Here is a 267969-nt window from a genome sequence, read left to right on the forward strand (position 1 = left end):
TATCCAAAAAGTACAATTGCCTGTAGGACATGAAACTCATGTGATTATACTGCTTTTTTGAAGGGGAATTCAGCACTAACTCGCCTTATGAGAAACATGCTCTGCTTTGGAGAAAGGACCACTCTTCTACTCTACTGTGTTTCCGATAGATATTTGCATAGTGTATGGCAATGGGATCCCAATAGTGACTTTCCGTATCAGAAAAGAAAAGTTGCTAATAGGACAAAAAACTGTATGTGACTCAACTCTATTTATTAAGGGGAATTCAGGACTAGCTCGCCTTACAGGAAATTCACTCTGCTTTTGAGAATGGAGCATGTTTCTACCCTGCTGTGTTTCCTATAGAGCCAGAACAGTGTTCTTGCTCAGAACAAAACAACGGTGCTTTCTACACACACGGTTCATATCTAGTTCAACTCTGCTTAGGAAACTGACAAGAACAGTAGCTTCTCTTTGGTCCAATACAATGCACTTGCTGGGAACAGACGCGAGTGCTATTTGCACTATGTATGGCATTGGCAGTGTAATAGTGACTTTCCTTACAAGAAAAGAACTGTTGCTCATAAGAAAGAAACTGCATGTGATTCATCTTCATTTATGAAGGTCATTTTGACACTATCTTGTCTTACAAGAAACACACTTTGTTTTTGAGAAAGGAGTACTCTTGTACTCCACTGTGTTTCCTATACAGCCAGAACAGTGAGCTTGCTCAGAACAAAAGAACTGTGCTTCCAACACACACAAGCCATACCTAGGCGAACCCTGCTTAGGAAAATGACAAGAACAGTAGCTTCTCTTCCATCCAATACACTGGAATTACAGGGAGCAGACTCGAGTGCTGTGTGCACAGTGTATGGCATTGGGAGCCCAATAGTAACTTTCCTTACCAGAAAAGAACTTTTGTGCATAGGACAAAAAGCTGCATGTGTCACTTCTCCATTTATGAAGGGGAATTAAACACTTGCTTGCCTTACAAGAAACACATTCTGCTTTTCAGAAAGGAGCACTCTTCTACTCTACTTTGTCCTATACAGCCAGAACTGTCAGCTTACTCAGAATTTAAAGAACTGTGCTTCCTACACAAATGGGCCATATCTAGAACAACCTAGCTTAGGAAACTGACAAAAACAGTAGCTTCTCTTGCATCCAATACACTGCACTTGCTGGGAACAGACACGAGTGCTATTTGCACTGTGTGTATGGCAATGGAAACACAATAGTGTCTTTTGTTACCCGAAAAGTACAGTTACCTGTACGACATGAGATAGCTTGTGATTGTAATGCTTTTATGAAGGGGAATTCAACACTAGCTCACCTAATGAGAAACATACTCTGCTTTAGAGAAAAGAGCACTCTTCTACTCAACTGTGTTTCCTACAGATATTTGCACAGTGTATGGCAATGGGATCGCAATAGTAACTTTCCTTACCAGAAAAGAACTGTTGCTCATAGGACAAGAAAGTGCACGTGATTCTACTCCATTTATTAAGGGGAATTCAGCACTAGCTCGCCTTACAGGAAACACACTCTCCATTTGAGAATGGAACAAGCTTCTAACCTACTGTGTTTCCTATTGAGCCATAACAGTGAGCTTGCTCAGAACAAAAGAACTGTGCTTCCTACACACAAGAGCCATACCTAGGTCACCACTGCTTAGGAAATTGACAAGAACAGCAGCTTCTCTTCTGTCCAATAAACTGCAATTCCTGGGAACAGACGCGAGTGCTATTTGCACTGTGTATGGCAGGGGGAGCGCAATTGTAATTTCGTTACCAGAAAAGAACTGTTGCTCATAGGACATGAAACTGCAAGTTACTCATCTCCATTTATGAAGAAATATTAAACTCTTCCTTGCCTTGAAAGCAATGCATTCTGCTTTTCAGAAAGGAGCACTCCTCTACTCTCCTGTGTGTCCTATACAGCCAGAACAGTCAACTTGCTCCAAACAAAAGAACTGTGCTTCCTACACTCACGGGCCATATCTTGTTTCACTCTGCTTAGGAAAATAACAAGATGAGTAGTTTCTCTTCAGTCCAATACACTGTACTTGCTGGGAACAGACGAGAGTATTATTTGCACTGTGTATTACAATGGGAGCACAATAGTGACTTTCATTACCAGTAAAGAACTCTTGCTCATAGGAACAGAAACTGAATGTGATTTAACTCCATTTATGAAGGGGAGTTCAAAACTAGCTTGCCTTAGAAGAAACACACTCTGTTTTTGAGAAAGGAGCAATCTTCTACTGTACTGTGTTTATTATAGAGCCAGAACAGTAAGCTTGCTCAGAACAAATCAACTGTTCTACCTACATACATCGGTCATATCTAGTTCAACTCTGCTCAGGAAACTGACAGATCAATGGCGACTTTTCCGTCCAATACGCAGCACTAGCTGGGAACAGACGTGAGAGCTATTTTCATTGTGTATGGCAATGGGAGCACAATAGTGACATTCATAATCAGAAAAGAACTGTTGTTCATAAGACCAGAAATTTCATGTGATTCAACTCCATTCATGAAGGGGAAATAAACACTAGCTTGCCTTACAGGAAACACACCCTGCTTTTGAAAAAGGAGCACTCTTCTACTCTACTGTGTTTCCTATAGATATTTCCACAGTGTATGGCAATGGAAGCAAAACAGTGATTTTCCTTACCTGAAAACTGCCGTTGCCCATAGGACTAGAAACTGTGTGATTCAACTCCATTTATGAAGTGGAATTCAGCACTAGCTTGCCTTATGACAAACACACTCTGCTTTTGATTAAGGAGCACTCCTCTATTCTACTGTGTATCCTATAGATATTTGCAGAGTGTATGGCAAGTGGAGTGCAATATTAACTTTCCTTACCAGAAAAGAACTGTTGCTCATAGGACAAGACACTTAAGGTGATTCAAATCCATTTATGAAGGGAAATTCAAAAATAGCTCGCCTTAAGAAAAACACACTCTGCTTTTGAGAAAGGAGCACCCTTCTACACTACAGTGCTTCTTACAGAGCCAGAAGAATGAGCTCGCTCAGAACAAAAGAACTGTGATTCCTACACACATGGGCCCTATCTAGTTCAACTCTGCATAGGAAACTGACAAAAAACAGTAGATTCTCTCCGTCAAATACACTGCACTTGCTGGGAATAGAAGTGAGTGCTATGTGCACTGTGTATGGCAACGGAAGCTCAATGGTGACCTTCCTTACCAGGAAAGAACTGTTGCTCGTAGGACAAGAAAGTGCATGTGATTCAACTCCCTTTATGAAGGGGAATTCACCACTAGCTTTGTCAGGAGCCAAGTAGCCTAACTGATTCTCATGGGAAAAAGCTGTGTACCTAACCTTCCGTTAACAGTTGCAATAGCAAACATTTTTCAACAAGACCACAGTATGTACCTTTTGATCAACTCCCTGAAACATAATGGTTTGCTGTATGGTCCATTGATCAGGCCCTGGAACAAAGAGACCTTTTCCTGAACCCTACCTTACCCTAACTTCCTCCTAGTAACTTTCCATACCCCTATCTACTTCTCCTAGCCCCTAGCATATATAAGCCTGACTCCCCTTGCAATAAACGAGACCTTGACGTGACTCAGACTGACTTTGTCTTCTTTTATGTGCCTGGTCTCCTTTCTCTCTCGCCCCCATTGATCTTTCAGGAGGTGCCTCCTCGGGTCTCATCAAATAACCTGGCCCACGGGACCTCCCCTTGCAATAAACGAGACCTTGACGTGACTCAGACTGACTTTGTCTTCTTTTATGCGCCTGGTCTCCTTTCTCTCTCGCCCCCATTGATCTTTCAGGAGGTGCCTCCTCGGGTCTCATCAAATAACCTGGCCCACGGGACCTCCCCTTGCAATAAACGAGACCTTGACGTGACTCAGACTGACTTTGTCTTCTTTTATGCGCCTGGTCTCCTTTCTCTCTCGCCCCCATTGATCTTTCAGGAGGTGCCTCCTCGGGTCTCATCAAATAACCTGGCCCACGGGACGGGGGTCAAGTGGCGCTCGAACGTGGGGCTCAAGGCACGGTGACCTGCCGGACGACGGACAGCAGAAGGGGCCCCGGAGAGGATCAGGGTAGAGAAGCCCGGACCGCATCACTCGTGCAACGTGGGAGAGTCTTGAGGTAAGTTTGTCGTCCCATCGATTATGGGCAAAAATTTATCTAAAGAGGCTATTTTTCTAAAGGAGATGAGAGGAAATCTTAGGGAGAGAGGAATAAGAGTTAAAAAAAGGATTTAATAAAATTCTTCCAATATGTGGAGGAGAAATGTGCCTTGTTAGTGATTAATGGACCAGGAATTCACCCTCTGACTTGGAACAAGGTTGGAAAAGATATTAACAAATTAATCAGAGATGGGAAAATGTCCCGATGCCTTTTTTAGTTTTTATGGTGTGATTAGAGATGTTCTAAAGAAAACAGAGGGAGATGGGCATGTTTCACATTTACTAGCCTTGCAGAGGATTTTCTCTCAAACTCCCCCTGCCTGACACCCAAGGGTCCAGAGGTTTATTGACATCTACCGGTAAGAGCGCTCTCTGTCTTGTCTGTGTCTCTCTGTCTTGTTACTTTTGTTTTGTGCTTTGCAGGCTTGATTTGTACTTTGCAGGCTCACTGGGACAGACGTGTCCGGACAGTGATCCTGGCGGCGAAGGGAGACGTCCCAGAGCCCTAAGGCCACCTCAGAGGTGACCATTTGGTTTAGGAGCATCTTTGGGTATCTTCCCCCACGGTGGGAGGAAGTGCCACTTTGTATTTTGTCCTGGAAAATTGTCAGAGCCATTTTGTGGGGTTTTTTTTGTATGTTTTGTTGTGATTATTGTGATGTGATTGAGCCTGGAGGGTTACTCCCCCCCCCACCCAGAGCACATCAGGCTGTCATTGTTCTTGGAGCTTTGTTGGTTGTTTTGTTGAGGCAAAGTTTTTTCGTGTGCCCTTGGTCTTGTGTGTAATGTATTAACTGTTCTCATTGTTGACTTGACTGTGACGGACGCTATGGGACAGTTCCCTTCTTCTTCACTAGACCTTTGCCTAGCCCACTGGAAGGATGTGTGAGGCACAATAGAGGGAACTGGGTCCCCCACCCCCACTCCCCAATTGAACTGAGATAAACAGGTAGCTCCTGCCAGGTGGGGCTTGCATATTGCAAGAGGGACTTGCTGGCTGTGAATGAGGCCATCATCTCAGTGCTGATGTTCCGGTTCTTGGATTGTCTGTGTAAATGTTATTTGTTTCTGTAGGAAAGAGAGGCATAAAAAAGGCCACCTCAATCCCTCCCTAGCTCTCTTGCTATCAGGACTGCAGCCAGCTGGCTGCTCTCACGAGGGTGGGGGTGCGTGCTCTCCGTACAGGTGGGCAAAGACAGGAGCTCTGGACAGGGCAATGGGGACTGCCTGCAATTGACAAAAACTGTGTGAACACTGAACAGAAAATCTGACTTTAGTCAGAGGAGTTAACAAAAACTTTTTTTCAGGCCAAGGACACGCTCTATGCCCACTGCTCCCCCTCCCTTCCTTTACTGTGATAACTTTAAGGTCTCTTCTGCAGGCCAGCAGCTTCTCTTGTTAACCCTTCTATAACAAAAACTTTTTTTCAGGAACACTGGCAGCCAAGGACACGCTCTATGCCCACTGCTCCCCCTCCCTTCCTTTACTGTGATAACTTTAAGGTCTCTTCTGCTGGCCAGCAGCTTCTCTTGTTAACCCTTCTATGTCCTGGTATTGCCTAAAAACAAATGTTAAATTACCAGTTCAAGATACTTGGAAAATTATGCTTTTGTTTCCACAGGAAAAATAAAAATTTACATGGGTTTTGGTCATTTGAGTTCAATGGGTTACAAATACTTGCCATCATTTAAGAGAATTGGTTTCAAATTATTGTTGGTTAAGATAAAAAATGTTTTAATAAAAAGGCTTAAATAATGATTTAAAAGAAAAATGACTTGAGATATATAAAAAAAATGAAACGTTTCAGATTTCTTTGTCTTGCTATTCTGCTGTTACATTGAGACTCCAAAGGGTCATAGTTGTAAAAATGTCTGTCTACTCTACAGTTATGAATGAAAAATGTGGCCACATGTATGTTTGGTTTTGAATGTCTGAGTTTGCATGTCCTTTATGTTAAGGAATGCAAGTTAATACTAATCATCTGGCTATTCAGATACTAGTTTAAAGCATAAACTGTTCTATTTTAATTAAAAAAACTGAGAGGTATATTTAACTAATATATCTATAAGAAAACAAATTGACCTGGTTATTGTTACCAAACTTAGAGATATTTTCAAGATTGGGCTTAGATTTGTTTGGCTCAGATACATTTAACAGATAATGGTCCTCAAACCTGTCAAAGATCTGATGAATATGGCATTTACATTATTTGATAAAAAGCTTACTATAGCAAACAGACTCCAAGCTCCCCAGCTCCTAGCAGTGACTCCCAAGGAATGGCCAATTCCCCTACGCTATGGCAAAAGTATGTAGCTCAGTCTATAGATTTAATGAGGGTCCAGTACCCCGAAGTTTATATTATACATTATATGGATGATTTGTTAATAGCAGGGGAATCTGAAGAAAAAACACAAAATGTAGCTCAAAAGATAATTACCACACTTCAGGAATGAGGATTTCATATAGCTCCAGAGAAGATACAAACCCAATACCCCTTCCTGTTTTTAGGGATCGAGTTACACCCAGACCTCCTCTATACACAAAAAATCCAGATTAGAAAAGATACACTTCGTTGTCTCAATGATTTTCAAAAGCTTTTAGGGGATATCAATTGGCTTCGACCCGATTTAAAAATAACCAAGGGAGAAGTACGCTCCCTTGAGGCTATCCTCAAAGAAGATTCCAACCCTCAATCCCCTAGATACCTTACGGTGGAGGCAGAGAGGGTATTACAAAAGGTTGAAATGGCCATCACTCAGCAACACACGGGATATTTTGACCTGACCCTCCCACTGTTTTTGATCATTTTTTCTACAGATTTTGCCCCTACAGGCCTGTTCTGGCAAGAGCCCGTACCATTACTGTGGGTACATCTTCCTGTTACTAAAAAAAAAATCCTTCCCACCTACCCTTCCCTGGTTTGCCAAGCAATAATGTTAGGAATAAAAGCCTCCACTCGATACTTTGGGCATGACCCTGATATTATTGTTATGCCATATGATAAAGAGCAACTTGAATGGTTATGTACCCGTAGGCCTGACTGGGCCATCCTTGTCTGCACCTATGAAGGAAAACTTGACACACAGATGCCCAATAACAAACTCCTACAATTCTTCTCCCTCACTTCCTTTGTTTTTCTTAAAAATACCCGAATGGAGCCCATCCCGGACTCCCCTGTGCTTTTCATAGAATGGTAAAGCTGCTTATGTCCTCAATGGCCAAAAGAACGTTATGACAACTCCTTTCAAGTCAGCTCAGCTGGTGGAGCTATATGCTGCCCTTGCTGTCTTTAAAGATTTTGAAGATTGCTCCTTTAATTTGTATTCAGACAGTAGATATGTGGTAGGGGCTTTACAGGCTTTGGAAATGGTCCCAATAATCCAATCCATTACTCCCACCCTCCAAATGTTTTCTGAATTACAAAAAATTAATCCGACAGAGGTCGCTACCCTTTTATGTTGGCCATATTCGTGCCCACACAGGCCTACCTGGACCCCTAGCTCAGGGAAATGACCTTGCCGATTCTGCTACACGTTCTATCTTGGTTTCTCACTTGGAACATGATCAGGTAGCAGCCACTCGTGAGGCACACCGTCTTCATCACCTCAATGCTCAAACTCTGAGACTAAGGTTCTCAATGACTAGAGAACAAGCTAGAGAAATTGTAAAAAGCTGTAAAAATTGCCTGATGCTCTTACCCGAACCTCATTATGGAGTAAACCCCAGAGGACTTATACCTGGACAAATATGGCAGATGGATGTCACCCATGTTCCTTCTATTGGCAAATTAAAGTTTATACATGCTACTGTAGATACCTTCAGTGGATTTATTTGTGCCTCCGCTCATAGTGGAGAAGCCACCAAAGATGTTATCAATCATATGTTACATGTCTTTACAGTGCTGGGTCTACCAAAATGTATAAAAACTGATAATGGTCCAGGATATACTAGTAGCAAATTTAGACAATTTTGTTTACAATTAGGAATTAAACACATCACTGGAATATCCTATAACCCTCAAGGCCAGGGTATCATGGAGAGAGCTCACCAAACTTTAAAAAATACTCTTAATAAACTCAGCTCACAAGAGACACTATTTCCCCTTAAGGGAAACCACAAAGCTTTGCTTTCTCATGCCCTATTTGTATTAAATTTTCTGACATTGGATGTTTTTGGAAAATCTGCAGCTGAGCGACACTGGCATCCAGAAACCAAACAAGGATATGCACAGGCCCTTTGGAAGGATCCAATAACTGGAAAATGGGGTGGTCCTGATCCAGTCATAATCGGGGGAAAGGGGTCTGCATGTATTTATGACTCCAAGGAAAATGGGGCTCATTGGCTACCAGAAAGACTGATTGACATAGATTGTCTCCCTAGACTAAGGAAAAAATAACTGTTATGTCCAGGACACAACCCTGAGACAGAAATTCTCTCTTTTTCTTTCAGAAATGCCTCCGACTTGGAAAATAAAGGGAGCCATGGACATCTCAATGGCAGGACCTGTTCGTCGCTGGCCTCGAAAAATCAACCCCTGTTTCATCATTTGCTTACTACTCTTCCCCCTTCCCCTCTCCTGCATCTCCAAGGAAAGCCCCCATACTATTAAAAAACTTACCTGGCGAATTTTCACAGTAACGGGGGAGGAGGTCTGGAGGGTTACTGCAAACCATGCTCCCTATTCCTGGTGGCCGTCACTCACTCCTGACTTCTGTCAGCTGGCTGCAGGATTGGATTCTTGGGATATACCTACTATTGGCCAACACCAGTTAAATGGTACAGGAGGTCAAACGATTCCAAACTGCCATCAATTTCCTCGCAGTCCTAAAACCACTTGGACAAGCCCTTGTGGGACATTCCATGATAATGACCCTGCCGTGATGACTGCCCCAGGCTGTGTTAGTCCTACAGCTCGTTGTAGGTTAGCACAATCTGACTTTTATGTCTGCCCTAAGGATGGCAGAAGCCGAGCTATGGCTGCCAGATGTGGGGGATTTGAGACCTTCTTTTGTGCTCGATGGGGTTGTGAAACTACAGGGGCAGCTTACTGGGAACCAACTTCATCTTGGGACCTTATTTCAGTTACAAGGGGATACAGTAAACCTAGCACGAATAGACATTTTTGCTTTAGCTCCTATACTGGGACAGCCCATAATCCCGGGCTATCATTACCTTTAAACATAACCTTCACCCCTCAGGGTAGGGCGAATCGAGAATGGCCCTCAGGAAAAACATGGGGACTCCGCTGGTATCTTGATAGCACAGATAAAGGAGTCATTTTCAAGATCTTGCTAACAATAGAAAACCTGTACCCAAAGTCAGTAGGACCCAATGTAGTTCTCTCTGACCAAAAAGTTCCCTCCAATCATGAAAAGGTGCCATCACCTCCTCCCCCCTCACCTGATCCTCGTCCATTTCCCTACCATACAAACACTGTGAGTACAGACTCCAGTAACGGAACTCTCCTTACTCCTTTTGGAAGAACAGGAGATAGATTGTTTAATTTGGTCAAGGGAGCTTATCTGGCCCTAAATGCCACAAATCCAAACCAAACCTTGGGTTGCTGGCTCTGCCTTACCTCCAGTCCCCCTTATTATGAAGGAATCGCCTTTCAGTCTACTGCCAATAACCTCACTTCCCCGAGCAATAGGTGTCAGACTAAGCCACATAAGCTAACACTCCCTGAAGTCTCCGGACAAGGTTCTTGTTTGGGCAAGATTCCATCGACCCATAGTCACCTCTGTAAACAAACTCTGACACCCTATAAAGGGAGCTATTATCTCGAAGCACCCAACAGGTCCTACTGGTCCTGTAACACAGGACTGACCCCTTGCATATATCTGCTCAGATATTTGATGATTCCCATGAATTTTGTGTGATGGTCCAGTTATGGCCTCGTGTCACTTATCATCAAGAAAGCTCAGTGATGAAATTCTTTGAACAGAGAGGCAGATACACTCGAGAACCTGTGTCTATGACTATTGCCCTATTGTTAGGTATTGGGGGCATCACTGCAAAAATTGGTGCAGGAACTACTGCCCTCGTGCAGAGAAACCACTTTATGCAGTTACAAATGGCTATGACTACTGACCTAGAGGCCATAGAAAGATCCATTTCTGCTCTGGAGAAATCTTTAACCTCACTCTCTGAGGTTGTGTTACAAAACAAAAGAGGTCTGGATTTACCATTTTTAAAGGATGGGGGATTATGTGCAGCCTTGAAGGAAGAATGCTGCTTTTATGCCGATAACACTGGGGTAGTTAGAGAATCAATGGATTGGCTAAAGGGGTGCCCTTGGTTTTCTACTCTGATTCCCACCCTCTTAGCCCCCTTGATCATTTTCCTTCTCCTCCTCTCCTTTGGTCCTTGGGCTTTTCAATGACTAACACAATTCATCAAAAATCAGATCGATTCGGCCCTATCAAAAACTGTTTCAGTACACTACCATCAGATAGAAACTCATGAGGAAACTATCGGAACAGGTGAAAGGCTCAGGTTCAGTGGCCTACGAACCTAAAAAACCCCTACAACTAAAAGTTAGAGGGTACTCAATGACGGGAATAGTATGGGGCCTGTGCTGGGAGCACAACGTACAGAGGTCGCCAGAGACCGGCTCAACATGGCACGTTGCCAGCCACAGGATGCACTCCATATAGCCTAAGACAGGGGACCTCTCGATTTATGACCAAAGCCTGCTTTGGCCATTTTATAGAAAGAAGGGGGAGTTGTCAGGAGCCAAGTAGCCAAACTGATTCTCATGGGAAAAAGCTGTGTACCTAACCTTCCGTTAACAGTTGCAATAGCAAACATTTTTCAACAAGACCACAGTATGTACCTTTTGATCAACTCCCTGAAACATAATGGTTTGCTGTATGGCCCGTTGATCAGGCCCTGGAACAAAGAGACCTTTTCCTGAACCTCCTAGTAACTTTCCATACCCCTATCTACTCCTAGCCCCTAGCATATATAAGCCTGACTCCCCTTGCAATAAATGAGACCTTGACGTGACTCAGACTGACTTTGTCTTCTTTTATGTGCCTGGTCTCCTTTCTCTCTCGCCCCCATTGATCTTTCAGGAGGTGCCTCCTCAGGTCTCATCAAATATCCTGGCCCGCGGGATGGGTCATAGCTTGCCTTATGAAAAACACACTGTGCTTTTGAGAAAGGAACACACTTCCTCTCTACTGTGTTTCCTATAGAGCCAGAACAGTGAGCTTGCTCATAACAAAAGATCTGTGCTTCCTACACACACGGGCCCTATCTAGTTCAATTCTGCTTGGGAAACTGACAAAGAGTAGCTTCTCTTACATCCAATACACTGTACTTGCAGGGAAGATACGCAAGTGCTTTTTGCACTGTGTATGGCAATGGGAGTGTAATGGTGACTTTCCTTACCAGAAAAGAACTGTTGCTCATAGGACAAGAAACTGCATGTGATTCAACTCCGTTTATGAAGAAGAATTCTGCACTAGCTCGCCTAATGAGAAACACACTCTACTTCGGACAAAGGAGCACTCTTCCTCTCTACTGTGTTTCCTGTTTCCTATACGGTCAGAACAGTGAACTTTCTCAGAAAAAAAAACTGTATTTCCTACACACACGGACTCTATCTAGTTCAACTCTGCATAGGAAACTGACAAAAACAGAGGCTTCTCGCCGTCCAGTACACTGCACTTGCTGGGAACAGAAGTGAGTGCTATTAGCACTTTGTATGGAAATGGGAGCACAATGGTGACTTTCCTAACCTGAAAAGATCTGTTGCTCATAGGAAAAGAAAGTGCATGTGATTCAATTCTGTTTATGAAGGGGAATTCAGCACTAGCTCACATTAGAAGAAACACACTCTGCTTTTGAGAAAGTAGCACTCTTCCTCTCTGTGACGTTTCCTATAAAGCCAGAAGAGTGAGCTTACACAGAACAAAAGAACTCTGCTTCCTACACACATGGGCCCTATCTCTTCAACTCTGCTTAGGAAACTGACAAGAAGAGTAGCTTCTCTTCCAACCAATACACTGCACTTGCAGGGAACAGTCGCGAGTGCTATTTGCACTGTGTATGGCAATGGGAACACACTACTGACTCTCCTTACCAGAAAACGACTCTTGCTCGTAGGACCAGAAAATGCACGTGATTCACAGTGTTGAATCACATGCATGAAGGGGAAACCAACACTAGCTCGCCTTACAAGAAACACACTCTTCTTTTGACAAAGGAGCACTTTCCTCTCTACTGTATTTCCTGTAGAGAAAGAACAGTGAACTTGTTCAGTACAAAAGAACTGTGCTTCCCACACACAGGGGCCATATATAGTTCAACTCTGCTTAGGAAACTGACAAGAACAGTAGCTTCTCTTCTGTCCAATTCACTTCACTTGCTGGGAACAGACGCAAGTGCTATTTGCACTGTGTATGGAAATTGGAGTGCAATGTTGATTTTCCTAACCTGAAAAGAACTGTTGCTCATAGGATAAGAAACAGCATGTGATTCACCTCCCTTTATGAGGTGAATTCAGCACTAACTTGCCTTAGGAGAAACACACTCTGCTTTTGAGAAATGAGCACTCTTCCTCTCTACTGTGTTTCTTATAGAGCAGAACAGTGAGCTTGCTCAGAGCAAAAGAACTGTGCTTCCTACACACATGGGCCATATCTAGTTCAACTCTGCTTAGGAAACTGACAAGAACAGTAGCTTCTCTTCCATCCAATACACTGTATTTGCAGGGAAGATACGCTAGTGATTTTTGCACTGTGTATGGCAATGGGAGCGCAATGGTGACTTCCTTACCAGAAAAGAATAGTTGCTCATAGGACAAGAAACTGCATGTGATTCAACTCCGTTTATGAAGAGGAAATCCGCACTAGCTCACCTTACGAGAAACACACTATACTTCTGACAAAGGAGCACTCTTTCTCTCTACTGTGTTTCCTATAGGGCCAGAACAGTGAGCATTCTCAGAAAAAAAAAGAACTCTGCTTCCTACACACATGGGCCCTATCTAGTTCAACTCTGCTTAAGAAACTGACAAAAACAGTAGCTTCTCTCTGTCTGATACACTGCACTTGCTTGGAACAGAAGTGTTCCACTATTAGCACTTTGTATGGAAATGGGAGCGCAATGGTGACTTTCCTAACCTGAAAAGGTCTGTTGCTCGTAGGACAAGAAAGTGCATGTGATTCAATACCGTTTATGAAGGGGAATTCAGCACTAGCTTGCCTTAGAAGAAACACACTCTGCTTTTGAAAAAGGAGCACTTTCCTCTCTACTGTGTTTCCTATAGAGCCAGAACAGTGAGCTTATTCAGAACAAAAGAACTGTGCTTCCTACACACACGGGCCTTATCTAATTCAACTCTGCTTAGGTAACTGACAAAAACAGTAGCTTCACTTCCATCCAACACACTGCACTTGATGAGAACAGATGCGTGGGATATTTGCATTCTCTATCTCAATTAGAGCCCAATAGTGACTTTCCTTACCACAAAAGAACTGTTAGTTGTAGGACAAGAGATAGTATGGGATTCAACTCCAATTATGAAGGGGAAATTAACACTGAGTTGTCTGACAAGAAACACTCACTGCTTTTGAGAAACCTGCCCTCGTCTACTCTACTCTGCTTCCTATAGAGACAGAAGAGTGAGCTTGCTGAGAACATAGAACTGTGCTTCCTACACTCAAGGGCCATATCAAGTTCACCTCTGCTAACAAACTGAGAAGAACCATAACTTCTCTTACATGCAATGCACTGTACTTGTTAGGATCAGACGCCAGTGCTATTTGCACTCTGTATCTCAATGGAAGCCCATTAGTTACTTTTCCTTCCCGAAAAAGAACTGTTGCTTGTAGGACAATAGACAGCATGTGATTCAACTCCATTTATGAAGGGGAATTCAACACTAGCTTGCCTTACGAGAAACACACTCTGCTTTTGAGAAAGGAGCATTCTTCCTCTCTACTGTGTTTACTGTAGAGGTAGAAAAGTGAGATTGCTTAGAACAAAAGAATTGTGCTTCCTACACACATGGACCCTATCTAGTTCAACTCTGCTTAGGAAACTGACAAGAACAGTAGCTTCTCTTCCGTCCAATACAGTGCACTTGCTGGGAACAGTCGCAAGTGCTATTTGCACTGTGTCTCTCAATGGGAACCCAATAGTGACTTTCCTCACCCAAGAAGAACTGGTAGTTGTAGGACAAGAGATATTATGAGTTTCAACGCTGATTATGAAGGGGAAACTAACACTAAATTACCTGACAAGAAACACTCACTGCTTATGAGAAAGCTGCACTCTTCTACTCTACTGTGCTTCCTATGTAGTCAGAAGAGTGAGCTTGCTGATAACATAGAACTGTGCTTCCTACCCACAAGGGCCATATCAAGTTCAACTATGCTTAGGAAACTGACAGGAACAGTATCTTCTCTTCTGTCCAATACAGTGCACTTGCTGGGAACAGACGCGAGTGCTATATGGACTGTGCATGGCAATGGGAGCTCAATAGTTACTTTCCTTATCAGAAAAGAACTGTTGCTCGTCGGACAAGAAACTGCATGTGATTCAACTCTGTTTATGAAGGGAAATTCAGCACTAGCTCGCCTTATGAGAAACACACTCTGCTTTTGAGAAAGGAGCACTCTTGTACTCTACTGTGTTTCCTATAGAGACAGAACAGTGAGCTTGCTCAGAACAAAAGAACTATGCTTCCTACACACACGGGCCATATCTAGTTCAACTCTGCTTAGAAAACTGACAAGAACAGTAGCTTCTCTTCTGTCCAATACAGTGCACTTGCTGGGAACAGATGTGAGTGCTATTTGCACTGTGTAACTCAATGTAAGCCAATAGTGACTTTCCTTATCCGAAAAGAACTGTTAGTTGTAGGACAAGAGATAGTATGGGATTCAACTCCGATTATTAAGGGGAAATTAACCCTGAGTTGCCTTACAAGAAACACTCACTGCTTTTAAGAAAGGAGCACTCTTTTTCTCTACTGTGCTTCTTGTAGAGCCAGAAGAATGAGCTTGCTGAGAACATAGAACTGTGCTTCCTACACACAAGGGCCATATCAAATTCACCTCTGCTTAGGAAACAGAGAAGAATTGTAGCTTTTCTTACATCCAATGCACTGTACTTGTTAGGATGCGACGCCAGTGCTATTTGCACTGTGTATCTCAATGGGAGCCAAATAGTGACATTTCCTTACCCAAGAAGAACTGTTGCTCGTTTGACAAGAGACAGCATGGGATTCAACTCAGGTTATAAAGGTTAAATTAACAGTGAGTTGCCTTATGAGAAACACACTCCTCTTTTGAGAAAGGAGTACTCTTCTACTCTACTGTGTTTCCTTTACAGCCAGAACAGTGAGCTTGCTCTGAAAAAAAGAACTGTCCTTCCTACACACATGGGCCATATCTAGTTCAACTCTTCTAAGGAAACTGAGGGGAACCATAGTTTCTCTTACATCAAATGCACTGTACCTGCTGGAAACATATGTGGGTGCTATTTGCACTGTGTATCTCAATTGGAACCCAAGTGACTTTCCTTACCTGAATAGAACTTTTGCTATTAGGACAAGAAATAACATGGAATTCAACTCTGTTTATGAAGGGGAAATTAACAGTGAATTGCCTTACAGGAATCTCACTCTGCTTTTGAGAAAGGACCACTCTTCTACTCTACTGTTTTTCTTCTAGAGCCAGAACAATGACCTCCCTCAGAAAAATGAACTTTGCTTCCCACACACACGGGCCATATCTACTTCAACTCTGCTTAGGAAACTGACAAGAAAAGTAGCACTTTTCCGTCCAATACACTGCACTTGCTGGGAACAGATGCAAGTGCTATTTGCACTGTGTATGGCAATGGGAGCGCAATAGTGACTTTCCATACCAGAATAGAACTGTTGTTCATAGGTCAAGAAACTGCATGTGATTCAACTCCATTAATGAAGGGGAAATCAACACTAGCTTGCCTTATAAGAAACACACTCTGCTTTTGAGAAAGGAGCACTCTTCTACTCTACTGTGATTCTTATAGAGCCAGAACAGTGATCTTGTTCAGAACAAAAGAACTGAGCTTCCTACACACATAGGCCATATCTATTTCAACTCTGCTTAAGACACTGACAAGAACAGTAGCTTCTCTTGCGTCCAATACACTGCACTTGCTGGGAACAGACGCGAGTGCTATTTGCACTGTGTATGGCCATTTGAGCACAATAGTGACTCTCCTTACCTGAAAAGAATTGTTGCTCGTAGGACAAGAGACAGTATGGAATCTACTCCGTTTATGCAGGGGAAGTTAACACTGAGTTGCCTTATAAGAAACACACTCTGCTTTTAAGAAAGGAGCACTCTTCTACTCTACTGTGTTTCCTATAGAGCCAGAACAGTGAGCTTGCTCAGAACAAAAGAACTGTGCTTCCTTCACACACGGGCCATATCTAATTCAACTCTGCTCCTGAAATTGAGAAGAACCGTAGCTTCTTTTACATCCAATCCACTGTACTTTCTGGGAACAGACACGGGTGCTATTTGCACTGTGTATGTCAATGGGAGGCCAATAGTGACTTTCCTTACCCATAAATATCAGTTGCTCCTAGGACAAGAGACAGCAAGAGATTCACCTCCTTTTATGATAGAGAAATTAACACTGAGTTACCTTCAAGAAACATACTCTTCTTTTGAGAAAGGAGCACTCTTCTACTATATACTGTGTTTCCAATAGAGCCAGATCAGTGAGCTGGCTCAGAACAAAAGAACTGTGTTTCCTACATACAGGTGTCATATATAGTTCAACTCTGCTTAGAAATGTGATATGAACAGAAGCTTCTCTTACATCCAATGCACTGTACCTGCTGGAAAGAAACATGAGTGGTTTTACCTCTGTGTATGTCCCTGTGAGCCCAACAGTTACTTTGCTTAGTAGAAAGTAACTGTAGTTTGTAGGACATGAGACAGTATCTTCTTCAACTCGGTTTACGAAGGGAAATTCAAAACCGAGTTCCCCTAAAAGAAAAAATAGTCTCTTTTTAAGAAGAAGCTCTCTTTTCTTTAGTGTGTTTTTGCTACTGCCAGAGCAGTGGGCTTGCTCTGAACAAAAGAACTGTACTTATAAGACACAGGCGATATCTCTTTAAACAGTGCTTGGAAAATAGATCAGGACTGTAGCTTCTCTTACATCCTATGCTCTGTGCTTGCTGTGAACAGCCGTGAGTGGTATTTCCACTGTGTATGTCAATGGGGGTACAACAGTGACTTTGCTTACCTGAAAAGAACTGCTGTTCCTATGACAAGAGCCAGCATGTGGTTAACCTCAGTTTATGAAGGGGAATTCAACACCGAGTTCCCTTACAAGAAACACATTTGGTTTTGAAAAAGACGCATGATTCTCTTTACTGTTTTTCAAATGCAGCCAGGACAGTGAGTTTGCTCAGAACAAAAAAACTATGCTTCTGAGAGACAGGTAATATCTCTTTCAACTCTGCTTTTGAAATTTATATGAACAGTACCTTCTCTTACATCCAAAGCACTGTAATTTCCTGGAACAGACATGAGTGGTATTTCCACTGTGTATGTCAATGGGAGCCCAAGAGTGACTTTGCTTACCAGAAAAGAACTATTGTTTGTAGGACAAGACACAGAATGAGGTTAAACTCCATTTATGAAAGGGAATTCAACACTGAGTTCCCTTACAAGAAATACATGGGAAAAACCCATATCTGGAGTTTGTATATTTTATGCAGATGCAAACAAACAAGGAAAGGCAGGTTACAAATCAGGAAATTTAAGTAAAGTGGTTCAAAGTCCTTATAATTCCATTCAAAAATCAAAATTGATTTTTCAGAACTTCTCAACATAGTCACTGACTCTCAGTATGCTGAAAGAGTGGTATTACATATTGAGACTGCAGAATTTATCCCTGATGTGTCAGAATTAACTTCACTATTTATTCAGTTACAAGATACAATCAGGAAAAGGAGTCATCCTTCATATATAACTCACATCCGATCCTATACTGCTCTGCCAGGCCCTCTAGCACAAGGTAATGATGAGATTGATAAATTATTGATAGGAAATGTGCTGGAGGCCTCAGAATTTCATAAAAAACATGTCAATAGTAAAGATTAAACAAAGGATTTCTCCATAACCTGGCAACAAGCCAAGAAAATGTCCTACTTGTTCCTTTTACAATCAGATGCCATTACCAGCAGGATGTAACCCAAAGGGTACACAGCGGAATGAAATCTGGCAGATGGATGTGTTTCACTTTGCAGAATTTGGAAAATTGAAATATGTACACCATACCATTGATACTTATTCAGGATTTCAATGGGCAACTGCTTTGAGTTCTGAAAAAGCTGATTCTGTAATCACTCATTTGCTAGAAGTTATGGCCATCATGGGTATACCTGCACAAATTAAAACTGACAATGCTCCAGCCTATGTCTCTGTTAAAATGAAACAGTTTTTTGCTTATTACAATATAGAGCATATTACAGGCATACCACATAATTTTACAGGTCAAGCAGTTATAGAAAGATCAAACAGAACTCTAAAGGATATGCTAAATAAACAGAAAGGGGTAACAAAAACCCCCAGAAATAGACTGCATAATGCTCTATTAACTTTGAATGCTCTCAATGCCAATGAGAAAGGAACAACAGCTGCAGAGAGACATTGGATAATAGAAAAAACTACAGAATTAAATCAGCCTATATACTTTAAGGATGTAATGACCTCAGAATGTGTTATGTTGGGGACGAGGTTTTGCTTTTGTTTTTACAGGAGAAGATAAGTTGTGGATACCATCAAAATTGATAAAGGTTCGATTTGAACAAGAGAGACCTCTTAATTAGAGGAGATGATAGTTCATCAACCAGCATGACCATCCAATTTAAACTAACTTATACCAGTAACACATGCCTATTCATTAAATCAGATAATAACTTGCTGAAAGGGAACCTCCCCAAAATTAGTCTTGGAGAAAGTTTTTTGTTTTTGTCTTTTAGGAGAATGAAGGCTAAGGAATCTGAAGAACACTAGACAAATGAGACAACTGAAGAAAAAGGACAAATCATCTGTCCCAAGAAAAAGAGTAAAATGGCCTATTGGTATATCATCTATAAAATTTCATAAGTCTTCCTAAATGTTTGTTTCTGCTCTTCTCTAAAGAAATTTAACACTATTGGTCTTCTTGTAGTCCCAGTTCAATTAAAATTTAAAGCTGACTTTGGAGTTGGAAAATGGCTCTCTCCTTCTTTAAACTCAAGCATGTTGTTAAAAGGAAAATGCAAACTCCCTGTATCATGCCAGAAGAAAGAGCCATCTTCTGACATGGGACAGGAGAAAAACCACATTAATTAAGGGAATATTCTATTACTACTAATCTCAATTTTTTGATTCTACTATGATTCTTTAAACTTTTCTTAAAGTATGAATTTTATATCAAAATTTACAAGATTTATATATATAATATATATACATTTTATACTTTGTTAAGATATTAATGTACTAACTAATTCTAGAAAAAGGCTTGAATAAGATGCCTATACATGTCTTTGTGCTCAAGTCTCCTATCAGTTTTCTGCAGGAAATCACAGCCAGGCCTAACATCAACTGAAGTCTCCAGAAAGAAGAAGGGACTCCATAACAACAACAATTCCACGTGGACAATAATAATACGACTAAGCTGACAAACATCATTTGCAGATCAGCTACGGACTACAAAGTGCTTAGAGCAATTCTGAGAGGGCTAGCTGAGATGATCTAGTTTCAAAGACTACTTGAATAAGGACTGAGATAAACCCCAAACTTTGGCATTATACACAGAATGGACAAGAAAAGATATTGCTACCTTTCCTAGAATTTGAAAATCAACCCAGAATTTTTCTTTTCAGAATAAAGATACCTTCACCCATATCCAGCAAGAAGCAATTTTAAGAATATGATGCCCACATTACCAAAGAGGTGGTGTGGGGTGGGTGGGTTTTTTTTTTTGGTCTTTTAATGGGTTTTGGGTCTGAGATAATTTTCATTGTTTAGGAGGGTTGTTAAAAGTTATTGTTAAGGGTTAGGAAAAGGGCTAAACAAAGGAGATTAGATTTAAGGTTCTTGTTTAAAAAAATACAATTACTAGTTTTAAATACTTTACATTGGATTGGATTTTTATATTGTATCCAAATTATATATATTAAAATTGATATTGTTAGAAAATGCCATACATATATTTCTAATATTATTCAAGATATTGTACTTATACCATTCATTTAACAATGTAATGCAATTTGCTGATCCTTGAAGGTTATTATTACCAACTATTAGGATATAAAGAAATGAAAGTTAGTAGTTAGACATTACAATAGAACTTGTAGTCATATTAGGTATGTTTTCAAGATTGAGCAGATATATTTTAGATAGACAGGTCATCTTTAAACCCTTCAGAGATCTACAGAATATGGCATTTAAAATGTTTTAATAACTTAGAAAATTTCCTTTTTTGTTATGACTATGAGACATGTTGGCTCCTGGCAGTATCAATCTACTTCAGAGAAAATATGCGCATTGAAGAAACTGCATATGGAGTTAACTTTCATTGTGGTAAAAGTTAGCCTCTGAACAATAAAGTATCCTCGAATCGACTGCTGACAAACAGCACAGATAGTACATGAAACAAAGGACTACCGATTCTTGCCAAAACAAGTGTGGTTGTGGCTTTAACAAAAGGCATGTTCTGAGGCCAGGACAATATGGCACAATTCCTAAAGTGGCCTTTGCAATCCGGAAAAGGTACAGTGCCCTTTTCTTCAAAGGCAGCTGAACAGGCAGTGGGCCGATGGCTTCTGATGTGCAGTGGAACAGCAGCTGAAACAGTTATTCTTGAAGAGTAACTAAGCTCACACCTCTCAATAGTAGACTGGCATTTAATAGAGGGATGTGGAGAACAGGATGCTGAAATGAAGCCACACACACACACAGCCAAGAAGAATGGACAGCTGAATTCAAAAAACATCAACAATTTCCAGAATTTAAAATCCTGAATCATGACATGACACTAGTGGAATTCAGGTGTTTGTGGTACATGGACTGCTCTCACCAAATGTGAGGTTAAACTGTTAACCTTGTGTACATCCTACTTCACAAATGAGTCTGCAGTCCCAATCCATTTAGGGCTCTATTGAGTTCTGAAAAACATCGCTCAAGGGAGATGGGGTCAGGTGCAGCGAGGAGAAGGTCATCCATGTAATGAAAGATATACATCTGGGGCCAATTAAGTCTGACAGGGTCCACAGCCTAACCTACGAATTTCTGGCAGAGAGTAGGGCTGTTGGCCATGCCCTGGGGTAATACCTTCCATTGGTAGCGAAGAATGGGTCCCTGAAAATTGGGATGGGGAAGATTGAATGCAAAATAGGCTCTGTCCTCGGGGTACAAAGGAATAGTAAAGAAACAATCTTTAAGGTCAATGGCCATCTTGTAAAATTTAGCAGAAATGGCCATAGGCGAAGGCAATCCAAGCTGAAGTGCCCCCATAGGCCTCATTACCTTATTTACTGCCCTTAAGTCTTGAAGGAGCCTCCATTTTCCTGATTTCTTTTTTATGACAAATATAGGTGAATTCCAAGGGAAGTTGGAGGGCTCAATGTGGCCAGCCATAAGCTGCTCCTGTACAAGCATAGTGGCGGCCTGTAGCTTTTCTTGAGTAAGAGGCCACTAATCTACCCAGACAGGGGTCTGGGTCATCCAGGTAATTTTGTCTGCATGGGGTACAGGAAGGTCAGTGGCCACTACTAAAAACCCAAATATCCCAGCCCATGTCTATCCTCCTTGGGAACGGGCTGAATTGGTTGGGCTCTCCCCTGAGCTGCCTTGCCCAAGCCTGAGGCAGGGATATAATTCATCCGTAGCATTTGTTTTGTGACCGTAGAGTTTGGGCTATATAAAATTACTTGCATTTGTGAAAGTATGTCCCTTCCCCAAAGATTAACCGGCAGGCCCGGAACCACAAAAGGAGTGACAGTCCCCTGGTTTCCTTCCTCGTCCTTCCAGGAAAGTGTCCTTGAACTAATTAAAGGATTATTAGACTGACCGATTCTTTTTAAATTGGTGAGGGATGGAACCAGTGGCCAAGAGGATGGCCAGTGAGACTGGGACATGACTGTGGTATCTGCCCCCATATCCAAGATACCCTGGAACTTCTTTCCCTCTATAGCAAGGGTAAGAGTAGGGCGATCCTGAGTAACAGGCTAGACTCAATAGGCATCCGAGGAGCCCAATCCAGCTGACCCTGAGGGGTGTTTGTAATTGAGGGATTATCACAGACAGACAAGGGTAGAGGAATGAGCTGTGCCAGGCACATACCTTGAGGAATCGTGACCATGCTGTTTATAGCGGTGGCCAGAATCTTAATTTCACCCATGAAATCACTATCTATTATGCCAGGGTAGACCTGGACACCTCGGAGGGCTGCAGAAGCACAGCCAAGGACAAGCACGCAAACATCAGAAGATAAGGGTCCTGTAACCCCTGTAGGGATGACCTGAGCTCCTTCAAGGGAGTTTAATACTGTTTTGGCGGCGGCACACAAGTCCAATTCAGCACTGCCTGGAGTTGCTCTTCGGAGGGAGGAGAAGGGAACTGGGGCAGGAGAATTTGTCAAGGCTGGGGAGGTAGGGGGTGAGCGAACCTCAAGGCCCCAGGGTGCACTCGTGGAGGCATTGGGGCCAGGGGCTGGCCCCTTTGGAAGTTTCCCACCACCCTTGGAGGAAGGGGCTGACTGAGATAATTGGTTTTTGACCTGCATTCTGTAGACCAGTGACAGTTCTTGTTGCAGCTTGGTCAGAGAGTGGAAGGCAGGGGCCTCATAGGGGCAGCCTCCTGGGCCGGCTGGGCTAAGGGTGCGAGGCTGTTACCTTTCTGGGGGCATTCCCTAGCGAAATGTTTGGGGTTTTTTTGCAGAAATAACAGGTGCAGGCTACAGGCTGTTGTGAAGCCCTCAGGGTGGCACTGATTGCTAATCCCATGGCATGTGCAGCGCCAACACCCGAACACAGTCTGACATATTCAGACAGGTCTGCTCTGTTTTTATGAGAGTGGAGGACTTCCTGGCAGGCAGGGTTTGCATTTTCAAAGGCCAAGTGTTTAACAAAGGTACTTTTGTTTTTGCCCAGCCAAAACAGTCTCTCAGCTGCATCATTTAAGCAAGAGACAAAATCACTTAAAGGCTCATCAGGGCCCTGACGAATCTTTGCCAATGAGGTGGTAGCTGAACCCTTTTGGAGCAGGTGTTTCCAGGCCTGGACCCCAGCATTTTGAATCTGGGCCAGTAGGTCAGGAGGGAATTTTGCCTGTGCTGCATTTGTATCATAGGGGGAGTTGCTGAGGAGTTTCTTTAGCGTCCATGTTTTTGAGGACGGCTGTTCAATAATTTTTTTTGAGCAACTTCTTGACAATTTTCTGTAAATTCTGTTTTCCAGAGGACAAAGTCACCCCCAGAAAGAGCCGCACAGGCAAGAAAATACCAGTCATTAGGGGTCAACCAATGTTCGCTCTGGTTTTCCACCAAGGCTAATGTAAAAGGACCATACTGAGCACAGGCGGATTTCAGCTTTTCAATAAGGCAGAAATTTAATTTGTGATAAGTCTGTCCTGGTGGGGGGTCCTCTGATGACGGCTCCTCCTCCTCCCCCTCCTTATTTGGTCTTCCAAACCCTCTGAGGGGCCGCTCTGGGCAGCTGCCTCAGATGAGTTCCCAGAGGTCTGGCTCTGGGTAACAGGAAATGCCAGGGCAGGCTGAGGCTTAATTTTTGATTTAATAGATTTTTGAGATGGTTTTGCGAGCCAGGAGCCACCATTTCAAGGCCAAGATCTTTAAGTTCTTTGTCAAGAGTTTTCAATTCCCTTAAAAGCTCAATGTGTTCCCTGTGAGCCTGGAGGGCCCGTCGCAGTAAGCCAAGATGTGGGACAGGGGGAGCCAACTCATCAAAAATGGGCCTGCAAAAGTGAGACGATGGAGAAACATAGGGAGGGGGCATTATGGAAGGGGGAACCGCTGGAGATTTTTGAAGAGGTATAAAAGGGCCCAAGGACTCCTGTTTTAAGGGGAGATTTTTGCAGGGGGGCCAGTCTGGATTGTGGTAACAGGCTGCCCCTTTCTCTAGGGAAGCCTCCTGGTGGGGTCTAGAGGGGAGTTAGAGGTAAAATTATTAACAGAGGGATAAAGATGGGCAGGGGTGGACTCCTGAGGATTCTTAGGTTTAAAAGTCGTGAGCATCCCTCTTCCATAGAGCGTAGGTCGTGATCCGAGGGACAGACCGAAGGCAGACGAGAAAGCACTCAGGCGTCTTAGGGCAGGTAGAAAGGGAGCAGAAGGCTTCTTTTAAGATGTTTTCTCCTATATTAATAACCTCTTGTATGTCAGGGGAATGTTTATAGACCCTAAGAATGTCATTAATAAGCTTCCAGTAAGAAAATGTGGTGATGGGAACCTTCTCTAGTCCAAAAGTCCTGTAGCAATCATCTAAATAGTCCCTGAGGCGTGCCCATCTTTTTTCATCTATGGTTCCTCCTTGGGGGAACCAAGGACATGTGTTCATAATATAATCAAAAAAGACTTCAAGATCTTTTTTCTTTACCCTAGTTCCTCGTGTCTTGAGGGCCTCTTTTAGGCCAGAAAGGAATAAATCTTGTGACAAAGTTGCCTGTCCCATGGCTCGTCACTTTCTTACCTGCATCACCTCCGCTCTCCTCCGGGATTGCGTCCTGAAACGGGCAATTTCAGGGGGATCCAACAACTTCACCAAGGCCTTGGTCTTTCCTCCAGGAGATGACATTCCGAATCCTCAAGAGGAGGTTTCATCCACGTTGGGCTCCAGTTGCCCTGGCCAGCAGGGCTTCAACGGGAACTCAACCACCCTAAGGATGGAATGATAGAGACAGGAGACACAACGAAAATACACCGACAAGATTCTGATCAAGGTGCAACTTTATTTTTCTCCAGGAGGGTTTACATAGTTCCTGCAGGGTGAGGGGAGCAAGAAGCTGTTATCTGCATAGGGTGGGGCAAGCTAACAGGATGTTTGTGTAGGATGTTTATGTAGGATGTTGACAGGGTGAAAAGGTCAAGGGCTCTGACTCAATGTCCTTTTGCTAGGCAACCTGACCATAATATGATCTAGTTCCCTGTCTTATCGGGGGATCTGTATTTTTCCACTAACTAGAGATTTTGTCCTTGTCCTTGACAAGAACAGTGTCTTTTTCTCTTATATCCAAATACAATCTACTTGCTGGGAACAGACACTAGTTGTATTTCTTAAAGAAACACAATTTGTTTTTGAGATAGAAGCACTCTTCTCTTTACTGTATTAGCAAAGCTACCTGAACAGTGAGCTTGCTCAGAACATACGTAAGTCGCAAAACAGACATGTATCTCTTTCAACTCAGCTCAGGAACTTGATAAGAACAGTGGCTTTTCTCTTATATCCAAATACAATCTACTTGCTGGGAACAGACACTAGTTGTATTTCTACTGTGTATGTTTATGGGAATGCAACACTGACTTTTCTGACACCCTTGCAAGGACTGTTGTTTCTAGATGCATTTATGAAAGGGAATTCAACAGGGAGTTCCTTTACAAGAAACACACTTTGTTTTCAGAAAGAAGCAAATTACTCTATTAGTCATGAGACCTGAACATTTTGCTGACTCAGTAAAAAAGAACTGTGCTTCCTAGAAACATGGGCAATATCTCCTTTAACTCTGCTCAGGACCATGATTAGAACAGTGGCTTCTCTTACATCCAAGACATTGTGTTTCCTGGTAACAGACACGAGTTGTATTTCTACTTTGTATATGAATGGAAGTACAACAGTGACTTTGCTTACCTGAGAAGAACTGTTGTTTCTAGGACAAGAGGCAACATGTGGTTATACTGAGTTTATGATAGGGAATGCAACACTGAGTTTTTTGCTTCCAAGAAACACACTTAATTTTCAAGAAAGAAGCAGTCTTCTCTTTACTATATTAGCAATGAGATTTGAACAGTGAGCTTGCTCAAAAGAATAGGAATGTGCTTCCTAGAAATACAGGACCTATCTCTTTCAATTCTGCTCAGGACCTTAATAATAACAGTGGTTTCTCTAACATCCAATGTACTGTACTTGCTGGGAACATATGCAAGTTGTATTTCAACTGTGTATATAAAGGGGAGTGCAAGAGTGACTTTGAAAAATTGCTCTTTCTAGTGCAAGAGTTAAAATAGTCAAACTATGTTTAAATACAGGCACCCACAAAGTGTATACCTGAGGAGTTAAAGCAGTCTGTGAATGTGAGAGAGATAAGGGGTAGTAGTGACATTTGGCTTGGAGCAATTAACAAGAGGTAAGGTGAGAGAATCTAATAGGACAATAGTTGAAGCCACAATGGTGGGTGAGCATTTGAGCCTCAGGAGACACATAACCAGCATTCTCCAAAATGGTCACCCTAAGCATCATTCAATAGCTGATATGTGGTAGTTAGGGTCTGAAACAAGAGATTGTGTGAGAAGAGGTAAAATCAAGAAAGGGATGACATTAAAAATGTAAGAGCCTTTGAGGAGCTTGGACCACTCCTTCTCTATCTATTCCTAGGGACTGAGAGAGTGGAATGTGTGCCCTCTATATTTTGAGCATATCTGGTTGGCAGATTTGATAGATGATAAAGCTTCCCAATGACTCCCATTTTCCAGTTGGAGTGTCATGGGTTGTGGGAGCCCGTTCTCAGGTTCCTCGTGGCTTTACCCAGCAGGTCCGCATAGAGGATGATTAGACCACGGGCCTAAGTGCAGGTGTCTGGGATGGTCTGCACTTGGCTGTGCTGGGGGAGTAGGTCTTTTGCTCCACCCCTTGGCATCTCTATAAAAACCCTGGGGCAGAGACAGTCAGGGCCCGTTGGAATAGGTTCCAGGCCCTCTCGAGGCTATCCTTTATTTTCTGTTTATCTCCGCAAGATTCTCCGCAATAAATCCTTCTATCTAATATTTCCTGCTGCTCGCACTCAAGAAAACTCTGGGGAACTGTGGGGGTGGTTGGGTAAACGCCCCACAATGGGTCCTTAATCAGAATGGAAAAAATTCCTTATTCTTCATAATAGGCAGAGTGTTTTTCTGCATATGCATTATGTTTCCAGCAGTCTCCAGACCCTACCACATGAGTAGTCTGGTTGAACTGCTGGGCATATGTCTCCTGAACCTTAAATCTCCAAATGTAGAGTTTGATAGCAATATGAGTGTGTGGGAAGAAGTATAAGGAGAAGAGGTAGGGCATGACCTGATATGGTGGGGTATGAGCCTTGAGAGGTTGGTGAGGTCTCATTTTTCTGAGATCAGAGGTAGGCTGGTGGTCTGTATATGGTTTTTGGGGTTGTCTCTTTGCTAATTGACAAGCACGGGTTAGAACTATCAATTCAGAATGCTGATTTGTGGTATGGGCTGGAAGAGCTTGTGTTTTGACAACTATGGTATCTGAGATGATAACATATCCTACTCCACATACTCCTTCATATAGGAATGCACTGCCATCTGTATACCATGTATAAGTGGCCTGAGGTAATGCTCCTTCATGCATATGTATTGGATAGAGTAGTAACTTTCCTAGGGTCTCAATGCATGAGTGTGATGGGGAGTATTCCAGAACTGGTTGGGAGAGAAGATTTGAGATGTTAAGAGGTGGACATGGCTGAAAAGTCAGTGTTGTGTTCTCTACCAATGCCACCTGAAGGGAGAGAACTTGAGAGGGAGGTAATGTTTGAAGGGCCTTATATGTTAAAAGGTATGACAGATGGTGAGGAGAAAAGACAGTGACCCAAAGGTTAACTTTATAAGGAGGTGCTTTCTATCTAGGGTCTCAGAATCCAGGTTGGTACATTGTGAGAGGGCCTTTGTAAAGTGCTTGAGGAATTCAGATGGGTTTTCAGTTTTTCCCTGGATGACCTCTTGGGCATTTTCATAATTTTTGCCTTAAGGGCAGCCCTGTGGAGACCAGCTAGAAGACAAGTTACAAATCTATTCCTATCTAGGATATCTCCTGGATTATTGTAATCCCATCCAGGCTCCTGATCTGGGACTGCCCTAGCCCCCACTGGGTAGGTGTTATCTGTTTGATGGAGTTCATCTGCATGGACCTTAGCCTGATCCCAGATTCGCCTATGTTCTTCTGGGAGGAGATTGTTGGTAAGGATCATCTAGATATCATGAAAGGTCATAGGATTGGGTGTAGGGGAAATGGGCTGGCTAAAGAAACCCATCCTGACCATGGAGCCCAGAACTAGGGAAAGATGGCTCAGATCAGGGCAGAAAGAAACACAGTTTGGCTCAGTCAGATCAGAGCCATCTCTGCCCCTGGCCAACTGACTTGTTAAACTAACCAATCACAGAGCAGGATAGTAGAATCCTGGGCCTGGGTTGACTCCACCCCCTAGACTTCCTGTGAAAACTGCCCTGCCTAGTCAGTTAAAAAGGAAGGCTGTTCTCTCCACCCTGGTAGAGGCAGCTACTCTCCTGGACTCCTCCTTCCCAAATAAACCTCTTCCTCAAAAGAGTTTTTTGGGTGTGAAGATCTTCATTCACTGGCATGGAGAAGATCCTTGCTGAGATGTCCCCCAGTGGACAAAACGAGAGAGAGACAGAGAGAGAGAGACAGAGAGAGAGAGAGACAGACAGAGAGAGAGAGAGAGAGAGAGAGAGAGAGAGAGAGAGAGAGAGAGAGAGAGAGAGAATACCAGAGAAGCAGAGCTCTGTTAGGAAGTCCCCTTAAGTGGGGCCTGAGCAAAGCTCAGCTGTAGAGGCTCTCCAGGAGAGGAGCAGGATTGCTATATGCTGCAGGGAGACCATCCCCCATCACACCTTGACTTTCCCGAAGAGTCAAGATACCCTTCCCTGCTGAAGCAGTTCCAGGCTTGACCCTCCTGAGAAGTCAGAAAAATCGCCCTCCAGGGCTCAACAGTCTCCTTGCAGTTTCAGCCATCACAGCTGTGCTACGCAGCTCCAGGTGTCCGGAACACTTTCAGGGCAGAGCTGTTGTTCTGAGCAGCTCGAGGTGTCACCCTCCAGGGCTGAACTGTCTCCTTGCAGTTTCAGCCATCAATTTACTAACATTTTGCTGCCAAAACCTGGGACACCAAACCCAGAGTTTTCATTTGACCCTGGAATCCTGGCTTTGCACTGCCAAGGGATTACTGCTTGTAAGTGTATATATTCCGGGACTCCCAGGGTATGCGAGGATGAAGAAGATTTGGAAGAACAAATGGCTGGACTAAGAGCTCCTTGTACTGTGATTCTATTTCCCCAAAATAGTCCTTGCCATTCGTAGTTCTCTCTCCTGAGCCCCTGGGATGTGTAATATTAAGGCTGGTCTCTCTAATATTGTACAAGAGTTGCTATTGTGTGTTTGATGTCTAAATGACATTGTCTATAAGTTTATATTGTGTGTGGTGTATAGGGGGTACTGAAAAGAATGTATATTCTTTTGTGTTTGAGTTAAATATTCTATAGATGTCTATTAGGTCCATTTGAGTCATGTGTTACCTCATTTCTCTGTTAAGTTTCTGTCTGGCAGAGCTGTCCAGTGGTTAAAGTGGGGTGTTGAATTCTCCCACTAATAGTGTTTGGGGTTTGATGTGTGATTTGAGCTTCAGTAATGTTTCTTTTACAAATGCAGGTGCCCTTGTATTTGGGGCATAACTGTTCAGAATTGAGACTTCCTCTTGATGGATTTTTTCCTGCGATGAATATGAAATGCCCTTCTTCATCTCTTTTGACTGATTTTAGTTTGAAGTCTATTTTGTTAGATATTAGGATAGCTACATCAGCTTGTTTCTTAGGTCAATTTGATTGGAAAGTTTTTTTTCCCAACCCTTTATTCTGAGGTAATGTCTGTCTTTGAGATTAGTGTTTCTTGTATGCAGAAGATGGATGGATCCTGTTTTCTTATCCATTCTGTTAGCCTATGTCCTTTTATAGGTGAATTTAGTCCATTGATATTAAGGAATATTAATGACCAATGTTTGTTAATTCTTATTATTTTTTGATGGTAGTGTTGTGTGTTTCCCTTCTTTGGGATTTGTTATGTGAGGTTATCTGTTGCCTGTGTTTTGATGGTTACAGGTAGCTTCCTTGGGTTGGAGTTTTCCTTCTAGTAATTTCTGTAGGGCTGGATTTGTGGATATGTAATGTTTAAATCTGGTTTTGTCATAAAATATCTTGCTTTCTCCATCCACACCTTTGCCGTGGTTTCTTGGTATCTACAGAACATCTGCCCAGTACCTCCTGGCTTTCAGAGTTTCCATTGAGAAGTTGGGTGTAATTCTGATAGGTCTGCCTTTATGTGTTCCTTGACCTTTTTCCTTTGCTGCTCTTAATATTCTCTCTTTATTCTGTATGTTTAGTGTTTTGACTATTATGTGACAAGAGGACTTTTTTGTGGTACAGTCTTTTTGGTGTTCTGTACACTTCTTGTACCTTCATAGGCATGTCTTTCTTTAGGTTGGGATAGTTTCCTTCTATAATTTTGTTGAATATATTTTTTGTGCCTTTAAGGTGGAATTCTTCTCCTTCTATCCCTATTATTCTTAGTTTTGGTCTTTTTATGGTGTCCCAGATTTCCTGTTTTGTGTTAAAAATTTGCTGGATTTAACATTTTCTTTGACCAATTAATCTATTTCCTTTATCATATCCTAAATGCCTGAGATTCTCTCTTCCATTTCTTATATTCTATTGGTTATGCTTGTCTCTGTAGTTTCTGTTCATTTACTCAGTTGGTGTTTTCTTTATTGCTTCTATTTCAATTTTAAGGTCTTAAACTGTTTCCTTCACCTGTTTATTTTTTTTTTCCGGTTTCTTGACTTTAAGAGATTTCTTGATTTCCTCCATTTTTTTTGGTCTGTTCTTTCATTTCTTTAAGTGAATTTTTTTATTTCTTCTTTTAGGTCCTCTATCATCTTCATAAAGTTGTTTTTAAGGTCATTTTCTTCTGCTTTGGATGTTCGGGTCTTTGTTATTTAATGTGTTCTTACAATGCCGTCTACCTATTTCTTTCTTTAATCTGAACAGGTGGGGCTGCAGGTCACTCTTCTTCCAATTGGTCCAGGTGAGACCTCTGGCTCCTGTAGTTGTTCTTTCCAATCGGTCCGGGGCAGGGGCAGGGGTTGGGGGGGGACTCAGTGGTCACTGTTCCCAATCGGTGCAGGGTGATCATATGGCTCCGGTGGTTGCTTTGTGAGGAGCAGGGGAAGAAGCTGCTGCCCAGTCTCTGGGGATTCACTGGCTGCGGGGAGGAGCATAGGATGTGCCCCCAGAGCCTAGAGGCTAGAGAACTGGGCTGACCAGTCCAGAGAGGGGCATTACCTGTTCTCAACTGATACAGGGTAGGTGTATGGTTCAGATGGTCACTGGTGCCAGGGGATGGTTGGCTTGGAGGAGTGGGGGAAGAACTGCTGTCCGGTTCCTGGGGCTTCAATGGCTGGGGGGAGGGGCACAAAATGTGCCCCCGGGGCCTAGGGGCTAGAGAACTGGGCTGTTCAGTCTAGAGATGGGGCCTTACCTGTTCCCAATCAGTGCAGGGTGGGCATATGAAAATGTCTTTAGAAGTGGGGGGAAGCCTATGATAAAATTCTCCATTTTTATATGCTTAAAATTTCCAATTATAAAGATAAAAAGAAGAGTGACTATGTACTTATATCGATACACATAAATATCACAGCATGACACTTAAATGTTGCTTTAATAAAGTGACAAAATTACAAATAAAATAAATACCATAAGGATTTGAATATTTTGTCTTGACAGTAATAGTTTGTGCCAAACTCAAAATCTAAATCCCATAATGCTAACTAATCCATCTATTTAAGAAAATACTCAATTTGGAAACTGATCTCTTGGCTCCTATTATTTGAGCTGACAACTCCTAATAACCTCAGAAGTATAATGCCCTCTTTTCAATTGTTCAGTTCAAACCCACTGCCAGAAGGGTTTTCTTCACTTATTTCATTATGTTAAACTAAGATTGCAAATGACTTCAGACAGACTTTTATCAACCTCACAGGAAGTCAGTGAAAAGGTTATACAAGCCATTCGATGATAAAAGAGACATAAACAGATGTCTTCAAGGTCTCAGTCCACCATCTGCTCTGCTTCATCAATTAATGCTATGCATTAAAAAGCAGCCAAGACATGAAAAAAACATGCCAGGTCTTTACTATCTGCAGCAATGTTAAATTTGTTTATAAACCTAGATATCATGACTCACACCTGTAACCTCAATATGAAGGGGACTTAAGAAGGTGAATTGCAATAGGTTTCAGGCATCCAGGGCTACACAGTTCCAAGATAGCATCAGTTACAGTAAGACCAATTGAAAACATGTCCCTCCCCTTTAAAAAAAAGCCATCATAAATGCACATATCATGCCTCATATACTGGAGTAAAGCACAAGACATGCACATGCGGAGCTATCCTACAGATCACATGGCTAGGGAAGGCCCACCAGGTCTTACCTACCCTTCCAGCTTCTTTTACAAAATGGAAAGTTGAGTTTTTTGCTTTCTTCAGGTAATCTTAGAAAAAAAGAGCAGACACACTTCATTTTTTTTCCCATTCTTACTGATTCAGAGGTCTGTAAGCACATGGCTTTAGCTTTGCTGAAGGTTTCATGTTAATGATTTTTTTTTTTTTTTTGGTTTTTCGAGACAGGGTTTCTCTGTGTAGTTTTGGTGCCTGTCCTGGATCTCGATCTGTAAACCAGGCTGGCCTCGAACTCAGAAAGATCCACCTGGCTCTGTCTCCCAAGTACTGGGACTAAAGGCGTGTACCACCACTACCCGGCTCATGTCAATGATTTTAAAAATTAATGGACAAAGACAAAATTGTGAAATTGGTTGATTTTAACTATATATTTAATTCCCTAACCTTCTGCATAGATTAAAATCATAAAAACCTCAGAAAAAGACAATATTCAAATACAGTAGTTAACATTAATGGACCTAGCTGGAAGGACCACAGCTTCATCCTCTTTCCTCTTCTTCCTAAGGTCTCTCTCTCTCTCTCACACACACACACACAAAGCTTTTCTGAGGACTCACACACATATCTTAGGCCGACCTGTAGCTGCCTATGTACCTGAGAACTGAGAATAGCTTTGAATTTGTGATCCTTTTGCAGGCACCTTTAATTTTTAATAACATGTATTTCCTTTTCAAATGAAACACTTAAATGTCATTACTTTTATTTCTATGAGAATTTCTTAAAATTTGTAAATGAGAATTTCTTACAGGGTTTATTAGCATAGTAACCAGTTAATAAATCTCCTTCATTTAACATTTATTCACCAAAGCAACTCCACAAGTCATATTAAAATCTGCACTCAATTTATTCAAAGTATTTTTTTATTAAAAATATAACTTATACTGATCTCTCTATGAACTACTGATGTTAATGCAATAGAGGTTGTAATCACATGTTACAGAAACAGTATGCACAATCAGTCTCATCTAATTAAAACTACAGGATTTTATTAGACAAAATAATTGTTTATTTCCTACAAGGCATTAATGCATCAATGATCACTGTCATTTAATAAAGCAGAAACAATAATAAATACAGATTTAAAACACAAAAACAGCTATTGGGCCTTGATGATGGAAAAAAGAAAGAAAACAAAATATAAAACCTGAAAAGTCATACTTAGGGATACTAACTTTTCCTTAGGTGTTTTGTTGTTGTTGTTGAATAGAATAGAAATGGCATTATAGAACTATTATGATAGTCTAAGATGTCAAATGTGCCCATATTTATTTAGGTAAATTAATTACTCCTCCTACCAAAAGGAATGTGTTCCTGAGATGCCCGAGGTCCACATTAGCTCTCATCAGAATTCAGGAGTTTTCAAATAACTGCCTCAAGTCATAAAGACCTAAGTAATCCTAAGGATCTCCTAGTCTGAGCTTTACCCATATGCAACTCCTGACACCTTGGTTACATGTGACTGGGATGGGAATGGTACATCAAGTCCAAGCAGAAAACAACTGGTAGACATAATAATGTGTATCTTCCATGGCAGATCAGCACAACAGCATAAAGGGTCCACCACTGAGTAAGTCCACTGATGACTTTTCTCCACAAGTGGTCTGAATATCACCCTTTGATACTATGAAATCTAGCTGTCAGGAAGGTAGATTCCAAGTAAGTTTGAAATTGATTTTTGTACGTCTAGCAACCAAAGTGTGTGGTGTCTTTAGCAACAGGGTCTATCTAGTAACAGTAGGCAACCAAGAAGAATGAAATACCTTATGTTGTATTGTGGGGCCTTACTGACTAGTCAATAACATGTATGGAGATATCCCATACCTGGCATTCACTGGATCTTTAAATACTAAAGCACCACTGTGCATGTGGGGCAGGGTTTAAACCTCATGTAACTAGATGATTCTTATCAACACCTGGCACTTAACAGAACTTTAAATTAAATACTAAAGCATCTCTATGCAAGTGGAGCAAGGTTAAAGCTCTTGTAACCAGACATATGATTCTGATCAGAAGCTGTAACCACAACACACTTTTTGCATGTTTTAAGATTACATTCTTCACTGAGTCCTTACAAGTTATAAAAATAGTATTTTAATATAAAAAATGTCAAAAAGAAATATTGCATACAATAAGGTTAAAAAAAATCACTCTATCAGTCAGTTTTCCACAACTGAAAAAAATCACCTAAGATGGCCAACCTAAAAGGAGAAAAGTTTTATTTTGGTTTGGGAGATTTTCAGTCCATGATCTGTTGGTCTGTTGTTTTGGGCCTATTATGGTAAGTAGAACAAAGATATACTTCAAATGTATATCAGGAAACAGAAGACAGGAGTTCCAATATCCTCCAAATGGTCTAACAATCTCCTAAAACTTCCCCAAAGCACCACAGACTAGAGAGCAAACGTTTAATACATGGACCTTCCAGGGCCACTCTAGACTAATCAACTTCAAAACCAAGGGCTTAGCTAGATGTGGTGACTCATATCTATAATCCCAACAATGGTGAGGCTAAGGCAAGAGGATCATTGTAAATCTGGAGCCAAGTCAGGCTACATAATGAGTTCTAGCAGCCTGAGCTTCAGAGCAAGAACCTGTTTCAAAAACAAAAACAAATCTTACGAACCAAAGGCTTCTTTTTTTCTCCTAAAGATTTATTATTTATTGAATGTGTATGAGTCTGAGTGAGCACATGTCATGTGTGTGTAGGTGCCTTTGTAGGCCAGAAGACAATACTGAATCCCTGGAGCTGGATTTACAGTTGTGAGCCACTCTGTATGGGTATTGGGAACTAAACTCTGGTTTAAACTACAGGTAGCAAGGTCACCAGGTTATTAATAATATCCACTCCCAGCCTTCTGGGTGGGAAAACAGGTATACACATCCCTTCCATTGAAGAGATAAGCCTGAATGTTTAACATTCCTAGTTTCTCCAGTGTTTATCTGTGAACACTCATGCCCCCTACAGCCATCCTCCTGACCACATGGCTGCCTGGCTAGGAGCTCATTGTCACTCAACATCATCGGACTTCAAGAGAATCTCAAACTGTGCATTGCTATCCTAGGAAAAGATCAAGTTCAAAGTACATTTCTATGGGATGCTTGTCACCTTCTGGCTGCTGTAAGCCAAAAATTCATCAGCCACAGGTCATCTCTATTTTTAGGGCTTCAAAAATAAGTCCTCAATGATAACTTATGGAAAACTGGATTTTTGTAATACATTTGAACACAAAGTACATTAAAAGACATATCTTTTAAAATAATTCTGTGTATATTTGGCCATGACCAAAAACAAAACCTGAAACAGAGTTTGAAAAATAAATGTCACACTATTTAAAAAAGACAACACAGTGCATACAATTTTGGAATATCTTTATTAAATTAAACTAATCAGAATTTCTGCCTCATTTTTCAATACCAAACTTTATATCCATATCAAACAAGACTTGAATGTAAGAGATGAGACAGTCTTCCCAATCAGTTCTAATGAAGTCAATCTTTATCATGCTTCTTTCAAGGGCCTATCAGAGATGGGCCCAGAAGATCTATCTAACCACAGGAGATTGCTATCAAGAAATGAAGGACTGCCTCCTGCAGAAACCAGCCTGTGCTGCCTATCATGACAGCAACACACTAGTAACTTCCTCCCAAGGCTAGTTTCCAGTCTCTCAGACAACTGTCTTGATGTTTGTTTTTTTGACTTGAGGTTTAGATAAAGCAATTGTAAAAACTTACAAGGCAGGATTCTGAGTTCTTTCATCAATGTTCTAAAAATACATCCAGATATTAAGAAGGAAAAATATTGTATTAATAGAATATTTTTGGCTATTCATAGGAAAAAAGCTGCCCTCTTATTCTGGAGCTGAATGAAGCCTGATTCCTATATTTAGCACACAATGACTGCAATGCTCCTTTTATGTTTCCTTATTAATATTCTAAGTGGAGTACAATACTTCTAAAATGACATTTTTTATATTGAGTATGCCTTTGAATTTAGGTGTGTTCTTGTCTTTGCTAAAGACTAAAAATGGGCTATATTTTTGGCAAAACGTATTAATAAAAGGCTCTAGGAAGTGGGAGACCAGCAATATGACTGAAATCTATGTTCTTTAACAAAAAACAAAAAACCTCTGCCCTGAGTTTACATGTGAAAATGGAAGAATATCAACACCTCATAAATATGTCTGAATTAAGAACATTATGAAAACATAGGAATATTTCTTTTTATAAACACAGGCAATATTAATTCCTAAATAAAATAGTAACAATGGTACGTGATTGAAAGGCACAGTTGTTATATATTCTTCCTGGGAAGTTTGTGACTTCCATCCTTAGCTTCGAGTACAGGTGAACATGAATCTTAAGTGGAAAGATGTCACATCCAGCACTATAGCAGCATCACAGCTCATTAACATAATAAAGCAGAAAATGGTCAAGGAAACAAACATTATACAACAAAGTGCACTGGAGACAAAACTAAGTAAGGCAGGATGAATAAGGTTCACAATATTGGGGAAGAGGGGAATTGGGAAGCCTAGTTACCATTTCCTATTACCCCCAAATCCAAACAACCACACAAGCCACCTTTTATGACTAAACAGAATTAAAAAATGAGCTGTCAGGTGGCCTCACTGATTCCTCTATTATGAATAGCTGCTGGTCTTGTAATTTCATTCATCCTCAAAACCTCTTCATAGAGCAAATAGGTCTGCAGACTTCTGGGAAGTGGCAACTGATGGATGAAACTGTCAGAACGAAGGTGTTCTGCTTTTAGACAGGCCCGAATTTCCAAACGACAGAGATGGGTCAGGCATGGAATACAGGCTGGAGAAACAAAGGAACAAAATTTTAACTGACAGTGGACTGAACAAAAGAATAAGGACCTGAGTTTGAACTTCAGAAACCATGTAAAAGCCAGAGATTGTAGGGGATGCGGGGTGGGTAGTGGGGAGGAGGGTAATCACTGGGGAGAAATCCTGTACCAAAAGAATAAAGCAGAGAGTAACAGGCTAACATACTTTTCTGGTCTTCACGTATGCACACAATCATGAATTCAAATACACACATACTAGCAACACACTAAGGTAAGCAACCAACCCATCTCTGTATAATAAAAGAGAAATAGTATGTTGCTTAGTCATTGTTTTCAAAGGTCAGGATGATCACATGAAACTTTCACTTAACCTTACCTGGTTGTTCTCCCTTTAATTGGTCATACACTCCGCATCTAGATCCATAAAAGATAAATGTTTAAATTATAAGGATCTGATGATACAAGCTAGCAATTAAGAAACTTCACAACAGAAATTGCTACTTCCCTTAGTCTGTTTCATTGCAATGGGTCTTGGAACCTAACACATTAAGTGAATGGATGTGCAGCCTCTTTGCATCTGTGACATAAAATGAAATTTCAAGGGCTGAGAAGAAGGCTCAGAGGTTAAGAGTGCTAGGACTCTTCCAAAGGACCCAGGTTCAATTCTTTCAGCACCAACACTGTGGCTTACAACTATTTCTAACTCCAGTTTCAGAAGTTCTAAAACCCTCTTCTGGATTCCATGGGCACCAGGCATGCATGTGGTGTACATACACACATGCATGAAAAACATCCACACATAACAAATACTTTTTAAGAATTAAATTTCAAAATTGGCACAGAAAGAGAACATTCATTGAATATACTCTATGCCACATACCCATGTATTGCACAAATATTCTAGTTTTACATTATTTACTCCAGGCTAAACATGCGTATACAAATACAATATCTATCATCTATCCATCTATCCATCTATCCATCTATCTATCCATCTATCTATCTATCTATCTATCTATCTATCTATCTATCTATCTATCTATCTATTTATCTATCTATGCTTCCTAAGCACATGTTTTACCACTGATCTGCCCCAGCTATCTATCTATCTATCTATCTATCTATCTATCTATCTATCTATCTATCTATCTATCTATGCTTCCTAAGCACATGTTTTACCACTGATCTGCCCCAGCCCCTGCTATAAATTACCATGATCACACTGTGAACCTCAAGTTTGCGTTTGTGTTAACTAAATAAAATCAACCTTGGGTCAGAAGGCAGAGACAGCAAGTAGTTGACAGAAAGTAGTCATACAGAGTCAGAAGAAGATCAGAAACAGGATAGAGAGGCACAGGAAGGAGGATGGATGGGGACTTTGAGTGTGGTGGTTCTTTTTGGAGCAACAGAAAAGATGCTCTTTCTGAGATGATGGTGAAGAGAGAAGGTCAGCTAGTTGGTCCTCAACCTCTCTGAACTAGCAAGTTTTCAACCCAGTCTCTGAATCTCGAGTCTTTATTGGTAAATAGAAACTTAGTTAAAAACTACATTTGGGGAATGGAGATGGCTCAGAGATTAAGAGCACTGACTGCTCTTCCAGAAATCCTGAGTTCAATTCCCAGCAACCACATGGTGGTTCACAACCATCAATAATGAGAACTGGTGCCCTCTTCTGGCATGTAGGCATATATGCATGCAGAACACTGTATACATAATAAATAAATCTTACGGGGAAAAAAAAAACTATTTGGTGGCAGTGGCAGATTCACTGGAACATAGCTGTCTGTGAAGTGTGGCCAGTAACTGCTGCAGTTCCTGACTGAAACAGCAGTAGATTCAGGTATAACCTCTGTGCCAGTGGAAAAACAACATTCTGGCACTCCAACATGTGGCACCAAAACATGAAAGGAGAGTTCACATCAGTTGGCTGCTGCCACTCACAGGGACTCCAGAAAGCAGGTTTACACTTGGAAATCACAGGAGGTGCTTGAGCCTGCCGCCAAATTGAGAAGTCAGCAAATTTGGTGAGACACCTGGGAAGTCCTTAAGGAGAGAGTTGGGTAATATTAAAAAGAAGAATCGTTCCCACAATAAGAATGGGAAATATCACAATGCAGAGTGCTAGGACCCTGTATAGTACTATTATGGATGGCTTGAAAATGAAAACAGTAAATGAGGGGATAAAAGACTTAGCTGAGATTGACATAATACCAATTATAATTATCAGTCTGGTAATTCATATTTCATCCTTAATAGCCACAGTGGCTTCTTCTGCCAAATATAAAAAGAGGTCTGATAATTGTGTCAAATATGATGATACGAGTTGTAGGAAGACTTGTTAATAAAAATAAGAAAAATTTGACCAATAAGATACAAGCCTTAGAAAGATCTACTAATGAAAATAAGAAAAATATTCAGACACAGAGGAATTTAGACAAGAACCTACCACGCCACCACATGATGAAATTGAAGAGGGGTGGCCCAAGATTATTAGAAAAACCACCTTAGTTTATCCAGTTACTATACAACAACCAGGAGACGACAGACACCCTGAGGTTATCAGGAAGTTAAATGGAATCCTATAGGCATATATTTGAGGAGATTTAAAGAAGCAGTAGTTTCATATGGTATGTATTTACCCTATGTGAAGCAGATGTTAAATTCATGGGCAAATCACAACAGAATTATCCCACAAGACTTGAAAGACTTCATCAGCAATATCGGAAGCTGGTCCTCACTTACAATGGAGAACATGGTAGAAAGAGGAAGCTAGGGCCACAAAACAAAGAAATAGGGCTAGAGCAATTGATATTTTCCAAGACCATTTCTAGATGAAGGTCAATATGCTGAATTGCAAAGACAGTTTCAATTTAATAATCACGCCTTGACTTTATGTCATTTAGCAACTTTGAATGCTTGGGACAAGTTGAAGAATCGGGAAAGAGTTATGAGTCATTTATTAAAATTATACAAGGTCCAAAAGAAGCCTTCACTGATTTTTTACAAAGATTGACATCATCTGTAAATAGAATAGTATCAGATCCAGAAGTCAGATGGATATTAATTGAATCTTTGGCTTTTGAAAATACTAATTCAGAATGTAAAAGGGTGATTAGGCCTTTAAAAGTAAGATCAGGACCAATAGATGAATGATTTAGAAAGATGGCTGATATTGGATCTCACTCTTATGATGCTGCTTAGATAGAAGTAATTTCTAAAAATTTTAAGAAAAATCAAAATATCAGATGTTTTAATTGTGGTAAACAAGGTCATTTGAAAAGGGATTGTAGGCTAGGTGTTCCTAAAAACAAAGCTTTTTATAGAGATAATCCAAACAGAAGGCCCTAGAAAGTCTAGAATATGCAGAAGGTGTAGCAAAGGCTGACATTACACTAATGAATACACATCAACAAGGGACAGGCAAGGTAACCCTACACTCTAGGGAAATGCCTGAGGGGGGCCCTCTGGCAGGCCCCAATATCAAATTTGGTTCAATAATTCCCTGTCAACATTGGAAAAACTTATTCACAACGCAATTAAAAGACTTAATATCTGTTGTTAAAAATCATACTGCTCTGGATGTGATTAAGGACATAATAACTTCATTAGATAAAGCAAAAATTTCAGGAGACACCAGAAAACAAGTATTTTGCCAAACTGCTATAGTCAGACCAAAGCTAAAAATACACATAAATGGTATCAAAATTGAGGGTTTGGTAGACACAGAGACAGATATAACAATACTTGTAAAAAAAAAAAAAAAAAACCTTCGCATTCAAATTGTCCACCTCGGGAGGTAAATACTCAGCTTTTAGGGATTGGAACTTTGTCTCGGGTAAAACAAAGTGTAAGATGCCTCAAGTGCATAGGGCCAGAAAGGCAGAGAGGAAAGTTAAAGCCATATGTGGCTAACATAGCAATGAATTTATGGAAGCATGATTTTTTATAGCAACAGAAAACACAGATTAACATTCCTCCAATCTCAGAAACAAACCATAAAATAAAGAATACTTCTGAGAAAAATTCCTGTATTATCAAGAACAGTCACAGACTGTTCACATTGTACATAAGCAGGGCAACACAGCTACTGGTCTTTCAAAGGTACCAACACCCCTGCCTTTAAAAATGGTTAACTAACAAAAATGTGGGGGGGGGGGGACAATGGCTGTTGACATCAGAAAAATTACATGCACTAGAACAGCTGATACAGGAGCAGTTAAATGCTAAACATACTGAAAAATTTACCAGTCCTTGGAATTCTTCTATATATGTTATTAAAAAGAAATCTGGAAAATGGAGAATGGTAACAGATCCGAAAGTTATAAATAAGGTGATTCAGCCAATGGGATTACAGCCTGGAATTTCCTTGCCTTTTTATTACCCAAAGGATGGTATATTATAGCGACTGGTTTACTATACCTTTACAAGAACAGGATAGAGAAAAATTTGCGTTCACAGTGCCTACTTACAATAATTCTGAGCTTGTTAAAGGCTACCAATGGAAAATTCTTCCTCAAGGAATGTAAAAAGGACCCACTTTGTGTCACTATATTGCACAACAACTATTAGAAATAATTCATAAAGCTTCTCAATTTGTAATTCACCATTATATGGATGATATCTTACTGGCTGATTCAGATGCAGATACCTTAGGAAAAAAATGTTTGCTGAAGTAGAGAGAATTTTACCTTGTTGGGGATTACAAATTGCTCCTGAAAAAATACCAAGGGGAAATTCTATTAATTATTTAGGATATAAGATAGGTTTACAGAAAAATTCAACCACAGAAAATTGATCAGAAGAGATCACTTACAAACTCTCAATGATTTTAAAAAATTGCTGGGAGATATTAACCGGCTATGGCCCACAATTTGATTAACTACTCAAGAGCGAAGTAATTTGTTTCAAGTCTTACAATGCAATAAGGACTTAAATAGTCCAAGAAAATTATCAGCTAAGGCTGAGAATTGGCTTTGGTAGAAAAGAAATTACAGGATACAAATGTGGATCACTTGGACCCAGAGCTAGATTTTATCCTAGTCATGCTACTTTCCACTCATTCTCCCACAGGAATTCTTATGTAGTGAGAAGATATCTTAGAATGGATATTTTTACCACACAAACAAGAGTAAAAAATTAAAGACCTATGGAAAAAAGGTTTCTGAATTGATTCTGAAAGGAAAATTAAGACTTTGTCAATTAGCAGGAATAGGCCAGGTAGAAATTGTGGTAGCTTTTGCTAATGTTGATAATTGCCTCATTACGGGCAGAAAATGAACATTGGCAAAGAGCTTGAAGTAATTTTTTTTTGAGAGATTAGAAACAAATATCCCTAAAGCAATAGACTTCAGTTTATAAAAAGAACTAATTGGATTCTCCCTCATATAGTAAACAGAACACCAATTTTTGGAGCCCCTACACTCTATACTGAAGCAAATCCATCAGGAAAGGCAGGTTATAAGTCAGGAAAAATAAGTAAACTGGCTCAAACCTTTATGATTCAGTTCAAAAATCAGAATTATATGCTATTGTCATTAGATTTTCCAGAACCTCTTAATATCTTAGAGTCCTACATCTTGCAGGCAACAGAGAGTTGACTGAGACACTGGGTCATATCCTGAGCAGAAGAAATCTCAAAGACTTCCCCCACAGTGACACACTTCCTTCAAAAAGGTCATACCTGTCAGGAGCCAAGTAGCCTAACTGATTCTCATGGGAAAAAGCTGTGTATTTAACCTTCCGTTAACAGTTTCAATAGCAACCATTTTTCAATAAGACCACAGTATGTACCTTTTGATCAACTCCTTGAAACATAATGGTTTGCTGTATGGTCCGTTGATCAGGCCCTGGAACAAAGAGACCTTTTCCTGAACCCTACCTTACCCTAACTTCCTCCTAGTAACTTTCCATACCCCTATCTACTTCTCCTAGCCCCTAGCATATATAGGCCTGATTCCCCTTGCAATAAACAAGACCTTGACGTGACTCAGACTGACTTTGTCTTCCTTTATGCGCCTGGTCTCCTTTCTCTCTGGCCCCATTGATCTTTCAGGAGGTGCCTCCTCGGGTCTCGTCAAATAACCTGGCCCACGGGACGGGGCAAGTGGCGCCCGAACGTGGGGCTCGAGGCACGGTGACCTGCCGGACGGCGGACAACAGAAGGGGCCCCGGAGAGGATCAGGGTAGAAACGCCCGGACCGTATCACTCGTGCAACGCGGGAGAGTCTTGAGGTAAGTGTGTCATCCCATCGATCATGGGCAAAAATTTATGGAGAGGCTATTTTTCTAAAGGAAATGAAAGGAAATCTTAGGGAGAGAGGAATAAGAGTTAAAAAAAAGGATTTAATAAAATTCTTCCAATATGTGGAGGAGAAATGCCACTGGTTAGTGATTAATGGACCAGGAATTCACCCTCTGACTTGGAACAAGGTTGGAAAAGATATTAACAAATTAATCAGAGCTGTGTCTCTCTGTCTTGTTACTTTTGTTTTGTACTTTGCAGGCTTGATTTGTACTTTGCAGGCTCACTGGGACAGACATGTCCGGACAGTGAACCTGGCGGCGAAGGGAGACGTCCCAGAGCCCTAAGGCCACCTCAAAGGTGACCATTTGGTTTAGGAGCATCTTTGGGTATCTTCCCCCATGGTGGGAGGAAGTGCCACTTTGTGTTTTGTCCCGGGAAATTGTCAGAGCCATTTTGTGGGGTTTTTTTGTATGTTTTGTTGTGATCATTGTTACTTTACTCTCTCCTTCTCTTCCAAGAAAAAAAGGTGCATGTCTGACTGACAGGGATGTGAAAGCCCCTGATGTCTGTTTGATTAAGGACAGAGATCCTCAACTCTGGATTGTTTTTGATGTGATTGAGCCTGGAGGGTTACCCCCCCCCCCCCCCCAGAGCACATCAGGCTGTCATTGTTCTTGGAGCTTTGTTGGTTGTTTTGTTGGGGCAAAATTTTTTCATGTGCCCCTGGTCTTGTGTGTAATGTATTAACTGTTCTCACTGTTGACTTGACTGTGACGGACGCTATGGGACAGTTCCCTTCTTCTTCACTAGACCTTTGCCTAGCCCACTGGAAGGATGTGTGAGGCACAATAGAGGGAACTGGGTCCCCCACCCCCACTCCCCAATTGAACTGAGATAAACAGGTAGCTCCTGCCAGGTGAGGCTTGCATACTGCAAGAGGGGCTTGCTAGCTGTGAATGAGGCCATCATCTCAGTGCTGATGTTCCGGTTCTTGGATTGTCTGTGTAAATGTTATTTGTTTCTGTCTACTAACCTCCCTTATTTTCCTAAAGGAAGAGGAGGAAAGAGAGGCATAACAAAGGCCACCTCCATCCCTCCCTAGCTCTCTTGCTATCAGGACTGCAGCCAGCTGGCTGCTCTCACGAGGGTGGGGGTGCGTGCTCTCCGTACAGGTGGGCAAAGACAGGAGCTCTGGACAGGGCAATGGGGACTGCCTGCAATTGACAAAAACTGTGTGAACACTGAACAGAAAATCTGACTTTAGTCAGAGGAGTTAACAAAAACTTTTTTTCAGGCCAAGGACACGCTCTATGCCCACTGCTCCCCCTCCCTTCCTTTACTGTGATAACCTTAAGGTCTCTTCTGCTGGCCAGCAGCTTCTCTATTTAACCCTTCTCTGTCCTGATATTGCTTAAAAAGAAATGTTAAATTACCAGTTCAAGATACTGGGAAAATTATGCTTTTGTTTCCACAGGAAAAATAAAAATTTACATGGGTTTTGGTCATTTGAGTTCAATGGGTTACAAATACTTGCCATCATTTAAGAGAATTGGTTTCAAATTATTGTTGGTTAAGAAAAAAAATGTTTTAAAAAATATGTAAAATGCAAGTTATTAAAATACCTAAAAGCAAGGTATACAGGTCTGAGGATAAAAAGGCTTAAATAATGATTTAAAAAAAAATGACTTGAGATATATAAAAAAATGAAACATGTTTCAGATTTGTCTTGCTATTCTGCTGTTACATTGAGACTCCAAAGGGTCATAGTTGTAAAAATGTCTGTCTACTCTACAGGTATGAATGAAAAATGTGGCCACATGTATGTTTGGTTTTGAATGTCTGAGTTTGCATGTCCTTTATGTTAAGGAATGCAAGTTAATACTAGTCATCTGTCTATTCAGATACTAGTTTAAAGCATAAACTGTTCTATTTTAATAAAAAAAACTGAGAGGTATATTTAACTAATATATCTATAAGAAAACAAATTGGCCTGGTTATTGTTACCAAACTTAGAGATATTTTCAAGATTGGGCCTAGATTTGTTTGGCTCAGATACATTTAATAGATAATGGTCCTCAAACCTGTCAAAGATCTGATGAATATGGCATTTACATTATTTGATAAAAAGCTTACTATAGCAAACAGAGACTCCAAGCTCCCCAGCTCCTAGCAATGACTCCCAAGGAATGGCCAATTCCCCTATGCTATGTCAAAAGTATGTAGCTCAGTCTATAGATCCAATGAGGGTCCAGTACCCCGAAGTTTATATTATACATTATATGGATGATTTGTTATTAGCAGGGGAATCTAAAGAAAAAACACAAAATATAGCTCAAAAGATAATTACCACACTTCAGGACCGAGGATTTCATATAGCTCCAATACCCCTTCCTGTTTTTAGGGTTCAAGTTACACCCAGACCTCCTCTATACACAAAAAATCCAGATTAGAAGAGATACACTTCGTTGTCTCAATGATTTTCAAAAGCTTTTAGGGGATATCAATTGGCTTCGACCCGATTTAAAAATAACCAAGGGAGAAGTACGCCCCCTTGAGGATATCCTCAAAGGAGATTCTGACCCTCAATCTCCTAGATACCTTATGGTGGAGGCAGAGAGGGTATTACAAAAGGTTGAAATGGCCATCACTCAGCAACACACGGGATATTTTGACCCGACCCTCCCATTGTATTTAATCATTTTTTCTACAGATTTTGCCCCTACAGGCCTGCTCTGGCAAGAGCCCGTACCTTTACTGTGGGTACATCTTCCTGTTACTAAAAGAAAAATCCTTCCCACCTACCCTTCCCTGGTTTGCCAAGCGATAATATTAGGAATAAAAGCCTCCACTCGATACTTTGGGCATGACCCTGATATTATTGTTATGCCATATGATAAAGAGCAACTTGAATGGTTATGCACCTGACTGGGCCATCCTTGTCTGCACCTATGAAGGAAAACTTGACACACAGATGCCCAGTAACAAGCTCCTACAATTCTTCTCCCTCACTTCCTTTGTTTTTCTTAAAAATACCCGAATGGAGCCCATCCCGGACTCCCCTGTGCTTTTCATAGATGGGTCAAGTAATGGTAAAGCTGCTTATGTCCTCAATGGCCAAAAGAACGTTATGACAACTCCTTTCAAGTCAGCTCAGCTGGTGGAGCTATATGCTGCCCTTGCTGTCTTTAAAGATTTTGAAGATTGCTCCTTTAATTTGTATTCAGACAGTAGATATGTGGTAGGGGCTTTACAGGCTTTGGAAATGGTCCCAATAATCCAATCCATTACTCCCACCCTCCAAATGTTTTCTGAATTACAAAAAATTAATCCGACAGAGGTCGCTACCCTTTTATGTTGGCCATATTCGTGCCCACACAGGCCTACCTGGACCCCTAGCTCAGGGAAATGACCTTGCCGATTCTGCTACACGTTCTATCTTGGTTTCTCACTTGGAACATGATCAGGTAGCAGCCACTCGTGAGGCACACCGTCTTCATCACCTCAATGCTCAAACTCTGAGACTAAGGTTCTCAATGACTAGAGAACAAGCTAGAGAAATTGTAAAAAGCTGTAAAAATTGCCTGATGCTCTTACCCGAACCTCATTATGGAGTAAACCCCAGAGGACTTATACCTGGACAAATATGGCAGATGGATGTCACCCATGTTCCTTCTATTGGCAAATTAAAGTTTATACATGCTACTGTAGATACCTTCAGTGGATTTATTTGTGCCTCCGCTCATAGTGGAGAAGCCACCAAAGATGTTATCAATCATATGTTACATGTCTTTACAGTGCTGGGTCTACCAAAATGTATAAAAACTGATAATGGTCCAGGATATACTAGTAGCAAATTTAGACAATTTTGTTTACAATTAGGAATTAAACACATCACTGGAATATCCTATAACCCTCAAGGCCAGGGTATCATGGAGAGAGCTCACCAAACTTTAAAAAATACTCTTAATAAACTCAGCTCACAAGAGACACTATTTCCCCTTAAGGGAAACCACAAAGCTTTGCTTTCTCATGCCCTATTTGTATTAAATTTTCTGACATTGGATGTTTTTGGAAAATCTGCAGCTGAGCGACACTGGCATCCAGAAACCAAACAAGGATATGCACAGGCCTTTGGAAGGATCCAATAACTGGAAAATGGGGTGGTCCTGATCCAGTCATAATCGGGGGAAAGGGGTCTGCATGTATTTATGACTCCAAGGAAAATGGGGCTCATTGGCTACCAGAAAGACTGATTGACATAGATTGTCTCCCTAGACTAAGGAAAAAATAACTGTTATGTCCAGGACACAACCCTGAGACAAAAATTCTCTCTTTTTCTTTCAGAAATGCCTCCGACTTGGAAAACAAAGGGAGCCATGGACATCTCAATGGCAGGACCTGTTCGTCGCTGGCCTCGAAAAATCAACCCCTGTATCATCATTTGCTTACTACTCTTCCCCCTTCCCCTCTCCTGCATCTCCAAGGAAAGCCCCCATACTATTAAAAAACTTACCTGGCGAATTTTCACAGTAACGGGGGAGGAGGTCTGGAGCGTTACTGCAAACCATGCTCCCTATTCCTGGTGGCCGTCACTCACTCCTGACTTCTGTCAGCTGGCTGCAGGATTGGATTCTTGGGATATACCTACTATTGGCCAACACCAGTTAAATGGTACAGGAGGTCAAACGATTCCAAACTGCCATCAATTTCCTCGCAGTCCTAAAACCACTTGGACAAGCCCTTGTGGGACATTCCATAATAATGACCCTGCCATGATGACTGCCCCAGGCTGTGTTAGTCCTACAGCTCGTTGTAGGTTAGCACAATCTGACTTTTATGTCTGCCCTAAGGATGGCAGAAGCCGAGCTATGGCTGCCAGATGTGGGGGATTTGAGACCTTCTTTTGTGCTCGATGGGGTTGTGAAACTACAGGGGCAGCTTACTGGGAACCAACTTCATCTTGGGACCTTATTTCAGTTACAAGGGGATACAGTAAACCTAGCACGAATAGACATTTTTGCTTTAGCTCCTATACTGGGAAAGCCCATAATCCCGGGCTATCATTACCTTTAAACATAACCTTCACCCCTCAGGGTAGGGCGAATCGAGAATGGCCCTTAGGAAAACCATGGGGATTCCTCTGGTATCTTGATGGCACAGATAAAGGAGTCATTTTCAAGATCTTGCTAACAATAGAAAACCTGTACCCAAAGCCAGTAGGACCCAATGTAGTTCTCTCTGACCAAAAAGTTCCCTCCAATCATGAAAAGGTGCCATCACCTCCTCCCCCCTCACCTGATCCTCGTCCATTTCCCTACCATACAAACACTGTGAGTACAGACTCCAGTAACGGAACTCTCCTTACTCCTTTTGGAAGAACAGGAGATAGATTGTTTAATTTGGTCAAGGGAGCTTATCTGGCCCTAAATGCCACAAATCCAAACCAAACCTTGGGTTGCTGGCTCTGCCTTACCTCCAGTCCCCCTTATTATGAAGGAATCGCCTTTCAGTCTGCTGCGAATAACCTCACTTCCCCCGAGCAATAGGTGTCAGACTAAGCCACATAAACTAACACTCCCTGAAGTCTCCGGACAAGGTTCTTGTTTGGACAAGATTCCATCGACCCATAGTCACCTCTGTAAACAAACTCTGACACCTTATAAAGGGAGCTATTATCTTGAAGCACCCAACGGGTCCTACTGGGCCTGTAACACAGGATTGACCCCTTGCATATATCTGCTCAGATATTTGATGATTCCCATGAATTTTGTGTGATGGTCCAGTTATGGCCTCGTGTCACTTATCATCATGAAAGCTCAGTGATGGAATTCTTTGAGCAGAGAGGCAGATACACTCGAGAACCTGTGTCTATGACTATTGCCCTATTGTTAGGTATTGGGGGCATCGCTGCAGGAATTGGTACAGGAACTACTGCCCTCGTGCAGAACAACCACCTTATGCAGTTACAAATGGCTATGACTACTGACCTAGAGGCCATAGAAAGATCCATTTCTGCTCTGGAAAAATCTTTAACCTCGATCTCTGAGGTTGTGTTACAAAACAGAAGAGGTCTGGATTTACTATTTTTGTTTTTTTTTTTTTTTTTGGTTTTCCGAGACAGGGTTTCTCTGTGTAGCTTTGCGCCTTTCCTGGGACTCACTTGGTAGTCCAGGCTGGCCTCGAACTCACAGAGATCCGCCTGGCTCTGCCTCCCGAGTGCTGGGATTAAAGGCGTGCGCCACCACTGCCCGGCTTGGATTTACTATTTTTAAAGGAGGGGGGATTATGTGCAGCCTTGAAGGAAGAATGCTGCTTTTATGCCGATCACATTGGGGTAGTCAGAGAATCAATGGATAAACTAAGAGAAAGATTGGCACAAAGAAAACATGATTTTGAAAATCAAAACAATTGGTTTGGGGGTTGGCTAAAGGGGTCCCCTTGGCTTTCTACTCTGATTCCCACCCTCTTGGCCCCCTTGATCATTTTCCTTCTCCTCCTCACCTTTGGTCCTTGGGCTTTTCAACAACTAACACAATTCATCAAAAATCAGATCGATTCGGCCCTATCAAAAACTGTTTCAGTATACTACCATCAGATAGAAACTCGAGAGGAAACTATCGAAACAGGTGAAAGGCTCAGGTTCAGTGGCCTACGAACCTAAAAAACCCCTACAACTAAAAGCTAGAGGGTACTCAATGACGGGAATAGTATGGGGCCTGTGCTGGGAGCACAACGTACAGAGGTTGCCAGAGACCGGCTCAACATGGCACATTGCCAGTCACAGGATGCACTCCATATAGCCTAAGACAGGGGCCCTCTCGATTTATGACCAAAGCCTGCTTTGGCCATTTTATAGAAAGAAGGGGGAATTGTCAGGAGCCAAGTAGCCTAACTGATTCTCATGGGAAAAAGCTGTGTACCTAACCTTCCGTTAACAGTTTCAATAGCAACCATTTTTCAATAAGACCACAGTATGTACCTTTTGATCAACTCCTTGAAACATAATGGTTTGCTGTATGGTCCGTTGATCAGGCCCTGGAACAAAGAGACCTTTTCCTGAACCCTACCTTACCCTAACTTCCTCCTAGTAACTTTCCATACCCCTATCTACTTCTCCTAGCCCCTGGCATATATAAGCCTGATTCCCCTTGCAATAAATGAGACCTTGACGTGACTCAGACTGACTTTGTCTTCCTTTATGCGCCTGGTCTCCTTTCTCTCTCGCCCCCATTGATCTTTCAGGAGGTGCCTCCTCGGGTCTCATCAAATAACCTGGCCCGCGGGACACATACCCACTCCAATAAAACCACACTTCCTAATAGTGCCATTCCCTATGAGATTATGGGGGCCACACTTGGTACAATCTACCACACTTGGCAACAAGTCAAGGAAAGTATGTGTACATTTGTACCCTTTCCTCAAAGTTAGGGTTGGGCCAGAGTTTTGTTTTTGTCTTTCCAGAATAAAAAGCATCCAACTAAGAAATCTGGAGACCATTAGACAAAGGAGATATCTAAAGAAGAAAGATGCATCATCAAGAAAAAATATCCCAAGAGGAAGAGTAAATTGGCCTAATGGTATAGACCACCTCTAACAGGGTAGAATTTCATAAATCTTCTCAAATGTTTGTTTTTGCTCTCTACAAACATAAAAGGCAATGGTCTTTTCACGACCCCAATTCAATTAAAAATCAAAGCTGACTTTGCAGCTGGAGCATGGCTCTCTCCATGCTCCATGCGTGTTAAAAAGGAAAATCGAAAATCTCTCATGTATGGGACAGAAGAATAACAAAATTAAGGAATATTTGCACTGATCTCATAATCGTTTTGTTTTATTTCAACTCTTTAAAACTTTCCCTAAAGTTTTAAATATAAATATTAGAGATAAATATAATCTCAAAATCTATAAGATTATTATGTACATATATATAAACTTTCTGTTGGGATATTAGTAGTCATACAGATTACTAATTAATTCTAGAAATAAGCTTCATCTAGCTTCTTGTACATATCTTGGGGTTTGAGTCTGAAGCAAGGAATTTGTATACCCTGTTTGTATACCCTGGATGCACTTAACAGATTGTAGTTCTCTAAATTTTTGGAGATCTACTATATATAGCATTTAAAATGTTTTAAGTTTTCTGCAGTGAACTGTGAAAATTCCTTATAGGAACCTTTGTGGTCTCCAAGAAGATGATGAGGTACTATAACAAAAAATCTACATGGACTGTGGCAATGCCATTAAGCTGACAAACACCACCCAAAGATCGGTTTCAGACTACAAACTGTTCAGGACAATTTCAAAGCAGCGAGTTAAGATGGTCTAGCCTCACAGACTACTCTAGTCAGGACTTCAGTTAAACCCTGCACTTTCTCATCACACAAAGGCTGGACAACAAATGATACAGCTAGCTCTCCCAGGACTTGACCATTATCCCAATTTTCTCAGGGCCATGTAAAGATGCTATCACCTCCAGATAGTAGGAAGTAATTTGAAGAACATGACAGCCACATTCCCAAGAGGTGGGGTGGATGGTTTTTGGACATTTGGTGGGCTATGGATGTTTGTCATCATTTAGGGAGATTGAGCTGTTATTGGTCATAGTTAGGGAGGAAAGCAAACAAAGGTTAAATTAAGGGATTTCTTTTTCTTTCTACTATCATTCTTTATCTTTTATCTAATGTTGAAAGATGGAGGGTGGGGGATAAAAAATGGGATATAAGAATGCTAGAATAAAAGGGTAGAGTATTAAATCTACTTTTAAACTAAAAACCAACTACTAGTCTCAAATATTTTACATTGGTATGGATTTTTGTACAATGATACAAATTTAAGGTTAGTTTTGTTTTAACATACTGTATATGTTTCTACTCTTGTTTAAGATATTGTGCCTATACAAATCATTTTAAAATATAATGTAAATTTCTAGTCCATAAAAGCTACTATTACAAACTGTTTAGTATAATTAAGGAATGCAGGTTAGTAGTCACCTATAACAACCAAATTCATAGTCGTGTTAGGAATGTTGTCAAGGTAGTGTATATACATACAGTTGTGGAAATTATGGTGGAAATATACAAAATACATGTGACTTCATGGTACCATTAGAATTGGCATCCGTAAGTATAATGTAACATCTGGATAAGAATCATAAGGATTTTAAATTAAAGTTTAAAAGCTTTTGCTCATCTAAAAATATTTATCAATTTGCATATAAAAATGATTGATAACATTGGGGCTAAATTCACTAGCTACCTAACACTGCTGAAAAATTTAATGAAAATGAAATACCTAAAGTCAATAACTGACTGGTGTTAATTATCTCGTTAATATATTTTGTATTCAAAAATAACTGCAGGGAATAAATTCAAACAAAATATGTTATCTCAAATACATGATTTTATTTTCCATATTTGTTTATGTGTAACTTTTCTACTTAGACAGTATGTTTTATATAATGCATACATTACATAACTGAATAACATGTGATATTAGATAAATAAATAAAGTGTATATATGTGTGTGAGTGTGTGCATGTGGAAGTTATCTGTATATTTTATATAATGTATACATTACATAACTGAATAACATGTAATATTAGGTAAGTAAATAAAAGTGTAGCATGAATCTTAGAGGGTCTTATTAATAAAAACAAACCTGAGGCCAGTTATTGGGGTGAATGCTGGAAGATCAGAGAAGCAGAACAAGCCACAGCTTCCTCACCTCGACAATTCCTCATCTGATCCTGTTTCCTCAGATTGGAAGCTTCTGTGTCCTCATCCCAATGGCTCTCAGCTGAACTGCTGCTCGAAAGTCTGAAGCTTAAACAGCTAAAAAGCTTCTAGTTTCTGGTCCTTACACCTTATATATCTTTCTGCTTTCTGCCTCACTCCCTGGGATTAAAGGCTCACTTTCTGGGATTAAAGGCGTGAGTCACCATGCATGGCTGTTTCCAATGTGGCCTTGAACTCACAGCATCCAGAGGGATTTCTGCCTCTGGAATGCTAGGACTAAAGGCGTGCCTATCCTCTATATTTAATATTGTGGCTGTCCTGTTCTCTGACCCCAGATAAGTTTATTAGCGTGCACAATATTTTGGGGAACACAATACCACCACATATATGTGTATGTGTGTGCGCAAGCACGTGTGTGTAGAAGTAGATAGTTTGAATGTAACTGTCTCCATAAGCTCATAGGGAGTGACACTATTAGGTTTAGCCTTGTTAAAGTAGGTGTGGCCTTAATGGAAGAAGTGTGTCACCGTGGGGTAGGCTTTGAGGTCTCTTATGCTCATCAAGCTTAATTCAGTTCACTTCCTGTTGCTTGTGGATCAAGATGTAGGACTCTTAGCTCCTCCAACACCATGTCTGCCTACATGCCACCATGTGCTGCCATGATAATAATGGACTAAACCTCTGAACTGTAAGCCAGTCCAATGAAATGTTCTCCTTTACAAGAGTTGCTGTAGTTATGGTGTCTCATCACACCAATAGCTATGTTGCTACAATGTGGTGTCAGGTAGGCAAGTCATTTTGGACTCTCCTAACAAATGCACACTAGTCCAATTTATTTTAAATACAAGTGGTTGAGCTTTCACATACAAATGTTCATAAGCATGATAAGATATGCTGTGAGTATAATATGATAAGACTGTTGACCTTTCAAGAAACTTTAAAGCAGTCAATGAAATTGCCTGCTTCCTGACAGTCACAATATGAGGTGTTATGCTTTCCAATACTCTCTCCACCATGAAGACTGAAACCTCTGGAATTGTGAGCCAAAATAAAAAATTCCCAGCTTTAAGTTGTTACCTCAGATATTTTGGTCACACATACAGAAAGGTAACTAACATAGGCAGGAAAACAAATTTTGAAGAATGATTGGTATGATAGTAGCAATGAGTGAAATAAATGGAGGTGTCATCCAGTAGTAATGTGAGAAGCCACTATTGATTGTGTGACATTTTTGATCCTATCTGGAATCGTAAAACCTCACCTCTCTACAATACACCAAAAGGCTTTTAATAAGGTTCAAGGTAGAAAATATCAATACAATATTTTGTAACTTTCAAAATACCACAAAGATCTTAGGCACCAGTGAGTCAAGAGACCTCAAATGTCTTGACTGCACACCCAATCAGTGTTTGGTCCAGCCATGCTGGGATTCATGCCTGGCACATGGTTGTTTGCTCCCCCTCACTCAACAGCCTGGGAAACCCACAGCTTAAGCTGCAGCTGGCTGTGTTCTTGACATAGCTCTTGCTCTTCCACCAGCTGTTCCTGTCAGTTCCCATGCTCTTCTTCCCTCTCTCCCCATCCTAGTGTGCTAGGGCTTTGCTGTACCTTCTCTTCTCTGTCCCCCAAAAAGTCTCCTTCCAAGTCCTCCACTTGTTGTTCATTTGGGCCTTCTTTTGATCTTGGGCAGATCTAGTGGGTTTTTTTTTTCAGTTTCCCTCCACAGCTCCTTCTCCTCTGGACTCTGGTGCATGAGGCACTGCTGCTTTGAGCCCTGCACTATGGCTGACAATGCCCAGCTGTCCATCATGGCTAGGCTCTCCTATAATGCTTTATACTCCAAACTCTTATTTTAGAGTTTTTAAGTTGGTTGTCTAACACGGTTTCCCAGAAAACACTTCTGTTCGTCTTTCTGTTAAAAAGTCTTATCTATTTCATTTGTATAGATGAAAACATGTGTGGCCACACTATGTTTTTTTAACTGGTCTTGGATGCCTGGGTTTCCACATTCTATATGTCTTGGTAATAGCTCAGCTGTTATTACAACTAGTTGTATGGGCTCTGATGTGATGACACAGAAAAGTTTTTTTTTATGCTGTTCTACCTTAATATAAAGAAAAATTGCCAAGAAATTTGGTATGGTTTAAAATCTGTAAGGCTTGTGACTCCAGATGAAACTGTTCTGGAGAACAACAGGTGGTCTTTTACTACCCTAATTAAGTACAGCCAGCCACGGGGGCAGGTGCCATTTTGGCTAAGGTCAGAGAAAGAGGTCATATGACTTCACCACCATCTCTAGTGAGGATGACCACATGGTCTGCTATTACTTTACAACATGTGGGCAGGTGCCATTCTGGCTAAGAAAGAGGGAGGTCAGATGACTTCACACCATCTTTAATAAGGGTGACCACATGGAGATGGGTCCAACTAAGGAGACATTAGGTCTCCAAGTTATTTTTGGATTAGGATAGATTTCTGTAGGATAATTCCTGTCCTGTCCTAAACACAAGATTTATAAAAGATAGGATTTAAAACAATGCTGGTTTACTGAGGTATTAAGCTGCACCTTCATGCATTCATGTACAGGGATATAACTTGCTGGCAGCCAGATTTTGTAACCTAAGAGTAAACCCCTCAATATTGATTTTAAAAATACTAAATTGTCTGCAAAATTATACCCTGATCCTCAAATGCTTCAGGGATCTGAGAAATGGCATTTTAATAAAAAGTTTCTCATAGACACATGCCAGCTCCTAGCTGTATCCTGTTCCTCCTCCAAGGAACATGGAAGAATGTCCACATAGAAGCTTGCCTTAAATGTGGCAAGGCAGCCACACAGCAAAAAAATGCTTTGCACTTTAAACCAGTGCCAAGACTCTGCCCAGACTGGAAAACAGGACACTGTGGGATGGATAGTCTCACACTGCCAAGTCAAGGTAGGTCATTCTCTCCAAATTCCTACCCCACAGGAAAGACTGTCAGATCTTCTGGGCCTGGCAGCTGAAGACAGGTGCTTCTTCTGGGAGTCCTGTCCCTCAAAAACCACAGAGAAACCTGCGACTGCCTAGGTAACTGAAAGCTATCTCACTTCTGCTTATTTATCCTTCTCAGATCTGATGGCATTTAATAACTAAGGTGCTAATAGATTTGCCAGTATACCAGCTCTCCCCCAATCCCAAGGCTACAACCAGCTGGGTAGCTCATTAGTTCATTAGTTAAGTTTCCTGTTAAAAGTTCAGACAGGGCTGCCTCATTCACATATTTCATGGTACAGGATAAACCAGTTTCAGATGTAACTTCAGAGGTTCAGAGTTTTAGCACTGATAAATGCAGTTTTGATAAACTGATAGAGCACTGACTACAGTTTTCAGGAGTCATTAAATTTCTGTGGATTCTACTGATCCCAGCTTTTAGAGACAGGTTAGCATTAAGGAGGGTATGGAAGCCTCCCTCCTCCTCCTTCACTCACTCAGCCACTTCCAGTCAGTAAATTTAAATAGATTTAAAGGTGTTTCATTGGGCAGAATCCAGGCCCTAAAAAAATATTCATACCTTTTAACCCAAGGCTATAGCCTTTTGCTATGACACCAAGACATAAATCTGTTCCAAATGTTTTACAGACATCTGCAGGTTCCTGCACAAGTCCACCCCTCCTGCCAGACTCATGCCAAAGCTAACCTGCACTGGGTCCTCCAGATACACTAGCCCCTGCACCAACTGAGGACACCAACAAGGTGAGTACTGACAGGTTGATTTCACCTACATGCCCATTCATGAAAAGACTCTGTTATCTCTTAACTCTTATTGACACCTTTACAGGATGGATTCACTCCTAACCTCCAGGGAAACAGTAGATGTGATGGCTCTGGTACTCCTGGAACACATCATCCTTGATTTAGAGTGCTATTTCCCCAAGCTCCTGGGACATCAATGCTGGTGCCAGCCCTCCAGACTCAAAGGCGTATCTGCTCTTATGTCTGACTCACTCATCCTTGCCTTTTCTGTACAACCAGGGCACATCTCCATTTCATTCTTTCTGGCAGCTACATCACTTTTCCCATGGCTAGCCACATTCATAGGACTAGTGTTAATTATTTTTTCTCCTAGCAATCTGCCTTTTCTGCCTCCTCAAGAAACAGGTTCCTAAAGTCTCCAGAATGGCAGCTAACTGAATGCTTGACACTCACACCTCCTGCTGAGCATGACCCCACCAACTCCCGACTTCTCCCTTCCCACTTGGTCCCTTGCCAGCAGGAAGCAGCCAGATTTGAACCTGCATCCATATATACCCAAAAAGGTTGGAATGCTGGGGCTATCTGCTGGAGCAGCTCCAATCCCTAGAGGGTATTTAAGGTCCAGCCCAAGACTTCCCCTCATGGTTTCCCCTCATAGTTTCTTCTCTCTCCTGGGAACACCCAGGAATGCACTGCTCAGATTAAACTTGGGCTTACTAATTCGGCCTGATCTGACTTATAGCCGGTGTTACTACTAGGGCATTTAAAATTTTCAATTAGTCATTAGTGCTCTTCTACACAGCTTTGCTTCTACATTAATGTACATACAAAACATACAATATTTAACTTTCAGGGGGCAAATTTAAATTTGCTTAATAAGATTACCTCCAAGAGAATCAAGATTTTCAGCAAATGATATAATTCCACTCTTTTAAAGGCTGAATACAACGTCACTGTGTATATGTACCACATTTTCTTGTATCCAGTCCTTTATTGTTGAACATAAGGGTTGTTTCTATAACCTCATTATTGTGACTGGTGCTGCAACTAATGTACAAGTATCTCTGTGGTAAGATAACTTGAAGCCCTTCAGGTCATACAAACAGCATATTTGGGACATGTAGTGAATATAGTTCCAGTTTTCTGAGGACCCTCCATAATGATTCACACATTGGCTAGAACAATTTACATTCCCATCAGCAGTATTTTGCCCACATTTCCCATCATTTGTTATTTGTTCTCTTAATGACTGTCATTCTAACAGGTGCGATGGGTTCTCAAAGCAGTTTTAATTCACACTTCTCCAAAGGCTAGAGAGGATAAACATTTTCCCATGTTTATTGGCCATTTGTACTTCAACCTTTGTGAACTGTTTTTTGGCCCATTTACTAACTGGGTTAATCTCTTGATTATTTTTTATTGTTGGTTTTATTGGGGAGGTTCATTTTAGTATACTCTAGAAATAATCCTGCAACGGATGTAGAGAGATCGGAGATTTCTCTACCATTCTGAAGGCTACCTCTTTACTCCATTAACATTTCCTTTGTACAAGCATTTAATTTCATGACGGTGATTTGTGAATTATTAGCATTATTTCCTGATAAACTGGAGTGCTATCCACAAAGTCCCTGCCTCCTGTCTGCATCGTGAAGTATTTCCCCTACTTTTTCTTCTAACGGTTTCACAGTTTCAGGTTTTCCAATCAGGTCTTTGGCCTATTTAGAACTGATTTTTTTTTGTACAGGGTAAGAAATAGGGGTCTCAATTCATTCTGCTACAGCTGGATACCTAATTTCACCAGCCCCATTTGTTGAAAGGCTGTCTTTTCTCCAATATGTTTTTAGCATCTTTGTCAAAGAACAAGATGGTTATAGCTGTGTGGGTTTATATCTAGTTGGCTCTAATCTGTTCCTGGGGTAGTTTGAATAAGAATGGCCTCCATAGGCTCATATATTTGAATGCTTAGTCATCAGGGAGTGGCACTATGTGAAGGATTAGGATTGCTTTGTTTTGGGCCCACTGCACCCTATACAGGAGGGAATTTACCCACTGTGAGATGATGTTTGAAAGATCTCCCCCAATACTTCCCCAGCTCAAAGACCAGCAGAATGGCAAAATTCTTTAACCATTCCTTTCTCAAGTCACTACAGTCACCACCACCCACCCACCCATGCCCCAGTCCTCCATAAAATCTATTCATTGGACTATCTAAGAGACCCAGCTGACCTTCGGGGTCTACCACCAGTTTCCCCTTATTTAGCCTGGTGATACTGTCTGGGACAAGCAGGTAGCCAAGGGAGCACTGAAACCAACTTGGAAAGGACCTACATAGTGATTCTCTCCACTCCACACATCCAGGTAAAGAAAGTGGAAGCCACAGCTACCACCACCAAATGGATTGTCTCCTGGACTATGGATCCACTAAAATTAAGGCTTCATTGGGGCCCTGATCCCTTCCTTTCATGCTCCTTTACTTCCTCCTAAGTCTTGTGTTTTTCCCTACAAGTATGATTGCAGGATCACAGTCTAACCCCCACCACCCTCAGGCCTGAATCTGGGAACTGAGAAAGACAGATACAGGGGAGGTGACTTAGTGTTCTGTTGCTGTGAAGAGACACCATGACCACAGCAATTCTCATAAAACAAAGCATTTAATTGGAGCTTGCCTATAGTTTCAGAGTCCATTATCATCATGGCAGGGAGCATGGTGACATGCAGACAGACATGGTGGTGGAGAGTAGCTGAAAGTTCTGATCCACAGAGTACATCCTGATCCACAGGTAGTAGGCAGAGAGAGACACTAGGCCTGACTTGGGCTTCTGAAAAAACCCCAAAGCCCAGCCCCAGTGAAACACTTCCTCCAACAAAGCCACACCCAATCCAATAAGGCCACATTTCCTAACCCCTGCCAAGTAGCACCACTTCCTCATGACCAAGCATTCAAATCTATGAGCCTATGGGGGCCATTCTTATTCAAACTACCACAGGAGATGATAGCTAATGTGGCTATAAACCAGCAACGCATATTCTATCTTGACCTTTGCTCACTGATATCCACTTGTCATCTTGGCTAAGATGAACAAAACAAATGTCAGTTCATGCTGGCTATGAAGGGGCCCCAAAATAGCTTGACCACACAGCAGCCATGACAGGCTTAGGGGCCTAGACATAGCTTCTGAGACTGGCTTACTGGCAGGCAACACCCAGATCCAGGAAAAGCCTTACGCTGATACCACCCAGGGATCCACCCACGGATGAGGAAGTACCTAGCATTCCAACCATTAGATAAGGTGGCCACAGATGTTCTTGAGACTAGCACACACCTATTTCCCCTTCCTACGAAGATACCCTAGATAATTATCAGCCAATCAGGGCCCTGAACCCTGGAAATTCCCTCAACCCAACCTCTGCTATGATAAAAATCCCACCCTGCCTGGGCTCAGGGCTCTCTGCTCTCACCACAGCGTCAGACAGACAGAGGGACCGAGCCGCGGAGCTTGAAATAAAGACTCTTTGCTTTTACATATGGGATTCGATCTCTGTAGTGGTCTTTTGAGGGGGTCTCCACAATTTGGGCATAACATTTGGGGGCTCATCCCAGATCCCCCAAGCCCACCACTGCCCCATAGAGCCTCCTGAAGAGCCAGCAGGTACGTGTGTCTGTGTCTGTACTTACTCTTGTGTTTTCTGTATTCGTGTGTTTACTTGTATTTGCTTTTGTTTGGATATCCTTTTGTAAGTAAGCCAAGACTTGTAAGTGCCTACTATCGGTACCACAAGCCGGGGAACTGACGTCCCCTTTAGTTGCAATTTGAATTTGATTTAGAAGCTGGCAGCAGCATCTCAGTTCTATTTGTGTTGTTTGTAGTCCTGTGTCCTGTATGTACTTGTGTGCTGTAATTCTGTTTGTTCTCTTTATGACTTATGACCTGACTTATGAGACTGACATAATGGGACAGACTAAGAGTACTCCTACTCCTCTAACTTTGAATCTGGACCACTTTCAGGACTTTAGAAATAGGGCAAAGAGAGAAGGACTGGAAACTATTAAAAAGGGTAAACTGGTCAGTTTACCAACATTTGGAACTGGGTGGCTAATAGAGAGAACCTTTGACTCATACATCACTTCTAGGACAAAAAACTGGAATTTTGGCAAACCTGGACACCCGGACCAGATTCCTTACATAGTCACTTGGGAGGACCTGGTAGCATACTCTCCCCCTTGGTTAAAACCCTTTGTCTCCACAGGATCAATGAACAAGACCATCCTCGCCTTACAGGAAGACAAAGAGCGAGAGGACCCTAAACCCTCTGCCCCTGTGTTGCAAGGGGGTACAGAGGAGGAACTCCGTTTTACACCTCCCCCTTACCGGCTGCCTCCCCCAACCGATCGGGTGGCCAGGGGAGCCCAGGGGGATGCAGGAAATTTGGAAAGCCCACCTTTCACCAGGGGGCGAGCCCAACAAGAATGGCTCCCAGCAGTTGACTCTGTCACTCTCCCTCTGAGAGCAGTCGGCCCATTGGACAATGAGGGCAAGGAATGGATGCAGTATTGGCCTTTCACCATGACTGATCTTTATAATTAAAAAAACCAAAACCCCAATTTCTCAGATAATCCGAGGGCCCTTATTAACCTCTTAGATTCAGTTATATTTACCCACCATTCTACGTGGGAAGACTGCCAGCAGCTTTTGCAGATTCTGTTTACCACAAAAGAAAAAGAGAGAATTCTGATAGAAGCCCGAAAATTGGTTCCGGGACCTGATGGAAACCTGACTGTTAACCCTGCCTTAATAGACCAAGGCTTCCCTCTGACACATCCTAATTGGAATTTCAACTTGGCAGAAGGTAGGCTCTGAGTCTACCACCAGGTTCTAATGGGGGGTCTCTGTGCGGCTGCGCATTGGCCCACCAATTTGGCCAAAATCATTAGTATACAACAGGAAAAGAAAGTCTCCATCGGCCTTCTTAGAATGGATTATGGAGGCCTTTAGGACATACTCTCCTATGGATCCTGAGGCCCAGGAGAATAGATCGGCAGTTGTCATGGCCTTTGTTAATCAGGTCGCGCCTGACATTAGACACAAGTTACAAAAGACAGATGAGCTTGCAGAAAAGAGCATCCAGGAGCTGCTAGCTATAGCTCAGAAAGTGTATAACAACTGAGAAACCCTGGAAGAAAAACAGATGAGGGTTATGGCAGCAGAGAATGCAGAACAGACTCAAAATATGGCAAGAATCCTCCTAGCAGCTACTGCAGGAGATCCAGATGAGAAGGAACGCCAACTGAGACACCTAGCCAGAGGCCAAGGTAAGGACCGCCCCCCTCAAGGGAGTTCCCGAGGCTGAGGAAAAACCAATGTGCTTACTGCAAGGAAACAGGACACTGGGCTAAAGAATGCCCTAAAAACCCCGGCACAAGGATTATGACCCAGGGTGAGATTCCCACTGTGTGTTGGTTGCAGAATCAGGCGATTTCAGTCACTAGGGGAGACAGGGTTTGGACCCCTCCCTGAGCCCGGTAACACTCAGAGTGGAGGGTAAACTTACTGATTTTGTAGTAGATACTGGAGCTCAACATTCAGTCTTAATCAAATCCTAAGGAAACCTTTCTCAGAAAAAGTCTTGGGTGCAGGGGGCCACAGGTATGAGCCAATATTTATGGACTACCTGAAGAACAGTGGATCTTGGAACGGACCGGGTATCCCACTCATTCCTGGTCATATCTAACTGCCCCTATCCCTTATTAGGAAGAGACTTACTAAAGTTGGGGCTCAGATCACTTTCAATAACAATAGAGTCTCAATTACAAACCAGGAGGGACAGCCAATCCAAATCCTTACCCTCCAGCTTGAGGATGAATATAGATTACACCAGGAGCTGCCACCTGCCCCTCAGGACATGACCACATGGCTAGCCCAGTATCCAGAGGCATTCACAGAGACTGGGGGAATGGGCTTGGCAAAACATCGAGCTTAAGCCTGATGCCACCTCCCACCCAAGTGCAGCAATACCCCATGTCCTGGGAGGCAAAGAAGGGAATCAACCCTCACATCAGGCGCCTCATGGAACTGGGAATTCTAATCCCTTGACGTTCAGCCTGGAATACTCCCCTGCTCCCCGATAAAAAGCCAAACTCAAATGATTATCAGCCCGTGCAGGATCTTAGGGAGGTCAATCGCAGGGTTACAGATGTACACCCCACTGTACTGAATCCACACACCCTTTTGAGCTCACTTTCTCCCACGCAGGCCTGGTATACAGTACTGGACCTTAAAGATGCTTTCTTCAGCCTGCCCTTAGCCCCAAAGAGCCAGCCCTTGTTTGCCTTTGAATGGCACAACTGACTTGGACTAGGCTGCTCCAAGGGTTCAAAAACTCCCCAATCATCTTTGACAAGGTCCTACATGAGGACCTCGGGGAATACTGGAGGGGACATCTGCAGGTCACTCGGCTGCAATATGTGGATTATCTCCTGATAGCAGCTGACACTGAAGAAGACTGTAAGGTAAGCACTGGTGATTTGTTACTACCTTGGGAAGCCTCAGGTATTGGGCATCAGCTAAAAAGGCCCAGATCTGCCAAGCTAAAGTGACATAAATCTGGGCTGTCCTCAAAGGGGGTCAGTATTGGCTCTCAGAAGCCCACAAAGAGACTGTGCTCAAAATACCTGCCCCCACTTCCAGGAAGGAGGTTAGAGAATTCCTCGGGTCAGCCGGCTTCTGCCGCCTATGGATCCCCAGTTTTGCTGAACTGGCTAAACCACTGTATTAGGCAACAAAAGAAAGCGACCCTTTCAGTGGACTGAGGCTGAGGACAAGGCGTTCAATAAGATAGAAAAGGCCTTCCTCTTGGCACCTGCCCTGGGATTGCAAGATATCACCAAACCCTTTCATCTCTATGTAGATGAAAGAAAAGGCATAGCTTAAATGGGTCCTGACTCAAACTCTAAGATCTTGGAATAGGCTGGTGGCCTATCTCTTAGAGAGACTCCGGTGGCAGAAGAGTGGCCCCCATGCCTAATGACCATTGTAGTCACTGTCGTGTTGGTCAAAGATGCCGACAAGTTAACTTTCGGCCAAGAGCTCCTTATCACCACCCCTCACACCATTGAGGGAGTACTCAAACAACTGTCTGACCGATGGCTGAGCAATGCTCCAGTGGCTTACTACCAAAGCCTCCTCCTCAATCCCCCTTGCATCTGGTTTCTTCCAAGTGCAGCCTTAAATCCCACATCCCTGCTCCCCGACCAGAACTGGGCACCCCACTACATGACTGTGAAGGAATCCTGAGCCAGGTACATGGACTGAGAAAAGACCTATGAGACCAGCCTTTGCCAGATGCTGACCTCACATGGTATACGGATGGGAACAACTTTATACGAGATGGCAAAAGGTACGCAGGGGTGACTGTAGTGTCAGAAAAGGACACTGTTTGGGCAATGGCCCTCCCATCTAGGGCTTCCACCCAGAGAGCTGAGCTGATAGCCTTGATTAAGGTGCTGGAGATGGCAAAGGGAAAGAGGCTAAATGTGTACACAGACAGCTGCTGTGCCTTTGCCATGGCCCATGTTCATGGAGCCATCTACCAAGAACATGGGCTCCTTACCACTAAGACTATCAAAAACAAACAGGAGATTTTAGACTTGCTGGCAGCCTTGTGGATGCTAGCCATATTGGCCATTATCCATTGTCCCGAGCATCAAAAAACTGATACACCAATGGCTAGAGGGAACCAGAGGGCAGATCGGGCAGCAAAGAAAGCTGCAAAACAATGGATATCCTGGCCCTGACGCTACCAGACCCAGGACCACCAGACCTCCCTGAGAATCCAACCTATACCCCTGCTGACCTGTGCATGATTCAGTGCTTACCAAGGGCACGCCAGCCCCAAGGGCCAGTAAGCTGGTGGATGACTGGCAATGCTTACATGCCTGAGAAGCTGGCTGAAGCCCTCCTTCATCACATTCACCGTTCTACCCACCTCGGCACCCGGAAAACAGATGATCTGATAAGGCAGTCCCATTTAAAAATCTTTGACCTTCAACACAAGATCAAGCAAACAGCTGAGAAATGCCTGGCCTGCCAACTCACTAATGCAGACAACCAACCCCAAAATCCTGGAACCAGACTTAGAGAAACCAAACCCAGTTCCCACTGGGAGATAGACTTCACTGAGGTAAAACCTGGCAAATATGGTTACAAGTATCTTTTAGTATTTACAGATTCATTTTCTACGTGGGTGGAGGCCTTCCCTATGAAGCATGAGACTGCTCAGACGGTCTCCAAAAAGCTACTTGAGGACATCATTCCGAGGTATGGTATCCCTACCCTCTTGAGTTCAGACAATGGACCAGAGTTCATCTCTCAGGTAACAGAGCTCCTGGTAAGGGCATTGGTGGCGAATTGGAAATTACATTGTGCTTATAGGCCCCAAAGTTCTGGTCAGGTCGAGTGCATGAATAGGACCCTAAAAGAAACCCTTACCAAATTAACCATGAAAACTGGTGGCAACTGGGTGGCTCTCCTCCCCTTTGCCCTCTATAGAGTTCATAACTCACCTTATACCTAGGGGCTAACTCCCTTTGAAATCATGTTTGGGAGGCTCCCTCCTATTTTGCCTAACTTAAAATCTGAGCTTGTTGCTGAGTTTGGTGATATTAACCTGGCTGCTTCCCTCAAGGCTGTGGCTCTTGTGCATAAGGACATATGGTCTCACCTGAGGGCCATTTATGAGACAGCTCTGCCACCTGTGCCACCTAAGTTTCAGCCTGGAGACTGGGTCTACGTGAAGAGACATTGAAGGGAGACCTTCAAGCCGTGCTGGAAGGAGCCATACATTGTGATTCTGACAACTCCAACAGCCTTAAAGGTGGAAGGCATCACCACCTGGATTCATCACACCCCCGCCCAGATGGCAGATCCAGAGATAGAGAACCCTACAGAATTGCCACAAGAAAAAGACTCCTCAGGCTGGAAGACTGAGCATCAAGATAACCCACTCAAGCTCAAACTTCGGTGTCAACCTCCATCATGAAGATCCTGTTTCTGCTGGCACTGCTTATTCTTTGCTACCCCACGTTTCATGCTAATCCACATCAACCTGCAAGTCTCACCTGGACTGTCACTGACACATCCTCCAGAGAAATCCTCAAACAAGAATCAGCTAGAGCTCCACCTGGGACCTGGTTCCCACCTCTAGAATTCGAGGTACAGGATTTATTTCTGTTCAACCGAGATCGGCGCCAGCTGAGAAAAAAAAAGTTTTTATGTCTGCCCGGGACACAAGATGGAAAAGTTCTTGCATCAGCAGTGTTGGGGAGCTGAATCTTACTTCTGTGCCTCTTGGAAATGTGTGAGTACTGGACCTATCTGGTGGACACCACTGGTAAGAGACGATTTGAGAGATGGAGGCAGCGGGCCACAGAGGCAGGCAGGCAAGTGGAGGTGGCAGGCGGCGGGTGAGATACAGTTGTAATAAAGACCAGAAACTGAGCTATTACCCACTGGAAGAGTTAGTGAAAACAAGCTCTTAATCAAGAGCTTGGAACAGGGACGCCTTTAATCCCAGCACCTGCGGAAGGAGCCATCTCCATGGGATGGAACCAGAATGGATCTGAACACTCTGTCTGAGGCCAACCCAGGGCCCAGCTGCTGATCCCGTGAAACCCAACAACTTGGAGGTGCTGGTGAGACTACCCTGCTCAGCTGAAATCCATCTGGGAGAGGATTCAAAATCCTAAAGTTTGAAGTCTGAGGAAACAAGATCAGCTGAGGAGTTGACAAATGGGCAAAACATGACGTGAGAATACAAAAGAAGGCACTGCCCAGCCACCGAACCAGATCACCAGAATCGTAAGTATACACTTCACCGACTGAGAACAGGTAAGCTCCCATCCCCAGACCATCAGATCAGGTCTCTAATCCCTAGGCCCTATCCATCGGAGTCCCAGCGACCAGACAGCTACCTTTCCCTGCTCCCCCACCAAAAAACAAACAAACAGAAAACAAACAACAAATAAAAAAAAACTAACCCCTACGAACCTAACAACCACTGAAACCATAAGCATACCCAACACCAACTGGGAACAACTGCTCCCAGAGACAGAACCCACAAACACTGATTTGACTAAGCTGCTCCCGAAGAAACAGAGCCCAACAGCAACAATTTAACCAAGAACTCCTAGTGAACCAAGACTAACAATTAGAACAAGAGAGGCACCTTCAGACACAGACACAGCCTGCACCGAGCAGAGGAAGACGCCAGTGCAAAAATACAGGCAACAACATAAAGACTTATATGACAACATCAGAACCTAGTGATTCTACACCTGCAAGACCTGAACATACCAAGGCAGAAGAAGCAGAAGAAATCAATCCTAAAAATGACTTTAAGATGATGATAGAGGCCCTTAAAGAGGAAATGAAAATCTCCATTAAAGAGGAAATAAAAAATTCCCTTAAAGAGGAAATGAAAAACTCCCTTAAAGAGGAAATAAAAAAGTCCCTTAAAGAGGAAATAAAAAAGTCCCTTAAAGAGGAAATAAAAATCTCCATTAAAAAGGAAATAAAAAATTCCCTTAAAGAAATGGAAGAAAAAACAAACAAAAAATTGGAAGAAATCAAAGAAAGCCAAGAAAAAGTAATTAAACAGATGAAAGAAACATTCCAAAATCTGAAAAATGAAATTGAGACAATAAAGAAAACACAAGCTGAGGGAATGCTGGAAATAGAAATCCTGACTAAACAAACAGGAACTACAGAAATAAGCATAACCAACCGAATACAAGAGATGGAACAGAGAATCTCTGACACTGAAGACACAATAGAGAAAATAGATTCGTCAGTCAAAGAAAACACTAAAGACAAAAAAGTCGTAACACAAAACATCCAAGAAATTTGGGACACCATGAAAAGACCAAACCTAAGAATAATAGGTTTGAAGAAAGAGAAGAATACCAACTCAAGGCACAGAAAATATATTTAACAAAATCACAGAAGAAAACTTTCCTAACCTAAAGAAAGAAATACCTATGAAGATACAAGAAGCTTACAGAACACCAAATAGGCTGGATCCAAAAAAAAAAGTACCCTCGCCACATAATAATCAAAACACTAAACATACAGAACAAAGAAAAAATATTAAGAGCCACAAAGAAAAAAGACCAAGTAACATATAAAGGCAAACTCATCAGAATAACACCAGACTTCTCAATAGAGACTATGAAAGCTAGAAGGTCCTGGACAAATGTTATGTCAACCCAGCAAAACTCTCAATCACCATAGACGAAGTAAACAAAATATTCCATGATAAAACCAGATTTAATCAATACCTGTCCACAAACCCAGCCCTACAGAAAGCACTAGAAGGAAAAATCCAATCCAAAGAAGCTAAACACACCCATGAATACGCAGGCAATAGATAATCCCACACCAACAAACACCAAAGAAGGACAACACAACACGACCACAAAAAATAACAGGAATTAACAATCACTGGTTATTAATATCCATCAATATCAATTGTCTCAACTCACCTATAAAAAGACACAGACTAAAAGAATGGATAAGAAAACAGGATTCATCCTTCTGTTGCATACAAGAAACACACCTTAACTTCAAAGACAGACACTACCTCAGAGTAAAGAGCTGGGAAAAGGCTTTCCAAGCAAATGGACCTAAGAAGCAAGCTGGTGTAGCTAATAAAATAGACTTCAAACTAAAATCAATCGAAAGAGATCAGGATGGACTTTACATATTTATCACAGAAAAATCCACCAAGATGAAGTCTCGATTCTGAACATTTATGCCCCAAATACAAAGGCACCCGCATTCATAAAAAAAACATTACCAAAGCTTAAAACGCACATCGAACCCCACACATTAGTAGTGGGAGATTTCAACACACCACTCTCACCAAAAGACAGATCTACCAGACTGAAACTTAACAAAGAAATAAAGGACCTAACAGATGTTATGACTCAAATGGACTTAATAGATATCTACAGAACATTCCATCCTAACACATAAGAATATACCTTCTTCTCAGCACCCCATGGAACCTTCTCAAAAATCAACCACATGCTTGGTCACAAAACAAATCTCAACAGATACAAAAACATTGGAATAACCTCCTGTATCTTATCAGACCACCATGCCTTAAAGTTAGACTTCAACAACAACAAAAATTATAGAAAGCCTACAATCTCATGGAAGCTGAATAATGCCCACCTGAAATCAATGGGTCAAGGAAGAAATAAGAAAGAAACTATACACTTCCTATAATTCAATGAAAATGAAAGTATAACATACCTAAACTTATGGGACACTATGAAAGCAGTGCTAAGAGGAAAATTCATGGCTCTAAATGCACACATAAAGATGGAGAAATCTCATACCAATGAATTAACAGCATAACTGAAAGCTCTAGAACAAAAAGAAACAAACTCACCCAGGAGAAACAGATGCCAGGAAATAATCAAATTGAGGGCTGAAATCAACGAAATAGAAACAAACAGAACAACACAAAAAAATCAATGAAACAAAGAGTTGGTTCTTTGAAAAAAATCAACAAGATAGACAAAACCCTAGTCAAATTAACCAAAAGGCAAAGAGAGAGCACCCAAATTAACAAAATCAGAAATGAAAAGGGAGACGTAACAACAGACAATGAGGAAATCCAGAGAATCATCAGGTCATACTTCAAAAACCTGTACTCCACAAAAAATGGAAAATCTGGAAGAAATGGAAAATTTTCTGGATACCACATACCAAAATTAAATCAAGACCAGATAAACAATTTAAATAGATCAATAACCCCTAAAGAAATAGAAACAGTCATCAAAAGTCTCCCAACCAAAAAAACCCCAGGACCAGATGGTTTCAGTGCAGAATTCTACCAGACTTTCAAAGAAGAACTAATACCAATACTCTTCAAATTGTTCCACACAATAGAAACAGAAGGAACACTACCAAACACTTTTTATGAGGCTACAATTACCCTGATACCCAATCCACACAAAGATGCAACAAAGAAAGAGAATGACAGACCAATCTCCCTCATGAACATTGATGTAAAAATACTCAACAAAATATTGGCAAATGGAATCCAAGAATACATCAAAAAAGTATCCATCACGACCTAGTAAGTTTTATCCCAGGGATGCAAGGATGGTTCAACATATGAAAATCTGTCAATGTAATACACTATATAAACAAACTGAAAGAAAAAAACCCACATGATCATCTCATTAGATGCTGAGAAAGCCTTTGACAAAATCCAACACCCTTTCATGATAAAGATCTTAGAGAGATCAGGAATACAAGGAACATTCCTAAACATAATAAAGGCAATTTACAGCAAGCCAACAGCCAACATCAAAGTAAATGGAGAGAAACTCAAAGCAATACCACTAAAATCAGGAACAAGACAAGGCTGTCCACTCTCCCCATATTTATCCAATATAGTACGTGAAGTTCTAGCTAGAGCAATAAGACAACAAAAGGACATCAAAGGGATACAAATTGGAAAGGAAGAAGACAAACTTTCACTATTTGCAGATGATATGATAGTATACATAAGTGACCCCAAAATTTCTACCAGGGAACTCCTACAGCTGATAAACTCCTTCAGTAAAGTGGCAGGATACAAGACCAACTCAAAAAAATCAGTAGCCCTCCTATACACAAATGATAAAAGGGCTGAGAAAGAAATCAGAGAAACATCACCCTTTACAATAGCCACAAATAATAAAAAATACCTTGGGACACTAACTAAACAAGTGAAGGACCTTTTTGATAAGAACTTTAAATCTCTAAAGAAAGAGATTGAAGATATCAGAAAATGGATGGATCTCCCATGCTCATGGATAGGTAGTATTAACACAGTAAAAATGGCAATCTTACCAAAAGCAATCTACAGATTCAATGCAATTCCCATCAGAATTCCAACACAATTCTTCACAGACTTGGAAATAAAAATACTCAACTTCATATGGAAAAACAAAAGACTCAGGATAGCTAAAAGAATCCTGTATGATAAAGCAACCTCTGGAGGCATCACCATCCCTACCCTCAAGCTCTACTATAGAGCTATAGTAACAAAAACAGCTTGGTACTGGTATCAAAACCGATATATGGACCAATGGAATCGAATTGAAGACCCTGACATTAATCCATGCACATATGAACACCTGATTTTTGACAAAGAAGCCAAAACTATACAATGGAAAAAAGAAAATATCTTCAACAAATGGTGCTGGCATAGCTGGATGTCAAAATGTAAAAGATTACAAATAGATCCATATCTGTCACCATGCACAAAACTCAAGTCCAAGTGGATCAAAGACCTCAATATAAATCCAGTTACACTAAACTTAATAGAAGAGAAAGTAGGAAGTACTCTTGAACGCATTGGCACTGGAGACCACTTCCTAAATATAACACAGACACTGAACACAACAATTAATAAATGGGGCCTCTTGAAACTGAGAAACTTTTACAGGGCAAAAGACATAGTCAATAAGACAAAAAGACAGCCTACAGAATGGGAAAAGATCTTCACCAACCCCACATCTGACAGAGGACTGATCTCCACATTATATAAAGAACTTAAGAAAGTAGACATCAAAATATTGAACAATCCAATTAAAAAATGGACTAAAGAGCTAAACAGAAAATTCACAAAACAAGAATCACAAATGGCTGAAAGACATTTAAAGAAATGCTCAACATCCTTAATCATCAGAGAAATGCAAATCAAAACGACTCTGAGATACCACCTTACACCTGTCAGAATGGCTAAGATCAAAAACACTGAAGACAGCTTATGCTGGAAAGGACTTGGAGCAAGGGGAACTCTCCTCCACTGCTGGTGGGAATGCAAACTTGTTCAACCACTTTGAAAATCAATATGGCGCTTTCTTAGAAAATTGGGAATCAATCTCCCCCAAGACCCGGCTATACCACTCTTGGGCATATACCCAAGGAATGCTGAATCATACCACCAGGGCACTTCCTCAGCTATGTTCATATCAGCATTATTTTTAATAGCCAGAACTTGGAAACAACCTAGATGCCCTTCAACTGAAGAATGGATAAATAAAATGTGGTACCTATACACAATGGAGTACTACTTAGCAGAGAAAAACAATGACAGCATGAAATTTGCAGGCAAATGGATGGAACTAGAAAACATCATCCTGAGTGAGGTAATCCAAACCCAGAAGGACAAACATGGTATGTACTCACTCATAAGTGGATTCTAGATATAAAGTAAAGAACAATCAGACTGCAATCCACAGAACCATGGAGGCTATATATATAGCATGGGGGACCCTAGGATGACTATGGCTTATAATAAGTTTTGGTTTTACTGAATTACTGAGCAAGCCTCAATGAAACATTTCACTATTAAGATAAGAATTTATACTGTATCAAGCTGATAATAGAAAAATTAATTAATTAATTTTAAAAAATAAAAAGAAAAGAAAAATTTGAACTTTAAAAAAAAAAACAACCAAACAAACATATTTTGCTAAAGTAAAAAGGGGGAACTAAGGACTCATCATTCCTCTCCACATTCTATTCTTTCCCTTGTTTTATATATTTTAAATTTTTATCGGTGGATATCTGCTGCAGATAAGCACTGGAGGGCTCCTGTTGCAAGTCACCCTCTGGAGCGATGGAAGGATTGTTCTACTGGCACTTGGAGGAGACCCGATCTGGTGTTGGTGTGGGCCCGGGGTTCTGTTTATGTCTTTCCTCAGGACAATGAGGTTCCTCTTTGGATTTCTGAGATCTGTGTGTGCCCTGTGGCTGCTGCTGAAGCCCAACATGGAAAAGACCTATTGGGCCATAGTGAAAAACTCTCCCCTTCTGATGCCAATGGGGACTGAGAGCCCAATATGGCCAACCTTGGCAAGCATTAACGTAAGCCTAGGAACTGTAGCCATGCAGTTGGATTCTACAGAAGGTAATGTATGGTAACTGCTTTTTCAAGTATGTTTGAGAACGTGTCACCCAGACACCTTGGAGATTAAGGATAACCTTGAAGGTCACTGACCTCCATTTGTTAACAGTAGTATGCCAGCTAAGTCTTTTCATTTTCACAATCCTCTTCAAGCTGGTATAGTACCTATTTTTCAGGAGTGGCTCTGTGCAACATTTATTGGCCTCCTGAAATTCATTTCACCCCCTTTGAAGAGACCTTAAAATTTATGAGCCTGAATGTAACCATTATGAGACCATTAGTTATGTTCCTTGTGAGCTGCCTGTTTTTTCTTTATGGTTCTTAGTTGTTCCTTTTGCATAGCTACCAGCTTAAATCGTGCTAGGATCAAGAAAAATGGGCCTTGGCGGTTCGTGTTCCTGGAGTTATCCATGCTAGTGGATGCCCACACGCTCCAGAAGAGAATTTGATATTGTTGCTGTTATAGCTGTGGCGGCCACCGCTGCTACTGTTTTTGGGATTACCATTTCATAATTGGTTACTACAGCTAGCACAGTGGAAACCCTGGCAGCAAAAGTAGCTACCACAGTTAGTTAATTTTTCATTCTATTGGGCATGATAAATTTAATTCAATAGTTATATACAGTTCGACTGGCTTTGAAAATTATAAATTTATAAACTCAAGATCCATTTGCTTTTGGGATACCATCTTACAAGGACTCCAATTTGCAATAAGGTTCGTTAAGGAAGGGAATGGTTCAGTTGCCTTTAACCTACTGACTATGGGTGGGTTAGGATTTCTGTTGGTCTTTTCTGTGTCGAACACACAGATTGCAAGCCCAGCGCCACTTTGAGATCTTTGGCAGCAATTAACTCTGAAGCTCACACACGATTGGGCCTGTATGATAATGAGTATTCAGAGACAGAGCACCTGTGTGGCCTGGGCAGGCATCTCCATGATGGGTAAGGTGACCTGCTGACATTCCATGCAACCTAAGTCAGAAGCTCATTTTCTAGTAAAAAGGTGACCTGTAGGTCCCTGGCGCCCATTTTGGGTAACTGTTGCCTTGCTTGCTGACCTTGACCTTGATATTCTCCCTGTGCTAATTCCCTGACGGGTTCCACCCTCCTGAATGCTTAAGGGAAGTTCCTTGTCTGTGTATCCTGCATAATGGGCGTTAACAGCTTAGATGCAAGATTGTAAAACATTGGTAGAGAACTTCTGCCTTCTGGGGTTCTCCCATTGTGCTGTAAGCCTATATTTAAGACCTCCTCCCTCCTTCAATAAACGGCATTCGGCAGAAAAAAAATAAATAAATAAAAAATAAAAGAAAAGAAAAAGAAAAACGAAAAAAAAAAGAGATGATTTGATCTCAGTCCGACGAAGTATATATGACAGCGGTTGCGGGTCCTATGGAATTCAAAAATGTAACCCCCTCAGCATAGAATTTACTGATAGGGGAAAATAAATTCAGACAGAGGAATGGACCACTGACAAAACCTGGGGTATCCAAGTCTATGATGCCCCTGGACCTTATCTTGGGCCGATCCCAGGGGCCCTCTTCACCATCAGATTAGAGGCTCAGACAACGCCCCCAGTGGCAATAGGATGCAATCCAGTCCTGGTACCTCAGGAGGCTCCTGCTACCAGACCCCCGGGAGAGAACCAGACACCAAAGTCTACTTGGGAACCACCCCTCAGGGTCAAGAATCTTCATATAGCCAACATCCTTTATGAGACTTGGTTTCTAAAACCTTCCAGGTGATAAATGCCTCTAAACCTGACTAAAAAATGCTGGCTTTGTCTAAATGCATAACCCCCTTTCTATATTGGTATTGCAATAGCTGGTGATTACACCTCAGTCTCCCCAGCATTTTGCCCTTGGGGAAAACAGAGAAAGATTTTGTTACAGCAGGTAAAGGGTACAGGAACTGGTGTGATGCCCCCTGGAAAGCAAACCCCAGCAGATTTATGTAATCAGACCATCGCCATACAAAACAATACTGTTTATTTGGCCTACGTTGGATGGTGGCTTGCACTTTGGGACTCACTCCCTGATACCATGGAATGGTCCTTAACAAAGGGCAAGGCTTTTGTGTGACAGTCCAATTGTTCCTTAACATAAAATATTATAAAGAGATCCAAATGGAATTGGCCTTATCCCCTATTCCTGCCAGGGCAAAACAGGCCATAGGGGCAACAGCTGTCTTACTCTCTTTCCTGGTAGGGCTGGGCATAGCTGGGGCAATGGGGGTGGTCACCACAGCCTTAATTCTCCAGGAGAAAAACTACCAGGCCCTACAGTTAACCATCAATTCAGATCTTAAAAACATAGAACAGTCTATGCTTAAATTAGAAACCTCTTTAGAATCCCTGGCTGAGGTTGCCTTACAAAATCGAAGAAGTCTGGACCTCCTCTTCATGCAACAAGGAGGCTAATGTGTTGCTCTGGGGAAAATGTTGTTTCCATGTCAATCATTCTGGTATAATTAGAGATTCAATGGCCTTGTTAAGAAAACAGATTAATGACAGAGAGCAAAATGTACACTCAGAAGCTGGATGGTATGAAAATTTGTTCAACTGGTCCCCTTGGTTAACCACTCTGGTATCTTAGCCACTCGCTTAATGATTTTGCTCCTTTTGCTTACACTTGACCTTTGCCTTATTAATAAACTGATTGTCTTCACTTGAGAGCGGGTCAATACTGTTCAGCTAATGGTTCTTGGGTCCCAATACCATCATCCCCTTGAACCTATGAACAGGCAGGACCCATGATTGGGTCCTGTCGTTGGTACCTGTAAAGGGGGGAATGTGAAGGGGCCCCAAAATAGCTTGACCACACAGCAGCCATGACAGGCTTAGGGGCCTAGACATAGCTTCTGAGACTGGCTTACTGGTAGGCAACACCCAGATCCAGGAAAAGCCTTACGCTGATACCACCCAGGGATCCACCCACGGATGAGGAAGTACCTAGCATCCCAACCATTAGATAAGGTGGCCACAGATGTCCTTGAGACTAGCACACACCTATTTCCCCTTCCTACGAAGATACCCTAGATAATTATCAGCCAATCAGGGCCCTGAACCCTGGAAATTCCCTCAACCCAACCTCTGCTATGATAAAAATCCCACCCTGCCTGGGCTCAGGGTTCTCTGCTCTCACCACTGTATCAGACAGACAGAGGGACCAATCCCCAGAGCTTGAAATAAGGGCTCTTTGCCTTTACATATGGGATTCGGTCTCTGTGGTGGTCTTTTGGGGAGTCTTCGCAATCTGGGCATAACACTGGCAAGGACGTGGAATAAGGGGAACATCCAGACATTGCTGGTGGGGGTAAACTTGTATAGCCACTATGGAAATCAGTGTAGCAGCTCCTCAGGAAGATGAAAATTGATAAACCTCAAGATCTAATTATACCACTCTTGGAAAGAGACACAAAGGATACTTCCTCCTACCACAAAGATATTTGCCCAACCATGATCATTGCTGTTTGTCTTAGTTAGGGTTTTCTATTGCTATGGAGAGACACAATGACCATGGCAACTCTTACAAAGAAAACATTTAACTAGAGTGGCTCACTTACAGTTTCAGAGGTTCAGTCAATTATCATCATGATAGGGAGCATGGTGGTGTGCAGGCAGACATGGTGCTAGAGCAGAGTGCTACATTTTGCAGTCAATAGGAAGTCAACTAACTCACTGATTGTATCCTGAGCATATGAAACCTCAAAGTCCACCCCCACAGTGACACACTTCCTCCAACAAGGCCAGACCCACTCCAACAGAGTCGTACTTCCTAATGGTGCCACTCCTTGTGAGATTATGGGGGCCAATTACATTCAAACTACAACACTGCTCTTTTCTTAACAGCCAGAAATTGTAAACAACCTACATGTCCCTCAACAGAATGAAGAAAATGTGGTACATTTACACAGTGAAGAATTGCTCAGTCAATTTAAAAAAAAAAACAACTCATGAGCTGGAGAAGTGGCTCAGTGCTTAAGAGCATGGCCGCTCTTCCAGAGGTCCTGAGTTCAATTCCCAGCAACTACATGGCAGCCCACAACTGTCTGTAACTCCAGTTCCAGAGGATCCAACACCCTCACACAAACATACATGCAGGCAAAACACCAATACACATTAAATAAATTTTAAAAAAAGAAATTTGAAGGCAAATGAATGGAACTAGGAAAAAAAATCATCCTAAGTATCCCAGACCCAGAAAGATAAATGTGGTATGTATTCACTTATATGTGGATATTACTTGTGAAGTCAGTGATAGCCATGCTATAATCCATAGGTATACAGAAAGGGACTAGAGGGAACAGATAGTTCTTATTAGGAAAGAGAAACACGATAGATGTGGATGGAATGGGCAAGGGGCTGGAATGGGATGATCAAATGAGGGGGAGATGACAGTGGGTTGTGGGAGGGAATACAGGGAGAGACAGTCAAAATTAATGGGCTTTTGGGGATAGTATGAAGCCTAATACAGAAGAAACTTCCTAAAAATTATACATCTATGAAGCCAATCTAAATGGAATCTCCAAATAAAGGGGAGTGAGAGTCACCACTGGCCATCTCGTCACACAATGAATCTTTCAGAAGCAGGACTGGTTACATCTAAATGAATTGCCAGTCAAAAGGGCCACATGGGAATCCCCAAACAGCCCAGGCTATTGCCAAGATTGTAGGTTGCTCTTCACATGCTGACAGCAAGGGCCCATTTGCTGAAGACAACACGTATAGTGAACATGAAAATGTTGAGTTGGTGCCTACAAAGAGTCTTCACTCCTATGTTCTAGCATCTTTGGTATAGGAAGGTACTCTGAATGCTATCAAAAGAGAAACAAATACCAACTCAGCCATAAACCCTTTATCTACAATAGTTCACTACCTGCAAGATAGGCCAAGGCAATGGTGGCACAAAGATTGTGGGAGTAACCAAACGACTGATTTGACATGCACCTACATCATAAAATACAGCACAAAAATGAGATTCCTTGGCATCGACCATGGGCACTGACATGCAGCATCTCAATTAAGCCCCCAGGATGTCAGTGAAAATTTGGATTACTCATGAGCCTCAGAATGGCTAGTCAGGAATATTTATTCAGATTTCCATGACTGAAAGAAATACATAGCCTTTTCCTTTTGAAGAACACAAGAGTTTTTTCTTGAGCTGGTAATCCAGGAGTATTGTATCCTGGGATTGGGTAAATGTTTGGCTTATTCAAAAAAGAATTACTTTGTCACCAAGAGAAGAGGGATATAGAGCACTATGAAGGCCCCTCCCACAGTACCCAAAGCATCTCAAAGAGGGTGGTACTACCTCATGCAGTACCCAACACATCCACAAGAGAGTGATTCAACCTTCCCATGCACTACACTAAGCATCCAGAAAAGGGCAAGAGCTCCCCAAGCAGTACCTGCAGCAGCCAGAAGAGGGCTCCCATGCAATGTTCAAAGCATCCAGAAGAGGATGCTAGATCTCCATGAAGATCCTCATCCAGTACTAAGACATCCAGAAGAGGGCTACAGAAAGGCATGCAGCTTCTAAAAGTGCTTGATATCTTCTCATGCAGTACTGGTAGCCAACAGAAGATGGCAATAAAATGATATAATGGCCATGGGAGCTTAAACTTTGTAGTTTCAGGCACATGCAATATAGCAATTCTCATTTTTCTTAACTAAACTAATAAATTGAAAGCTCTGCATTGAGTGCTTTTGGAAAGACAAGTTGTTAAAAGGGTGTCATGCAAACACATAAAATAAACTAGCAACATGTAATTATTTTAATTTAATGATTATAAGAAATATATTCTATAAGAAAAGCAGCTAAGGGTTCAGACAGGGGGAAAGTAATGACACTCAAGGTAGAGAGCTGATTTCATAGGAGCTTTGAGCTTTTTCTGGCATCAACAGACACTTTTGCTTGATTCCATGAGCTGGGTTCATTGAATGTTAGGAAAGGTATCTTCAGACAGGTGGATAAGGAAAAAAGAAATCTTTTCATTTTTTTGTGCCTGATTGCTTTTATGCCAGACACTTTATGTCAGAAGGTTTAATTGGTTTTTAACACACTTTTAACTAGTTATTTGGTAGTTTTGAGCTTTGTAAGATGTGTTTTGATGATATTTACCTTCTCCTAACTCTTCCAAGACCTACTCTCCCTTCTCTACCCAACCAACTTTGCAAAAGAATTTTTAAGTAACTATTACTTAAGAATATATGATGCCTGAAAGTTTCTCAATTTCTTGCTGTCTTCCTTCCTTTCTTTTAATCTCCAAGGATTTTTGAAGATGTTTTTGAAGAGGCTGATCAAAATGTCAAAATCTACAAGGAAAAATTTAAATATGTATCATTCAAAATATACATTCAGAATCGATAAAGAAATGTCACTTCTACTTGAAATGCAGTATACAAAGGATTTCTCTAATGCAGAACCCACTGACTATGAATGTTATACTGAACTCTTAGATCAATATTTTCCAGTTACTCATTATTCATATTGTAGATAGAGCACTGACATTTTGAGAACAGGTTGGCTAATTATTTGGTCTGCTCAAAATAGATGTAGTTTTTTAGTCCTATGAAATTAAAAAGGAAAAGTCTTTTCTAAGCTATAATTCTTGTGTAAATTTTCTTCCAAAATAGATGAGGCACTGACCAATCAAAGAAAGAATTTCATCCAAATCCAGCCTCATAGACCAGTGAGTTTATCTGGGTTATAAAAAAAAAATCTCCAGGAAATTTTTGATCAAATTATACAAGTCTGTACCAGTGCAGATTTACTGGAGTTAATGACTTACCTCTTATGTAACTTTTGGGAAGGGAGGGCCTTGGGAAGTGCTACTGAAGGGTAGTGAACCCTATGAGCATCATGAAATTGCCCTTCCTTTCAGGAGGAGGAGATGTTAGTAGACACAATTTTATGAGGGTCAACGATAGGTGATCATAGCTGCTCTATTTAAGATGGCAATTTTCACGTCAACACAGAAAAGAATATACAAGAACATACTCCAAGATGCAAATCCAAGAGAAAGTACTCCATAGTGCTGTGGGATGTCTTTCTGGTATGTTGTGAATGTGTGTTGCTCTGATTGGTTGATGAATAAAGCTGCATTGGCCTATGGCAAGGTAGGTTAGAGGCAGGCAGAAATCTAAGCAGAGAGACAGGGAGAGGAAAGGCAGAGACGGAGGAGATGCCATCTTGCTGTCCAGGGAGCAGCATGCAATGGTACACAGGTAAAGCCACAGAACATGTGGTGACATACAGATTAATAGAAATGGGCTGAGTTCAGTTATAAGAGCTAGCTAGTAAGAAAATTGAGCCATAGGCCATGGCCATACAGTTTGTAATTAATATAAGCCTCTGAGTGATTATTTTATAAATGGCTGCAAGACTATGGGTGAGAGATTTGTCCTGACTGTGAGCCAGGCAGGACACAGGAAATCTTTCAGTTACATTTGGTGCCCAGAGTTGCCACCTAAAACCTGAGAGAGCTTAAGAAGAGATTATAAATGTAGCTAAGGTCACCTTCCTAGTTTATTTCACTCATGGCGGGCCATGGTACATTGATGTGTCCCCTGGCTGTGGCAGGTTCACAGTGTGTGGGCCTGACCTACAGCATAATAGATCACCTTGGTACATAGGTGTCTCCAAGTCATGCAGCACGCATGGTGAATTTAGCTTTTGCTAGGTACCGACCAAAAAAGTGCGGAGGAGAGGTTCTGTGCCACACACAGCTAGATGAAAGCATGGACCCACTGCCTCCCAAAGTCAGCAGAGAACATGGCTCCCAGAGCTGGTGGTAAATTACCTCCACCATGTTGGGAAGCTCCACCAAAGTGGTTGGAGCCAGCATCCAAGGTTGCCATTTCAGTCCTAGCCATGTTGCAGCAATAGTCAGAAAATGATTACAGAAACACAGTAAGAACAGATTCAGATGGAATAAAACTCTAAACAGTTTACAGTGTGAGCAAAAATGTATGTAGGCTTGAAAGAGAGAGGAAAAGAAGTATGTGTAGTTATATAAGGAAATAGTTTTTAAAAATAAAGTCTTTAAAGAGACAGTAAAAATAATATAAAAGATAAGCCACATAAAGATGGAAATCACACAGAGAGTCTGGATTATATTGTCTTTGAGATTTTTAACTACAGAAAGACATTTGATTGTAAAGGCTGCTGAGTTAAACCAATATGTATATTTTGAAGACATCTTGACTTCAAAATGTGTGTCTAAGGATATGTTGCTTTGGAAAAGATGTTCTGCTTTTGTTTCCACAAAAGATGAAGACCTGTGGATTGCTTCCAGGCTAATATGCTTTGATCATCCAAGACCCCTGAAAGGTCACTGATGATCCATGGCCCAGATGATCCAACATCCAGAATTGCTTCTAGGCAACTGGCACAGACAATTCAGCCTCACAGACTACTCCAGTCAGTACTTGACCATAATTCTTAATTTTCTCAGGATCCTCGTAAGATTGCCAGCACCCCCATCCAAGCAGGAAGTAGTATGAGAAGCTACATCCAAATTCCCAAGATACTGTTTACAAATGTTTACTCTTATTTAAAAGGAGTTTGATTATAAATGCAATCTCTTTCTAAAGAAAAAAAGGGAGATATATATATGTATATATATATATATGATAAGATAAAAGGGTAGATTATTGAATCTACATTTAAAGAGCAACAACTTGTTTGAAATGTTTTACATTGCTAAGGATTTTAGTTTATTGATACAAATTTGAAATTAATTTGTTATACTATATATATTTTTATACTTGTTTAAGGTGTTACGTTTATGCAACTCATTTAAAATTATAATGTTTAATTAAGAAATACAGAAATAATAATTAGTCATCCATGATAATTAAACTTATAGTCATGTTAGTTAAGTTTTCTAGGTATACATAGATATAAATTCAATTAGGTAGGCAATCTTCAAACACTTTAAAGACCTACAGAATATGGCATTTAAAATGTTTTAAAAACTTAGACATTCTGGATAGTGAGACACCTTTGCTCTTGGCAGCACTGATTTACTTCAAAAAGGAAGATGGGCATCGAAGACACTCCATATGGAGTTTATCTTCTTCTTGGCAAAAATAGCCATTTGGGCAAGAAACAGCTCTTGCCTGGAGTGCTGATATTATGTTGTATAAACTGGACATACAGAACCCATAAGAAAATGACCACTGAATTTGCCAAAACAAGGCAAAATGATCCTTCAGGTTCCTGCTTCACAGAGGAGACTGCCAGACATTCTACATGACACTAAAAAACTCGAGGCCTGTTGGCTGAAGATGGATGCCCCAATGCTGCAGAGAAACTCTGGATGACTGTCCAGGTAGCCAGCTGCCTCTGTCATCCTATGTTTTTGGAAGTTGCTAAAAAGGCACTTTGTAGTTTGAGTTTTCCTGCCTGACCCACAGTCAGGACAAATCTCTCTCACCTGCCAGTCCCACAGCCACTCAGACCCGACCAAGTAAACACAGAGACTTACATTGGTTACAAACTGTATGGCCGTGGCAGGCTTCTTGCTAACTGTTCTTACAGCTTAAATTAATCCATTTCCATTAATCTATACCTTGCCACGTGGCTCGTGGCTTACCGGCATCTTCACATGCTGTTTCTCATCATGGCAGCTGGCAGTGTCTCTCTGACTCAGCCTTCCACTTTTCAGCTTTATTCTCCTCCTTGTCCCGCCTACACTTCCTGCCTAGCCAATGGCCAATCAGTGTTTTATTTATTGACTAATTAGCAACACATTTGCCATACAGAACATCCCACAGCAGCACTTCCTATTTACTTAGGTAATATTATATCCTTCTGGAGTCTTTAATGTAGTTGAAGACTAGATAGTTATAATTTTCTTTGGTTATGATAAAAGATAAATTAGATATAAAACTTTAGACTCACAAATATAGGATAGATAGAACATTTTCTTTAATTTTGCCAAATACAAATAGACTAGATGTTATAACTGTAATTCTTGCTTGATAACTGTTTTATTATATGTAATTTTACTATGTTAGAATTAAAACTTTCCTTTTTGGTTAGATAGAAAAGGGGAAGTGCTGTGGGATGTCTTTATGTATGATGTGGATATATGTTGCTCTGATTGGTTGATAAATAAAGCTGCATTGGCCTATGGCAAGGCAGCTTAGAGGCAGGTGGAAATCCAAGCAGACAAACAGGAAGAGATGCCAGCCTGCCTTAGTAAAAACAGTTGTGTCATAGAAAATCACACAAGACAATCAAGAGTTGTGGAAGAACAAAGCTAAAATGCAAAACTCAGATATTTCAACAGGTTCAAAAAGGATGGAAAACATACATACATACACACACACACACACACACACACACACACACACACACACACACACCCCTAGGAAACACCATAGTATAGTTTACATGTTAAATATATAACAGATTCAAGAGTTAGCAAATGTGGGTCTTTATCTTGCAAAGGACCTGAAGTTTTCTTGTATAAGCATCTGGAGGACTGTAGCTTTGGCATTATTTTGAGGTTGAGGTCACAAAACACTTGACAAATGAAACTTAAAGAAGGAAGGGCTAATTTCAGTTCATGATTTGAGAGGATACTGTCTGTCACAAAACTGAAAGAATGGTGGTGGAAAGTGAGGTCATATTATGCCAGCAAAAGAAGGAGGTCTAGCCACCTATTGCTGGATTCTAATGGGGATTTTGTTAGGTTTAACTTTTTTAAACATCCTGTTTATTCTTTTAATCTGTCCAGAATTCTGAGTTCTATATGTACAATGAATTTTTGAATCTATGCCCAAAGCTTTAGCTATTAATTGAGAGGTTTTTTTTTTTTTTTTCTATGAAAGCCAGGCCATTGTTGGACCCCATTGTTACAGGGAAACAAACTCAGATCACCAGTTCCTAGAGGAGCTGTTTAGAATGGACCCTTCTGTCCAAAGCTGACCAAGCAGACTTTAAATAATCTTTACTAAGTTTTTAAAAGAAGGACTAAAGATATCTGCTTTCCTTTGTCAGCCCTAGATACTTCTAAAAGTTAGAAAAGTTACAAAAATTTAAAGGTATAAATAGTGTAGTGAGAAGGCGCCAGCTTAAAAAAAAAACCCACACTGACTCTGGAATCCAGAACCAAGTGAAAGAAACACAATGTGGATCTGGGACCCCAGCCAGTGAAAGAAACACTTTATCCCTGAACCCAGAACCAAAGAAACATTCCCTGACTCTGAAACCAGTGGCAAAGACACTTTGTCCCTAGAACCAGAATCAGTGAAAGAAATATGCCCTGGCCTTAGAAGTAGAGCCAAAAAGCTAAGAAAGGCCAGTGAAAGAAACACAGCTTGGCTCTGAAATCAGGGCCATCTCTGCCCCTGACCAACGAAACTAACCAATCCCTGAGCAGGAAAACTAACCAATCCCTGAACATAAAATCTTCTCCCTGGAGAAACCCCGCCCCTAGGAAATCCTATATAAACCACCCTGCCTGTTTAATTGTTGGCTGTGCTTTCCCACCCTGGTAGAGGCAGCCACTCTCCTGGACTCCTCCTTCCCAAATAAATCTGTTTCCCAAAAGAGTCTTGGGTGGGAAGATTTTCATTCACTGGTGCAGAAAAGAACCTTGCTAAGACATCCCTTAGGGATCTGAGCAGAAAAAACCTTGCAGAGACATTCTCATAAGGGGTTGAGCAAGGCAGAGTAAAACAGAAGAACCTTACTGAGACATCCGTCCCTTAGGGGAGCAGAAAAAGTAACAACTTTTCACTGGAGCCAGAGGAGAGTCTACATTTCTGCAAGGGTTTCCTCTTAAGCAGAGCGAAGCAAAAGAAGCAACATCTTGGGCCAGAGAAGAAACACAGCTCTGCTGGGAAGTCCTCTTAAGTGGGGGCTGAGCAAAGCTCAGTTAATAGCAGCTCTCCAGGAGAGGAGCAGGATTGCTATATCCTGTGGGGAGACCATCCCCCACCACACCCCAACTCAAGGTATAGCCTGACTCCCCAAAAAGTTAGGATACCATTCCCTCCAGAGTTGAGCTGTCCCACTGCAGCTCCAGTTGCCAGAGCTGTCCTAGAAGCTCAAGGTATAGCCTAACTCCCGGAGCAGTCAGGATAACTTTCCCCCAGAGTTGCAACACTTGATTACAAATAGGTCCCAGGAGTTAGAGGTAGCTCAAAAATTATTTAACAACAGAGAAGTGACTGGAACAAGATCTTTTGCATAAACCATGTCACCTTTTCTGATGAGTCACAGTTAGATTTAACAGTTATCTAGCAAAATTTGGGTGTCTTACCCTCTGTCAGAGGAATATCTCCTCTTAGTTAAAAAGTCCTGCCTCCAATCAAAATATACAGTTGAACTATCTCTCAGATTAAACAATACCCAATAACTCTGGAAACAAAAAGGGAAAATTGTCATCCATATTGCCTATACTCATTAGTCCAAGCTTTCTTTGTCCAGGCTATCCTTAAACTTGTGGTGATCCTCCTGTCTGTAACTCCTAAATGCTGAGACTACAGGCATGGACCCCCATGCTTGGCCAAAAAAAAAGCCATTAAAATTTGTGTGACATACTTCTGTTCCTCCAAATATCAATTACTTTAAAGCTAATTAGAAAGTTTTATACCTTAACATTTTTATTAAATGCATTTGACAACCAGAAAACTTCCCCATGTATCAATGGAAGTTTTTGTCAAGAAAATCATATAATACCAGTGTCTATTTTCAAAATCATTTCCACCTAAGATTTCTTTCCCATAAAGCAGTTACTTTCTCGCTGAGTTAAAATGTCTTCTTTCCCTTAAATCAACAGAAATGTAAGCCAGGCTTTTCAGCACACAGTTCTATAGTCCCAGAACTTGTGAGGCAAAGGTGGTAAAATAAATTCAAGGCCAGACTAGGCTATAGAGTAAGAATCTATCTCAAAAATTTTAAATTAAGTTAAATTTAAAATGTCTGTATGTGCTACAGTCACACAGGTATCGATCTGGCACAGCAAGTTGTTTTGTTTTAGTTTTCAAACAGGGTCTCACAATGAACCCGGACTGGTTGAGAACTCATTATATAGTTCAGGCAGGCCTCCAAAATTCACAAGATCCACTGTATTATGCACAGTAATGGAGATGAAAAATAATCACCAATACCACCAAGCTATAAATCCTACAACAGTGCCCTGCCTGTAAGATATACTGGTGCAATAGTGTTGATGTTGTTAATTTTTGTGATATTGGTTGTTTTGATTTTCATTTTTTTGGAGAGAAAGGGAGAAGTTAGGGAGGGAGAGAGTAAATCTGAAGCTCAGTGGGTAGAGAGGTAGGGAAGATCTAGCAGAAATTGGATGAGAAAAACATCATCAAAATATATAACATGCAAAACTTTTAGATAAAAAGGAAAAGAATGCTGTATGATACAAAGGACTGACAATTATTTATTACCTCTACAACCTCAAAAAGATTCAAGAGACTAGAATACAGTATTTTTTATTAACACAAACAAACACAATTCATCTTCATGCTCAAGAACTCACTTCTTTTTGTTTTTTACAGGTTTGTTTTGTGGTGCTGAGAGTTGAAACCAGAGTTGCAAACATGCCTGGCAACAGCTCTGCGACTGATGAACCCAAGCTCTCCTCCCCCTCCTCTCTATTTTGGCACAGGGTTTCCGTATATAATCCAAGTCTCAACTCCTCTCCCTTAGCTACTGTGATAGGGCAAAGCAGTGCAGACATTCCTCCTTCTTATACTCTTGCTGAGGCTATTTCAGGTTTAACTGGAATTTGATCTCCTTGATGGAGAATCCCATGGAAAATTATCCAACTTTATTCTCGGAACCCAAAGTCAATGTTTGCCTTCTCAGAACCCTCACCCACAACTAATGGCTTACCTTAGCTTCTGTTACACTGCTAAGGAACCAAGATTTTGTTTTTTGATTATAAAAGCCCCTTGGTTCAGAATACCTGAGTGTAGTCCCAGCTGGCTTCATCTCTGCTGAGCTCCCCAAAGCATTTTGTAGACCCCAACAAGATCCCCAGAAACTGGAGTGACACTTAGGGGCTCCAGGATCCCAAGGAGCAGGCAAGAGTGTACCAGCTGAAAAGGTATGCACCCTGACATGATCAGGACTCCAAGAAAATCCTTTCTGCCCAATTTTGATAAGCACTCCAGGGGCATCCCTGATGCCACCACTCAGAAGAATAAAAAGATAAGAGTCATCTGATCTGAACACCCCTGGAGGTAAATTTGGTCTGTAAGAGGCACTATCTGGTTAGGACATAAGAAGAGAGGTTGGATGCAACTAAATGTGTGGTGGCCACCCATAGTTTTTAGTATGTTGTCTTTCTATATTAATGTGTCTCCCTGTGTGTCTATGTGTTTCTGTCAGTTCTGTTTGTTAGAAAAACTACTAAAATGGAAGGAGGGAGTAAGTTGTCCTGAAGTATTCTGTTTGTTAATTCATTGCCCCCAAGGCAGTACATGACTTCCCACAGGCTATACCAGGCCACCCACCCATGCTGTGGTGCCCCACCCCCTTGCAGAGGCCATGGTCAGAGAAAAACTGAAAAGAAGGAAAGGAGACATAGATGAGATAATTAGTATTAGTCTTTAATTACTTGGTCCCCATGGCTAACTACCTTACTGTCTGCATTATTATGGTCATTGAGTCTTATCTGAGCAAGCTAGTGATGGGACCCTGCCTCCTCAACTGCATGGCCAACTAAGCTGTGGGTCCTTAGGACCAAATATGATCCCCTAGAACAGCATGAGTCAATGATGTGTCTCATGTTCATAGAACCAATAGGAAATGTAACAGCACAAGACAGTGCAGAGGTTCCTCCATCTTGTGCTCTTGCTGAGGTCATTTTAGGCTTATCTAGAATTTGAGCTCCTTGATGGAGAATCCATGGGAAAGTACCCTATTCTAGGAACTAGAATAGGTTAACTATTCTAGGAATAGCTCTATTCTAGGAACCCAAGGTCAAGATGCCTCAGCTAACTTAGCTTCTGTTAAACTGCTTGCTTGTACAAACCTCCCGGTTCTGCTGCTGAGCAAGATATGAGGACGTGGTTTTTGCCTTTAAAAGCTCCTTGGTCTAAATGCTCAGAGACATCTTAGGTCCAGAATACTTGAGTGCAGTTCAAGCCAGCTGGAACAAAGACTTTCAATTGGCTATAAACTATGTCTGGATGATCATCTCTGGTGGGATCCTCATAACACTACCTGAGAGCTGGGATTTGAGGCATGTACCACCACCATGTACACCTCCACTCATATATTTGTGTTTCTCTCTCTCTCTCTCTCTCTCTCTCTCTCTCTCTCTCTCTCTCTCTCTCTCTCTCTCTCAACACAGGGTTTCCCTGTGTAGCCTTAGCTGTCCTGGAACTCACTCAGTAGAACAGGATGGCCTTAAACTCAAAGATCCACCTGACTCTTCCTCCTGAGTGCTGGGATTAATGGCATATGCCACCACCACCCAGCATATATGTTATTTCTTAAGATAATTAACAAGCTTTTCAATGCATAAAATAAACAATGGTTGCCCTCAAAACATTACAAAGTAACAAAGGTCTCAAGTATTATCTTGTTTGTGGTTTTTAAAACTGTATCACTATGTAGCCACAGGCTGGCCTCACTATATAGTTCAAGCTAGCCTTGAACTTGTGATCTTCTCGTCTCAGCTTTCTGAATGCAGGGATAATAGGTATGAGCCAGTATACATGGCCCTGGAATTGAATATATTACCACCTAGATAGCAATGGTACCTCATTAGCTATAACAATCAAAACCTGTTTGCAAATAGGGGACAAAATCCTCAACCACCACTGACACACCACTACTGTCTATGAGATGAATAGCAAACAACTATCAGGCTCTGAGTCATTCTCTTAGAAAATAACATTCTCCAAGCTATTAGACCTACTACTGAACTAGAAAACAGAAAGAATACAAGGATTTGTAAGTAAAATTACACGTTACAGGTTGAGAATCACTGATCTAGACACACTTGCCATAATGTAAGGCCTTCAGAAGAAACTCAAACATATCTTTAGATGCGCTGAAATAATTTTCCCATCTGGCATATGCACTTCTCTTTTGATTTTTTTGTTCCCAAATCCATTGTCCCACATTCTATCTGTTCTGAAAAGGTATTTGTTTTTGGATGATACAAATACATAATTAGTAAAAGTATATGCAAATACCAACATTGAGAATTACATGCAGGAGAACTTTCCAAAATTATCATTAAGGAAATTCTAAACTGGAAGGCTTAGAAATGCCAAACAGAAAACTCTTCTTCAACAGAAACTTTTATCATAGTCTAAGTATACCTAAATTCAAGAGCATATTTTCCTCTGGCTGCTTTAGATAGAGAAAATTTACTGAAATGTAATTTTCTGAGAAGTTAGAAGGCATTTCTACACACACACACACACACACACACAAGTTTATTTGTTAAAAATCTATTCAAACTGTTTTTGGAGAAGTTCCATTTTATGTAAAAATAGGCATGAAACAACAATTCTCCTAACTTAAAACATACCTCACTTACAACATATAGCCAAAATTAAATAAATTTAAGTATGTAGGAATACTTTGCATATATTATGTTTAACTTGGCTTTCTTACATAAAATCTCCCACTGAATATTCTTTATTTTAGCTAACTTAACACGAAAAGTTGAGGCAGGAAGACCAAGAGTTTTAGGTCAGCCCGCGCTACAGAGAAAGACTCTCTCTTCAAAAAGGCAACAACAAAACAATCAATTCACAGAATTTTGACCCAGCTCACAGGGTATACCAATAGGCTGATATATTATCAATAGAGACAGGTGCAAATAAAAGATGTTAATAATTCCTTTTGGAGATGATAAATATTACAGAGAGAACACAAATCTACAAAAAAATTTTAAAGAAAAATTAAGTTCAGCATTCTTTCGAATATAAACTAAATACTTTTTTACATATCTTTAGGAAGGGAAAAAATGATATCACTAAGTAAAAACAGTTAACAGGCTGCTCTCCATAACATCTATAGGCTAAACTCATGAACAGACACAATTCTCAGAGAAAATTACTATCCTTTCTTTCCCCATCCTTTAAAGAAATGCAAATCATGCCTAATTTACTATATGTTCTCGAACAAGTCCACAAAAAATTCCAACACAGTAAGAGAACCAAGAGAAGGAAGAGTAGCAGTGTGTTTGAATCTGTACTTTCTTACCCATATGTTGCTGAAGAGCCCCAGAGGAGTTTGCACGAACAGAGAGCATCTTTTCAACAGCTGGTGGAAGTCTCTTCCAATTAGAAAATTCCAAAGTAAAAACAAGGATGTCATCGCTGACTGAATCAACCCTGTATCAACAACATGTTAACAGGCCATCAAAAGTAAAATATTAATATATCAAGGGCTAGTACTAGAAGCAAATATCTCACTCCTATTTTTACAAGAACTTAATGATGAAGATGGGCAAAAACAAGACAACACAAAGTATACATAAAACTAGGGCAAGTTTAGTAGACAGTACTCCTAGAAATGGAATAGACTCTGTGTATAATGGGCCTCACGAGGAATTTCTACCCTACTGAAGAGCAAGAACTTTCTTTCAAATTGGAAAAAGCACCAGTGTCTTGAGTGAACTTGCCATTACCTACTCTCAACTAAGCTCTCATGCCAAATGTAGTCTGACCATCCCTATAGACACAGAATGATACAGAAAGGATAAAGCTCAAATATCTCCACTCACCACTAAGCTGAGTATACAAGGGAGATGGCTCCCCCACGCTCCAGCCCCAACCGCCCCATACCATTCCCAGGGATTGTACAGCTATTCTACGAACTTTCCTCATTATAGATTCAGTCCTACAGGGTGACTCAACATAACAGTCAGCTTTAAGAATGGAAATATGAGTTCCACACTAACAGTTCTTCCTTTCTTCTTTCAAAACAACACAGGATTCCCTACCAACCTGCCCACATGAGGCTTCTCAAAGTGTTAGAAATACTTGGAAACTCATGAATAGAACACTGGATTAAAGTAAATCTGGATTTCTATAACACCTCTGCTACTTAAATGTCTAAATTCTTTAAGTCCTAGCTCTCTTACATAATTCATAACCTAGCTATTTCTACAGATATTTTATAAAAATAACATTCAAGAATATAATAAACACACTTGTAAAAGTCTACAATGTATTAAATACTTAATATCAATAGACTATGAAAACTTCAGTACTGTATCGTCCAGGAGATCTTATATCATTATACACATGAAATTCAATCAAAACTTTAAGAGAATTCAAAATCCTAACAAAAATTACTTGTCTAGCTCAACTAGACAGCCTCACACCCTTCAAAGAAAAACAGGTCTACTTCATTACTGTTAGGTCTCAAACCAGACAAATGGCTAACCAAGATGCCTATTTAACATATCAAAGCAAACTGTCTGGCCAGCCTCTCTCAACATTGCAAGTACCTGTTAAGGAAACATCCTGGCTGGTATACCCTTCACCTACCCTAAGCTCTCCAGCCCAGTGACTAGGCTGGGTCCCTTCCCCTAGGTAACCCAGCCATTTTGCTACATTGGCTTCTTGGCTCCTGTTTCCCTGCTCTTCCTCCCTCTCTCTCTCCTCCCCACTCTTACATGGCTTTGTTCAGTCAGCTTGTCAATCCACTCTAGACTCTCCCAAATGACTGCCTCTGCCTCTGCTCTCCCTTCTATCTGTAATAAAAACCTCAACTCCTTAGGAGCAGTCATGTCCTCCTTTTATTTCTTTTTCTTATCCAATTACTACAAAACAAATTCTTTTCAAGCTCAATTTCTGCAGACATCCATAGGGAGCAACTGAAGAAAGGAAAACAACAGGAGGCTAGAAGTTCAGTTGTGGGTTCCTCAAAAAGCATATTGAGAAAAGGGGTGGTTGTCCTCTTACCTCCAGAAACACACCACACACACAAACACAAACATAGAAACAGATCTCAAAAACAACTTGTTTTCTGTATTTGAAAGTATATTTGAAATGACTGATTAGAGTACAAAAATTGCTTTCCAATTTAAAAAAATGTATGCCTGTGTGTCTGTGTATAATTTGGGGAAGTGGGCTCTCTCCTTATCATGTAGGTCCCAAGTCTTCAGGCTTGTAGGCAAGGGCTGAGTCACCTCACTTTTCAAATTCTTAATTCTTTGTATGTAAACGTATAAAGAGAAACTGAAAACAGCAACACAGTTGTCTTGAAAAAAACATTTTAGTTCTCAGTTCTCAGTAAAATGAAGACTTCTAGGGAAATAAATAAAATGACAAGATATACTCTTTAAGATAAAGACTCTCTTTGGCATTTGAGAACTAAAACAAAGGTTACTTGAATTTGGTTCCTTATTTCTGTTTTAAGGGTTTTAATTTTTCTACCTTAATGTGCTTTAGATCTCACTATGACCCAACACAAAGTCATTTTTAGTTATCCGAACACACACAAGTAAATCTGTGCACAGCTTTAATACAATGGTGATTTTATTTCACAATACTGATAACACCACTGAAATTGCATTTTTATTGCCTACATTGACCATCACACTCTACAGTGCAGTTGTATGATCATAAGCCAGTGACAGTCCATCAACAGAATGTGAAGATGGCATTGACTTTCTATTATTCTCACATTAAAATATGGATGGAGGGACTTAGTCTTATATTCATTGTTGGGAAACTGCTTGACTCTGTAGATTATATTGCGACAGGCAATTAATTATTCAGACAGATATATTTTTAAGAGTACTTAAGACAAGCAACAGACTTACATGTGATATTAATAAACAACCAAAATGTGCTTGGATGTATCAGAATCTTTATGGGAGACTTTTTCCTACAATAGTTCTATGAATATAAACTTAATCAAAGAAGGCAAAACACTTATCACATTCAATATAAACACTGGCTTTACCCTTTCAAAAAAAGATTAGTGAAACAAAATGTGACTATGTTAAGAATTTTCATTTCTAGGGGCTGGAGAGATGGCTCAAGTAGTTAAGAGCACTGACTGCTCTTCAAGAGGTCCTGAGATCAATTCCCAGCAACCACATGGTGGCTCACAACCACCCATAATGAGATCTGGTGCCCTATTCTTACACATGCAGGGAGAAAAACTGTATACATAATAAATAAATAAATCTTAAAAAAAAGAATTTTCATTTCTAAAGTGAATTTTTCCATTGTACTCTTTAGTAGTGACATATATGAACTGGCATTCTCAATTAAGAATGCTAAACTAAATAATTTGATCGTTTACTTGATTCTTAACACTTTCCTATTTAAACAAACTGAATAAATGGAGTACACATCCAAGGATTTATTTCCACAAAAATTCTCAGCTACTTATACATGAGGTAAGGACACCATCTGAACCGAGAAAAGGATAGTATATCTTGCAGAATATTGGGACTATACTCATTCACTCTCTATTTGGCTAGAGAACAAAGGACAACAGGCAACATTTACTTTTTTCTTCCATAGGTTTTCCTAATTTATGAGTAAGAAGGAACAAGAAAAGTTGGCATAAATTCCCAGGTTTGGCAATGGATGAAAGTTGCTAACTTTAAATAACAGAACTATTTCATTCCTGTGGATGTATGAAGAAGTTAAAGCAAAATGATTAAGAACAAAGATTTGAAAGTCACACAAAACTCCAGGATATGAAGGAAGAAGGTACTGGGCTATTCAGATGGAGACAGTTAATGGTTTTAGGTGAAGAACATTAACAATGTGACTGAGGAAAAAGTGGAGGTCCTGAAGACAGGCACCACCTGGGGTTCAGGATAAAGGGGAACAGACTGTCAGAGCTGTCTACAGCTATCCAATGTGTTCTGTCAGATTCAAAGCACAGTCACAGGAGTCGCCAGCCAGACACAGAGGAAGCAAGATGTGAAGGCAGAACTGAGAAAAGCTATGGCCATTTAAAGTAAAATGTGAAGCAAAACCTCTCTTTGCTGTTACTCCAAAGATACTGCTCTGAGGAAGAAACTTCCAGCTAATCCCATCAGGCTGGTCCCCAAATCCCAAATGGAATCACTTTGGAGGTATCTAAAATACGTGGTACAGGACAACAAATGGCAATACTTTTCAGGATAATAGTTCATTGATGAATTAATATTCCACCAGAATATTCCATATTGACTGTTTTACCATGCAAAGCTACTAACTTAAGATTTTGAATGTATTTCTTCTTAAGAGATGCTTTTACTGAAAATAAACAATACACCTGGGGGGGGGGGGGGGGCGGGAAGCATAGTCAGAAGGTGACTCCTATAATAGTGAAGGGGATCTGTTGCTAGCTAGCCCCAGAGGAGAGCTAATTGTGAAATATAGTAGGACATTAGTGGCATTTACAAAACTTTGTTAATTACCAGATATAACTGGCACTCACAAGTATTATACATCTCACTAAAACACTTGTGGAGAGGGAGAGCTGTTATGACAAACATGCAAAATTTGAAATTAGAGATTCCCAATGAATTGTCAGTAGTCTTTATATTTCATTCAATTACCTTAAAAATAGTTTTGCACAAATTAATATAAAGCAATAAAAAGAATGGCAACTATGAGCATTTGACAGGCAAATATGAATTTCTTAATAATCTGTTGAGAGTACAATCAAGGATTCAATCTATTATTAGGAAACTGGGATCAGAAAGTTTACCACACTTTGCATTGACTTTACTCCCCAAACCATTGACCAGGGAGCAGTCTCTCTTCACAAGTAGCATGATCAGCAGAGTGTCAGAGAGAGATAACAGTACTAAGCATAAAGCTTGATGAAAATTCCTAAATTCTAGGTAGAGGTAATGAGAAAGTGAGATACCAGGATACACTATCAAATAAAGGCTCATTCTTCACATAAAGAGAGGCCATGGGTAGAAAGCAGAGTCCACAGAAATGCAAACCTAACTTACATATAGTGACTGTTCCTCAGAGAGATCGTTCAGCAGGGAAAAATGCTGTCAAACCTGATGACTTTAGTTCAATATCTGAAATTGATCCTTGCAAGGCTAATAGATGTTTCCTTAAAATTCTGCAAAATAACATGTTCTCTATTCAGCTGGAGACTTTGGTTATATTTTCTCACTTGACTTACCAGGCTCAAGGTACATACCAGAGTATACCACAGGTACCTATCTCAGATAACAACTTTTGCTAAGGCTAGAAGTGGATAGAAACAATCTTGTCATCACAGAATCCTGACTCAACATTCATATAATCTCTTATAAATGGCTAATTGAGAAACAACTAGAACTAAGTAAGTTATAGCTTCAGATACTTCAAAAAACATTTAGTAAGGAAGACAAATTTCAGAAGACAAGCTGCTATAGGGTAGAAATATACTGCCATAGATATATTAAGAGAGGCATACGAAAGTTTAAGCATGGCAGTACATGCCTATAATCCCAACACTCAGGAAGTTGACACAGAAGGACTGCAAGGTCAAGACTACTACAGGTTACTAAGACTCTTGTCTCCACAATACATAGAGGGGCATAACAAATGGCCAAGAGAGCCCGGCAGTGGTGGTACATGCCTTTAATCCCAGCACTAGGAAGGCAGAGGCAGGCGGATCTCTGAGAGTTCAAGGCCCGCCTGGGCTACAGAGTGAGTTAGTGGAAAGGCGCAAAGCTACACAGAGAAACCCTGTCTGGAAAAAACAAAAAAGGCCAAGAGTAGAAAAAAGGTCCCTCAGGAAAGTACCATGGAAGCTATACCTCTCTTAAACATTTGCTGTCACTTCTTATAGAACTCTGTGCTTTTAAGATCAATTTGACTGTTTGTAACCCTCAATTCATTCAGCCCAGCAAAGCTATGTGGTGAATTCTCTCACGCAATGCACCTAGAACAGTATACACACACGCGCACGCACACACCTACCCTCCTCCTACGGTAGAGATCTCAAGAACTGATGGTGAGAGCTCACCAGCACCGATTGGACTAAGTGGCCAGCAGACAGGTCTCCTGCAGACAGGTCCTCCATCAAACCCTGTAACCCACAAGCCTCACCTCTCCCAAAGCCCGCCATCCAAGACTGCAGCTGCTCTGAGACAGAGTTCGATTATTGGACTAAGAGCTGCTCCCTGAGACAGAGTCCATAAGCACCGATTGAACCAAGAGCCCAGATTAGAACAAGAGCTCCCATTGGACTAAGAGAGGCTCGGCTCCATCGGACACAGACACCGTTTGTACCGAGTGAAGGAAGAGATAGGTAGACGCCAATGCAAAAATACAGTCAACAACATAAAGATAATTATGGAACCAGCAGAACCTAGTGGCTCTACATCAGCAAGACTTGAACATATCAACGCAGAAGCAGCATAAGAAATCAACCTTTAAATGACTTTAATAGAGGTCTTTAAAGAGGAAATGAAAAATTCCCTTAAAGAAATTAAGGAACAGACAAAAAATTGGAAGAAATCAATAAATCCCTGAAAGCAAGCCAAGAAAAAGCAATTAAACAGGTGAAGGAAACAGTTCAAGACCTGAAAACTGAAATAGAGACAATGAAGGAGACACAAACTGAGAGAATGCTAGAAATGGAAAATCTGAGTAAACAGGACCTACAGAATCAAGTATAACAAACAGAATGCAAATGATGGAAGAAAGAATCTCTGGCATTGAAGATATGATAGAAGAAATAGATTTGTCAGTCAAAGAAAACATTACAGCCAAAAAAGCCATAACAAACATACAGGAAATTTGGGACACCATGAAAAGACCAAACCTAAGAATTATAGAGATAGAAGAAGAAGAAGAAGAAGAAGAAGAAGAAGAGGAGGAGGAGGAGGAGGAGGAGGAGGAGGAGGAGGAGGAGGACGACGACGACGACGACGACCACCAACTCAAAGGCACAGAAATATATTAACCAAATTCATCGAAGAAAACTTTCCCAACCTAAAGAAGGAAATGCCCATGAAGACACAAGAAGCTTACAGAACACTAAATAGACTGGATCAAAAAAAAAAAAAGTTCCCTCACCACATAATAATAATCAAACCACTAAACATACAGAATAAAGGAAAAAAGCTACAAAGGAAAAAGGCAGACCCATGAGAATAACACCTGACTTCTCAATGGAGACTCTGAAAGCCAGAAGGATCTGGACAGACATTGTGCAGACACTAAGAGACCATGGATGCCAATCCAGACTATTATACCCAGCAAACTCTCAATTGCCATAGAAGGAGTAAACAAAATATCCCATGATAAAACCAGGTTTAAACAATATCAATCCCCAAATCCAGACCTACAGAAAGCACTAGAAGAAAAAATACAACCTAAGGAAGTTAGATATACCAATGAAAACACAGGGAATAGATAAACCCACACTGCCAGACAGTGGTGGTGCATGCCTTTAATCCAAGCACTTGGAGGCAGAGCCAGGCACATCTTTGTGAGTTCGAGGCCATCCTGAACTATAGAGATATCCAGGACAGGCACCAAAACAACACAGAGAAACCCTGTTTTGAAAAAAAAAAAAGAAAAGAAAAGAAAAGAAAAAAAAAGATTTTGCCAGGCACTGGTGGTGCACACGTTTAATCCCAGCACTCGCGAGGCAGGGACAGGTGAATATTTGTGAGTTCGAGTCCAGCCTGGTCTACAAAGTGAGATCCAGAAAAGGCTCCAAAGCTACTCAGAGAAACCCTGTCTTGAAAAAACAAAAACAAAACAAAACAAAAAGATAATCCCACACCAACAACACCAAAGAAGGGAAACACACAACACTACCACTCAAAAATAACAAAAATTACAATCACTTGTCATTAATATCCATTAATATCAATGGTCTCAATTTGCCCATAAAAAGACACAGAAAGGACATGAAAACAGGATCCATCCTTCTCTTCAACTTCAAAGACAGATACTACCTCAGAGTAAAAGGCTGGGAAAAGACTTTCTAATCAAAAGGACTTAAGAAGCAACCTGGTGCAGCTATCCTAATATCTAATAGAATAGACTTTAAACTACAATCAATCAAAATACATCAGGAAGGACATTACATATTTATCACAGGGAAAATACACCAAGATGAAGTCTCAATTCTGAACATTTATGCACCAAATACAAGGGCACCCACATTTGCAAAAGAAATATTACTAAAACTTACAACACACATCAAATCCCACACACTAGTAGTGGGAGACTTTAAGACAAAAACTTAACAGAGAAATAAGGGAACTAACAGAAATATGACTCAAAAGGACTTTCTACAAAACATTCCACCTAACACAAAAGAATATACCTTCTTCTCAGCACCCGATGGAAACTTCTCTAAAATCGACCACAAGCGCAGTCACAAAGCAAATCTCAACAGATACAAAAAAAAATTGGAATAACCTCCTGTATTTTATTGGACCACCATGGCTTAAAGTTAGATTTCAACAACAAAAGTTACAGAAAGCCTAGAATCACATGGAAACTGAATAATGCCCAACTGAATCATCAATGGGTCAAGGAAGAAATAAAGAAAGAAACTATAGATTTCCTAGAATTCAATGAAAATGAATGTACAACATACTCAAACTTATGGGATACTATGAAAGGAAAAATCCATAGCTCTAAATGCCCACATAAATAAGATGGAGAAATCTCATACTAAGGAATTAACAGCACACCTAGAACAAAAACAAGCACACTCACCCAGGATGAATTGACTCCAGGAAATAATCAAATTGAGGGCTAAAATCAATAAAATAAAAACAAAAAGAACAATAGAAAGAATCACTGAAACAAAAAGTTGGTTCTTTGAGAAAAATCAACAAGATAGACAAGCCCTTATCCAAATTATCCAAAAGGCAAAGAGAAAGCATCCGAATTAACAAAATCAGAAAGGAAAAGAGAGACATAAAAACAGACAACAAGGAAATCCAGAGAATCATCAGGTCACACTTCAAAAACCTGTACTCCACAAAATTAGAAAATCTAAAAGAAATGGACAACTTTCAGGATAGGTACCACATACCAAAGTTAAATCAAGACCAGATAAACTATTTACATAGACCAATATTCCCTAAGGAAATAGAAACAGTCATTAAAAGTCTCCCAACCAAAAAAAGTTCAGGATGAGAGGCTTCAGCACAGAATTCTACCAGATTTTCAAAGAAGAGCTCATACCAATACTCTTCAAATTGTTCCACACAATAGAAATAGAAGAAACATTACCAAACTCTTTTTATAAAGCTACAATTACCCTGATACCCAAACCACACAAAAATGCAACAAAGAAAGAGAATTACAGACCAATCTCCCTCATGAACATTGACGCAAAAGCACTCAATAAAATATTGGTAAACTGAATCCAAGAACACATCAAAAAAATTATCCACCATGACCAAGTAGGCTTCATCCCAGGGATGCAAGGAAGGTTCAACATACAAAAATCTGTCAATGTAATCCACCATATAAACAAACTGAAAGAAAAAAAACACATGATCATCTCATTAGATGCTGAAAAAGCCTTTGACAAAATCCAACACCCCTTCATGATAAAGGTCCTAGAAAGATCAGGAATACAAGCAACATATCTAAACATAATAAAGGCAATTTACAGCAAGCCAACAGCCAACATCAAATAAAATGGAGAGAAACTCAAAGCAATTCCACTAAAATCAGGAACAAGACAAGGCTGTCCACTCTCCCCATATTTATTCAATATACTACTTGAAGTTCTAGCCAGAGCAATAAACAACAAAAGGGGATCAAAGGCATAGAAATTGGAAAGGAAGAAGTCAGACTTTCACTACGTGCAGATGATATGATACTGTACATAAATGACCCCAAAAATTCTACCAGGGAACTCCGACAGCTGATAAACTTCTTCAGTAATGTGGCAGGATACAAGATTAACTCAAAAAAATCAGTGGCCCTCCTATATACAAATGATAAAAGGGCTGAGAAAGAAATCAGAGAAACATCGCCCTTTATAACAGCCACAAATGATATAAAATAACTTGGGTTAACTCTAACTAAGCAAGTGAAAGACCTGTATGACAAGAACTTTAAGTCTCTAAAGAAAGAAACTGAAGAAGATATCAGAAAATGGAAAGATCTCCCATGCTTATGGATAGGTAGGATTAACAGTAAAAATTGTCAATCTTATCAAAACCAATCTACAGATTCAATGCAATCCCCATCAAAATCCCAACACAATGCTTCACAGACCTGGAAAGAACAATACTCAACTTCATATGGAAAAACAAAAAACCCAGGATAGCTAAAATAATCCTGTACAATAAAGCAACCTCTGAAAGCATCACCATCCCTACCCTCAAGCTCTACTATAGAGCTATAGTAATAAAAAACAGCTTGGCACTGGCATAAAAACCGACATGTAGACCAACAGAATAGAAATGAAGACCCTGACATTAATCCACACACCTATGAACACCTGATTTTTGACAAAGAAGCCAAAATTGTACAAGGAAAAAAGAAATCATCTTCAACAAATGGTGCTGGCATAACTGGATGTCAATATGTAAAAGATTGCAAATAGATCCATATCTGTCATGCACAAAACTCAAGTTCAAGTGGATCAAAGACCTCAACATAAATCCAGGTACACTGAACTTGATGGAAGAGAAAGTAGGAAGTAGTCTTGAATGCATTGGCACAAGAGACCATTTCCTAAATATAACACCAGTAGCACAGACACTGAGAACAACAATTAATAAATGGACCTCTGAAACTGAGAAGCTTTTGTAGGGCAAGGACATGGTCAATAAGACAAAATGACAGCCTACAGAATGGGAAAAGATCTTCACCAACCCCACATCTGACAGAGGGCTGATGAAAAATATATAAAGAATTCAAGAAACTAGACATCAAAATACTGAACAATCCAATTTAAAAATGGGCTATAGAGCTAAACAGAGAATATTCAACAGAAGAATCTCAATTGGCCAAAAGACATTAAAGGAATTGCTCAGCATCTTTAGTCATCAGGGGAACGCAAATTAAAATGACATCTGAGATATCTGTCAGAATGGCTAAGATCAAAAACACTGATGACAGCTTATGTTGGGAAAGATGCAGAACAATGGAAACACTCCTCCACTGTTGGTGGGAGTACAAACTTGTACAACCACTTTGGAAATCAGTATGGCAGTTTCTCAGAAAATTGGGAATCAATCTACCTCAAGATCCAGCTATACCACTCTTGGGCATATACCCAAGGAATGCTCAATCATACCACAAGGACACATGCTCAACTATGTTCATAGCAGCATTATTTGTAATAGCCAGAACCTGGAAACAATCGAGATGTCCCTCAACTGAAGAATGGATTAAGAAAATGTGGTACATATACACAATGGAGTACTACTCAACAGTTAAAAAACAACGGTATCATGAAATTTTCAGGCAAATGAATGGAACCAGAAAATATTACCCTGAGTGAGGTAACCCAGACTCAGAAAGACAAACATGGTATTTACTCACTCATAAGTGGATACTAAATGTAAAGCAAAGGATAACCAGACTACAACCCAAGCTCCAGAGAAGCTAGCTAACAAGGAGGACCCTAAGAGGGACGCATAGATCACTCAGTGAAGGAGAAATAGATGAGATCTACATGAGCAAACTGGGGGGAAAAGGGGGTAATGGACGGCAAGGGATGGGGAGGTTTGAGCTGGAACATGGACAGAGTGAGAGAGTAAGGAAGAGATACCATGATAAGTAACGACATCATAGTAATAGGGAGAAACAGGGTGCTAGGGAAGTTCCCAGGAATCCATAAGGATGACCCTACCATAGACTACTAGCAATAGTCGAGAAGGTGCCTGAACTGGCCTACTCCAGTACCAGATTAGTGAATACACTGTCATCAAAGAGCCTTCATCCAGTAACCAATGGAAACAGATACAGAGATTCATGGCCTGGCGCCATGCCAAGCTCCAGGAGTGCAATCAATAAGAGAGAGGAGGGACTCAATGGCAAGGGACATAGAGATCATGATGGGAAAACATACAGAGTTGGCCAACCAAACTAGTAGAACCTCATGAACTGTGGACCAATAGCTGTGGAGTGCCCATGGTACTGGACTAGGCCCTCCAGATAGGCGAGACAGTTGTTTAGCTTGAACTGGATGGGGGCCCCCAGGCAGTGGGATCAGGATGGGTCCCTGGTGCATGAGCGGGCTTTTGGACCCCAGTGCCTATGGTGGGACACCTTGTGCAGCCTTGGTTCAGGGGGAAGGAGCTTGGACCTGCCTCAACTGATGTACCAGGCTCTGCTGACTTCCCATGGGAGACCTTACCTTGGAGGTGGGAATGGGGAATGGGTTGTGGGGGAAGACTGGGGGGCGGGAGGAGGGAGGAGAGGGGGATCTATGGTTGGTATGTAAAATGAATAGAAAATTTCTTAATAATAGTAATAAAAGAACTGATGGCATGTTTGAGGCCGTCTCATTACCAATGGGGAGAGCCTACTAGAAAGATTTCTTACCAAGGGCTGCTGCACAGCAGAGTCAATGGGTCAAATCCAGCAAGCAGGAGATGTGGCAGCCACTCTTTATATTTTGTTTGTGCTTTAACTGCATAACTTATAAATTCAGATGTATGATTCCAAGGAGCCAACAGGCAAACTTTCTTTAAAAAGCAGCAAAACATTGAAAACTTCTCATACTTGAGGCAGTATGCCAAGTGAAGTTCATTTAACTGGGCTCCATACTTCAAAAGAATGTTCACAATTCCAACGAAGTCACAGCTTCACAAAAAAGTAAAACAAAATACAAAGAACTTTAAAAGTTAGACTTATACACAACAAATACTTCTTAACAAATTTTTAATAGTAGTTAAAAATGAGAACAAGAATGCAATGAGTTGAAATGAGGTAATGAAGAAAACTTTACATCTCAATCCCTCTGCACAGTTATGCTTACAACTATAAGATTTTTAAAAGTACCTTGACAAAGACACCTTTTTTTTTTAGCTATAATGTTTTGTAGAATTAAGCATTTCTCCTAAAATTTTTTTAAAGTTAATGAACAACATGATAAGTCCCTGAAGATTAATTCATTCTAGAAAGCTCCATGTTATGTAGCCTTAGCCAATTTCCACTCTTTTATATTTGGCCAGCATGTATTATAACTATCACACAGGAAAGCTTTTCTAATGAACATACTTAACTTACATTTTAAAGTTAATCTTCCTTATCAGGCACTTTTATGAAATAAGCATGTATCATTTTTATCTATTAAATTGGCTGTTTAAAAAAAGATCATCCAATACTGACAGATGAACTGAAACTGAAAGCAGATGTGATCCTTGATCCTTATTTAAGAGAGTCACTTGGCAAGACCATCAAAACAGGTAGGGCTACAAAAAGAGCACAGACCCTGAAGTCACCTAAAGTGAGTTACTCTACTTTTCTGGCACTACATAAGTATTTATGAAAATAAATAAATGAAATACTACATATATAATAAATATACTTATTTAGGCAAATATGTCTATATACATTTAAATATACTTATGTAAATAAATATAAAGTGTATATAAGTATGAAAATTTTCAGACTTGGAAATTTGTCCAAAAGACAAAATTGAAGATAAATTGTAACCCATTTGTAGAAATATGTTATTAACAGTATTATCTGTAGCAGACTTTAGAAAAACACCACCTAAACATTCAACAACAAAGAATCAGGTAAATAAGCATAACATATTACAGCCATCAAAAACTGCAATTTTGAGTTACATGTTCATATTTTCAAAACTCTTCATAATGTTAAGTTTCACAAAGAATAATAAACATATATGTTCACTGTGCAGACAACTGATAAAGAAGTTATACAGGAATAAAATTATTTTCCCTTTAAACTTGGCATTATATCATTTAAAAGAACTATAAATGTTAAAATATTTTCAATAATTATAATACAGAATCTAGAAAAGAATAAGACTTTTATATTAAATAAATGTAAAATGTCTAAACTATAGTCATGTGAGAACAACTACTTAAGGCACATAAAACTTGACAAGTGCAGTATAGCACATACCTTTAATCCTAACACTTGAGAGGCAGAGGCAGGTGGATCTAGAGCCAGCCTGGTCTACTTAGGTCAGCCAGAGCTACATATTGAGACCCTGTTTCAGAAAGAAAAAAAAAAAAGATTCTCTAATGAGGAAAACAAAATACTGTATACAAGCCTGGAAAAAATCAAAGTATAGGATGAAGCTATTTTTAAGCAAATTATAAACTCAATGTTCATCAATCTCTAAATACTTTTCAGAAGTACCTTTCAAATTAAAGCAATAGGCCCAAACATTAATCTGAGGAAAATGTAATAAAGAAGAGTATAAAATTCCTTAAAAGTCTATAAATACAGGTGCAATGATGTATTAATTGTAGATATAAACTTATCCTAAGTGTCCAGATTCGTCAAACATTTGTAGTAGATCCATTCATCCCCTACAATACCACAAGAAAAATTCTCAGAACATTGTTTAACCTTGCATTCCAAGTTTAATTATAGAATTACTTTCATCCAATGTATTTTCTCTTAATTAGTATCCTAGAAAACATGCTCAATAAGCTAACCCTAAACTTCTTCCAATTAGTATACTCACATAGCCTGTGTTAAAAGAGCACACTCTCGGGGCTGGAGAGATGGCTCAGAGGTTAAGAGCACTGGCTGTTCTTCCAGAGGTCCTGAGTTCAATTCCCAGCAACCACATGGTGGCTCATAACCATCCGTAATGAGATCTGGTGCCCTCTTCTGGCCTGCAAGCCTACATGTAGGCAGAATACTGTATACATAATAAACAAATAAATCAAAAAAAAAAAAAAAAAAGAGCACACTCTCAAAAGGTCAGTGCTACAGTATAGGCACTCCCTTTTCCAACAAAATTATCATTCCCAAGGAAAACAGCAAGTGTGAAATATGCTGAAGAATCATAAAACGTTGTCAGCACACTCTGAGCATCTGCCAGTTACTGTAAAAGATCTCAAACACAAAGGCATGCTCCATATGACCTTGATTATTCCATGTCATTAAACACAGTAAATTATCAGTGTTAGGTAATCTTTGGTTAAAATATAAATAATATGGATATATCTATATATGTCTCTTAAAATACTACTTCTCTCTATCCCAAGCCATGATGACAAATTGGGTAAGCTCTTCAGATCCTAGAGGGAGAAAAAGTCTATCCTGCAGACACAAACACCAAGAATTAACTATGACATAAAGAGACAGCTCATTGCCTAAATAGTGAACAATCTGAGGAAGTGAATTATCTGAGTAAGAAGAGAAATTTAAAAACTAAAACCCAGCAAAAACTTTATTTGATGGCCATTTTTCACCACTATGGTGTCTGATGTTTAGAAATAGACGGAAATATGGTACTTAAAAGAAGTACAGTAATAGAAAATTCTACATGAAACATGGTTTACTTTAATCAAATAGAAATGGACAAACATTTGGGGCATTTTATGTTCAATTAGTGAACAAAATGTTTAAGCATCGTATTAGCTAATTATCAAAATGCCATGGGGTTTTTAGCCATTGGCTAAAAATAAAATGAGAGCACTCAGCTTTGTCTTATGTACCCACTTAAGAAAACTAAAATTGACACAATGACTCCTATGAACCTAATGCAGTAAGAGTAACCAGTATCAGTGAGATACACAGACAAAATAAGCTCTGCTAAACTACATTTTCCTTCTATGATCAGAAATAAGAGTATGAATTTATTCTTGCAATCTCTCAATTCCCATACTCCTTCCCCATTCAAAGTCATTCTTTCTTTATATTTGCTTATTTAAGCTGAGTTACTCTGCTGTGTCCTTGAGACACTAGCTTCATATCACTGTAGCTGATAATATCTGAACCTCAAGGAGGAAACTTCCTTTTGCTGTAGGATCTATTCAGTGGCAGAGGAAACACTTCTCATCATAGCATGAAATGGAGAGAATGCCCACTGGTTCAAAAAGAAATGCATCATCACATATATCTACCAAAAATGTTTCAGAACATTAATCCTGAGCTAAACAGTGAACAATTTTAAAAAAAAAACATAGAGTTACTATTTGTATGTATTACTTTTGTCATCCTCTGATTCTACTTACAAGAGCAGGTAAGGGTTAGCAAACACAGGTCAATAATATAAGGTCACAAGTACTAAATAGATACATTTCAGAGAAATACTAGAAAACAGGCAAATGAAAAAAGACTTTTCCTCATTAATAAGTATTAATTAAATCTTTATGTAATTTTATCCTAAATTAACATTAATGTAACTATACACTGCTACTGTAAAACAAAATTTCAAAACTTGTATAAGTAAACTTATTTCACTGCAATATCAAGTTAATCTCAGAAAATACAATATTCCAAGTACCTGCTATCAATGATATGGCCCAAATTTAAGTTCTTATTAATTATCTGAACATTGGATGTAAGAAATCCATTGTTTCATTTTTAATAAGGACAAGTAATACCATGGTTATTTTGGAGTTAAACTACATTCAATTATGCTTACTTTTTATGAGTGGTGATTCTGATAAACTTGATAAATGCTTTAGGCATATGATTGCCCAAGTTAAAGTAGTTAAAAAAATTTTTTTTTAAATTTTCAGCAGTATCTTTCGCAACCCAGCAGACACTACCAATAGTATTATCTCCATATGCTCAAAGAAAACCTATTGGGAAAATTAAGAGTTTCTTGGTTGATTAACAAAGCTCCACACAAACTCCCAAAATAATCAAGTGATTTTCATTTCACATGTACAGGGGCACACTAATGTGTTAATTAATTGCCAGGCATTAGCTAATTTAATGTAGTGTATGAACTAGAAATATAATTTTTCTAGATAAATAGAGGACAGAAGGAAGAACAGAACTAACTCAGACATTTCTCTATGTACCAAAAGCTGTGTAATCGACATGCCCTGACAACTCCTTTATCTACATATGGTAAAAGTAGACATATGTGATTATCATGCTATTATCCTTTAGATTTAATCCTTTGAGAAAGGTTGCCCTTTAATTCAATTCCCTACAATGTAGACCAGGCAAAGATGTACCAAAATTTAAAATACTGCCATAGCTTCCAGATAAACAAAAAGTCAATTAGAAAGGCCAGAATATACCACTGCAGTACTGATGATGCTGATGTCTGGGCATTTTCTACAGGCTAACAAATAATATTTTCCAATGACTTTTCTTACCTAAAACTTACTTGTTTTAAAAACACACTTATTCACTTAACAAGTTCTGATTGAAGAAAACAATTCATAGGCCTTTCCAAGATCCATCAAGTCAGATTTCAATTTTTAATTTCTTGCTTTACAAAGTACTTCAGAGAACGTTGTGACCACAGAAATATACTTTTCTTTTATTTCTGCTTCACAGTGATTTGTTTTAAGCACCTTTTCTCTGTTTTGTCCTGAGTTGCTGAGCTGCTTATATGTATAATTTTAAGTCTTTAGAGTTGAGACATTTAGAGCCATAACAACTTATTTTTTTTTTCTAGACTGATAAGTTTTTCCTCTGTTGATATTTTTCCTCAGGCTTCTGTGGCTCTGCTCACTACTAACTCCCCCCGCCTTTTTCCTTTATAAATATTTTCAGCTTTTTTTTTTTTTTTTGCATTTTCAAGGTAAAGTTTATTTGGTTTTTTTTTTCATTTTTTATTAAGAAATTTTTTATTCATTTTACATCCCAACCACAGATCCCCCTCTCTTCCCACCAAACCCACTGCACCCCCTATCCCATTCCCTCTTCCAACAAATTAAGGCCTCCCATGAGGAGTTGGCAGAGCCTGGTACATTCAGTAGAGGCAGGTCCAAGCCCCTTCCCCTGCATCAAGGCTGTGCAAGGTATCTCACCATAGGTAGTGAGCTCCAAAAAGCCAGCTCATGCACCAGGGATGGATCTTGATCCTACTTCCAGGGGGGCCTCTTAAGCAGATCAAGCTACACAACTGTATCGATTATGCAGAGGGCCTAGTCCAGTCCTATTCAGGCTCCACAACTGTTGGTCTAAAGTTCATGAATTCCCAAACCAAGCTATTTGATTGTCTCTATAGGTTTCCCCATCATGATCTTTTGATGGATGCCCTTTGCTCATAGAATCCCTCTTCCCTGTCTCCTGCAGCTCAGCCTGGTGCTTGGCTGTGAATCTCTGCATCTGCTTCCATCAATTACTGGAGAAAGGCTCTATGATGACAATTAGGGTATTCACTGATCTGATTACTGGGGTAAGCCAGTTCACCCCAGTCTTCTTTTAATGTTTATTCACTCTGTTCTTCTCTCTGGGGTAATTCTACAAGCCTATCTTCAAGATAGCTGACTTCACTGTCACTTCTGTTCTGCTTTCAAGCCCATGCAATGAATTTTGCTTTATACTTTTTACTCCACAGCTTCTCCTCAGAGAACTTCTACTTTTCAGTTTTGTAAATGTATTTACTTCATGAAGCCCAGCTATAATAACTGCTTTCAATGACTTGCTATTTCCAACATCTGGATCATCCCAGGCTTGACAACTGTTCATTGTCTTTTCCTTGAGATTAACTATACGGTTCCTCATATATCTAGTAATTTTAGAGTGCATCCTAGACAAGGTAAATGTTATGTTTTGTAAATTCTGGGTCCTGTGTCTTGTCATCCTTTGATGACTAATAGGTTTATTCATTTGATTTAGCAGGCAGATAATATAGTTAGGTTAAGATTACAATTTCTGCTATATCTTCAACAGACAGTATTTCTTCTTAATGTTGCTTCTGTTCTCAAAGTCTTTGTTATGCAGTTTTGGGCCTGATCTAAGGGCTTACTCAAGGCTTTGGTCATAGTTTAAATTTTGCTTTCAACAGTCTGGACTCTCCTGTACATTTGAAACTAACAGTGAACCTAAGAATATGCAAATTCATACGCATAATCAGCAGGTCTCTCCAATACTGCCCTTATGCAGTTCTGACACTTTCATTCTAATTAGCTAATTGCTCACATGGAAAAACAGGTTTGTATTGGGATTTTAGCTGATGGAGCCACTGCTACTACCCAGCTTCAGACTAGGGCCCTCGCTCAGAGCAATACAGTAAGAGAAAAAGTAAACTGGGAGATCCACTGTCCCATAGGGTCACCTCACCAAATTACCACATTTATCACCTGCCTACTTTGGTATATGTGGCAGAATCGTTGGGTAGTTCCTTTTTTTAAAATTTTAACCAGTGTTATTATTTTGTGGTTGGTTGCTTGGTTGGATTTTTAAGATAGGATGTCTTGTAATACAGGCTGGCTTCCAACTCCCTTTGTGACTCAGGATGCCCTTGATCTCCTGATAGCTATGTCTCTACCTCTCCAGATAATGGTATGTGTCACCATACTAAGCTTGATCACAGCTTTTAAATATAATTAACAAGACAGCAAGAGTGAGGCTGCAGTGGGATTACTTCCACTAAGCTAGTAAGTGACCCCACACTGCACATGAATAATTCAGTAGCATTGAAAGCTAGTCATGGTGGTACACACCTATAATCATAGCATCCTTGGCTACATAGTAAGTTCAAGACCAGTCTGAGATACATAAGAACTTATCTTAAAAAAATAAAAATAGCACTGAAATTTACCCAGAAAATTCTACAGAGTAACTTACATATAAAAAGTAAACCAATGAAGATAGAGGGATGATTCAGGAAGTAAAGTAATTGCCAACCAAGTATCAACCAGATCCTTTCACTCACTTAAGAACCAGGTGCAGCAAAGTGACTCTTTAACATCACTGCTAAGGAGTGAGACATGGAAGAGACAAAACAGATCCCTAGAGTTCACTAGCCAGTCATTGTAACTCTATATTCAATTAGAGACCCTGCCTCAAAAACTAAGATGGAGAGCCACAAGAAAACAACCAACATCAATGTCTGGCTTCTATATACATGTTCACACATGTACATGTACCCACACGGGCACATTAACATACATACATATACAAAATAAATTTTTAAAGAAGCAAATCAACTGTGGATTCCTTAAAAATTACAACTGCAGGAGGATAATGAGAAAGTTCAATCAGTAAAGCATTCACTTTACTATGTCTATGAGGACCAGATTTTAAACCCTAAAACCCATATTTTAAAAAAATACAATTTGGGGGGCTGTGGATATAGTTCAGAGGTAGATTGCTTACCTAGTATATTCAAGGTACTAGGCTCAATCCTTAGAAAAGAGGGAGAGAATGAGATTGAGTAAATAAATACAATCCTGGACTATTTGTTTAGAAGAAAATAAAGGACCAAATGACCACTTCTAGCAAATATATATTATACAAGCACATTATTGAAGGAGAAAAATAAATACCCTGCCTTTCAAGATTAGATTTATATTTTTTAAGATATGCTACTAAACATTATTTATTGCAGCATATTGACCAGCATAGAGATAATGCCAGGATAAATGAAAACTAGAAGGGTACTGAATGATGCCTCAATGAGGAAAAAATTAAGCAAGGGCAAAGGACATGCCTTTAGTACAGCACAGACATTGTAAATCGCTATGCAAATATAAAGCACATTCTTATCAGTGCACATCTTATGGGGATGGTAGTTTTTTCACCTCCTCTGTCTCTGATGCAGTATATACAAATGCTACTAATACTATTCATCCCATTCAGTTTCAAAACCTTAATGAATAGGGGCCATGTTTCAGTTTTCTCGATACATTTCATATGATCCACTTGAGTTCTCACTATGGTATTAGTCAACTAATGCTATTTACTAGCTTTGTCAAAGTCAATGGAGAAAGAAGACTGCCCTTACAATTTCAACTAATGTTGGGAAGCCTTTGTAAAACCTCTCGCACTGGACATTGTCTATCTAAATTCTGTAAAATGCTGCCTACCTCTAGGGGAACACAATTAATGGTTAAGGTACTGCAAGCCCAATAAGAATAATGTTATATGATCTACTTCACTTTAGCCATACAGCAGCTATTGGTAGAATGAGCAAAATGACCATTTCTCAAAAGGAAGAGGAGGAGGAGGAATCGAGGGAGGAGGAGAAAGAGCAGCAGCAATCTACAATGGTGCTCACACCTGTAATCTTAGCAGAAGGCAGGCACAAAAGGAGAATTCTGGAAGCTCAGGAGATAACATGTGAGGACTTATACAATGAAATTTTAGAAAATTATTAAAGTTGTGAATAAACTGGGACTTGAATGCTTAGATTAACTAGAATTTCAAATCTTCATACTAAAATGTAAACTGTGGAAGCTTAAATTTGAAACAAAATAAACTATTTTACTTACAGAATGTTAGGAGATACAGAGATGTAAAAAGAGAAAAAATATAGTGAATACATTGTTTTGTTTTTCACACGATTTGTGTGTATGTTTGAGAGAGGGAGGGAGGGAAGGGGGAAGGAGAGAGAGAGAGAGAGAGAGAGAGAGAGAGAGAGAGAGAGAGAGAGAGAGAGAGAGAGAGAGAGAGAGAACATGCCCAGAGCTCAGAGGACAGCTTACAGGAGTTCCTTTCTTCCATCATGTGGGTCCTGAGGATTAAACTCAAGTTGTCAGACTTGATGGCAAGTGCTTTTACACAATGAGATATCTGGCTGGGCCAGTGAAAATGTTTAGACAGAGTGAAGTTGTATCACAGCTAGATATCCATAACAATGACTTCAATAAAGCCAATGGTATTTGTAGTATGCCTGTAACCACTTCTGCATCATTAAAAATAATAATATCTATGGCCACAGGAGTCAGGGTTCGAGTTAGGGTTGGGGTTCTGGGTGAAAACTGGAAGAGTTATGTGTTCTGAACTAGCAGTGGGAACAGCAAATGTTTTCCTATGAAGAAGGATGTCTTGACTTATAGCATAGTATGCTTGCTGGACATGGGGTATTCTATTACAGACCAAGGAAAACTGGAGAAAAAGTACCAGTCTGTTTGGGGATGTATAGTGGATTCTGAACTGATATTCCTGAACTGATAAGATACTACCATGGTTATTTATTAAGCGCTGCTTATGGTGCAAAAGAAGCCATGAGGCACGAAAAAACCCACTACATAAGAGTTTATAAAGGGAAGGGAATAGAAACGGTGTGCATAGGCCTATAAAATGACCATGCAGGAAGAGAGAGAAGGAATAGGTGGAACCTGTTTTTATAGGTACTCCCCACTGCACATGTGCATATGGGCTTACATAGCTACACCATGCATGTGCATAGATTACGTGATCACACAGCGCACAGATTACATAGGACATAAGGTCCTAGGATGACTAAGCATTTTGCCTGGCTACTGGACAGCACATGTGCAGTCATATAGCTGGGGGAGTGGCTAGGAATTCTAACAACCATTCCTTGGTAGTTGAGGCCCAAAAGAACAATTAGAATCTGAAAACTGTTCAGTCTTTCAAAGACGATGCTGCCAATTTGTTGTCAGAAAGCCGTAAATGAAAAAAAAAATCTAAGCCCAGAACCAAAACCCCCAAGATTCAGTTTTGTTACTCCAAGTGTCCTGAAATAAAATATGCCAACATATTGCTCTCAAGAAACAACACACTAAGAAAATAAAGAGAAGGCTGCAGAATATGCTAAACTTTTGGCCAAGAGAATGAAAGAAGCCAGGAACAGATTGTCCAGAGATGTAGGCTGTCCTTACTGAGAACTTCTACTTCTAAGTCTCAGTCCAGTCAAAAGTAAGAGTGCTAGGGATGGAGAGATGGCTCCACAGTTAAAAAGATTGGCTGCTAATCTGGAGAATGTAGATTCAATTCCCAGCACCCACATAGCAGCTAACAACTATCAGTAACTCCAGTTCCCACTTCTGGCCTCTGTGGACACTGTGTGCAGACATATATGCAGGCAAAACACCCATGCACATAAAATAAATAATAAAATTTAAGAGTCATTAAGAGTAACAAATAGCCAGTTGTGGTGGTGCATGCTGGTAGGATTTGCTGAAGTAGGCGGAGGCAGGAGGATCACGAGTTCGAGGCCAGCCTGGGCAACACATTTTAAAAAAAAAAAAAAGAGTAACAAATAAATGATTAGGACTTTAAAAAATCTGTCTACACAATTGATTTTTATTTTTAATGGAGCACAAGCATTATTTTATATTGTTTTTCTTATAGTCTTACTATTGTGTATGTGTGTCTGTCCATGTGGATGCCACAGGACAACCTTGGATATTTTCCTCAGGAAGGCCATCCATTTACTTTGAGGTAAGTTTCTCGCTGGTTTGGAACTCATCTATCAGGCTAGACTAGCTGGCCATCAAGCCTCAAGGATCCTTCAGTCTCTTGTTCCCTACCACTGGGATGAAAAACACACACCATTACACCCAGTATTTAATGTGGATTCTGTGGAATGAATTCAAATCCTCATGTTTACTGACTAAGCTATTTCCCTACCCTCATATTCTTAATGTCTTTCTTTGTTGTTGGTGGTGGTAGTCTTTTTTAAGACAAGGTCTCTCTATGTAGCCCTGACTGTCCTGAAACTCACTATGTAGGTAAGGCTGGCCTTGAACTCACAGGGATTCACCTTCCTCTGCTCCCAAGGTGCTAGGATTAAAGGTGTGAGCAACTACACTCAGCTACTGATGTCTACTGTAAAACTTTAGGAGTCTCAAGGTCAAATTATTGACCAAAACTTAAAAAGCAGCATTAACTCTTCATTTATTCTACTTCACAGAACTGTAGCAGAATATGAAAATAAATATTTGGCTTTTAAAATATAATTATTATGATGTACACTAAGAAATGCTACATAACAAAAATGTTAATGTTACAGTATTTGAAAGCCAAGATTTTATTATAAAGCTTATAAGATAAATAAATAAACAAAAAGGTTTAAGGTAAAATGACCTGAAGCAGTTACTGCCTTACTTGATAAAAGTTCCATTTTTGATTCTTGAATCATTTCAGAGACATCAGAGTAGCCTACATTTTAAATACATTTAAAGTATTCCCTAACACTCCTACACCAAAAGTGTAATCCAGGTCCAAAAAGAAAAAGTAAACAATCTGGCATTATCAACCTGACTTCTGCTAGACTGAACAACAGATCTTGTAGCAAGCCTTTTCTAGATTAGCAACTTAGTACTATAAGAGATACCAAGTTTTGCTATGAAGAAAAGTCACTTGGGAATTAAAAAGAAGCAAAATGTAACAAGCATACTTACTCCTTTTGAAAAGCCATGCACAGAGGGGAACTGAATCCAAAGACCAAGCACATCTGAGCATCTGGACTATAGCCATTTTGCAGTAGTATTTCCAGGCACTCTTCCCGTCCTCCAAACACTGCAGAGTAAACAGGGCTCACTTTGTCGGGTCCAGTGTCACAAGCCCGGTTAGTAAGTGGTATTAACAAGTCCAAGATCCTTCAAATATACAAATGGGAGGAATATTTAATATAGTAAATACACCTGCTTTCCTTGTTCACTATTACTTGCCTTACTACCACCACGACCTATGCTCCTAAATCCAATTTTACATTTGATATTTCAGGATCTAACAAATTATTTAAATATTCATTACATTAAATATAAACTAGCTGGGAAATGAGGGGCTAGGGATATTGCCCAGAGATCGAGTGCTGACATACTATGCTGGAGGCCCTGGGTTCAGTTCCCAGCACTAGAAATTGTATATTAACCAGTTGTGGAAACACATACCTATAAGTCAGCAGTCGGAAAATTCCAGGAACCAGAGTTACCTAGAAAGGCTCTGTTCACAAACAAATAATAACAAAAGATAAAATGAAGCACTTTCCTTCTTAAACACTAATTGGTTTTGTTTCCTTGTTAGTAAGAATTTTTGAAGATCATGAGTGACAATGAAATTAGAAATTAATGCTATAGTAAAATTCTGCATTCTCAGAAAAAAATGTAATCATTAACATCTGAGGTATATTTATAAAGAAGTGGCTGCTTTCCCTCCATAAAACACACGTGAACTTACACTGGAGGAGAACTAAACCACAGGTGGATTATCTTTGAAGCAGGCTATAGATGAAATCAGTGGCAACAGATTTCTTAAAATTGGGCACAATTAAGGACAAATTCTTATGAGTTTTGGTATCAATTTAAAGCTGAATATAACTGTTAAAAGATTTTTCTAGGTGCTGGAGAGATGGCTCAGAGGTTAAGAGCACTGTCTGCTCTTCCAGAGGACCCAGGTTCAATTTCCAGCTCCCACATGGCAGCTGACAACTGTCTGTAGCTCCAGCTGTAAGGGATCTGATACCCTCACATAGACATACATGCAGGCAAAACACTAATGCACATAAAATAAGAATTAAAGATTTTTCTAAATAAATAATAAACAATTAGAGGAAATGGATTTAAAACATTTTTGTAAAGAACACAAAATTGGGTGTGGACCTGGGAAAAGTTGGAGGAGGGTGATTATGTTCAAAACATGTATCAAAGTCTCAAAGAACTAATAATAAATTTTAAAGAGCAAGCAGAAGAAATATCAAATGCTGAAACCAAGTATGTTATTAAAAGTAAGAATCTGCATGACACCTCTTAAATATAATAAATGTGTCTACGTTTTAAAGATGAACTGGAAAAAGTATACTGCCACAAGGCTTACAAAGAACTTTGAGGACACATGCTACCTAGCAACAAAATATCCAGCTTGTGGACTCCATTTTCCTACTGTCTAAACACAATGATTATTTTGTTATTTTTAATTAAACAACACTAATGATATCTATAGAAAGTACTATTGAAGAATTATAACACTGCAAACATGATTTTTAAATCTGTCCATACTGATTTATGGGAGGGAGCCTTATTCTTATTGACTTAACCATGTTACTAACGTCTAAAATTTCCATACTCCCCAATATACATTCTCCAAAATATACTAATAATTTCCTAGGGACTTCTAGCAAAGAAAGAATAACAGAAGCAAGAAACAATACCAGACCAGAAGTGAGATTAGGCAACAAGTCTAATCAAAGGGTTTAGGATGGGATGGACTACTCATCATACACAAAAGGAAAATACCATTCCAAAAACATCAAAGACTCTTTCTGAAGACAGGGAGATAGTGCAAATTAGTAAGGCCATTACACTGCTAGTTGAAGATACTTGGTATAAAGCCAGGAGGAAAGGGAAAGGATGGCCATTAGCTGTAGAAATAATGAGAAAACTCCAGTACCCACCCCATCTCTAGCCATTCTTCCCCAAAGTGGGAAAATGGAAAATTTAGACGAACTAAGAGGAGATGAAAACAGCATAGGGGAAATGAGGCAGAAATTTAGGCATCCTTCAAATTGGTTAGAGAAAGGAATGACCAAGGATTTTACCTGGAGGTAAAGTGTGTAGCTCAGATCTACCCTTTATTTGCTTTTAATTCTCTTAATGAGACCATTTTTAGCACTTACTTTGTATGGCCCATTTGTGCAGCAGCATGAATAGGCAATTGCCAATTGTCTTCATTACAGTAAAGATCAGGATCTGCCCCACTGGAGAGTAAAAGTTCCACACATTTTATATGACCCTCTTGTGCAGCAATAAACAAGGGAGTAGCTTTGTCCGAGGCTTGACAATTGATATTTGCACCTAACACAAAACAAAACATTTAGCCAATAATCCCCATAGGTCTTTTTAAAAAATAACATGATAACATAAATTTCAAACTACCATAAAAGGCTTTCATGGTACAGCAGCTTTCACCCTTAGTGGATGCTGTTAGGGAAAATATACTTATTTTACAAACCTGTTGACAATTATTTAAATTGTTTTCGGTCTCTATCAGTAAGAATATAAACAGTCATATTTTATAATTCATTTTTAGCCAAAAAAAATCATATTCAGTGAAGGCTACTTATTACAATCCCTCTTCCAACAAGCACTGTGGGTTCAAAGTACAAATATTTTTAAGGATTTATTTTAATGTGTATTCATGATTTATATGTATGTATGCACACATCTGTGCATGTGCATGTAAGTATCCATGAAGGCCAGAAGGGGGCATCAGATTCCCTTGGAGGTGGAGTCCATAAACAGTAAGTACACCTAACATGGATGCTACATCTGAATTCTACCCTTCTGCAAGGGCAGCACATGCTCTTAGCCTCTCAAGCCCCAAAATATAAACATTTTGGAAGGAAAAGAGGCTAGATGTGTTGATAATGACCTATAATTCCAGTTCTTTGGATTCTGAGAAAAGAGGATTACAAATAAATACACTGATGATAATTCCCAGGAAAGCATAAGTTATGAGACTTTATGGATGTCACTAACCAATTTTAGACTAAGCTTTAAGAGGGAAATTACCATTAGATATATGGCTAATATATATGGGATCTAAGATTAAAAACTATATTGATTAGTCTTACTTTATTATTAGTCTTTTCTTCCTTAATGAGTATTGCATAGTAAAACCAACAATAAATTGGGATGATGTTTTTTAATGGATTTTAGTAGATTTTAAAATAAAAACTCTGTTATTTTAATACTACTATATACAGACTGGAAAAGGCAGCCAGACATGGTGGCGCAAACATTTAATCCCAGTGCTTGGGAGGCAGAAGCAGGCAATTCTCTGTGAATTAAAGGTCAGACTGGTCAACACAGTAAGTTTCAGGACGGCCAAAACTACATAGTGAGATCCTGTTTCCATAAATAAACAAACACACAAACAAAAAGATTTGAAAAGGCTGAAAATGACTTTACTTCTTGTAAAACAGTATATTTCCCTAATCTTATCACCAGCAAATAACATATTAAATCTGTTAAGATTTATGCTATCACATGATAGTGCTAATTTTTAATTTCCCAAATATATCTCAGTATAAAAAACACCATAAAACATGGGGGAAATTGACTATCTTTTATTCAAAATAATCTTACATAAGTACACCTTGAACAAGCTACACAGGGTAAATTAACGATGGCGTGGAGCATTCATGAATTGAAAACATGCTAGGCAACTAGAGCCATCTTGACTTGGGTGCCTCATCTGCTGTCAGCTTCAGAGAGAAAAACACAGTCACTAAGAAAAGAAGGAGTCCAACACCAACACCTGCTTTAAAAAAAAAAAATCAACCTTCTAGTCTGAGTGATAACTTCAAAGTATCAGAAATAATAAGGAATCACTTCCTCTAAGACTACAATGGAAAAGGATTAAAAAATAACAGACACTGAAAGTCATTTTTAGAAGTGAGTTATATAGTTACATTATAAACAGATCTTCATACCTTTTAATTATATAAAAATTACCATTTATAAGTGTAGAGAGAAGAAAAATTAAAAACAAAGACATACAGGAGTAAACATGCCCTGATTGTGCTGAAAAAAAAAAATATATTAGTTTCTAGATCTCTGGCCAGTAGTCTGGGGTTCTTAACGTTAAAACATATCATTTCAAGAAGTAATTTGAGAATCCTCTTCTTTAAGATACAGGTTCATAATTTCTCAGACACCTTCACCTCAAACTTCATTAAGGTGCATTTCTTTCACTTCCTATCTTGACTTTATGTAAAGATTTGTAAAGAAAACCAAAAATAAGAAAATTATGTCCCGTTTTTTTGGTAAGATTTGGTCTATCTGGAGGGTTGTTTTTGTTTTTTTGTTTTGTATTTTGAGACAAAGTCTTTCTATGTAGTCCTGGCTGTCCTGGAATTCACTATGTAGACCAGTCAGCAAATCTAGTGATATGTTTCTCCCTCTGACTACCCATAGTTTCTCACCTTAGCTCTGCCGGAACACACACCCTGAAAAGACTTTAAAGCCCTTCTATGATGAACCCTTCTGGTCAGAAGATGTTACAAAAATAATGCCATGGTAACACTGTCTTCTCTGGCAATGCTTCATGTGTAAGTAGTCACACAGAAACCTTTAGCTGGTTTATTCTGCCATTAACACAATACAATGCAAACATGTTTTGAATAAGCCCATTAAATAATCAGACAATTATCAAAACATAACTCTGGCCAGACCTCTGACTCCTCAGTTAAGCAGGGTGTGTGTCATTGCTGGTAGCATACTTAATAACCAGGACTGATATTACTGTGTACACTTTTATTGGCTACTTACATAAATTTCATCACCCATTCAAGAATCATTCTTCCTAGGAACACAGTTAAAAAACATGATCATCTCAGCACAAAGGCATTAGCTCTTACCAGATAAAATAAGAATGTTCAAGCTCTCTAGCTTCCCATACTGAGCAGCCACAAACACGGGTGTGATTCCAAAGTCATCCTGGCATTCTCTGTCTGCTCCGTTTTTAAGAAGCAGTTTTATAATCTCAGCATTTCCCTAAAGCACAGATGCAAATTTTAAGTTAAGAAACCTCTTTCTTGTTGTGTTTTACTTTTCTTACTTTCTCAGTAAAGAATAGCTTTAAGGAAAAAATGCAATGTCTTATTACATTGGATGAAAAGATATGACTAATCAGATTACAGCCCATTAAGGATAGACATGAAATACTGGCCTCTAGAAATTTTAACCCTTAAATCCTACAAAGTTAGATTGCAAACTCAAGCAGTAGGGACCTATCATGCTTTCTAAACATGCAATTATAATAAAATATACCAGATTCTGAGAGTTTCATAACTATGCGGCCAACATTTTAAATTTAGATAATCCCTATAGCCCAAAGCTGCTCTGGTCACTATAGCAGCTGGCTTATTTAGAATGGTTATTAGCATTTAGATTGCCTTTTCTGTGTTGTACTAATCATTATAAATCACAGGTAAGAAAGAAGCAAAAACTGTATAGAACTGTCATTTTTAAAGGGTAAGACATATAATTTACATGGAAATGAAATAATAAATTTAGAGATTACCTGGAAAGAAGCCTGGTGCAAGGAATTCCATCCACACATAGAGTGGAATCCATTAACATTTGCTCCATGTTGAAGCAACAGCTTTAGCACATCTATCTGTCCATTTTCAACAGCTGCAATTACAGAGAAATTACAGTCAGCAAGAAGACATTTGTAGGACTAGACACTTCTATGATGCTCTCATCATTTTATACACCTTGGAATGCACAATGCTACTTTCATTCCTAGACATTTATCATAACTATCTTAGCCCAATTTCATATGCATAGGCCTTTCTGCATACATGAAAAATTGTTCTCAATGATACATTAAAAGAGATAGAGGATGTATATTTGGCATAGTAAACATTATCATTAAAAAAGGAGATAGAGGAAAAGGAAGCAAGAAACAAACATTTATTCTCTCTGATAATGGTGATAATATGGCTCTACTTCATTAAAAATGCAGCTGAGTGTGGAACAGGGTATACAGTACAGAAAACTAGTCTGGAAAAGAAGTCTCAATAAATGATGGAAGGGGTTGCTAACATCACCATTTTATCACAAGTGACAAGAGTAACCACCAAAGTGAAAGCAAGTTCTACATCTTAGGAGATTTTATATGTATATATTGCCATTACTGTTGTAATGGAGCAAGGAGTCACAACATACAAGAGGGCTGACATGGGAGGTTTATTGGGTGAAGGACAGAGAAGGGGGAAGAGAAGTGGGCAGCGACCAGTCCCAGTCCCTGGGGCCGAGAGCAAAGGAAGAGAAAGAGAAAAAGACAGGAAGTGGGCAAGGCCCTCCTTTTATGAGAAAATGTAGCGAATGCACACAGGGGGTGCTCTTAGTGGCTGCAGCTGAAGTACATCCTGTGAGGACCCAAAGGGCAGGGCAGTACAGATGCCTAACTGCTAACATTCCTCTCTTTTGTTTATTATAAAAAGGTGAAGAGTTAGAAAGGGGTAGCAGGTGAGGCGGGGATGAGGACACTGTGTTCTTGAGACTGCTTCCTGCTGGCCTGGGGGCCATCAGTCATGTTTGGGGGACCTGAGAAAACTAGGGTGTTGGCCACATCCTGGAGTAGCTGGCTGCTTCATTTCTCTGTTCAGGCTCTGTGGAATTGCCCAGCACTAGTTGGATGTGGCAAGATGCTGTTCATGGTAGATCCAAGTCGACTCCCTGAAGCTCACAAGAAATCATGATGAGATCACTACCCAAGATGGAGAGAGCCACATGGTTGTTGTTAATAGTTACAGGCACATACACACAGAATTAAAGAGGAGGTGAGTAATTAATTAGAAAGGGAGAACCGATGTGTGCTGAGCAAGATGAAGCTGGCTTCTCCATCTCTGATTCACACATTGCAGCAAACACAACATTTAGAAAGGGAGAGCAGACAGACACAAGCAGATCTTGGAGCAAAGAAAAGGAAAGGCCTGAATGTTCTGGCATCCCAGGGATCCAGGGAGGATCAGATTAAGTGAGTACAAGCTGTTTGTCACAAAAGAACAGGGGCCAAGGGCTAAGAGCCAGAGAGAGACAGAGTCTCCTGGTACCAGGACTTTGAGAAAAGCTGGAAAGTGAGGAGACGACTGTGCTGGAGAAATGAAGTTTCACAGCTAGGGGAACGGTCAGAGGCAGGTAGCCCCACCAGAGACCCACTTGTTGGTACTAAATGGAAAGCAAAACTGTTGGTGAATGAGAAAGCAGATTTGTTGCAGGTAGAAGAGAACAGATCTGCTAGAGGTGGCCCAGGCAGTTAGAGACCTAGAATGAAGTAGGTACTTTTGGCAGACCCTGCCAAGTTATGACACTAAATAAACATGCCACATGCAGCAGAGTTAATGAAAGAGGTTTATTGGGAGGCGGAGAGCCGAAAGTGAATGAGTGAAAGGCTGCATCAGAGTGGGAACTTGAAAGAGACAGGCAGACAAGAGGAAGAGAAGCAAGAGAGGAAATTAGAGACAAAGAGGGGAGTAAGAGGCAAGAGAAGAGACCAAGGAAGCAAGCTCTGCCTGGTGGGCACTTTCCAAGGGTGCACATCTCCAACAGCTGGCAGTGGAAAGGGACCTGGCAACAGATCATGATATAACTGCTTTGGCAGCACAGGCAGACTGCTGCCAATGCTGCTACAGAAACCAACATTGGGATTCATTAAGCTGAGTTAGACGTATAAGATCCCAGTGTTCTTTTTTACTATCTATTTGAGAGAGTTCACTTAATGAAAGAATAGATGCAGCTTAACAGACTTTATACCTAGCAGATGAGTGGAGGAACAAAAAGGAAGAAAAGAGGGAAGGCTTAGAGCAAAGACATGAAAAAGCTTGAAAATTGGGTACCTCCTTCCAATTATCTGATGACCTGCAGAAGTAGCAAAAGTCCCATAAAATATTGGGGTCTAGAGATTTGAGGTTTTCTAAAAGACATCCTATAGGAGAGGTTGGGATTATGCTGCTAGGCAAAATCTCCATGAGTGAGGTAGAGAAACAAGATCCAAGGTCCTGAACTTCCTAGCATCCCAAGAATACAGGGAGGATCAGATTAAGCAGGCACAAGCTTCCCAGTGTATCACCACACAAAGAACAGGACAAGGGGCTCCGAGTAGGCACAAGCTGTCCCCTACATCATCACGCAGGAACAGAGACTGGGGGGCGTTGAGTCCAAGAGACAGATGGTTTGCCTGGTACCAGGGCTTGTCCTGGCAAGAGGCAAGAAACCACGGTCGAGAGACGAATCCTCACTTGTGGGAAACGGCCAGAGGTGGAGAAGGGAAACTTACCAATTGTGCCGGTGTTGGATGGAAGGCCCAATAGTTGGGTAGTTGGAATATGAGCCTGCCTTAGGTAAACTGGTTCCAGGGTCCTGGCATACCTGACTGCTGGTGGGCAGGAGGAAGCGCAAGGAGAGCCTGCCAAGTATCACGGCAGCAAATGTTGTATTTTAAAAATGGAGGAAAGGAGTCACACCATACAACAGGGCCCACATGGGAGTTTTATTCAGGGAAGGAAAGAGAAGGGGCAGAGACCAGTCCCTAGGGAGGAGAGCGGAGAAAAAGAAAGAGAAAAAGGCAGTAGGTGGGCAAGGCCCACCTTTTATAGGAAAATGCAGCGAATGTGCACAGGGGGTGTTCTTAAGCGGCTGCAGCTGAGGATATATCCTGTCAGGACCCTAAAGGCAGGGTAGTAAATGCAGCAATCTGTTAAAACTACGTTCTTATAAATCCACTGAAGAAAATAGAGTAAAAAAGTATAATATATCTCGCGTTCAATACTATCGGTTGTTGCAAGTGGGAATCTTAGGAAGTTATTCCCTGGGAGTTGAGATGGCTCAGCAAGTAAAGGCTACTTGCCATCAAGCAATGACATGAGTTCAATCCCTAGACCCTAGAGTAGAAGAAGAGAACTAACCTCAGAAAGTTATCCTCTGACTTCCACATGGATGCTGGGGAATATGAGTGTGTGTACACACACACACACAAGCACACATGAACACATGCACACATACATACATTATACACACAATAATAATTTCTTAATCATTCCCTCCACATAGGGAGGGTCTACCATAGTACTACATGAAATAAGTACATGCACACCTTCATAAAATAGTAAAAAAAAAAAAAACACTATGAATAATCACATATGTAAGAATACTAAATAGAAAGAGCTGACATGATTATAAGGTTTATCATATGCCTGGGTATAGTAGAGAAAGTTTTAAAAACAAGGTAGTAAAACCTAATACTCAGTTTACTAATATGATGCACAAAAATGCACAAACATACAAGACAAATTTCAACCACCTAAAACATAATTTTCTTATTTTTCATTGCAAGCATATACTCAACTAAAGCAAAAGGTGGGAAGTGGGCATCCAGACTCTCAGTTATAAAATAAAAAAGGCACTAAACATTTGGGTAACAGGTAGCACTTGAAAAACTGGTAGATGAAACAATGGGGAAATAAAATACTTAAAGGTATATGACAAAGCTAAGTGTGGTGTCATATGCCTTTAATCTTATTACTTGGAGGAAAACACAGGTGGATCTTCATGAGTTCAAGGCCAGCCTGGTCTACATAGGAAGTTCCAGGAGAGCCAGGGCTACATAAAGACCCTGTCTCAAAAGAAAAGAAAGTTGGGTGGGTGGTTGTAGTAGGTAACTGTCCCATGTATGACCTTGAGGTACCAGCCCCTAGGGCGTGGCCTCTGAGCCAGCTTAAGACCTGAGGGGCATGTACACAGGCCCCTTCTCTTCTCCTCTTCTCTTCTCTTCCCCTTCTCTTCCCGTTCTCTTCCCCTCCTCCCCTCCCCTCCCTTCTTCTTCTTCTTCCTCTCCCTCTCCTCCCTCTCCCTCTCCTCCCTCTCCTCGCTCTCCCTCCCCCTCCCTCTCTCGGATGGTGCATCCAGGACTCTGCAACGGACTTGCATTATCCTGTTTAGTGAGTTGTTCTCAATATATTTTTCTTAATAAACAGTTCCTTTATCAGTATCTGTGGATTATCTGCAATATCTGGCACCCCAACGTGTTGGAGAGCCATCCCCATGGCCCTAGTGGCCCTTTAAGAGTCCACCTGTCCATGCAGGCTAGCTTAATAACACGTGCCTACTAGCAAGGAACTCCAGGTGTCTGCCATGTAACCACCAGTTCCACTAATTCCTAGAGGCCAGCGGGCCCAGTCCCAGAGGCCAGCAAAAACTGCATGCCCTTTTGTGGTCACAGCTACAAGTTAGCATGCACTTGCGCTCCACCTCCCTTGCGCAGCAGGCAAGACACTCTGGGCACAGCAGTACTCTGTTCTGCTTAAGCACCAAGGCCCACAGAGGTCAGAAAGTGTCAACAGGCTGCTCTTTCTTAAAAACCTGTTCCATGTAGTTGCTTAAACCCACAGGATAAACACCTTCGGAGCAGTGATTCATGGCGTGCTTTGGCACTTCTGACACCTGCTGGCCAAACATCCCTACTACACCCAAAATCATCACATAAAAACCAGTCATTCACCCTACCTGGTTAATTAAGAGCCTGGGACACTGGGAACACCTAGGACACTTAAGGCAATCTCTCAAGGATCGTATAAGAGGTAAATTACTTGATAATTTCACACTTTAAACTGATTAATTAATTAATATGTAAAATAATTTTTTCCTCACACTTTTAAGTCTCTCTCTCTCATCATGGCAGATAATACAATCATTCAGGAATTTAAAAACTTCTTTATTTATACTATGGATGAAATTTTACAAGAAATATATGACCTTCCTGGGACATATACAATCTTGGCTATAATGGCTATTAGCATGGTAATTCATATATCCTTAAAAAATGGTTTGATAACAGCACCAAGTATGAGACATTAATTGGACTGATACAGACTTTGCAAAGTGGTAATGAGAAATTAACCTGGCGGATTCATTCTTTGGAATCTGCTAATTTACCACATGAAATTCAGTCCATATAATCTACTAATGATAAATGGACAAGCAGAATTAATTCTATTGAAAATGAATGTGAAAAATTATCGGAAAAAACGTTAAGTGTGGAAGGTAATCTCCATGCCATTCAGATAAACTCTAAGGATGAAAGGTCATCGTTAATGGATAGAATGAAATCTTTAGACTCATATGTTAATGATGAAAATAAAAAATTTTGACTCTCTGAAATCATTACAGTACAGGAGGTACAGAATTTAGAGAAAGCTATGGTTAATCAATTTCAAGCTTTATAAGACCCTATTACAACTGATAATAAAAGTGCTCACACACAGACGGAAAAGGTCAGAGGAGAAATAATATCACCAGTGCCTTACAGAGTTAGAGATGACTTACCAAAAGTTGCAAGTTCTCCTTATCCCCATGTGATGCTATATCCTGCTACTATTTGTGAAGAGCCAGCAACTGATCAATGTAGCTGGAGTTTTCTCCAGTCCCACCTGGGCCCGCAGCCGCTCAGACCCAAGTAAACACACAGAGACTTATATTACTTATAAACTGTATGGCCGTGGTAGGCTTCTTGCTATCTAGTTCTTATATCTTAAATTAACCCATTTCTATTAATCTGTTAATAAGTTGCCACATGGCTTATGGCTTTTACATCTTTCTTCTTCTGTGTCTGGCTGGCGACTCCTGACTCAGCCTTCCTGTTCCCAGAATTCTCCTCTCTGCTTGTCCTGCCTATACTATACTTCCTGCCTGGCTACTGGACAATCAGCATTTTATTTATCAACCAAATCAGAGCAACACATTCACAGCATACAGAGCGATATCCAAAGCAGATCAATATCCTGAAGGATATGTAGAATATAGATGGAAGCCTATACATATGAGAGATTTAAAGGACATCAAGGAAGCTATAGTTTACCTATGGTACACATTCAACATATGTGAAACAGATTTTAAATACATAGTCTTCTAGAAATAGGATCACACCAAAATGACTGGAACCAACTGCTATCAGCAGCATTAGAATACAGTCAACAATTACATTGGAAAAGCTGGCTGAAAAAAGCAGCAAAGGCCTTGAGCAGCAAGGTAAGATTAGAGGTTCTATGATTTCCCAAGATCAAATTCTTGGTGAAGGCTGTTTCGCTGATGTAAATAAACAATCTACCTTTAAGGAGAATACCTTATCCATATGCCGTACGGCAGCCTTAAATGCTTGGGAAAAAGATTCCAGAACCAGGAAAACCAACTGAGCTCTTTATTAAGATCATACAGGGCTCAAAATTACCATTCAGTGACTTTTTACAAAGTTTGACTAAAGCTGTAAACAGCTATATCAGATCAAGAGGTTAGGCGAGTACTAAAGTAATACAAAAAAATAATTGTGCCTTTAAAGGTCAGATAAGCACCCATAGAAGAATGACTCCAATACACAATGTTGAGTCTCTTAACTATAGTGATGAGGCTTGAATAGGAGAGGAAATTCCCAAAGGTATAAAGAGACATCAAAGTGCCAAATGTTTTAACTGTGGTAAACCAAGCCATATAAGAAGAAATTGTACACAGAGCACTGCTAGAAGCAATGCTTCTTCTAGAAATGACCCAAAGAGGAGACAAACATTCTGGATTATGTAGAAGAAGCAACAAAGGCTGAGATTGGACCAACGAATGCAAGTCAAAAAGAGACATGCAACCCTTTAAAATCAGGAAATACCTTGGTGAGGCCTCTCACAGGCCCCCAAATTGAACATGGTCCAACCATGTCCAGTCACTGTGGAGAAAAAAGTTCCCCAGGATGCTGTGGGATGTTCTGTATGGCAAATGTGTTGCTGATTAGTCAATAAATAAAACACTGATTAGCCATTGGCTAGGCAGGAAGTGTAGGCGGGACAAGGAGGAGAATAAAGCTGGGAAGTGGAAGGCTGAGTCAGAGAGACACTGCCAGCCACCACGATGACAAACAGCATGTGAAGATGATGGTAAGCCACGAGCCACATGGCAAGGTATAGATTAATGGAAATGGATTAATTTAAGCTGGAAGAACAGTTAGCAAGAAGCCTGTCACGGCCATACAGTTTGTAACCAATGTAAGTCTCTGTGTTTACTTGGTCGGGTCTGAGAGGCTGTGGGACTGGCAGGTGAGAGAGATTTGTCCTGACTGTGGGTCAGGCAGGAAAACTCTGGCTACACCAGGACAATTAAATAATCCAGTGCCTAATGTAAAAAAACATACTCCACTGGATGATAAAACAGCTTTGATGGATAAACCAAAAATACCAAGAAACACCATAAAACTAATATTTTGCCAGGCTTTCAAGAATGAATGAAGAGCAAAGCTAAAGGAACAAACAAATAACCTTATACTGGAAGGATTACTGGACACAAGTTGTGGACCTGACTATAATTACATCAGAATCATGGCATTCAAATTGGCCTCTTTAGGAGGTAGATGTTCAATTTCTAAGGACTGGAACCCTATCTCAGGAAAAAACAAAGTACGAGATGGGTTAAATGCATAGGTATGGTGATATTTTATTTGTGTGGAAATGTGATTTTATTTGTATGTTAATAAATAAAGTTGCCTGGAGATCAGAGCTAAAAGAAAGCCATTTAGGAGAAGTCCAGCAGTGGTGGCACATGCCCTTAATCTGATCACATGGCAGGCAGAGTCTCTGTGTGGTCAAGGACACAGCCAAGTGGTGACCCGAACCTTTAATCCCAGTACCAACCATAGAGACCTGGAGATCTGTATAGATAGGCAGTGATGAGGAAATCATGTGGTTGGGTTTAGAGCCAATGAAAAGGTAGAACAGAAAGGCAATAAAAAGACAGGTCACACAGGAGAAGATCTCTCTCAGGGGAAGCAACAGAAGTGAGTGGTAAGCTAAAGGGAGTCATGGCTCTTGGTCTGATCTCTTAGGCTTTAACTCTGTATTTGGCTCTGTTTCTTATTTACTAAGACCGTTTAGAATTTCATCTACACATAGGGCCAGAAAATCAGAGAGGAAGGCTGAGGCCATATGTGGTTAGTATAGCAGTGAATCTATGGGGCTGTGATCTGTTACAGAAATGGAATACCCAGGTTAACGTTCCTCCAATCTCAGAAGCAGACCATAAACCAATTCATGTTTCTGGGAATAATGTTATAAGACACTATAAAAATCAGCCACCAACCATTCAGGCTATGAATAAACAGAGGACAACAGCTGTTGAACTCTCAGAGGTACCAACGGCCTTACCTTTAAAATGGCTAACTGATAAACCTGTCTGGGTTGGGCAGTGGCCTATGATGCAAGAGAAACTACAAGCATTAGAACAGCTGCTTCAGGAACATATTGAGGAATCTACCAGCCCTTGGAATTCTCCTACATTTGTTATTAAAAAGAAATCTGGAAAACGGAGAATGCTGACAGATCTAAGAGCCATAAATAAAGCAATTCAGCCTATGGGATCCTTACAGAATGGGATGTCCTTGCCTTCTCTGTTAACTAAAGAATAGCCTATTACAGTTACTGACTTAAAAGACTGTTTTTTAACTATACCTCTACAAAAAAAGATTGAGAAAAATTTGCCTTCATAGCACCTACTTACAATAATTCTAAGTCAGTCAAGAAATATCAAAGGAAAGTCCTCCCACAGGGAATGTTAAATAGCCCCACCCTGTGTCAATATTTCACCTAAAAACCACTGGAAATAATTCGTGCAAAATTTCCACAATCTATAATTTACCATTATATGGATGATCCATAGAAAGCATGTTGGAAGAAATAAAGAAAGTTTTGTCTTGCTGGAGATTACAAATTGCTCCAGAAAAATATAAAGAGGAGATTCTGTTAATTGTTTAGGAAATAAGATAGAGCTACAAAAAATTAGAGTCCAAAAGGTACAACTCAGGAGAGACTGATTGCGGACTCTTAATGATTTTCAAAGATTTTTAGTAAGTATTTCCAACCTGTACAAATTAAGACTGACAATGCTCTAGCATATGTCTCAAGTAAAATGAAACAGTTTTTTGCTTATTAAAATATATAGCATATTACAGGTATATCACACAATCCCACAGGCCAAGCAGCCATAGAAAGCTCTAATCAAACTTTAAAGGATATGCTAAATAAACAGTAAGAGGTAACAATGACCCCTAGAAATAGACTACATAATGGTTTATTAACCTTGAATTTTCTCAATGCTGATGAAAAAGGGCCAACAGCTAGCTGCAGAGAGACATGGGACAACAGAAAAAACTCCTGAGCTAAACCAACCTGTTTACTTCAAAGATGTGTTGACCTCAGAACGGAAATCAGGATATGTGCAACATTGGGAAAGGGGTTTTGCTTTTGTTTCTGTGGAAGAAGAAAAGCTATAGATACCAACAAAATTAGTAAGAATTCGATTCAAACAGAAGAAACCCCTTGATGAGGAGAAGTAATAGTTCATCAACTGGTATGACAATTCCACAAGCTATAAGGAAAACTTACCAAACAACGGCCTGCTCTGGGCTCTGCTTTTTTTCTTTACAGGATAATAGGAATACCCATCTTCAAGAAATCAAAAGGTCTTGGACACCTAGACATTTAAAGCAGAAGGGAAGGACCTACTGGTACCAATATACTCTACAGGGTAATATGTCACTACCTAACATCAATATCTCTTTACCTCTAGGAAAGGTGTGGTGCCGCCTCAATTATAAATCAAGCTGGCTTTGGAGTCGGAATGTGGCTCTCTCCTCTAAACCCAAGCATGTTGCTTAAAGAAAAAATTAGGAGATTCTGTCTCATATCAGAAGAGCCAATTGGTATGAGACAGAAAAAAAGCCAATAATCTAGGGACCATTGTTGTCAAGATTCTATTTCTCTCCATGCTTATTCTTGGTTCCTTGGTATTCTTTCTTATATATCATGTCATCTTAAAATTTAAACTTTCCACTTTGATATTAATAATGTTCAAGTTTTCCACAGTGAAAAATAAATCTTTCCAACAATAATCTCTGAAGTCTCCAGAAAGAAGATGGGGCCCCACAACAACGACCTATTCGGTCCATAATAATGCCACTGAGCTGATAAACACCACTCAATGATCAGCCTTGGACTGCAAACTCTTCAGAACAGTTCCATCATATTACACTTCTAGCCAGAACTTCAGACAAACTTACTCATTGCTCTGAGATTGGTTATAAATGTTACAACTAGGTCTTACGAGATTTAACCATTGTTTTAGCTTTCTTACAGGATCCCACACACATATCATCACCCCCAAGACAGCAGGAAGCAATTTTAAGAAAGTGATATGCCCTCTCCCAAAAGGTTTTATTTTCTCAGGGTTATGGATAATTGTCATAGGTTATAAGTACTAAGAGGTTTTTGGGTGGAACAATAAAGTTTAAAAAAACAGTTTCTTTTGGAAAAAAAAATGGGGAATAGACAGTATAGGATATTAAGGTAGATTATTTTATCTACTTGTAAACTAATTTAGCAAACTATCAGCCTTAGCTAATTTGCACTGGTATGGATTTTGTATATTGATAGAAATATAAACTATCTATTCCTATTTAAGATAATTTGTATATTAATACAAATTCAAAATTATAATTATCATATTGCACATATGTTCCTACAATTTCAAATATTTTGTATATTGATACAAATGTAAAATTATATTTATCATACTGTATCTATCTCTGTTTAGGATATTTTGTACATTGACACATATTAAGGATATTGTTGTCATATTGCACTATACATTTCTATGTCTGATTAAGATGTTTTGTGAGGCTAGTAAGGCCAAAAGCACTGGGCCAAGCCTTAAGCTAACAAAGAGCTCTGACATGCACAGTAGGACACTGACCCAGAGGACCCTGAAACTGGACCCTCAAGATGACCACTGCTGACATACGACCAAGAGCCAACCAGGAAATACCACGGCAGCTTGAAGCAGACAGAGCCCGCCAAAAAGTGCCCACATAAATACCTCAGTCCTTTGTTTAATAAACGGGATTGCTTATAATCTACCAGAGCTTGTGATGTTGGTTCTGCATCTATTCCCCCCTGCCCCCAGGATCAGAGATAGTGGGACTCCAGCTGCAAAGCCAGCAACATTCTGGCGCCAACATGGACTACAAGAACCCATTCCTAGGGCTTGCTCTCTGCGACTTAACTTTCTCTTTTGGGCATTCTTTATTTTTTGCTGGCGGGCTTGCTACCAATTACCCAATTATGACTCCTGCTAGTGTGAGGGCGGGTCCACCTGAACCCCAAGGGCTTTCTTCCACCTGCAGGTCCCAGGGGTGAAGAGACAGCGCATCTGCCTAAAATCCAAGCACTCTCTTGTGCCCACCGGGCTACAGGCATCAGGCGGCTGCGGCTGCAATCACAAAAAGGGCTTCTCAGCCCCAGGCTGCTGCAGCTTTTAAACTCCCCTGCTCAGGAAGTGCCCAGTTCAGCAGCTAGGGCTGCAAATTAGGAGAAAGCAGGGATTTCAGTCCCTGGGCTCCTGCAGCCTTTCACTCCCACGCTTCAGAAGCACCCAGCCCCATTCAGCACCTGCAGTTCAGATCAAGAGAGGACTTCAGCCTTTAACTCTAATCTCAAGTACTCAAAGGAGAGTGCAGTTTATTTTTACCCTTCCTTTAACTAACAATGGGTAATTTCCCTGCTACCGCAAAAGAACCTCAGATATTAGCACTTAAAGTTCTCTTACAGACCAGGGATACTCACGTTAAGCATGTAAACCTGGCTAGTTTCTGTGCTGAAGCCTCTGCCATAGCACCCTGGATATCTCCTGATAATAGCTGGGAGGCTGCCTTTTGAATGCATGTTTTATTCCTAGCCAGAAAAAGAGAAGTTCAAGAAGGTAAATCTCCACATGCATCATTTATTCCTATTTTATTTGGCACTATAGCTTGTATAAAAGAAGGTACCACGGATGATGTTCTTAAAGCTTTTAATGACCCCTGTTAAACACAAAGGATGAATACCCTCTCACTTGACTTCCCACCTCCATATGTAGATCCAGATTTAGAGGATGAGAACAACCCACCAAAGAAACCTCCTAAACAATCCCCTCCCGCCTCACCTCCCAAAGAGGCAAGTCTGTATCCTTGGGCAGACCTACCTTCATCCTCATGCATTGAAGAGCATCACAGTGATTCTCTTAAGGCAATACTATCCTCAGTAACTAAAGCCTGCCCCACCCCAGTACCTGAGCCCCTTATGCACGCTCCAACAATAAAGTATCACTCTACTAATCCTTTTGCCCTTCCAGTTAATGTAGGACCTAATGCTGCCAACCAGCCCTGGGTGCCCACCCCTCTTACAGATCTGTCTTTGATTCATAAAGCTGCTAATGAATCAGGTCCTGACTGATTTTGAACAGCCATATTTTGAACAGGTACTATGACCATGGACAATGCATTTACAAACCTATTACAACTAGTTGCACTTAATGAAAGCTGTATTGGACCCCACAGTTTTTCTTAATTGGCACACTGCTTATGAAGAACAATCTGAAACAAAGGCACACCTAAATATTCCATATAATATTGCTATATCACTAGACATGCTGACCGGCAGGGGCCAATATGTTAGTCCCATGACCCAAGCCCAAATTGGACTTCATGCTATTTTCAGCAAGTCTCTGACCTTGCATTTAAAGCTTTGAAATCCTGCACTCCTCAGGATCCAACTGCGGACTTTCGAATCTGATAGAGCAGCCAGGGAAAATGTTTTTTGACTTCTTAGCCCAAGTCAATGAGGCAATGGAGGAACAGGTCGATCTTGGCCCAACCAGGGAAACAATCATTAAGCAATTAACATGGAAAGGGCTTAATGCCCCTATCCACCATGAAATCGCGGCAGTGCGCAATGAGGACATCCATAAATGGGTGATCGATATTCACGATTTTGACCCCCCAGGCAGGACCCGTAGCTGCCCTTACAGCCTCCCTCAATACACTATTAGCTCCCAAAGATAATGATCGCGGGAAGTCCTCTCCCCTTCCACCTGACCGTTCTTGCTGGGGCTGTGGTCAGTCAGGTCGCCTTCGTAGAAACTGTCCCAAAGCTAGGACCAAGACTAAATTCCCCAAATGCCAAAAAAGGCTTTCATTTGGCATGTGATTGCAGGAGCTTTTCACAAGTTCCTTTAAACGGAAGGAGGGACATCCCTCAGCCCAGCAAGTAAGAGGGGGTCTCTCCAAACCCAGACTGTTTTGGACCCTTCCAATATTCCCACATTCTCTCATGATGACCATCTAACTGGATGGCAGACCCACCAAGGGTCTGGATGACACTGGGGCAGAAGCCACTGTGATATCTCTTAATGATGCTCAAGCCTTCCCACATTGGAAACTTAAAGACAACCTAACCATTACTGGGGTAAGAGGAGATAAGCCTTCTAAAACAACCCTTCACCCAGTTCACTGGAAGGATCTTGATGGCAATCAGGGGCAATTCCACCCTATTATAGCTGATACATCCCATACACTTTGGGGTCATGACCTATTAGAAGAAATGTGGTAAGACTATGCTTACCACAGATGATAAAGCCTTTTATGAGGATATAGTAATACATAACATGACAGGTCAGTGTGGTAGAAGTTCTAGCCTTCACCCCGAAATCTAAGGGCCACCCCCCCACCCCACCCCCGCATAGGTATAAACATTCCAAGGCCTATACCACTAAATTGGACATTGCAGAAGCCTGTGTGGGTGGGACCAGTGGCCTATTATAGAACCCAAATTATCAGAATTGAGAAAATTAGTTGAAGAGCAATTGTCATTGGACCATATTGGGCCTTCCCGCGGTAGATTTAACAACCCCATTTTTGTAATTAAGAAAAAGTCGGGAAAATATTGCCTTCTGCAAGACTTAGAGTAAATTAATGCACAGATGAAAAAAATGGGTTCCCCTCAAGTGGGGCTACCACACCCAGGTGTTATTCCACCAGGATGGCATATTCTTGTAATAGATATTAAAGTTTTTTTTTTTTTTCTCAATACCACTGACTCCAGAGGACAGACAGTGCTTCGAGTTCACTGTCTGGGAGCCCAATGTTCAAAAACCTGTTCTTCCCATTATCACTGGAAGGTGTTACCCCAGGGTATGAAAACAGTCCAGTTAGCTGCCAGTTGTATGTTCAACAGGCCTTGGCTAGGTTCCCCGATAAGGTATTAATGATTCACTATATGGACGATATTCTGTTGGCCCACTCAAGCAGGCAGATACTTCAGGAGTTATTGCCCCAACTCCATGAGGAGTTAGGAGCCCTTCACCTCAAGGTGTCCCCAGAAAAAATACAATATCTACCCCCATTTGCTTTTTTTGGTTACCAAATCAGCCAAGTCATCCAACCCCTCAATGCCTCTATTATAATACAAAAGTCCTACTCCCAACTTCTGCCCTCCAGGGCTCTCCCACTGTGCTGGAAGTCTGTATTTAAGGCCTCCTCCCTCCTTCAATACTACTACTACTTCAATACTTCTACTGAGACGAGAGGGGAAAAAAAGTCCTACTCCCTTACAGATCTCCAGGAACTCTGTGGCACCATTAATTGGCTCAAGTAATTTTTCCCAATTCCCGATGAAGATATACATGAGACAACTGTTCTCCCTTCTCGAGGGGCATACCTCCCCCTCTGCAAAAATACAGTTGGCAGAGGGGGCCAAGGCTCTATTAAAGAGGGTTAATGAACTCACCTATAATGCCTCCCTAAGGAGACATAATCCAAATGTTCCCCTGATAGCCCTAGGCCTTTGGACTAAGGGTAGCATATTGGGAGCACTGTGGCAATCAAGCCCACTAATCTGGATACATTTATCACATTCTGAGTTATCCCATATCACCTCCAGTTTGATATTGCCTTTGAGATAGGCATGAAAGCAAGAGCAACTGCCAGGAGAATCATGAGCCTCGAACCAGACAAGATTGCCCTCCCCTTCTCCCTCCAAAATACTCAGTCTTTATGGGCAGACTCTCTTTCCTTCTAGAAAATAATGGCAGGTTCTCCAGGGACCTTGGATAACCACTTCCCCCCAAGATGAATGTTTATCAGTCTTGTCACTTCTTGAATTAACTTTAAGCCCATATGCAAATTTTTCGAATGTCCCTCTCCCTCAGGCCGTTAGAGCTTTTACAGACATCAATAAGAGCAATTTTGGCTTAATAATAACCATGCCTAACGCTAAAGAAATAACTCACACCCAACTCAACCCAGGCTCCGTTCAATTGGGAGAACTCCTGGCCATCCTTAAAGTACTAGAGTTGAGCCAGTCAATGTCTATAAACATTTTTTCAGACAGCCAATACACGACACAGGTATGTAAGCTGTTGTCTTTTGCTAAACTAAAAACTCTTAGAGATCCTATTTCCATGACCATGAAAGCAATACAAGACATGCTAGAGAAGAGGAGGCATCCCTTCTTTGATCACACTTGGGATTGCCAGGAATGCTGGCTGCTGGCAACCACTGTGTACACAAAATGATCATGACAGTGTCGCTGCCAGTGCTGGAGCAGGCCAAGTACTTACACCAACAGTTCCACCTGTCGCCTCATAACCTCCATAAACTTCTGCCTATCTTGCCCCTGTCAATAGTAGATACATACTCCTCATTTACCTTTGCAAAGACTGGGGGAAAAGCCTCGCAAGCAATCAAAGCATTAAAAAACCACTATGATGGTCATGGGAGTGCCTTGGAGCATAAAAAATGATAACGGCCGAGCATATACCTCTCAACAGTTTAAGGACTTCCTTAGAGAATCGAAAATAGAACACACCACAGGTATTCCATATAACTCAAAAGGACAGGCAATTGTAGAAAGGACAAATCGCTCACTAAAGGATGACTTACAAGGAATTGAAGAGGGATCCATCCACACTTGGCCCTGGTGGAAGCTCTGTTTCACAACCTCTTGTCATTTGATGATAAAGGCCTGAGTCCAGCCTATAAGCATTGAGCCTCTCTTCCTAGAGAAATACCACTCCCTCTAGTCAGACAGAGAGACCCTATGTCTAACTCTGGCAATCTCCTACTCCCTTATTAACACATGGGTGAGGATATGCTTGTGTGTTTCCACAGGATCAAGCTAAGCCAATATGGGTGCCAATCAGAGACATAAGGCCTGCTATGGATCAAGAAAATCTCAAAGAGGACCTCTCCCTTTGCTGACAGCCTTGCTACTGATCCTGCCAATGACTGTTCAGGCCAAAGATCTACGGGCGTTAGTGCCTGCCCTGCCTATCCCAACGCCTGTTGAGGTAACTGCCCCTACTTTCTCAGGAATTTATACAACTAACAAAATCTTGGGCCTTCCTTATGTTCCATATCAAGGCTCTTTTAATTATTCATTTGGATCTTATGATCTAGCAAATATCTTTTGCTTTGATACACACCATAGAATGGATGCTTCTTGGTGGATCCCTTTCTCCTCTTAATTTACAGGAGATTTTACAGGACTACAAGGGGTAATTGGAGAAAAGATTGGAGTTATGCAGGGTATCAAAATAATGGGCCCCACTATTGAGAAAATAGGAAAAAAAAAATCACTGAAGGCATTCAGCAACCATTTGATTCCTTTTGTCTAAATCCAGGGGAATATACTACCAAGATTAAAATACCTATTAACCGGGATCATTGCCTTCCCGATTTTTGTACCCCGCCCATATATGGAAAGGCTAACTTGGAGCTTTGGATCGAGACACCAGAGGAGGGTGAGGCTATACTATCTTTGAACTGTACTACAACAAAAACTACTGATGGCTACCTCATAAGATGAGTAAAAAAGGCCAGAACTGTCTTTGGGGCCTGGCCTCTACATGGTCCCCATGCCTGTATGGATTTTAGGCCCTTTCTGTTTATAAAAGGAGGCACTTACTTCAATGGATATTATACCTTTTTATATTATGATACCATCTCTGCTTCTGACCGAGTTACAAATGATCTCTATGTTATCATGTGAAAATATTTTGCCCTCTCTGCCACTTCTGTATGCATAAAGACCCCCTTTTTCTTTATCTTAGCCAGTTCTTCCATGTCAATGCTAAATTGCACTCAAGACCTTTGTAAGCTGGAATCCTGAGCAGGCCTCACGGACAGAGCACCTCCCTGCTTTCCTGTGGGTACCTTTCACCAGTGTAACACATTTCCATAGGGTAGAATTGATGGAACAAACAAGAATTAAAAGAGACTTTGGAATATCAGTAGCCATAATGGCTGCTATTCTGCTTGCTGTGGCAGGTGGTGCAGCAGCCACAGCCCCCCTGGTTCAAATGGGAGCCACTGTCTCTACACTTAATAAGGCCATAGAAGAGTCAGCCCAAGCATTAATCAACTCAACAGCTGATTAATTCTCATTTCCATTCAGCTATACTCAATTTACAGCAACAATTAGATTCATTGGATGAAGAATCCAGACATTAAGATGGCTAGTAAGAGGAAACTGTGATCCCTGATTTTCCTCCTTTTGTTTCACCCCTTTCTCAGTCTCAAATATAACAAAAGCCAGGGGTCAATTAAGGGAAAACATCCTGGAGAGACATTATGTAGACACTATGAGACCATGGATGCCAACCCAGACTATTATATCCAGCAAAACTCTCAATTGCTATAGATAGAGTAAACAAAATATTCCATGATAAAATCAGATTTAAACAATACCTGTCCACAAATACAACCCTACAGAAAGCACTAGCAGGAAAAATCAAACCTCAAGAAGTTAGGTACACCCATGAAAATACAGGCAATAGATAATCACACACTGATAAATACAAAAGAGAAACACACAACGCTACCAACAAAAAATAACAGGAATTAACAATCACTGGTCATTAATAACCATTAACATCAATGGTCAAAAATTGCCTATAAAAAGACAGAGGCTGACAGAATGGATATGAAAACAGGACCCATCTTCTGCTGCATACAAGAAACACACCTCAACTTTAAAGACTGACACAGCCGGGCGGTGGTGGTGCACGCCTTTAATCCCAGCACTTGGGAGGCAGAGGCAGGCAGATCTCTGTGAGTGCGAAGCCAGCCTGGTCTACAAAGCGAGTTCCAGGAAAGGTGCAAAGCTACACAGAGAAACCGTGTCTCAAAAAACCAAAAAAATAAATAAATCAATAAAGACAGGCACTACCTCAGAGAAAAAAGTTGGGAAAAGACTTTCCATTCAAATGGACTTAAGAAGCAAGCTGGTGTAGCTATCCTAATATCTAATAAAATAGACTTAAAACTAAAATCAATCGAAAGAGATTGGAAAGGACATTACATACTTATCACAAGATGTAATACACCAAGATGAAGTCTCAATTCTGAACATTTATGCCCCAAATACAAGGGCACCTACATTTATAAAAGAAACATTACTAAAGCTTAAATCGCACATCAAACCCCACACACTAGTAGTGGAAGATTTCAACACCCCACACTTACCACTGTATAGATCTGCCAGACTGAAACTTAAAGGAGAAATATGGGACCTAACAGAAATTATGATTCAAATGGACTTACTAGTTATCTAAAACCATTCCACCCTAACACAAAAGAAAATACCTTCTTCTCAGCACCCTATGGAACCTTCTCTAAAATTGACCACATGCTCAGCCACAAAGCAAATCTCAACAGATACAAAAAAATTGGAATAACCTCCTGTATTTTATGTGACCACCATGGCTTAAAGTTAGATTTCAACAACAACAAAATTTACAGAAAGTCTACAATCTCATGGACACTGAACAATGTCCTAATGAATCACCAATGGGTCAAGGAAGAAATAAAGAAAGAAATTATAGATTTCCTAGAATTCAATGAAAATGAATGTACAACATACCCAAACTTATGGGACACTATGAAAGCAGTGCTTAGAGGAAAAATTCATAGCACTAAATGTCCACATAAAGAAGATGGAGAAGCCGGGCGGTGGTGGGGCACGCCTTTAATCCCAGCACTCGGGAGGCAGAGCCAGGCGGATCTCTGTGAGTTCGAGGCCAGCCTGGACTACCAAGTGAGTTCCAGGAAAGGCACAAAGCTACACAGAGAAACCCTGTCTCGAAAAACCAAAAAAAAAAAAGAAGATGGAGAAACCTTACATTAGTGACTTAACAGCACACCTGAAAGCTCTAAAACAAAAAGAAGCAAACTCACCCAGGATGAATCGACGCCAGGAAATAATCAAATTGAGGGCTGAAATCAAGAAAACAGAAACCAAGAGAACAATACAAAAATCAATGAAACAAAGAGTTGGTTCTTTGAAAAAAATCAACAAAATAGACAAGCCCATATTCAAACTAACCAAAAGGCAAAGAGAGAGCATCTAAATCAACAAAATCATAAAGGAAGAGGGAAACATAATAAAAGACAATAAGGAAATCCAGAGAATCATCAGGTCATACTTCAAAAACCTGTACTCCACAAAATTGGAAAATCTAAAAGAAATGGACAATTTTCTGGATAGATACCACATACCGAAGTTAAATCAAGACCAGATAAACTACTGAAATAGGCCAATAACCCCTAAGGAAGTAGAAACAGTCATTAAAAGTCTCCCAACAAAAAAAAAAAAAACCAGGACCAGATGGTTTCAGTGCAGAATTCTGCTAGACTTTCAAAGAACTAATTCCAATACTCTTCAAATTGTTCCACACAATGGAAACAGAAGGAACATTACCAAACTCTTTTTATGAGGCTACAATCACCGTGATACCCAAACCACACAAAGATGCAACAAAGAAAGAGAATTACAGACCAATCTCCCTCATGAACATTGATGCAAAAGCACTCAATAAAATATTGGTAAACTGAATCCAAGAACACATCAAAAAAATTATCCACCATGACCAAGTAGGCTTCAATCCAGGGATGCAAGGACGGTTCAGCATACAAAAATCTATCAATGTAATCCACCATATAAACAAACTGAAAGAAAAAAAACACATGATCATCTCATTAGATGCTGAAAAAACCTTTGACAAATCCAACACCCCTTCATGATAAAGGTCCTAGAGAGATCATGAATACAAGCAACATATCTAAACATAATAAAGGCAATTTACAGCAAGCCAACAGCCAACATCAAATAAAATGGAGAGAAACTCAAAGCAATTCCACTAAAATCAGGAACAAGACAAGGCTGTCCACTCTCCCCATATTTATTCAATATACTACTTGAAGTTCTAGCCAGAGCAATAAACAACATAAGGAGATCAAAGGCATAGAAATTGGACAAAAAGAAGTCAAATTTTCACTATTTGCAGATGATATGATATTGTACATAAATGACCCCAAAAATTCTACCAGGGAACTCCGACAGCTGATAAACTTCTTCAGTAATGTGGCAGGATACAAGATTAACTCAAAAAAATCAGTGGCCTTCCTATACACAAATGATAAAAGGGCTGAGAAAGAAATCAGAGAAACATCGCCCTTTATAACAGCCAAAAATAATATAAAATAACTTGGGCTAACTCTAGCGAAGCAAATGAAAGACCTGTGTGTATGACAAGAACTTTAAGTCTCTGAAGAAAGAAACTGAAGAAGATATCAGAAAATGGAAAGATCTCCCATGCTTATGGATAGGTAGGATTAACATAGTAAAAATGGCAATCTTACCAAAACCAATCTACAGATTCAATGCAATCCCCATCAAAATCCCAACACAATGCTTCACAGACCTGGAAAGAACAATACTCAACTTCATATGGAAAAACAAAAAACCCAGGACAGTTAAAAGAATCATGTATAATAAAGCAACCTCTGGAGGCATCACCATCCCTGACCTCAAGCTCTACTATAGAACTATAGTAATGAAAATAGCTTGGTACTGACATAAAAACTGACATGTGAACCAATGGAACCGAATTGAAGACCCTTGACATTAATCTGAAACTTAAGAACACCAAATTTTTGACAAAGAAGCCAAAACTGTACCATGGAAAAAAGAAGAATCTTCAACAAATGGTGCTGGCATAACTGGATGGCAACATGTAGAAGATTGCAAATAGATCCATATCTGTCATGCACAAAACTCAATTTCAAGTGGATCAAAGACCTCAACATAAATCCAGGTACACTGAACTTGATGGAAGAGAAAGTAGGAAGTAGTCTTGAATGCACTGGCACAAGAGACCATTTCCTAAATATAACACCAGTAGCACAGACGCTGAGAGCAACAATTAATAAATGGGACCTCTGAAACTGAGAAGCTTTTGTAGGGCAAGGACATGGTCAATAAGACAAAATGACAGCCTACAGAATGGGAAAAGATCTTCACCAACCCCACATCTGACAGAGGGCTGATGAAAAATATATAAAGAATTCAAGAAACTAGACATCAAAATACTGAACAATCCAATTTAAAAATGGGCTATAGAGCTAAACAGAGAATTTTCAACAAAAGAATCTCAATTGGCCAAAAGACATTTAAGGAACTGCTCAACATCCTTAGTTATCAGGGAAACACAAATCAAAATGACTCTGAGATACCATCTTAATATCTGTCAGAATGGCTAAGATCAAAAACACTGAAGACAGCTTATATTGGAGAGGATGTGAAGCAAGGGGAAGACTTCTACACTGTTGGTGGGAATGCAAATTTGTACAGCCACTTTGGAAATCAGTATGGCAGTTTCTCAGAAAATTGGGAATCAATCTTCCTCAAGACCCAGCTATACCACTCTTGGGCATATACCCAAGGAATGCTCAATCATACCACAAAGACACATGCTCAACTATGTTCATAGCAGCATTATTTGTAATAGCCAGAACCTGGAATAATCTAGATGTCCCTCAACTGAAGAATGGATAAAGATAATGTGGTACACATACACAATGGAGAGAAAAATAGCAGAGAAAAACAATGACATCATGAAATTTTCAGGCAAATGAATGGAACTAGAAAATATCATACTGAATGAGGTAACCCAGACTCAGAAGGACAAACATGTTATGTACTCACTCATAAGTGGATACTAGATATAAAGCAAAGGATAACCAGACTGCAACCCACAGCTCCAGGAAGCCTAGCTAGTAAGGAGGACCCTAGGAAGGACACATGGATTGCCAGTGATGGAGAAATGGATGGGTTTTATATGAGCAAACTGGGGTCGGGGTGGGGGTAATGAAGGGCAAAGGACAAGAGATGAGACCTTAGGGGAGTAGGAGGTTCAAGCTGGAACGGGAACAGAGTAGGAGAGCAAGGAAAGACATACCATGATAAATGAAGACACCATGGGAATAGGGAGAAATGGAGTGCTAGGGTGGTTCCCAGAAATCCACAAGGATGACTTTATCATAGACTACTGGCAATAGTCGAGAGGGTGCCTGATCTAGCCTACTCTGATGATTAGATGGCTGAATACCCTAACTGTCATCATAGAACCCTCATCCAGTGACTAATGGAAGCAGATGCAGAGATCCATGGCTGGGTCCCAGGCATAGCTCCAGGAGTCCAATCGATGAGAGGAAGGATTCTATGAGCAAGGGATATCGAGACCATGACTGGAAACAGCACAGAGACAACTAGCCAAACTAGTGTAAACACATGAACTGTGGACCAATAGCTGAGGAGCTCCCATGGTACTGAACTAGGCCCTCTGGACAAGTAAGATATTTGTTTAGCTTGAACTGTATAGGGGGCCCCCAGGCAGTGGGATTAGAACCTGTCCCTAGTGCATGAGCTGGCTTTTTGGAACCTAGTGCCTATGGTGAGACACTTTGTGCAGCCTTGGTGCAGGGAGGAGGGGCTTGGACCTGCCTTAACTGATTGTACCAGGCTCTGCTGACTCCTCATGGGAGACCCTGCCTTGAAGGAGGCGGGAATGGGGACTGTGTTGGGGGGAAGGGTGGGCGGCAGGAGGAGGAAGGACAGGGGAATCTGTGGTTGGTATGCAAAATGAATAGAAAAATCTCTTAATAAAAAAAAAGAAATGAAAGAAAGTATTTAAATAAAATAGTAAAAGACCAAATCTGAATGGAAAAATATGAGAACCCTTTTTACTAGTATTAATTATTTCCATTATCTAATTACAGAAACAGAAACCATAAATAATCATATGAGAAAATGCTCTCACTATATTTCTAAAATAATTAGAAAATGCAAATTAAATCTATATTGAGATATCACTAAACCCTACAAAAAATAACTTAAATTTAAAAGTTAATGATGCCAAGTATTGAGGATATGAGACAACTAAACTCTAAACTATTAATGAAAGGAATGGAAAGTGGTAAAACAGCTTATAAAATTTCCAAATTGTTCTGTAGAGGTAAGCATATACTTAGCACATCTAGAAAAATGAAAACATAATCACACAAAACTGAATGCAAATATTTATACCAGATATATATATTCACCAAACACTGACAACAATTCAAATGGGTAAACAATAGTACATCCATATAATGGAATACAGTACTATCCATCAATAAAAAGGGATAGACCATCAATACATGTAACAATACAGATGAATTCTAAAAGCATTATACTAAGCATTTTTTTTTAAAAAAAGGCATCTCAAAGGTTACATAGTACATTGTTTCATATATTCATGACATTCTGTGAAATGTGAACTAGGGGAATGAGAACAGATCAATAGCTGTCAGGGGTGGAGTTAGGGATGAAAAATTAAAATTGGCACAAAGCCTACTATGGTAGCCACATGCCTTTATCCTAACAATTGGGACGCAGAGGAAGGAAGATCCCTCCAGTTCAAGGCCACAGCATGAACTACATAGGAAGATCCTGAAAACAAAGCAAAGTAGGAAGATGGAATTTGTGGGTGATGGAATGATTTTGTAGCCTCACTCACTATCAAATTCTTAAAAATTGGGGCTGAGGAGATGGCTTAGCAGCTAAGAGTGCTTGTTATACAAGCATCAGGCCCTGAGTTCAAATTCCCAGCACCTACATGAAACCCTAGACATGGCCTTGAACCTATAACCTCAGGGCTATGGGGACAGAAACAGAAGCATTAAGGTTCATTTAGAGAGTGACAGAGCAGGAAACTAATATCTTCCTCTATCTATGCACACAGGCTCTCACATGTTAGGAACACACATACACATACACACACACACACACACACACACACACACACACACACACACACACACACACACACACATATCCCTACCTACCTTAAAGCTGAATTTTATGACACATAAAATTTTTATTATTATTTTTTTTTCCGGAGCTGAGAACCGGAACCCAGGGCCTTGTGCTTTCTAGGCAAGTGCTCTACCACTGAGCTAAATTCCCAACCCCGACACATAAAATTTTTAAATAAATATTTATGTATTCACAAAGAAAAATCTACTTCCAAAGATATTTCATTTTAGTCTCATGTGAAACACAAAATCTAGACAGATACAATACTCCCATTTTATAAATGAAGCAACAAGCATGTAATAAATAAATGGTCATACAAGTTATATGTGGTAGAACCAAAGCTACAGTCTAGATATACTAATTCTACTTCAACGACATCCTCTGAATTTCCTCATGTCTCAGTCAATTGGAGTCAAGCAGTCAATCAAAAATGTCACTAAAAAACCAACAGAACCAAAGAGAAATAGGGAATAAAAATTTAAAAAGTTATTAGCAGTATACAACTCAGGATTTGGCTGTGATCCTTAAGGAATTAAAAGTTCCACACTGAAGAAGTCTGACTCGTGATCCACAAGCAATAAATGATTATTTCTTCCACAGAACCTTAATCTTTAATACTAAGAAAAAAAAGAAACAAGATCGGGCAGTGATGGCGCACACCTTTAATCCCAGCATGCCTCGGGAGGCAGAGCCAGGCAGATCTCTGTGAGTTCGAGGCCAGCCTGGTCTACAGAGCGAGATCTAGGACAGGCACCAAAACATGCAGAAACCCTGTCTCGAAAAAAATCAAAACAAACAAACAAACAAAACAAAAAGAAACAAGATCTTAGCAGATAACCTTGCAATGATTGCTCCAAGTCAAGCACTATTGGTCTTTAGCACTGCCCTGGACAACAAGGCAGCTTCAATTCACAATGGGTTTTGCAGCTTTAAATATAACATTTTCAAGTTATATTACCACCACCCAAGAGTAGAAAAACAAAAGAGAAATCTTTAAAAATAGCTTTTCAGTTTCAGAATCAAAAGAAAGGGGTATAATACTTGCAAAAAAAAATTCTATAACAGTTTCACTAAGAAAAATATTTTTAAATGTACATCTGTATCAAAAATAGCATACATCACCTAAAAACAATGGTGTGGTTTCCTCTAAAGTGGTTGCATTAGGATCTGCTCCAGCTTCCAAAAGAATCTGTGTGATTTTCCAGTGCCCTTGACTCACAGCAAGATGTAATGCACAGAAGCCCTCAAAAGTCTTTGTCTTAATGTAGTTTTCAGATGAATCTGTGGAAGAAGGGAAACATGTTAGCTAGAAGGTTATCAGTTCTACTTCTTGAGTGTGAAAAACAAAAACTATATGAGGAATTGAATGAAATACTAAACTACTAAATACTAAAGTGTTTGTTACCAAGGAACAGCTCTGTGAGGACAGACTCCACTGTGAATAGTCTTTTGGTACTCTTGCCAGAGAAACTATGCTCATACACTGTCACCACTCTAGAGGCAGTGAGACTAACAGAATGGAGCTGAAAATTGAGGCAAACTAAAGTCTTATGCAATAGCCAACTTTATTCAAAGCATCAGACAACTTATACTCTGAGGGTTAAGAAGAGTTACATGAATAAAGTGTAAAATCACAAGGACAAACCAAACATGGCCAAAACATATAATATACAAAATAATTCTAAGCACAAAAGATTCAAAAGTAAATGATGAAGGCACTTCTGAAAGTAGGAATAAGCAAAAGAAAGGACTTCTAAAACCATGTTCTTGAATTAATAGAATTGAAACTAACTCTCCTGACAAAACTAGTCATCTATTTTAAGTAATTCTTATAATTGTAACTCACTGATGGAACAGGCAGTCTAAGCCTGAATATCCAAAACACAGTTGTAAGTACTCACAAAAGTAGCCTCACACATCACAGGATACACAAATAGGTATACAGTCACTCACTTTAAAAGTGCCTTATCACAGTGTTCCAGAGGTGATTAGAATTAGATCCTTAATCTGGTCAATTTACTGAGAGATTCATCAGTACTTCAGGAAATAACCTTATAGATTTATGGATATAAAAGACATGAGAAACTCCAAAGACTGTACACAAATGATGATAATGGTAGAGTTCCTCAATGTAAATTTTTTTTCCTCTCATTTCCTTGCAATGTTCATCTTTTTTTTTTTTTTATTTTGCAATACAATTCAGTTCTACATATCAGCCACGGATTCCCTTGTTCTCCCCCCTCCTGCCCCCCTCACCTTCAATGTAAAATTTTAAGATTACACAGATAACAATTCTTACCCAAATAATTAGGAAATTTAGTATAATTTCAATAAAATGCTGCTAGAACTACTTGTTGGTTTTAAACTTGGTAATGTGACTTGGGTTGCTGAGAATAGGTAAGGACTGGTAAAAATAACCAAAAAAAAAATTAAAAAACAAAATATAACAGGACAAATATGCGGGGAGCTTAGGCTTGTACAATAAAAACCATGCCTTAAAGACGGGCAAAGAAAAATGTGGTAGTACTGCAAAGAGAGAGGAAGGAACTTCCAATGGAGAAAAAAGTGCCAAGAGAAGCAATAAGAGACTCAGAAACAGGACACCTAACAACAGGATACCTAGGCCAGGGTAGCCCTCGGGGATGTTTTTCAATACTGGAGAGAAGGAAGATAAATACTTGTATTAGGGTTTCTATTGCTGTGAAGAAACATCATGACCACAGCAACTCTTAAAAAGAAAAACATTTCATTGGGGTGGCTTGCATACAGTTCAGAGGTTCAGTCCATTATCACCATGGTAGGACAAGGCAAAGTGCAGGCAGACATAGCTAGAGCTGAGAGTCTAACATCTTGCAGGCAACAGCAAATGGTCTCTGAGACTGGGTGGTATCCAGAGTATAGGAGACATCATAGCCCGCCCCTACAATGACACACTTCTTCCAACAAGGCCAAACCTACTCCAACAAGGTCACACCTCCTAAGAGTGCCACTCTCACTGAGTGCCATCTTTCAAACCACCACATCCCACTCCTTGGCCCCCAAAGACTTGTAGCCATACCATAATGCAAAAATGCAACCAGTCCAACTTCAAAACTCCCTATAGTCTCATATAACACCGTCACAAACATATTTAAAAGTCTAAAGCTCAAAGTCTCTTCAGAGATTCATGCAATCTCTTTTTTTTTTTATTTAATTTTTTTTATTTTTATTTTGCAATACAATTCAGTTCTACATATCAGTCACGGATTCCCTTGTTCTCCCCCCTCCCGCCCCCCCTCACCTTCCCCCCAGCCCACCCTCCATTCCCACCTCCTCCAGGGCAAAGCCTTCCCCGCGGACTGAGATCAACCTGGTAGACTCAGTCCAGGTAGTTCCAGTCCCCTCCTCCCAGGCCGAGCCAAGCGATCCTGCATAGGCCCCAGGTTTCAAACAGCTGACTCATGCAATGAGCACAGGACCCAGTCCCACTGCCTGGATGCCTCCCAAACAGATCAAGCCAATCAACTGTCTCACCCATTCAGAGGGCCTGATCCAGTTGGTGACCCCTCAGCCATTGGTTCATAGTTCATGTGTTTCCATTCGTTTGGCTATTTGTCCCTGTGCTTTATCCAACCTTAGTCTCAACAATTCTCGCTCATAAAAACCCTCCTCATTCTCGCTAATTGGACTCCCAGAGATCCACCCGGGGCCTAGCCATGGATATCTGCATCCAGATCCCTCAGTAGTTGGATGAGGTTTCTAGCACGACAATTAGGGTGTTTGGTCATCCCATCACCAGAGTAGGTCAATTCGGGCTGTATCTCGACCACTGCCAGCAGTCTGTTGTGGGGGTATCTTTGTGGATTTCTGTGGGCCTCTCTAGCACTTTGCTTCTTCCTATTCTCATGTGGTCTTCATTTACCATGGTCTCCTATTCCTTGTTCTCCCTCTCTGTTGTTGATCCATCATGCAATCTCTTAACTGTAATCCCCTATAAAATAAAGATCAAAAAGCAGATCACATACTTCCAGCATATAATGGCACAGAATATAAAATTACCATTCTAAAATGGAGGAAAGAGAAGACAGTGAGGAAATACTGGACCAAAGCAAAACCAAAAACAATCTGGGCAAACTCCAAACTCTGTAGCACCCTGTTTGATGTCAAAGCACTCTTCAGATCTCCAACTCAACTCAGCTTTGTTGACTACAACACACTTCTTTTTCTTGGGCTGGTTCCACTCCCTGTTAGCAGCTCTCCTCAGCAGTTATCCATCCTATGGTTCTGGCATCTCCAACATCTTAGAGTCTCCAAGGCAATCCAGTCTTCACATTCATAGCTTCACAACACAGTATCTCTAAGCCTCCATTCAGGGAAACCCCTGACACATGCCTGGCCTCGGTGGCTTTCCTTAGTCTCAGAGATAAATTCCATAACCCCTTTCTTCTATCCTTAAATCCAGAAACACGTGGCCGAAGCTACCAAGTTCTGCTGCTTACTGGGGCTGAGATGTCCCCCACCCCACCTTCAATTACATCTTCATCAGCTTTCTGTCCTTCACTGCCTAAGCTTGGCTGTACTGAAACTGGATCTCTATACCAGGCTAGCCTCAAACTCAGAGACCTACCAGCTTCTGCCTTCCAAGTGCTGGGATTAAAGGTGTGCACCACCACACCTGCCTCTAAGCTTTTCTTTAGTTCTTTTTCACTAGTTGAAAACTTAGCGGGGTGGGATCTTGCCCTTAGGTCATCACTCCCTTTATTCCATTTCTTAACCTGTTTATGTCCTTGAACACAGGATTTAGCTTTATTCCACTTTTTGGTGTCCCTTTTCTCCTTAAATCTTACATTTTCTAATTTACCCTGTGCAGTTTGTTCCTTTTTTTATGCTGTTTTGAGATTTCCTCTGCCAACAGAATTAATCCAAAACTCTTTACTTTAGCCTTAGGCAAACTCTTCTGACAAAGGCAAAAGGCAGCCACTTTCTTCACCAAAATATCACAAGAATGATCTCTAGGCAATATACTAAAATTCTTCTCTGAAACCTCTTGAGTGAGTCCCCCACAGTTCAAATAACTTTCCTTAGTTACAGAGGCAAATTCCATAGCCCCTTTCTTCTATCCTTTGAAAGGGTTAAACTCTCTCACTTTCAAAACTTAATTTAGAGCCCAGTTCTCTGAGAAGGACAAACAGGTGTTGTTAGCATTTAAGCATTACCCTGTCTTAGGAAACTTGCCAGTAAGTAAGCAGTACCTTGGCCCACTCAGGATCCTTGGGAGCCCCATCTGCATAGCCGGTTTGTGCATGCTTAAGAGGTGGGCCATGCCCACCTCTCTCTCTCTCTCTCTCTCTCTCTCTCTCTCTCTCTCTCTCTCTCTCTCTCTCTCTCTCTCTCTCTCTCTCTCTCCCCCCTCTCTTATCTCCAGAGGTGTACTCTGCATCCCTTCTTCCCTTCCCTTAATAAAATCCTCCACATGAGTGCTGTCTGCATGGAGTGAGGGATTTTTCTGTGGTGCCCCTTGGCTCCAACCCACCAAGGCCACCACCCGCTTTTTTAAAATACAACGGGTGTCTTTCCAACAAAGGGACATTTACCTACAAGGCCTTTATATTCAGGGTCAAGGGAGACAGAGAAATAAACACAGAAGGTCTAAGTCAACCTCACAGTATCTTGAGGACAAATGTGCAAATGTGTCCAAAAATGATAAGACTAAACTTCAGCCAATTAAAAATATGCTAAATAGTTAGGTAGCTGACCCTGAAACTCCCCTTAGCTGTGCTTAAAAGGAGCTTGCACGTCCCTCTATGGGTCGTTGCCATTTTGTACAGATTTGTGACCTCACATGCATGTGGTATAATAAATGCTCTTTGTTCTTGCACACTATTGGAGTCTGGGGTCTTCCTTCAGCATTTTCTCAGACCCCACATATGGTGGATTGGCCAGGAACACTAGGATCCCCTGTTAGGATGGCAGCAGGACAGACCATCATCCCAGAACGCCTGTCTACCTCAGAAGGCCCCCTTCCCAAAAGCCCCCTAAGAGCCAATCGATGCCCACCAAGTCAGCTAGAAGCAGTTTTTCCAGGAGAAACAACACCCCTATTCCTATTCACTCACTTTTTTATAATAAGCAAAAAGTTTGGAATGTTAGGATCCTGCCCTCATTCTGGCACATGCTGAGTGGGTTCTTGCGTCTTACGTTATCAGCGGGCGTGGGTGACTACATATCCGACTTAAAAGGCCAGATGCGGACACCCATGCGCTCTCTCTGCTCTGCTCTGCTCCCTCCCCCATCTTTCTCTCTCACCAGGACCGGTCCCCTTCCCCTCACCCCTTTTCCCTCCTGATAAAGCTCTAAAAAGTATTGTTGGGTTCTGTCGTGTCCATGACCTTTCCATGCGGTAACCAGTGCCGCCACCAGTGCCATTTACCGTTCACCCCCCCAAACTCATTAATGGAGTGTTCTAAAACAATTCTGTTCTTCGTAGATCAGTGAGTTTGGGACTGCGTCTTTATGTGTCTTTGCTCTGTCTCTGTTTCGTCTTTGCCCTGGTTTGTGACCAGACACAAACTAGAGAACAAATGAGGAAGGGAGGACACTCCATTAACTTCCTCCTGGTCTTGAAGTCTGAGGACACTCAGTGCTCCCTTCTGGTAGAACCTGTGAGTTCCAATTTGTTGGAGTTAGGAGACTCCAATATGAATCTGGTTGTGGTAGCCACAGGTAGTTTATAGGTGCCTGGGAACAGGTCAGGCTGCCATCTTTTTCAAACACTGGTGGATTGTTTATTTTTGTATGTGTATGTTTATGTTCTGTTCATCCTCTTTTATGTTCTTGAAAAATACTATCATAGGACAGGCAATGAGCTCCACGCCCCCTGGACCTGGTTTGAACACATTTGGAGGAATTTTAAACATTTGGTGCATTAAAGGGAGAGTCTGGAATTAATTGTGCGGTGGGGGAAACTAACAATTTTTTTTTACAGGAATACTGACAGCCTGTGGAGCCACCACTTGCTCCCCCTCCCTTCCTGAGCCAAGTTCTTCACTGTGTTGATATAATTTACAGCTGGCGACTCTCCCACCTAAGAAACTGCCAAATTAAAACAGCCTATATATTTTCAAGTCTTGACTTTAAAATAAAAATAAAATATATTATGTTTGGAAAAATTATGCTTTTGTTTCCATGGGGGAAAAATATATGGGTTTTGGTCATTTGGATTCAATGGGTTATAAATACTTGTCATCATTCAGGGAAATTGGTTACAAATTATTATTGATCATGGTAAAGAAAAACTACTCATGTTTCACATTGGTACAGATTTTTATATACTGATACAATTTAAGGTAATTTTGTATATATATTTCGAATCTTGTTTAAGATATTGTACCTATGCAATATTCTAAATTATTAAAAAGAAACTACAAAAAGGACTTTGGTAAAAGGTTTAATGTTAGCCGGGCGGTGGTGGCGCACGCCTTTAATCCTAGCACTCAGGAGGCAGAGCCAGGAGAATCTCTGTGAGTTCGAGGCCAGCCTGGGCTACCAAGTGAGTTCCAGGAGAGGCGCAAATCTACACAGAGAAACCCTGTCTCGGGAAAAAAAAAAAAAAAAAAAAGGTTTAATGTTATCTAAAATAAAAAGAGAGAGAAAGAAAGAGAAAAGGCTGTCCAAAATAAAAATGTCTGGCTAAATCAGAGGAACAGAGATAAAAAGCCTGACCTAAGAATACATAAAAAAAATTGTAAATTTTGACCATATTAAGTTAATACTGGTTGGTTTTCTTTATTTAAAAAGCTGATGATTCTTCAGTGCAAAATGTTTATGTTAAAAATGGGATCATGCTCTTTAAAGGAGGGAAGAAAACTGCGATCCCATGTCAAACTTATTTAAAAATATAATATATAATTAAAAATACAAATTAATAATTAATCATCATATTACAGCCCTCTGGATTACAGGGCTCTATATGATTGGCCTTCTATAAAATAATAGGACTGAACTCTTAGCTATTCAGAATTTCATAAAAAAGTCCAAACATATTTCTTAAAGATTGTCAACATCACATCTATAGTCTATAAATAAACTGCAGTCTAACTACTCCTATAATGTCTAAAGATATACTTAAAAAAATAAGAGCAAAACAAAACCTGAGAGGTCCTTTTGACTAATATACCTACAAGGTAAGATGATGCCCTGGTTGCCATTACCAAACTTAGATATATTTTCAAGATTAAGCCTAGGTTTGTTTAGCTCAGATATATTTAACAGATAACAGTCCTCAAATCTATCAAACATCTGATGAATATGGCATTTAAACTATTTAATAAAAAGCTTACTATAACAGACAAGAGACTTCCAGCTCCTAATAATGACTCACAGTCTCCAAAGAAGATATGGAACAACAAAATGACAACGCCATCTGGATTGTTGATAACACTGACCACTGGGCAAGATGCCCCAATGCAACACCTGCTGCCAAGACTCGGCCCAAACTATGGACAAAGAAGACACTGACAAAATAAAGTCAGTCTTCCCCATGTTCCTCCTCCACAAGAAAAATTCTCTCCTTATGGGCCTGGCAGCCAAAGACTGATGCTGTCCTGATACCTCTGCCTCCAACGCACCATATGTAGGATCGGAGGAAACGCTGAAGAAAGACCCCAGACTCAAATAGTATGCAAGAACAAAGAACATTTATTATACCACATACATGTGGGGTCACAAACCTGTACAAAATGGCGATGACTCCTAAAGGGACGTAAAAGCTCCTTTTAAGCACAGCCAAGGGGAGTTTCAGGGTTAGCTACCTAATTGCTTAGCTTTTTTTTTTTTTTTTTGAGACAGGGTTTCTCTGTGTAGCTTTGGAGCCTGTCCTGGAACTCACTCTGTAGACCAGGCTGGCCTCTGCCTCCAGAGTGCTGAGATTAAAGGCGTGTGCCACCACCGCCCGGCTTGTTTAGCATATTTTTAAGTGGCTGAGGTTTAGTCTTATAATTTTTGGACACATCTACACAAGCTTGAATGTGACTCAGAAGGGGCTGCTGGGTTTGTCCTTGAGATACTGTAAGGCTGACTTAGACCCTCTGTGTTTGTTTGTACTCTCCCTTGACCCTGAAAATAAGGGCCATGGGATAAATAGCCCTTTGTTGGAAAAGATACCTGTTTGTCCTCAGAGAACTGGAACCTAAATTCAGTTTTGAACGTGGAAGAGTTGAACCCTTTCACCTTAACTCCAGAACCACATGGCCAAAGCTGCCAAGTTCTGCTGCTTACTGGGGCTGGAACATGGCCCCCTGATTCAAAGATATCTTCACCAACTTTCTATTTTCAATAGTTACCTTCAATGCCTAAGCTTGGATATTCTGGAACTTGCTCTGTATACCAGGGTGGCCTCAAAATCAGAGATCTGCAAGTCTCTGCTTTTCAAGTGCTGGGATTAAAGATGTGCACCACCAAAACTGAGCTCTAAGCTTTTCTTTAGTTTCTTTCCACACACTGGAAACTTAGCTGGGTGGGATCTTGCTCTGAGCTCACCACACCCTTTATTCCATTTCTTAATCTGTTATTCTCCTTGCTCAGCTCATTCCTTCTCATTATAAATCTTCAAAAGATTTTCCACTAATAACCGCATGACAAAGTCTATAATCTAAAAATCTTCACTTTAGTCTCAGGTAGACTCTTCAGACAAGGACAAAAAGCAGCCACATTCTTCACCAAAATATCACAAGAATGATCTCTAGGCCACATACCAAAAACCTTCTCCTTTGTAACCTCTTGAGCAAGGTCCCCACAGTTCATCAAATCACACTCAGCACCACTGTCTTCCATGTTCCTACTAGTATGGCCCATTAAGCAGAATTTAAAGCATTCAACTGTTTTTTAGTCCACAGTCCCAAAGTCAATATTCCTTCGAACAAAAGCATGGTCTGCCTATCAAAGCAATCCCTACTGCTGGTACCAACTGGTCTTAGCTAGGGTTTCTATTGCTGCAACAAAACACCATGACCAAAAAGCACGTTGGAAAGGAAAGGACTTATTTGCCTTACATTTCCACATTGCTGTTCATCACGGAAGGAAGTCAGGATAGGAACTCAAACAGGGCAGGATCCTGGAGGCAGGGAGCTAATGCCAAGGCCACAGAGGGGTGCTAAGGCTTGCTTCATGTGGCTTGGCTTGCTCACCCTGCTTTCTTATAGAACCCAGGACCACCAGCTGAGGGATGGCATTTCCTACCATGGGCTGGGCCCTCTCCCACTTATCACTAATTGAGAAAATGCCTTTGAGCTGGATCTCCTGGAGGCATTTCCTCAACTGAGGCTCCTTCCTCTCTGATGACTCTAGCTTGTGTCAAATTGACACACAAGACCAGCCAGTAGTATTCTTAATCTATCCATTTAAATACTTTACATTATAACATTCATTTATTCATTTGCATGCATGCACACATGTGTACATTTGTAGCACAAATTGTTAGGAGGTCTTATTAATAAAATCAAAGCTGATGCCAGTTATTGGGGTAAAAGCTGGAAGATCAGAGAGACAGAACAGGCCACAGCTCACCTTGCCAACTTCTCAGCCGATCCTGTTTCCTCAGACTTGAAGCCTCTGTGTCCTTATCCAAATGGATCTCAGCTGAACTGCTTCTTGAAAGCCTGAAAACTTAACCAGTCAGTTCCTGGTTTTCATGCCTTATATACCTTTCTGCTTTCTTCCACCACGTCCTGGGATTAAATGGGATTAAAGGCGTGAGTCACCATGCCTGGCTGTTTCCAGTGTGGCTTTAAACTCTGAGATCCAGATGGATCTCTGCCTCCCAAGAGATAGGATTAAAGGCATGTGCTACCACTGCCTAACCTCTATGTTTAATATTGTGGCTGTTCTGTTCTCCGACCCCAGATAAGTTTATTAGAGTGCACAATAATTTGGGGAACACAATACCACTGAAATGTGATTTTATTTGTATGTTAATAAATAAAGTTACCTGGGGGTCAGAGCTAATAGCAAGCCATAGCAGAAGCCGGGCAGTGGTGGCGTACACCTTTAATCCCGATCACATGACAGGCAAATCTCTGTTTGTTCAAGGATACAGCCAGCATGGAGACACACGCCTTTAATCTCAGTACCAACCACAGAGACCTAGAGGTCTGTATAGACAGGCAGTGATGAGGAGGTCATGTGGTTGGGTTTACAACCAATAAGAAGGCAGAACAGAAAGTCAATAAAAAGACAGACACACAGGAAGTAGGCCTCTTTCTGAGGGGAAGGATGGCAGTGGCAGGAAGGGTAAGAAGGCAGTTTTAGGTCTCAGCTCTTAGCTACTGCTCTGACCTCTTGGGCTTTTAACTCTGCATTTGGCTCTGTGTTTCTTATTTAATAAGACTGTTACATCTACATACATCCATGTACCATAGAATGCATGTAGAGCTCAAACAGGTCATCAGATTTGACAGCAAGCACATTTACTCACAAAGTCATATTGATGAAAGCTTTTTTTTAAACCAAAAAACAGAATATAGACTATGACAGAAGAAACTAATTGTATTTCAGAATACATCATAAACTCTCTAAGGAGGAAGAGACAACATGATGCCCAACAAAATTTCTGAAAATATTGTTTTGACTACAAACATATGACTCCCCCATAACTGTACATAAACATTGTACTGTAGTTGATAATGGATTGGATTTTTTTTTACAAGACAGACAGGAACAATTCTAAAACTATTTTATGTACAGACTACAACAAACAAATAATGTACTACAGATCTGCTGAAAAGAGAGGGTACATATAAGTAACAGGGTAAGCCAGAATGAATCTAGAATGTAATTCTAGATTATAGTCCAGACATCAGTACAAAACCATTTAAGGGTACTAACTTAATATAGATATAGAAATAACTATAATGTATACACACATACACACATGGATTATACATCCATTTTCTACATTACATTTCTACAAAATGATTATAAATACATTTTCTAGTTCTTTCTACTGAAAGGGTTTAAAAGCAATCACACACCTAGATCTTAGTTTTAAATATCATTCTCCAACAAAAGAAATGAGTTCTCATAAAAATGGCTGGTTCCAGGGTTGGATCTAAGAATATACAAAAGGAACCTGTAGCATATTTATAGGGTCACAAAGTAAAAAATGTACTCAGAAAAAAAGTCAAAAAGACATTCAGGCCTATCTAGCCAAAACTATTTAAGATAATAATATTGTATAAGGCTATAACCCAAAGTACAAAATAAATATCCCTGAGTCCATACAGATACAAATGGGTGGATGAATAAATGAATTAATGATGAGAAGGAAGAGCTAAATTTCCCAAACAATAAGAGCAACAAAAATTCCAGGGCTAGAGATTTAGTTCCATTGGTAGAACACTGAACGAGCATGTATGAGGTCCTGGGTTCAATCCTCAGGACTAGGAAGGGAAACAATAATAATTTATGTAGAGATTCATTCCACCAAGGAAATAGAGCTTAATTCTCACCTCTTAAACGCAAACCACAAGTACGATTTGCATAAACACACATTCTAGCTGGGCAGTTGTAGCACACACCTTTAATCCCAGCACTTGGGAGGCAGAGCCAGGTGGATCTCTGTGAGTTTGAGGCCAGCCTGGTCTACAGAGTGAGTTCCAGGAAAGGCACCAAAACTACACAGAGAAACCCTGTCTCAAAAAAAACAAACAAACAAATAAATAAATAAATAAACTCACATTCAGTCAAAAGGAAATGAAACTTCTGACATGGGACTAGGGGTGCAGTCCACAGACTCAACCTAGCACTGTGCCATTCACTCTGCACCTTGAGTTACTGTCCTGTTAGCAGAATGTAATAAGGGAAACGAGCTTGTTCAGAGTGGCCCAAGTGGAGTGCCCTTGGCAACCAGACAGCATCAGCACGTGATGTGCCTTACACTAACTAGGTAGAGCATTGTAAAAATTTCTGTTTGGACGGTGACTTGGTTAAAGAATTTAATTAAAAACAAAACAAAACAAACAAAAACACAATTTCAGGAAGGTAATATTTAGATTTGGAATTAGAAGAGTTAGGCTACAATCCTGGCTTTGCAGGTTATAATTTGGATTATACTCTAGGCAAGCTACTTAAACTCTCTGTAGCTCAGGTTCAATAACCATGAAATATGGATAAACATTTAGCTGGCCTAATCTTTAGGGGGATTCAATGGAATTATGATTATACTTTGAATTTTATAAAACAATAAATGCAGGCAGATATGTAATCATTCCATTATTTATGTATTGAGTCTCCAAAGTAACATTTTAAAAAGGTTTTCAGTGAGATGGTTCAGTGGGCAAAAGCACTTGCCACATAAGCCTGGTAACCTGAGGTCAATCCTGGGAACACACAAAGAGGTGAAAAGAGAAAACCAAAGCCACAAAGTTTTCTGTTGCATGCATGAACCATGGCATACTCACCCTCTCATACACAGATCATGCACATACATGCAAACACGTGAACACACAAACACACTTAACAACAATAAGTTGTTAAGTTAAAGAAGGGTTCAGCCTGGCCCAAGGCTGAACACTTGCAATTCCAGCACTAGGTAGGCTAAAGCAAGAGGACTGTGAGTTCAAGATTAGCCTGGGCTACAGAGTAAGACTCTAGAGAGATGGGGGAGTTTCAGAACCCAATCTAAATTGATTAGGAGTTCCAACAATTAACTGACTCCCTTACATCAATGTGTGAATTTTACCAAAGGGACCTATCAGTTTTGTACTGACTAGGTCATCAACTATCACTCTAACTTTCTTCCTTTCCTGACAAAAGGGCTACTTGAAGAAAATAGCTCAGTTTTTAATGCCTCAGCCTCTGTTCATTTTTCCATTGAAGGCAGAGTGACACCTCATCTACTTTCTAAACTTTAAACAAAGTAGGCATGAAAGACTTCCTAATGGGCAAGCACTGTGATTACATAGTTCTTCCATAAACCTTGTGAGTTCTTGATTTCACTTAAGAGTTGGGACCTTGTGAGCTGGACCTGTGTCAGCCATCTGTGCAGAAGTGACAAGAGTGGGAGCCAAACATTCTCCAATGACACCACATCCTACACCTTTTGACACAAAGTATACTTTTACTTATAAATAATAAGCTAGCTTATTACTTTTAACAATGATAGGTAAAAAAAAAAAAAAAAAAAACCTATCATTTTGGGTTTTACTGGCCCACTAATATCAAAATCAAAACTATATGGTTCCTGGTAGAAAATGAATTAAAAAATAAGAACAGAACTATATATATATCAGTAATTGAGCTAAATTTGGTGAGGTCAAATCTCAAAAGTGCCGATCACAAAGGTGAGAAAAGCTTGTGTCAAGCAGATTACAATATCAAGCTTTAGCAATGCAAAACAGCCCTTATTTCAAAGAGTGTAAGAGATAACCTATTTTGAGCCAAATATGAATGACCATGGTCTGGAAAGATGGATTCAGGTTCCTTTGTTCCAATGTAGAAGCAGTCACATGAACTTTTATATTCACAGACCAAAAGCATATCACACAGACATCTTCCAAACACAATAGTGGAAACATTAGATATTTGGATTACAGCAAGATGGAAATGGCTGTGCTACACAGGTTTTATATGTTAACTGATGACATCCTTAGCTTTGGGTTGCTGGAAGCTAATAATCTATTATGTTAATAGACTCCAAAACTTTTTACTTAATAGCTAAAAAGATGTTAGCTCAGAAACAGATATGAGGGATTGATAGATGGATATTACTAAAAAGACTAGAGATAGCCCTAGACAATTTTGGCTCTTCACCTGCAACATTCCAATACTCTACAATCACAATGTTTACTCAGTCCATCAACCTCATAGAATCATTAATCTTAACATGAAACCACTTGCATGTTGAAACATGTTACTGAGTACAACTTAAATCCATATTCCTGGGCCTCAGTCACTCATATTCAGCTCAGAATAAGCCATGTTGGCACTGGGGACATGGCTCAGACAGTGAAAGTGTCTGCTACACAAGCATGAGGACCAAGTTTGGAATCCCAGCACTGATGTCTCACTGTCCTCACAGCATGATCCCTGAAGCTCACTGGCCAGACAGCCTAGTCTAATCAATAAACTCCAAATTCAGTGAGAGACTCTACCTCAAAAATTAAGTGAAGATGCCGGGCGTGGTGGCACACGCCTTTAATCCCAGCACTCGGGAGGCAGAGGCAGGCGGATCTCTGTGAGTTCGAGGCCAGCCTGGTCTCCAAAGCGAGTTCCAGGAAAGGCGCAAAGCTACAGAGAGAAACCTTGTCTCGAAAAAAACAAAAAACAAAACAAAAAAAAAAATTAAGTGAAGAGGCTAGATTAGATAGGGGTTAAGAGCACACTGCTATTACAGAGGACCTAAGTTTAGTTCCCAGTATCTACATCAGGCAGCAAACAACCACCTGTAACTCCAGCGCCAGGAAACTCAATGCTTTCTTCTGGCCTCTGTGGGCACCTGCACTCATATGCAGTTACCACCACCACCACACACACATACAAGCTAACAATTACTTGAAACTCCGGCTCCAGGGGATCTGATACCCTCTTCTAGACTTATTGGCATCTGTGCACATGTGACATCCACTCACACGAACACACATACTTCCATATTAAAAAAAAAATCTTCAAAAGATTCTGAACGCTTTTCTCTCACATGAGCGCGTGCGCGCACATGCACACACACACACACACACACACACACACACACACACACACACACACAAGAAATAAGCATGTTTATTCATATTTAAGTACTACATAATATATATATGCTTTGAAACACCAAATAGAACACATAAAATTTTTTGTTCTATGTATCACTTTAAAAAATAGCGCTAGAGGCTGGGCATAGTGGTGCGTGCACTCCTTTAATCCCAGCACTCAAAAGGCATAGCCAGGCAATTCAAAGCCAGCCAGATCTACAGTAAGTGCCAGGATAGCTAGGAATACATAGAGACCTTGTCTCAAAAAACAAACAAAAATAACCACGATCCCCCCCCCCCAAAAAAAGTAGGACTGACAATACAGTTCAGTGGTAAGTATGAACAAGGTAGAGAATAAAAAAATGTAAAGGGGCTAAGGAGGTGGCTCAGCCAATAAAGTGCTTGCCATAAAAGCATGAGGATATAAATTAAATTCCCAGTACACACATAAAAGCTGGGTGCTATAGTACAAACATGTAATTCCAGCACAGGAAGGCAAAGACAGGAAGATTCCGGTCCTCGCTGGCCATTCAGTCAAGCTCAATCAGCAACCTCCAGGTTCAATGAGAAAATACCTACTTCTTACGTATGTATCTAAAAAAGTTTAGACTTCCTCAAATAAACTGTGAGCCAGATGGATGGATGGATGGATGGATGGATGGATGGATGGATGGATGGATGGATTGGGGGGGGGGGGGGTTCAAGACAGGGTTTCTCTGTATAGTTTTGGTGCCTGTCTTGGATCTCGCTCTGTAGACCAGGCTGGCCTTGAAATCAGAGATCTGCCTGCCTCTGCCTCCCGAGTGCTGGGATTAAAGGCGTGCACCACCACCACCTGGCTGATAATTTTATTTTGATGGTGGTGGTGGTTTGTTTGGGGATTTGTCTGTCTGTCTGTCTGTCTGTTTGTTTGTTTGAGACCAGGTTTCACTATGGAACTCTGGCTGTCCTCAAACTCACAAGAGCTATGCCTCTGACTCCTGAATGCTAGGATTAAGGGCATGTACCACCACATCTTGGTTAATTTTTAAAAGACAAAAGAGGCTGGAGAGTTGGCTCAGCAGTTAAGAGCACTGGCTGCTCTTGTGGAGGAAAAAGGTTGATTCCTAGAAACTACATGGAGGCTCACAGCTGTCTACAACTCCAGTCCCAGGGGATCCAACACCCTCTTCCAGCCTCCTCAGGCAGCAGGCACACATGTGGTATCCAAATATACCTGCAGGCAAAAAAACCTATATGCATAAAATAATAAAATACTCACTTAAAAAGACAACAGCAAGTTGGTCACAGAAGTAGATATTACATAATAAAGAATGCTTTTATATAAACTAGTTAAGTAACAAGGGGTTTCCAAGGGATGATAGTTCAGGTACAACATATAGGACACTGTTTAAAGTAACCAGTGTAATAAGGTCTAAGCAGCTACACCTGTGACAAGTTTACTGTGATCAGTGAAATATAAGGAAAGTGTTATAGCATGGGCAGTTATACTCATCCTCATTGAATACGTCTGGTGTGATAACACATACATATAATCCCAACACCTGGGAAATGGACAGACAGTGAATCAGAGTACAAGGTCCTAAATAAAACACTGTCTCAAAAAAATTAGCCAAATGCTATTAATGTCTACTTCTGTTAAGTGTTAGAAGAATGGTATGGTAGGAAAAAAAAAAAAAAAAAAAAAAAAAAAAAAAAAAAAAAAAAAAAAAAAGGGCATCAGAGTCAGCAGATATGAGTTCAAACCAAATACTTATGTAACCTTCAATAGGCCAAGTTCTCTGAGTTTTGGTCTTCTCAATGCAAACAAAAACTTTTGAGGATAGTGTGAGAGCTAAAGTTATGTTTTAAGTTTTAATAACTGTGCTTAAGAGATCTATAAAAAAAAAATGCCTCTAACCTGTAAGCCCCCACTTGTCCAGGTAACTTCCTGGAATGCTGGGGGCTGTTATTGATGTAAGATAACAAGCCATATGTTTTCACTTCCATAAACAACGTTGGCTGCCCCAACTGCACAAGATGTGTTTGATCTCGACATGTACTCGAGACGGACTTAGGCAGGAAGTATGTCAGGATGTATGCTTGCACTTGATTGGACAAAGTCAGGAAGTACGGAGCCTTATAGGTTTTGCCCATATAAACACTGGGACTATTGGATATGGACTAGGCCAGTGTCCATAGTCCTGATCAGTATTTAATAAAGTTTACTTCAAATTTGGCTCAAGAAGTGTGGTAATGGTCTTTTCTAACCCAGTGGGATTAACAATAGTATAATATGTATGACCGCTAAACAGCAGATAAATAACGTAAATCAAGCATTTGGCACATGAAGTGGACCACTGCACTCCATCACCAGTAGTTATCCTTCATCTTCATCTCTCCAGCACAGACCTTTCACTCAGTAGAGTGCTGGTTATACTTCATAGGCTGTCCCTGGAGAAAGAAGCCAGGCTAGCAGCACTGGCTGCTGCCAAATATAGTTCAAGCTTTCAGCATTCCTTATGCAAAGTTATGAAAATATGTGCAATATCACTTTCCATTCTGCTCCTGCTTTATTTTCTCAAAAATGAAACAATCCTGCTCATTGGGTTTTTTTGTTTTGTTTTGTTTTTTTAATCCATTTCTTATCTATCTCCCCTAACAATACAAGCACTATAAAGGCAGGTACTCTGATCCATGCTGTACTACATATATAAAGCCCAAGTAATAGGAAAATTTCTCAAAAGTAAGGACAATGAAAAGTGTTACAATAAAAGATTAGGGGCTGCAGAGATGGCTCAGTGGTTAAAAGAATTTACTGCTCTAGAAGAGGACCCAGGGTTTGGTTTCCATCACCAACACTGTGGCTTACAACCATCTCTGACTCCAGTTCCAGATCCTATTAAGAATCTATTTAATAAGTAATAGGGATTTATTAAGATATAAATTGAAGAAATACACTCACAAACACAGAACAGAGTAGACAGCTGAAGTCTGATCTGACTGGGAGCAAATCTACCTTTCAGGCAGCAGGGAGAAGGGACATGTGACCCTTCTCTCTTTCCTTTTAAGAGGTCACAGAAGCAAGAAGCACCGCCTCCTTTGGGCCCTACACCTCAAGGTCACAGGCAGAGCAAATACCACTACATAGGGGAACCTCCTCTTCTGACCATCAAGGGCACCAGGCATGCATGTGGTATGCATACATACAAATAGGCAGAACACTCATATATATATAAATGAATAAATATTTTCATTTTTGAAAAGACTAGTCCAAACAGAACACTAGCAGCACTATCCCTGTTGTTTTATTTCATTTTCCAGACAAAAGAAATAATACGTATTATGAGTAATTTTCAAATGCTGAAATTAAAACAACAAACTACCCTACAACACTCAGCATAATTAATAAAAATAAAGGGGCTAGGCATGGTAATATATGCCTTTAATCCTAGCACTCAGGAGGAACATGCAAGCAGATCTCTGAGTTCCAGGCCAGCCTACTCTATATAATGAATTTCAGGTAAGCCAGGGTTATATCGTAAGGCCCTGTCTCAAAGGGAAAAAAAAATCAAAAATAAACAAAAGGGCCAGTGACATGGCTTAGAGGGGAAGGACGCTTGCTGCCAAGGCTGATGACCTAAATTTAATCTCCAGAACCCACATGATAGAAGGGGAGAACTAACTTCCTCAAGTTATCCTCTGACCTCCACAGACATACCATAGTACATGCTACATGCATGCCTCACAAACACAAATTAAATAAATATGTAAATAAATAAATGTAAAGTAAGTAAATAAAGTACAAACACTTCCATATAAAGGACAATATTCATAGATGTCTAGATGGAACACCATCCAAGGCAGAAATCTCATCATCCTTAATAGGAGAGGTACTTATTTTAGGATTATAGAAAAGGAAACAAATGGAACATTTATTACCATCTTTTTATTTTACTATTTTAGTTTACATACCCAGTCTCCCACACCTTGCATTTACTTTACCTGTATGAATTAACATCTGCAAACATTCTACGGAGTTGTGATAAGCTGCTTCATGAATTGGCATCCATCCCCTGTTATCAGCAACATCCACACTTCGACCTTTTTTGAGCAGTTTCCGTAAAATTTTAACATTGCCTGCTCTGGCAGCAAGTCCAACTGTAGAGCACGTGCCTGAGTAAGCCTCTGTAAAATCCATCCTTTTGATCAGTCTACAAAACAAGGCAGAAAGATAATACTAGTCAGTAAAACAACACTAAACTGGAAATCAGCACATCACAGTCTAGCATCTCACATGAGAAAAATAGGAGAAACTGTCATGCCCCACACAGCCTCTGCTATAGTCCAACCCAAATGTCTCTCATGTCACTTCCTAGCAATATTATTTAAATGACCGAGGTAGTTTTTACTTTCGGTCTTTCTCCCTCCGGGAATATCTGTCAGATCCTTCCTGTGGACTACCTATTCACACCACACCAAAACACAGAGACTCTACTACTAATGACCACTTGTGAATCCCATTTTACTACCCTCTGTAGGAAATAATTAAACCCGAAAAGGTCTTTAAAACAAAAAGAAAGGAATGAACAGTGTTTATTCATTAAAACAAGAATAAGTAAGAAACCTCATTTTCCTACTCTTGTTGGTCCTTTCCAGAAGTGGATAAACACTTGGGAGCTCAATCCTTCAAAGTGTCCGAATGAATACAACAAAGCCAACAAACAATAGCCAGATAGATAGCCCAGCCTTTATACACAAGTATCACTGCCTTCATCATAATCACCTCCCTTCAAGCTCATTTCATTTCATGTTCTCTGGCGATCAAAGTCCCACACAGATCTCAGTATATGACTCTCACAAACTATTAGCATATATATGTTGGGCTAAGATTCAGGATTCTCAGGCAAACAGTTATCTCCTAAGAAGTAACCTTCTCAGTTCTATTCCTATCCCACTTTTGATTTTTCCTAATGGTCCTTGGGAGAGGAGGCTTGTCAGAAAATGCCAATGTATCTAGCCCAATACTGATGAAAACTTTCTAGAACCATATTGTAAGTAATTTATCCAAAAATGGTTTGAAGAGGTTAAAAACAAGCAGAAAACAGTCTCAACAGTAAATTTAAACGTATGCATGGTCACCTTTAAAATAAAACTGTAACAGTAGAAGTTGATTCTATAACAAGCCGAACAGCCAATGTCAGCTACAAATTAATTTAATCGAACTGGGTGAAAAGGTCCATTACAGTAAGTGAAGATATTTATTAACAAACATTCAATCATTCAATTAGCAGTTATTTTTTAAGCACCAACTAAAAATGATCAGCAATGAGGACTATATACTCACAAATATCCTATCTCAAATTGTTTACAGTTTCAGAGGAATGATGAATATATGTGGTCCAACACAGAAAATGTAAAGTATCATCAAAGTAGAACAGATTGAAAGCCATATAAATTAAAGAAGAATTTGTGTTCACTTGGTAAGGGATTTGAGCTGTGCCATACTTAACAGGGAAGATTTCAAAATGAGAGACAATGGGCAGAAGAGCATTCCTAGACAGAATTGGAAAAGCATAAACTAAAAAGGAGGTGCATAGCCAAGGGAAAGGGACAATGAGTAAGAAAAACATGTCATGTTCGAAGAAGGATTAGAGAATCAAAAAAGAGTAGAAAAATAAGATTACAGAGGTAGCTTAAGGCCAAACTTGAGGATACTGAATGCTACTCTATGCTTTTCTGAACCATACTAACTTCTTGACAAAATAATTTCATGTAAAAGAAAATAACACTGATAATTTATAAGTGTGTTCATTTAAATAAAAGAAAACAAATTTCTATCTTGAAAACACACACACAAATCAACTTTTAAAATATTTAAAGAACAGAATTTGAATAAAAATAGGTAGGCATGATACCCTGTCCAACATTTACTGGTTTCTCTCTTGGCTACAGTGTTAATCAATTCAGGATAACATATCATAACCTGAAAAACATAACAGAACTTAGTAATGTCTCTGAGCTTCTTAAAGGAAAAACAAGTCCAGGAAAAATCTGTGATAAGAGCAGCAGCCTTCTTTCTATCTCTAACAGCAGCTAGTTGACATGTATTTATATGTATTTATAAGACACATCCATTCACAACATCGACCTACGCTCTAGTGACTCCAGAATATTTTTAAGATAATTAAGGAAATCTGGATATAGGATATTCGATGATGCAATTTTTAATACTTGTCTTATATTTTTAAAGATGAGTGTAGGAATATTTAGTAGTAAAAAGTGATATAACACGAAACAGAGCAGCGGCAGAGGCAGACAGAGCGGTGGCAGAGACGCAGTCCTAATAAAGACCAGAAACTGCGCTATTACACGCTGAGGAGTTAGTGAAAACAAGGAGAATAACACCTGTAACAGGGACGCCTTTAACCCCAGCACCCGGGGAAGGAGCCATCTCCGTGAGACGTGACCAGAACAGATCCGAACACTCAGTCTGAGGCCAACCCAGGGCCCAGCTGCCGATCCTGCGAAACCCAACAACTTGGAAGTGTTGGTGAGATTACCCTACTAAATAATCTGCTCAGCTGAGATACATTCAGGAGAGGATTCAGAATCCTACAGTCTCAGTCTGAGGAAACAAAATCAGCTGAGGAGTTGACAAATGAGCAAAATGTGACCTGAGAACACAAAAGAAGGTGCTGCCCAGCAACTGAACCAGATCACCAGAATCATAAGCCTACACTACATAGACTGGGAATAGGTAAGCCCCCATCTCCACACCAACAGATCAGGTCTCTAGCCCTTAGGACCTACCCATCGGAGTCCAGGGACCAGACAGCTACCTTTCCCTGCTCCCCCACCAAAAAAATTAAATAAATAAATAAATAAATAAATAAATAAACTCCTACGAACCTAACAACCACTGAAACCATAAGCACACCCCGCACCAACTGGGAACAACTGCTCCCTGAGACAGAACCCAATAACACTGATTGGACTAAGCTGCTCCCGAAGAAACAGAGCCCAACAGCACCGATTTAACCAAGAACTCCTAGTGGACCAAGACAATTAGAACAAGAGAGGGACCTTCAGACACAGACACCGCCTATACCGAGCAGAAGAAGAGATGAGTAGATGCCAGTGCAAAAATACAGGCAACAACAAAAAGACCTATATGACAACATCAGAACCTAGTGATTCTACACCTGCAAGACCTGAACATACCAAGGCAGAAAAAGCAGAAGAAATCAATCATAAAAATGACTTTAAGAAGATAATAGAGACCCTTAAAGAGGAAATGAAAAACTCCATTAAAGAGGAAATAAAAAATTCCCTTAAAGAAATGGAAGAAAAAAACAAACAAAAAATTGGAAGAAATCAAAGAAAGCCAAGAAAAAGTAATTAAACAGATGAAGGAAACAATTCAAGATTTGAAAATTGAAAATGAGACAATAAAGAAAACACAAACTGAGGGAATGCTGGAAATAGAAATCCTGACTAAACGAACAGGAACTACAGAAATAAGCATAACCAACCGAATACAAGAGATGGAACAGAGAATCTCTGACACTGAAGACACAATAGAGAAAAGAGATTCGTCAGTCAAAGAAAACACTAAAGACAAAAAAGTCGTAACACAAAACGTCCAAGAAATTTGGGACACCATGAAAAGACCAAACCTAAGAATAATAGGGATAGAAGAAGGAGAAGAATGCCAACTCAAAGGCACAGAAAATATATTCAACAAAATCATAAAAGAAAACTTTCCTAACCTAAAGAAAGAAATACCTATGAAGATACAAGAAGCTTACAGAACACCAAATAGGCTGGATCCAAAAAAAGTCCCCTCACCACATAATAATCAAAACACTAAACATACAGAACAAAGAAAAAATATTAAAGCTGCAAAGGAAAAAGACAAAGTAACATATAAAGACAAACTCATCAGAATAACACCAGACTTCTCAATAGAGACTATGAAAGCTTGAAGGTCCCAGACAAATGTTATGCAGACACTAAGAGACCACAGATGCCAACCCAGACTATTATACCCAGTAAAACTCTCAATCACCATAGACGAAGTAAACAAAATATTCCATGACAAAACCAGATTTAAACAATACCTATCCACAAATTCAGCCCTACAAAAAGCACTAGAAGGAAAAATCCAACTTAAAGAAGTTAAACACACCCATGAAAACTCAGGCAACAGATAATCCCACACCAACAAACACCAAAGGACAACACAACACGACTACAAAAAATAACAGGAATTAACAATCACTGGTTATTAATATCCATCAATATCAATGGTCTCAACTCACCTATAAAAAGACACAGACTAACAGAATGGATAAGAAAACAGGATTCATCCTTCTGTTGCATACAAGAAACACACCTTAACTTCAAAGACAGACACTACCTCAGAGTAAAGAGCTGGGAAAAGGCTTTCCAAGCAAATGGACCTAAGAAGCAAGCTGGTGTAGCTATCCTAATAGCTAATAAAATAGACTTCAAACTAAAATCAATCGAAAGAGATCAGGATGGACTTTACATATTTATCACAGAAAAATCCACCAAGATGAAGTCTCGATTCTGAACATTTATGCCCCAAATACAAAGGCACCCACATTCATAAAAGAAACATTACCAAAGCTTAAAACGCACATCAAACTCCACACATTAGTAGTGGGAGAGTTCAACACACCACTCTCACCAAAAGACAGATCTACCAGACTGAAACTTAACAAAGAAATAAAGGACCTAACAGATGTTATGACTCAAATGGATTTAATAGATATCTACAGAACATTCCATCCTAACACATAAGAATATACCTTCTTCTCAGCACCCCATGGAACCTTCTCAAAAATCGACCACATGCTTGGTCACAAAACAAATCTCAACAGATACAAAAACATTGGAATAACCTCCTGTATCTTATCAGACCACCATGCCTTAAAGTTAGACTTCAACAACAACAAAAATTATAGAAAGCCTACAATCTCATGGAAACTGAATAATGCGCATCTGAAACATCAATGGGTCAAGGAAGAAATAAGAAAGAAATTATAGATTTCCTATAATTCAATGAAAATGAAAGTACAACATACCCAAACTTATGGGACACTATGAAAGCAGTGCTAAGAGGAAAATTCATGGCTCTAAATGCACACATAAAGATGGAGAAATCTCATACCAATGAATTAACAGCACAACTGAAAGCTCTAGAACAAAAAGAAACAAACTCACCCAGGAGAAACAGATGCCAGGAAATAATCAAATTGAGGGCTGAAATCAACAAAATAGAAACCAAGAGAACAATACAAAAATCAATGAAACAAAGAGTTGGTTCTTTGAAAAAAATCAACAAGATAGACAAGCCCATATTCAAACTAACCAAAAGGCAAAGAGAGAGCATCCAAATCAACAAAATCAGAAAGGAAGTGGGAGACATAACAACAGACAATGAGGAAATCCAGAGAATCATCAGGTCATACTTCAAAAACCTGTACTCCACAAAATTGAAAAATCTGGAAGACATGGACAATTTTCTGGATAGGTACCACATACCAAAGTTAAATCAAGACCAGATAAACCATTTAAATAGATCAATAACCCCTAAAGAAATAGAAAGTCATCAAAAGTCTCCCAACCAAAAAAACCCCAGGACCACATGGTTTCAGTGCAGAATTCTACCAGACTTTCAAAGAAGTATTAATATCAATACTCTTCAAATTGTTCCACACAATAGAAACAGAAGGAACACTACCAAACTCTTTTTATGAGGCTACAATCACCGTGATACCCAAACCACACAAAGATGCAACAAAGAAAGAGAATTACAGACCAATCTCCCTCATGAACATTGATGTAAAAATACTCAACAAAATATTGGCAAACGGAATCCAAGAACACATCAAAAAAAGTTATCCACCATGACCAAGTAGGTTTCATCCCAGGGATGCAAGGATGGTTCAACATACAAAAATCTGTCAATGTAATACACCATATAAACAAACTGAAAGAAAAAAACCACATGATCTTCTCATTAGATGCTGAAAAAGCCTTTGACAAAATCCAACACCCCTTCATGATAAAGGTCTTAGAGAGATCAGGAATACAAGGAACATTCCTAAATATAATAAAGGCAATTTACAGCAAGCCAACAGCCAACATCAAATTAAACGGAGAGAAACTCAAAGCAATTCCACTAAAATCAGGAACAAGACAAGGCTGTCCACTCTCCCCATATTTATTCAATATAGTACGTGAAGTTCTAGCTAGAGCAATAAGACAACAAAAGGAGATCAAAGGCATAGAAATTGGAAAAAAAGAAGTCAAATTTTCACTATTTGCAGATGATATGATAGTATACATAAGTGACCCCAAAAATTCTACCAGGGAACTCCTACACCTGATAAACTTCTTCAGTAATATGGCAGGATACAAGATCAACTCAAAAAAATCAATGGCCCTCCTATACACAAATGATAAAAGGGCTGAGAAAGAAATCAGAGAAACATCGCTGTAGCTAGAGTTTGCCTGCCTGGCCCAGGGTCAGGACAAATCTCTCTCACCTGCCAGTCCCACAGCCTCTCAGACCCGACCAAGTAAACACAGAGACTTACATTGGTTACAAACTGTATGGCCGTGGCAGGCTTTTTGCTAACTGTTCTTATAGCTTAAATTAATCCATTTCCATTAATCTATACCTTGCCACATGGCTCGTGGCTTACCGGCATCTTCACATGTTGTTTGTCATCATGGCAGCTGGCAGTGTCTCTCTGATTCAGCCTTCCACTTCCCAGCTTTATTCTCCTCCTTTTCCCGCCTATACTTCCTGCCTAGCCAATGGCCAATCAGTGTTTTTTATTGACTAATTAGCAACACATTTGCCATACAGAACATCCCACAGCATTTCTACTCTTACACACCCCTAGATAGAACCAGTGAGGAATAGCACTAATGAACAGACTATAGTATTTCTTAGGATGCTTGACTTCATGGAGAGATTCATGAAACATATTTCTCTCCAGTAAAATGCACATCCAAGCTAGTTTCAGTTACTGGCTCCTCAGCTTCTTTCAAAACCCTGCATGAGTTCAGTGTTAAGAACCTTTGCCTGAAACATATGCTTTAAAAATCCCTACAAATTGAGAGAATTGTTTTGTTTCCTTACTATTTCAGCCACTGTAACATTTATGGCAACATTAGCTTGCTTTTCAGTGAGATGCCAATCAAAGACATAAAACAAAACTCATTTTGGTCATTGGGGGCAGGGTGTGAGAGTGTGTGTGTGTGTCACTTAATTTTCAATATTTGAGCAATTCAAATACATAAAATCTTAATTAATTAATATAAGATTAATTAATACACTATAATCTTAAGAATACTAAGAACAGGGGCTGGAGAGATTGCTCAGAGTTTAAGAGCACTGGCTGCTCTTCCAGAGGTTCTGAGTTCAATTCGAAGCAACCACGTGGTGGCTCACAACCATCTATAATGAGATATGGCAGGAATACATGTAGGCAGAACACTGTATACATGATAAATAAATAAGTCTTTAAAAAAAAAAAGAATATAAAGAACACAGCCCAAAGGAAGACTTAAGAAACCAGGTTTCCCAATAGTCATCTGTGATTCTACAGATTTTCCTATTAGTGTTTTTAACTAAATTTTAAGATGCTCTGCAAGAATAAAGCTACTTGGAGGGAGAGGCAATGAAAAAAAACTTAGGAGTTAAGGAAATCCAGGAGAAACAATACATTTGAAACTAAATATAAGGACTCTCCTCAACAATCCAAGTGTTCAGTAAAGAATATATATCATCCTCCAAGTTTCCCATTAACAAACAAAACAATTCCCATTCATTTGAGAAAGGGACTCTACACAGTACTGTGAAAACTGTAAAAGAAAAAAATACTGTAAAAACCAACCTTCTTCTCTGAGATGCAGAGAATATTAAGTATGAACATAACTGTTCTTGGCAGTTTAAATACGTAAGCAGCTTCCACTAGAATCTAGTTGCTCTTTCACGGGCATAAAACTACTGTTATACAACTTCTGCTTCTATGTGAAAGGCAAAGGACAGAGGATTTTTTTCAAGGTCATTATAAGTATTACACTTCCGGGTTCTGCTACTCTGGCAACTGTTACATGTGGGCAGCTAGCCAATTTTCAAAACACAACAAAATGCCTACGTGCCAACTGTGGCGCCTGTATGTGTGTCTTTTAAAACAGCACCAGCCAGGAGTCCTACCTTTTCTCCTTTCCCCACTCTCTGCTAGGGGAAAAAAACAGGGGGGGAAGGGGGCTGCTCCAACTCAGGGTCAACTAGTCTCTGAAGAGTTGTGGTTAATGTAGTTCCCTGCACCCCCGCCCCTCCCCCGCCCCACTCTGCCCCGCATCTCGATTTTCCCAGGCTGCAGAAAGATCTGTGGGTCCATAGAAGCTCTGAAAAGGTTCCCGAGGACCACAACCCCAGTATGCTTTGCGCCTCATATCAGGTGTGGCCAGCGCGCCTGCGCCACTTTGAGCAGCCAGTTATTCGCGTCAGCAGCAGTCCTGTTCTGTCGCCGGGGTACCGGTCAGGGTTCAGAAAGATGTGGGTGTTTGGTTACGGGTCCCTCATCTGGAAAGTGGACTTCCCCTACCAGGACAAGCTGGTTGGTTACATCACGAACTACAGCCGGCGCTTCTGGCAAGGCAGCACTGACCACCGCGGGGTTCCCGGCAAGGTAAGGAACCAGCCGCATGCCCAGCTACCGGGAGGGATAACTCTCTCAGCAACATCCTGGGCCACCTACTCTCACCTCTCTCCAGAGCATGGACACCCTGAGGTCAGTTCAGAAGTCCATGGTTAGTTTCTTAGGCACAATGCAAGGGCACAGGCACACAAACTCGCACGAGGCTGAAGTGGCCAGGCAGCCCCCTTGTCTTGGCAACCTCTGTCTCACCACAAAAATTAATAAAGATTAATTTTCATGTCACCACATAATGTGTAAATTCGTTGATATGTCTACATTATGCCAGGTTTTTACTTGTTTGAATTTACATGTGCCTGTAAATTTCTAGGGTTTATCCCTGCAATGTTTTAGTTTAAAGACACCTAAGAACATAAAAGAATTAATTTCCAAGGTTATTTCCGATTATTTTGTGATTATTGGTAAATTATTTTGATTGGGAGGTATAAGCAAAGTTATGTGAGGTCTGCAGTTTGTTATGAATAATCAATGCAAAATCTACATTACTTTAATGGTTCCTTCTCCATAGTTCTCTTGGATGATTAATGTGAAATACAAATCGTCTGATCTATTTTCCAGTTGGTCATATAAAGCATTCACCTCAATATGGGTTCAGAGAATTAAAAGCAGCTCACTGCTTATCAAACCAACTTTGCATTGGCTGCAAAACAACTAATCTGTGAAATAAAAAATAAAACAAGTATGAAGTAACTAGTAACTTGTTTAACTTCTAACCTTTAGAGGACTACATTTTGAATGCTACTGTGTTCTCTAAAATATTCTTAAAATTCGCCTACCCTACTGGTCTGTAATCCCAAAGAGGATCACAAGTTTAAGACTTGCCTAGACCTCAAACTCAGAAATTTAAAAGGGACTGAAGCAATAGCTTAGTAGACTAGCACATGTAAGGCCCTGTGTTCAATTCCCAGCACCATTTTAAAAAATACTCTAAAGCACAATACTCTGAAATGCTGAAAGCCAGCTATCAGAAGAGATTCTTGGAAGGGGAAAGATCAAGGTTCTGAAATATTTGTACCTACCCAAAAGATACAGGCTTGAAATCTTGAAAAGCATCTGAGTTAGACCCATTCTAACCCGAGTTTGTCAATTAAGAATTAAGTAGACTTTCTTGGCCTATTGAAACCCAAACAGAAGGCAAATATTTATTTACAGGCAAACAGAAACATCATAACCAAAGAATTTTCAAGAATATTATAAAACAATATTCAAGACATTAAAGAATTAAACCAAAGAAAATGCCTTTGGGTATCAATTTTGATATATAAAAACCTTAAGGTAGGTTTTCATTTTAATGACCAAGCATTAAGCAGTCATATTTATGGTTATAACTGCATATTTTACGACCTAGGCTCAACCAAAATATATGTTTCTTACAAAACACATTAAGATATATATGTATTGCCAGGCAGACTACTGGTAAGAAATTGTCTAATCAATATACTAGTTGTTTAAAAGTCCATGTTTTTATGCTCTACATATCACTTTAAAAAGTAAGACTAGAGGTCAGGCATAGTGGTACATGCCTTTAATTCCTGCACTTGGGAGGCAGAAGCAAGTGGTTCTCTGTGAGGTCAATGCCAGCGTGGTCTACATAGTGAGTTCCAGGACAGCCAGAGCTACATAGTAAGACCCTGTCTTGGGAGTGAGGGGTACGGGGTGTCCATCAGTCTTTTTAATAAAAGAGGCCAGTGATGTGGTTCATCAAGTAAAGGACAGAACTGACTCCTACAAGATGTCCTCTGACGTCTACACACAAGCTGTGGCACAGTGCTCACACATAAAGTAAATAAATGTTTAAAAAAAAAAAAAGAAGGAAAAAGAAAGAGGAGAAGAGATCTATAAAAGCCACTATTTCTTTGTGCTTAAACTTACTGAGACTTAGGAAAGGAAAGCTAGGGCAGGGAACTGCACTGGCTAACAGTTTTACACCTTTCACTAAAAGAAAAAAAAATCCATCCTAGAAAATTAAAGGAAATATTTAGTATAAATATATTCCAAGTACAGTATTATGTTAAAGAACTAGGCAAAACATCATAATTTGACTTCATGTTTTTATTTACATTTATCTAAATGTTAACCATCTGGACAAGAATACAAATGGCAACAGAACTATTCAGCAACTTGGAACGGCTCAGGTATTACTCAGGACATAAGCTATGTCTTATAAGAAGGCGGATACACAGATGTAAGGTTTACTTCCACATAATGCAGCAGAGAAAACAGTATGTTGAATTTCTTCCTAAGTTTTTGTTTGTTTGTTTGTTTTTAGAGACAGTCTCACTACATAGCCTGGAAGTCACTAGGTGGATCAAGCTGACCTCAAACTCAAAAGAGATTCAACTTCCTCGGCCTGTCAGAGGGCTGAGATTAAAGGCCTGTGCCACCATACCTGGTTCCTAAATTTACTTAAGTATATACTTATCACAAAACTGATTGTTTCTCAACAAAGTAAAGATTTGACTTAAAGAAATTGTCTCCAAAATATAATATAACTGCAAAACAGGAAACTTGTTTTATTTTGTTTGATACAGAATCTTATATAGCCCAGGCTGGCTTTGAATTCGCTATATAGCAAACATGACCATGAATTCTGAGACTCCTGCCTCCACCTCCCAAATCCTCTAAGTACAAGTATATATCACCACACTACTCATATAAATATAAATATTTTCATTTTTAAAAGACTAGTCCAAATAGAACACTCGTAGCACTATCCCTGTTACTTTATTTTATTTTCCAGACAAAAGAAAGAAAATATGAGTAATTTTCAAATGCTGAAATTAAAACAGCAAACTACCCTACATCACCCAGCACATCTGTAAACATGTACTAAATCCTTAACTTTTCTAGATTAAAAGCATTCCTTGCTGGGCAGTGGTGACGCACGCCTTTAATCCCAGTACTTGGGAGGCAGAGGCAGGCGGATCTCTGTTGAGTTTGAGACCAGCCTGGGCTACAGAGTGAGTTCCAGGAAAGGCACAAAGCTACACAGAGAAACCCTGTCTCAAACCCCCCCCCCAAAAAAAAAGCATTCCTTATCACCCAATAAAAACACCAGTTGTGACTTATTAATAAAACATCTTCAAATCATATTCAGCTTGAAAGACCTCTTCTTAACCACATATGGTGATGCACAGTTGTAATCACTAAACTGAGGAGGCTGAGGCAAGAAGATTGCCACTTTGGGGTCAACCTGGGTGACACAGTTATCCTTTCTTGTCTCAAAAATGAAGACAGGAAAGGAGGGGGCAACTTGTAGCTCAGTTAATGCAGATTCCTAGTGCCACATAAACTGGGATGTGGGAGAACCTCACTCCTATATTCAGGATAGAAGCAGGGAAATCAGAAGTTAGTCCTAGATCATCCTCAGCTACATAGTGAATACCAGGCTAGCCTGAGCTACACAAGACCTTGTCTTAAAAATATAAAGTAAGGAAAGACCCCTTTATTCAGTTTCATTGCTCCCTAACAAAGAAGGCATTTAAAACTTAACACTGTTTTTCAAATGTTCAAAGATGTGACTGTCTGTAGAGTTATAAATAAGAGTTCTAAGTAAGTCAGTACAACTTGAGGGGAAAGGTGGAAAAGAATGGGGTTTGTAGTTTAACAAAGCACTTTTGGTTTTATTCTATAGAATATCACAGCCTTAAAAGATTTAAAGCCAAAAAGTTGTTCTTGGCTCTCAATGGAATGGGAGTAAGCAAAATCAAGAGACAGGCAGAGAAATCTCTAAAGAGATGACTGAATGATAGAAAAGAACCAAACTGTGGTGAAGAGATGGCTCTGAGGTTAAGAGCTCATAGTGTTCTTACAGAGAACCCAAATTCAGTTCCCAGCACCCACAATGGGCAGCATACAACTGCCTGTAACTCCAGCTACAAGAGGGATCTGATGACTTCTGGCCTCATAGGCACACTCCCAAATGCAGGCACAGACATATAATTTTTAAAATATTTACTATTTACAGTGGGAAGTAGTATACATACACATAATTTTAAAAGACAAAACTATCAAGAATTAGATGAGCTGGCCAGAAGAGAAGTTCTGCTGGAATGCAGAACTTGTCACCCTGACTGCAGGCATTTCTCATTCTGCATTCCATTTCTTCTTCCTTCCATTGTAATTATTGTACATTTTACCAATCTGATATTCCCAAAATACTTCTTCCATCATATCAATAACCTGCTACCTAAGTGCTGCAGTTTCAGTTTCTAATTTCTCCCACATTTCAGTGGCTTCCTGTTTCCACTGTTCCACTAACTTCAATTCTGCATTTTTATTTATTTATTTATTTATTTATTTATTTATTTATTTATTTATTTATTTATTTATTTATTTATTTTAAAGCTCAAGGCCCAAGATAGGCAAGTATTTACTTCTGCTACCAACACTATGAGCTCTCCATTCCCTAAAATCTGCTCTGGCTTTACAAATCTGACTCTATGTCATCTTTCTGAATCATCTCTTACATGGCATGCTACAAGCAGCAGTCTGGTAAGGCTGAGACAGAAAGATCACCAGGAATTGAAGGCAAGCCTGGCTACATAGTGAGTTCCAGTACAGCCTGGGTTACAGACTGAAAACTATCTCAAAAGAATAATTGATTAATTCAAGTTTAATTAATTAAAATGCACTTAGGGTGGTATAGTCCTGCCAGATAGTCTGTCTCATATAAGAACAGTTAGAAAAAAAATAGACCAATTCTAAGCCAGGCATGGTGGTGCATACCTATAATCATAGCACTTCAAAGGAAGAAGCAGGAAAAACCGTTCAAACCAAGCCTTAGCTACATAGCAAGTTTGAGGCCAATCTGGGCTATATGAGACTTTGTCTCAAAAATAAATAGACAAAAACAATGCCAATTCTAGTATTAGCCACTCGATGAGTCCATGTGACATTCATTTATGAAGGTATAAAAACACTACCTTGAAGCATCCTTTAGCATAAATACAAAGGTAAAAGCACCTCATAGCCACAGGTGAAAATCATTCATACATACCTGAGACCCAAGTATAGCCTAGTAGTGGTTCTGAAAGCATGAACCAATCGTTTCACTAAGCATACTATTACAAATACCTATTATCAGGCTCCAGACCTACAGAGTCAGATCTAGTAGGGGTGTGGTCCAGCAATGCTTTAATCTATTCCCTAAGTAAAGTGCTTCTTACGACAGATATAGTAAAACTTTATTCTATGTCAAGTTGCTAATGTTTAGTTATTTAATGAACTTTAATTCAGAAAAAAAAATATTTTCTACCTTTTTCAAAACAGCCTGGAAGAGTTGTGACTCTTGTTGAAGATCCTGGGGTATGGTATGCTTATTTTTTACATAGTCTTAAATAAAATGTTAGCTTTCTGTGTTTTAATAATCAGTGAAATTTTATTGTTCAACATAGAAAATTTGAATTAAACTAAGTCTAGAACTCTTTTCTGTATTTGCTTTCTGGTTTTTGTTTTGTTGGTTTGGGGGGGGTTGGTTGTTAGTTTGTTTGGTTTTGGTTTTTGGTTTTGGTTTTTTGGTTGTTTAGTTTTTTGCGGGGGGAGGTTTAGAGACAGGGTTTCTCTGTGTAGCCCTGGCTGTCCTGGAACTCACTTTGTAGACCAGGCTGGCCTTGAACTCAGAGATCTGCCTGCCTCTACCTTCTAAGTACTGGGATTAAAGGCATGTGCCACCACTGCTGGCTGCTTTTCTGTATTTGTTGTGAAGGGTTTTTTTGTTTTTGGTTTTGGTTTTGGTTTGGTTTTGGTTTGTTTTTTAGTGTTTGTGGAAAATGAATCTAGAGAGAAAGTTACAATTAGAACACACGGTAACAACAAAATACAACCAAGTGATATGTAATCTCCTTTTTACAACTTTTCTAAGTGAGTTTGGTAAATGAGAATTTTGTGATCCTCTTTCATAATAATCGGGTCAGGCTCCCCACAGCGAGATCATGACTAAGAATTAAATAGAATTTTTATAGCTCTCTTGAACTTTGCCTGGAATCTAGTATTTTTTCAACAAAAAACTAAAAACTTCTTACTGATTTTATATACAGTACTTGTGATTTTTAAACGAGTTTGAAGCACTCAAAACTTAAATGGACAGTGCCCAGTTTCTTTAAACTTGGGAAGAAAATTATACAAAACAAAACTCAAGCAGCACCAAAGTGCCACCTGCCTATAATCAGACGAGGCAGATGGATCACAAGTTCAAGGCCAGCCTTGTTCAAAAAACTAGTCCTGATCTGAAAAAAAAATTTTTTTGGTTTTTTCGAGACAGGGTTTTTTCTCTGTGTAGTTTTGGTGCCTGTCCTGGATCTCACTCTGTAGACTAGGCTGGCCTCGAACTCACAGAGATCTGCCTGGCTCGGCCTCCCAAGTGCTGGGACTAAAGGTGTGCGCCACCACCGCCTGGCTCCTTATCTGAAAATTAAAAAATAAAAATAAAAACTGCTAGAAGCATTAATTATAGTCTGGATTACAAAACGCTTCCAGCAATTTATAGTGGGAGAGGCATCTAAAAGTACCTTATACTCAAACCAGCACCTGTAACTCCTAGACAACAAATGGCACTTTCCTTCCACAGAATTTCCTAATGACCAGCAAACACTTGATATTAGTTTAAAAATAATACCTAATATAAAAATTTGATGGAAGAGACCTATCATTCTGTGCTTGATACAAATCAATTACTTATTCAGAATAAAGGTTTTAAATGCTGTTTTCCTTAATTGTTTACTCTCTACCCCTTTGAGGCACTTGGAAACAAAACTGCATTGACTTCCATGACTACAAAATATCCTAGGTCATAACGTATCTTCAACTACTTTGATAGCCTTATAAATACAAAACAGTGTATTCTTTTCATTTTTCAACAGGGCAGTGTATGGGGTGTTGCTTACAAACTACCAGTAGGAAAAGAAGAGGAAGTAAAAACATACCTTGACTTCAGAGAGAAAGGAGGCTACAGAACTACAACAGTCATTTTTTATCCAAAAGATCCCACAAGAAAACCATTCAGTGTTTTGCTCTACATTGGAACGTGTGACAATCCTAACTACCTTGGTCCTGCACCTCTGGAAGACATTGCTGAGCAGATTTTTAATGCAGCTGGCCCAAGTGGAAGAAATACAGAATATCTTTTTGAACTTGCAGATTCTATTAGGAAACTTGTGCCAGAAGATGCAGATGAGCATCTCTTCTCTTTGGAAAAATTAGTAAAGGAACGTTTAGAGGGAAAATAGAACCTCAGTAGCACGTAGTCACCAACTCCTCCAGACAGGCAGAGCTTTTAATCTTCAGAGAATAACTTCAGTACAAAACAGCAGTATGTTTTGGACATTCTTACGTGAAGATCTTACTATTTAATGTTGTAATTGGAATGTCATCTAAATTTACTGTTTATTTACAAGTTTCCTAAAACATATTCAGAAGATTTACATACAGAGAAAGAAAGAGTTCAAGTTATACAAGTAATTTCCTAACTAAATGACATATGAACATTTGTTCATTAGAAATACAGTTCTGAATTCACTTCCTGTTTTTATCGGAGTAACAATGGTTTATAGTATATATGCTTAAAATAATGTTACTAGAAATATATGGTAATAGAGAAGGTTCCAGCACTGATTGTTAATTTCCTTGTTATTTCGGATTAAATGAAAGTCAAATTTAGGCCAAAGAAATTGAGTTTTTTAATATAAAATTTCCTTGGAGTTATAATGTGCTATCTTTGCCTTTTGGGGGAAAAGGCATTTTATTAAAAAGAAAAACTCTAGCACAGATTATATAAATCACATCACTAATGATAATCATTTATTTTGTATTTATCTCATAATGAGACTGGAAAAAAAGCTTTCCCAATAGTTACCAATAATGAAAAAGGTGTTTAAAACAGATTTTATAATTATAATTTCTCAAAAAAGTGTCATTTCCTGATTATATTATGTATATTTTTTTCTTTCTTACATCTTGTCACCTAAATAAGAGCATCAACTATGTGGCTACTTAATAAGGAAGCTATAAAATTAGCCTTAAGTTTTAAGATAGTTAGGTGATTTCTTTAATATAAGGTCTCTCTAGAATCAACACTGAAAGACTTTCAGTTTCATGTTAAGTCTCATATGAGGTTTATTAAGAACTCATCAGATACCCAGTGTGATGGCTCACACCTATTATCCCAGCACTGGAGAGGTTAAAAAAAAGAAGACTACCCGGAGTTCAAGGCAAGCCTAGACTTCAGAGTCAGACCCTGTTTCAAAAGAATAAACCAAGCACACTGGCTCACACCTGTAACCCAATAACCCAATACTCTGGAAGCTTAAATAGGAGAATACACAAGAGTTCTGGGGCAGCCTGGGCTACAGAGGGAGACCTTGTCTCAAAAAAAAGCAAACAAAACTTCTCAACTAATACAGAAATATTTCACATGACAAAAATACAGTAGAAAGTTGTCCTTTCTTCTTTTTCTGTTAACTACAGAAGGTTACTAGCATTTATTATTATTTATTATTATCTAATAATGTGATATACATATCCAATACTACAGAAGTTTAATAGCATTTATTATTATCTAATAATGTTATATGCAGCTTACATAGGGAAACATATTCTCAGTTTTTAAGAATTGCTCTAAGCCTGTTTCTATAATCATTTGCAGTCATTTACAAACCTAACAAATGCAGAAATCTAGGTCTCTCTAAAGCACAAAATACCATAGTGTATCTAAAAATACAGGACCTAGCTTTTTTACTACCCAGCATCTTTTCCCCAGGAGATAAAGAGATTAACATGTTTATATAAAGATATTCAAGTTAATTTTGACAGTTCTGTTCCCACCAATATAATGACAAGATTGACAAGCTGCTTCAACCCAAAATCACAGGTCAATTCAATTACCATTTTACAAACAAATCAATTAGGTTACAAAATATCAAGAGGAATTAACTCTGGGATTTCGATTTGTGCCTTTCTAGGCTTTCAGTTAGAAATTAAGCTAAGCCAAGCAGTGGTGGCATATACCTTTAATCCCAGCACTGGTGGGGGAGGGGTTAGGGAGGGGAGAGCAGAGCAGATGGATCTGATTTCAAGGCCAGCCTAGTCTACAGAGCACTTAGTGCCAGGGCAGCCAGGGCTACACGGAGAAACCCTGTTAGCGGTGGAGGGTTGAAGATTGAGGGGGAGTTAAGCTAGAAAACTCATTAACACATGTGATACAACATCAACATCATGAATATTTACAGGAAGGCTGTGTTCTAAAAGGGCCAGGAAAGGAATATTCATTTTCATCTGGCTGGGGAAAAAACTGAATGAAATGAAGAAATTAAATAGCACTAAAAGCAGAAAGTGGGGTTTGGAGTCTCCAACATAAGAACCATCACTGACATATTGTTTTGAGTAGAACAAGTCTTTCTTTACAGCCCTCGGATCCCAATTTTAAAATGTTCTGCTTCATTCTGCCCCAATTATATACAAAGACTCAAGCTCTTGTTGCCTCATGGTAGAAATAATAGCTAGACATTAACAAAAGTATGATCATAAACACTACACTTAGAAAACAAACTATTCTATTTGTGCCTCTATTTGGTTAGGCATGGTTTGGTTTGTTTTTGCTTTTGAGGCATAGTCTTGCTGTTTAGTTTGGCTAGCCTGAAATTCAATCTCCCTCAGCCTTTGGCCACCTTGTCTGGCCTAAAGACTTTGTGTGTGTGTGTGTGTGTGTGTGTGTGTGTGTGTGTGTGACAGAGAGAGAGAGAGAGAGAGAGAGAGAGAGAGAGAGAGAGAGAGAGAGAGAGAGAGGAGGATGACTGATGTATGTGGGGATAATATGCTTGCCACAGCGTTAACTGGCCAGAGGACAGCTCTATGAAGTTGTTTTTCTTCTTTCATACTTACATGGAAGATGAAATTCATTCATGTTGTCCGGCTTTCACAGTGGGCACTTTTACTCATTTAGCCTCCTAGATGGCCCTTGAGTGGATTTTTAAAAATTTGATCTTTCTACTCTTTTGTTTTTGTTTTTTTGTCTATTTGGTTGGTTGATGGGGGGGGCAGGTGTTTGGTTTTTATTTTGTTTGGTGTTGAGACAGCATCTTATGCTGTAGCTATGATTATTCTGGAACTCACTCTGTGAGCACTCAGCTGTTCCTGCTTCCATGCCTTTGCTCCACCATCATAGACTCTAACCTTCTGAAATTATAAGCCCAATTAAATCCTTTATTTTATTTTTTTAAAGATTTATTTATTTATTATGTATACAATGCTCTGCCTGCATGTAGGCCTGCAGCCCAGAAGAGGGCACCAGATCTCATTATTGATGGTTGTGAGCCACCATGTAATTGCTGGGAATTGAACTCAGGACCTATGGAAGAACAGCCAGTGCTCTTAACCTCTGAGCCATCTCTCCAGCCCTAAACCCTTTATTTTAAAGCTTGCCTTGGTCATGGTTTTGTCACAGCAGTAGGAAAGTAAGTTATACAACATTCTATGTACACATTAAGAAGTTAAAGATTTTTTTAATCTTGTAGCTAATATGTCAACACTTTAACTCTTCCAAAAGTAACTACTAAACTCATTCTTTTGTATATCAAATTTATAAATAAAAATTGTCCAACTTAAAATTACAACATTTTCTATCAATAAGATTCACTTTCACCTTTCTAAAACATTACATTAAGCATTACTTTGCAGGTTTTTTTTTTAATTTAATTATATTGAACCTCCTATTTTCCTACACACTCTAACTGAAAAGTCAACCACTTAATCCTACCATTTCTTATTCAAACTTTCTTCTCCACAAAAATGTCTTAAATACACAATAATGTTACACTTCTTTAACAACTCATCTTTATCTCCAAGCCAATTTTGCCATCATGCTCCAATCATTTAAGTCTCAAATCTCCAATATGACCACTTCTTGACTTAGTTACTTCCTTTGCCCACTCAGAAGCATCAGACAACAGTGGCTAAATGTAAGTAGTACACTGAGATGTACTTGGGTACGAGCACCTTGGGTTCCTTCACAAGTAAAATGATACCTGTTGGGGGATATTCTTTACACTGTAAACCCCAAGTTTGCATTTGTGTTAATTAAATAAAACTAACCTTGAGTCAGGAGGATGAGTTAGCAACTAGTTGACAGAAAGTAAGCATAGAGCAATAGAGGGCATCTGGAAGATAAAGACTTATTAGGGAGGGATTTTGAGTGGCACAGCTTTTTGCTGGTTTGGTGGAGTGGAAAGGGGTCTTTCAGAGATGCCAACAAAGAGAGAAGGTTAGCTTGTTGCTATCAAGCTCTCTAAGCTAAGCTAGCAGATTTTCACCATAGCCTTTGAATCTTTTTTGTTTGTTTTGTTTTGTTGTTGGTTTTTTTTGTTGTTGTTGTTGTTTGGTTGGTTGGTTTTTTGTTTTGGTTTGGTTTTTGTTTTTTTTTGTTTTTGTTTTGTTTTGTTTTTCAAGACAGATTTTTCTCTGTGTAGCTTTGGAGCCTGTCCTGGAACTCACTCTGTAGACCAAGCTGGCTTCAAACTCACAGAGATCGGCCTATCAGCCTGCCTCTGCCTCCCGAGTGCTGGGATTAAAGGCATACACCACCATGGCCAGGCCCTCCAGTCTTATTTGTAAATAAAATGATAGAGATTTAGTTAAAACTACCTTTAACAGAGCCAGTGCCTGTGGGAACAGAATTCCTGCCAGAAGCAAACCTGTAACTATGGAGTCACAATTGCTGGCTGAAATAGAAGTAGATTAAGGCATAGCCACTGTGCCAAAGATAAAACCACAGAAGCCCAATACACACAGTTAAAATGGTCTTAATTTTAATTACAAAATAACAAATTATATACATTATAGGTATACAGTAATGTTATTATTAATGAATAAATGGAATCATCAAATCAACAGATTAATATATTTATCACCTCTATAGGAAATCTGAAATTTACTCTTGGCCAACTCTGAGAACTCATGTCTATAATCCCAGCACTCAGGAGGTTAAACTGGAGGATTGAGAGTTCAAGGCCAGAATGCACCACATATTAAGACCCTGTCTCAAAAAAACAAGAATTCACCTTTGTAGAAATCTGGAAACATACAATATATGCCATCTCCCCATTCTTCCTACTTATGACGCATTTCCTAGAAACCACTACTCTATTCTCTGTCTCCTAGAATTGGCTTGCTTTAGATTCCACATGTGGAAACTTGTGACATCTTTCTGTGCCTGGTTAATTTAACATAACTTCCTGTTTCATCCATGTTGTCACAGATTACAAAATTTCTTTTTTTAAAGTCTGAATAATATGCCATAGCACATGAAACACAAAAGAGAGAGAACCTGAGGCTGGGAGTGATGGCACTATCTTATAATCCCAACACTCATAAATTAGAGTCAGAAAGATCTCAAGTTTAAAGCCATGTCCAAATTAGACTGATCTAAAATCCAAATCCTTCCTGTTAGGTCCTATCTTATTGACTCTCACCCTCTCTAACTCTCACCTACCTCTTGATCTTTATCTAATCAATTTTATAAAACCTATTATCTACATACCTACAACAGTGCCTCCCAACAAGCTGTTAGATGAGTAAGTATACAACTTGCTCAATGTCTACCCAGAACTGTCATTGAACTCATTAAGAGCTGCTGCCTTACAGCTAATTCCCTCATCTACAGAGAAATGAAATCTGCAAAATATATGGGATTTTATCTAGAACCCAAGAATCATAAAGTTAAATGAAATTTTAAATTATGTATTCTATACGATTCTGATGAGGAAAAGTCTATAAAATACAAAATAAAGTAATAAGAGTTTTGTTTTGTTTTGTTTCCAAAATAATTACTAGGCTACCATATGGGGCTGTAGCACAAATCCTAATTGGTCTTAATAAAACCTGGAGCCACATATCAGGGTAAATGCTGAAAGATCAGAGAGACAAAAGAACAAGATACAGCCGCCTCTCACCTCACCAACTCCTCAGCCAAAAAGACTGAGCTCCTTTCTCCTCCCATCTTATATTCCTTTCTCTGCCCAGCCATACCACTTCCTGTCTCAACCTCCCTAGTGCTGGGATTAAAGGCTTGTATATCTCCCAAGTACTGGGAGCAAAGGCATGAGATCCCAAGTGCTAGGATTAAAGGTGTGTGCCACCACTGCCTGGCCCCTACGGTTAACTAGTGGCTGGCTTGGCTCTCTGTTCTTCAGGCAAGTTTTTTATTTGTTAGAGCATATACAAAATGTCACCACATGGGGTAAATACAGATTCAAGTCAATCTTCTACATATCTACATCCAAAATCCTCTTCAGCAATATGTTGTAAATGTCAAGTATCCCCAGAGGCCTGCATGTCTTAATGTCCCCAGATGTTACCACATTTTGGGAGGCTGCGAACCTTTGCAGAGAAAACATGGTTGGCAGAAGTAGAGGTGGTAACTGAGGTGGCCATTAAGGGAAACAGTCCAGAGGTACCTCCCTCAAGAGTCTTCTAACTCCTGATCCCCACAGATAGAACCAAGCTGCATATCAAGCTTCAGCTGTTGGCAGAGGAGGGAACCACCCCAATGGTCATGACTTCCCTGCCAAGATAGACCATACCCTCTGAACTAGGAACCAAAATAAATTCCTCCTTTGAGTTGCTTTTGTTGGGTATTAGGTCACAGCAATGAGGAAAGCAAATAACAGAGAAGGTCTGATATGATATGATATGATATGATATGATATGATATGATATGATATGATGGCATCAGTGCAAGGAAAAATGAGCCTTAAGAATAATTACAGATAAAGGGCTGGCATGATGGCTCAGCAGTTAGGAACTTCCTGAGTTCAATACCCAGCAACCACATGGTGGTCCACAACCATCTATAGTGTAATCTGAGGGCCCCCTCCTCTGGCATAAAGGCATACATGCAGGTAGAACACTCATATACATAAAATAAATAAATACATAAATATAAAAAAGAATTATTACAGATGCATTAGAATCATTAAGACAAAGTAAGAATACACTCACTACACAGTTCTTGATGTGATAGGAAAGTTACCCATCCATTCCTGAACATTTTCCCACTCAGTAAGCTAATACCTAAACATGTGTCTTATTAAAAAGTCTAAACTAGTCATTCTCAACCACTTAAAAATGTCTGTTGATATTTTTTAGTGTAACAAACTGTGGGTATGGAAAAGATAATAATTGTTACTAGCATCTGGTAAACCCAAGTCAAGATACCAAACATACAGGACACAATACAGCACTCCACACTATGTGTTATCCAGGCCAAACTACCAACAGTACCAAGGTTGAGAACATCTTGTTCTAAACTCTTCCAAAATACAAGAGCATATTGCTTTCATTAATATACACCTTGCAAGGTCTTCATTTCTATCTAATCCAGTTATGTCTTAGTTAAGGTTTCCATTAATGTGACAAAGTGCCATGACCAAAAGTAAGTAGGGAAGGAAAGAATTTATTTCAGCTCACAGCTTATAAGACATCACTGAGAAAAGCCAGGACAGGAATTGGAGCAGAAGTCATAGAGGTAAAAACTCAGAGCAGAAATCTACAGAAAGGAATTGGAGCAGAAGTAGCAGAAGTTACTTGCTTGCTCCTTACCACTTGCTCATCATGCTTTCTTATCACACCCAGGACCACCAGCCCAGTAGCAGCACTGCCCACAATAAGTTGGGCCCTCGCACATCAATCATCAATCAAGAAAATGCACCAAAGGCTTGCCCTCAATCCAATCTGGTGGGGGCATTTTCTCAATTGAGGTTCCCTCTTCTAAAAGAACTCTATTGCGTCAAGTCAACTCCATCTTTCCCTATAATCCCAATCTGTGCTATTAGTTATAGTGATCACTTACTACCTTACACAGCTTCTTAACAGCATCTCATTCAGTTAACTGTTCAATCAGCTGTCCTTTGACTACAACATGTACACCATGGCATGCACCCAAACCCACCAACACACACCCATACACACATCATACATACACATACAATAATAATACAATTTTAGAAGAGAAATTGTTGTTATTAATGGACATATAAATAGGTACTTCTAATCAAACCCCTCCTTCTCTATTGCTATGCTACCAGTTTATGTAGGAAGATTACTCAAATCTACTGCTTTCTTCATAAGGCATTTTCGCTATAAGTCTAAGACCAAATTTCTCTCTTCTTAAAAAGATGACAGTCAGAGCCGGGCGGTGGTGGCGCATGCCTTTAATCCCAGCACTCGGGAGGCAGAGCCAGGCAGATCTCTGTGAGTTCGAGGCCAGCCTGGACTACCAAGTGAGTTCCAGGAAAGGCGCAAAGCTACACAGAGAAACCCTGTCTCGAAAAACCAAAAAAAAAAAAAAAGATGACAGTCAGGGTTGAGAATTTTGCTCAGTGGTAGAGCACTTGCCTAAAGGCCCTGAGTTCAGTCCTCAACTCCAGAAAAAGAAAAGGAAAAAAAAAGATAAGTCATTGGATTAAGGCCCACCTAATTCAGTTTGACCTCATCTTAAGTTGAATTACAGCTATAAATATTCTTTTTTCCACATAGTTTATACTTGGGTTCTGAGGATTAGGAAATGTCTACATATTTTGGAGGCTACATATTCATCCCATCAACTCCCCTACAATAACTTTTCCACACAGAAACCATAATAACAAGGGCACTTCAGGCCTTGTCCTGTCCTGCCTACAAGGCTGTGTCCCACTGACCTCTTCCTTCCTCTCCAACTTCATCTCTTGGCACAGTTTTCTTGTACACCAGCTATACTGGCCTCTCTGTCCCTCACACAGGCCAATCTCATTCTTGCCTCAGGCTTCTGTCTGGACATCACTGTGTAGCTCTCTTCTTTTCACCATTCAAGTCAAATCAGAAGTGCCACTTCCTCACAAGAGTCTACCTGCTTAAGTAGAACATCTCAGTGGCATTCTCTTTCACATAAACTTAGTTTCTTTGCAGCATTTAGAAATTATACCAATTATTCAATTACTCCCCTAAGTTTTCTTCTACTTTTTTTCTGGTCCACTCAAACATTTAATTCCATTGGAATTCATCTCTGTATGCTCTATTTGCTTGAAAAACAGACATCCCTCAAATGATTCCAATAGAAAGTCTACCACCTCAAAGAGTTTTGATCTCCCAGCATCTGAGAGGCTCAGGCAAGTTGATCACAAATTCAAGGCCAGGGTTCTGGAGAGAGGGCTCAACAGTTAAGAGAACTAGCTGCTCTTCCAGAGAACCCAAGTTTGATTCCCAAACATGCAGGTTAACAACTATCTGTAGCTCCAATTCCAAAGGATCCAATATCCTCTTCTGTCCTCTGAAGGCACTGCACCCATGTGGTACACAGACACACAGACAGACAAAACAGTCATATACATAAAATAAAAATAAAGCATTTTTTTTAGATCAGCCAAGCTACACATAGAGTTTTAGACCAAAAAAGTCCAAACCTATTTTTAAAAAGCTCGGACCCTTCTTTGAGACACATGCAACATTCTCTGAACCAACGCTCTCTCCTTCATAGACCCAATCTCCTGCTGCTGATTCCACCATACCTTGTCCTCTGACCACACCAAAAAGCACTAATAGACCATCTAAGGATTGGATACACTCTCCCTACTACATAATGAAATCCTAGAAACACTTTAAATACCAGTTTTAGTGTCACCTCTCCTAGGACACCTTTTCTGACCAACTCCTGAGTTCTTCAGTTCCTTCTTTGTATCTTCACCTCAACATCTGTTTACTACACAATCTACAGAATCTGACTCATAAGGATTAGAATTCTTAATACAGAAGAATTCATACATAATATGAACTTATGTTCATATTATGATTAGCAAAAACTAAGTAATAAATGTTAACTGCTTTATTAGTAATATTCAATTGGGAATTTTTACAAGACTATAATTATTATATGTTATTATTATGTGTTATTATTAATATGTATTATTATGTGTTGATGTTTTGTGTATGTTTGTGCATGAGTCAAATCTAGAACTAGTTACAGATGGTTGAGAGCCTGCCTCCATGTGAGTGCTGAGATTCTAACTGCTGGTCCTCTAGAAGAGCAGCCGGTGCTCTTAACAAATGAACCAACTCTCTCCAGCCCCTAGTTCGTAATTATTCATTTGTATAATCTCCCATGCTAGAAAATGAGAAACAAACGACAGAAACCCATTATTCGCTAGCTTACCAACTCATCAATGCCTGACACACACTAAATATTGAGAAGTGCTAATTTAATGAACAATATATGATAGTTCTAGAACAATATTGTTTTCTTTAAAATTTGTAGAGATGAAAAACTGACTGCTCTCCCTGCTTTTTGATTTGGTTCAAATTTGGGGAAGTTTTTAGCAAGTGTTCTATGGTAAACACTATAAATTATTATACTAGAGATGAAACAAATGTGGACTTTTTTTTTTCAGGAAGGGGAGATGAAACCAAAACTGTCTGTCTAGATTCACTCTGCTGTGACTTAGTTCGTAACTTCACATTCACCTGGCTCTGGTCTTGACTAAAGAAACTTACCCGATTCCTAAGCAAAATAACAACAGCCCAACACTTGAACCAAGGAAGAGAGGTGAAAATGCAAGCCTAGCCGCCTCACAAGTCTCCGTCCACGCCAACGTCAAAGAACCACCGCTTCCCCATATTGTGGGATGGCAGGTATCACCTGGGTGTCCCCAAACACAGGCAGCGTTAGTAAGGAGCTGAGGACTGACTTGACAACAGTTGCCAGCAGAAGAAACTAAGAGAAGTTTCCAACGGGAAGATGAAGTGTGAAAACAGTAAGAGTGGAGGGCACACAGCTCAGTCGGAATTGTAATTTCTACTTCGACCCCACACTGCTCCTACCTCTCTACCCGCTCTAGGGGCGCCGCCGCCCACTACCCACCCCCAACACCCACCCCGCGAGAGTCCCACGCAGCTGGACTCGGCAGCCGGGTCAGGACTCACCTCGCCGTGCCGCTTCGCCCAAGGGCCGACTCCCAGACCCGCTCAACCGGCGTTAGGTCCCAGACCTCCGTTTTTGAGTACAACCGCTAAGATGCTACGGCCCAACGCAGTGCAAGGCGACACCAGCGCGGGCTTCCGTAGGCTACCGACCCACGACCCCGGATGTTGATGTGCTGCCTGCCCCGGAAGCGGTGGCCCGAGTGTAGGGCGGAGGCGGCGTTGCCCAACTCTCCGGAAGGAGACGTGGCGGCGGTTGGGTCTCCTGCACCGAGGACGCTTTGTAGTCCCGCCGCCGCCTCCTTCTCCTCCTCCTCCACCACCTGTTCTCCTCGGGTAGAGGAGGTTGTGACGGCGGCTGGAGGACGCGGCAACGGAGGATGGAGGAAGGAGGCGGCGGCGTGCGGAGCCTGGTCCCCAGAGGGCCGCTGTTGCTGGTCCTGTGCGGTCTCCTGGAAGCGTCTGGCGGCGGCCGAGCGCTGCCCCAGCTCAGCGACGACATCCCCTTCCGCGTCAACTGGCCCGGCACCGAGTTCTCTCTGGTCAGTGCCCTCGCTAGCCGCAGCCACCTCTCCTCTTCCCAGCACGAAGCATTCAGCCCAGCCTTCAGTTTTCCTAGCATTCCCTTCCAGAACCTTTTTTTTCAGGCATTTATCTTCCTCAAGCCGGAGTGTCTTCCTTCTTTCGTTCATTGATTCATTCAGCACACTATCTGGATGTGTCCTCCATACTAAAAATTAGAAAATCAAGCGATCACTTCCTCTCCCTCCTTTAAATTCCTTTGCGCGAGACCTGGCTTCCCAACAGTCCCACTCTGTGGAGGAAGTCTTAGAATTACGACCACAACACCTATCCACGCAACCGTCCTGCAGACACAAGCCCCATCTCTATTCATTTTTCCCCTCCAACACATACTTCTTTAATTAATTGTGTGTATTGTGTGAAAGGGGTTCTGTACACTTGAGTAACAAGTGACCTGGGCCGGTGGTTGTGAGAGCTTGGAACTAAACTCAGTCTTCTACGAGGAGTAATGCCCGTTCTTAATTGCTGCATCATCTCTCTAGCCCTAGAATGTGAGATTTTATGATGAAGTCTTATACAGTGCAGAATTATATAAATAATTCTGTCTATAATCTCATGAGAATGAAAATTCTGTTTGAGAGAGTGTAGTTCTGAAAAGTCTATCCATGTAGAGCTACTGCAGACCAATTTATTTTAAAAGGTGACCTTGAGGGCTGAAAAGATAGCTTAGCAGTTAAAAACACTTAGTGCTTTTCCAGAGAATCCAAGTTTGTTTTCCAGCACCTACATCTGGTATCTCACAACAGCTCCGGGGATCCAGTAGTCTCTTAGTCATCTGCCCCCTGTACTCATGTGTTTAACTACACACACATACACACAGTTAAAGAGAAAAAAAATTTTTTTTTTATTGTGCTGTTAACAATAGCATATTCTCATTTCAGATTGGCATGCTAGGGAAAGCAAAGGTTTTTTTGTTTAGTTTTTTAATTATGTTCCAATTACATACCATCAATTCAAGTGGGTCGGTTTTATTGTATTACTCGCTTACTGTTCCATTGAGACGTTAATAGGTATTACTCTAATGCCAAGACAATATGTACCAAGTTAGACACCAAAAGTATAGCTCAGTGGCAAAGCACTAGCCTAGGGCACAAGCCTTCATATGGACAGCACCACAGAATTACTAAGTTAGGGTATTACCATCACCACATCACTTTCTATTTGCCTTGGGTTTTGCTTACGCTGTATTTTATATTCCATTTGTTTCTCTAACTTTCTGTTACATTCTGATGATATCCTTTAAGTAAATGTTTCTCTGGACATAAGTTAGGACTACCTTTGTATTAATGCCATGATCTACTGATATTTTAATTTTATTTTATTTTGATTGGTCTCCAGTGTTAAAACACTTGTACAAAATATTACAGGCCTGAGGAGATGGCAACAAAATCTCAGGTGGACATACTTGAAGACTCGGGAGTTTTAGGCTATTTGTGTGTTTGTTTTTCTTTTTGTTTAGTCTGAATTATTTTGAGAAAAATCTAGATGCTTTCTCTGAATTGGGAAAAGAGCCATATCCTTGTACAAAAGTAAGCTTTCAATAGTTGATCTTTTGAAATTTTTAAATGCTTCTGTAATCTTAACACTTCCCTTCCATGCTTTATTTAATTGAAATAACTGCTGGTTATTTTTATGGGTCAGTTGATTGGACATTTTAAATAACTCAGAAACTGTGTGAACTAGGAAAATTGGCAAACACTGAATTAAAATAGCTGGGGTTTTTTGTTTTGTTTTGTTTTGTTTTGTTTTTCTTAAACCTGTTATTGTAGTTGCTTTTCTTGCTGTTGTTGAGACAGGGTCTCATTGGCCTCTATCTGAAGAATATCCTCTGCCTCGGGCTCCCAAGACCTGGGACTACAGATTATAAGCATGCACTACCATACCTGACTCCTTTCTAGTAATGTATACTCCCAAAATATATGAAGATAAAAATGATTAAAATTATACCTTGTAAAAATGATTTAAATTATACCTCGTGGTCCTTATAAGTGACTCACTAGTCCAGAAAAGTTTTCACTATTGCATCTACTTTATTGAAAACTAGCCAGGAAGGAGTGGTTCATACCTTTAATCCCAGCACTCAGGAGGCAGAGGTAGGCAGATCTCTAAGTTCAAAGCCAGCTTAGTCTACATAGCAAGTTCTGGGCCAACCAGGGCTATACAGTGAGACCTTGCTTCAAAAATAATAATAATGATAATAATAATAAATAGAAAGTCTTTTAATAAACTAAAAATAATTGACTTCCAAGCAGGATATGGTGGCACACTCCTCTAATCCCAATACTTGATAGGTAGAGACAAAAAAATCAGAAGTTCAAGGATACCTTAATACATTGTCTATATAGCAAGTTTGAAACTTGGATTACATAAGACCCTGTCTCCAAAAAATAAATTAAATTTGGCCTCACAACTCCTCATCTTCAAATATTTTGATAACCTTATCACCTATGATGGCCTTTTAAACAAGTATCTTTGGCCATAAAATAAATATACATAGTAATCTTTAGAATATATATTAATAAAGACTGGTTCAAATATGTTAAAATAGTAATAAGCACATGCCTATGGAGCTGACCTGCTTGGCTTCTCCGAGCTCTGCTCCATCTTACTAGATTAACATTGGACAAATTGTTTAATCTCTGCCCCCAGGGTCCTTTTCTGTAAAAATGAGTATAATGCTTCATTTGAGGATGAATGAATTAATAAATGCAGAGTACGTAAAAGAAGATATTTGGGAGCTGGAGAGATGGCTCAGAGGTTAAGAGCCCTGGCTGCTCTTCCAGAGATCCTGGGTTCAATTCCCAGCATGGCTCACAACCATCTGTAATGTGATCTGGTGCCCTCTTCTGGCTTGCAGACAGAACATAATAAACAAATCTTTTAAAAAAAAAAAAAAAGATTTTTGATTCTACATGCTACATGTTCGTTCATATCTGCAAGGTCTTTTTGTCTGTGGATTCACTCAGCCTAATATCAGAATTCTCAGGAGAAGGGATGGTAGCATTACCCTATAATCCCAACACTCAGAAGACTGAGGCAGGAAGATTGCTATGAGTTCAAAGCCACCCTGGCCTCCATAGTGAATTTAGGCAAGACCAACATGTGATATCTCGCTAAACCTTGTCAACAGTTTAGGAAGCAAAGGCAGGAAGATCTCTGAGTTCAAGACCAGCCCAGTCTATACAGCAGGTTCCAAAACAACTTGGGCTATATAGAGAGACGCTGCTCAAAAAATAAACACACAGCCAGGCGGTGGTGGCGCACGCCTTTAAACCCAGCACTCAGGAGGCAGAGGCAGGTGGATCTCTGTGAGTTCAAGGCCAGCCTGGGCTACAGAGTAAATTCCAGGAAAGGCACCAAAGCTACATAGAGAAACCCTGTTTCGGGGGAAAAAATAAATAAATAAATAAATAAATAAACAAACACCCACACAAATACCAAAAACTTGTCAATACCAACAAAAATCAGAGGGAAACAATTAAGTCTAAATGGAATGCATACAGACCTTCTCATTCCCTAAAAAGGAAAACAGTATAACATGTAGTTAAATATTTACATTGCTTTAGTGTTGGAAATTATCTAGATATGATTTAAAATATAAGGGAGGCTATTGCATAGGTTATATGCAAATCTGTGCCATTTCTATAAGGGACTTAGGTATTTGCAGATTTGGTGGTGGAAAGATTTGGTCTGGAACTTATTCCCCAGGCTTCTAAGAGCTAATACTGCCTGTTTCTTTCATTGTCTTGGGAAAACATTGCCCGAATTGTCATTTATATTTAAGATTGCATTGGTTCCAAGTAGTATATAGTATAGTAAAGTTTTATTGAAAAGAGAAAAGAATAGATATACTTACTTAACAAGAAGTTGATCTTTCCTTGCTAGTAAGAGCCAAACAGGCAGTGGTTTTACAAAGCATTACAAGAAGAGAAAAGTGAAGAGACTTGAGTTACCATAAAATATGTATCAGAGAACAGAGGTTGCCTTTTAGTAACATCAGTTACATTAATTGAAGTGTTTGCTTAAAATATGTTGGTTCATACAAGCAATGTACATTTGTTTTCATAGTACAGAAAACTTAAGGTATAGTAAGAAAACTGACATATAACAGGAATGAACTATAGCTCTTATGCTAGCTGACTACAGGTTTTTAAACTTAAGTATAAATTATTTAAAAAATAGCCATGCCTGTTTATTTACATATTGTCCATGTGCTTTGTTGCTAGGGTAACAGAGTTACCACAGATTATAATATCCATAAAGCCTAAAACATTTACTGTATGGCCTTGTAAACAGACATTTCCATGTCCTGACTGCCTGATCCCAAATAACCAACACAGAGGCTGAATATGAATTATAAATACTCAACCAATAAATTAGGCTTATTACTAACTAGCTCTTGCATTTTTTTTTTCAAGACAGGGTTTCTCTGTGTAGCTTTGGAATCTGTCCTAGACCTCGCTCTGTAGACCAGGCTGGCCTCAAACTGACAGAGACCTACCTTGGCCTCCCAGGTGCTGGGATTAAAGGTGTGTGCCACCACTACCCAGTTAGCTCTTACATTTTAAGTTAACCTCTATTTCTTTTTATGCGTTGCCACATGGCAGTACCTTTATTATCATGTCATGTTCATCTCTTGCTCCCTCTGCATCTAGCTAGTAACTCCTCTGACTCCATTCTTCTCCTTTCCATCATCCTTAGTTTGGTTGCCCCACCTGTACTTCCTGCCTGGTCAATCAGCGTTTTATTAAACCAATTTGAGTGACAAATCTTTACAGTGTACAAGAGGATTATTCCACAGCATGGCCCCTTACAGTGAATTGTGCTGATTCTTGATATATATTCCAAAGAAAGGGTATGTCAGCACAGAGGGTCCATGATAACTATTCTTTTTAAAGGAATTTATGTATTCCCCAAATATGTGAAAATAACTGCTTTATGCTATGTTCTAGTGTCCCATCCAACCAAATTCAGAGAACATTTGTAAAGTCCTAAGGATTGTCAGATATAGATGGTGATTGCTGATAGAAGTTATAGGTATTCAGTGACAGTGTTTCTCTGACTATTCTTGGTCTCCTGAACTAGGAGTATAGCTCAGTGGCATATACTTAGCACATATGTAGATCTAGATTCCATTTTCAGCACAACCACAAAAGTAAACCAGGGAAGCCTCGAACTTAAAGCAATCCACTTGCTTCTGCCTCTGGAGTGCTAGACTTAAAGGTGTATGCCACAATGTAGCCTCATAATGCTTATTAATTAGAATTTTAAACTTCATTACTTGTTTTCCCTTATATCCCAAACTTTTATTTTTTTTTCTGTTAGCTTGAACAACAGGATACAATTTTGCATGCCTCTGAAATTATGCTTTAAACATCTTCAGTTGAGCCAGGCAGTGGTAGCACATGTGTTAATCCCAGCACTTGGAAAGCAGAGACAGATGGATCTCAGTGAGTTTGAGACCAGCCTGGTCAACAAATTGAGTTCCAGGACAGCCAGGACTGTTACACAGAGAAACTCTTGTCTCAAAAAACAAAACAAACAAAAAACAAAAACAAAACAAAACAAAATACTAGTTGAAATGATAAATTCATTTGAGGAACCTTTGCTTTAACTAGTACTGAATTCATTCAGTGTAATGCACTTTGACTTTAAAAAAAATGTATATTTTTATTCTGTTTCTAGCCTACAACTGGAGTTTTGTATAAAGAAGATAATTATGTCATCATGACAACTGCACATAAAGAAAAATACAAATGTATACTTCCTCTTGTGACAAGTGGGGATGAGGTATGTTTTTTTATACATACATTGCTGATCCCTCTTACCAAATGTATGTATTTTGCAACCTATAGTCATATACCTTAAAATTGAGAACAAGATTCTGAACAACCTTGTAGCATGAAAACATTAACCCCTTATTACTGTTTTCTTTGATTTGGGAATTCATTTTGGAAAAATTAACAACCAGCTAGGTATGGTAGTTCATACCTGTAATCTCAATACTCAGGAGGCAGAGGCAGAAGGACTGCCATGAGTTTAAGGTCAGCCTGTCCTACATTGTGAGACCTTGTCTAAAATTACAAAAAAAAAAAAAAAAGAGGCGGGGGGAGATTAGTTATTAATGTTTTGAATAAAAAGCTAACTCTGTGCTTGTTTTCCTTTATGCAAATGGTTTTCAAACACAATATCTCAATGTAAACATAGTGTTTTCATAAAGAATTTCTTATAATAAATAATTCTCTAGGTACCTTATGCTTTCTCACTACCTTAGCTCACGCCCTTTTCTTTCTCCTAAAATGCCCTAACTGCCTCTTATCCATCCTTCAAGGCAATGACTTCTTTCAAGATGAAACAGGAGAGGCAGCATGGTAAAATGGAAAGGACACCAGCCTAGGAGCCAGGAGGCTGAGGTATAGGCTACAGTTAGCTGTGGATCCCTGAACAAATTTGAAACTCAATTCTTCCACTCATTGAATTTATTAAGCCAATTTACATTTTCATGGTCTGTAAAGTAGAATATGAAACTCAATGCTTTTCTTAAATTTTGTTCATATTTGAAATCTGCCCAATGCAGCTGCTCTATGCTGTTTTAAGCCCCTTTAAAACAAAATACACCCACATAACCACACATGTGGTTCAAGTCTGAAGTATTAAAATATGTAGGAAACTGAAAAACACCTTTCCACGATAGAACCATCCTAAAACTTTCATAGCTAGAATTTGGGGGGGATATAGGCAATTGAAAATTCTGAAATAAGTTTTCAAGGATTGTTTAGAAAACTTACACATAAAACTTTTTTGAAAAAAAGAATGAATGCTATGGAAGATTTTTCTATGGCTTCATATTTTATACTTCAGTTCATTTGAAAGAAGTAACATACCATAGGCTCTTATTAAAGATGTTGACTTTTTCTCTTTTATTTCCAAGCATTTGTGATTTAACCAATGAATTAATAACTAAACAGCAGAGTTGGATAACGTTCTAGAAAAACTGTATGTTAAACTCCAATTTTTTCTTAGGAAGAAGAAAAAGATTACAAAGGCCCCAATCCAAGAGAGCTTTTGGAACCACTATTTAAACAGAGCAGTTGTTCCTACAGAGTACGTATTTTATGTACATATGAAAGTAAGTCTCTAGCAGCCTTAAAATGGCTTTTCATTTTGCTTCATTATGGTATGTCACATTTTAAGTTAGGTGCAAATCTTATTGCTTAATAGTATGTTGTTCATTTAAATTCTTATACGTGCAGTAGATAGTATACACCAATATCAAAGTATCAGTTACTAAAATACTTTGAATGTTTTTTAATTGAAAGGAAAGCTTTCTTACATGATAGAATTATAAAATGCTAATTGTGCCAGGCAGTGGTGGCACACGCCTTTAATCCCAGCACTCGGGAGGCAGAGGCAGACAGATCTTTGTGAGTTCGAGGCCAGCCTGGTCTACAGAGCAAGATCCAAAGCACAAAGCTACACAGAGAAACCCTGTCTTGAAAAACCAAAAAAAAAAAAAAAAAATGCTAATTGCTATTTTTAAGCTATGTAGAAAAGTAGCCAGGTAGTTTTTACACACCCAAATACATTATAGCTCTATTTCTGTCACATAATCTTCATACATTGCTAATTAATAGAAATCAAATACACTTCAGAAATTTTGCCATTTTGTGTGGCATAATTATAAGTGTCACTTCATAAAAATTTATTTCAGATTTGAGGGAGAATCTGCTCAGCTGCTAAAACTTCAAGTAAAATTCAATATGATTATATGGCTTTTGTGTATTTAAAAACATATGTCTTTCTTAGATTGAATCTTATTGGACTTACGAAGTATGTCATGGAAAACATATTCGACAGTACCATGAAGAAAAAGAAACTGGCCAAGTATGTTTTCTTTGAAATATAAAGCAAAAAATAAGAAATTTCACAATGATATTGATAGTTTTTAAGTTTCAGCTAAAGAAATATGTTTGTAAAATACTTACTGTAATTTTTTTTAATGTAGAAAGTAAATATTCATGAATACTATCTTGGGAATATGCTGGCTAAGAATCTTCTGTCTGAAAAAGGTTAGTCTCTAAAACTGATGATAGTACTACTGGGTTTTGGTTTAACATTTAAGTTCTAATTGAAATTTAAGTCCAGGCATGGTGGTACAGGACTGTAAGCCTAGCATTTCACAGGTAGAAGCAGTAGGATCAGGGATTCAAGGCCATTCTTTTTACATAGCAAGGCCTACTTAGGCAACATGGTACTGACTCAAAAAAAGAAAAGGAAAAAGAAATTTTCCTTGATAATACCTTTTTTGCATTGTTATTACTGTTTATTTCTTTAATATATGTGCATGCACAGAGTCAGAGGCAAACTTCTGGGAATCAGTTCTCTCCTTTCACCATGTCATTCCCAGGAATCAACCTTGGGTCTCTCATAGAAAGCCATTTTGGGAACACTAACTTAAAAAAGTAAAGGGCAGGCCTGAGAAGAGGGTGTGTAAACACCTAGCACATAGGAGACCCTGGCTCCATTACCCAGCAACTTTCACTCAAAAAAGCAGTAAGACAAAAATCTTGTTTCATCTTCTTTAGAAAGAAGTTTAAGGTTCCAAAGCTGATTGAAAGCAGTCATTTGTGTCATATAGATGTGATTGTTCATGCTGTATGTTCACCTTTTTCTTGCATTGCTTCCACAGAACGAGAAGCAGAAGAAAAAGAAAAGTTAAATGAGGCAAGTGATGTATTAACTTTTCATACTTCATTGTTAGGTATGACTTTAGTGACAGAAGCTAGACATATATTCTTTGTATAATGCCTCAAGGAAGTGAGTCAAATAAAATTCACAATTTATGACAACTGGATTTTCTATGGAAAGTTCCATTGCCAACTGAGCATGATGGCACACACCTTTAATTCCAGCATCAGAAAGCAGAAGCAGTCAAATCTCTGTGAGCCTACTCTGCATACCTAGTTCTTGGCTATCCTGGCTTTATACACAAGTGAGACCCTGTCTCAAAAATAGATAAATAATGTTGTAATCCTTTTACTTACTTTTTAAATAATACCTAAATAAACTGTCAGTTGAGCCTGGTGACACGGGGCTGTCATCCCAGCTTCGTGGGAGACTAAGGCAGGAGAATCACAAGTTCAAGGTCTTCTTGGCCTAACTCCCTTCAACATGGTAGAAGGAGAGAACCAGCTCCTGAAAGTTGTTCTCTGACTTCCACACACACATAGAGCTACATGTGCCCATGTAATGTCAAAAATAAATAAGTAAAATAAATAACAAGGAAGAGTGAAGCTGCAGCCCAGTATTAGAACACTGTGTAGCATGTACAACACCTTAAGTTCAATCTCCACTAGTAAAAGAATAATAATATCAATTATGTGTCTGTGAAATGCTGATACCAATCCATCACTTCAATGCATAGCTGTGGTGCTTTCTATGTAGCATTAGAAACAGTGGTAGTAAGAACATTTTTATTGCTTGTTCTCATCTCCTATAAATGTAACAGATAAACTGCATATGTAAATAACAAGCTACCTACCAATATGGGCTCTAAAAATAGAGGCTAAGTGTAGGAACTGTGTTTTATGTATGTGCAGTGCAAAGCTGCTATGCATATACATATTGTAGGTACTTCTTATATGTCCATCAAATGATGGCTTAGAGTAGTAGTGTGTAAAAGGAGCAATTCATGTAGTTCAAAGAACGCTGCAGCCTTAAAATTTGTAGAATCTAAATTATAAACAACATTCACTGTGAGTTTAGTGAAAAAAGAGCTAAGCAGCCCAATATAGTAAATTTTTTTGTTACCTTAGTTTGTTTCTTCAGAACTATTGACAATAACTCATATTAATCATGTGTTTGTACTGTTCACTTAAATGTACATAACTTAACATTTTAATTTTAGCATCAAATAATTTGTTCTGTATTATACTAGCCCTAAATGCATACTTGCTCAAGAACGTAAGAATCAGAACATTAGGGTTGACTTAAAAGAAAGTACAGGAAAGAAAGAAAGAAAGAAAGAAAGAAAGAAAGAAAGAAAGAAAGAAAGAAAGAAAGAAAGAAAGAAAGAAAGAAACGTACAGACGTTTTCATCTTCTGTTTACAAATAAAATGTAGTTTTCTTTCAGAATAAATACCTACCTCATCCTCAAACCCATCTCAAATTTCTAATAAAAGGTCTGCCTACACTCTTTTTCTAAGATCCCCACTAAAAATATTGAAGGTCAGATGACACCCTACTATCCTGTGGGAATGGGAAATGGTACACCTTGTAGTCTGAAACAGAACCGACCCAGATCAAGCACTGTGATGTACATATGCCATCCTGAATCTAAGCATGAAATCCTTTCAGTAGCTGAAGTTACAACTTGTGAATATGAAGTTGTCATTTTGACACCACTCTTGTGCAGTCATCCTAAATACAGGTAAGATGTTCATTCAGTATTCTAAGCATACAGTGCACATGGGCTTTAAAGAATTCATGTTTAGCCTTAATGCTTTTTTTTCCTATTGAATAGGTTCAGAGCCTCTCCTGTGAATGATATATTCTGCCAATCACTGCCAGGATCTCCATTTAAACCCCTCACGCTAAGACAGTTGGAGCAGCAGGAAGAGATACTGAGGGTGCCATTTAGGAGAAATAAAGAGGTATGAGAGTTAACTAATTATATTTTTTCAGTGCTTCCTTTTCCATATTTCAGAACCTGTATCAATGTGTTAATTATTTCTGTAGTATAATAATAGCAATTTATTTTATTCACTTCAAATTTTTAATTCTAATTATTTGATTAATTTCAATTCTTTTTCTTAGACTTGTCAGGATTTTTAACATTCTCATAAATTACACAATTTCTAAGAATTTTATTTAGATTTATTTTATTTTAATGGATGTATTGCATTGTCTACATGTATTGTGGTTGTCTACATGTATATACATGCACAATGTGTGTGCCTGGTACCTGTGGAGGCCAGAAGAGAGTCTGACACCCTGGAAACTAGAGTTACAGACATGTGAGTTCTGGAAACCAAACCCAGGCCCTCTACAAGAGCAGCAAGTGCTTTTAATTTCTTATCTATCTCTCCAGTCTCACGTATGATATTTTCTAAGTTTAGCATCCTATGAAATTTCTAAGTAGTGCTCCAACTAAGCTTTGAAAAAAAAAAGAGCAGCCCTAGCTCCACTCTTAGCATTTTACACTTGGTCTGTTGCTCTCCTTTAACCACCTCTGTGTACTGCCTCCTCTTTTTGTTACACTGTCTTCCCTCTTCATCTGCCTGTTGGGCATGGCCACATACATTTTGTTTTTCAATTAAAGTACTGTGCTTAGAACAAGTGTAGTTCCTGCACAATCTTTCTCCTCACAGTGTACAAAACAAGCTATTCTCTATCCAATTGACCGCCCCCCCCAAAAAAAAAAAACCTAAGTGTTGTTTTGTTTTTGTTTGTTTGAGGCATGGTCTCACTTTGTAGCCTTGGGTAGCCTGAGAGGCACACACTCACACTCTCTCACTCCCCCTCCCTTCCCCACCCTTTGCACACCTTTACTTAATACCTACAAGATAACATCCATAGCTCTTAGGTATAGTTTCCCAGCATAAAACATGCTTGATGATCTCTTTAGTTTTTAATACTACAGCCCTACATATTTCCCCTGATGAGTCTTTTCTTCAAATCCTTATGCGTATATGCACACAAATACAAAGCATATACCTAAGTCACAAATATATATATATACACATCACAAATTTTTCATGTTTCATGACTTGGTCAAGCGTGTTCTCTTGGTAAAGTCTTCACATTTCAATTCTTTGTCAAAGTCAGTTCCATCTACCCCTTCTTTTATGAGTCTTTAGTTCTGGGTGCCCTTATTACTTTGGATCTACTCTAGTAAATTACAGGTTCCTCCAGAGCAACCACCAGATCCATCTACATTTGAGTAATCATAACTGATGATCCTATTCATTCCCAACCAACTCCTTTTTACCCTGTTTGTTACATTAGGTTAACCTTAATGACTTCTACAAAATTAAATGTAAGGATGCAAAACTTAGTAAGTATCAAAGTGCTTAACAAAAGGGAGACAAGAAGCAGACATGAAATCGAAATTTTCCCTATGTGCCAGAGAATTATCATACTTATTACTTGGGGTGGAACTAACACTTGTCTTGACTTTTCTCTTTTGTCACAAAATCCACTTTCTTAAAACCTTAAAATTAAGTGGAGAAAAAAAAACTTTCATTTTTCCAAATTTTTAAGTAATAACAAGCTGTAACTGGAAAACATATCATAAAAGCTCATAAACACATCTGGTTAATTTTAGGAAGAGTCGCCATCTGCAAAAGAAGAGAGATTTCCAGCCATCCACAAACCTATTGCTATTGGCTCTCAGCCAATGCTCACTGTTGGAACAACCCATATATCCAAGCTGACAGATGACCAGCTCATAAAGGAGTTCCTTAGTGGCTCTTACTGCTTTCATGGGGTGAGAAAGTGAAACTGTAGTTTAAATATTTGTCTTACACCCTTATGTGTGGCAGTTACCTAACCCATAGTCATTGGAAGAACGGAACAAAAGTGTCTACAGAAAAATGGCAGGATTCTGCTATCTCCAATGGACATTTTCTTTGTGTAGTCCCATCCCCCATATCTCTACAGTCTAATCTGCATCCATTATATTCTCTTTACCCTTAAAAGCTTGACTTTTCCAAAGGACAATCAGACTGCAACCCACAGATCCAGGGAGGTTACCTAGCAGGGGGGACCCTAGGATGACTGTGGCTTATAATGACTGGGCAAGCTTTAGTGAAACATTTCACTGTTAGGATAAGACTTTGTACCCTATCAAGCTGATGAAAGAATATGCTGGATGTACTTTCAGGAGGGGAGGCTAAAATCTTTTTAGATTGTGGATTAGCCTATAGAAAAATGTCTGCTGTAAATCAAACAGTGAAGGGAAAGATGAATAGGAATCTCATTTACACAACTTAAGGAAAACATAGCTCTGAACAGATGAAGACAGGTTTCTTCTGTATCCCAGAATCTAATTAATATTTATATGTATGTATAATTCAGCTATTATTTGGCTTAAAAGGGCTTATTGGGAAATGTTATCACTTTACTATTTTCTACAGAGAAAATATTTTCCAGTTTCAAATAACCCTGGACTTTTGAATTATAACCTGTTTTTTTTTTATGTTTAAAACAAAAGCTTGACTTTTCCTATGGCAGTCATATATGATTTGGATTGATCATTAGAATAGACATCAGTGATTTATTTCTCACATTTTGGTTATGCAACAGTCACAATTCAAACTTGAGCTAAGTTTAGAAGGTAATGTTTTGCTTCTGACTATTAAAACCAGTGTAAATATACTCAAAGGTGAAAATTTTGTCTTATGTATTTTATGAAAGAGTACAGGAGTTAATTCTTTTTATTTATCTTTTTTTTTTTCCTTTTAGTGGATTTTTGTTATTTGTTTTTTCTTTCTTCCCTTTTTTTTTGGAGACAAGGACTCGCATATAGCCCTGGGTGGCCTGAAACTCACTGTGTAGACCAGGCTGTCATATTTTGTTTTTGTTATACTATTGATTTTAAAAATTATAAAAATTACATATATTTCTAACTGTCTTGTGGCATTGTTATATCAATCTCTCTTCTCGGTGAATAACTTTGTCTGTTTCTCTACTTTAGGGTGTTGGTTGGTGGAAATATGAATTCTGCTATGGCAAACATGTACATCAATATCATGAGGTATAGAATAGCATTTATGTCATTTTACCACTGGATAGATCCAAGTTCCTTATTTGTTTTGCATTGCTAGAGCTCAAACCCAGGGCCTCATGGATATGTCAAATGCTCTTAACATGGAACTACATCAGCAGCCTTGGATTAAAGGTTTTAAGGTCTATGACAGGCTAGTGATTTGACTCAGCAGTTACGAGTGTACTGCTCTTGTAGAGGTCTCAAGTTTGATTCCAGGCAACTCATAACTAACTGCTTGTAACTCTTAACTCTAGGGAATCCAGTGCCTCCCAGATACCTCTGCAGGTACTGTACTGAAGTGCACAACATACACATATAGACACAATTTTTAAAAAATTGGAAAAAAGAATGGCATTAATATTACTTTTCATCTTGAAATAATTTTAATATGGAAATACTAGCCAGAGTATTCCCAATTTTTAGAAACTAGAAAACTTAGTATTAACTGATTCAGTCATCTTGTGGGAACATTGCTCATTAACTACCCATATTCTTAAATTACCATGAGCCTGGTAGATTAATATTTTATTGTGTTCTAATTTGAGAAGTTACTCTTATAGTTTATCCTTAAGAAATGGATAAATAATAAGTGCATTGATTACAGAATTAATCAAACTTAATAAATATACCAAGTTGCTCAGATAATAGAAAATACCATTTCATCTTTTGTTTTTTTAATAGAGTCTCTAACCCAAGCTACTGTCAAACTAACTCTATAGGTAGGGAACACTTTGAAATTCTGATCCTCCTACCTCCACCTCCTGAGTGCTAGGATTATATGTGTGCCCTGCTATGCCCCCACTTTTATAAGAAGATAGGGATCAAACTCAGGTCTCTGTACATTCTAGGCAAGCACTCTATAAAGTAAGCTATATTCCCAGTCTACTACAATAGTGTTTTAATAAGCATTTTAGATAGCTACAGATCCACCTGCCTCTGCCTCCTTAGTGCTGGGATTAAAGGCAAGAGCCACCACCTCCCAGCTTTTTTCAGGGTGTTGTTGTTGTTGTTGTTGTTGTTGTTGTTACTTGGGTTGGGTTGGGTTGGGTTAGGTTGAAGGTTTTGTTTTTTTGTTTGTTTGGGGTTTGTCTTGTTTGGTGTTTTGGTTTTGAGTTTTGGGGGTGGGGTTGGTTGAGATTTATTTTGGGTTTTTTTGTTGTTGTTTTCTTTTCTTTTCTTTTGTTTGTTGTTGTTTTGAGACTGGGTCTTAATAGCCCAGGTTGCAGGCGTGTGCCACCATGCTAAGTATGCTTTTGCCAGTATGTTTATATTTAACAGTGTGCTTGGTTAGGTCAAAGTATACACATTGAAAAAAATGCCTTCCAGAAAGTTGAACCAGTAAACACTGCTATTAAAATGACTCTTTTCCCATGTACTTAACACATTCCTATATACTTTACTAAATTTAATTTGTCCAAGGTCACTTAGCCTGTAACTTTCTGATAGAAAGCTACTTTGGAAGAAAATAACAACTAGCAAGCATAGTGCTGACTATATGCCAGGTACTGACTACTTTGTATGTATTAACTCATTTAATCCTAAGAACACCTTTCGTAAATTGGTCCTGTTATTCCAAGTTTCAGAAACAGGGTTTAGTTCCTTGCCTAAAATCCCATAAGCAATAAATGATAAGGCTGGAATTCAAACCCAGGCAGGCTTGTTCCCTATGTGGCTTTCAAATCCCTGTCTGGAAATTAACAAACCTAGTTGCTGGTGGGGTGTGGGTGGAATGTAATAACTCTTTTCCATTAGGCAATAAAGTCTACTAGGGAAATGGCCCTGCATGTTTCACTGGCCACTGAGTAGGTTTTCTGTACTATTAATCAGAAGTATATTATTACCTAGCATGGTTATCTGGCATAAAATATGAAGGGCAACAAGGAATAAGGAAAGAAAAGACGGAAGAGCTTACTTTTATAAACAATACATAGTATTTTTTAAATAATAAAGGCAGAATCCGGAAAGGGATTCGGCACAGTCTTTAAACAGAAATGAGTGTGCCATCAAATGAGTTATGGAGACTAAAACTTCAAAGTTCTTATATAAAAGTAGAGAGGTAAAGTGAAAATGAACTTTGGGGTAAGGCCTCTTAGTCCATTTTGTACTGCCATTAACAGAATACTACAAACTGGATAACTTAAAAGGAAACTAGATTTCACATTTCTAAAGACACTCTTATCAAAGTGTCTGCCATCTGGTGAGGGCCTTCTTGCTGCTTCGTTTAATGACACAAACCAAGAGGAAGAAAGACTGAGAGAGTTTGGGGGCTATAGAGATGGTTTGGTAATTAAGAGAAATAACTGCTCTTCCAAAGGGTTCAATTCCCAGCACCACATAGTCACTATCTGTAACTCTAGGCCCAGGAAATCCAACATATTGTTCTGGTCACATGGGCACCAGACATGCATATGGCACACATACATACACGTAGGCGAGGCACCCATACACATAAAATTAATGAATTAATTAATTTTTTAAGATAGAAAGGATAGGAGCATAAATGGAAATCCTCCTCTTAGAAGGATACAGTACTCAAGACTTAAATATCCTCCATTAGGTTCTACTTGCCCACACTGTAATTCTAGGAACTAGGTTTACAACACGTTTTGGGGGAGATAGATTTACCGCACAACAAAGATTCAGTTCAGAATCACAGTAGTAGTGCTAGGACTGTAATTTGGTCATAAAGCTCTTTCCCAGTATGCACAATTCCTGGGTTTGATGCCCCTTTCATCTCAAAACAGCATAGTAGTATGTATGTAATTGTATAAATAGGTATGATCAATTAAATTTTTGGTTGGAGGTGGTGCAGTGTTGGCATTGAAAGTATTAGAAAGGAATCCAAAGAGAAAGGGTCTGGCAAAATGGTTCAGCACATGAAAGAACTTGCTTGTAAGTCTGACAACCTGAGTTTGAGCCCCAGATCCTGAGGTGGAAGGAGAAAACCAGCTCCTAAGAGTTGTCCTCTGGCCTACCTCCACAGCACTGTCAGTGCATGTGTCTTCAGTTATGTATGTATCATGCACACATACAATGATAATAAATAATTTTTAAAAGAAGAGTCTAAAGAAAAAGATCTCCAGGAAGGAACTAATACAACAGAAAGAGAGGTAAGAAAGGGAAAAGATACTGAGTTACAAGCTACTCCATCTGGAGCTAGGCTAACTAGAAATTACTTTATTCAGAGAAACAGAATAAAGATCATTTAAATTTCTGTTTCCTGAGTTTGACTGATATCATTGCATCATTATCCAGTGAATGGATGAAGATGGAGACTAGGGCTTAGAGGAAGGTCTGTTTACTCATGTCAAATATGCATTACTACAAACATTGTCAGGCTCAAATACACAGTAGCTCATCTGGTGAAGGAACCTGATGTCTGCTCACTTACATAATACATGCCCACATAGGAAAATAAATGTAATTTTAAAACTTCGTATTTTTCTACATACTAGGACAAAGATAATGGGAAAACTTCTGTGGTTGTGGGGACATGGAACCAAGAAGAGCATGTTGAATGGGCTAAGAAAAACACTGCTAGAGCTTATCATCTTCAAGACGATGGCACCCAGACAGTCAGGTAAAGACTGTTTGCCTTTAAAACTGATTAATAGGATTTTTAAAACTCAAAATATTGACAGATTAAAATTTTAAATATACAGAGCAGGGCATGATGCTGAATGCCTTTAATCCCAGCACTTGGGAGGCAGAGGCAGGCAGATCTCTGTGAGTTTGAGGCCAGCCTGGTCTACAGAGTGAGTTCCAGAACAGCCAGGGCTATGTAGAGAGACCTTGTCTCAAAAAAAAAAACAAAAAAAAAAAAAAAACGCCAATCCACAGTCTTGGATTCAGGCAACCTAAGTTCAAATGATGCCTGTCTCTTCAGTAGTAATATAATACCCTGGGCAAATTACATAATCTGTAAGCCTTGCTTGTCTAATAGTATATCCCTATAAGGTTATGAGGATGTTTAAGTAAAATAACCTACCCTAGTAATAACATTCAATAAATTACCTGCTGCCTTTAACAGTGATGGTGGTATGAAACTGGTGTGATGGTGCTGGAGAGATGGCTCAAAACCACATGGTGGCTCACAGCCATCTATAACTAGTGCCATGGGATCTGATGCCCTCTTCAGGTGTGCAGATATACATGTAGACAAAATACCCAAATACATACATTAAAAAAATATTAAAAATTTAAAAAGAAAACCTTTAAGAGGGCTAGAGAGATGGCTCAGTGGTTAAGAGCACTGGCTATACTTCAGAGGTCCTGAGTTCAATTCCCAGCAACCACATGGAGGCTCACAACCATCTATAGTGGGATCTGATGCCTCTGTGGGCATTAAGGTGTACCTATATAAGGTGCACTCATATACATAAAATGAATAAATAAATCTTTTTTAAAAATGTTTAGAAAAAATAAAGATTGCCAGTGATGTTAGTGACAATGATTCATTCTTTTGTTATTGTTTGTTTTTGTTCTTTTTTTTAAGATTTGTTTTTATTTTGTGTGTATGAGTGTTTGCCTGCATGTATGTGTGTGTGCACCATTTGCATGCCTATTGCCCACAAAGACCAGAAGAGGGTGTCAGATTCCTTGGAACTGGAGTCACAGACATTTGTAAGCTGCCACATGGATACTGGGAATTGAACGTGGGTCCTCTGGGAGGACAGTGAATGCTTTTAACCACTGAGCCATTTCTCCAGCCCCAGTTTTTTTCTTTTGTATAGTGATGGAGATTGAACCCAGAGCTTCATGATTAATCATCATCCATGCTAGGCAAGTGCCTAATGCTGAGCTACCTCCCCACTTTCAATAATTATTTGATTTGATTAGAATTAGAGGTCTTCTAAAGTATTTGTGTTTGTTAAATTTTTAATTTGTTAAGTATACTTTATTTTTCCTTGTTACTTAGTTTTTGTGAGGTAGTGTTCACATACCTTTTGTACTATATGGGTATATTTTATTATTACCAGAAGAAGTTAATCTTACTTCCCAAAAATAATTAACTATGCTTCAGCTTTTCTTGTAGTGCCTTATACAGTGAATTTAAAAGATTAATTCTTTTTTTTAATTTTTTTTTAATTATATATATATAGTATTCTGCCTCCATGTATGCGTGAAGGCCCGAAGAGGGCATCATATCTCATTATATATGGCTGTGAGCCACCATGTGGTTGCTGGGAATTAAACTCAGGACCTCTGGAAGAGCAGCCAGTACTCTTAACCTCTGAGCCATCTCTCCAGGCCAAGATTAATTCTTGTTCACTCTCAAATGTTAACTTTTGTTTCTTCCTGGAGCAGATAGTATTGAGAAATCGCTTTCAAAATATGCTGACTTTTCAGGCTGACCAGAATCAAAGTTAGGAAAATTAGAATAGAGATATTTAAGTGTTCAGTGTACTAGACAGATTATTTTAGGCTTATGTTGCCTACAAAATTAGCTTTTAGTATCATGTGCTCAACATTGAAGCATAGAAGACTGTGACTAGAAAACATAAAGCTTTTGCGGGGGATATTGCTCACTTTGAAAGTTATTCTTTGGCAGAGGCTTGCCTTTTGTCCCACATACATAATAATGTTTAATGGGATTAGGTTGATGGAAAAGAGAAAGGAAGAATTGTTTTACTAAATAAACAATATACTGGGCTGAGGAAGTGGGTAACTTTAAAACTGCAACTTTTATTACTATGTTTTGTTTGGGTTTTTTTTTTTTTTTTTTGGTTGGTTGGTTGAGATAGAATCTTGCTGTTAGCATTACTGGCCCCAAACTCACAGCAATCCTGCACCCTTATCCTTCCAAGGGCTAGAGGTATTTTATCCACCACACCAAGCTCAAAACCTTGAGTCTGACCTATATGTAATATGGATAGCATTAAGAAAAATAGTGCAAAGTTTCTTTAATTAATATTTTCTTTATAGAATCTGTGATGTAACTTTCTCACCTACCCATTATAGTTATTCTAATTCGTAAGACTGTAATAAAGTTTGTATGTTTCTCCAATTCAGGATGGTGTCACATTTTTATGGAAATGGGGATATTTGTGATATAACTGACAAACCCAGACAGGTGACTGTAAAACTAAAGTAAGTTGAATCCTTTTGCCTACTTTTTATTGACAAAGTTTTACATAAGATGTACTAACTAAATAATTATAAAACTGTGTTATTGATCTTAAATTATACCAGGTCCATTTAAAGATTTTCATAGCTTAATAAGATAACAAAAATAATTCTATTTTTATGACATAGGCAGTACCTTAAAGTGCTCTGTATTTTAGGTGTAAAGAATCAGATTCTCCTCATGCTGTTACCGTGTATATGCTTGAGCCTCACTCCTGCCAGTATATTCTTGGGGTAAGTAAATGAAAATAATCAAGAGCTCTCATCTAGAGTGCGGGAAGTCCTGGATTCAATCCCAGTACCACCAAGTGAAAAGAATTAAATTTTGAACATACTTGAACTTTTTTGTCTTAAATCTACAAAGGGCATTCTAAGACTTAATAGATATATTTTTCTTTTGGGGTATTATTTACATAAATTGCACAAAGGCCTACTCAGTTGGTAGAATGTTTTCCTAGCATGCATGAAGCCCTGGGTTCAATTCCTAGCACCACATAAAACCAACCAGACATGAAGGTACATACATCTGTAATCCCAGCACTTAAGAGATAGAGGCAGGAGGATAAATTGTTCATATCATCTTCAACTACTCAAGGAGGTCATGGCCAGGCTAGCACACATGAGAGCATGTCTCAAAGCACAGATCGTAAATGATGAGTTTGATGATATTTAACCATTTTAAATAGTCTTGTAAATATCAACTGAAGGTCTGTCACAGCAGGAAATTCTCTCATACCCCATCACCAAAGGATACCTCTTTCTGGTTTCTGATACTATAGATTACATATGCTTCATTTGGGATTCCACATGAATGTCGTTCCCTTGTATGCCTGGCTTTTCACTCAGTTGTGATACAGTTAATTAATTATTAAGTTATATTTATCAGTACTTCATTATCTTTGCGTTGCCAGATCATATTCTTTTCTGTAACTCTACTACATGTGCTTAATCATTCTTCTGCAAGGGACATTTGATTTGTTTTTCTTTTTTTTTTGGTTATGATGAATAAGTCTGCTATGAACTGTTTTCACAAATCTTTCTGTGCTTATATGTTTTCATTCATTATGGGTAAATACCTGTGAGTGGAATTTTTAAGTCATGGGTAGAGATACATTCTACAAAATGATTCACCAAAATGCTACTGCCATTTTAATCTACCAACAGTGCCTGAGAGTCCAGTTACTCCATCTCCCCACTAGCTTTATTTTCAGTCTTCTTTGTTAGTCATTTTAGTGGGTTTTGTTTGCATTCCTCATACAAATACTGAAGACATGTTTGTGTCATCATTGGCCCTCATATGCTTTTGTGAAGCCTTACATCTAACCAGACTTTAATACAGAATAGTTCTTAAAATGGTTAAGAGGACTTTTATTTAGTACTGTTTTTATCAGTACCAAGACTTACAGGGAAGAACATTTGATCAAAATACATTGTATGCATGTATGAAATTCAAAATAAATAAATAAAGCAGAAACAGGTAAAGCTCAGCTCTGAATACAGAAGAGACAGCTCAGGATCAATAGCCAACAGGCCAAATGAGAGGAGTTACTAAGTAGAAAATCACAAAGAGACATCAAGAGTCTGGGCTTCTTCTTAAAGCAGCCAAAGTGATCAGATACTGAGTGTGGATGTTCTCTCTTGGTACAAATGGACTAGGCAGGCCAAAGACAAGGCCCAAGACATAATTGGACAGAGGCTCAAAGGAACCTGACTGCTGGTGAAGGAATAGAATCTATGTCAGTCTCTTACCCATTTTTGCTGTTGTTACTTATCTTCTGATTGCTTGATTCTAGGAATTCAAAAATATTCTAGATACAAGCTCTTTGTATTGTACATACTTTTTCATACTCTGTGGTGGCTTCACCTCTAAAAAGACATTTAAAAATGTCTTCTGATAAGCAAAATCATATTATTCTATTATGTTCAGTTTTTTTGTTTTTTTGTTTTTTTTTCTTTTATGGGTACTGCTTTTTTGTGTCCTAAGAAGTTTTTGCTACCTCAGAGTCATGGAAACACCCTCTTAGATTTTTTTTTCTAAAGACTATAATACTAACTTTTTTTTTTTAATTTATTGAATATACAGTGTTCTGCCTGCATGTGTGCCTGCAGGCCAGAAGAGGGCATCAGATCTCATTATAGATGGCTGTGAGCCACCATGTGGTTGCTGGGAATTGAACTCAGGACCTCTGGAAGAGCAGCCAGTGCTCTTAAACTCTGAGCCATCTCTCCAGCTCTATAATACTAACTTTGATTATGTTCTAAGTATGCCTTTTTCTCTTCTTATCCTCTGTGACTTAAACATAGCTTCTAGGCTTTTGGGTTCATATAAATTTTAGAAAAATTTTGGCCATTATCTCCTCAAAGATTTTTTTCTGCCCTATTCCTTTTTTCCTCAGTTTCTGAAATTCTTTTTGATTTTTTGAGATAGGGTTTCAATGTGTTACCTGTCCGTCCCAGAACTAGCTCTGTAGACAAGGCTGGCTTCGAACTCACAAAGATATATCTGGTTCTGCCTCCTGAGTGCTGGGATTAAAGGCATGCACCACTACCACCCGGCCTGAAATTCTTATTAAACATATTAATTTGAAATTCTTTGAAAAATCTCAGAAACTTCCTTTTATTCCCACTTCCACCCCCTCCCTGCACCATATTTAAGTGCAGGTCATTTCTGTTAACCTTCACCAGTCTAATCACATCTTTTACCATGTCCAGTTCATTGCTGAGTTCATCTGTGGTACACTTTTCATCTTTTACTATTTGCACTGGATTCTTATGATTTCTTTTTCTCTACTTAAATTCTCTCTTGTCACATGTTGTCTACTGTTTTTCCTGGTATGTATTTGGTTTTTTTGTTTTGTTTTGTTTTGTTGTTTATTTTTTCACAGTTATCATGACAGCTGACTCATCTTTAAATTAGTGTTTACTTTGCCTCTCAAATAGAAGTGGTTATTTTGCCACAGTGTTTTATTGTTCTAGTTATGTAAGCTCCTCACATATTCCCATCCTTTGTACCTCGTTTCTGTTGCCATATTTACTTTGAGATAAAAATGTTTTCTCTACCTATCTCATATTTTATATGAATGACTAAAAATAGTGTTTCTGTAATCTTGATTAATGCCAAGCATCATGAAACCTGCCTGTAATGCAGCACTCAGGATTGCCAAGTGTTCAAGGCTAGCATGGCCCTATGTCAAAAAAAAGAAGAAGAGCCTAATTTGTAGGGAAAATGTTGGGTGGTTTATCTAAATCAAGAACCTGTACAGTTAGCAAATATATTCATTGAGGAAAAGATACTGTTAGTTTCTAATGTCATTGCTGTTTTTCTTCAGGTTGAATCTCCAGTAATCTGTAAAATCCTAGATACAGCTGATGAAAATGGACTTCTTTCTCTCCCCAACTAAAGTATATTAAAATTGAAGGAAAGAAAGATGATTGAAAGTCATCACTTCCTCCCAACCATGTCTCATTATAGAGTCTCACCATTGGACTCTGTCTACAGTATCACAAGAAAGGACTGGCAATACGATGTGAAATCCATGTGTATATAGAGGTTACTGATAAACGTGTAAGGCAGATGCTTGTCTCACTTCATTTATTTTGGTGTTATATGAACTGATTTCATTTTGACTTTGCTTGGATAATGTGATTTCAAAATCTGATTCAAGCAGTTTAGAGTCTAGCCTATTCAAATATCATAATCTTGTACTTATTGAAGTACTTTTAAATAATATACTTATTGTGTAAATTACAGCATATATAATGAGCTAATGAAGTAAAGATAATGAAGAGAAAAGTTGCTAGGAGAGTGTTTCATTAAATATGAGACCATGTATAATATGTAAAATTCTAGTGCTTGAAATCTTTTCAGCAAATTTTTCTGTGGCCACTGCTCTGTGTCAGGCACTAAACTAGAAGTAGAAACAGAGTAGAGCCTCACAGATGAACCAACACCACTGTTATCTCAAGAAGCTCTTTTTTATGGCAGGTTGCTCCTCTTCCTGAACTTTTATGATTCTTTCTTCTCATAAGTGAGTTTATTACCAGTGTATATGTGTAGTACCAACGGTTGGTGTCTTCCCTAAATTAGAGTGGTTCATTCTAAAACTCACTGTGCTGGCTCTCTGTTGTACCTTCCTGCTGTATATTATAAATCTTAGTTCTGGACAGTTTTACAGCACAGTATTTATTTCAAAGAGAATAAAATGTTCATAAGCAGTCTTTTCATGTAATCAGTGACAGATTATTTAGTTCCTTTATTTTCTCCTTTATCCTTTTGCATATATTTTGTACATACTTTCTGAACAAGGACAGAAAAGTAGCCATAAGGGGCTGGGGCTGGGGGGAAGAAGGGGAAGCTCAGAGATATAGCACATTAGCATGTTTGAGGCCTTGGGTTCAATCTCTAGAACCAAAAATAGTGTTGGATGTTGGGGTTCATGCCTTTGTTCCCAGCACTAGATGCAGAGGGAGAAAAAAGTTCAAGGCTAGCCTGGCCTACATAGCTAGTTCTACACCAACCACGGCTACAAAGGGAAAACCTAATTTTAAAAGTCAAAACAAAAAGAAAAAGTGGCCAGAATACTCCTGAAAAACAATACTTCTGATAAAAGCTATATTAAGAAAGGGTTTGTGGCCAGGCCTAGTAGCGTATATTTTGTAATCCCAACACTTAGGAGGTGGACAGAGGAAAATCAGAAGTTCAAGGTCATCCTCTGTTACATAGTGAGTTTGAAGCCAACCTGCGCTGCAGGAGACCTTGTCTCAGAAATAAGTAAATAAATTCCTTAATGGCCAGTGGGAGTTTAGTGCTAAAGCATTTGCCAACTGTATGTAAGACCCTAAGTCCATTCAGTCTAGAACAGTGATTCTCAACTTTTGGTTTATGATGCCTTTGGGGGTTGAATGAGGCTTTCATAGGGTCATCTAAGACCATCAGAAAACAGATACTTATAATTCCTAACAGCAAAATTACAGTTATGAAGTAGCAACAAAAATAATTTTATGGTTGGATGTAATGAGTCTTTTTCTGTCCCACCAGCCAGCTCCCACATAATGACATGGAGACTTAATTATAAAAACTTGGCCAATAGCTTAGGCTTGTTCCTAACTAGGTCTTATAACTTAAATTAACCCATTTATATTAGTCTATGTTCTATCACATGGTGTTACTTCTTTTCCATCTTGCACCTCCTGTTTCCACTCCGTTTCTCCTGATATCTGTTGTGTGCCTAGATTCCTCTTCTTCTTCCTTTCTCTCCCCAGACATCTCACCTGTACCTCCTGCCTAGCTGTTGGTTGTTCAGCTTTTTATTACAACAATCACAGCAATACATTTTTCACACAGTGTACAAATATCCCACAGTTGGGGTTCACCACATCATGAACTGCATTAAAGGGTCACAGCATTAGGAAGGTTGAAAACCACTGCTCTAGGAGGAAAACAAATTTGTGGCTGGGGGCTGGAGATGCAGCTCATTGGTACACTGCCTAGCATGCAAAAGATCCTGGATACTATCTCTAGCACAGCACAAGAAAAAAAAAAGGGTAAATGGCTAGACATAGTAACATAGTGGCTTAACCTCAGCACTTAGAAGACTAAGTAAGGCAAAAGGAGTGCCTAGGTTCACACGCTCTCTAGTTTATTATGAATGAGATTGGGGGGGGGGGAAATTCAGCTGTTCCTACATAGCATAGAATGCCCTAGGTAACCAAAAATATATGGATATTTTTATTCTATACCAACCAAATTCAGCACCTTTGGGTATCCTACAATTCATTTTAGTTCTTACACTTACCTACTTGGACTTAGCATCAAACACCACAAGTAAAAGGATTGAACCTTACCAGGCTGCCACCATATCAAATGCCAATTGCAAGTACTGGTCTCTAACTTTTTAAAATTTTATTTATTTTTATTTATATGTATGTGGACCTTTTGGGCTGTATGTGTACCGCATGTGTGCAGTACCCATGGAGGCCAGCAGATGACACTTGAGTCCTCTGGAACTGGAGACACAGACAGTTGTGAGCCACCTGATGTAGATGCTAGGAACTGAACTCAGGTCCTCTAAAAGAACAGTAAGTGCTCTTAACCACTGAGCCATCTCTCCAGTCTCTGGATTCTAATACCTTCAATCAGCCAGCTCATAAAGTCTCAAGACTGACTCCTTGGTCTCAAAAGTTTGCTAGAATGGCTCACAAAACTCTGATAAATACTTGGTTTACCAGTTACAAAGGAGATAGTATTGATACAGTCAAATGAAAGAGATAAATAAGAAGCTGGGGTAGGTTTCAGCTTCCACACCCTCTCTGTGACACCTCAGTCTACATATGGGCACTCTTTGGATCTCAAAAGTATATATGGTATCACTGCCTGGGGGGCTAGCCTCCAGCAGTGCAGGGCTCAAAGGGAGGCCACAGAGTCAGCACATACAATGACTTTTTTATCTGAAGGAGCTAGGAAAAAAGACACACTCTTGATGGTTTCCTTCAGACCTTTCCTTTACTCTCCTTTTGCATTCTCTATTCTTTATTTTCCTAGTGATTTCCTTCTCTCATTAATGTTTCCCTTCTAACTCTATCTTTAATCTTGATGTTTTCCTTCTAACTCATTTTTAACTCGATCTTTATTCTTTCCCTTACAGCTTATATATCCCAGCAAAATCTTTCAGGCAATATACAAATTACAATGTGGTTACATTCTGTTTTTCAAGTGAATGATTACAATGAATACAAGTAAAAAACAACTTGTTTTTTACTTACATGATTAAACATTTTACTTATTACAGATGAAAAATAGATTATTCCAAGAACCCCACGTACATTCATACCCAAGCAACTTGTTATAGATTAACTGTGGAAGCAAGCAAGATATTCTTTTACTGGCAGGCTGCATTTTGCAGTTACAAAGAAAGGACCAATCATTTTATTACTTACCTTGAAAGGTAATGTTTTTGTTTGGTTGGTTGGTTTTTGGTTTTGGCTTTTTGTTTTGTTTGGTTTTTGTTTTTCATGTCCGGGTTTCTGTCTATAACTGCTCTGGCTGTCCTGGAACTCACTCTAGACCAGGCTGGCCTCAAACTCACAGAGATCCACCTACCTCTGTCTCCCTCCCAAGTGCTGGGATTAAAGGCGTATGCCATCACTACCCAGCCTGGAAAGGTAATCTTATAAGAAATCTTAAAGGAACCACAAATCTAAACTTTTATATATGAAAAAGAATCAGTCAGCTCTACTTTAAATCTTTAGGGCACATACTTACTCATCAATAGTTTTGTGTTTTTTTTCTTTATATCAAGAGATTGAGGGCAAAAAATAGATAAAAGAAATCAATCCAAAGCCGGGTGGTGGTGGTGGTGGTGGTGGTGGTGGTGGTGGTGGTGGTGGTGGTGGTGGTGGTGGTGGTGGTGCATGCCTTTAATCCCAGCAGTCTGGAGGCAGAGCCAGGCAGATTTCTGTGAGTTCAAGGCCAGCCTGGTCTACAGAGCAAGATCCAGGACAGGCATCAAAACTACAAAGAGAAGCTTTGTCTCAAAAAACAAAAAGAAAGAAATCAATCATTAATCAAGAAAATGCCCCATAGACTTGCCTACAGGAAGCTTTTTGCTTACTTGCTTTCTCTTTCTTTCTTTCTGCCTGCCTGCCTGCCTTCCTTCCTTTCTCTCTTTACTTCTCCTATTCTTTTCTTTTTCTTTTTTTTTGGGGGGGGGGTTTGTTTGTTTGTTTGTCAAGACAGGGTTTCCCTGTGTAGCCCTGGCAGTCCTGGAACTAGCTTTGTCAACCAGTCTGGCCTTGAACTCAAGGCCTGCCTCTGCCTCTGCCTCAGTACTGGTATTAAAGGCGTGGGCTATCATGCTCAAAGACACACTTTCTTAATCCAGGTTCCTTTGCTTGTTTGTTTTTCAGTTTGGTTTTTCAAGACAGGGTTTCTCTGTGTAACAGCCCTGTATCAGCTCTTTAGACCAGGCTGGGCTTGAACTCACAGAGATCCGCCTACCTCTGCCTCCCAAGTGCTGGGATTAAAGATGTGAGCCACCACACCCTACTGAAGTTCCCTCTTTGCATATGACTCTAAAAACTAGCAAGCAATGTGCTAAGGGAGTTGTTTAGCAGTGATCTATATCCAAGCCATGTCTTTACTTTTCATTTTGAAATGACACATCACCTTTGATCATCAACCAATCCTAGCAAGAAAGGCACATCAGCTGATGATAATTGGCTGCTTTGTTCTTGTTCCCTGACCTTAATGAGTTCCTTATTCAACTATGTGCCTTTCTAAAACTTTAGATTGTCTTCTTGGGTTTTTCACATCAAAGCTATTTAACAAAAACATCTTAGTCTTACATTTAAGGTATTTACACAGCTTTATTTCGCTATCATGCACTCTGAAACCTGTGAACACATCTCCCAACATTAAGGTTAAAATAATTTAAGCTAGCTGGGCTACTGGGAGAATAATCTTTCCTCTGGTGTCCTCTGTCAACCTGTTGAGCTATCCATTTCTTCTTTACCATGGAGTCTCAGGCATTACCAGGTCATGGTATGTCTTCAGAATATCAATAGACCCCACTGATCTTAGGGCCATTAGTCAACAGCCAGCAGTGGAGAATGGCAATTTGTAGGGGAAGCCAAAAGGCCTCTAGGAGGCCAAGATTTCTTAATGTCCTTTTTCCCAATGGTGAGAAACTCTCTATAGATCATACTGTGGACATGGCTGGTAGAAAAAAGCATTCATAATGATGATCTGTGTATCTGTCAGTGGACTTTCCTTTTCCCCATCTGAGAGCCTGGGTGAGATCAATCAGTTCTGCTCTCTGGGCTAAGGTACCTTGCTTGAGCCCAAATCATTCCATTTAAAGTAACTACTGCAGCCTACGTTGACATCCATGACCCACCAAAGCCATGGGGATGCCTAATGTGTAGACTGCTTCCTGTAGACATTTTGGTGTCCAAGGGCTGTGCTGCCACTGGGGCCATGTTGATCTGAGTGGCCTGTACCAGGGGACATGATGATATCCAGGCCTGGGCTGCTGCTAGTGGCTATATCTGGGTCCATGGCCCTGTAGCAGCCAGGGTCTGTGGTGATGCCCATGGCTTTAGTAACCACTGAAGGCCATGTAGATGACCAGGGTCTAATCAAACACTTGAGTCCATATTGGTCTCTGAGAGCCATGCTTCACCATAGCCATGCTAATCTAGATGGCCTGTGCTGCCATGCAGGGCCATGATGACATCCAAGCCTGGCCTGTAGTGAGGGGCCATGTCTGGGTCCATGGCCCTACCTTAACCAGGGTCTGGGTTGATATCCATGACTCCTGATACCACTGAAGGCTATGCAAATATCTGGGATCTGGGCCGTTATCTGAGGCCAGTTGGAGATCTGAGGATCACGCTGCAGCAGGGGCCATGCAGATCTGAGTGGCCTGCATTGCCACATGATGACACCCAGGCCCACCCTGCAGCTGAGGGCCATGTCTCAGTTTGTGGCCCTATTGCAGCCAGGGTCAGTGTTGAAGTCTGTGACTCATGATATCATCAAATGCCATGTCAATGACAGGGTCTGGGTAGCCACCTGGGGCCATATTGGTGTCCAGGTACCATACTGCTGCTGAAGCCTTATGATAGGAGTGGCCTGTGCTATTACCTGGGGCTAAGGTAGCATCCAAGCCCAGCTCATGTTGGCACCCATGGACCATGCTGCCACCAGGGCCATGCCAATCTGAATGGCCTGTGCTGCCATCTGGGGCCATGGTGTTGTCCAGGCCAGGGCTGCTGCCAAGTGCTATGTCTAGATCTGTGGCCCTACCACAGTCAGGGTCTGAGTTGATGTCCATAGCTACTGATACCATCAAAGGCCGTGCTGATGCCAGGGTCTAGGTTGCCACCTGTGGCCATGTTGGTGTCCAAGGGCCACTCTGCTGCAGGGGCTGTGCCAATCTAGGTGGCCTGCATTGCCACCTGGGGCCATGGTGACATCAAAGCCTGGGCTGCTGCTGGGGACCATGCCTGGGTCAGTGATCCTACCATAGTCAGAGTCTGTAATGTCTGTGGCCCATGGTCCAACAGCAGCCAAGATCTAGGCTGATGTCCATGGCTTGTGTTACCACAGGGGGTCATAGGAACCATGCCTGTTGAAACCTGAGAGCCATGCTAAGCCAGCCCTGTCATTCACTGGCCCCAGGATAGCTGGCCCTGCCTCTCACTGAACACTGCAGCAGAACTGGTTGCACCTCCCTATGGGAGTGCTGACTCAGGAGAGATGGCCCTCACCTCTCACTACAGGTGTAGGTACTGTGGGATGTTCTTTATGGCAGATGTGTTGCTCTGATTAGTTAATAAATAAAACACTGATTTGCCAGTAGCCAGGCAGGACGTATAGACGGGACTAACAGAGAGGAGGATTGAGGGAAGAGGAAAGAGAGGAGGAGACACTGCCAGTCGCCACCATGACAAGCAACATGTGAAGATGTTGGTAAGCCATGAGCCACGTGGCAAAGTATAGATTTATAGAAATGGGTTAATTTAAGATAGAAGAACTAGATAACAAGAAGCCTGAACCATTAGGCCAAACAGTTTAAATAATATAAGTGTCTGTGTTTTTATTTTATAAGTGGGCTGTCGGACTGCCGGGGATTGGCGGGACCCAGAGAGAAAACTCTCCAGCTACATGTAGGAGAACTGACCCCATTGGCATGGGCCTAGGAGAGCTCGTTCTGCCCATCACCTGAGGAGGTGGTACCAGTGGCCCATACCAACCAGCTAAGTTATCACTCAGACCCACATCCTGGGCCCACCCTAACAGCTGCCCCATCTATGACCTTCTGAAGTAAAGGGACTGGTCCTGCAGAATGATAACTGCAGAATATGCAGATAATACTGATAATATGCAGAATGTCCATGACTCAGGACAACTACATGATATCTGAGATATTTTGATGAGGGCCCAGCCAAGTGATGATACCTGAAGTGTACCTGAAGTGTACCTGAAGCCAGAGGCCTGGAACCAGAAAAAGGACTCATTGCAATGAACATTTTGCAGGTGGGGCTGATTGCACAAAAAAGGGGTATACTGAGTAACACACTGAAGCTCCCAATGACACTAGGATGAATGAAGAAGTGTTAGAAAGATGGAGGAGCAAGGTGGGTTTTTGTTTTGTTTTTAATTAATTTGGTGGGGCACACTGCAGGGGTGAGGAACTGGGAGGTGAGTGGGATTGGGTGCATGATGTGAAATTTCCAAAGAATCAATAATTATGTTTAAATAAGTAAATAAAGTAACTACTGCAGCTCCCAAATACTTGGTTTCATCTTTAATCTCATGACAGTTATGGATGAAAACCTGCATCATCAGACAAAATAGTAGCCAAATTGATGACAGGGGGTTTCTCAAACTAGACTTAAAGGTGGGCCTGGTACTGGGCCACACATTAGACAGCCAGTATTCTAGTGCTCCTCAGAGGAGGGCCTCAACTGTGTTTTGGCGTGTTACCAGTATAAGATCTTGACCCAAAGTTAATTTGTTTGCTTTCTTTCATTAAACTAGAAGTAGCCACCACAGCTCTTGGATAGGGGGGTCATCCTGTGGTTATAGGGTGCAATTATCATAGGGCATTTTCATGGCCCCAGAGTTTGTGTTAAAAGCCCTTTTGTATGGAAATTCTAGGGCTAGAGTGGAAATCAGAGCTGGTTTGTTTGGTTTTTGTCATCTTCCTGAGGCTTTATTTTACCTCCCCTTTACAATGAAACTCATTCTTGTCACAACTATTGTAATTTATATTCAGATGCTTTTGTAGAAGGCATGTTTTGTGGTGATATTTTATTTGTGTGCCCCAATAAAGCTTATCTGGAGATCAGAGTGAAAAGCCAGCTACTATATTAAACATATAGGTCAGGCAGTGGTAGCACACACCCTTAATCCTAGAATTTTTGAGGCAGTGATTATCTGGATCTCTCTGAGTTCAAGGCCATACTGGGAACAGAGCCAGGTGTGGTGGCACATGCCTTTAATTCCCAGCAATAGTTAACCATAGAGGTCTGGAGGTCTGTACAGACAAGAAGTGATAGAGCTGGGCAGAAAGAGAAAAGTGATGTAGCTGGGCAGAGAGAGGAAGTGAGATGGCAGGGCACAGAAAGGATATAGGTGTGAGTATACAGGAAGTGGCTTGCTATGGAGGTTGAGGAATTGGTAAGGTGAGATTGTCTGTGGCTTGTCCTATTCCTCTGATCTCAGCTTTTGCCCCAATATCTGGCTTCAGGAATTTTATTAATAAGACCATTTAGCAATTCATCATACATCTTGCATCTTAACATTTATGGCATGAATTCACAAGCCGCTTGCCTGTGGCCTTACAGGCCCCAGCTCAGGCCCAAGCTGCATGCTACTGGAGTCTCCACCCCATGTGGGCCAGAGTCTCTTTGGCTTCTTCTCTCCTTGTGGGTTGTGGGCTCTGTCTGTATTCCCATCTTGGACTGTTACCACACTAGGTAGCTGCCATGAAACTCCCTTGGGTTTCTACTGTTCTACACCATCAGTAGACTTGGTGAGTTAATTAAGATATCATAAAGGGGGAGCTGGAGAGATAGCCCAGTGGTTAAGAACATGTATTGTTCTTGCAGAGGACTTGAGTTCGATTCCCAGCACCCACATCAGGCAGCTTACAACTGCTTGTAACTCCAGCTCCAGGTGATGGCCCTAACCTCAGCTACATGCACATATACAGACATATACACATGTACACATAATAAAAATATTTTTAAAAAGATATCTTAAAGGGAGAAAATAGATCAAAGAGAAACTTTTTTCACATTAAAAAATGGGAAACATTTTTACAATGGAGGGAATTTGGTCTCTAATAACATATTAGGCAATCTACAAATGGAACAATTAAATGAGAGATAATTAATGTTGATGGGATTTACATGTCAATTATGAATATTATTTAATCATTTTTGTTTAGCATAAAAAAGGTTGGTTGAGTGCCAACATAAAAGTTTTAGAAAAACTTGTAAAAACAAATCATAGAGAAATTCAGACCCAACCGAAGAATTTAAAGGTGAACCTATCTCAGCATTGAATTATACAGTTACAGAGAAACAGCCTAAGATTTTCAAACAGCCAACATTAATGTATCCAGTAACCTTACAGGAACTGCCAAATGCTCAAGGCTGTATACAAGCTAACTGCAGTCCTGTGGAAATGTTAGATTTGAGGAGATTTAAAGAAGCTATAGTCTCATATGGTATGCATTCTCCATTTGTAAATCAGATGTTAAACTCATGGTCAACTTGTAATAGAATTATCCCTCAGGACTGGAAAGATTTGGTTACAGCTATCCTAGAGGCTGGTCCATAGTTACAATGGAGAACCTGGTGGAAAGAGGCTAAGACTATAGAACAATGATGTGGGGCTAGAGGTATGGAAACTTCCCAAGATCAACTTCTTGAAGAAAGTGATTATGCTGATATACAAAGACAAACTTTATATGATGACCACACTCTAATTTTATGCCAAATGGCAGCCCTGAGTGCTTGGAACAAAATTGAAGAAGTCAGAAAAAAAAATGAGTCATTTACAAAAGTCATACAGGGCCCAAAAGAAACCTTTACAGATTTCTTATAAAGGCTGTCTTCAGCAATAAATAGAATGATACCAAATTCAGAAGCTAGACAGATAATAATTGAATCTCTGGCTTTTGAGAATGCTAATGCAGCATGCAAAAGGGTAATTAGGCCATTAAAGGCAAGATCAGCACCCTTGGAGGAGTAGCTCAGAGATACAATTAATATTGAATCTCATGACTGTGATGATACTTGAATAGGAGAGGTGATTTCCAGAGGTCTGAAGAAAAATAATGTCAAATTCTTTAATTGCAGTAAATGAGGTCACCTAAAAGGGACTGTACACAGGGCATTGCTAGAAATGATGTTTCTAGCCAGGCGGTGGTGGCACACACCTTCAATCCCAGCACTTGGGAGGCAGAGGCAGGTGGATCTCTGTGAGTTTGAGGCCAGCCTGGGCTACAGAGTGAGTTCCAGGAAAGGCACAAAGCTACACAGAGAAACCCTGTCTCAAAAAACAAAAACAAAAAAAAAAAATGTTTCTTCAAGGAACAATGACAACAGAATGCCCCTACCTTCTGGATTATGCATAAGGTGTGATAAAGTCAGACAATGAACTAACAAATGTAGATCAACAAGGGACACACAAGGTAATCCTTTGCCTTTGCCATTGGGAAACTCCCTGAGGAGCCTCTCATAGGCCCCCATGGCAAATTCAGTTCAGTCCTTTCTTGCTATCATAGAAAAAAAAAACCCTTCCCAGAGCAATTAAATAACCAAATGCCTATTTTAAAAAACCATAGTGCTTGGAGTGATAGAACAGCTATAGCAGAAAGAACAAAAAATTCAGGAGAAACCATAAAGCAATTTTTTGGCAAACTTCTATAAATGAACAAAGACCAAAATTAAAAATACAAATAAATGACATTCTCATTGAGAGTCTTCTAGACATGGGTATGGATGTAACAATAACTGCACCAGAATCTTGGCATCCTAATTGGCCTCTTCAGGAGGTAAACGTTCATCTGTTAGGGATTGGAACATTATCTCAAGTAAAACAGAATGTGAGATAGGTCAAATATGTAGGGCCAGAAGGACAGAGAGGAAAATTAAAGCCATATGTGGCTAATATAGCTATGAATTTATGGGGACAATGGAATACTCAGGTTAACATTCCTCCAACCTCAGAAACAAACCGTAAACTATGTTTCCAAGAAAAATATTAGAAGGTATTTCAAGGAACAGTCACCAGGCATCCAGATTGTACAAGAACAGGACACAACAGCTGCTGATCTTTCAAAGACACCGACAGCTCTACCTTTAAAATGGTTAACAGACAAGCCTGTATGGGTTCAGCAATGGCCTTTAGCAACAGAGAAAGTGCAGGCTTTGGAAGAGCTAGTACAAGAGCAGTTAAATGCTCAGCATATTGAAGAATCAACCAGTCCTTGAATTCTCCTGTATTTGTTATTAAAAAGAAATCTGGTAGTGGAGCAGATTAACAAGGTAATTCAGCCAATGGACTCTCTACAATCTGGAATTCCTTTGCCTACTCTGTTACCTAAAAGGATGGTTCCTTATCATTATCTATTTAAAAGACTCTTTCTACTCAATACTCTTACAAGAAAAAGACAGAGAAAAATTTGCCTCCACAGTGCCTACATATAATAATTCTTAGTTGGTTAACAGATATCAATGGAGGGTGCTCCCACAGGGAATGTTAAATAGCCCAAACCTATGGCAAGATTTTGTATGACGGCCATGGAAAGTAATACGTAAACAATTTCCTCAATAGGTAATTTATCATTACATAGATGATATTTTACTAGCTAATTCAAATGTAGATACTTTAGAGTGTTTGAAGAAGTAAAGAAAATTTTTCCTTGTTGGAGGTTACAAATTGCTCCTGAAAAGATACAAAGAGGAAATTCCTATCTATGGACTGCTGTTGGGGTGAAAAAATGATGAACTGAGTAATTTGTTAAAAACCTCAGAGGGTGATGAGGACTTAGGTAGTTCGAGAGAATTATCAGCTGAAGCTGAGAGAGAATTGGCTTTGGTGGAAAAGAAAACACAGGATGCACATGTGGATCCAAAGCTTGATTGCATTTTGGTTATTTTACCCTCTAAGCATTCTCCTACAGAAATTTTAATGCATAGGGAAGGTATTACATTGGAATAGATATTTCTACCAAATAAACAGAGTAAAAAATTAAAAATTTATGAGGTAAAGATCTCTGAATTGATATTAAAAGGAAAATTGAGACTTCATCAATTAGCAGGGATAGACCGAGCAGAAATTGTAGTACCTTTAACTAATGATGAAATTGACAAATTATGGGCAGAAAGTGAACCTTGGCAAAGAGCTTGCAATAATTTTTGGGGGAGAGATTAACAACAAATATCCCAAAAGCGATAGAATTAAACTTTTAAAGAGAGCTAACTGGATCCTGGCTTGCATTGTATGGGAAACACCAATATCTGGAGCCCCTACATTTTATACAGATGCAAATAAATGAAGAAAGGCAGGTTACAAATCAGGAGATTTAAGTAAAGTGATTCAAGGACCTTAAGATTTGGTTAAAAAATCGGAATATGCTATTCTGATGGTATTACTTGATTGTTTGGAACTTCTCAACATAGTTACTGACTTTCAGTATGCTGAAAGAGTTGTCTTACATATTGAAACAGCAGAATTTATCCATGATGAGTCAGAATTAATTTCATTATTTATTCAGTTACAAGTTATAATCAGGAATAGGAATCATCCCTTATACATAACTCACATCCAATCCCATACATGTCTCCTAGGACCTCTAGCACAAGGTAATGAAGAGATTGATAAACTATTGATAGGAAATGTGCTGGAGGCCTCAGAATTTCATTTTAAAAAAATCATGCCAATAGTAAGGTTTCAAAATAAAGGATTTTTCCATAACATGGCAACAAGCCAAGGAAATTATAAAGAAATGTCCTACTTGTTCTTTTTACAATCAAACTCTACTATCATTAATATGTAACCAAAAGGGTACTCAGAGGAATGAAATCTCTTAGATGGATGTATTTCATTTTGCAGAATTTGGAAAATTGAAATATGTACACCACACCATTGATACCTATTCATGATTTCAATGGGCAACTGCTCTAAGTTCTGAAAAGGCTGATTCTGTAATCACGCATTTGCTAGAAGTTATGGCCATCATAGGCTTACCTGTACAAATTAAAACTGACAATGCTCCAGCATATGTCTCTGGCAAAATGAAACAGTTTTTTGCTTATTACAAAATAAGCATGTTACAGGTACACCACACAACCCTACAAGCCAAGCAGTCATAGAATGATCTAATTGAACTCTGAAGAATATGCTAAATAAACAGAAAGAACAACTCCCAGAAATAGATTACATAATACTCTATTAACTATAAATTTTCTCATTGCTAATAAGAAAGGAACAACAGCTGCAAAGAGACATTGGATAATAGAAAAAATACAGAATTAAATCAGCCTATATGCTTTAAGGATGTGCTGACCTCAGAATGGAAACCAGGATATGTATTACATTGGGGATGAGATTTTGCTTTTGTTTCTACAGGAGAAGAAAAACTATGAATACCATCAAAAATGATAAAGGTTTGATTTGAACAAGAGAGACTTCTTGATTAGAAGAGGTGATAGTTCATCAACCAGCATGACCATTCAATTTAAACTAACTTATACCACTAACAAATGCTTTTTGTTTAATCGGATACAACTTGCCAAAAGGGAACTTCCCCAATGCTAAGGTTGGGGAAGGGTTTTTGTTTTTGTCTTTCCGGAGAATGAAGGCTAAGGAATTTCAAGAACACTGAACAAATGAGACATCTGAAGAAAAAGGACAAATCATCCAGAAAAATGTCCCAAGAAAAAAAGTAAATTAGCCTATTGGTGTATCACATATAAAATTTCATAAGTCTTCCTAAATGTTTGTTTCTGCTGTTCTCTACAGACACTTAACACAAATACTCTTTAAGAAGTCCCTGTTCAATTAAAAATTAAAGCTGGCTTTGGAGTTAGAATGTGGCTCTCTCCTCCTCTAAACCCAAGCATGCTTGTTAAAAGAAAATGCAAAATCTCTGTATCTTGTCAAAAGAGCCACCTCATATGGGACAGAAGAAAAACCAAAATTAAGGGACTATTTCATTGCCACTAATCTCATAATTCTTTGGTTCTATTTTGACTCTTTAAAACTTTTCTTAAGGTATGAATTTTATATCAATATTTATAAGATTTATATATGTATTTTAAAACTTTTGTCATAATATTAATGGTCATATAGAATACTAATTCTAGAAAAAAGTCTTCATATAGATGCCTGTACATATTTTCGTGTTTGAGTCTCTATCAGTTTTCTGCAGGGAATCACAACCATGCCTAACAGCAAATTTGAAGTCTCCAAAAAGATGATAGGGCACCACAATGTCGATTCCATCAGGACGATGATAATACCACTAAGATGACCAACACCATCTAAAGACTGGCTTTGGACTACAAACAGCCCACAACAATTTTGAGATGGCTAGCTGAGATGATCCAGCCTCACAGACTACTCAAGCAACGACTTGAGACAAGCCCTGCACTTTTGCATTATGCAGAGACTGAACAGCAAATGATACATACAGCTACCTCTCCCAGGACTTGACAAAAAAACCTAAAAATTTACTTTTCAGGATCCCCTAAAGATACCTTCACCCCCAGAGAGCAGGAAATAATTTTAAGAACATAACACCCACATTCCCAAGAGGTGGGGCAGGTGGTTTTTGCTCATTCAATGAGTTATGGATAATTGTCATTGTTTAGAATGGTTAGTTACAAGTTGTTAATTGTTAATGGTTAGGAAAAAAGTTAAACAAAGGAAATTAGATTCAGGGTTCTTGTTTGAAAAAAAAAGAGGATATAGATAAGAGGTAGATTATTGAATCTACTCTGAAAAGAAAAGAGAGAGAATATGGATATGATAAGATAAAAAGGTAGATTACTGAATCTTCTTTTAAAAAGCAACTACTTATTTTAAATATTTTATATTGGATTGAATTTGTGTATATTGTATACAAATTATGTATAGTGCTACAAATTTGAGATTGATTTATATAGATATAAGGTAAAAGAGTAGATTATTGAATCTACTTTTAGAAGGCAATTACTAATTTTAAATATTTTACATTGGATTGGATTTTTGTATATTATATACAAATTATGTATATTGATACAAATTTGAGATTGACTTTGTTAGAAAATATTGTACATATATTTCTAATCTTGTTTAAGGTATTGTACCTATACAGTTCATGTAACAATGTAATGTAATTTTCTAGTCCTTGAAAGTTATTACCAACTATTTAGGATAACAAAGAAATGCAGGTTAGTATTAGTCATTAACAATCAAAATTCTAGTCATATTAGATATGTTTTCAAGGTCAAGCAGGGATATATTTTGGATAGACCAGCCATCTTCAAACCCTTCAGAGATCTACAGAACATGGCATTTAGGATGTTTTAATAACATAGATTTTTTTTTTTATGACTATGAGACATGTTTGCTCCTGGCAGCACCAATCTACTTAAAAGAAGATGAAGGGCATTGAAGAAACTCCATTTGGAGTATACTTTCATTGTGGCAAAAGTTAGCCACTGGGCAAGAAAGTGCCCTCACATTGACTGCTGACAGTATGCTGTCCAAAATGGACAAGCAGGACACAAAACAAAGGATTGCCATCCTTGCCAAGGCAAGGTAGGAAGGGTCTTTAGAAAATCCTACTTCACAGATGAGTCGATCAGATATGCTAAGCCTGTAGGCCAAAGAATGGATGCCCCAACATTGTAGAGGAACCTCGGGTGACTGTCCAGGAAGCTAGCTGTTTCTGTCATAACTCATATTTTTTGGAAGTCAATTGTCTGTACTTCTTCCTTACTCAGTTGCTATTATTTCCTTCTTGGGTCTCTGAGGGAATTGAAGATTAGATAGGTATAGTTTTCCTTATTAATAAATCCAGAAAAGAAAGTTACTAAAAGGTGTAAATTGTATAAGTTTGAAAGACATGAAAAGATAGTCTTGATAATGCAAATTAGGATAGAAGGTAAATTAGATATATTCCTTCAGATTTACAAAAATAGAATAGATAATGGAATATTTTCACTGAATTTGTCAAATGCAAATGGACTAGGCATTGTTGATGTACTTATTGCCTGTATATACTATATATAGTTATTGTACTTATTCTATATAATTTTTCTTATATTAGTTATAACTTATTTCAGACAAAAAAGGGGGGAATTGGTGATATTTTATTTGTGTACCCCAATAAAGCTTATCTGGAGATTAGAGGAAAAAGCTAGACACTATATTAAACATAGATGTCAGGCAGTGGTAGCATACACCCTTAATCATAGCATTCTGAAGGCAGAGATTCATCTAAATCTCTGTGAGTTCAAGGCCACACTGAGAACAGAGCCAGGCATGGTGGCACATGCCTTTAATTCCCAGCACTAGTTAAGCATAGAGGTCTGGAGGTCTGTACAGATAGACAGGAAGTGATAGAGCTGGGCAGACAGAGGAAAGTGATGAGGCTGGGCAGAGAGAGGAAGTGAAATGGTAGGGCACAAAAAGGATATTGGCATGAGTATACTGGAAGTGACTCACTCTGGAGATTGAGGAGTTGGTAAGGTGAGATTGTCTGTGGCTTGTCCTATTCCTCTGATCTCTCAGCTTTCACTCCAATATCTGGCTTCAGGTTTTTTATTAATAAAACCATTTAGCAATTCGTCTTACACTTTTGTTGTTGTTATTGTTGTTTTATTTTACATCCTAACTGCAGTTTCTCCTCCCTCCCTGAGTAGTTTTTTGTTTTTTTGTTTTTTTTTTAATTTACACTCATGATATTCATTAATTACACTCATGATATTAATCACATTTGTGGTATTCATAGATTACATTCACAGTATTCATTCAATTATATATATTATATATATATATATTTTTTTTTAATTTTAAATGCTGAATGTCATATATTGAAGGAGGGAGGAGGTCTTAAATACAGGTTTACAGCACAATGGGAGAACCCCGGATGTAGAGAGCCATGCACAGCCGTGCCTCAAAGATGGCACCGGCGTCCAGCTTCTGCCTTCCCGATGGCAGGTGCTCCTTATTTGGCTAAGGCTAGGATCTGGCTTACTTCCACACACCTGGACCTAATCTGGCTTGCTTGCGTATGTCTGACCCTATCGGCATTGTCCACGTGGCACCACGGGGTTGATTGCCCAGTGGCTATAAAGGGCGTGGGCTGGCTTTCTCCAGTAGGAAGATCGAAGGAGAGAGAAGAAGAAGAAGAAGAAGCCCCGGGGTCAGAAGATTGTTCAAGGTTCCTGAATAAACTGCTTGGAGAAGAGCCTGGTGTTGCGTCTTCCTTGCTGGTCGAGGCGGACGCGACAGGTGGTGGCCCGTACGGGGAACCCTTTTAAGGCTCAGAACTCTTCGCAGTCAGGGCAGTGCACTGGTAAGTCCCCAGGTAAGGCGGGGATCCGTGATAAAAGCAGGAAACGTAGAGCCATGACCAAAACGGACAGGGAAAATTAAGTAGAGCCGTGACCAAACCGGACAGGGAAAATTAAGTAGAGCCGTGACCAAAATGGACAGGGAAAATTAAGTGAGGCCGCGACCAAAGCGGACAGGAAGGTTAAGTGGAACCGCAACAAAAGCGGGCAGGAAAGTGAAAGCAGGTGAAGAAAAGGTGCTGCTAGTATCATGGGCGCAACTTCTTCGCACCCAATTTTTCTGGCTCTTAACGATCTGCTCCTTTCAAAGAAATAAGAGATTAAGAAGAGTAACCCGGAGGTTTGGAGAAAGGTTAGAACTGAAATGCAGCTAGCTTGCCCAGTGTTTCTCAATGCCCAGACTCAACAGAGATACCATGACCAGATAAATCAACTAGCAACAAGGGCATGGAAGTCCCTACCTAATAAAGGGGAAGTGAGCAGCAACCTTACTAAGATCCTTCAGGGACCTATGGAACCTTTTTCAGATTATGTGGCCCACATGGTCGAGGCTGCAGGCAGAATCTTTGGGGACCCAGATACCGCGATGCCGTTTATAAAGCAGCTAGTTTATGAGCAGTGTACCAAAGAATGCAAGGCTGTGATCACCCCTTATAAGAACAAAGGTCTAGAAGTATGGATGAAAGTATGCAGAGAATTAGGGGGACCTCTAACTAAGGCAGGCCTTGCGGCTGCAGTTATACAACTTAGTAACAAAAAAGGAGGGAACACTGGGGCATGTTTTCGGTGTGGAAAAATGGGCCATCTCAAACGTAGCTGCCCTCAAGGAGAAGGTAACTTCTATAGTTTCATTAAAGAGTATAAGTAAGTAGATGTTAATATGTTATATGTGAGTTTGTAAAAATGTGTAAATGTTGAGTGTGAGTTTAGGCTTATATGTGAGTTTGTGAAAAAGTGTAAATGTTGATTGTGAATCTAAGCTTAATGTATGTGGTGAAAGAACCTGAGACACAGAAGGTTAGTGTCCTAGCAGACTGCAAAGCAGGCAATCTGAGCGGTTTTCAAAAGCAGAAGCCGCTAAGCTAAGAATGGTGGACGCCAGAACCAGCACAACAAGGCATCCGCAGCTGAGATCTGTGGAAAATCAATGCAACACAGAAAAACCTGAGCTAACAGTGAAAACGGTGCAGTTTAAAATTACTGACTCCGCAGATGGGAGTACAATTAGTGGAGTATGATGAAGATGGGATGTCATCCTAGGTTTGGTTTGGGGAAGCTTCTCCAAGGCAGAAAAGATCCAGTTCAGGCACAGAGTAGACCACCTAGGCAGAGATTGGGTTTTTCATAGGGGCCACTGAGGAAGGAATTCCCATTTCCTGGAAAACAGAGGACCCAGTATGGGTACCTCAGTGGCCACTTCCCTCTGAAAAGTTATCAGCGGCAGAAGAGCTAGTAAAAGAACAGCTTGAGGCTGGACATATACGACCCTCTGTGTCCCCTTGGAATACACCTATATTTGTCATTAGAAAAAAATCTGGAAAGTGGCGATTGTTACATGACCTTAGGGCTATTAATAATCAGATGCAGGTCATGGGTCTAGTGCAGCGAGGGCTGCCGCTTCTAACGGCTTTACCAGCCTCCTGGTATATTATTGCTGTGAATATAAAGGATTGTTTCTTTTCCATTCCTTTAATTTGGATGCCTCGGGAAGTTCATCAGCAGATAGGCATCTTAATCCATACAGCCCTATGAAGGGCATGGTGAAGTGGAAAGATATCCTCATGGGTAGCTGGCATGGCCCCGATCCCGTGCTGACATGGGCAGGAGGTTCTGTTTCTGTTTTCCCACAGGACCGGCTAGACCCTATCTGGGTACCTGAATGATTGGTGCGATGGGCCCCTTAGACGGAGAGACGTGATGACACCCCGGAAGCTGATGTGACTGATCCTGATAGCCCTGACTATGATCGAAGGAGTGGGTGGGATTAGGTGCCCTGGCAGGCCTACTGGTACTTGTCTCCCTGATGTGCCTGTGGTGCATTGTTCATTTAAGGGTTTCTCAGCAGCACAATGCAGTCATGATTATCCAAGCCTTTACAGCCATAGAAGCTGGACAGTCTCCCCAGGCCTGGGGAGAGAGAGAGAGAGAGAGAGAGAGAGAGAGAGAGAGAGAGAGAGAGAGAGAGAGTGAGAGTGAGAGAGAAGAAGCCCCGGGGTCAGAAGATTGTTCAAGGTTCCTGAATAAACTGCTTGGAGAAGAGCCTGGTGTTGCGTCTTCCTTGCTGGTCGAGGCAGACGCGACACCCGGAGGGCAGAAGTTTGCTACTGATGTTTTACAATCTTGCATCTAAGCTGTTAATGCCCATTATTCAGGATACACAGACAAGGAACTTCCCTTAAGCATTCAGGAGGGTGGAACCTGGCAGGGAATTAGCATAAGGAGGCTATCAAGGTCAGGATCTGCAAGCAAGGCAACAGTTACCCAAAACGGGGGCCAGGGACTTACAGGTCCCCCTTTCATTAAATAATGAGCTTCTGATTTGGGTTTCGTGGGACGTCAGCAGGTCATGCCTGCCCAGACCTGAGCAGTTTTTAAAGTCTCAGATGCCATTTGTTTAGTTTCAGTCCAGATTAGGGATCAGTCTAGATTAGGGGCTTAATACTCTACTTTGTGCCAGTGTATACAGGACCTTCTATTTCCACAAACTCTGATATCCAGAGGTAGTAATATCCAGGTGCTCCTAGGAACTCTTGAACCTGTCTCTTAGTCTTTGGAGTTAGGATCTGAAGGATGGCAGCAATCTTACTCTGAAACAGGCTCCTTTTTGCCTCCCCTCAGCTTGTAGTCAAGATAGGTAGCCTCTGATGTACAAAGTTGGGCTTTCTTAGCTGACCTTTTGTAGCCCCAAGTCTGCAACTCTGGCAGCAGTCCCTCAGTGGCCCTTTTATAATTTATTTTTCCAGGAAACCTCTGATAGAAGGGCAGGTAGTCTGTATTTAGTGGATTTCAATACTGGTCTAGGTATGTTGCCCACTGGGTCTCTCCATTTAAAAAGCAAAAATGAGGCTGGATGATCATGGCTCATGACTTAAATTCCAATACTCAGAAGACAGTAGCATGAGGATATCTGCAAGTATGAGGCCAGGTCTACAGAGTAAGTTCCAGGACCACCAGGGCTACATAAGAAACTCTGTCTCAAAAGAACAAAATAAACAAATAAATAGATAGATCCCCAGATAGATGCATGACCTTGCTCTATATAGCCGAAAGGAGGTGGTGCTTCCTGCCATTGTATGTAAACTCTTATAAGGAGTTGGAGAAAGGTCACAAGGTTTCCTTTCCTGCTTCTTGCTTCCTTTTTCTTTTTTTTCAGATGGCCTGGGAATTGAACCCAGGTCCTTTGGAACATCACTCAGTGCTGTATTGCATATTGCACTATACATTCCTACCTCTGTTTAAGCTATTTTGAGTATTGTCACAATTTTGAGGTCATTGTCCTTATGTGGTACATCTGCTTACAGACTGTTTATCTTATTAATGTTAAGCTTTAGTCCTTAAATTATTTTAGTAGAGAAGATTTACTGAGCTATAGTCACTCATGCCTGTCATATCCATAGTTACGTTAGTTAGGTTCTCCAGATTTACAGAAACATATGTCAGATGGATAGGTAATCTTCAAACACTTCATAGACCTTGAGATTATGGCATTTAAATGTTTTTTTTTTTTTTTTTTTTTTTTTTAAAGATTTATTTATTTATTATGTATACAATGTTCTGCCTGTATGTATGTCTGCAGGCCAGAAGAGGGCACCAGATCTCATTCTAGATGGTTGTGAGCCACCATGTGGTTGCTGGGAATTGAACTCAGGACCTCTGGAAGAACAGCCAGTGCTCTTAACCTCTGAGCCATCTCTCCAGCCCTCCTAAATGTTTTGATAACTTAGAATTCTGTTGACATAAGACACGATTGCTCCTGATAGCACCAATCTAATCCCAAAAGAATGTTGGGCTTCTAAGACATTTCCATTTGTAAGTTTGTCTTCTTCTTGGCACAAAATGGCCTACTGGGCAAAGAACTGCCCTTGCCTCAACTGCTGATAGTACAAAGACTGTCTTTTCTGGATGAGTGGGACACAAGGAAAAGTGACTACTGAATTCTGCCAAGAAAAGGTAAGATGGTCTTTCAAAATTCCTGCTTCTGAAAATGGTCTGTCAGATATGCTAGGCCTGTCACCAAATTGGTTGCCCCAATGACACTGAAAAACTTTAGGTGACTATCCAGGCTGCCTGATGTCTCTGTCTATTCTTACAAGAATTATGAAAATTGCTTGCTTGCATTTTCCATTTTCTCAGGTATTATGTTCCTCCTTGGGTCTTTGATGGAGTTGAAGACTAGATACTTACCGTTACAATCTTCTCTTATCTTAACTAGAACATATTAGTACTAGAGTTAGAATCTTCAAGACCGGACAGCTATTGTAGTAATCTCAGTAATTTGCCCTTTGCCCATGTTCTGGACATTTAGCATGTCTTTCTTGTTTGATGTTATTCTTGTTGGTTGTAGTTGCATTTTGCTTATGTTATCACCCTTTGTTTTTCCGGGACAATACTTGATAATTATTCTTATTGCATATAGTTTTCTTTAAGATTAGACCCTTATTTAGACAAAAAGAGGAAATATAGTGGTATTTGCTCTGCCTATGACCTTGGGCTATATGATCCACGACCTCTTATAAGGAGTTGCCCCTTCTCCCTGCTCCTGCCTGTGAGTTGGATTCACTCCCAGACAGATCAGAGGATGACTTCTGCTGCCTACTCCATTCTGTATTCATGAGTGTATTTCCTCAATTTATATCTTAATAAATTATGTTACTTTTTTAATAGGCTCATGTCAATTAATCATAGTAATAAATGAATAAAATAAAATAAAAATAGAGATGATTGACTCACCTCTGTTAATGGGAGCTGAAGAATACACCTTTCAGGTCCAAGATAGTGTACACCTGTTTCTCTGGAAGAATCAGACTCATGAGGATCATAGGTCCCAGTTTTTTCAAAGCAGGAGAAATACATTCCAGGTGACAGGCAGGGCCAGGATGCCTGTTTCTTCAAGCCAGGCAATATGGACTGTAATTTTCCCTTTTGTTTCCAGGGTCACTGGGTATTGTTTAGTCTGGACTGAGGTAGCTGAACTGCTTCGTTGAACAATTATAGGGGCTTGATGTTGGTCCAGTCCCCAGGGGGTTGGTTTCAAAGATTCCATATCCCAAGAAATTTTTGTTGTTAATCTGAGAATAGTTCAACTGTATCTTTTGATTGGAGGGAGAATTTTGCTGGGTATCTGTAAGTCTAACTGTGTCCCATTATCAAAGGTAGCAATGGCTTTCCATTGATGCAAAAGCTCTTGTCCCAATCAGTTCTCTGTTGTCAGACACCCTTTGAACTACCTCCAGCCACTTTGACTTGTTTATACCTTTAGAATTTTTTTTAACTTTTACAACATTTTTTAATATCTGGAGCCAACTGGGTAACAAAGGAAATCTTTTTAGTGGCTGTCATTAATCTTTCTAAAAAGTAGCTAGTGAAAACTGCTTAAAGTCTCCTTGTTCAGTGTTGGATAGAAGGGAAAATCTGTTCTGTACAGGCTGTGTTACTTGGCAGCAATCGCCCTGCCCAGTCCAGGACAGTTTTTTACTTTTTTCAGAGAATAGTGGGTTTTACAGATCATTGGTTTAAAAGGTGACATAAATCATGAAAGAGAAAGTAGACTTTCTCCTTTATTTTGGGCTCCACCCAGGGGAACTTTTGCTCTTCCCTAGGGATGCTTAGAGCAGGTATGGAGTAGAGACAAGGGAATGCTCCCTGGGGTAACTATTTCCCCCTCCCTGTGTGCATTCCATTTAGATGACAGGGAGCTCTAAATAAGAGGCTGGCTTCTCCCCACTTCCACACAAGGACCAACCCTGATGAGCAGGAGTCAGGCAACAAAACAAACAAGTGTTCCTGCTCCCAGAGTGGGACAGGTAGAGGGTTTGGGGGTTTCTCTGGGTGGCCTGGTAGAAGCAAAAGGATTTTTTTTCTCTAACAATATGGGACACAGGTCTTAAGCCAAAAGGTTCCCATACCAGAAAAAAAACACTAGTCAATACAGGAAACAGAACTGACAAAAACCAGAAAGACACACAGACATGTATAGACAGACACACAGTAAAAACAACTAGAGGTGGCCAACATGTATTCATACAGCGGAACAGATAGAAGGATCCAGTGACATCTCACATGGATCTGGGACACTGGATAAGTAGCCACATCTGACCTCTCCTATGTGTCCAAACAGGAGGTTCCTTAACCATGCATACCTCTGGAGGTGACAGACCAGGTGACTTTCTAATTTGTTTTCATTGGGGGTTGAGGTATCAAATCCCTCTGAAGTGTTTGGCAGTGATTGACAAAGGGATCCCTGGGAACCTGGAACTTTTCAGGTTGTATATCCCCTAGGAGTTTCCTGACCACTGCACTCTTCCTTGTTCCAAGGGATTCTGAGACCCTTGATGTCTCAAGGTCTGGTCTCTGGGATCTTAGTGGGGCCTCCAGAAATGTTGTGAGGTATTCATCAGAGAAAACTGCTTGGACATGGGTTTAAGCCAATAGAAAGTCTTTATTAGCCAGCCAGGGACTACACTGGGTTTTGGGACCCCAGTGTAGCCCTTAGCCTTTCTCAGGGTGAGCTTTTAAACACACAATCCACGTTCTGTGTTGATATACTTCAGTTAACAAGAACAGTTACCCAGAAGCAGAACTACAGATGCCAAAATGCAAGGTTACTACATTTTGAGACTTTCTCAGAACTATATGGACTTTAATGGATTAGGCCTTTGTTTTAGTTTTGGCAGGGGTGCTATCTACATGAGAGTTTTACATCCTGAATGGCATTTTCAACATAGAGTCAGTTGTTAAGTTTATATCCCATCTTATGATTTGCATCTGCTTTTCCAGTAAGTCTAGGTTATCTCCTGCTCACTTGGTCCAGTCAGCGTAATATCATCAATATAATGGGCCATTGTGATACCTTTTACTACTCAAGATCCCTGCAAACTTAGTTATGGCACAAAACTGGAGAATTGATATACTCAAGGTAGAATAGTGAAAGTATACTGTAGTCTTTGCCAGCTGAAAGCAAATGGCTTCTGGTTGTCATATAAACCAGTGGACAGATAAATAGAGAAAGGTAAATAGAGAAAAAATAGCACTGCCAATATCCAATAGCTACATACCACATACCTGGAGATTGTGTTAATCTGCTCAAGTAGGAAAACTACATTTGGTTCAAAAGCTGTGACTGGAGACACTGCTTAACTAGGTTTTCAATTAACTGTCATTTTCTATGACCCATCTGTTTCTGCACATGTCAAATAAGCCAATTAAATAAATAATAGTTAAAATCAGAAAAATGTTTACTCAGTATGATCACATTGAGAAAAGGAGTATAGAGGTCTAGAACTCATCCCTTACCCAACCAAACATGAGGTTTAGGTTTCAATAGAAAGCAAGGTGTATGCACAACTAAGTAGTCACAATCAAAATATGGTCCTGCCCATCATCATTGCTTCAGCTCCAGTCACTCATGCAAGGTAGCCTGACAAATTGTATATATTTATCAGGGACACAAATTCCCTTCTAGCTGCCCCCAAGGCACTAGCTTTTTCCTCCCCCTAGCAGGAGATTCCTGGGAAAATTTCACTTTCTTGGTATCTATTATTTCAATGGTCTCTTTTGGTTAGGGTTTCTATTGCTGTGATGAAACACCATGACCACAGCAACTTGTGGAGGAAAGGATTTATTTGGCTTGCACTTCCATATCACTGTTTATCATTGAAGGAAATTAGGACAGGAACTCACACAGAGCAGGAACCTGGAGGCAGGAGTGGATGCAGAGGCCATGGAAGGGGTGCTACTTACTGGCTTGCTTCACATGACTTGCTCAGCCTACTTTCTTATAGAACCCAGGACCACCAGCCCAAAGATGGCACTACCCACAATGGCTGGGCCCTCTTCCATCAACCACTAATTAAGAACATGTCCAAAGGCTTTCCTACAGCCTGACCTTATGGAGGCATTTTCTCAACGGAGGCTCCTCCCTCTTAGATGACTTGATACAAGACAAAGTCTATCCAGCACAATCTGATACACAAAGGAGAGACATAATTATTCCTTTGAAATATCGTCATTCCTGCCAGAATGGTTACTGCAGGAGGATCAGTTATTTGGTATCCTCAGTTATATGGTAAATTTAAGGCTAGCTTGGGCTACATGAAACCCTGTCTCTGTTTTTGTTTGTTTTTGTCCTTTTGCTCTTTTTGGGGGGCCCACCACTCAGCTCCCACATAAATACACAGAGGCTTTTTCTTACTTATGAATGCCTGGCCTTAGATTGGCTTGTTTCTTGCCAGCTTTCCTTAACTTAAATTTTCCCATCTACCTTTTGCCTCTGGGCTTTTCCCTTTTTTTACTTCTGTGCATTAATCTTACTCCATAGCTGTGTAGCTGGCCCCTGAAGTCCTCTTCTTTATCTGGCTACTGGCTACTTCTTTTTCTTCCAGATTTCCCCTTCTATATATTCTCTCTATCTGTCAGCTCACCTATCTTTTCTCCTGCCTTGCTATTGGCCATTGACTTTTTAGTACATCATCAGGTGTTTTAGACAGACAGAGTAACACAGCTTCACAGAGTTAAACAAATGCAACATAAACAAAAATAACACGCCTTAAAATAATATTCTACATTTCCCCCTTTTTGCCTAAATAAAAGGAGAGGTTTTAACTTTAACATAGTATAACAACAAAAACAGTTATCAAGTAAGAAGTAATTTACAATATTCAGTCCATTTACAATTAGCAAATCCAGAGAAAGCACTCCACCATACAGCCATCTTAGTGACTCCAAACTTTTATACATAATTTACTTTCAATCATAACTAAGGAAAATGGCAACTATAACTAATCTTCAACTCTATCAAAGACCCAAGAGGATGTAATATTATCTAACAACAGAGACATCTTGCTGCCTGGACAGTCACCCAAAGTTCCCCTGTAATATTGGGGCATCCATCTTCAGCCTACAGGCCCATAGTATCTGGCAGACTTTTCAAAGAAACAGGAAATTTGAAAGACTGTCCTGCCTTGTATTGGCAAAGCTCATCAGTTACTCTTCTCTGTGTCCTACAGAATATCTGACAGACTCTCTGTGAAGCAGGAATTTTGAAAGACTGCCCTGCCTTGTTTTGGCAAAGTTTAATAGTCTTTTTCCTGTGTGTCCTGCATGTTCAGTCTGCACAGCACATTGTCAGAAGTCAAAGGCAAGAACAATTTCTTTGCCCAGGGGTTAACCTTGCCATAATAAAGGCAAACTCCATAAGGAGTCTCTTCAATGCCCATAATAACTTAAATAAATTGGTGCTGCCAGGAGCAGATGTGTCTCATTGTCATGAAAAACCTTAAGTTCACAAAACATTTTTTTTTTTAGTTTTTTGAGACAGGGTTTCTCTGTGTAGCTTTGTGCCTTTCCTGGAACTCACTCTGTATCCCAGGCTGGCCTCAAACTCACAGAGATCTGCCTGACTCTGCTTCCCAAGTGCTGGGATTAAAGGTATGCACCACCACTGCCCAGCCCAACAAAACATTTTAAATGCCATATTCTGTAGGTCTCTAAAGTATTTGAAAACCATTTATCTAACTAAAATATAAATATTTAACCTAGAAAATATACCAAATGTGACTACAGGTTTGATTATTATAGAATAACCACTAACCTCATTTCTTATTTATACATTGCATTTTCAAATGAACTGCATAACCACAATACCCCAAATGAGAGAAGAAACATATATACAGTATAACAAAATTAACTTTAAATTTATATCAATATACCAAAGTCCATGCTAATGCAAAATATCTGAGATTAATAATTGTCTTTGTAACCTATATTCCTATATTCCCTTAAATTATAACAAGCATCCATAACCCACCAAATAACCAAAGACTCCACCAAATAACCAAAGACTACCCACCTCATCTCTTGGGAATGTGGGTATAGTATTCTCCAGACTGCTTCTTGTTGTCTGGATGAAGTATCTTTAGGGTCCATTAGAAAATTTGACATAATGGCCAAGTCCTGGAAAGACCAACAGTAGCCTTTGCTGATAGATATCACCTGTCACATTTCAAGAGATCTCATCTGATCAAACCTGATCCATATTAACCCTGCAGGAATTGACAGCCTCTCATCTCCTGTGGGAACAAAACTCCAAGGCATTTTTTTATTTCCATTTAACAAATCTATTTTTTTACTTTTAAAAAGTTAAGGCATTCCTAAAGTATATAGGCTATTTTATTCCAACAGTCCCTCTTTCCAGGTCTCTTTGCAGCTGTTGTTTACTTTACAAAAAATCAAAAAATTCAAAATCAACACAATAACATACAGGATCCAGACTCCCTGTGGGTTTCTCATCTTACATGGCTTTTTTCTTTTATATTATTTTTACTCTCTCTTTGAAGACATTATTATTATTTTTAAACTATTCATTTCTTTCTATGACTATATGCTTTTTCTTTTCTTAAGCCTATGTACATTGTTAAACACAATGTAACCTGTTTGGAGGTTTTTCCATCTGGACCTCTTTTATTGCATATCTTCAGTATTTTTTGACCATATGAGCAAACTCTTAAACTGCTCACCTACACCTGTATCCTCTGCATGCCTCCCTCAGCTGACTCCACACACTTCTCAGGTCATGAAAACCAAGTGTGACACTCAAGGCTAGTCAGAGTTTTGTCTAACCAGGAAATGCATTCAACCTTCCTAGAGCTCTAGAATGCTGATGCTTTCACTGTAGCAGGTGTTTTTAATTAGTTTTTTGTTCCTACTTAATATACTGGCTGCTCAGGGGCTTGTCAGTAGGCAGAAACTCTTAAAGGAGCTATATCCTCTTTTTGTTTTTTTCCTCAGCTTTCTTAAGCCCTACATGAAAATAGTCCCACGTTGGAACAACAAAATGTTGGCAGTAATTTTTTTACTCTTTTGCTTTTTTGAGGGGGCCACCACTCATCTCCCACATAAATACACAGAGGCTTTTTCTTACTTATGAATGCCTGGTCTTAGATTGGCTTGTTTCTTGCCAGCTTTCCTTAAATTATCCCATCTACCTCTTGCCTCTGGGCTTTTCCCTTTTCTTACCTCTGTGTATCTTAATATTACTCCATGGCTGGTTGTGTAGCTGTGTGGCTGGCCCCTGAATTCCTCTTCCTTATCTGGCTACTTCTCCTTTTTCTTCCAGATTTCTCTTTCTATATATTCTCTCTGTTTGCCAGCCTTACCTATCCTTTCTTCTGTCTTGGCCATTCTCTCTTTATTAGACCATCAGGTGTTTTAGACAGACACAGTAACACAGCTTCATAGAGTTAAACAAATGCAACATAAACAAAAGTAACACACCTTAAATAATATCCTATAACATGTCTGAAAAGAAAAAATTATGTGTATATGTGTATGTGATATTTGTGTGCGCATGTGGTATATGTGTGAATGTGTGTGATGTGGTATGGTGTGGTATGCGTGTGGTATATGTGGTGTGGTGTGTGTGTGTGTGTATGTGTGGAGTGGTGTAGAGTGTTTGTGTATGTTTTTTCTCTCCTTTTTCTCTCTTCTTCCTTTCAGCATCTTCTAAGCTTACCTGCTCTATTTCTTTTGCTCTGACTCTAACAAATTGCTAAGTTCCCTCCTGAGTCTTCTATCAACATGATCAAAGAACTCTAATAGGGACACAGTGTTTCCTTATTCTTATTCTGACCACCACATTCCATTCCCTGGCCCCCATAGCACTTGTGGCTACAACATAATACGAAAATGCATTCAGTCCAACTTCAAAATTTCCCATAATATATCACTGTCTCAACAATGAAAGTCCAAGGTTCAAAGTCTCTTGTGAGATTCAAGGCAATCTCTCTTTTATTTTTTATTTTTTGGTTTTTCGAGACAGGGTTTCTCTTTGTAGCTTTGCCTCTTTCCTGGAACTCGCTTTGTAGACCAGACTGGCCTTGAACTCAAAGAGATCCGCCTGCCTCTGCCTCCCAAGTGCTGGGATTAAAGGCATGCGCCACCACTGCCTGGCATCAAGGCAATCTCTTAACTGTAAACCTCTGTAAAATCAAAATGCAAATGCAGATCACATGCTTCCCACATACAATAGCACAGAATATACACTGCTAGTCTAAAACGCAGTGGGAAGGAGCATAGTGAGGAAATATTGGACCAAAACAAGACCTAAAACCAGAAGGACAAACTCCAAATTCTGAATCTCCATGTCTGATGTCAAAGGGTTCTTCAAATCTCTGACTCCTTTCAGCTTTGTTGACTGTAACATACTTCTCTCACTTGGGCTGGTTCCACACATGGTCTGTAACTCTCCTTGGCAGATATCCCATGACTCTGGTGCCTCAAACATCATGGGATTTCCATGACAATCAAGACTTCACTCTCACCTGTGCAGGGACACCTCTGACACATGCCTGGTGTTAGCAGCTTTCTTTAGCCACAGGTAGAGAGTCTACCACACCTTTATTGTATCCTTAACTCTAAAGTCAGGACCATATGTCCAAAGCTACCAAGTTCTGCTGCTTGCTGGGGCTGTAACTTGGCCCCTTCTTTCAATTACATTTGCATCAGTTTTCTGCTGTTGATGTTTTTCTTTGATGGTTAAGCTTTTATTTAATTACTTTTCACAAGTTGAAAGCTTACCTGGGGGGCTGGAGAGATGGCTCAGAGGTTAGAACACCAGCTGTTCTTCCAAAGGTCTTGAGTTCAATTCCCAGCACCCACATGGTGGCTCACAACCATCTGTAGATGTAACCAACCTTCTTATTAAATAAGAAACACAGAACCAATGCAAAGAAGAAAGCCAAGAGGTCAGAGCTAAGAGCTAAAACCTTACCCTTCCTCCTGCAGTGGTTCTACCTCTCCGAACCAGAGCTACCCCTGTGTTAAAGTCTTTATATAGAGTTCCTGTCCTGCCTTCTCATTGGTTGTAAACCCAACCACATGACTGCCGCCACACGGCCTGTCTGTATAGGCCTCCAGGCTTTCCATGATTGGTATTGAGATAAAGGCATGTGTATCCAATAATGGCTGTATCCCTGAATACACAGAGACTTACCCAGCTCTGCCTACCAAGTGCTGGGATTACAAGAGTATGCCACCACTGCCCTGCTTTCCTATGGCTTGCTAATAGCTCTGACCCCCAGGTAACTTTATTTATTAACAAACAAATAACATTTTAATACAAATAAAATATCACCATATTTCCCCTTTTCTATTTTAATAAAAAGAAAAAAAGAAAAAGTTTATAACTAACATAAGAAAAACTATATACAAAAGTACAATAACTATATACAATATATACAAGTAATAAATACCTAAACAAGTCTAGTTCATTTGTATTTGACAAATTCAGAGAAAATAATTCCATTATCTATTCTATTGTATCTAATTCACTTTCTATCCTAATTAATCTTCAACTATAACTAACTAATCTTCAACTCCCTCAGAAACCCAAGAAGGAAATAATATTAGCTAACAAAAAAATAAAAACAGGAAGTATATGCAAGCAACTTCCAAAAAATTGTGAGTTGACAGAAACAGCCAGCTGCCTGGACAATCTTCTGAGGTTTCTCCGCAGTGTTGGGGCATCATCTTCAGCCTATAGGCTTAGCGTATCTGACAGACTCATTTGTGAAGTAGGATGTACACAAGGTCAACAGTTCAACCTCACATTGGGTGAGAGCAGTCCATGTACCAGAAACACCTGAATTCTACTAGTGTCATGTCATGATTCAGTATTTAAAATTCTGGAAATTGTTGATAATTTTTTAATTCAGCCGTCCATTCTTCTTGGCTATGTGTGTATGTGGCTTCATTTCAGCATCCTGTTCTTCTCCACATCCCTCTATTAAATGCCATTCTACTGTTGAGAGGTGTGAGCTTAATTACTCTTCAAGAATAACTGTTTCAGATACCTTCCCATTGCACATCAGAAGCCATCGGCCCACTGCCTGTTCAGCTGCCTTCGAAGAAAAGGGCACTGTACCTTTCCCAGATTGCGAAGGCCACTTCAGGGATGGTGCCATATTGTCCTGGCCTCAGAAGATGCCTTTTGATAAAGCCATAACCACACTTGTTTTTACAAGAATCAGTAGTCCTTTGTTTCGTGTCCTGTCTGTCCTGTTTGTCAGCAGTTGATTTGAGGATACTTTGTTGTCCAGTGGCTAACTTTTGCCACAATGAAAGTTAACTCCAATTGCAGTTTTTTCAATGCCCATATTTTCTCTGAAGTAGATTGGTACTGCCAGGAGCTGACATGTCTCATAGTCATAACAAAAAAGAAAAATTTTCTAAGTTATTAAAACATTTTAAATGCCATATTCTGTAGATCTCTGAAGGGTTTGAAGATAACCTGTCTATCTAAAATATATCTACTCAATCTTGAAAACATACCTAATATAACTACAAGTTCTATTATAATGTCTAACTACTAACTTTCATTTCTTTATATCCTAATAGTTGGTAATAACATTCAAGGATCAGAAAATTGCATTACATTGTTAGATGAACGGTACAATTAGAAATATACATATAGCATTTTCTAACAATATCAATTTCAATATATATAATTTGTATACAATATACAATGATCCAATCCAATGTAAAGTATTTACATTTTACTTTTCTTTCTTTCTTTCTCTCTTTCTTTTTTTATAAGAACCTTAAATCTAATCTCCTTTGCTTAGCCCTTTTCCTATCCCTTGACAACAACTTGTAACCAACCCCCCTAATCAATGAAAATTGTTCCAGACCAAAACCCATTAAAAGACCAAAAAAAAAACACCCGCCCCACACCACCTCTTTGGGAATGTGGGCGTCATATTCTTGAAATTGCTTCCTACTGGGTATGGGCGAAGGTATCTTTATCCTGAAAGAAAAATTTTAGGTTAATTGTCAAATTCTAGGAAAGGTAAATATATCCTTCATTATCCAGTCTGTGTATAATGCCAAAGTTCAGGGTTTATCTCAAATCCTTATTCAAGTTGTCTTTGAGACTGGATCATCTCAGCTAGCTCTCTCAAAATTGCTCTGAGCACTTTGTAGTTCAAAGCTGACCTGGAGATGATGTTTGTCAGCTTAGTGATGTTATTATTGTCCATGTGGAATTGTTGTTGTTGTGGGGCCCCATCTTCTTCCTGGAGACTTCAGTTGATTTAGGCCTGACCGTGATTTCCTGCAAAAAACTGATAGACTCAAACACAAAGACTATATATGCGGCTTTTTAGAATTAGTTAGTACTCTATATGACCATTTATATCTTAACAAAGATTAAAATGTATATATATATTAATCTTGTAAATTTTGATATAAAATTCATACTTCAAGAAAAGTTTAAAGAATCATAATAGAATCAAAGAGTTGAGATTAGTAATAGAATAGTCCCTTAATTAATTTGGCTTTTCTCCTGTCCCATAGCAGAAGATGGCTCTTTCCTTCTGGCATGATACAGGGAGTTTGCATTTTCCTTTTAACAACATGCTTGAGTTTAAAGAGGGAGAGAGCCATTCTCCAACTCCAAAGTCAGTTTTAAATTTTAATTGAACTGGGACTATTAGAAGTTAAGTAGTGTTAAATCTTTAAAGAAAAGCAGAAACAAACATTTAGGAAGACATGAAATTTTTTAGATAACATACTCATACGCCATTTCACTCTGTTTCTTAGGATAGACGATTTGTCCCTTTTCTTCAGTTGCCTCATTTGTCCAGTGTTCTTCAAATTCCTTAACCTTCATTTTCCTAAAAAACAAAAACAAAAACCTTTCCCCAAGGTTTTTTTTTTTTTTTTTTTTGGTGGGGGATGTTCCGTTTTGGCAAGTTATTATCTGATTAAATGAAAAGGCATGTGTTATTGGTGTAAGTTAGTTTAAATTGGATGTTCATGATAGTTAATGAACTATCACCTCCTCTAATTAAGGAATTAATTCTCCTGTAGAAATAAAAGCAAAACCTCGTCCCCAATGTAACACATATCCTGGTTTCCATTCTGAGGTCAGCACATCCTTAAAGTATATAGGTTGATTTAATTCTGTAGTTTTTTCTATTATCCAATGTCTCTCTGCAGCTGTTTTTCCTTTCTCATTGGCATTGAGAAAATTCAAAGTTAATAGAGCATTATGTAGTCTATTTCTGGGGGTTTTGTTACTCCTTTTTCTTTATTTAGCATATCCTTTAGAGTTCTGTTTGATCTTTCTATAACTGCTTGACCTGTAGGATTATGTGGTATACCTGTAATATGGTTTATATTATAATAAGCAAAAAACTGTTTCATTTTAACAGAGACATATGATGGAGCATTATCAGTTTTGATTTGTGCAGGTATACCCATAATGGCCATAACTTCTAGCAAATGAGTGATTACAGAATCAGGTTTTTCAGAACTCAAAGCAGTTGCCCATTGAAATCCTGAATAAGTATCGATAGTGTGGTGTACATATTTCAATTTTCCAAATTCTGCAAAGTGAAACACATCCATCTGCCAGATTTCATTCCTCTGAGTACCCTTTGGGTTACATCCTGCTGGTAATGGTGTTTGATTGTAGAAGGAACAAGTAGGACATTTCTTTACTATTTCTTTGGCTTGTTGCCAGGTTATGGAAAAATCCTTTTTTAAACCTTTACTATTTACATGATGTTTTTTTATGAAATTCTGAGGCCTCCAGCACATTTCCTATCAATAATTTATCAATCTCATCCTTGCCTTGTGCTAGAGGGCCTGGCAGACCAGTATGGGATCGGATGTGAGTTATATATAAAGGATGACTCCTTTTCCTGATTGTATCTTGTAATTGAATAAATAGTGAAGTTAATTCTGAAGCATCGTGGATAAATTCTGCAGTCTCAATATGTAATACTACTCTTTCAGCATACTGAGAGTCAGTTACTACATTGAGAGGTTCTGAAAAATCCATTAATACCAACAGAATAGCATACAATTCTGATTTTTGAACTGAATTATAAGGACTTTGAACCACTTTACTTAAATTTTCTGATTTGTAACCTGCCTTTCCTTGTTTGTTGGCATCTGTATAAAATGTACGAACTCCAGATATGGGTTTTTTCCTCACAATTTGAGGCAAGATCCAATCAGCTCTCTTTATAAGATCAATTCTATTGCTTTTGGGATATTTGCTGTTAATTTCTCCCAAAAAATTACTACAAGCTTTTTGCCAAGCTTCATTTTCTATCCATAATTTTTCAATGTCCTCCTTAGTTAAAGTACAACAATTTCTGCTGGGTCTATTCCTGCTAATTGACGAAGTCTCAATTTTCCTTTCCAAATCAAGTCAGAGATTTTTTTCCACATAAGTTTTTAATTTTCTATTTGGTTTATTTGGTAAAAATATCCATTCCAATATAATATCTTCCCTTTGCATTAATATTTCTGTTGGGGAATGCCTAGAAGGTAAAATAACCAAAATGCAATCCAGCTTTGGATCAATACGATCTACGTGCCCTTCATGTACTTTCTTTTCTACCAAGGCCAATTCTTTTTTTTTTTCTCAGAGCTGAGGACCGAACCCAGGGCCTTGCGCTTGCTAGGCAAGCATTCTACCACTGAGCTAAATCCCCAACCCCTTAGCTAAATCCCCAACCCCAAGGCCAATTCTTTCTCAGCTTCAGGTGATAATTCTCTTGGACTATTCAAGTCCTTATCACCTTCTAAGGTTTTAAAAAAATTATTCAGTTTATCATTTTTTACCCCAACAATAGTTCTTAGATGAGAAATGTCTCCAAATAATCTTTGAAAGTCATTAAGAGTCTGTAGTCGGGGCTGGAGAGATGGCTCAGAGGTTAAGAGCACTGCTTGTTCTTCCAAAGGTCCTGAGTTCAATTCCCAGCAACCACATGGTGGCTCACAACCATCTGTAATGAGATCTGGTGCCCTCTTCTGGCTTGCAGGGATATGTGCAGACAGAACATAATAAATAAATAAATCTAAAAAAAAAAAAAGAGTCTGTAGTCGATTTCTCCTAATTTGTACCTTTTGAGGTCTAATTTTTTGAAGTTTTATTTTATATCCTAAATAATTAATAGAATCTCCTCTTTGTATCTTTTCAGGAGCAATTTGTAATCCCCACCAAGGCAAAATTTTCTTTACTTCTTCAAACATTCTTTCTAAAGTATCTGCATTTGAGTCAGCTAATAAAATATCATCCATATAATGATAAATTATAGATTTAGGAAATTTTTTATGTACCACTTCTAATGGCTGTTTTACAAAATTTGGCACAAAGTTGGACTATTCAACATTCCCTGTGGGAGAACTCTCCATTGAAATCTTTTAACCGGTTGAGAATTATTATAAGTAGGCACTGTGAAAGCAAATCTTTCTCTGTCTTTTTCTTGTAAGGGTATTGAAAAGAAAACAGTCTTTTAAATCAATAACTATGAGAGGCCATCCTTTTGGTAACAGAGTAGGCAAAGGAATTCCAGATTGTAAAGAGCCCATTGGCTGAATTACTTTGTTAATTGCTCTAAGGTCTGTTACCATTCTCCATTTACCAGATTTCTTTTTAATAACAAATACAGGAGAATTCCAAGGGCTGGTTGATTCTTCAATATGATGAGCATTTAACTGTTCTTCCACCAGCTCTTGTAAAGCCTGGAGTTTCTCTGTTGTTAAAGGCCATTGCTGAACCCATACAGGCTTGTCTGTTGACCATTTTAAAGGTAGAGCTGTTGCTGTTTTTGGAAAATTATCAGTTGTTGTGCCCTGTTCTTGTATGACATGGATGGCTGGTGAGCACTCATTAGAATAATATCTTTTAATATTTCTCTAAGAAACATGTACTAATTTATGATTTGTTTCTGAGATTGGAGGGATATTAATCTGATTATTCCATTGTTGTAACAAGTCTCGACCCCACAGGTTCATAGCTATGTTAGCTATATATGGTTTTAATTTTCCTTTCTGTCCTTCTGGACCTATACATTCAAGCCATCTTGCACTTTGTTTCACTCGAGATAATGTCCCAATTCCTAACAGTTGAACATTTACCTCCTGGAGAGGCCAAGTTGGATGCCAAAATTCTGGTGCAATTATGGTAATGTCAGCACCTGTGTCTACAAGACCAGACAACAAAACACCATTTATCTTTATTGTTAGTTTTGGTCTTTTTTCATTAATAGAAGTTTGCCAAAAAATTTTCTTTATGTTTTTTCCTGAATTTCCTATTTTCTCTGTTTCATCATCTCGACTAACATGATTTATTCCAATAGACATTTGGTTATTTAGTTGCTTTGAGTAGGGGTTTCCTCTACAACTGCAGGAAAGGTTTGAACTGTATTTACTGTGGGGGCCTGCCTGAGGCCCCTCTGGGAGTTTCCCAAAGCTCGAGGCAGAGGATTACCCTGTCTGTCCCTTGTTGATCTACATTCGTTGGTCCAGTGTTTTCCCTTACCACACCTTCTGCATACTCCAGAAGGAAGGGGCATTCTGTTGCCAGTGTTCCTTGAAGAAACATTATTTCTAGGAATGACCTGTTTACAATCCCTTTTCAAATGTCCTTGCTTTCCACATCCAAAACATCTAACATTGCTCAATCCTTTTGAAATTGCTTTTCCTACCCACATATCATCATGGTCATAAGCCTCAACATTAACTGTATCTCTAATCCAATCTTCCAAAGGTGCAGATCTTGCCTTTAATGGCCTGATTATTCTTTTGCATGCTGCATTTGCATTCTCAAAGGCTAAAGATTCAATTATTATCTGACTAGCCTCTGAATTCAGGACCATTTTTTGTACTGCTGAAGTCAATCTTTGTAATAAATCTGTGAAAGATTCTTTTGGGCCCTGTATAACCTTTGTAAATGACTCAGTTTTTTTTTCCTGATTCTTCAACTCTGTCCCATGCATTCAAAGCTGCCGTTCGACATAGAACTAGGGTTTGGACATCATATGAACATTGTGTTTGTACTGAAGCATATTGGCCTTCTCCAATAAGCTGATCCTGGTAGACTTGTATTCTGCTATCCCTCCATTGTTTTTCTATATTTTTAGCCTCATTATTGAACCACATTTTCCACTGGAGATTTTGTCCGGGTTCAAGAACAGCCTGTGCCAAATCCCGCCAGTCCTTTGGTAGAATCCTATTACAAGTTGACCAGGTGTTTAACATTTGCTTTACATATGGGGAATGCATGCCATAAGATGCTATTGCCTCCTTAAATCTTTGTAAGTCTAACATTTTAACTGGAACCCAAGTATTTTGTTCATTCTCTTCATCAGGTGGCTGCTGTATGGCTACCGGATAAATTAAGGGTGATTGTGTGAAAACTGGCTTTCTTTCTGTAACCTTATGATCCAATTTTGAAACAACTTCACTATTTATTTCTTCTGTCTGAATTTGAATTTCTCTATAATTCATTTTTACCAGTTTAATAGGTTTTTCTAAGACTGTTATCCTGGCACTTAAGTTGACTATCTTTTTAAATAGTAAAATGAGGATAAGAAAAGTAATAAACTGAATAATTCGATCAATATTAATCTTTTCATATAGTCCATTGTCAGAATGCCTAAAATTTCAAACAAAGCCCAATTTTCTTCCAATGTACACATAAAGCCTATTTTTTTTAATGTAGAAAAAAATTCTCTTTTAAATAGATATGTTAATTGACTTACCAAGTCTGGGTAGAACAGTAGAATCCCAGGGAATTTCAAAACAGCCACCTGGTGTTCGAGGTGTGAATCCAGAGAGAGAGAGAGAAAGCATATCCACTTGAGCTGAGTCAAGCCTTGGCTTTACAGGCAGGGCCCCTGTTAGGCAGGGGCCCTGTTCAGCAGGGCAGGCCTGAGTTGTTTGTAGCAGTTGCAAGTAGTTCCAGCTGCGGGTCAGTCAGGCCTGGGCCCAAGCCAGGGAGCCGGGCCGTCCAGGCCGGAAACCAGACCCACCGCCAAGCCAATCCAAGTGGTTTTTAATGGATTCTTGTCACGTTGGGTGCCAAATGTAGATGTAACCAACCTTCTTATTAAATAAGAAACACAGAACCAATGCAAAGAAGAAAGCCAAGAGGTCAGAGCTAAGAGCTAAAACCTTACTTTTCCTCCTGCAGTGGTCCTACCTCTCTGAACCAGAGCTACCCCTGTGTCTTTATATAGAGTTCCTGTCCTGCCTTCTCATTGGTTGTAAACCCAACCACATGACCGCCTCCTCACGGCCTGTCTGTATAGGCCTCCAGGTTTTCCATGATTGGTATTGAGATTAAAGGCATGTGTATCCAATAATGGCTGTATCCCTGAACACACAGAGACTTACCCAGCTCTGCCTACCAAGTGCTGGGATTACAAGAGTATGCCACCACTGCCCTGCTTTCCTATGGCTTGCTAATAGCTCTGACCCCCGGGGAACTTTATTTATTAACATACAAATAACATTTTAATACAAATAAAATATCACCATAACCATCTGTAATGAGATCTGGCACCCTCTTGTGGACTGCAGGGATACATGCAAACAGAACATTGTATACATAATAAATAAAGAAATAAATCTCTTTAAAAATTTTTTCTAAAAAGAAAGCTTAGCTGGATGGGTTCATGGCTGAGGGCACCACTCTCTTCATTCCATTTATCATCAGGCTTTAAAAAAATCTTTTAGTCTCCTTGAGGAATGGATTTAGCTCCACTATAGTTCCTGATGCTCCTTTTCTCCTAAAACTGTACATTTTTTTTGTTTTTTTTTTTTTTGCTCAACTTACTCCTTTTCATTATAGATCTGTGCAGGAGTGACCACTAATGATCACACAAAAGAGTCAATACTAAGCTGTCTTGAAATCTCCTCTGCAAACACCATTAACCCAAAACTCTTCAATTTAGCCTCAGGCAGATTTTTTTGGACAAAGGCAAAAAGCATCCACATTTTTCTGAAAAATACATGAGAACAGTTTCTGGACCACTTACTAATATTGTCCTCTGAATCCTATGGAGCTGGGACAACATAATCTGTTTCTCTCAGTACCATTGTCTTCCATGCTCCTACTTGTACAGCTCATTAAGCCCCACTTAAGCATTCAACTACTTTCCTAATCCAAAGTCCCCAAATCTACATTTTGTCAACAAGCAGTATGGTCAGACCTGTCACAGGAACCACTCCCTGGTACAAACTTCTGATCTGGTCACTGTTCTATTGCTGTAAAGATACACCATGAGCATGGCAACTCTTACAAAAGAAATCATTTAACTGGGGCTTACTTATAGTTTGAGAGGTTTAGTCCATTATTGTTATAGCAGAGAGCATGGTGGCATTCAGACAGATATGGTGCTGGAGAAGTAGCTGAGAGTTCTATATCCAGATCTTCAGGTAGCAGGAGAAGAGAGCATAACACTTAGACTGGCTTGTCCTTTTGAAACCTTCCACTTAAACAATGTCTAGTGATTTCCTATCTAACATTGTCAGTGATACACTTCCTCCAACAAGGCCACACCTCCTTCTCAATTAGCACCACTCCCTGGTAATAAGCATTTAAATACATGAGCCTGTGGGAATTATTCTTATTCAAACCACCACATCATATATAGGTTGCTATGAGTCTCAGTCTTTACTCAGTCATTTCTTCTGTTTTGTTTTAATAAAACTGGCTAGCTTTAGCCTGGCAGAGGTGGCACATGCCTTTAATCCCAGCACTCAGGAGGCCGAGCCAGGTGGATCTCTGTGAGTTCAAGTCCAGCCTGGGCTACAGAGTGAGTTCCAGGAAAGGCACAAAGCTACACAGAGAAACCCTGTCTTGAAAAAAACAAACAAACAAACAAAAACTGGCTAGGTTTGAGCTCACTATGTAGCCTAGGCTGGCCTGAAACTTCTTGCTGGGAGCCATCCCTGGTGGTGGATGGGTCCTGTAGAGGATGTAAGTAAGCCAGGCCATGGGAGAATCTTGCAGCCTGACTGACTAGCAGCCAGAGTGTTTCTTTGTTTCTACAGAATTTGGTAAGCAGGGATACATTCATGATGTTCCAAAACATAGATCATATCATTTTTGGTTTTGGACACGTGTTTCACTTCCTTTTGCTCATCTTTTAGTCATCAACAATAAACTATAATAGGATAGAGTTATCATGGCCAATCATTTTTTTCTCAAGTTTTGACATTATTAATAAACAGTTACCATTCTTACTCATTAACCCCATAACCCAATTTTTGAGAATCTAGAGGCATATGACAGCCTGTTCTCAGGCTAGTAGCTTTGATTGCTTCAAGGACACTCAACCAAAACAAAATCTTCAAGCCACCCTGGGCATTTTGCCATGTCCCAAGCAGTGTGTTAGTAACTCTTAGTGGTCAGAGTGCCCAGGAAAAATCCTCAGGCTAAAGTTGCTGCAGTTATTAATCAAATTTTGGCATAATACAATGTTCACATTTATATCTCTTTAGAATTTGTCTATATGTATAATCCTGGCATTCTGTTGTTCCTTGGTCATATGATATTATAGTGGCTCTGCATGAGCTAAGAGAGGGAAGTCCTGACACCTCATACTTTTATCATCTTTCCACTCCATATTTTGCTAATCAGTATGTCTCTGTGTAGGGCAGAGTTGTATGCCATTTAATTGTCTGAGTGTACAGTGAAAAGAGGCTTATAATCTGAACTGTGGCCAACTCCTCTAGCCCACCAAATCTTGTTGACCTTTTAAAGTTTACTTTGTTTTGATTATCTTGTTCCTGAGTAAGTACAGGGACAGATGTTTCAAGAATGTCTTGAGGATTGGCTTTGAAGAGAATCTGTCACCAGTAGTTTTGTTTGCTGTGCTGAAAGTGTTGTTGTAGGGAGCTGAGTGGAGAATGTGGCCGAGCTGGAAAACCACAATATGAATGCAGTGACCTATGATGATGTGCATGTCAACTTCACTTGGGAAGAGTGGACTTTGCTGTATCCTTCCCAGAAGAATATCTGCAAAGATGTGGTGCTGGAGACCTACAGGAACCTCACTACTATAGGATACAGTTGGGAAGATCATAATATTGAAGAACATTGTCAAAGTTCTAAAAGACATGAAAGGCAATTTTCATATGCAAGCTGATAAAAATGTACCTGTCAAGAAACTGTAATGTGTTCTGGAAGTTTTAAACAAAAGCAAAAGTTCAAATGAGTACAGCTCAAACTGCATTGATAATTATTAAATTCTCACAAAACCATATGCCTCAATTTCAGGCATGAAAGAAGTCAAACTGGAGAGAAACACTCTATATATACTCAATGTGATAAAGCCTTTGCCCATCACAGTCATCTTCAAATACATAAAAGAAAACATACTGCAGAGAAACCCTATGAATGTAAATTGTGTAATTAACTCTTTGTGTATCACAGTCATCTTCAAATGCATAAAAGAACACATACTGGAGAGAAACTCCATGAATGTAATCAGTGTCATAAAGCCTTTGTATGTATCAGTAATCTTCAAAATCATGAGAAAAAAATCACACTGTAGAGAAACCCTATAAATATTGTCAGTGTGGTAAAGTTTTGCACTTTATTCAGGGGTTAACCTTTTTTTTGTACTATCAATATATTAAAGCCTCTTCATACTACAATAATCTTTGACTATCTAAAAAAAGGGCTTCTTATTATAAAGTATTTTGTAAGACCTTTTGCCAAACACTTATATTTGCACAAGAGTATGTATTCTATAGAAAAATATTGACAGTGTCTACAAACTGTTCAAGTGTTATGATGTCTGTTTTTGTATTGTTTGCATGAGCAAACTCATTGAAAAAATTAATTTATGAAGGCTTATGTATAGGGTGAAAGTGCTACAAAAACACACTCTGATACTGAAAATAGAGCTAGTGAAAGATGCACCCTTTGGCTATGAAATCAGAGAGAAAAACACGCCCTGACCCTGAAACCAGAGTCAAAAGAACACATTTTGTCTCTGAATCCAGAACCAGTTAGGGAAACACACTGACTCTCAAACAAGACCCAAAATGTTAAAAGCGGCCAGTGAGAGCAACACACTTTGTCCCTGAATCCAGAGCCAAAGAAGCACACTCTACCCTTGACTGACTAAGCCCAAATCCAACCAATCCCTGAGCATGAAATCCAGCTAATCTCTGAGCTTGTTCAAGCTCAGGGATTGAAATCTGACCAATGTCCACCCTGGAATTCTTCTCCTTGGAAAACCTCTACCCCTAAGAAGCCACATATAAGCCCTATGCCTGTTCATTTTGCTGCTGCCCTTTTCCATCTTGGCAGAGGCAGACTCTCTCCTGGATTCCTCCCTCCCAAATAAATGTATGAATTTTAGTGAAGACCTTCTTTTGCTGGAATGGATCAGAAATTCCTTAGTGGATTGCAGCAGAGAAGCAATGGACACCTCTCCTTGGGAAACTTCATTAAGGGGAATGGAGAGAAATCCAGCTGTAAGGGCTCTCTCTCAAAGAGGAGAAGGATTGCTACATCATGTGGGGAGATCATCCCTCACTGGAACAGAGCTTCAAGTATAGCTTCACTTACTGATGGTCAAGATTCCTTTCTCCTCACAGCTATAGATATCCAGGATACCTTCCCTTCACAGCTGTAGCTATAGCCTGCCTTCTAAGCCAAGGTACATTTCTCTACAGAGCTGTAATACTTGCACTGTGAATTTAAACAATAATGTAGCCCTTTTAGATTTTATACTACTCTTCAATTGCATAAAATAACTAATTCAAGTGTAAAACTTTATGTATTTGTATTAGTTTCTTTTCTGTTGTGATATAATGTCTAGGTCAATTTATAAAAGAGTTTAATTTGGCTCTTGGGTCCAGAGTGATACAGCATCACCATGAAAGTGGCATGGCAACAAGTGTCAGACAAGGCAGCTAAAGAAGGAAGCTAAGAACTCACACCCATAACCTGCAGCATGAAGTGGAGAGTGGGAACTGGAAATGGTGTGTGGTTGTAAATTCTCAGAGCCTATACCCAATGATGTATTTCCTTCATCAGGGCAGCATTTCCTAAATATCCCCAAATGATACCACCAACTTAGAAGGATTGATTTCTCTGTCCTCAAGCCTGCATGCTAGCTTTCTGTTACAGGAACCAATTCATGATTAAGAAAAACTCTGTAAGCCTTTAGATGCCTTAACACCTGTTACAGGAATTGATGCTTACAAGAGAAAAACTTCATGAAAAATTGTTTAAAGAGTTGTTTTAATTGTGAGCCACCATGTGGTTGCTGGGAATTGAACTCAGGACCTCTGGAAGAGCAGTCGGTGCTCTTAACCTCTGAGCCATCTCTCCAGCCCTGTTTTAATTGTAATTATGTAATGTCACTGTGTGTTTGTGTTGGTGTGTGATTGTGAATTCTGGTTCTTTTTTTTTTTTTTTTTTGGATTTTCGAGACGGGGTTTCTGTAGCTTTGTGCCTTCCCTGGATCCCGCTCTGTAGACCAGGCTGGCCTCAAACTCACAGAGATCTGCCTGCCTCTACCTCCCGAGTGCTAGGATTAAAGGTGTGTGCCACCACCACCCGGCAAAATTCTGGTTCTTAATAAGTTAGGCCCTTGGATCTTGCAGCAGAAATTACAGGAAGTTGTCAAAAATCAGACCTTGGTACTGGGAATGAACATTTTTTTTAACTGCCCAGCCATGTCTCTAGTGCTGTCAATATTTTAAAGCCTATTTATATCATTTTGAAGTCAGGAAACAGGGACCAACTCATACAAGAGACAAGCCTATTCATGTAAATGACTTGGTAAAGACTTTAGACATCAGAGTTGTCTTCAGATTCAACCAGGTTTCATTTATTTTTCATCATAGCCTAGAAGGAAGTAAATTACTTTCCATATTCACTCAAGACTGATGGAAGAGATCACTGCATTGTGGTTTCTATTTTGAAACATTTGAGTTAGTCATTTAAGTGTGCTATATGTGTGTCAAATCCATTTAGTGAAGTTTATTTTGTGGTCTTTATAGTTCTTCTATGGCTTTTGCTCATCTTCTGTTGTGCTTTTACTTAGTGGTAGGTATTTTCTGCTGCAATGTATAGAATTGGGTGGCCATCATCTAAATGGTATATTTTTATATAAATATTAGGCACTATGTGATTATATTTTCAAGTCAGTGTGTCTGTGGTTTTTATTACTGGTTTTATTTTTCATATTTTTTCACAAATTCCCTTGAAATGTTATCTATTATCCAGCCTTGCTTGGATAGTAGTAATTATTTAAAGACACAATTGTATTCATGATCCTCATGTGTCTGCCTATTGAGTACAAGACCTAGGTTAAATGATGTACTCCCAATGTGTGCTGTTTTGTCAACACAACTTAAAAATGTTAATGTTAAAATGCTTAATAGAAGAGAATATCAGAATAATTAAATGCCTCATTAATGGAAAAAAGGAATGTCTCATAGCCTCATGAAGAAACCTCTGGCTTCTTTATGTGTCACAACCTCCAAGGCATAAGGAAGACCTTCATGTAGAAAAGGATATCTCCCTCCAAGTGGGGAGGAATAGGACTTTTCTGGGTAAGCTTAGAAGCAGCATTCCTGGGAAAAGGCATGAATGATTCATAAGGAATTTTCCATCAATCCAATATCCCCAAATTGTACAAATATTAAAAGTGCCCCAAGTATGTAACAGGTAGAGATGAAAACCAAAGGTGGCATGGCAGCCATCATGTGGCTCAGCTTTGCTGGATCTTTGTCAAGCAGCTGTGATGGCTTTATGATTTCTGCCATTCCATTCAGATATGACTGTGCCAAGTGTCCAAGATTTTTTCTTTATCTTCTTTATGAAGCTATGTTTGCCCTCTCTATTCTCCTTGCTACTTTTGTAAAATATGATCCTTGGGGTGAATTTATACCTTAGCTCTTATGCCATAATATATAAATTAGGAACTAAATTAGAAGAGTAATGAATATCACTGAGAATACTACTTGATATGACTCTGCATTATCCCTTAAGTAAGTGTGTGGGGGGGCCAGGTGGTGGTGGTGTCAAGCCCAATATCCTGCCCAGCCCCAGAAAATAAGTCTTTAAGTGAGAGGCTGTATTATCTCAAGAGGGAGGATAATGGTGCTAGTGTTGCTCTTATTTGGAAGTAGCAAACCCTCTTAACATCTATACAGCAAGTGACTGGACACAAAAATACTGTTGCAGAAAAATCTAGACCTGTATTTCATTAGCAGAACCCAAATTGCATCTTCTTGACATTTAGGTTGTGAGCCTAGGCTTTTATGGCTGAACCATCTCTCCAGACCACAAATTGCATCTTCTTATAATCATGACTAGAGGGGAAGGTCAAGAATGTAGTAATGCTAAAAAGGTATGCTGAAGGCTGGAGAGATGGCTGAGTAGTCAAGAACATTGCCTGCTTTTCCAGAGGGCCCAGGTTTAATTCCCAGCACCCACCTGGCAGATTGCAACTGTCCATAAATCCAATCCCAGAGGATCTGACACCCTCACACAGACATGCAAGCAAAACACCAATCAATGCTCATAAAACTAAATAAGTTATTTTTTTAAAAAAATACAGTATGCTGAAAGGAGTTTCAGAATGGACTATGACTGCTAATCCCCTCTGTCCACAGAAATACCACAAATATGGACAACCAAGAAGGTGGTATTTCTGGCTTTTTGTGGAGGTAACAGTCATAGTAGCTTCGTGACCCAGCTGAATATTGGTTGTTAACTTGATGGGATCTAAAGTCACCAAAAAGACAGGTTTGTGAGAATGTGAGGTGGGAAGGCCCACCCTAAATGTGGGTAGCATGATTCCATTAGCTGAGTCCTGAACTGCATAAAGAGAAAAGTAACTAATACCAATTCTTGCTGTGGAATCTTTCTTGTCATACAGCCCTCACAATAGATAACTTTGTAGATGTCTAGTCTTTTCTTACTACACTTTCACCATTTACATCAAATAAAACCTTGATTGATAAACTAAAAGTTCTAAAAATAAAAAAACTCTATATTTGTTCCAAGTTAATCTCATTTTAAAGAGGTTGTTAAGCTAAGTTTGGTAGTGAAGGTCTATGTCATAGGTACATCAGGAGAGCAATGTAGGAGGATCAGTTCAAGGTATTCCTAAGATATAATGTAAGTTCAAGTCCAGCCTGGGAAACTTAGTGAGACCATCTCAAAAAATGAAAAGGGAGACTGGAATCAGATGGTAAAGTCACTTGCTGTTTTATGAGTACCTGAGTTTGATCCCTGAGACCCATTGGTGGGAGGAGAGACAACTTATGGGGTTGTTCTCAAACCTCTACACATACTTTGTGCCATGTGCACACACACACACACACACACACACACACACACACACACACACGAGATGATATGTAATAATAGAGGGCTGGGGTGCAGGCCGATGGCAGCATGTCCAGCATGCATGAAGAACTAGGTTTAAACATCCCCAGCCCTGCTGAGAAACAGTCTGGTAAATAAGATTGTAGGGTTAATTATTTTTAGTATGACCATACATGCTCCAAACTGTGGGCAAACAAATTACTTTGTTTCTCAAAGATAATGTTTATCTAAGGCTGAACATATTCACTGTGCAAAAGTGACCACTGTTACACTCTAATGGTTTTGAAGTGACTGGACAGAAGTATAAGAGAATCTAAGTGGCAGAGTACTTGTCTAGCATGTGCAAGTTCCTAGGTTAAATACCCAGTGCTCAATACACACATATATATAAGAGAGAGAGAGAGAGAGAGAGAGAGAGAGAGAGAGAGAGAGAGAGAGAGAGAGAGAGAGAGAGGTGGGGCAGAGAAAGAGCAGAGACACCATAACCATGGCAACTCTTATAAAGGAAAACATTTAATTGGGGCTTACTTACAAGTTCAGAGGTTTATTCTATTGCCATCATAGTGGGAAGCAAGGTGGCACATAGCAGACATGGTGCTGGAGAGGTAGCTGAGAGTTCTACATCCAGAACAGCAGGCAGCAGGAAGAGACAGGGTGCCACTAGGACTGGCTTGAAACCTCAAAGCCTACCCCTAGTGACATACTTCCTCTAACAAGGTTACACCCACTCCAACAAGGCCACACCTCCTAGTAGTGCCACTCCCTATGACCTGATGGAGGACATTTTCATTCAAATCACTCCATGCATACCTGCAATCCCAGCACTTGGGAGGTTGAGACACCATTTATAAGTTTGAGGCCAGTTTATGCTACACAGTGAAAGACTGGACAGGACACCATATTGAAACTTGATTTTCAGCAGAGTGTGCTAGCATACACCTGTAATTTCAGTGATGAAGAAGCTGTTAGAAATTATTACGCAAGGAGGGACCCACGAGGGTATCCCAAGCATACAGGGAAACATACTGGGAAGGTGCAGTGGCACGCTGGACTGGTGCATGCCATGCAGGAATGACAGCAGTGGCCAGTAATTCACAACCCAGATGCTGCATCCACATGGAGAGTTTATTATAATAGAGAGATGAAGAGAAAGATAGGAAAGAGAGAGACAGAGAGAGAGAGAAGGAGAGAGAGGGGCCAAGGGGTGCACACCTCATGGGAGGAAAAGCAGAAGAGAGAGAGAGAGAGAGAGAGAGAGAGAGAGAGAGAGAGAGAGAGAGAGAGGAAGGGGAGGAGTTTTTCCTTAGAATGAGGCTTTTATGTCAGGATGCAGGGCAGCACCAAGGGATGGGATTTCAAGGGGCAGGTCAGAATATTAACATTCCTCTGTTTTGATTATCATGAAAAGAGGTGAGTTATGGGAGCAAGTAGGGGAACAAGGGCACTGAATTCTCCAGGATACTTCAAGCTGACAAGGGGCGAAGTGGGGAGGGGGGAACGGGGAGTAGCACATGGCAGAAGATCTCAGGAACGTTCCTTGAGGGAGCTGAGGAGGCAGGTTGCAGCAGTGGCGTTCCAGGAGCTTGGGGGGAAATGGCATGCCAAATCAGGAGTACAGAAGCCATGGCATCTGCTGTTTCTCTAGAGGTCAAGTAAGAACAATGAATCGGCAAAATATGCTCAAAAAATAGGTGGGGTCAGAAATGGGCTCTGGAGATTGCTAGTATTCATCAGACCAGATTTCTTGATGCAGTAGCAAAACTTTTCCCAGGAGTCTGTAATTATCTGTAAGACAGCTGGAATGGATTTGCATCATGGTAAAAGGGTTAAAAATCCATTTAAGGACTCTTAAGAACTCTTAGTAGTCAATGTTATATCCATTTATCTGTGGTGGTATTGTGTTCCCCCAAAATATTGTGTACCCTAATAAACTTATCTGGGGTCAGAGAACAGAAAAGCCACTAGATTCTTAGGATAGGCAGTGGTAGCACACGCCTTTAATCCTAGCATTCCAGAGGCAGAAATCCATCTGTTCAAGGATACAGCCAAGCATGGTGACTCACGCCTTTAATCCCAGAAAGTGAGCCTTTAATCCCAGGGAGTGGTGGTAGAAAGCAGAAAGGTATATAAGGCGTGAGGACCAGAAACTAGAAGCATTTGGCTGGTTAAGCTTTTAGGTTTTGAGCAGCACAGTTCAGCTGAGAGCCATTCGGATATGAGGACACAGAGGCTTCCAGTCTGAGGAAACAAGATCAGCTTTAGAAGTTGGCCAGAACTTTGAAGATTCATGCTACAATTTATCAAAGCTGCATTTATCAGTATTAAAACTTAAAACCAGTCTATCCTGTACCATGAAGTCTGGGGCTGTTACACTGACATGCCCTCGTCATCAAACATCATCAGATTTGAGAAGGATAAATTTAGGAAGAAGTGAGACAACTTTCCAGCTACTGAGGCAGCAATCCCAAGTCTCTCTGTGGTCATTCAGGGTGGGGAGGGGCAGAAGCCCCAAAGGCAGCTGATAGGCCCAGAAGATCTGACACATTTTTTCTGTGGAGTAGAAATTTGGCGGGAGCTGGAGAGATGGCTCAGAGGTTAAGAGCACTGGCTGTTCTTCCAGAGGTCCTGAGTTCAATTCCCAGCAACCACGTGGTGGCTCACAACCATCTATAATGAGATCTGGTGCCCTCTTCTGGCCTGCAGGCATACATGCAGGAAGAACACTGTGTACATAATAAATAAATAAATCTTAAAAAAAAAAAAAAAAGAAATTTGGGGAGACTGACCCACCTTGACTATGCAATATGGGGCAATCAGTCCTCCATTATTCCTCTTATTCACAGTCTGGACAGGATTTCAGCTTTTCCCTGTGTGGCCAGCCTTACCTACATGTGGTTCTGCTGATGCCCTGGAGAGGAGCACATATGTCTCCAGGCCCTGCCCACACTAGCAGCTGGAGAGGAATGAACACCAGGCTGAGACTGGGTCTCTATCCTGCCCAGACAGCTTGAGTGCTGGGTGCCCCAAGAAGTGGCTTTTTCCTGCCCTTAATAAAGATGGTGGTAAGGTCATATGACCTGTCTGTTAATATTCTGATCTGCTCCTTGAAATTCCACCCCTGCAGTCTGATGTAAAATCCTCATTCTAAGGAAAAACTCTTCCCCTTCCTCTCTCTCTCTCCTGCTTTTTCATCCCTAGAGGTGCATACCCCTCCACCTCTCTCTCCTCTTTCTCTCTGTCTGTCTCTTTTTCCTATCATCTCTTTCCTTCATCTCTCTATTACAATAAACTCTCCCCATGGAGGCAGTGTCTGGGTTGTTAATTACTGGCTGCTGCTGCCATGCCTGCATGGTGTGCATCTGCCCAGCCCACTGTTGAATCTGGTCAGCATGCCAGCATGTTTCCCTGCATGAGTGGGATACCCTCAGGGGTGCCCCCATGCAATAATTCATAACATTGGTTCCTAATGTTGCTAGGCTGTCCTAATATTGGTACCCAACATTGCCAGGCTATCCCACTGTTTCTCTTGCCCACCAGCAGTCTGAGGAGCTCTGGGATCCTGTACCACCTGCCATTTTGGGGGCTGGAGCACCGCCTGGGACTCTTCACCCTACTGGATTGGTAAGATTCCTCCCTTCCCTTCTGTCCATTTTCCCACAAGTGAGGATTCATCTCATTTCACTTGCTAGTACCACATGTCTTTTGGGCTCTATGCCTCTTGGCCCCTGTCCCTATGTAACAGCATATTTATATGACTTGTACCCACTTCCTCACTGACTCTCTGGGATGCTAAAGGTCAGATTTGTCTCATTTCATTTGCTAGTACCACGTGTCTTTTGGCCTCTGCTGCTATCTCTATGTGATGGCATATGGAGACGGTCTGTGCCCTCTATCATTGGTCCTCACTGACCCTCTGGGACTCTGGAAAAATGTACCTATGGTCCCTTGCCCCCACCACTGCCACTGCCACATGGCTTGGGTTCATTCTCCTACAGCTGCTCATACCATGCTGCAACCTGGGGTGGGGGGGTCCCTCTCTCCCACCCAGCTGCACTGCTACTTCTCCATCTTTCTTTCACAAAGTTTATTTCTTGTGTACAAATGGAAATATATGATTGATATGGCCATCTATATTTCTTTCTGACTGACTTTTAAATGCTTCAATTTATTTGTTTATCTGCTTGGTTTATTTTGGGAAAAAAAACCCACATGAACACGTGGTCAGGCACCATATTTGATAGGGGTGATCATGTGATCAGGGGGTGCCATCATAAATAAGGGCAATCGCGGGATCAAGGTGCTATTTTAAATAAGGGCAACCATGTGATCTAGCTGCCATCTTGGCTAAGGTCAAAACAGGCAGGTCATATGACCTCACTGCCATCCTTACTATGGGCAGCATGGGCAGGGCACCCAGCCCTCAGGCTGTTGGTATAGAGGGAGGTTAGGGAACCTCCTCCCTCCCCCTGTTGTTTCACCATTGTTTTATGTGCCGGGAAAAAGTCATCTGGCTTTGGCTTGGCATTCCCCAGCTGCCTCTCTCTCACTCCAGTTGTCTTGGCAGGATGGAACTCCTGTCTTGGGCTGGTGTTCATTCCTCCATATCTGCTTGTGTGGTCAGGTCCTGGAGACCTATGCGCTCCACTCTGGGGCATCAGCAGACCCACATGCAGGCAGTACCATTATATTAAGATTTTTAAATTTTAGATTTTAACATTAATACAATTCTGATACACTTTGGGTCATAAGCTCAGGATTTTAAATTTTCCTTGGTTACTCATTACCTGCTTTTACATGATTTGGATTTCAGTACTGATTGATAATATTAATTTATCTAAAACTTTTATTTTTTTAATCACTTGTCTATTCCTAAGGATAGTATTTTTTCTCGTTCCTGGTCTTGGGACTCCTGCTCTTCCCAATTATTAAGACCATGAGCAAAAAAGGCTCCAAATCAATTCATAAATTTTAACTCCCATCTCTAGTCTATATTTAAACAGACTGGCAGAAACATCATAGCAACAGTTGTGGACCACAACCTGCAGAGCTTTCCCTGCTATGGATGTCAGCAGAGATTCTTGTCTGTGTGATGTGGACCAGCCCAGCCAAGTGTAATTGTTCCCTGCCTCTGCGGCCAGGTCAGATGACCATGTGCCTGGTTCCCTCCTCACCTTTAACTAGCCAGAGTCCTGACCACCTGTGCCCTGTTTCAGCTTGAAGCAACTATGGAGAATACATCATCCTGTGCTCCCTGTTCCCAGGAGAAGCTTAGGGATGGAAACCCTGGCATAGAATCCGCCATTTTAGGGATGGAAACCCTGGCATAGAATCCACCAAGAGGGTCCTTTACCTTTTCTCAGAGGGTGCTTTTCTTAGAGTTGGGTTGCACCCTGACTCACAAGTCCCTTTTCTCCTGTTCTCATTCAGCCTTGGGATCTTTCCCTGTCACTTGTCTTTGCCTTCTCTGGAGACAGCTTAAGAAATAATTATTTCTATGTAAGTCATTAGGATTATAAACTGGCTGTACTCAAAGATCAGAACTACACCTACAGGGTCTTAAAAATGGTAATCGATTCAGATATCACTGCCAACAGCTTGAAGAATGTCTCTACTCACTCAAGGTCTATTCAGGCTTAAGAATGTGAACCTTCCTCTCCTTGCCAACTTCATTAAGCTGTAATTAACTGGGAAACCTGTATATTCAGATTTAAGTCTCATATATACATACATACATACATACACACACACACACACACACACACACACACACACACACACACACATATATATATATATATATATATATATATATATATATGCTTTCAAAGTTATAAATACATCTAACAGATTTTGTTCCCCCAGTCCTCAAACACCTGTAGAGATCTGAGAATATGGCATTTAATATAAAAGCTTTTTATGATAGAGAGACATGTCAGCTCCTGGCAGCATCCTGTATCTCCTCCAAGAAGATAGGTGGCCGCAGAAGAACTTCCACCCAGAAGCTTATGGCAAGGCTGGCCACACAGGGAAAAGCTGAAATCCTGTCCAGACTGTGAATAAGAGGAATAATGGAGGACTGATTGCCCCATATTGCATAGTCAAGGTGGGTCAGTCTCCCCAAATTTCTACTCCACAGAAAAAATGTGTCAGATCTTCTGGGC

The 267969-nt window shown here is 39.8% G+C and overlaps 3 protein-coding genes and 1 long non-coding RNA gene across 10 annotated transcripts; 3 read left to right on the forward strand and 1 right to left on the reverse strand.

Moving 5' to 3' along the window:
- Nucleotides 1–36056: 36056 nt before the first annotated feature.
- Asb3 (ankyrin repeat and SOCS box containing 3) lies at nucleotides 36057–190985 on the reverse strand. Of its 5 annotated transcripts, XM_052734551.1 has the most exons (11): nucleotides 190871–190985; nucleotides 164169–164377; nucleotides 145591–145749; nucleotides 119952–120064; nucleotides 119287–119422; nucleotides 116542–116719; nucleotides 114329–114526; nucleotides 102651–102911; nucleotides 90400–90530; nucleotides 37891–37928; nucleotides 37435–37525 (listed from the first exon to the last, which is right to left on the reverse strand). In XM_052734551.1, exons 2-10 carry the CDS (start codon nucleotides 164362–164364, stop codon nucleotides 37906–37908), a joined length of 1395 nt encoding a protein of 464 aa, XP_052590511.1. In that variant the 5' UTR covers nucleotides 164365–164377; nucleotides 190871–190985; the 3' UTR covers nucleotides 37435–37525; nucleotides 37891–37905. The 5 variants fall into 5 exon arrangements, with proteins under 5 accessions (XP_052590508.1, XP_052590509.1, XP_052590510.1 ...); XM_052734548.1 differs by lacking the exon at nucleotides 37891–37928 and having other exon boundaries at nucleotides 36057–37525; XM_052734549.1 differs by lacking the exons at nucleotides 37891–37928; nucleotides 190871–190985 and adding an exon at nucleotides 173950–174733 and having other exon boundaries at nucleotides 36057–37525.
- Chac2 (ChaC glutathione specific gamma-glutamylcyclotransferase 2) lies at nucleotides 172625–180586 on the forward strand. 3 transcript variants are annotated; one of them, XM_052734555.1, is made up of 3 exons: nucleotides 172625–173005; nucleotides 178202–178237; nucleotides 179791–180586. In XM_052734555.1, the coding sequence occupies exons 1-3, from the start codon at nucleotides 172652–172654 to the stop codon at nucleotides 180154–180156; spliced, it is 756 nt and encodes a 251-aa protein (XP_052590515.1). In that variant the 5' UTR covers nucleotides 172625–172651; the 3' UTR covers nucleotides 180157–180586. The 3 variants fall into 3 exon arrangements, with proteins under 3 accessions (XP_052590515.1, XP_052590517.1, XP_052590516.1); XM_052734556.1 differs by having other exon boundaries at nucleotides 172642–172903; XM_052734557.1 differs by lacking the exon at nucleotides 178202–178237 and having other exon boundaries at nucleotides 172636–172903.
- A 252-nt stretch (nucleotides 190986–191237) lies between the features above and the next one.
- Nucleotides 191238–215573, forward strand: Erlec1 (endoplasmic reticulum lectin 1). Its single transcript, XM_052734554.1, has 14 exons — nucleotides 191238–191409; nucleotides 197135–197239; nucleotides 198473–198553; nucleotides 199256–199333; nucleotides 199455–199518; nucleotides 200139–200173; nucleotides 201656–201879; nucleotides 201973–202102; nucleotides 203776–203937; nucleotides 205147–205206; nucleotides 208674–208798; nucleotides 211231–211308; nucleotides 211503–211578; nucleotides 214674–215573. Exons 1-14 carry the CDS (start codon nucleotides 191248–191250, stop codon nucleotides 214743–214745), a joined length of 1452 nt encoding a protein of 483 aa, XP_052590514.1. The 5' UTR covers nucleotides 191238–191247; the 3' UTR covers nucleotides 214746–215573.
- A 3186-nt stretch (nucleotides 215574–218759) lies between these two features.
- LOC128108240 (uncharacterized) lies at nucleotides 218760–231705 on the forward strand. Its single transcript, XR_008217383.1, has 2 exons — nucleotides 218760–222483; nucleotides 228494–231705. It is a non-coding gene; the product is annotated as an uncharacterized LOC128108240 (long non-coding RNA).
- The last annotated feature ends 36264 nt before the right edge of the window (nucleotides 231706–267969 follow it).

The sequence above is a fragment of the Peromyscus californicus genome, unplaced genomic scaffold, assembly GCF_007827085.1.
Source record: "Peromyscus californicus insignis strain IS unplaced genomic scaffold, ASM782708v3 Scaffold_13__1_contigs__length_99412109, whole genome shotgun sequence".
In the NCBI taxonomy this organism is placed as follows: domain Eukaryota; kingdom Metazoa; phylum Chordata; class Mammalia; order Rodentia; family Cricetidae; genus Peromyscus; species Peromyscus californicus.

Bases quoted from the DNA above. Each gene is read 5' to 3' on its own strand.
- Asb3 (XM_052734548.1), bottom strand. From the start codon at position 164,364: ATGGATTTTACAGAGGCTTACTCAGGCACGTGCTCTACAGTTGGACTT. The intron at 116,720-119,286 runs GTAAGAGCTAAT...GTTTTGTGTTAG, and splicing joins GAACATTCTTATTTTATCTG to GTGCAAATATCAATTGTCAA. The intron at 90,531-102,650 runs GTAAGAAATCTT...TTGTTGATACAG, and splicing joins CTGCTGTGCAGCAGCCCTTG to GGTTGATTCAGTCAGCGATG.
- Chac2 (XM_052734555.1), top strand. From the start codon at position 172,652: ATGCTTTGCGCCTCATATCAGGTGTGGCCAGCGCGCCTGCGCCACTTT. The intron at 173,006-178,201 runs GTCAGTTCAGAA...TTTTCAAAACAG, and splicing joins CAGAGCATGGACACCCTGAG to CCTGGAAGAGTTGTGACTCT. The intron at 178,238-179,790 runs GTATGGTATGCT...ATTTTTCAACAG, and splicing joins CTCTTGTTGAAGATCCTGGG to GGCAGTGTATGGGGTGTTGC.
- Erlec1 (XM_052734554.1), top strand. From the start codon at position 191,248: ATGGAGGAAGGAGGCGGCGGCGTGCGGAGCCTGGTCCCCAGAGGGCCG. The intron at 202,103-203,775 runs GTATGAGAGTTA...GGTTAATTTTAG, and splicing joins CATTTAGGAGAAATAAAGAG to GAAGAGTCGCCATCTGCAAA. The intron at 211,579-214,673 runs GTAAGTAAATGA...GTTTTTCTTCAG, and splicing joins CCTGCCAGTATATTCTTGGG to GTTGAATCTCCAGTAATCTG.